At 37.8% G+C, this 288,358-nt stretch overlaps 7 protein-coding genes across 17 annotated transcripts; 4 read left to right on the plus strand and 3 right to left on the minus strand.

Annotated features, from left to right (window-relative positions):
* The first annotated feature begins 11,357 nt into the window (after positions 1-11,357).
* On the plus strand, positions 11,358-150,324 carry stxbp5l (syntaxin binding protein 5L). 11 transcript variants are annotated; one of them, XM_084420869.1, is made up of 30 exons: positions 11,358-12,202; positions 34,408-34,505; positions 68,479-68,560; positions 73,417-73,517; positions 83,333-83,467; positions 94,676-94,739; positions 96,125-96,208; positions 99,742-99,865; positions 101,123-101,198; positions 102,978-103,135; positions 105,313-105,385; positions 106,421-106,568; positions 106,682-106,749; positions 110,004-110,044; positions 112,127-112,344; positions 112,643-112,809; positions 112,984-113,109; positions 115,849-116,000; positions 118,727-118,795; positions 119,905-119,970; positions 125,834-125,938; positions 129,788-129,841; positions 132,814-132,996; positions 140,465-140,563; positions 142,749-142,988; positions 143,812-144,175; positions 145,199-145,364; positions 146,665-146,776; positions 147,520-147,740; positions 147,842-150,324. In XM_084420869.1, the coding sequence occupies exons 1-30, from the start codon at positions 12,035-12,037 to the stop codon at positions 147,881-147,883; spliced, it is 3,804 nt and encodes a 1,267-aa protein (XP_084276995.1). In that variant the 5' UTR covers positions 11,358-12,034; the 3' UTR covers positions 147,884-150,324. The 11 variants fall into 11 exon arrangements, with proteins under 11 accessions (XP_084276995.1, XP_084277000.1, XP_084276998.1 ...); XM_084420874.1 differs by lacking the exon at positions 140,465-140,563; XM_084420872.1 differs by lacking the exon at positions 129,788-129,841.
* A 2,943-nt stretch (positions 150,325-153,267) lies between these two features.
* On the plus strand, positions 153,268-163,482 carry poglut2 (protein O-glucosyltransferase 2). Its single transcript, XM_084420959.1, has 10 exons — positions 153,268-153,683; positions 155,206-155,411; positions 155,481-155,686; positions 155,824-155,901; positions 156,489-156,661; positions 157,051-157,288; positions 157,392-157,601; positions 159,140-159,229; positions 161,618-161,722; positions 163,304-163,482. Exons 1-10 carry the CDS (start codon positions 153,499-153,501, stop codon positions 163,319-163,321), a joined length of 1,509 nt encoding a protein of 502 aa, XP_084277085.1. The 5' UTR covers positions 153,268-153,498; the 3' UTR covers positions 163,322-163,482.
* Positions 163,483-164,021: 539 nt separating this feature from the next.
* On the plus strand, positions 164,022-172,515 carry rmp64 (ribonuclease MRP subunit p64). Its single transcript, XM_084422386.1, has 14 exons — positions 164,022-164,155; positions 164,335-164,571; positions 164,713-164,764; positions 165,000-165,208; positions 165,661-165,810; positions 167,661-167,775; positions 168,296-168,450; positions 168,554-168,642; positions 169,043-169,171; positions 169,277-169,354; positions 170,126-170,493; positions 170,601-170,665; positions 171,562-171,794; positions 171,882-172,515. The coding sequence occupies exons 1-14, from the start codon at positions 164,141-164,143 to the stop codon at positions 172,264-172,266; spliced, it is 2,280 nt and encodes a 759-aa protein (XP_084278512.1). The 5' UTR covers positions 164,022-164,140; the 3' UTR covers positions 172,267-172,515.
* Positions 172,516-173,343: 828 nt separating this feature from the next.
* LOC311298426 (uncharacterized protein) lies at positions 173,344-176,965 on the minus strand. The gene has a single exon (XM_084421328.1). It carries the CDS (start codon positions 176,725-176,727, stop codon positions 173,908-173,910), a length of 2,820 nt encoding a protein of 939 aa, XP_084277454.1. The 5' UTR covers positions 176,728-176,965; the 3' UTR covers positions 173,344-173,907.
* A 589-nt stretch (positions 176,966-177,554) lies between these two features.
* Positions 177,555-180,491, minus strand: slc10a2 (solute carrier family 10 member 2). Its single transcript, XM_084421485.1, has 6 exons — positions 179,984-180,491; positions 179,394-179,512; positions 179,220-179,308; positions 178,960-179,135; positions 178,642-178,799; positions 177,555-178,513 (listed from the first exon to the last, which is right to left on the minus strand). Exons 1-6 carry the CDS (start codon positions 180,361-180,363, stop codon positions 178,341-178,343), a joined length of 1,095 nt encoding a protein of 364 aa, XP_084277611.1. The 5' UTR covers positions 180,364-180,491; the 3' UTR covers positions 177,555-178,340.
* Positions 180,492-182,213: 1,722 nt separating this feature from the next.
* On the minus strand, positions 182,214-191,249 carry gtpbp8 (GTP binding protein 8). The gene is made up of 6 exons (XM_084421486.1): positions 190,315-191,249; positions 189,688-189,786; positions 189,472-189,602; positions 186,789-186,888; positions 185,873-185,991; positions 182,214-182,661 (listed from the first exon to the last, which is right to left on the minus strand). Exons 1-6 carry the CDS (start codon positions 190,636-190,638, stop codon positions 182,574-182,576), a joined length of 861 nt encoding a protein of 286 aa, XP_084277612.1. The 5' UTR covers positions 190,639-191,249; the 3' UTR covers positions 182,214-182,573.
* A 38,355-nt stretch (positions 191,250-229,604) lies between these two features.
* On the plus strand, positions 229,605-235,426 carry LOC311298218 (uncharacterized protein). Its single transcript, XM_084420960.1, has 2 exons — positions 229,605-235,012; positions 235,293-235,426. Exon 1 carries the CDS (start codon positions 229,681-229,683, stop codon positions 234,673-234,675), a length of 4,995 nt encoding a protein of 1,664 aa, XP_084277086.1. The 5' UTR covers positions 229,605-229,680; the 3' UTR covers positions 234,676-235,012; positions 235,293-235,426.
* The last annotated feature ends 52,932 nt before the right edge of the window (positions 235,427-288,358 follow it).

Raw genomic sequence — 288,358 nt, forward strand, 5'->3', positions numbered from 1 at the left:
GATTTCTCTCCTTGTAATTCAATTCAGAAATCAAATGTACGAAAGGATATAATAATAAACGATGTCCTCATTTTCCTTCATCTCTTATAATCTTCTCATAACATCTCCCTCACTGAGACAGAAGCCATTTATAATTATCATGATTATGTAAATGATGATAATGTTAATAATGACATGGACAAAGATAATAACGTCGTGTTGGATGATGATAGGAGTATTACGATCTGTACGCTGCCTATCATATTCATATCATGCGGGTACAGAGTTTGGAATGAAAATGGCACCTTGCAAAGCTATGCCACTGGGATGATGTGCTCTCGGTGTGTTTGAATGGAAAAGCTGTGCATGCTTGTCTCCTTTCATCCCCTTCAGTGTGTCTAAAGAGATTTCGCTTGTGAATCTGTTGCATTCACAGAGGTGTTCATATGCTGATAAATCATCATCACTAAATCACCTATACTGATTTATGATGGGAAGAATGAGGCATAGACAAAGTACACTAAATATGTAAGAAAAGCACACAACCATAATATTCATACTCTTTTTTTTTTTGCCACTTTATGCAGATTACATGTATCCATAGAACATCCAGATGGCCTAATACCAATATCTGCAGTATGGCTTTACAACCAGAGCAGACTGCATGAAATACTGTATCCTACTTCAAGTGTTCAACTAGACATGAACCGTTTTTAATATCTTCTCAGATAATTACAAGCCATATTTATTTCTGAGATGATGACTGACCACACACTGAATTAGACAAGGTTGTGAGGTCAGACTAATGTAGAATACTACCTGCAGGTTACATCTGTAGGTTGTATCAAGTGACTGTCCGTTCTTTGGATAAGACGTTAAACCGAGGTCCTGACTCTCTGTGGTCATTAAACATTCAATGGCAGTTCTCGTAAAGAGTAGGGGTGTAACCCCGGTGTCCTGGCCAAATTCCATCCATTGGCCCTTGCCAATCATGGCCTCCTAATAATTCCCCTTCCATTGAATTGGCTCTATCACCCTCTCCTCTCCATCTATAGCTGGTGTGTGTTGACGCCGTTGTACTGTGGCTGCCGTCGCATCATCCAAGTGGATGCTGCACACTGGTGGTGGTTGAGGAGAGATCCCCTGATATGATTGTAAAGCGCTTTGGGTGTACAGTAGTACATATGAAAGCGCTATATAAATGCCTCCTTCATTCATTCATTTATGAAGCGAATCACTTAATCATTCATTCAAATGACTCTTTCAAAAACAGCAATTTATTCAGACACGAAGTAAGTGACTATCTTTATGAGTGACTTAATGAATCATTCAAAAAATGTATTTATTTAAAACAGATTCATTCAGCAAAGCACTACCGTTAACCTGAATGCTGTTGGGTTGATGGTTTCTTACACACATTCTTACATCGTTGCGGACAGAGTGCAGTAATACTCTTTTTTCTGCAGTTTTCTGCACTACTTAGCAGCGCCAAAACACCTCTTCTGAATCTACAGCATGAAACAGACAGCAACCTGATTAGAATGACTCTTATTAACTTTCTTGAATAAAAAAAACAAACAGTTTGATTCACTAATGAGTCAACATGAACACATACAGCTTTTAACTAACTGACTTATATTGAGAAACTGACTTGTTTATATGGCAACGTGTAATTGGATACAAATTATGTGTTTTGTCAGTGGTATTTTATAAAACCATAACATACAGTGTACTGTGTAGACTTTAGCCACTAGAATTATATTCCGAAATAGCCAAGAAGAATTACCCTAGACGTGCATTTACAGTAAGGATATGCTATGGATTCTCAAGGTCAATGAAACCAAGATGCAGCCCATGAATGAATGCAAGTAATGATGTGACCCTAGAGATATGGGCAGCCCACTCTAATCACTTCCTACAAAGAAAGACCAGAGAAATCATGTGGGAGTTGTAGCTCATCTGTACTGGTGGCACAACTACCTTCAAACAGTTAATTGTCCTCAGCTGGTTGTGATTATCTCAGCCCCGCTCACAGTCCGAAATCTTAAAAATGCAGCCTTCGGAGGATGCATTTCAAGAAGGCATCAATCCAGCTAACAAAAATAAGTTGTCAGAACGTTTTGCTAACATTCCCATTAGGTTAGGAAAATATTATTTCTGAATGTTTTTTAAACATTGAAAACGTCAATTTTTTTTAATGTATCAAGAGCGTTTTTTCTTGGTTAATGTGAATGTTACAGGAACATTCCATTCTATCATTTTGGAAATGTTTCAGAAAACATTCAGAAATAACTTTTTCATAACTTAATGGAGATTAAATGGACTTAACTTAAGAACATATTTTTGTTTTCTGGGAATGTTGTTGTAAGAACGTTTTCTCTCAATATTATGAGAACATCAGTCAAGTACAAATAACATCACAAGGACGTTCTTTGTTCTAAGAACGTTTTTACTCAACATTATGAGAACATCAGTCAAGAACAAATAACATCACAAGGACGTTCCATGAACAGTGTTACAAGAACGTTTTCACTCAACATAATGAGAACATCAGTCAAGTATACAAATAACATCACAAGGACATTCTTTGTTCTAAGAACGTTTTTACTCAACATTGTGAGAACATCAGTCAAGAACAAATAACATCACACGGACGTTCTAAAAACTTGGTTCTAAGAACGTTTTTCTCTCAACTTTACGAGAATGTATTTTAACTCTATAAACATTATAAGAACGTTCCAGAAACATTATTTCAGGAAAGTTTTTTTACTAACATTTACATAAGTTTTATAAAACGTTAGTGAAAGTTATGGGAACGTTCCCTGTTAGCTGGGAAGGCATATCCCAATCCAATGTTAGCTTCACGTCCCGTCTCCTGAGATATCTTTATCTGATCGATTTTTGAAGGCAGCAGAGATGTATCCTTCGCTGTCCTTCTGTGCTTTCCATTCGGTGACAGAGTAGGTAAAAAAGAAAGATGACATCTGAAAGTTGGCTCGTGGTCAGTTTGTGTGTAAATGTATGTTTTTGACAAATGTTTATTACTTTTGATGTCAAGCAAGAAATTACTATTTTAGTAATTCAATATTTGCGTAGTTATCACCAAATCTCCCTGTATTTTTCTGCCTCAGAAGTCTGTCAAAATCAGTTTTGTGAGGTACCTTCATGTGCAAAGAACCTTTCTGCTTGCAAAGTCATTGCCTGATAGGACAGCAAGGCAACAAGTCAGCTGCCTAAGTCTTCGGACGCAGCCAGTGTCTGTTTGGTTGCAGTAGCCCAAGTTGACGTTAACTTAAGGAGCCAGTCTAATTTTACTCAGATGAGCTACTTAAGCTGCACCAGCTGTCATAGCACTGAAAGCTGAATAAATAAATGCAGTCATACACTGACCAAACAAACTGCCACGTGGCCAATGCGTTCTGCATAAAGCAAAAATACATTTCATACATTGAGGGCCGTGTAATGACTTCATAAAGCGGTGAGTCATAGGCACCAAATGACAGTAACACAAAGAGCCTACAGCCTTGGAATAGCTTCTCTAAAATAAGCCGTTTCCTCCCACTTGGCCTTCTAGCTTTTGGAATTACAGATCGGTACATGATTTCTCTGTGAAAACAGCTGCTTAATCTGAAATAAATGCCTGCTCTGCTGGGCCTAGCCTTTCTGTTCAATGCATAAATGTAAACAGTAAGAAGCATAATCCTGATCATCATTAGCAGTCTTCGTTTGCTCTGCAGCTTCACAGGTAGGCCTACTTTGACGTTAACAGGGTCTTATTGGAGACAATTACTATTATTTTTGTCTGCTTTGTCTAATGAGTTTATCGTTTATTGCCTCTGAATGAGAGAAATGTTTTCTTTTCATCCTATTGTCACGTTTGTCTTTTGCACTGAAATGGAACACATGCTGCCATGCTAATCGAAAAGGGGCAGGCACTCATTAACCTTTCCTCTAGCCAGTCAGGCGGGCTGATAATGACAGACATGCGTTTACCCGCCCATTTATATGCAAATCAAAAAAAGTCCCTCAAGGTAGGAGTCTGTTCCTTCTCTCAAAGTCTCTGGCACCATTGTTACTCAATTACTGTTGTTGACCTATGTAAATTCTAAGTCGATTACAAGTGCCCTATACCTGTCTATGGGTTGGACCTGGAAGACTTCTCTTTGCTGGATAAATGGGAACTTCATCAGTTGTCGTAAAACACAATTAAGGCTTGTGATGGGCACTGATGTTAATGGAACTTTGGGCAAAAATGTTGGAGGGATGATTTACTAAATCAGCTGTTGTCTATGGACAACTGAAAATTTGATCTAATTAGTAAAAGGTATAGTTGGGTCTCACAGAGCTGTTTGTGATTCAAATGTGAAAGAGGGTGGACTGCATTGACTGGGTCATTTCCACCTAACCTCTGAATAAATTCCAATGCCTCAAACTCATTATTTCATAATGGTCTTACAGCCTTAATTGGACTTTTGTTGTTTTCAGTCCATGTCTATTAACTACGAAGCCATGTAATTTAGCAAAATAAATGTTTAGACATTGCCTTCATCAAATTTGGTTAATGTTGTTGCATTGTCAACGGTTGTTGCTGTTCATGTAGCCAAATGTGTAATTCCCCCCCACCAAACCAAGACAGACAAACCACCCCACGGCACAGCCAATTCTAAAGTTTTTATTGGCTATGTCAGTCACAATGCTGACTGTCTAAATAACGCTGAAACAATGTGGGCTGAAATGCCCTGCTCACACAGAAAATGAATGGCTGCGTCCGAAACCGCATACTCTCTTAAGTAGGTAGGCCTACTTGTTTTAAATAATTACTTCCGCGACCACAAAAAAGCGTGTTCTATAATTTGTGTATGAATGTAATCTGAGAGTAGTACATTCACAATGTTCACATGCTGTTTTTCACTTACTAGTAGGGAAGTATGCGATTTCGGATGCCGCCCATGATGTACAGTCACTTTGTTGTGATCACATTTTTCTCTCACATTTCAGCAATCATGTTGTCTGTCCCTTATTTCCTGCCATCATCAGAACTTGAGATGCCCGATTCAAGTCACTCTTTTGGGTTGGTTCTTTATTATTGAATTGGTCAAATGGGTTCAACAGAGCTGATCTGAACCAGCTCGCGATTTCTCATTCTGCAACTTACTAAATCTTTGGATGTTGTCACTCCATAAAACAGTAACGCAACCTTTTAGAAAACAAAGAACAAAAAGAGCGCTCAATGAAGTGGATATTTACCTACAATCAATTGAAACAAACATACAAACACCTCCTATCATTTCCCAGCGATATAAAGCCTTCATTAAGGTTGACACCTGCACGTGCAGCAGGTAAATATGTTTTCCAACTTTGTGTTGAGTAGCCTATGGAGTACCATACAAAATTAGGCAGTATTTCATTACTATAATATGCTATAAATCAAAGTATCTTGGCATTACCATCTAAAACCTTTACTCCATGTTAATGAAAATGAAAATGATGTTTTAGGTACTTTTTAAAAGGCATGACCCCTTTGATGTGCGCTGCCCAAACTTTCAAAATGAAATACATGAATGTAGAAAAATTGGCAAGGCAGCTGTTTTGAGTCACTGATACATTCTGTGTACATGCTATGGTGACTCACCCTGTTGACAGTGGGATAGTGACACAAATTCTGTTGTGACAGAAAGAGAGGATATGCACCCCCTTCACCCCAATGAGACTGTCACAGTGACATCCAAAAACAAGCGGCCCTGACACTGCCATCTCTCATTTCCACTGTGCAGTATGTAGACTCTCGCTCAGCACTGGTGATGCTGAATTTCTCAGTATACCAGAATTTATGTGATCCATATTCTTGAGTCTATATTCACATTCACCGAATGATTTTTCTCCCTGTTTATTTTCTGTTCGTAGCTTCATTTACATATAATCATAGGCTTGTAGTGTCCAAAAAGCATTTGGACACTTCAGCCACACTTTAAAATTTGTGTTGGAATTTGTGTATCAGTATAATTTTTTTTTTCTTCCATTGATTGTCATGCCCAGTTATTCTGGGCTCTTGTCTGGAGTTGCGTTAAAAGTGATTCCTTGTCAGGACATGTTCACTGATATATGCTCCGTGTAATGAAAATATGATAGAAATAGGACGACTTAACCGGGGTCTTGAAAATGAGAGGAAAGAACAGGCTAATGGCATGATATGTGAATGGTCACATGTTAAAGGATGGAGTGGGGCCTCTTGACAGACGTGGGTTGGAAGAAGTGCATTAGTCTCAGTGAAGATGAAGGTGGTGAGGCTGGAATGAAGTCCTTTGCTAAGGCTCTCGCCGCGACCATTGTCGCTAATTCAATCATCAGTGTTCAGACTGTTCACACTCATTTTTCATGAAAGGGGCCGAAATGAATGGTTGGATCCTTTTCTTTGTGTGTGTTCTGATTTTTGTTCTTTCACTTTCTTTTTTCCCTCCTTTTTTACCAGAGGCAGAGAAAAAAAAAATCCTCCTCCAAAAAAGGTGCAGGCATGTAGGCGGTTAGATCGATAGTGCAGACAAACAAAAGTAGCTGACCTGATCTGAGGTCAACTGGTGGTAAATGAAAAGGTTTGAAGCAAAAATGTATTACTGTTCTGAGGAATAAAACTGTAGACTCTTTAATTTATTCAGTTTCTTTTAATGAACTTTCATAGTAGGCTATATACCTTAAAATGTCACAGAATGAGGAAGAAATGTTTTAGTATTTCTAATTGTAGGTTTCTTCTGCTTCATTTTATTAATGGGAGGTTGTCATCAAGATTAGGATCTTAAAGTTAAAAATAACTAAATAAATAATACAAAATATGATACCAATACGTGTGTAAACATAAACTAATCCGTTGTGATATCACCCCAGTTAACACAGAACGTTCCCCTAATGTTATTTTTTGGTTATTTTTTTGGGAACCAAATACTTACGTTAGGGGAACGTTCTTTTTTGGTTTTATTTTTATGTAACAATAAAATAACGTTCCCAGAACGTTGCTGGGTGGTTACCATAAAAAATAACGTTCTGGGAACCATAAACTAACATTCTGAGAATGTTCTGGGTACCAAAAACGAACGTTATGGGAACCAAAAATTGTTAGCTGGGACATCATTGACTTACTGTATATGATTGAATTGTGACGTACACATTCAAAGACATGATGTCTGATTAACGCTTGTGATCAATATTAATTTGCTTCTTGCTTTTGAAACAAAGAGTTTGTGTTGAACATCGTGGCTTTACTTTGTCCTACATACACTGACCAGATGAAAATCAATTCAGGATATTCTCACAAGGGAATATTCAAACCCCGTCTGTCACGTGGTACGTGCTCACATTAGCAACAACGTGCGAGAGTAATTAAAATTTTCAAGTCACATTTTTGCCCTAATTGAAAAACTGCGGCTTCATCTTGAGTGACTGGCCTTTTTGAACGTCTTGATCGTAAGCGGCAGGGCTGACGGTTATTGCGGGTGCCGAGCAGTAAAGGACAGTTACACAATGCATGCTGTCCGAGACCTGACAATTATATTTTAATAATCATTTTCCTAACGGTAGGCCATGAGTTGATTTATGACCATGGAAGGCACATGTGGATGTGCTTGTGTTGCTCATTTATTCTAATTGTTGAGGACAGGACAGTGTGGTACTTCTAATTGTGTGAAACACAGGTTAGTGAATGCTAAATTATTCATTTGAAGATCTACGTTAGAGTATGTTGGAATGGAGAAAGAGAAAAGCACCTGCTTTACCTCAAGCAATAATGCGCACACACATAAACTTGAGCTCCATGTGTTAGATTTGCTTTGGCTGTTTTCCATTTGTTTCTCTCTCTCAAAGCCTAGTGGGGATGCACAATCCAGAACACTTTGTTAAGCTGGGGTGACAAGCTTTTTACATCTCTAAGGGTGTTTTAATACAAGACTTGCTGACAGTTCTGATCATTTTATGTGAAAGCACCCCTGGTTTTGTCCCCAGTCTGAGCAAGTGTTGAATGAGTATTAGCATGGCATGCAGTGGGCTGGTATGTCAGTGATCTTTGTCCGGGTTTAACTAATTAAAATTAAGTACAGATTAAACGTACTTGAGTTTTTCAAGCGTGCTGCTACTCAACTTGAAAGTAGCTAGTTTGCTGGTTGGTGGTTCAATGAAGTGATTTAAGGAGGAATTATTTAACCGAATCATCCAAACTAACAAACAGGACATATATGACAGCAAATTCAGTGTTTATATGTGAATAAAAGCCTAAATTCAATCTGTTCATCTGATCGTGTCTCTTCAGAAAATTTGGACTAAACCGCTCAAATCATATGGATTAGTTTTACAATCTCTTTGTGAACTTTTTGAAGCGTCAAATTGTCACTTGCATAGCTATCTATGGAGGGACAGAAATTTGTGTACGAAATTATTTACGGGTTTGGTAAGACATGAGGGGAAGTAAATGATGACAGAATTCTCATTTCTCGGTGAACTAACCCTTTAAGATATTATGAGACATATGAGACAGGCCATTTGTATAAATATGAATAGGAGAAAATGTATTGCTCAAAATGACGTTTCAGTCGATAGTCTTTCCACAGTCGAATAAATAGGAGCTTTAATGGTATGTGTAGCTACATAGAAAATAATCTGCTAGAGGGTTTTAACAAGATGGGTGCTGATGGGACTGTCAAACACATAATAGAGACTGTCGCATTTTGAATTAGGTGCTCAGTAAAGTCTAAACACTGGTTTTTGCTTGCTTGCAATTTAGCATAAATGTTTTATCTAGAACAGCTCACAATACAACAATTTTATGTGCAGTCCACCCTGGAGGCATATGGTGTAACGTGCCTTTCTCAAGGGCACGGCTATGGCAAGTTTCTCAGTATCCCATATGTCACTTCTACCTGGGATCAAATCTATAACATTTATTCTAGCAGATTGCAGTCTTTACCCTTCCCTGTTTTAGTTTTATTTCATACACACTTTTGAATTTGTGAATAAATTATCCCTCTCTTTATTCGCTAATGTTCTCCCACATCATTATTTTAATCACTGTAATGCCAAGTCAAAACTCCCCAGCTGCATTGCACTATGGGATATCTGACGTGTTTATGTTCCCTAATCCGTGTCTGCAGGTTCGAGCAGGAAGATTAACGCAGCGGCCCCATAGTGCAGCACACACCCCGTGCCGTTGTCTTGGCAGCTGCGTTATCTTGGATGCTGCTTACCCTGAGGGAGTGATGAAGAGGATTATTTTGCTTTTTTCTCACTCCCAAATCCTCTCAACAAATGGATTTCTTCTGTAATACATCCACCAAGCAGCAGAGGGAGAAGGCCCCTACTGAGTTCTTTTAGCAACACTACCATGCTTGCCTCAGTCGCGATAGGCCACATAATAATATAACTTAGATAAACTGTCCATGTGGGGATGCTTGTCAAGCGACAAGCTGCATTAGCACGAGAAACCAAAAGGATTTAATCCTTAGAAGAATGACCATAAATGTTTTGGCTACAAATGTTTTATTTGTTTCTCTCACCATTAAAGTTCAGACTCTGATTCCATCCTTTTAAACAATCGTAGAAAATCTTGTCTGGGGTATGTGCCAATAAAGAGGCCTGGCATTCATGATGAAAAGTATATTTAATGAAGAGGTTTTAAAAAGCAATTACATGTGGCAGCCTACTGAGCTTCTAGCCTGTTAATTGGGGAAGCTTGAGCCCGATCTATAATTTTATAACCTATAAACAGTCAAAGCAATAGATAACTGAAAATGTCAAGATAAAATGCTAGAAAGCATAACATTTGTACCCTATAATCACGATAATTGCGAAATCCCTTCTTTAGCTAGTCTTGTCGTTCCTTGTCGAGCTATGGTGAGATGAGCGAAAGAGCGTGCAGTGTTTCTGATTCCAAAGCTAAGTATCTGTTGGCACCCTGTTCACTGAGGAACTTACAAAATATCCTGCAAAGATCTCAAAAGACTATGGTTTTGAGGCACTTGAAATACACTGAAATCACTTTAGTACACAATATGATATTTAAGGCACCTACAAATAGATTATATAATGTGTGTGTGTGTGTGTGTTTACGAACCAGTGAATTTTAAGGCACTTTTGAACAAATGCTGCATTTTTTTTTATACACTTACAATTTTTTTTTATTATCATTTAACTTCTTTTCACTAAATAAATCTATATTTGGTGTGACCAGCTTCCTTCTAGCTACACTTGAACACTACGTAATATCCAAAAGAACAGAATATATAAAGACATATTTTAAATTATTATAAATGAAAAATAATTTGTATATATTAAGTATATGTTATGCTTTTAACCAAACAGGACAACAAACTCAATTTTGTCTTGCATCTTGGCGTCACTATTGCCTGCCATCTATGCAAAGCTGTTGACTTTTCTTAATCTTCAGTATATCATGTTCTATTGAATATATTTATAGTCTATTCAGATGTCTACATAACACACTCAGCAAATGAAGCAGATAAAAAAAGGTTTAGAGCTATCATAGCTTCTTTTGTTCTATTTGTTCTTTTCTTTTCTAATATATATCTAATCAGAAGATTCCGAATAAAATTCACAGGAGCATCATGAGCATCAAAATCTCTGGAGCTGGTATCTCCAACATGAGCAGATTTCAGGGGAAAAGACTGAATGGAATAAACCGTGCCGATGGGAGGGATGATGTAAGCGTTTATGTAATCTGCATCTGCGAGATGCACATCACAGCGCCCCCTCGAGGCCACCGCTGCCTCTCAAAGCAATCATGAACAGGATGGATAGTGTGTGGCCATAACCAGAGAACAATAATGCAACCACTACTCCGCTTGTGAGGTGTCTCCCTTAGTTTGGTCTAACATTTCATTTTTTTTTTTTTTTTGTGTACAATACTGTATTTTTTTTATACTAATATAGAATATTAATGATTTTCAGTTTTTTAGTCTAGTCATTTAACAATAAAAGACTACACCTCTAAAATTTTAAATGAACTGCAGGACGTTGTTATATACCGATGCCAAATTCGAGGCCACTATAATGTTATGGACATTTGTGGTCCTCTGTGTTTTTAATTTCTGAAATGCAGTTCAATTTAATGTGCTTTATTGGCATGATAACGGTACATTTGAATTTCAAAACTTTTGTAGTTTAGTTTGGTGCATTAAAAGTAATATTTAGTCATATTTAAGTCAAGTTTAATAAAAATTGTGCACGTTATTAAATAACTATTTTATTGTTTGTGGTTTCTGAAGCACATGGTCCAATCGCTGCTGCTTAAAGGCGGGGATTACAGTAGGGCCGTGGCACATGGTCCATTTAGAACATAGAGGGGTGTGGCTTTCTTTCGCTCGATCATTCAGCACCTTGGACAGCAGCTCACACTCGACTGCGGGAGATATTCAGGGTTCGGGTAGAGGGTACTCGCCTCCTCTCCTTCCAAATAACTTAGAAGAAAGAAATAGAGAAGGGGATTTCACAGAAAACCTGTCAGGCCGTGAATTTCCTTTCTTTTCCCGGCAGTTTGTGACCCATTTTCGACGTTGGCTCGTCGCTATACGCTGCTCCTCTGCAGCGTGTCTCCCCTGCGCCTGGGATCCCAAACCAGAAACGCTCAGCGTGAGTTTTGGTGTGTACCGCTATTGAGTCTCGAAAATAATAAAAATAATAAATTCATCAAAGTCGATTGTACTTTGATATGTTTCTGGCATGGCTTCTGAGAATGTTGGCTAGTTGGATGCGATACCGTCCTGCGTAAGTGCCATGAAGTTTCTTGGTTGTTCTCCAGCCTGGTTCAGGCTTTAATGCGCACTGAACCTCTCTTCGCCTTTCCCCCCAATTCATCTACTTTATTTGTGATCATCAGCCTTGCTTTGGAAAATGAGGTTCTTCTGCGACTTTTGGTGCACATAAAATCCTGAAAGGAAGAAGAAACGAGGAGTCTGAATTCGTCTGAAGCCGCATCATCTCCTATGCCGTTTTAAGCGTCTCTACGGCACGTTTTGTGATTTTCCAAGAGAAACGTTTAAGTGTAAACACAAGGATAAAGATGAAGAAGTTCCGGAAGGTTTTGGACGGGTTGACCACTTCTTCGCCTGTGAATCCAGGCGGATCTCCCGCGTGCGGCAGTGCGGCTGGGACCCCCAGTGCGGGACCAACACCGCGCGAGCTGGAAATCCAGGAAACGCTGATGTCCGAGCACTTCCAGATCTGTAAGGTGGGTGCCCCTCCAGATTGTCGCAAAGGGCTTGTCTGTCATTGCAGTAGAGATATGAAGCTAGTTTTGGCAAAGAGGCCTGTACTAATCAATGCAGATGTTGGGAGAACTGTTGTTGATAGAGCCACAATATAAATTACAGTGCACCAGCAGCAGACACAATATACACAAAGATGCACAGACAGTAAACCACAGATTGTATACTAATGACACGGACCTTAAAAGGATAGTTCACCCCATAAAATTAAAATTCAGTTGTCATTTTCTCAACCTCACAACCAATGTATGACTTTCTTTAGTGGAGCATAAAAGAAGATGTTTTGATAAATGCCTCAGTGTTTTTGCTCATACAATAGATGTCAATGGTGACCAAAATGTTTTGGTTACCAACATTCTTCAAATCATCTTTTATCTTCTTTTGTATTCCTCAGAGAGTATAAAGTTATATAGGTTTGGAACAACATGCTGATGAGTAAATTATGACAAAATGTTCATTTTTGGACGAGCTGTCCCTTTAAGTTCCCAGCACTTAAAGGGATAGTTCATCCCCCCAATTTTTTTTTTTGTCATCAAGTTGTTCCAAACCTGTATGAGTTTCTTTCTCCTGTTGAGCACAAAATAAGATATTTTAAAGAATGTTGGTAATCAAACAGTTGACGGTAGCTATTGACTTCCATAGTAGGAAAAATAAAAAAAATAATACTATGGAAGTCAATGGGGCCCGTCAACTATTCTTCAAAATATCTTCTTTTGTGCTCAACAGAAGAAATAAACTCATACAGGCTTGGAACAACTTGAGGGTGAGTAAATGATGACAGAATTTTCATTTTTGGGTGAACTATCCCTTTAACAGTTGTCTCAGTTGTAAACAGCAGTTAACAGCTCAAAACAAACATGACTATATTGATGTGTTGAGGAATTCATGCTCAAAAATGAAAATTCTGTAATTATTTACTCACCCTCATGTATTCAGACCAGTATGATTTTCACATATATTTTTCAAATATATTTTTTAGGGACTGAACTTTGATCTATCTATCTATCTATCTATCTATCTATCTATCTATCTATCTATCTATCTATCTATCTATCTATCTATCTATCTATCGAGATGCTCAGGAGTGAGATGTTCAGAAGTGAGATGTTCAGAAGTCAAGTGATAGGAAATCAATGACACAACCGAGGTGTCTTCGCTTACATAAAAAGTGAAGGAGCCTGCCTTAGTTCCCGGGCTTAGGCTGTGGTTTTTCCTAAAGCTATTTTTAGATTTTTTTAAGGGCCTAACGCAGCCGGTCGGGATGGTGGAAACTGACTGCAGCGAGTCTGCCTCCACTTGAATCGGTTCGGTTCGAGCTCGAAATTTGGAGTAAATAATCTTTTGTAGAGCGATGTAGGATGGACGTGTCACGTGTGTTCTCCAACATAGCAAATTAGACAGCGGAAAATGGGTAAGAATGAACGAACGAACGATAGTAGTACCGTTTGAATGGAAGTGCAGGAATGTATCACGTGCAGAAATTACACTTTATAAAGCTGCTTGTGAAATATTCCCACCGCAGCACATTTATTCACTGCCGACGGGCACACGCCTTGTTTTTACCATGATGGGACCGCGGTGTTGCTATGTTCTCCCCAGGGAATATACGGTGAGAGACTCGGGCTATACAGATTCAACGTCCCCGAGTAATTCTTCGTTTTCATCCCTTTAGTTGGCGCTTATATCCGATTCACATAATGTATTGAAGATTAACAGATTAGATGTATTAGAATTAATCACCAGCTAAATAAAATGAGGTAATCAATCAGATATTGTCAGGATGTATTTCCCCACAGAGGTAGAACATGGGTCATCATTACTACTATGCACTGCCGTTTTTTTTTCTTCTAACTTTTGAATATACCTGTGTTGTAATTTAAGATTACCTGCCTATTTTAATAATAATAATAATAGCTAAATGTATATAAGAGTTTCATAAACAAGCCCTTGTGAAGCACATGGTCTGTAGGTCTATCATGAATACATTGATTTGAAAGAAAATTAACAAGATAAAGATATAAAGAAATAAAGTTAAAGAAATAAAGTTAGCTATAGCTCAGAGAGGGATTGAGAGTTAACTAACATGAATGTGTAACAATATTTTTTAAGCATATTTTAAAATTTCTGTGTAGGTCTTTTAGAAATAGTTAACATGTTCACATAGTTTGATGTTGAGTGTTTTGCTGCTGTATGAATGTTGAGAGGTCAGTCAGATTTTCAGAATACTGAGTCTAACAGTTTTCACCATCCTAGAGTACACTTAATAAGGCCGTGTGTCCACCAAAGCATTTTTAGCCAGCTGAAAATGCTTTGCTGTGGGCGCTTGAGAGTGCTTTTTTTCAGTTGAGACACTATATGTGCTATATACGAAATATCCACAGAAGTGTTACTAGTATCTGGTTTTTCCAGATAAAAAAGTCGATAAGTATTTGCAAAGTATTTCCTCTGGTTATTGTTTTCAATGATTTTGTTCTGTTGTGTTAAAAAAGACTGTGGGTATTCGGGGTATGGGTCTTGAATGGTTAATATTTCTCAACTTTACTCCAAATCTGCTTCATTGATTTGTGGTGTTCCACATGGTTCTGTTCTTGGTCTAATTCTGTTTTCACTTTATATGTAACTTTTAGGTTACTTTTAGGTTACATTTAAGTTCTATTTTCAAAGGCATGGATAATTTACCCATTTTACCTGACGACACTCAGGTGTACCTACCACTATGAAAACAGGACAGGAGGTCAATTGAGTCATTACTAAACTTTTTACATGATGTTAAATTATGGAATTTTTATTTATTTAAATTAAAGCAAACCTGAAATAATCTAGTTTGGGACCTCTGATTCCCAAAATCTTTCTAATTTAGCTCCATTCTGCAAATCGGTGGTTAAGAATCTTGGGGTGCAGTTTGATGACTGTCTGAAATTTGATAAACAGATCAACTCTGTGGTTAAATCCTGTTTCTTTTATCTAAGATTAATAACAAAGGTAAAACCGTTTCTGTCATCTAGTAACTTGGAGAAGATTATTCATGCTTTTATTTCTGTAAATCTGGACTATTGTAATTCCTTGTATGAGCCAATCACTGTTAAATGGCACCTATTATGCCCCTTTTTACAAGATGTAAAATAAGTCTCTGATGTCCCCAGAGTGTTTATGTGAAGTTTTAGCTCAAAATACCCCAGATATAATTTTTTATAGCATGTTAAAATTGGCACTTTTTGAGGATAGGCAAAAACATGCATGCATTTTGTGTGTATCCCTTTAAATGCAAATGAGCTGCTGCTCACAGCCCCCTTTCAAGAAGAGGGTGGGACTTCAAGAGCTCATGCAACAAACAAACAGGATAATCTCATGCACTGAAATGTCAGTGGTGCTCAGTTCGAACCGGAGTCGGACTATAATGCCTACAGAGCCAGAGAATATATTCTATATAACTTAATATATAACTTATGTTGTCACCTTGCTTTTATCCACTACAAGCCTGTTGTAGCGGACCCCGTCTGAATGATGCCAAAAACTTTATTGATGAGTGTTATGAAGTTTATTGTACATCACACAAAGGATGAAGCATCCGTTTTCACTCCAGAAAATCACTGTTTGAGCTGAATAAATCACAGTACAAGAAGTGCGCATTAAAGTCTTATCCATTAACTCTCTCTCTCTCTCTCTCTCTCTCTCTCTCTCTCTCTCTCTCTCTCTCTCTCTCTCTCTCTCTCTCTCTCTCTCTCTCTCTCTCTCTCTCTCTCTCTCTCTCTCTCCTTTGTACATACAACATACACAGCGAATTACACAAAAACACTTGTTACAACTAACAGTAAACAAATATATACAGACTTTATTCCTTTTTGGGGGTTGCTTAATAAACTGGTAAACTTTATATCTGTAAAACAACTCCTATGAATGAACTGTAATATAGTGTGCGCTCTCCCTTTCATTACTCGTGACCAGTATCACTCCAGAGACTGTAAGCTGGATCACAAACAGTTGTACTGATCCATCCTTGAGTAACAACTTTTTAGCAAAGCCTGTGTTTTGTATTGTCCCTTTGTATTGACCCTCGTTCACGAATCAGTCTGGTGTAAAATGATTCACGCGAACAAACGCATTTAGGTATGTGGGGGCGCATTCCCTAAAAAAAAAAAACGAATCCACTGCGTCTTCAGTGGCTCTGATGTCAGGAGTACATGAAGACTGTTATGTTCACTCTTACATCCAACAACAAAATACCTGAGTTGCTTACAAGACATTCTTGTCGCTACAGCTGCTCCAGTGTCGAAACCATGGCGGATGTACAGCTCATTCAGGGTGGCCCTGTGCTAAAACGGTAGTGTACGTCAACAGTCGTGCGAGAAGCCTGTGCAAAGTGACGTAATTTTGCCCAGAATCTGCAAACGGATTGAGACAGTGCTTATGATTTAGATTTATGGGGATTTAAAAAAAAAAAAGCACTTGGTGGATTTTTATCATTATAGGGTGGTTGTGTACACACACTGCCAACACATATTTATGCTCAAACACCATGTAAAAGTTAATTTTGCATAATATAGGTGCCCTTTAAATCGCTTACAATTAGTACTGAACGCTACTGCTAGGTGGCTCCTAAGTGTTGGAATAGCTTACATTTACATCTTAGATTATCACCTTCGTTGGGCTCTTTTAAAAGAAAATTAAAATTACTCTTAATATCATTAGCATTTGGCTCAACAGATTGGCTCTTGTCTTTTTATATTTGTAAAATGTTGGTTGCATGCATTGTTGGCTGGCTACTGTTTGTGTCATTACATGCATGATTGTACAGCACATTGTTCAACGTTCCATTGGTTTAATTGTGCTCTATTAATAAATAAAACAAACAAACAAATTTGTTTTTGTCGTCTGTTGCCGTTGTCCCAGCAGGATGTTGCGGTTGGTCGTATTTGTCCCGCCTCTCCTCCACTGTGATTGGACGGCTGGGTAAAAAGTGACAGTGATGCATTTTACCCTAAGTTGAACAGTCTACTCTAGGCGGGGGATAAAACGGCGAGCGCTCAGCACTCAGCATGAAATAGTTGCTCCGCGCCTCATCACGCTGCTGCCGTTGTAAAAAAACCTGCAGTGCTCCCATTGAAAACAATTGGAAAAATACGCTAGCCTCTGGACAAAAACGCTTTGTTGGACACACGTCCTATGAATCGAACGTCTGAAATTTCTTTTCTTTTTTTGTTAAAGGGATAGTTCACCCAAAAATGAAAATTCTGTCATCATTTACTCACCCTCAAGTTGTTCCAAACCTGTATGAGTTTCTTTGTTCTGCTGAACACAAAGGAAGATATTTGGAAGAATGTTTGTAATCAAACAGATCTCGGTCCCCATTGACTTCCATAGTAGGAAAAAATATATACTATGGTAGTCAATGGGGACCGAGATCTGTTTGGTTACAAACATTCTTCCAATCTTCCAATCATTCTTCCATTCTTCCATCCTTTGTGTTCAGCAGAACAAAGAAACTCATACAGGTTTGGAACAACCTAAGGGTGAGAAAACGATGATAGAATTTTCATTTTTGGGTGAACTATCCCTTTAACACGCATTGAACAAAAGTAAAATAAAAATTTACATGATACATTTTCATGGTACCCCTTTAATGAAAATGAAATCAGGCCTACAAGCAGACATAAGCAATGGTGAATTGTACGAGTTATTATTCTATAGACAAGTATAATGCCTCATGGACTGTCAAAGGGGTTGGGTTCTTTGGGATGTTGACAGAGACTTAGACTCTGGAGACTTAGATCTGAAATAGACTGCCGAACACCCTCTCATGTGCTCAAGAACACACTGTGACACCCATTTCTGGTTATGATCACTCAACTGAATTATGAGCTTTGACAACAACTCCCGTCACGGGCTGTCATGTTTCATGCGTGGTAAAATGTAGATCTCTCTCTCTCTCTGTTCTTTATACTCCAGGATGGATCTGGCATGCACACAGTAATAATAGGGTCAAAGACATAGAGAAAAAAAAAAATATATATATGATTGTGTACGTAACATCATAATGGAAGGTAAAAAACAAACAAAAAACAGCATGGAACTTGTTTTTTAAGCCATTTAGCAATCAGTTTCCGCACTTGCAAATGACAAATCACAAGGTAGACACTGTGGTCTGAATCTGTTAGTGCTCTGTCAACAGTGTTGGCCTCTTCTTCAGTGCTCTGAGACTGCAGTGGCAGCGCTGCTTGTGTTCCAGAGCAGCCCGCTCTGTCTGCATGTATCCTCATCTCTCAACAGGAAAGCTGTGCTCACTCGACCAAAAGAGAAACAAGTATCAATTGTATTGTACAGTCTCTATATTGTAGATTGATTTTTTTCCATCACATCAACACTGTTTGTAGATTCAGCAGAGTGAATTCTTCTGTCCTAGGAATGTGCTAAACTTCTTGAAGGGTATAACTCTTTTAAAACATTACTGTGTCCATCCAATGGCAAACAAATGGTAGAGTGGAAGATTGTTTTGTTGTTTTTGTTTTATTGACTTTTTGAATTTACTATTTTTTTCTTTGTTTAATATAAGAATACTGTTTATAAATGTATATTAAAATATTCTAGAAAAGCAAAATATAGTTACTGAAATATAGTACTGTTAAAAATAAATTAATACTTTTTTCAGAAAGACATTTAATTGTATGAATGATTAATCAAAGAATCCTGCAAAGTATCAGTTTCCACAAATATATTACGCAGCACAACCTTTTTCAACATTGCTAATAAGAAATGTTTCTTGAGCACCAAAATCAGCATATTAGAATGATTTCTGAAGGATCATGTGTCACTGAAGACTGGAATAATGGCTGTTGAAAATTCAGCTTTGCCATCACAGGAAATAAATTACATTTTAAAATTTAAAAACAGTTTTTAGTTGTAATAACATTTCACAGTGTTACAGATTTGACTGTTTTTTTTTTTTTATCAAATAAATACAGCCTTGGTGAGGATAAGAGACTTAGATAAGGGACTTAGAAGAGAAAAAAAAATCGTACCAACCCCAAACTTTTGAATAGTAGTATTATGCATTTTTAATCATCATCCATTGTATCTCCAAGATCCTCACAGTATATTTTCTCAGTTCAGAGGTTCTGGGCACCCAGAACGGTCCTCACTCTCTGTCTTTGAGAGGAATGACATCTAAAGATGTGTGTTGAAGTGATGTGTAGCTAGTGACTCTTAAAGAGTTTTCTGTCAGTGCTGTTTGAACTGTTTCTCTCTCTCTCTCTCTCTCTCTCTCTCTCTCTCTCTCACTCACTCTTTGTAACATGTACGTTCTGTTTTGGTTTAGTTTTATTGGCTCCATCCGAAATCACATACTTTCCTACTATATAGGCCTAGTTGACGAAAATCAGTATGCGGCAAAAGAAGTATGTCCGAATTCACAATACTCATAAAAGAGTAGGCAATGACCTACTTCTTCTGGTGAGATTCTGAAGTGTGTACATGATGGACACTTTACTATCCCATGAGGTCACGGGAGAGGATTTATGAATGGCAGTGAAGCGATGTAACCGACGCTGGTAGATGAATGTAGTACATACAGATTACATACACACATTTATACTATATAGAACTTACTTTTTTAGTGGTCGTGAAGTAATTACTTATTCAAATTAAGTACCTACTCAAGAGAGTATTTTGGACACAACCATTGTGTTTTGGTTCTGTTTTCCCTGTTCTGGTTTGCCTGTGTTCCCTAGTTAGTTTCCTTGATTGTTAATTAGTTCTACACACCTGTTTCTGTTCAGTTGATTACTCTCCCTTGTATTTAAGCCCTCAGTCTCCCATATTTTATTGTACGGTATTGTTTATGTTATGCGTGGTTATTCCCTGAGCTTATTCCCTGTGATTCTAGTGGAATTTACTATTAAAGACTCCTTTGATATCCTTTATGATCGTGCACTTACTACAGCCTAGCGCCTGACACCCTTACTTCTTTCTATATCTATCTCTCTTTATTTTTACATCTGCTCAACTTGATTGATTTCTAATGGTATCATTTGTTTGAACCTTATTGTTATTTCTTTCCATCATTTAAACTCTGTGTCGTCTCTCCAGTGACTGAGCAGGGCTAAGGTAGTTAATACTCCAAACAGCTCTGTGCTTGTAATCACCAATAAATGAATAGCCCTATTCAGTCAATCTATATCCTCTAAACCTTTTTCCACTCCACTTCTCTGATGCCCCTTCATTTTCTCTTGTTGTACTTGAGTGACTCACACAAAAGAAGAAAATGGAAGAACACATTTTTTTTTCAGAGGATTTTGTGTTTCTGTGTATTTTTGCACGTACGCATCTTTTTTGATTTTAAGAACTTAAAAAAATCTGCTAGTCGCTATTACATAAAATGATAGGCCTACATGATGTATTTAATTCAAATTCTTAAAGCTGTTAAATTGTCAGAATTTCTATGGAAGCCTGTTGCTACATCACAGTAAAAAAAAAAAAAAAAACACTAATTGTATGATGAAGTTTAATAATAGTCACATTAAAAGTGATGTAATATTTGTTTTAAGTCATATTGTAAGATATAAAGCCAAAATTACAAGAAATTGTCATGCTGTGATACAAGTCACAACTGGAAGTTAAAAATAAGTCACATTGCGAGATATAGGGGCGGTTTCCTGGACAGAGATCAAGGCCTACTCCTGGCTTAATTCAAACCCTGTCCGGGATACCGCCCCATAAAGACACATTCTGAGATATAAAGTTGTAGTTTGCTAGAAATTATGTTGCAATTATGTTGCAAGTGTGAGATAAAAAGCTATGCAGAGGCGTAAACAGATTTCTAACAGCCTTCTGATAGACAACTGTGCGCTTTATTTGTCACTCTCCTCAGGCTTGATAACCGTAAAATGTATATTGACAGTGAAAGCGAAAGAGACAAATGTAATGTCTGGCTAGAATTGTGCGATTGCTTCAAACGGCGTCCAAAGCTCAATTAAGAAGTTGTTGTCTCACCTCCTGTTGACCTCACTGCCAACATTCATCAATATTTGTTTCAAGTCAATGATGATATCACCTCCGACAGATGCGTTCATTTGTGATTGGCATCCTTCCATAGCTTCCCTTTCCAATGACTTAAGCATTTAACAGTCTCCCTCTTTGGATAGCCGAGTGATAGCTTGTATGTCTGTGGACGGAAATCCAGTTAGGCACGTGCACATGCACGCTCAAGTACACAATGGCTTGTAAGCTCAGTAATTGCATTCTAAGTCTCGCTCTTAGCGCAGCTTGAAGCCCGCAGCATAAACAGCAGCAGGGTTCAAACAAGCTGCGCCCACACATTCCGTTCAAGTGACGTTTAGGGACATATTATGCACATACACCAGCTAACAAAGACAAGATGGGCAGATGGATGCATTAATAGTCCTGTTGTCATTCAAAGGACAAGTACTTTCAATTAACCTTCAGGTTGTACTGTGTTTGTTTCCAGTCTCTTGGTACTTTGAACTGGTTTTTGACTGATCGTTTTGTTTCTGTCATATTCTGTTATGTGAGTGCAGGATGATGGTCTGGTTTGTAATTGATTGGTGACAGAACTGCTTTTAAAGTGGGCTGTTTGCCCTCATGTGGCTTCACCGGGGCGATGACACACTTATTGACCCAATAAAAGAGCCTCATTTCTCTTATCTGGTATCAATCTCCCTCCCTCCCTCCCACCACTCACTTCTTTCTGTCTTCCTCCCCTTCACTCAATTGTTTTTTGTTGGATTTGAGGCTTAATACCATTTAAGGCTGATTGAACCAGATTTCTGATAGAGAATGGTTAGAATCCTGCTCTGTTTGTTTTATTCTTTCCTTATTTGTAGTTATCTTCCTCATTTCACATATATATATATTCAGTATATGTAATTGATTTTGTCTTATGAGAATGCTATCTGTCTGGGTTTCTTCCTCTTCTCATTCTTTATTTTCATTGTCTCTTTCTTTTCTTTCTTTTATTCAGATGTATTTTCTCACAGGCTCTAACCCTTTGGATGTATTATGAGTCAGATTGCATTCCTAGTTCATTTTTGTCTTTGGAAGGTTATTATTCTTGACAGAACTTAAGCTGAGACCACAACAAGCTTTTAGTGTATGTGTGTGTTTCCATACTTGCTTTCTACAGTCAGAAAAAAAGAGGTTTTGTTAGTTTTTGAAGTTGCTTTTTTTTTTTCTTTCACCAAAGGAACTTTCAGTCGGCTTATTATAGGCATGGTCCTGCTTGAGCAATCTGAGGTTAAGTGATTTGCTGAAGGGGGCAATCCTCAGTACTGTACTTCTCCAGTCACCAAATAACACATCTTTGAAAGAGCAACCTCTGAGCAATAAATCTATCCTCTGGGATCCCAGGGATTGAACCTTAGACCCCAGAATGAAACAACACAGGATCCTACACCTAGTCTCAGCCTCAGATGGACTACCCACGAAACATTCATGAACAAGCTTATGTCACAAAAAGAGCTTTCTGAAATTGTCAGTTTGAATTAGAAAAAAAATAAAATAGCTGGATTTGCTGAAGTTTGGGGGTTATATCACTGAGTATTTGAAAGATAAGGATTTTATTTGAGGCAGTTAGTAGTGAGTGAATCAGATTAGTTTGAGTTATTTACATATACATTTATTCATTTAGCAGATGCTTGTAATCAAAGCGACTTGCAAATGAGGAGTGTGACATAAGCAATTCATTCTTAAATGAGATGTTCTGCAAATCGAAGTACCAAAGTTGCTCAGAATTTCTTGCTTCAAAATTGAAGTTGCTTCATTTTTTTTAAATCTTTTTATATAACTGAATAGTTGTAGAATCAATTTCCTATAACAAGTTGCTTTAAGTAAACGTGCCTACTAAATGATTATTTACAAAGTGCAGCAGTACTTTAGTGTTACTTTATGGCTACGTTCACACTGTAATTTTTTGGGATTGACAATCCCTTTTACTCAAAGGTGTGAGTCTCGAAATTAACTGTTCACACAGCAATTTACCGTAGTGTCTCAAATACTGTCTGCAAATGCAATGGGAGTCAAGCCCGTATTCTCTTACCAGTAACCATAGCAACAGTGACCAAAGTAATATCAAAGATGGCAATGTCCCTAAAATTGAAAAGTCTTATCACTTTTGACACCACAAGAGTCCAATGGATCCACGAGTTCATTCGTCAAATCTTCATTAACTGACAACCGCGTTTATGATTTGGGTGGAGAGCGGATCATTTGAGTTGCGCGTAGAACACAAAACTAATGGGAACTGAAAAAAGTGACTGGATCTAAAACCTTCAGATGAAACACAGCTTATAGAGTATCTCGGTCGTAGTAAATTTCTGAAACCACATGTGAAAACCCACATCACGCGGTAAACACGTGTTTGTGCAGCGCAGAGTGGCTCTCTCATATGACGTGACAGACAACTAGCTGTCCAGTTCAGTTGCGTTCACACAGTACATGTTTTCCAAGAATGCGGTTGAGAGTCCTGAATATTTACGGGTGTGAGTTTGATTATAGAATGCGATTGTCACTCCCGTAAATAACTGAACTGTGTGTGAACATCACCGAATTATGGAAACAAATACAGAATTGACAACCATAGTCGTTTGTAGGTGAACATCATTTTGAAGTATGAATACAACCATCTCATACCTATCGTTCTATGTCTTAGGCTCTAAAGGTTCAAAAGTTACTCAAAAGTTCAGTGTCTAGATGTTTATTTTCTGGCTGAAGGACTAAGAGGATGTAGCTCTAGCTTCATGCGTATGAGTCATACTGTACATCACAAAGTGCCAATCTGGAAGCTTCTCTTCCCGAAGCATGTACGGATCATCTGTGGGATATTAAAGGCATAGAGCTTATCAGGGAACAGCAACAGAGTGTCTCCACCAAATGTATCAGGCAGCTCTGAGAGATTTGCTACATATGACCACAGAAGTTTATTGTACAGAAAGGCATTTTTTCTTGTTTTAAATATTGGATTTTCGGAAATGAAAACGCTGCAGTTGAGAACGTATTGTGTGTTCATTTTTAGAATGGCAAAACAATTGTTAATATAACAACAAATTTGTGTTTAAATTGTAAAATATATTTTGTCCTGTTATATTCCACCACTTGTCATTCATATGTGTATGTCTTGTGTATGTGTATGTCATTGAACGAAATATGTCTTGACATATTATTTTATTTTGTCTATCGGGAATTGATTGGATTGTTAGATCATTGTGGTTTGCTATTATCCGTTATTTTGATGAAATATTATGAGGGCACAAGAATAAAAAAACCATAATAATTCACAGATAAATCATTTAAAATAAAAACTGTAAAATTCAGAAATTGTCTATTTTGATTTCATAGTGATTTTAATGTACACTATGTACAGTATGTATATATTAGGGCTGTAAAAATAATTTTCTGCGATTCAATATTTTCTGTTTAACACATTAATTTTCTTTATTGCAATTAACACGCATCGTTTTTCCCCTGGCATCCTTTGTCTAGTGTTACAATATATGATCACACTATATGGGGACGGTCCACATGTAGGCCTATCCTATGATCAACCAATCATTCAATAAAGTAATGTAATGTTAAGATCAATCAAGCATGTTAAGATGCAAGAGAGAACTCAATTTACTGTTTGTCACATTATATTATATTATATTATATTATATTATATTATATTATATTATATTATATTATATTATATTATATTATATTATATTTGGTCTTTTCAAGACTTTCATTATCAGTGATTGTCGAACCCATTTTGTCCGAATGAGTACCCAGGCTTAATGTGTGGACGCATATGTACACTAACCACTACATCACAGCTTTGACTCATTTGTTCCTTAATATTTCATGTTTGTGCTCTGACATATAAGTGTGTGTGTTCAAAAGGCAGCATTAATAGTTTCCTCAATACATTTTTAATACATGCTGCATTAATGATTTCAACAGACATTTATATAGACCATCATTTGCTTACACTGTGTTATATTGCATTGCAGCAACAGATCAATGCCGTGTTGTACATATAAATAAATAAGTGTGTGTGCGGAGAGGGTATTATATGAATGGAACTGATGTCGACAGTCCATCCAAGAATATTTGGGAGAGCATGTGACAAGACCTGTTGTTCTGCTAAAACGATAACGTGCAGTGTGTGTGCGTGTTTGCGAAAGACACAGTTCGAGTGTGAGAGTGAGATCTGCAGTCTTGGGCACAGAGCGGAGCATGGGAGCGCTGGATGTGTGGTCTATTTTTAGATTGGGGTCTAGACTCGCCCGCCCCTCTGAAAGAAAAGGCTGAGTGAATAAACGAGAAAGAGAGTTCATTGTGTGTATGTGTTGGAATATTTATATATTTATATGGAATGATGGAGAAAGAGTGGTTTGAAATCTAATTAGATAGAGATAGATAGAGCTAGAGGAAGAGCGAGAGACCCTTGCTCAGTGTTCTGGAGAGTTCTATAACATCAGTGCCACGCAGGTCTATCTGCTGCATGTTGCTCTCCTCCTTCCTGTGCCTTTCCAATGCAGAATTAAACATGTTGTCGACTACAAACCGAAAGCCAAAATTAAAGGCCAGAGATATAGAATGAGAAAGAAAGAGAGAGAGAAAAAAAAAAAAAAAAAGATCTTCTGGCCATGAAATATGAATGAGGCTTTAAAGATTGGGGCCAGTAGATGTATTTTTCATCCTCTCTCTGTACTATGTATATTTAATGGCAAACGACTCTCTTTGCAGCTCGTATGGGGCCTGTATACCCCGCCACACACACACCCCGCCTTTATGCATGGATACAGGGAGGCTCCTCGTCTCCTTCCTGTCACAGGTCACATTGCCCTGCTGGGACAGACAGGAGGTCAGTGCCCCCTTGTGTGTCAAGCTCTTCTCCAGCCCATGATTAAAGGCTGCAGAGCTGCCAAACCCCGACCACCCGTGACCCGCCCCTACTCCAGCTGTGGGAGACGGGTTTGTGTGTGTGCTTGTGTGTTTGTGTATCTTATTAAAGGAATAGCTGTTTTCAACCTAATGTATGTGTACCACATCTGTCATGCTATATATATATATATACATTTGTGAATTTGTATTTTTAGTTGAACTATCCCTTTAAAAGTTTATGGGCCAGATTTACTAACAGTGTGCCAGCGTAAATCGTCTTTTGCCATTAAAAAACTACTGTCACGATTTACTAAAGACACGCAGTGAAAAATTAGCGCTGAAAAGGCGTAGACAGTGCTATTTTTGCGGCTGAAATGATCTCATATGCATTTGTAGGAGTTTCCCTTTCAGACACAAAATTTATGGGAGGAGAGTATTTAAATGAATCACGCAACGCGATTTACTAAGGTTTGCGCTATACAATTTACTGGTATTTGCGCCATTATTTACCGTAAAAAAAAAGCATGTCTTAAACCAGAAGCTAATTTGTGCTGATCTTGGTAGATTGCATTGGTCATTATGGAAATGATCTGACGGCTTCATCTGTGTTCTTTAATTTGCGCATCGTCGGTAGTATATCTGGCCCTAAATGTGTTATATGGTCAATACAGTGTGTTTCTATTATAAGTGCATACTTACTATAAACACATTTCCTATTTGTTTATGTGTGGAACAGAATTTAAAGTAGCCTATTCTGTGTAGTAATTTATGGTTCTTATGAACTGACTCTGCCCTTCTTTACAAATTTGAGCTGATAGAGAAAACCCCTAAACACAATCTGTCACTTACTGTAACTCCTATTAAAACATTCACAGAACAAGAAGTCAAAAAGCCATAGTTCAAAAACCATGGGGCAGTATTAATGTAGCTGTAGAGATTTCCATTTTATTCATGGCTTCACATCAGTTACAAAAAGAAGTATGGGTTGAAAGAATTTTTGTATTATCTAGCAAACTGCAAGACAAAGAGAGGGGGCAGATACACACAGCTTGAAGAAGCTGATATAGCCCGTATGAATGACTTGGAGAAATGGAGAGTGGGGGTGGGGAGGTTCATTTCAGGCTTGTTCCTTGGTTGGCACAAAAGCATGCTACGGCACGCTCAAACACACAGCATATGCGGTCCTGGCCTGATTCTCAGCATTAACACAACTTTTTTCAGGGTTGTGACAGCTAGACGTGTGGTGTGACCACGTTTTGATTCTGCAAGTGTGAATGATCAAGATTGTGTTGTTTCATTCGTATGTTTGTGGCTGAAGGAAATTGAGTCATGGGTAAGAGCTACTAAGGAAGCAAATGAGATATACCATACCATTTGGGGCTGGCAAGATTTTGAAAAGAAGTCAAGATTTTGCTCATAAAGGCTGCATTTATTTGATCAAAAATACAGTAAAAACAGTGATATTGTGAAATATGATTACAATTTAAAATAACAGTTTAAAAAAAATAAAATTATTCCTTGTCTTCAGTGTCACATGATCCTTCAGAAATCATTCTAATATGGTGATTTGGTGCTTATCAATGCTAAAAAAAAGTTGTGCTACTTATTATGTTTGTGGAAACCGTGATCATTTATTTTCAGGATTCTTTGATGGATATATCCATCATCTTTACGGTCACTTTTGATCATAAAAGTATCAAAAGTGCTTGCTGATTGAAAGTATTAATTTCTTTAAAAAAAATGGAATTACAAATCTAACTGACCCTAAACTTTTAAATGGTAGTGTATGAGAGAGAGAGAGAGAGAGAGAGAGAGAGAGAGAGAGAGAGAGAGAAAAAGGGTTTGCCATACACAAACACTTAAAGTCACAATTCACCCTAAAATGAAACCCATTTTAAGAGTGATGGAACAGTATGGAGTAGTAGAATTAGGGTGGAGAAATTGAATAGCTAAAAGGCAGAGACAACACCCAATATCAGTACGAGAGAGAGCAAGAGACAGAGCAAGAGGACAGAAGCCCAGAAATTAAGAAGGGAATGGGAGGGGGATGCTTAAATACTCTGCAATAAAGCAGAGCACTGAATGAAAATCTATACGGCGAGGCATTCATTAGCACTCGTTTGATTAATAGAGAAGATAAAGCAACACTCACACGCACATACGCTTTGAAACAGCGAATGCAGCCACGCCCATGCAGACACAGAGCAATGATTCCAGATGTTTGCTTAAACCTGCAGCTTTAGTCACAAGTCGAGAGAATTTGGACATGACAATGGTTTTCATCACAGCCTTATTACTGCTTAATAGCCACGGATGGAACATCACACTCACTCCATCCCGTCTCTCTCTCTGCCTGTCTTTCGCTCACTTTGTGATCACTCCATCTTGTTCATTCATCCAGTACTTGCTTGCATCAGTCCAGAGCTATGCAGATGAATTATTGATGAACGTACCTCTATGAGGGAGCCAAACAAATGGGGGAAGTGAGTGAGCGAGAGTGCGCTAAAAGTGAGATAGTTACCTCATGGATTTGTCACTTTCTCTTCGTTTCCCAATCAGGAACTATTCTGCACTAATCTGCAGAATTGTTTCTAAAAATTAATTTTTTTGGACAGTGTCACAATTTGCGTCACAGCTCTGGAGCCGCATGTGTGATGGATTTCAGCACCATCTGTGGTGGACAGTGCCAGAGCACTAGCACAGACCCGCAGGCTGTGTATAGCTCTCATTGCACGCTTCCAGCACCGATGGCTGTGGACAGCACCTGCTCTTACATTTCAGAGCACACATTCTGGACAACTTCTGTAATCTGTACTGTTCAGTGCACCAAATAAAACACACCCAGAGCTGCATGATTTGAATTTGGCCCCTAACCAGCTCAATTGAGTACAGCGATTGCAGGCAGTTTGCTGCAAGTATAACAAGGCAAATGTTCATTTTGTAAAATGGCACATAAGTGACTCGCGAGAGGCTTAGGAACTTTGAAGCACTTTTGTTGGTTATTTAAAGATTGATGTGATCCCAGCTGCAACAAGTGGACAGGTGTGTGGACCAGAAACTTAAGCAGCTAATATAAGGAAAAGTTTCATAGTTACCGACATGTGTATGTGTGTGTGTGTGTGTATATATATAAACTAAATATTCTGCAAATATTTTGTAAACTAAATATGAAATATTCAAACATAAATAAATCAAATTTAAACATATCAACTTTTTTTTTTTAAGTGAAAAACTGGTTATAAAAACCTGATCTTCTGAAATAAGACGAGTACATTATTGTAATTTTTTAAATAATCTATTTTATAATTTTCTGCAGATGCACATTGTGATATGTTTATATATTGCATATACCCGATTACTCTCATTTGTATTGAATTTGTTTGGGTGAGTTCATTAATCCACTAGAAAAGCACTTCATTTTACTGGTGTTACATTAGCTGATGCAGCTCAAACAGGTCAATCCCTGACATTTATTGAATGCATTATTTGAAACAATCATATTCTTTCACAAATGTTCTTCTTAAAAACCTTATTAGTGCATTTTTTATATTTTGTGCAGTGATTTTTCTTGTCATATTTTTGCACATTTTTGTCTTTTATCTTATTAACTGAACTCTTTAGTAATAACAAGCATTTTTACCAGTAATTTTGTTGACGAGATTAACCACTGAAGTATCAGCAAATAGATTAAATGACGTGAACCCTTGAACTGTAGATTTACTGTGTTCCTATGTCACTGTTGTGTCCTTGAGCAAAGCACTTAACCCAGTGATGCTCCACAAGGAGCCGTCCTTACAGATAGTTGTTTGCTAATGGCAGATAACAGCATCTCTCATTTTTGATTTGTAATGATGTAATGTGTGAGAAATTCTAGAGGTTAAATGCACACTTACATAATAAAGCTCTCTGCGCTTAACCAGAAGGCTGCCGGTTCAAGACCCACTTTTAGAAAGCCATCACTATTGTGGGCCCCGGAGTAAGGCACTAAACCTACCATAACTTAATTTATTATGTTGTTAAATGTTTATTTAATTTTATTTAAAATAATAATAATAACAATTTTATTATTTTAATTTATGGCATTACTGGTAAATTATTTCAGTTTTTTTTATTTTTTATTAATTAATACTTTTTGTATGTATGTAATTTCTTTTTCCTTTGGTAACACTTTACAATGAGGTTTCATTAGTTAACATTAGTTAACTAGTTAACATGAACTAAGAATGACAATGAACAATACTTCTATAGCATTTATTAATGTTAATATTAATTTCAACATTTACTAAAACATTATACAAATCAAAAGTTGTATTTGTTAACATTAGTTAATGTACGGTAACTAACCTGACTGTATTTTTATTAACTAACATTAACAAAGATTAATAAATACGTACTGCTTTTTCTGTAATTTCATGTTAGTTAATGCATTAACTAATGTTAACAAAATGAGACCTTATTGTAAAGTGTTACTCTTTCTTTCTTGAAAGAAAGATTTGAACTGAGTTGAAACTGAGATGAGAAGCAATGTTTTGAATATGTTTAAGGGATTATATAGCAGAGGCACGAAGGCCAATGAGAAAACACTATTAACAAGCATAAACAAACATCTGGGTGGTGTAGGAGGGCTGGTTTAGGTGGTTGTTGCATTTTTGTCCTTGAATGTGATAGTTGGTCATGAAGGATACCATCGTTTTTGCACAGCAAGAGTTGACAGTTGTGTGACCTTCAGCTGGGATGAAGAGAGACTGAGTGGGGCAGCGTTAACTGGGGGTTAGAGGAGATTGGTTTTGATGAAGTTGAGCTTGAGTGGTCAGCGAGGTGCCAGAAAGGCATGCTGAGATCTTTGCTGAGATTGTAGACATGGAAGAGGAAATGAGATAGAAAGTGGAGTGTTGTCAGCCTGACGGCAGCATGAAATGCCATATGATTCAGTGGCTCAATCAAGTGATCTGGTGTCATCATCATTCATGATATACGATTATGTGGTTGAAAGGTTCCTGGGTTCAAATCCCAAGTGATTTTGCTCTCGTAGTAGCAGGGCATATTTGATTGCATTTGTTTTGTTATTTTATTGACTTGAGTAATTTGACCTGTACTTCATGTTGCTATCAATACAACGTCCTCCACCTAACAGTTTGCATTTGGTAAGAAATTTTAACATCTGACATTTAAGAGTAAAATGGGATTGATAAGGGTTTCTTCCATCGCCAACTTTTCAACTTTTGTGTTGGGGATAGTTACTTTTAAAAGTAATGCATTACAATATTGCGTAACTCCCCCCAAAAGTAATTAATTGCATTACCCAGTTACTTTTTATGAAAAGTAATGCGTTACATTACTTTTGCGTTACTTTTTCTCACCTGGGCTGGGCTTGCTGTTTTTTTAGTTTTTTTTATAACAACAAAAAAAAGTTATATTTTTGGCAAATGTTAAGGGCCTTTCACACCAAAAGTGAAATGAATAAGCCTTAAGGCCAATTTATACTTCTGCGTCGGGTGCGCGTAGTAGGTACGGCGTAGCATACGCATAGACGCGTATCATACGTCGTACCCTTCGCCGTACCCTGACGCGCACCTCCTCAAAAATGTAACTACGCGTCGCGACGACGCGGACCGCAAGATCTGTGATTGGTCGGCTTGGTAGCATCGCATTTCCTCCTACACATTTCCGGCGTGTTCTTCTGCACCGCCCGTCATTTTTAAATTCGGTTCAACCGTCAACAGGTTCACAGGTCGCACGTACCATCTCCTCTGACGCCTTCTCTCGTTTCTGCCTTTTAGTTTTAGTAATTTCACTAAAACTGTTTTTCCACCTCGATAAGCTCCAACTCCTACATGATCCACTCTCTTTCAGACGCTAGTAGCCTAAACTCAAAACAGCCGCGAGGAATCTAAACACAGTGGAAAATTAAAACCCGCCCCCCCGCCAACTAGCGTCTCGGTGGTGTAACTGTAGAGCAACACAGACATAACGCAGAAGTATAAATGCTCACGACGGCGTCACCTACGTGCGTAGCCTACGACGTACACTACGGCGTACACTCGACGCAGAAGTATAAATTGGCCTTTAGGCTGAAGAAAATGAATATTTACGCCTGTACAGTAGAGGGCGCCGCTCAAACAAACCGTTCAGCTGTGCTGCCATTCTGGATTAAAGAACAATAGGATACAGGAGGAGGAAGTTCAACACTCTTATTTCTAAATCTAATCTAAAGTAATTTTTGCTTATTAGTATGGTTGAATTAGATAATTGAAGGTCAGCAGGAAAGACATTGGTTAATAAAGTGAGATTAAATACATAAAGTATATTTATGTAATTTAATATAGTTAATTGTTTAAAAGTTTTGCGTAAAATTCTGAGATTGCATTTTACTGTTTTTATTTATTTTTAGGAATACTGAATGTTTTTGTGCAAACGAGATGAGTAAATGCATGTTCACATTTAGTCTTGAACTAAAATAACCATCATGTTGTTTACACAGCGCACACAACACCTCCTCACTTTATTTCTCTCAACAAGCTCCTCATTTGAACCGTGTACCACACGGAGCATCACCGCATTTATCAGCACACCGCAGCGTGATCTGTGAATGAATTTACTTGCTGACTGTCTCCATCACTCGACTTCTACCCATCGCTGTGAGATCTGGTGAGAAGCGATCCATTTCGGTGCAGAGTTCTCCGATACAAACCACAAATCAAATGTATCGATTAAACTAATTTAAAGCCAGATGAAACATCGCTAAAATTCTCAAAAACACTGATGCGGAAAACTATGGCGTTATATGTGTGCCTCAATCCTGAGCGAGTAATTGTAAGTTTTGAGCACAGAGAACTATATTTTGCAAGCACATTACATTATATTTTGAACAGAAATTAACAATCGCAAAAAAAAGAGAAAACGATTCCGTGTTCAATAAATGTATTTGCTTGTTTGGCACTTTTAAGTTAATAATAAAAAAAATACTTACCAAAATGTGTTTTAATCCATTAGTCTCGCTGTTGTCAGTTATTTTTTTCGATTTTTTTTTTCAGTAAGCTTCCGGGAAGCTGTAGATAGTTCCATAGATATCATATAATAAAGGATTATATATGGATATGGATATATATGGATATCTATGGATAGTTCTACAAGACAGGCTTTGGTTCTACTAGCGATTTGATTGGAGACCAACAGCCAATCACAATTGACCTTTCATTTTCCGATTGGTTGATTTTGTGGCACACTTGTAACGCTGTTGCAAGTTGAGCGAGCGTGTGTGTCAAGAGTTGAGCGCGCACAGAATTAAGAGGTTGAGAGAGAGAGAGAGAGAGAGAGAGGGACTTGACAGGAGCGCAGAGAATAAGTTTGTGAGAGAGCACCTGAGTAAACTGCGTGAGAGGGGTTATTATTGCACGTTAATTTGGATAATAGCAAACAAGCAAATACATTTATTGAGCACGGAATCGTTTTTTTTTTTTTGCGATTGTTAATTTCTGTTCAAAATATAATGTAATGTGCTTGCAAAATATAGTTCTCTGTGCTCAAAACTTACAATTACTCGCTCAGGATTGAGGCACACATATAACGCCATAGAAAACAGGAGAAGCACTGAGCCACACCGATACAGTCAGCAACCAGTTCAGTTCAAACCTGTGGATTGAAACCACAGGTCGCCAATATGATTTCCTGTTGTAATCAATGGGATTGTGTCATAAATATCCCACATTTATGACACAATCCCATTGTTTACTGCAGTAAATCATACTGACATATATATCGAATTTTATTATATTATTAATAAAGACAATTGTATTAAAGGAGTGATGAATTTCACAAAAATAATTCAGCTTTGCCATCACAGATTTTTTTATTTTTTTTATAATATATGATAATTGAATACAGTTATTTTAAATTGCAATAATTTCACAATATTCCTGTTTCCCCTGTATTTTTAATACAATGAATGCAGCATGGGGAAGCATTAGAGACTTCTTTTAAAAACTTTTCACAATCTTAGCAAACCCAAACTTTTGAACAGTATAATGTACTGCCAAACCAATAAAAATATGGCAGAAGATATTATGAAGGAGAGAGGAAAGAGCGGGTGGCTGCACATTGAGCAGCGAGAATTGTCTCATGTGAGTTGTTCTCAGAAGAGTCACAGGGGGTTCAGGCAGGCCGTAGGCTGTGTCACTATTGTGTGGGAATGAATGACTGAAGTTGCCTATACAGTACTTTGTTCTTGACGCAGCACACAATGTTTTCTTCAAACGCTTTTTTCATGTTTGCTCTTGTTTTCATTTCTCTGTAGACGGTGCGTCATGGATTTCCCTATCAGCCCACAGCTCTGGCATTTGACCCGGTGCAGAAGATCCTTGCCATCGGCACTCGTTCCGGAGGAGTACGGCTGTATCCTTTTTTTCCCTCAGTGATCCAATGCTGTTTCCTCCACAGTGTAATTTCAAGACTTTGGGAGGGCTTTTGGGCTTTGGGATAGCTACTTTCTGAGGTAAGGTATAATGCTGTCATGTTTCCTTGCTTTAAAGACCTCCCTATGGCATAGAGGGGTGTAAGACCATTTGAGTGACTCCCAGAGGAATCGCTGCACAATGTCACAAATGCATTAATACTGAGAATGACTGACAGAAAAATTGAGAAAGACAGACAGACAGACAGAGAGAGTGAGACACCCAGTTCCAGCATAGTTGGATAAATAATGGCTAAACATGAGTATTGGCCACTAACAGAAACCTGCATTAGCTTAGTATTTTGTTCTATAATTCTTTGGCAGCATTATTGAACAGGCCTGCGTGGATTCTGTGCCTGCAAAACTCCACAGAAAATGAATTATTGAGTGAAATCAGTGTTCTTGCCTTACCAGTAAGCCTACAATGTTTTATTTTCAGAGATGTCTGATTCGATTTGCTGGGTAATTTCCCGTCTTCAGTCATTGTTTGCATTTACGTCATGTAAACAATAAAAAAGGGCCAACTACTTTGCAAAAAGCAGTGCGCTTTCAGAAGCACATTTAAAAAAAAAGAAAAAAAGAAAAAAAGAAAAGAAAAAGGTAAATGGCTCCAAACAGATTTAAATGTTCCTTAAATATTGTGCCGTGCGGTTCACTTGAATAAGTGTGAACATTTCTATCCAAACCCTGGTACGCACCAGACTGCCAAAAAGATAGGTCTCAGTCTGCTTCCAAACAAACTCTGGTGTGATTTGAATGTAATATGAATGCAACAGACCAAAAACATAAAAAAATCAAAAAAGTTTTTTTTTTTTTTTTTATCTTTAGGTTTGGTCTTAAAAATTACAGTGTGAATGCTTAGGGAACCAGGACTAAATGTATAATTTGTACCTAGAGAACTAAACTACAACTACACACCCTAAGACTCAGTTTTGCTACATTTTCCCACATTTAAATCCATTCCACATAATTCTGCTGACTTTTCCTAAAAAAAACTAAAATCAGCTTAGAAAATGCAAAGTCTGCAGTTTCCATGTCGGAATTATTCAATACAGATATAATGAATTGTAAATTCGCCAAAGAGAAAGAGCTCACAATTTAGTAGAGAATTTAGAAGTGAAAATATGTGATCTGATTTGTGGTGTGTGAAATTTATGAATAAATTAATCCTGTTCCTTTAACCCGATCCTAGCACTTGTACAGCTCAAGTGTCTGAAGTGTTTTATGATTTGGAAACATTGCCTGCAAAAAAAATCAACTTAAAATGTTTTAGTTTGTCCTTAATGATGATGCTATTTATTTGGTTAATCACAGAGGTTTGCTTGCGATATTGAGAAAACAAAGTCTGTGTGCAGAGAGTCAGACTAAGCAGGAAGTAGAGAGAAGAAATGCCCAGGAATTATGTGGCAGACAGATGAAAGGAGGGAGGGAAAGAGAGATAGTGAGCCATTTTTGCATCATAGTGAATTAGCTTTGTGCTAATTATGGACCTGTCATTACCGTAGATAACTATAGGACTGTGTTACTTAACTGTGAAAAGCATGACTCTCCCTGTCTCTCTCTCAATCTGTCTCTTACTTTTTTTCTGATACTTTTTCTTCTACTGTTTGTGTCTTTCTGTCTGCCCTTTCATCCGCATGTATCACATGCTAATGAGACATGAAAGGAAGGGGCTTTGACTTTATTGGGAGCCATTTCTGTGTCAGCTGAAGGTTTTGGCATGGACTATTGTGTAAAGTCAACCGTGTGCACAGATTTTAGATCATCATTGTATTCTGTTGCATGACATCCACTGCAAGGACCTTTGATACCTATTTAATATATAATATACTTATACTACTTTTTAGCAGTTTGGGGTCAGAGTAATATATCTATATATCTGTATATATCTATATAACAATCTTTCATCCTGTATACATCATAATGTACTACGGCTTACTGATTGTGTTTGTTTCCGATTAAGTTTGCATTTTGTTCGTCTTACTTTCTCATTCCTCACTTTTTCTCTTTATCTTTTCCTGGGCAGAATGGTACTGTATATTTAGTTCTTGTTCAGAGCTCTGTATTGATTGAAAGCAGCCAAAGTTAAACATTCACACTGCACTATTGATTATCAACCTCTCTGTGCACTCACTGCATACACTGTCTGCAAATCATTTTTATAGGGGAATACTCAACGTGTGCATGGATGAGTTTGCACTTGTGCTCGTTTTAGAAAGATTTGTAAATATATTAAAATAGCGCCTCTCTTTATAGCTTAGGAAAGAAAGACATGTGGCAGGTGTAAAACATACGCTATCATATGTACTGTGTATAAAAATAGGCACCATGCTGATGTAAGCAAGGAGCACATTACACTGACAGGTTTTATTGATGTGTGTGTGTGTGTGTGTGTGTGTGTGTGTGTGTGTGTGTGTGTGTGTGTGTGTGTTTTGATGCAGATCTTGGCAGGATGGCAGTATGCAGGGCTGAGATTGGTGTGGCATTCACTTTACTGCAGTCAGCTAACTGCATAAGCCCCATGAATGAAGACAAATAATCAATCTCATACCAATCCAGTAAAGTCATTCTGAACTTGTGGAAAAGAAGCAATTTGACAGAACCAAACACAGATAAAAAACCTGTATTAAGATTCTCTTTTGACAAAATACATACAAAATTATTTTGCAAGTGAATTTGACCCCTGAACTACAGTAAGAAATCCTGACAGAATATAACCGTCACATTGATGTAACAGTCTTAACAGATTATGCTAGCTACTTGTGTGTGTCTGTAAGTGTACACCACGTAGGTTTTGTTTGAACATTTTTTTAGACAAATATGTTTTAGACAAACAGCAACAAGTTCTTTCCAAATTCTTCAATAATGGCACAATTATGGAATGGTACACAATATACATTTTTAGATGAACTGACTAGTTTGTGAGTAGGAGAAGCACCATGCTTATTTTCATTGCCATTTAGAAAAATTGAGCACTGGATTGAGTTTGTAAACGGTTTTTAAATGCAAAATGGTTAAAAGTGTAGAAGTTTGGGGTCGTTCACTAATGCTCACCAAGGCTGCATTTATTTGTTCAAAAATACAGTAAAAACTGTAAAATTGTTGTATATTAATACAATTTAAAATGGCTGTTTTCCATTTTAATATAATTGAAATGTTGGCATAGCTGAATTTTTAGCATCGTTACTCCCAGTCTTCAGTGTCACATGATCATTGAGAAATCATTCTGATATGCTGATTGGATGCTCAAGACACACTTTTTTTTAACCAATGTTGTGCTTTATTGTTGTGGAAACCGTGATCATTTTTCTTAGGATTCCTTGATGAATAGAAAGTGAAACAGCATTTATTTGAAATCTAATTTATACTATTTCTATGTATTCAATTTGTGTAAAATTCATAAAAAAAAAAAAAAAATGGACATGGAGAAAAATATAATAGGCCTACTCGCTTTTTCTGAGCTCTATTGCGCTTCTTTTTGTATTGGTTTCTCAAATCCAAATCCAGACATTTTATAGAGAAATAAATGCCATTGTCATTCATTTTCGATAAATAGATGTCTTTCTGTTTCCTTATTAAAAAAACCCAACAACTTTCATTTACATGTAACACCAAATACAGTAGTTATAATAATCACCTCAGATGCAGGGTGTTTCACAGGCAAGCATCATTGTTTGTTACCACGACAATGACATATGCTTCTGCATTCCACACTACTACTTGTGTGTATTGAAAAGGAGCCAAGATCTCCAGAAAAGCTTGCTGGCTAGCACATACATAGTTGATATAATATACAGCTGTTTGTGAATGTAAAAGGTCTGCAAAATTTCAAAGATCAAAGTGCACGACAAATAAAGTTATTGTCTCCCAAAAGAAAGAACTGTTTTCTAAACTGACTGAAACTAGTTGTCAGTAATTTCGGGTCTTGATCCTTCTGAAATCTAAGTAGGTTTGTAACAAATTTGCACATAACCAGCCTATGCGCTTCATTCGCTGCCCGCAAATAACGTCGACCACTTAGCCCTAACGCCCTGCTCAAGTCGTGCTTGCGCTGGTGGTTCAAATTGATCAACTATTTCTTCTAATGCTTCATTATCGGACTCAGACTCGAATTGATGCTGTAAAACCAATGCCATCGTTTCTGTTCATATCAGAGTAGCTGTGGACTACAACAAACGGCTGGTAGGGACTACAACAAGCTTCTTCCCGGGTTGGTGACAGCACAAACCCTAAAATTTACATAAACCCCAGGAACACGCAACAAAGGGGGTGAGTCCATGTTGGGAGTGAGGCCAAGAGTTGTTGTCGCTGTTTTTTACACCCAGGAAAAAAGTTTGTCCTAAAGCTAACAAACTTAGAGAGGTTAAAATTAATTTGAACTGTTCCTGAACATTATAACCTCAACGTTTGTCTGTGCGCTGCACATTTCGCAGGCTATATGCACAAAAGCTTCTCCTAAAAGACTTAGCCATTCCCATTTTGTCAGGACAATCTGTTGTTTATGGATCACAACTTGTAAATATGTCTTATTTTTTGTAGTTGGGTTTTCTATTAACAGTTCCAATTATAAGCTTTATGTAGTTGCTATGATAGATGTAAACGAAGGGCAAAGCTTTGTCTCCGCTCGCCTGCTAACTAACATTACAGTATTGATGTAGTCTTTACTTTAGCTTTTGTAAGCTCTTGCTTTTGTAAGGCTGTTCTCTGCCCATTAGGAAAATGATTCATGATTTTGTGATCGATTACTGTTTGTATTACCATAGTTTTATGACAAATTTGATTTAATGGTGGATAACATCATATCTATAAGAAAAAAAAACATACCACTCTGAAATTTCCTGTGAAATCCATGCTTGCAAAGTCCGTGCTTGAAATCCGTTCAGCACTATCCTCTTGTTCGTTAACATTGTCAGGCTCTGAATCAAGCTCGAAATGGTTTGAAATTGACGGCATCTTTAATATTTACACCTGAGTAGAGCATATGGTTACGAAGGGGCGTGACACTTCTCGAACACGTGCTAAGCACTGCACACTGGTCCAGCTAACCAATCACAGCACATTTCATATTTCAGAAGGAGGGGCTTCATCGAAAACGACGCGTTCAACCAGACTGGGGAGAGAGGAGCTCTGCTGTAATAATGTAAATTATGCGTTTTTTGAACAATCAAGCATGAAAACATATTCTAGTACACCCCAAAAACAAAATCAAGACTTGGTAAAAGGGTATAAAAGGACCCCTTTAAAATAGCATAATAGGAGCACTTTAACATCTCTAGTTCATGCGCATCTGCATGACTCATGAGTTCTCTAACAGCAACCCTGTAGCGGTCAGTTCTAATTTCAATGGCGTTGCATGCTAAATTCTTTTCAATTGTTATCAAATTGGACAGGTGCATTGAGGGGCGACAGTTGGCTTCCTTCCAAACATCGTCCTTTGACGGACAATGTATGCGTCATTCATCTTTTGTGTTTTTGTTAGGATCTGCTCTGTGACACCGGTGCACTGTGAGATGTTTTTTGTGTGATGTAGTCCTTATCGTAGCAGGAAGTGAAGAGAGGATTACTGTCCAATAGAAGACTGGTAATAGAATTCACTACCCATGTGTGTACATACGTATGTTCAAAAACAAAATAATTCAATTCGATGTGCATTTCTCTGAGAGTTTGTAAGATTGGATGTGTGTGAACAGGTAATAGGATTCTCCTCTGTGATAAGCTATCGATTCTCATCAAAGCAGACTAGTGGAAATAGAGAGAGAGGAATTGGTCGTGGAGTGATGATGAATTTTGGTGAGATGGCAAAACAGAGGCGGGTGGAGTCATGTAACCTTCTGCATCATTTTTTTCCCCTTTTTCTGTTCCATTTTTATTGGAAAGGGGAGAGCGAGGGTGTGAAAGAGCAGGAACTGTTTTCATTATCAGTCAGGGCACGTTTAGAGTTCACCGCAGCCTCTGTCCATTTAATGTCGGAATGATGGACGAAACACACACATGCACTCACACGCTCATCCAAACACATCTAACGCAGAGTCACAGAAACATGCACAAACACCAAGGCAATGACAGATGCCTTGTGCGTGTGGTCAGAGTGACAGTGAATAATGCTGAGATCTTAGCGCTGATGCTGATAGTTAGCACGCTGCTGCCATCTTTCCTGCTGACAATATGTCACCCTTTTTTACAGGCTCTCTTCATATTTATAACATCTTTGCTCCAGTTCTCTCATGCAGTTTTTTTTTTTTTTTTTGCAGTTACACTCTGATACATTTGATTTTAACATTGGATTTTTTTTTGTTTCCTATTAATCAAATGCCTTATTAAGTTAGCAAATGGTATACAAAATTAGCTTTCTCAAAAAAAAAAAAGAAGTTCAAATCTGATGGGTTAGCTTTACGTGGTTTCTGGAAGTAAGAGTACACAGGTTAAAAAAAAAAAAAAAAAAAAAAACTTTTTTTTTATGCTGTTATAATGGGCTTTTCTGAGGTTTTCCTTTAAAAAAAAACAAAAAAACTCTTGGTAGTTAGTAAATGAGATATCGCTGAAGACAGACTACTGTATATTTACTCTGCTTCTTGGTCATTATTACAATTATTTTAAAGATTATTATTATTTTAATACTTTTATTCAGCAAGGACACATTAAATTGATCAAAAGTGACTGTAAATCCATTACTAATATTACAAAAGCTTTCTATTTAAAAAATGCTGATCTTTTAAACTTTTTATTCATCAAAAAATTCCTGAAATAAAATGTATCTTAGTTTTGTTTTCAACATTGATAATAATAAGAAATGTTTCTTGAGCATCAGCATATTAGAATGATTTCTGAAACGATGCTGAAAATTGCCGTCACAGGAATAAATTACATTTTAAAATATATTAAAATAAAAAGTTGTAATAATATTTCAGAATATTTCTGTATTTGACTGTTTTGATTAAACAAATGTCGCCTTGGTGAGCATAAGAGACCAACCACAAACTTTTGAATGGTATGTAACCGGTTTCGGTCCTGAATGTCACAAAGATTCTTGGCCAGAAAAAGCTGATCTGTGGACTAGGCTTTATGTTTATGAATGAAACCCTAACGTACAATGGGATTGTCTCAAATGGGGCACTTGATATGTATTTGCAGTCTTGCAGTGGCTTTTATCTGTGAAGTCTATGTCACCTGTGCACGAGAGTCAACTTTTTTTAAGATGTTTTGTCAGCTGAACAATTACTTTGTTAAACTACAGTAAAATCTATTGATGACATTGTACTTCTACCCTTCACAGCCTCGTTTTCATTCCTGTCAAACATTAATCATGATGCTACCCTGACTAAGGTCTATAGGTGGTTAAAAAGATGCAAGGAAGAGAACACCAATCTTAATTTAGTTAGCAAATATTACAATGATGTCACTGACATCATTAATATTCATCCTGTTAGCAAATCTCTGTGTTGTGGAAAACGTTGCCAAGCCATATGCCCACGATTACACACACTCAGACTGTAGCGAGGGACCCTTGCAGATAACCTAATTACATTTGATTTAAACTGAGTTATAGTGAACGTCGCTAATTAAATTAATGAGCATTTTATGGCTGCAACGAGATGCAAGACATACACACACCTACTGTACACACAGATTTTTTTTTTTTTTTTTTTTGTCATGGCATATGTACTTTACATTGACTTCTGTTGTTTTTTCTATTTTCTACCCCTGACCTTAATAGAAACCTTTCTGCAACATTTTCATTAAAACATCATTTAGTATGTTTATTAAGTTGTTTCCTCAAGGGACCGTTGGCTTTTCCACACAGTGAAGGTTATTTCAGTTTTTACTGTCCATCTGGGAACATTTGGCCCCACAATGTAAGCAAAACCTGACCCACACACATTTTTTTTTTGTATATAGTTGTGGGCATTTTTCTTCTAGTTATGAATATAGGAAAAGGTTATAGAGATATTCAAAGCAGCGGACAAGAAAGGTCAATCATGTGTGATTAACGTGTGTGTTTGAGGGCTTTCATTCTTTACTTAATTAAAATAATATTTAGATTATGTTTGTGTGTCCTTGAGGCTTCTGTCCTTTCAGGGTTCAGTTAACCAGCATACAAATTGCTTCGGTGTATTATGTTTATGCTCATTTCTGGGTGTGTATGTGTGTGCTATGTTGATTTTTTCTCTTGATGTGCATGTAATGCATGTGAACTGCCTTCTTGACCTGGTCTCAGTTTGACAGAGTGGTGAAGTTTTGGCAGATGTTGATTGGCTGATTATTATATGGATGGAGGGAGCGCGGGGGTGGGTTGGCGTCGAAGCAAGGATGGAGAAGAGAGATAAATGGCGTTATTCGGTCATTGTGCAGAAATGATTGCAATTAGAGTGACTGAAAGAAAGGCCTATGGGCTTAATGAGTATGGAGGTGGAGAGGTTGAAGAGCAGATCAAATAAGTGGAGGAAAAAAAACTGATTGACTGACTAACTGGCACACGAGCACATGCACACACACTCAACTCTCAAGTGTATTCACGCTGTGACTAACATTCCTGCACTCATACAAATAGAATAAAAGCTTCTTCAGTGGTTCATTGTAGCACCTTAGGTTCAGCTGGGAACTTCTAGATCTTCTGATCAAGAAATATCTTTTAATGGGTCAAATAAGGTCTGTGGTGAACACAAGCTCAAGATACTTTCAAGGTTTATGCTCCAACATAAAATACATCAGTATTACCCCATTAGTGTTTTTTTAAGCTGTTATGTGTCTTGAAAAAGGCGGTCGCTAACGAGGCTGTCGGAGACATTAAACGTCATCACGCCGAACAGATAAGTTCAGTCCCCTTTTACAGCCTCTTTATGCTTAAAGTTGTGCTCTTATAAACTTCCCTAACTCAAACTTTCTGGGAAAATGTTTTTAGCTAAAAACTGAAAGAGTTGTCGGAAGCTTAGTGGTGGCACCGTGGTGTTGTTTGTTTATAGTCTACCTTTTTTTTTTCTGGCGAAATTCATAAAAGTTGTGTTCATCTGTGAAAATTATCTTGATGGACAAAATGTGTAAGTATCATATACTGTTGTTAATTACAGAGCTTGTTTTTTAGCGATAATCCAAAAGCCTATGGAGAAATCCTATTGGGTTTTTGTAGAGGAAACCAGTGTGATGCTAACTGCCGGTTGGCCTTCAAAGTGATGTCATACCTGCACCGCTCTTTTGGCCACCCTGCTCTCTCAGATTTCGGCATCAGCAATTGAAAAAAAACTCTTGAGGGGACTATTTGGTTCTTTGGAGTTGAACATTTTCTTGATGTATATTATTGGTTTAATGGTCCAGTGTAAAGTCCAATGTAAAGGTTTCAAGCACCAGCACATAGATGGTTTACTGAAGAACTACAGCATAAAACGCTCAATAAAGCTTCAAAAGGTTCTCATAAGGTGCGGTTAAACTGTAAAACCCTATGTGGTTGGTATAGTACCTTTGTATATAGTGTAAGAGTCTTATGAACCTCTGTTATGAAACTTTTATGATGTAAGTCAGAAAAAGTAAATGATGGGGGTTAATGAGGGTGAACATGCGAAACATTCTGTCCACACAGATACAAATATGGCCCCATGAGATTCAGGGACACAGATCAAATCTTACACAGACACATGTGGGCCTGTGCTCAATCGATATCCTCAGAAGTCAAGGCCTCCCTGATTGCCTTTCAGGTGTTCCAGATGAATGCAGGAATAGATATAGCAAGAGAAAGAGAAGACATATGTGTGTACAGAATGTTATTAAGACCAAGAAGAATGGTTTGTGTTCTCCAGCACTAAACTTTTGAAAAATATTTGAGAAAAAAGGATAACTGGAATATTTGAGAGAAACAAATAGAGAGGAGGGAGATGGAATAAAGAGAAAGAGATGGATGGTTGAATGAGCAGGACTGATTTGATGAGCCCCTGGACTGTCTGTTTGTGAACATTTATTCTCCCTGTATATCAGGAATGCTGCATTAAAGGTAGCCTATAGTTAACCCCAAAATAAGTGAGACTGCAATCAGTATTTTTAAAGCAATAATTCAATGGACTAACAGACCTAGATTATATGACTGTAGCATTTAAACATTTATGTTACTACAAATGGCCTCGGTGTTGTACATATTACGTTGTAACTGTCTGCTTTTGTTGTGTGGAAATGAACAGTTTTATGTTTCCTGAAAGAAAGTAAGTCATTCAGATCTGGAACAAAAGGTTTAGGAAATGACTAAATGTTAATATTCGTCGTGTTCTATCACAATTACTTTGAATCATATTCGAGAACCATATAGCACACATACAGAATGCACGCATACACAAACATGCTTTTACCTGAAAGAAAATGCTCATTTCTGTCATATGCATTTTCCATTCCCACAGCAGCAGAGCAGCAGGTGGTTATTTTATCTAAAATGAGGGTTGCTGCGCCAAAAAAAAAAAAAAAAAACCTCTAGCACTGGGCTATTATCCATTATCCATTGTCCTTTTTCCCCATTTAATTGCAATCAGTTCTCTGTTCTTCTATTATCGTCATCATTGTAATTAGTTATTGCCCTTGAACGAGGGACATGCCTGTCATTTAAATATGCTTGGCCTTTTAGATAATGTTAGATTTTGATTCCTGAACTGATTAGAGTGGAAAGAGAGCTTGTGAAAGATTGATAGATGTGTTCTGTTGGGAATTGTGACATGACTTTCATTCCACAAAGTTTCACTAGCAGCCAGCAGACAGAGCGAGACTGAGGAAAACAAACAGACAGAAAAAGAGAGAGAAACTAATGTTTACAATTATTGTCACATTTACAGTAGTCTTAGTTACATTATTTTGAGTTATTAAAAAATACTTTTCTAATGTGTTACATTTGTTAAATTTGTAGATTATTTTATTTTATTAACTTGTTTGCAATTAGCTTATGTTGTTTCTGCTGTTATAAAATGTGATGATTCAGATGTTTAAACATACAGCGTAGAATTTATGCATGCCATGTTGGAAAAATAATGAACGTTTCACCAGTTGTTTACAAAAAAAACAGACGGTCTTGATCCAAACTCACCCTATTAGTTAAGCCAGATGTTGCCATGTCAGAGCTCTCAAACAATCTAAGAAATTCTTTTGAAATGCCACAGAGCCACAGTGTTTTCACTCTTCTGGAAGTCAACTTTGATAGGTCCTGGTTGTCTCTGCTTGTATTGCTGAGGTAAAATAAATATTGGAATGTCAGAGAAAATTACACACTTAACCTGTAAGTAACAGTAGTGCACACCATCATCATATTCTGTATTAACACTATTCTTGAATGTTGCGGTGTGTTTTTCTGACCGTATTGACTGTTTCGCCTCTTTCTGTTTGAACCGAAGTGAATGAAGTACATTCCTGAAGCTGTAGCTTCACAATCTCCTGATAGCTTTACATAAGACACATCTCTTACATTTAGAACACAGGTCAGCGTGTGTATGCGTGTGCGTTGGAGTGTGGGTGTATGAGTGTGTTTAAATCAAGATTATTCATCAGCCCACATTGTGACTCACCACTTGTCATCCGACCAGCTCATGTTCCACAAAGAGAGAGAGCGAGAGAGTAGATCCCAGATCCTCTTTTAGTATGTGTGTGTGTGTGTTGTGGCTTACTGCAGTGGTTCTCAACTGGTTTTGCTTCCAGCTCCTGATTTTACACTGGACATCATCATATTTGTCTTTGTTGAGTTGTGATCCTTAATTTAATGTCGTCTGTAGTTTCTTTCATTTTCCTTTATGGTTTTTGAGGATGAGGGAATGCCATGCAAAATTTTGCCATCTGACCAGTTTAGCTTAAGTTCATTTAATTTGTGACGAACAAACTGAATGAACTGTTCATGAACATCTTGTTCCCACAGTTCCTTTAACTCTATTACAAACTAGATGCATTTTCCATTCCTTTTTTCATGAACTAGATGCCTTGTTCGTTCAGTTCATTCACAAACAAAAATACCTTGTCCATTGAGTTTGTTCACGAATGAGATGTCTTGTTTGTTTAGTTTGTTCATGATAAGATGTCTTGTTTCTTGAACGAAATGCCTCATGTTCATTTCGGAAAAAATTCAGAGTACATGAAAGCATCCGAGTACGATATGTTCAAAAACACTGAATTAGCTTTAAATTATTTTGAATTTCCATTAAAGGAACACTCCACCGTTTTTTCATATTGAACTATGTTATTCCCTTAAAGGGTTAGTTCACCCAAAAATGAAAATTCTGTCAGTAATTACTCACCCTCATGTTGTTCCAACCCCGTAAGACCTTCGTTCATCTTCGGAACACAATATTTTTGATTAAATCTGAGAGCTGGCTCACTCCTCCATAGGCTTCTAAGGGAATGAAACTTGCTGGCCCAAAAAAGTTATTAAAGAGATCGTTAATATAGTCCAAGTGACTCCAGTGGCTCAATCTTAAGTTTATCAAGCGATGAGAATACTTTTTGTGCGAAAAAATAAATAAAAATAACGACTTTATTCCACTATTCATTTCTTTCTCTCTGGGCCTCGAGTCTTTTCACGTATTGTTTTAGCGCAGCGCGTCTGTGTTGCACGTCACACGCATCACACACATGACAAGCGTCGGCCAATAGTGAGCCTACGTGGTGACGTGCAACACAGACGCGCTGCGCTAAAACACTACGTGAACTCACTCGAGGCCCAGAGAGAAAGAAATGAATAGTGGAATAAAGTCGTTATTTTTGTTTTTTTTGCACACAAAAAGTGTTTTCGTCGCTTGATAAACTTAAGATTGAGCCACTGTAGTCACTTGGACTATATTAACGATCTCTTTAATAACTTTTCTGGGCCAGCAAGTTTCATTCCCTTAGAAGCCTATGGAGGAGTGAGACAGCTCTCAGATTTAATCAAAAATATCATAATTTGTGTTCCGAAGATGAACGAAGGTCTTACGGGGTTGGAACAATATGAGGGTGAGTAATTACTGACAGAATTTTCATTTTTGGGTGAACTAACCCTTTAAGGTGAGTTGATACATACCTCTCTCGTCTCAGTGCGTGCACTCAATCGCTCTGGCGCGCGGCGACACTTTGATAGCACTTAGCTTAGCCCAGTTCATTCATTAGGATCCAAACAGAGATGAAGCTGAAGCAACCAAACACCTCCACGTTTTCCCTATTTAAATGCAGTTACACGAGTAGCTAAATAAAACGTGGCGCTTTTCTAAGCGGGTAAAAAGGATAACTATCCGCCATACATTATAGTTATCCTTTTTACCCGCTTAGAAAAGCGCCACGTTTTATTTTGTGTCACCATATTTGGTCGTGTAACTACTCGTGTAACTGTATTTAAATAGGGAAAACGTGGAGGTGTTTGGTCGCTTCTAACTTCATCTCTGTTTGGATCCTAATGAATGAACTGGGCTAAGCTAAGTGCTATCAAAGTGTCGCCGCGCGCCAGAGCGATTGAGTGCACGCACTGAGACGAGAGAGGTATGTATCAACTCGTCTTAGTTAAGGGAATAACATAGTTTAATATGAAAAAACGCTGGAGTGTTCCTTTAAAGGTGCTCTAAGCGATGTCACACGTTTTTTAGGCTGAAACATTTTTTTTGTCACATATAGCAAACATCTCCTCACTATCCGCTAGCTGCCTGTCCCCTGAACACACTGTGAAAAAACGCGGTCTCTGTAGACAGCCCAGGCTCCACTAATGGCAACAAAAACAAACTCAGCCAGCCTGGACCACGAAACATAACAAACAGTGTTCCAGCCGACAAGAATGATTTGGGGGTTGGGTGGTTAGTGCGCGTGCACATGAAGGGGGGTGTGGGGAGTGGAGGAGAGAGAAGCATGAAGAGGGAAGTTAGCTAGAGGAGAGATGTCCTAGACAACGACAACGACTAACGTTAGAATTATATTCTCTTGAATTTTGATATAGCCGACACACGACCAAAGAGACAACGTTCCGATGAACAAATAGCAAAGAAGAGGGAAAAGGAGAAGGAACGCGCGAAGTTCCGAATTTACATCGGGGGAGGGGACGGGATGAGGAGGAGGGAGGGTCGAGCTAGCCTCCGTTTTGTTTGACAATACTTCGAACGTCAACAAGAAGTGACGTCACCCAACATCGCTTAGAGCACCTTTAATGAACCCAAAACGCTTCAGCTTTTGACATGTTGACGTATATATTATGATTCAAATCATTCCAGCAGTGATGTCAGCTGCAGACAAAACCACCGATGATGGTAATTGGGGTTGTTTTCGGTGGCAACAACATGATGATTGCTGCACTCTCTCTTTTTGCTGTCAAAAACCCGTGCATTTACGGACACATTTGTTTTTGTGTGTGTGGGCGTGTAGGCGTGTGTGTGTGTTTGTTTGTGTGCATGCCACAGAGAACTACACATTTGTATGGGCTGATTTTTTTTGTGTTTATGTATTGGCTAAATTATGAAAATGTGTTTGCCAATCCTGTAAATGGGTGGAAGTGAAAACAGAGGGAAATGGCCACAGATGAGTAAAAGCTTAGATATACTGCATGAGCCCTCTGAGAGCAGTTCAGAGAAAACAACCGTATAGAGCTATTGGCCCAACCTCTCTGTTTGCTGTCTGCTTGACAGACTTTTGATAGTGGGACAGTCGCTTAGACTGACAGATATATCTGGGCAAATTTGTATCTCAAAATGTTTCAGCCTTTTCACAATGTGCATTATATGCCTTTATATCTATATATTTACTCAGATATGGCTTGAAAGGGTGGTTTCAACACTGAAGACTGGAGTCACATGGAATAAATTAGATTTAAAAAAAAAATTCAAATAGAAATAAAGTTATTTTAATCAAATAATTGCAGATTTGGTAAACATAAGAGCCTTTCAACATTTTTTAATTTTCTGTTTTTGGTAATGTACGACAAATTTATTTATATTCAACATTCATCTCAACTCATTCTCGACTGTTTATTTTTTCACTGAGCTTCCTGGAACAGCCTTCTTGTCATTAGCATAGCATATTAGCGCATCTTACTAGTTTTTGGATATACTGTAATATCTTTTTCAGAGCTTACAGGCTTTTACAAGCACAGGTTCTGTATATCGGACAACCACACACACACACACACACACACCCTTGTGTAATTTGTGTAACTGCAGATTTGTGTAATGCATTCATTGGTGTGTGATTGCTTGTGCATTGAAGATAGATAACTCTTATGCCCCCGATGCTGTAAAAGGCTTTGGGCTACAAAATCAATATCTCCTTGAGAGAGAGAGGGAGAGAGAGAGAGAGAGAGAGAGAGAGAGAGAGAGAGAGAGAGAGAGAGAGAGGGAGAGGGAGAAAATGTGGTACCATGAGTGAAGTGGTAATGGGGAGGGTCCTGCCAACTAGCTGCATCAGTGTGAGTATGTGTGAAAAAGAGAGAGATAGAGAGAGAGGATTGGTAGGATGCTGTATTAGCTGCACTTTATTCTTCGGAGCAGAAAATGTAGGCAGGGGCCTGTTTGCCTCCTGCAGGGAATTATCCACATAAAACACAAGACCTTGAGCACTGTGTGCGAATGATGGACAGTTATGAGCAAAAGGACAGCAGACCTCTGCATAACCTTACGCACAGCTCTGTGCAAGAAATATTCAGAAGCATTTCATTGAGAAGCGTGCTGTACTAGACTAATCCCAGTATTAGAGAAATATAGTGGGGTCATCCACGGACCCAGAGAGATTACATGAGTACGGTAAACTAGGTGTGGGATTTAAGGCTATTGGAATGTACTTGGCATTTGAGCTCATAGCGGCAGCATTCAGGCTGGATTTATTCGATTGTCTTGCGGCCCGTAACATCTCTGGTAGTGCCACAGAGCTGCTGACCGTGATGCTGATTCACTGTCTGTGCGAGAAGACACTGTATCTGTCAGCTGAGTTGAATGGTCTTGCTTTACCTCCTGCAGTTGGCATGTGAGAGGAACATAATTAGCACTGTTGGACACACTTTACAGCAATGGTGTAACCAAAATAGTGCACGAATTGTAAAAACTACTTATATGACTTTCATGCAGCGGTACAGTACTTGAGTATTTGTACTAAAAGGAAAACAATAATGCTTTTTATAGTAACACTTTAGACTAGGGGACACATTAACTAGTAGTTCCCCCAATAAACTCTTAATTACTGCTTATTGATAGTAAGTAATGGAGTAGGGTTAAGGGATCTAGAATATGGTCATGCAGAAAAAGGCACGATAAGTACTAATAAACAGCCAATATGCTTGTAATACGCATGCTAATAAGCTACTAGTTAATACTGAATATATGTTCCTTAATCTAAAGTGTTACCCGTTTATTATCCTTACAATTTCTTTAAGAGCTCTGAAGTAAAAGGTACATATTTCACCATAATCATCAAAACTGAACATTATATTTATTTATTTATCACATAATATATGTCATTAATAACAATTATTATTATTATGTATTTAAGTTCAAATTAATTATTATAAAATAATAAAAAATGTTTGTTATTATTAATAATTTTAATTTATTTTGAAATAGCCTAATTTCATTTATTTACTTATCAAGTTAACAAGTTTACATAATTATGTATATTACTTATGCATTTATTTATTTAACAAGTTGTCAATATAACAAATTATTCTGCCAGTGATAGCACTTTCAATAATTGCAACTGAAGTGGTGCATAACCCGATTAAGTCAGGAAAAAAAGATGATTTTACAAGTTGCATTAACGTTACATCAATTAGAACATTTCTACGGTGTCGTAATTTCATCATCCCATTTCCAAAGATAAATGTTTTCTTTTACTTGGAATACTTAAGGGCAATTAATGCAGAAACGTTTTTAAGTATATTTTGCCTTGATACTGTACTTTTAATTGAGTACATTTTGACATGGTACCCATGCTTAGAACAGTATGTACTGACTATGGAAGAAAGACTGTTGTTTGAGTTTAGAAAGACATGAGGGTAAATGTAAATTATGACAAAACACACATTTCTCAATTATGAACCATTCCTTTAACAATGATGAATGACTTGCCCACAACTATTATTGTGTATTCGTCAAAATGTGACAATGTGTCTCATCCTGTGTTTGTCATTCAGTGTTGTTAAAGTCTGTGGTTGAACACAAATACACATTCCATGTCCCACACATCTAACAAAACCGCAAAGACAATAAGATGGAGTCTCTAGAGAAAGGTCTTATACAGGAAGAAGTAATTCATTAGTGATTTAACATAACAGAAACAATGCAGTGACACAGATGATTGTACTGATATTGCCTCTGTGGGGTTAAAGCAATAAGATCTCATTTCATGTGAGATTAAGTTTTTCATTTTGCAGATGAATGCTCTGTTGTGTTATTATGTGTTGTCAAATGCCATTCATCATTACAAAGGAAATGAAGTGATTTATGAAAAGAGGGTTGTTATATGTTGAATATTCATGTATTGTTTGGCATTGTTATTAGTATGCATATGAGCAGACCTCACATTAATATTTGCAGTGTCGTAATGTTCAGCTCAGCTGAGCACAGCACATGCACATGCACCAAAACCTCAGGTTAATGTCAGATCAGAGAGAGAGAGAGATGCATATTCATATTTTTCAGCAAGATTTGGAAAACAACATAATGAAGTGCCCACTTTACTTTCAGAAGAGTAGGAACACTATTATATTTAATTTTCTCTTCATCATCTTTTCTCTTTCTTTTCTCTTTGTCTTATTCTGTTCGTCTGTAACTCACATCTTTCACTCCCTCAGCTGTTGTATTAGAAACACCCTCGCAGCAGCATATTTTAAAAAAAATTTAATTTACTGACAAGCTAATATAACAATATATATAGCATTATTAATGTGTATTATTTTTTTTACAAATGAAAATATGAAAAACTTTATTAGATTTGCGATGTTGATAACTATGGAACTTTCTTCATTTATATTAAATTTTCTCTTTATCATAATTTGTCTTTTTTTCTTATTCTTGTCTTATTCTGTTATCTTTTTAAGACCTTTTCATGTTGTAATTATAGCTGCCAAGTTTTATTTTATATTACATACATTAAAAAATTCACCATTTATACTGATTGCTGCAGCAACAATATTTGATACATATTATACATATTTTAAAAAGGGTCTAATATTATTGTAAGAAATATTATTATTAATAAATAAAATAATAAAATATATTAATAATATAATACCATTGTATTTCAATATTATTAATTATACTGTATTCAATTATTATTGTTGTCATACATTTCAGCATCCAAAATCATGAGATGAACTGCATTGATGGTTCTATTGGCAGTCATAAATGATTCTTTTACATTTGTTACCGTGTCTGTTTTCTTTAGATGCTTCCTTTCCTTGGTCCTTTGGCTTGTCATAGTGACTGAGTTTACGGCATGTCTGTCTGTCTCCTCGCATTACATCTCTCTATCTCCAGATGTGCACTGACCCCTTTGTGTGTGTTTATTAGCGTACAAATAGACAACAGTAGGAACGGTGACTGAACCGGTGAATTCTGATCCAATTAGTGGGAGATTTGTTGAGTCAACCGTATTTCAAAGCAAGTATTCTGATCTGCCGTGTCACTGAAAAACAGCAGCAACAACAACAACTAAACAATGTAGTATAATGTAAATGATGTATTTATTCAACAGCTCTTTGAACAAGAAGTTAATGACTTTAAAATAAGTCATGTGTTTGGAGTGAGTAAAAAGGATTTTCATTTTTGGCTGAACTCTTCCTTAATGAAATGCTTTTTAATCTCTTTCTCTTCTTTTTCTTTTTATCCCTCCCTAAACTCTAAATCCCTCTCTCTTTAGAGTTTACACATATTTCTCTCTTTCCTTTAGGCATTTCTTGGATATCCCAGAAACCATTTTCTGCTGGCTTGCAGGGGAAGTAATTGATTTTAGAGCAGATGGAACAAATTGTTAATTTTGAGCAGGATTCTCGCACTAGCCCCAAAGAGAAAACCAGTGAGAGATAAGGAGTGAATTGAGAAGGAGTGTGAAAAACTCAATTATGTTCACAGCTTCATCTCTGTTCTGCTGACCCTCATCTACACGCATCATATGAGCCCAGCGTACCATACTGTGGTCGTGCCAATAGGATCATTATCAAATCACACTTGTCCCTGTAGGACTCATCTGATCGCTTGCAATTTGGCAAAACTTCCCTTTTGTTTCTCCCACTCGTCCTGTCATCCTTTCTGGTTTTCCTTTGTCCTTTTTATAGGGTGGAGTGATGGCACCCCACTCTAGGCTAATTGCAGCCTTTTTCTTTCTGTCCCAAACTGAGTGACACAGTAAGCATGCCCTGAAACCATCACCTTCTGGGATGATCAGCTCTGTGAGACAGTGAGACAGAGAGATAGTGAAAATAGTTTAGACATTATATGCTAATGGAGTGACAGTGATCCGGAAGGCCTGTGTCTGGGACACCCAGGTGTGTTCACGCCAAGATAAGTGCTAAAATAAGAGGAGAAAAGAAAATAGAGTCAAATAAGGACAGATGAAAAGGAACTTACAGGAAATATTGTTATGTTTATTGATTTTTAACACCCACTGTATGATACAATGTCCTTACTTGGAGCGATGCAATAAGTGACATGTTTCTAATTCTGAAATGTTTTGCTGGGTAGCTCCGGCCATTCTGAAATGAGCACAACAATTAGTCTTGATTTATCACAACTTGTGTGCTTTTTCGGGGTGAGTTAACTGCGGCGCTAATAGAGTCTCTCGAATGCGCACATCGAGTAGCCGTGCACAATAATGCATAACATTTTATTAAACAAACCCCATCGTATACCCCCAGAACACCTGGAATATACAATATGTGTAGCATCGGACCATTCTGTGATACTTTTGCATCTTTTTATATCAAATATCAATAGAATTTCAGTGAAAGAAAGTGTTTGTTTTATTTCTCATATCTTTTTAGATAACTGGTATCAATCTCAGACAGGTTCGTTAAATAGTTTGCAAAGTCACAGTTCTCGTGGAATATGAGGAGGTGCATGACGGAATTTGATAGTGGAAAGACCGAAACCGTCTCCAGAGCGCAAACGGAACTGGTAAGTGTGCAAGCAGACCATCTACGGGACAAGCCGGATTCCACCATATCTTAATGTACACAATAATAATATTTTACATTGTAATCCTTTTATTTAAAATATTTGGCATGTTTGTGTGCTGCTGTGCGTCCCTGTGTGTGTAATAAGCAGAGTGTACGCGCGTTGTGGACCCGCCTATAGGCGCACATTACTAACGCGCTCTTTAAAAAAAAAAAAAAAAAATTGTGCCATTGACTTTAGACCAGGTTTCAGTTGGTCAATGGCGCAGTCTATTTCTGTTGCCTCAAAATAGCAACGCGCCAACAATGCACCAGAACACACCTCGTTTTCAGACCAGCACGCCCATGGGCGCACAAATGGGCGCAAATGCATTTGCTATTTAAACAACGTGGCGCAGGACGTGAAAATGATAACTGCGTCGGACTGAAACTAGCAAAAAACACTTGCATTGTGCCGGGTTTAAGATAGGGTCCTTTATCTAACCGGGTTCTTCTGTGCTTTAAATCACTCAAAAATCTTTTGACAGTTTAATAATCTCTATTCAGTTTTCACAAAATATTAATTGTTTTCATGGCTTTTGCAAGACATTGCACCATTTCATGCTTTTCATCTTCAGAAAGATCTTTCTTCCTCCCCATATTGCATGAGAACTGTGACTTGCTTAATAATGTGGAAGAACCTCTTTAAGTAGGGTTTGCATTTACCTACGTAGACCTGGCAAACTATTTAACAAACCTGTCTGAGATTGATGCCAGTTGTCTAAAAAGATATGAGAAATAAAACAAACACTATCTTTGAAAACCAAAAATCTGAACATTTATTGTACTGAAATCCTGTCACTTGCATAATAATATAGAACACAGTGTATATTTCTAAACTCTCAAACAATTTCAATATGTTTGCATATATTTGAATAAATGACATTATTAAAATGTACATTATTTATATTACTGCAATTAATTCAAATAAGAATGCAGAGAAATATACTTTTTAAATTTTCCAAAGAAATTGTCGGTGATTCTTATCAGTCAATTGAGCTAAAGTGTTCTAGGGCAGCGGTCCCCAACCTTTTTTTCGCCACGGACCGGTTTAATATCAGACAATATTTTCACGGACTGGCCTTTAAGGTGTGGCGGATAAATACAACAAAATAAAATGATACGACTGGCATAAAAACTGGGGTATTTTTTTAATATAATAATAAACGTGAATCCAATGTAGGCTTACTCGCAATTTTATTAGCAGCGTCCTCGTAACATCGCGCCTAAAGACAACTGAGAAAGCCTGAACACAAACAAAATGCCCCCAAAAGAAAAAAATCTCCATGTTTTCGGTGCTGATGCGTTCATGTAACATGTAAGGGTGGCGCTGCCAATAAAGCACCTAAAAGCTGTCACAAAGAACCGGCAAAATTAATGATTATGAATATGTAAAATATAGCAGGAGACATTTTAATTGTTTAATAATAAGTGTTTTCTCTGCAAAGATGAAGTTGACGATGCTGACTCGCGATCTTCGCGGTAGTGAACGCGCCAGAGAGATAAGCAGAGAACAGTCAGTTTTCTTTCGTTTTGAAGTGTTCTGTTTAAAAGTACACATTTCAAGCTTTCTATGTATGTCTCAGGTCTGTGAGGCAAGTAGGCTACCTTATCAATGAGTTTCGGTTAATTTATGAGACCAGCTCCAGATCACGCGCCGGCGCCTCCGTGTCGTGATGATCTATTTTCTAATATATTAAATTTAAAGACAGGCTTTGTGCTTTCTGTTTGAGGTCTCTGTGAGAGTTTTAAAGCAGTCTTTTAGTGCCGCTTTCAGAGCGCTCACGTCTGTAACGGAGAACTGTCCCGTCCGTAACATTTTTTTTTTTTTTTTTTGTGAAATACATTTCTAAATAAATGCCACTTATAGTCCAGTGCGACTTAGGCTATATATGTTTTTTCTTCTTCATGACGCATTTTTTGACTGATGCGACGTAGCCTATACTCCGGAGCGATTTATAGTCCGGAAAATATGTTAAGTTATATATTCTTTCTGTGCGGCCCGGTACCAAATGTCCCACGGCCCGGGGGTTGGGGACCTCTGTTCTAGGGTGTTGCTACGTGCTTGGCGTTTGTAATTAAAGTTATCAGATTTATTTAGTGTCGTACTCGTATTCAGAAATATTGTCAATATTTATTGTACTGACAAAATCGGATGCACAAAACTTGAACTAAATTGATCAGATTAATGACACTATTGTATTTAAAAAATAGATTTCCAGTAACCTTGAAGCAAGGTGTTATCAATCATGTTGTCAATGCTGTCAAATGCTTTTACCATAGAAACTGGAATCACGGCCAAAGAGCTCAACAGTGACATCCCAATCCCATAAATCATTGGGAATAACATAGAGGAACTCTTCCTAAACTCTCAAACAACTTTGTTTGAATATTTCTAAATCTATTTGAATAAACATTATTATTATTATTATTATATTCATTCAAATGTGTTCTACTCATCCTTATTGACAATAGTTTTGTAGTTTTATTGGAGAAAATGAATAGGGGGAAAAGTGAAAGAGGTCACTGTAGTCTATTAAACATAAATTGCAGTCAATCAGAAACTATTGGATGTCACATTGTGCCACAAGAAAAAATACACCGAAAAATGACGTGACACTGCAAATGACAGTTATTCTCCAGTGTAGATGTTTTCATTGACTTTTGTACATGTTTGGAAAGTGGGCAACATAATTTTTTTATTTTATTTTATTTTATTTTTACGTGCTCTAGTGTATTGAGGCTGACAAGCCAATAATAATTTGCTCAAGGGTTATTGATCACTCTTGGACACCCCTGACCCCTCCCCCCATTTCCTCCTCCTCTCTTCATCGCTTGACTTTCATTGGCTCGTCCCCTTAAGCGCAATCATCCTGCCTTCATTTAATCTCGTCCTCATTAAATTGAGCGTGGTGAACAAACACTGCTATTTACTGCCCTGTCAAGCACCGGTTCCCTAAAACATGCGGCCTGGGGCAGACAAGGGACAGATACAATGCAAGGAAGTAGAAGTGGGAAGTAGAAGGGAAGGAGTGAGAGACAGAAGGGGTTTTATTTCTCTACTGTTATTATGGTGATCGATTTGGTCTTTAATTTGTCACCCCAATGCAGCTGCCGTACTGTCCGTTGTCACGGGAACAAGCCATTCTGCCCCTGAGGGTAATTAAGACAGTACAGGACGAAACATGCTGGAAAACAAAAGATGGTCAAAACAAGAGATGTAATATGGAAAAATAGAACAAGATGAGCTAGAGCACAGAACTGATGTACACAGATACAAATGAATGAATGAATTACGCTTATCGGTGCAAAAAGTGAAATATGCTAACTTGTCCTGATTTTGCCAAGTTGGATGCATTTCTGTGTCAACATATTTTGTTGATCGTGGAACAACAATCCTGTCTGAAAATTGAGTCCTAACCCTAACTCTACCCCTAAACCTAACCATACCGATAACTTATCCCTAAAATAAAAGGGAAATGAGCACTTAACCCTGATTGTAGCCTAGACTTGATATAAACTGTAAACTTCAAAACCCTCAAATCTGATTGGTTGAATGGAATGTTATTCCATGATCAACAAAGATGTTGATCCAGGAACATTTTGTATTTGGCCAACTCGGGTTCTGGATAAAGCTAGGATGTTCTAGGTGTTTTCTAAGGTGTTGCTATGTGCTTGTTAGGATGTTCTGGGTGATTTCTAAGGTGTTGCTATGTGCTTGTTATGGTGTTCTAGGGTGTTTGACAGGTGTGTTTTTTATAGGGATAGCTCACCCAAAAATAAAAATTCTGTCATCATTTAATATCTCTCTCATTCCAAACTGACATGACTTTCTCTCTTCTGTGGAACATAAAACATTTTCTGAACAAAACAAACAATGTTGTCCAAACAATGAATGTCAAGGGGTACAAAATAACACTGGGGTACAACATATCTTCTTTTGTATTTCACAGAAGAAAGAGTCAAGTACAAGATTTGCCAGAGATTTGTCTGTGCATTTTGAATAGCCAGTAAATTATTTCATTTATTAAAATGTTGCAATTCCCAGTGTCTTCAACTTATATCTTTGTTTCGCAAAAAAAATGAAGATTTTGTTTGTTCATTGCTTTATTTGTCACAATTTTTGCATACAATATAATAATATTGTATATACTGTATAGTACACTACCACACAAAGGTTATACAAAATAAGTATCTTTCCCCCAACAAGGCTCCAGTTAAAACAGTAATAATATTAATATTTTTCTGTAAATTGTCATACCTTTTTATATAACGGTCTTTGTCACTGTTTTGACCAATTTAATGCAACCTTGCTGAATTAGACTATTAATTTCTTTAAAAAATAATGATATTACTAACCCCAAACTTTTGAATGTTGGTGTATTAATAATTTGGATGGAAACATAATTACATTCTTGTCCCTTTATGGCTCGGGTCCCTCCTTCAATGTAACTCCGTGGGACTTTTTTCGCCCATTTTCCAGGCAAAAAGTTCTAGTACACCTCTTCTGAACAAACTGCTTGTTTTTAGGTATTATTCATGTCTGTAGCACAGGATGAGTTACATTAAGCATGTTAAAAGTATAGACACAATAACAGTGAGACTTGCTGCAGTTGGCACCTCTAGTAACAGTTAAAATTAATATACACAAAATAATAGAACAGGCCTAAAACGTAATGCGTAATCACCATAGACCTGTTATGTCTGTCAGTCATGTGCATTAGAGAAGGCAAAAAAATTGAACAATAGAGAAGAGCATGCCTATCTCCGATAACTGGCAGTCATCATGGGCCGCAGTATGCAAATTGCCTCTCGCCCTTTATTCTAATTGTCAGACATTCGGTGTGAAAGGAACCATAAAATGTCACCCTGCAAAAATGCAATAGCAGACCAATCGAATGTGTCGCCCTGGGTCAGCAGTCCTATCTGGGTGAGACAGAGCTTTTTTCCCACTGGAACAGCTGGAGGATCTTCTATCAATAACCGGCTGCCAGCTCCCTCCGTTCTGTAACGCACACCTGTGTCCTCCTATTGTCTATATTATTGAAGACCTACATAAGCTGTGCTCCGTCAGGGTCACGTGTCTCCATTCGCACTCTCTTTACAGCGTCCTCGCATTCTCACGCGCACCGTCTGGCAGATGTGTGCGGCGCAGCCAGAGGGGTTTCAAGCGGTGGATGAGGTCATTCGTCAGAGCAGGTTTGGGTGCGGGCATTAACACCTGGATCCTCTGGCTCGGCAGAATGTGCGCAGCTTAATGAGGGATCATAATTAAAAGCGATAGCCAGGATGCCGCCAGCCCCGGCTCAGTGCTGCCAACTCGAATCGGCAGAAATGCGCAGTAAACGACACAGTCCAGAAAAATCATGTTACCTGCTGACATTTCGTAAGCCGAATGCCTCAGCTGAGATCATCATAACCGCTCTTGCCCCTTTCATTGAAAGTTCTTTGAAAAGAGCTTTAACTTGGGATCTGGCATGAGGAACATGCCCAGGGTGCCAACATCCTCATCTGCACAATTATTCTTACCCGGCAAATCACAATGAAAGGCTCACATTTAAAGAGAAAAACATTCAAAGAATCAGGCTGACAGCTTCCCACACACCCTCATTTTCACTCTGCCCTTGAGCCTGTGAGTCTGGATGCCAAACCGAATGTCCTTGAGTTAAAAACATCACCCCTCGCTGAATAATTCACAGTATAGTGGGGAGAAGATATGAGAAAGATTGCTTATTCACAATCAATTAATCAGAGTGGATTTACTGGAAGTCAGCTGGCCACATCCGTATAAGTATTCATGTTTTACATACAAGGTCAATAGACTCTGATGTGCTGATGGTAGAGGGTTTCACACATGTACAAATCTTGAATATGTATGGCTGTTGCTCTTTTTAAATACTTACTGCGGCAGTAACCTTTTTTCAGTTTTCCACTGTCTCTGACTTATAACTTTCATAGTATGTACTGAATATGATTAATTCTTTTGTTGATTAAATACTTTTTGGTGGTTTACAATACTTTTCAAAATAGATTTTTTTTATTGTTTTTGAAAGAAGTACCAAGGCTGCATTTATTTGATCAGAATAAAACAGTAATATTGTGATATATAATTTATTACAATTTAATTGAACTGTTTTCTATTTTAATGTATTTAAAAATGTATTCATGTGATGGCAAAGCATCCAGTACCCCAGTCTTCAGTGTCACATGATCCTTCAGAAATCATTCCAATATGCTGATTTGGTGCTCAAGAAAATTTCTTATCATTATCAATGTTGCAAACAGACTGCAGTTGTGCTACTTCATATTTTATATAGAAACAGTGATACATTATTAAGGATTCTTGGAAGAATAGAAAGTTTGAAAGAACGGCATTACAAAAATATATATTTCTGACCCCAAACTTTCAAATGTCAGTGTACTACTTGGCATTGACCTATATAAAGTGTTAAGTTTAATACAACGATGAGGAACAACTTTCTCTGAACTTACAACAGTTATGCCTGTTTCACACTAGACGTGTAAGCAGCGTGACTGTATATATGTAGTTTACATGATAAAAGTAATCTTAAAGTTAAGATATACCTCTAGTTTTAATCATTTATACAGCTTCCTTTGAAATTTGGGCAAAAACTCCAGGCAATGGTGTGTTTTCATGTATTATATTTATTTTTTTGACAGCGCTGAATGTCATATGGTGACTGTGAAACACGTAACACCTCACTTATATGATGTTATGGTGAAATTTGTTGTTTTTCGTGTTAACGCGGGTGTATTTTGACCAAAAACACTTGCACTGTGGCTTTAATTCAGTGTGAGCAGGGCAGGAAAAATAGACTCAGCGGCAAAGCGATCACGGCACTGCCACTTCTGCTCTGCTCCTGCTACGCACTGCCGCACCTTCCCGCCGTGTAGTGTGAATGCTCTAATCTGTTCAAATGGCCGCTGAAAAAATATGCACTGCTTACGTGTCCAGTGTGAAACAGACCTTAAACTTCTGTTTCCCCTTTTCTGCTTTCAGTTTGAATTTGATAACTCCTCATTACCTGTGACCTTATGGGACAGAAGTTTCCATGTCTTGAACATTTCAGAATCTCAGCAAATGCTGTATGTTCGGCTACTGTGTCATGGATATTGGGTATGATAGCGGGGAGGTTTGCACATTGAGATACAGGGGCACCCCTTATTTTTCTTTTTTTTTTCCTGCCACCAATAATCAATACAAAACATAAACACTGCAGACGTTATTTGAATTGATTTATCTTTGAGTGATGTTTTCAGACTAGACAAGCAAACACTGTTGAGTGAGCTATATTCCAGCTCCCAAAATATTCCAGCTCAAAAAAATTCCGTTCCCAAAGAAACCATGAACTGATCAAATGAGAATGCGATAGAAGTCGCTTTAGATAAGTGTTAAACGCATAAATGTAAATGTTAGTGAATAGTACTGTATATTCATGTACCATGGTATTTACATGATAGACTCAGGCCCTTATAAAGAATACTACGGTATTGCCACCGGTAACACGCCGTGACGTGCAGGTGTACATGCATACACAGCCGTAAGTGAAAAGTCAGTGAAGTAAAATTTGCATATCCCAATCATGATGTGTTAATTTACAATAATCATTTCCCCCATGCTGACTATATTAGTGCTGAGCTGAGCTATCACACACACATACACACACACACACACACGTTGTTCAGGAGACTTAATTGAGTTCTCAAATCACATCTGTCTCTGATATTTCTGCTAAAATTCATTAGAAGTGATACAAAATAGACATAAATGAGACAATTGTTGACATGAAAGAATAGAGTTTTGGGATATAAAATGAAAGTGAATAGCATTGCTCAGATGATTTAGTCTTGGATAATTTTCATTTTAATAAAGAACTGTTTGAGTTCACGTTGAGATATCTGACCTTTGATTGCAGACTGAACATCTGAACATGGCTTGAGATATTTTTGAAATCTCTTCTGAAACACTTTAGGAGACACATGAGAGATTATATACTGGAGCCATTTTCTCAGTAGAAATAAAGCTGGATGCTTTTCAATTTGCTCACTGTATTGTCAAATTGATCATTTTTCTTTTTTATAGGTGGTGCATGGTATGTTTCATATTTCCTAAAGCGATGAAGTGAGGAACATGATTATGAATTCTCAGATTTAGCAGTGTTTTTGTTTGTGTTTTGATTGATTGTTTGAGCAGTGACTGACAGCATCCTTCACACAAACACCAGTGAAATATTACCAGATGCAATCAGACTCACAGTGACTGTCATAAAATCTCTCTCAGTCTCACACACACTCACAGATATTCACACATTTGACTGGGGGAGACCCACTAAAAACAGCTTGATCTGTAATTTAGCATGGCTACATTAACGCCAGTGTTTTTTAATTAGCAGCATTGGAAAGAGTTGTTTCCAGGAGAGAAAGAAACCAAATGAAATGTGCTTTGCTTCTCTCTAGCAATACATTTTTTTGTTTAGTTTCATAAGGTTTCATGAGAGAATAGTTTAGACAGATTCTCTCCCTCTCTGCAAAACCATCTTGCACGCAATTATTCTGTCAATAATTCTACCCCTTTTGACTGACTCATTTCTCTTGCTGTGAGCGCTCGGTAAATTGTCATGTTGTTCATCAACATCATTTTCTCTTTATATCAATGGAGGGAGTCTTTAGCTCTGTAGGGAATCCAACAACTCATTTTTATCACTGTGAATGGGTCCTTAGCACAGTTGTGTGATAATTATAATGAAAATCTTCTTTGTCAGTCTATAGACAGTATGTGCATTGGAGAGAGAGTATAACAGTAATTGTGTAAATTTTATATAAAGGAAAATATAATTGTATAAAAAAAAAACCATAAGAAAAGAAAAAATAACCGTTTCAAAACTTCAACCGCTCTGTCAAAGTTTGGGGTCGGTAAGATATTTTAATATATAGAAACTGGGATACGCTCCAGCCTTATGACCCGAAAACATATATATGCATATATATATGACATTTTTAATATTCTATGTAACATATAGTTAACCACAATGTAAATAGACATGGAGTAAAAGTCACAAAACATGTTTATTTCATGGGATTTTTAATGAAGCAGAGATGTTGTTGATTTTACACTGAAATGTATTTCAGGAAAATAAAAAGGAGAAATTAATGTTGACAAATTAAGAGGAAATCCATAGTTTTGAGAGTGCATAAATAGCACAAAGCCAAATACACCAGAATGAGTCATGAAACATCACCTTACCTGTGTGCGTGTTTGTGGCTTTTATGACACGGACACCATTAGATTTCAACTCTTCCGTTCAATCTCTCTCTCCTACTCAATCTGAGTCACCACGTCAAACCTGTTGAAGTCTCTCTCTTTTTCTGACTCATCTCTCTCTTTCACCTCCCGACTCAGTGATACTCTGGGTTTTACCTCTGCTCCTCCATCCCATCTTTTCAGGGTCTGAGTCACCAGTCTTTATATTCTACATCTCTTAACTCACTCCGTCCTTTTCTTATTCCTCCATTTAGTTTAGCCTTGTTTCACAATGGAGACATCAATTTAGTGCCCTCTTCACCACTAAAACATCTCTCAGTGGTCATTTTGAACCTTGTAAAGCCTTGGATGTAGCTGTAAATGTAGTTAATCAAAAGAGAAAGTTCTGTCATCATTTACTTACCCTCATGTCGTTCCAAACATGTATGCCTTTCTTTCCTCTTTAGTACATAAAATAAGTTTCACGAGTTCACACGTACATGGAATCTGATGTAGTATTTATGCGTATTTGACTTGCTGTCCAGGGGAGGGCTCCGAGCTCGGAATTTGGCCCGAACCCAGAGTACTCCCCACTTATACTGGGGTAGACCCAGCCGAGTGTGAGGTGATGGGGTGGTGGAGGGATGCTGAGAAACTTGTCGTGAGACTGAAGGTGAGGAAAGGCTTTATTTATACCAGCTTCCTCTTGTGCTGATTGGTTGATTACCTGAACGTGCTCCTCCCGAACTTTGTTACATGAAACTTCATTTATTTGGATGTTTTGGGTATTTTGTGTACAATAAAAGTCAATGTTAGTCAGGGGCTGCCAATCTTGAAAATGACAAAACGCATTCATTGATAATGCTCAATCTCATTCTCATTCAAGTCAAATTCCATTTGTATATATCTTTTTCATGTGTACTCAAATATGGTGTGCCATGCCAAGTTTGACATCAATGTTGCTAAATATCATTGGATCTTGTGTGTCTAATAACTGATTTAAACACTCCAAATTTCTCCACATGCACAAATGAGATTTGAGAATTATGACCATAGCCCCTTTCACACAGTGCGTTGATCCCTGGAAATTGCCGTAAAATTGCTAGAGTGCCTTCTGTGCGAACGCAAACACGTCCCGGGATTGATGCCGGGATCGATGCCCAGATGGGGACCTAGTAACATTGCCGGGATCAGTCCCGGAACGCGCCCTGTGTGAACATAAGCCAGGACCAATGCCGATGGGGTGTGTCGTGATGACGCACGTGCCATCGCACGGGCCTTTCTACAACCTATGCTACAGCATATGGGGAACGAGCCACTCGGCAAACCCAGCGGCGCTACTGGGGAGTATGGACTCATCTTGGTGTAGAAATGACGAAGAGGAGTTATCAGCAGAACTGACATCTGACAGGAGTTATCACATCCTGACATCACCTGTCTTTATGGGATGTGTGTGAACGCACTCACAGATTCCGGAAAATCACTGGCAGTGTGAATGAACCAAAATCAAACGATCCCGGGACAAATCCCGGGACACATTATCCGTGTATTTTCCGGAATCTCTGTGTGAAAGGGGCTATAGGGGCACTTAATTTTGTTTTTGTTTTTTGGGACAAAGCTATTCCATGACTTTAGGAAATGGGAATATATATATATATATATATATATTTTTTTTTTTACTGTAGATACGAAATAATGACAATCATACAAGTTTGGAATGATGACAAAATGATTTTTTTTTTTTTTTTCTTGGGTGAACTGTCCATTTAAGTAGAAATGCAGAAGTAGCTTGATCATCAATATGGTCAATATGGATTAATGACAGTACTATACGAGTTTATTTCTTTATTTGATTACTGTTAGATTGTGACGCTGGAAGATAACCAAGGCTTCAGAAATTAGACTAAAAAACACTTTTTGGTACACAGGAAAAAATCGCTCAAGTAATGTTTTACAGAGGCCCTGATGCTATATCGAGCCTGTGGTTTATCTGCTAGTTGATGTTCATCTTATTAGCAAGCCTAAGTGCAGTCGATATATATAGCATGTGGTTTAATCTGGGGAAGTTTGTGCATTGGTCTCTTGTGTGTGCTCTCTGTGTCCATCCCAGGCACTATTGAACATATTAATTCCTGTACATGTGGGTTGAATGCCCATGTTTGTAAACACAATTTAACTAAGCGGAGTTAAGAGTCAATCAAGCATGCAGAACAATTACACCTATGACCAATCCCCCTTAAACATACATACACTCACACACTTGCTGTAACGGTCCTTTCTTGAGTGTCCATCATCATTAACCACTGTCTGTGTAAAATCCCTAGATGTTTTATTAGTGGTTGTAGGGGTTTATTCTACAACGTTCTGTCTTTTTCCTTCCTTTGAACTGAGGGTGATCATATAGGCCAAAAGGAAGTCTATGTCTATGTCCGTTTGATTGCTCTGTTGAGTTCCTGTTGTTTAAAGCTTCTGTATAGCATGCATCAGATGTCTCTGCTGCCTGGCAGATATCACTGAAATAGATTAGATGTCCTGAGAAATCACACCTTTCTCTGTGACAGCTCTAAAAAAACCTGAGCATGGCCCACGCATGTTACCCAAAAAAACCTGGAGGCACCTCTCTGCCTGTCAGTCATTTTGTATGTTTGGGTATATTGACATGTCTCTGGACAGTGGTGTTTCAGAGAGAGACTGTATGGTTGAAAGGAAGTTATTATTGTGAAATTTGTATAATCTGCTGGGTTTTGAACCTGGGAGCGTTTGCATTGAAAACAAAGATCACGACACGTTCACATTTATGCATTTGGCTGGTATTTATTTTTATGGATGTAATTTAATGTAAAGGCTGGATACGAGACCGCAAGCTTGTTTGTTGTCACCAAAACTACAGCTGTGCATTTATATTTGTGCTTAAGGTGTAGGCCTGTAATAAGACATGTGGAATATATACACTACAGTATATATACACTACATTGTGTTTTTTTTTTTAAATAATTCTCTCATGCTCACCAATGCTGCATTTATTAAACTACAGTAAGAAACAGGAATATTGTGAAATTGTATTACAGTTTAAAATGTACTATTTTAATATATTTAAAAATGTAATTTATTCCTGTGATGGCAAAACTGAATTTTTAGCAGTCATTACTCCAGTATTCAGTATCCTTCAGATGCAGATGATTTTTTTCACTCGGGAGAAATCGAGTGGAATCGGTGATGCTCGCATGGTCGCGGCTCGCAGCGTGTGAGAGGAATTACGAGCCGAGCCGAGCATGTTATGAGCACCTCCCCGACCTCCCGATCATTTTTAAACATGTTTAAAAAATTAGGGGAGTCGGCCGATTTTCACCAGCTGTCCCCTATTGCCAAATCATACACAACCACGTCGATGGGGCTATACCCAGCAACCATACAGTGTGCGCATACACTGTCTCTCGCGCACACACACACACACACACACACACACACACACACACACACACACACACACACACACACACACACACACACACACACACACACACACACACACACACACACACACACACACACACACACACACACCTCTCTCTCTCTCTCTCTCTCTCTCTCTCTTTTAAGTTTTTATGTTGAAAGGAATGGCTACTGTTCTCTGCTTTTCAGCAAATCATTTGCACACACATTTCTGTCATTTTTCTATCTGAAGCTTTGCCTGCATCATGCAACATTGACGGTCTCTGTGTTTAGCGCGAAAGCTCACGTGATTGCAGGACAGTCGTGCCGTGTACCAGCTGCTTTGACGCGATTATCAGTTAAACTGACTCGCAACGTGTGCAATATCTCACGACCTCCCGAGTGTCCGAACTCGCACCGTGTACGCCCGCCTTTATAGTAAAATCTTTTGTAACTTTTGTATGGGTGTCTTTTCTCACACTTTTCATCAGCTTAATGCATTCTTGCTATACAAACCTCTTCTGTGTGTGGTCTGAACTATACTGAATGAGTTTGCCCTGGTTTCTGTCTTGAAAGCATTTCCCTCCTTTGTTATTATCTGTATTTTACTGTCTTTTGAAGTGATCGGACACAGCTGTGTGCATATACATTTATAGATAAGAGAAGAGACAAATGGAATCATACGCTTTCTGTTCCCACAGTCTTGTTCAATTGGTGTGTGTGTGTGTGGACTGCTGAGATAAGTCATTAAGCTCATTCCTAGAGGAAGATCTGTTTAAAACTGGGTGAAGAGCTGCTTTTAGAGTCTAATCTGTTAATGTCACTTTATGAGTCCATTTACTCGTGCCACAGATTCACCGTCTCTCTCTTTTTCTTTCTTTCATTAATACACGCACAAAAGTAGGTAAAAATATTGGCACAGACCTTTAGACAGTTTATACTTGAGCCGCATATTGTACACTTTATGCTGTCTATCTGTCTAATCCAGCTTGCTGTATGGAAAGTGTTGAAAGTGCATATGACCATTTACAACCTTCAAATTTCGAAGCTTTTCGAACTTTCAAATATCAGAATTTAATTGTAAATGACTGTCCTTTTTTCCTTAACTCTGTGATGTCATCAGTCTGGGACGGCCGGGAGTGGACTGTCATTGTCAGCATGAGAGTGGGGCGGCAGTTCTCCAACTGCAGTTTCTCATCAATGAGGTACCGAACACCCACACACACATGCAGGCACACATAGGCTATATTACAGCCCATTTTCATGTGCGCAGCATATGCAGAAAGCACGTAGGAGGGCAGAGTGCATATGTGTTTTAATTTGTATTTTAGGATAGACAGCGTGTGTATGTGAATACCGCATGTGTGAATGCATGCTCAGCTCTGCAGAGGAATACGTTTAGGTCAAGAGCTTCTCTTCCTCTCTGCCCTGTGGTGTTAATGCAGTCAGTCATTATTTCCCATCAGACGTGTCAAGTGCTGAACGTTTCTCAGCCTCTCTGTCTCGCTCTTACGCACACGCATCAACTCATGAATAACAAGAAGTTAGAGCGTTAACAGAAGTAAAGTGCGAGAGTTGTCACGGTGGCCATTTTGGACTACAACAATTTAGGAACGCTCTCCACTTTTTCATCTCTACCTATTATTGTCTTCTTTCAATTTCCTATCAGCCCATATAAACATCTCTGAAGCCAGTAGAAAGTGGCATTCACAAGCTATTTTACTTTTGTAATGAGACGTTTTTCAGAGTGAAGAAGAACATTCAACAGAAAAAAACATTTAGGGCTTGATTTGATCCGTCGGGAATTCATTGGTCGGTGAAAAGTGGAGCCTGACCGGAATGTGAGATGGCAGTCAGTTGTGGAGATGATGAAATCTTTGCCCCGGGAATCAGACCATTTATATTTTAGCTTCTTACCTGCTGAGATGAACTCAGATGAGAACTGAGATGGTACTGAAGTGCAACATGTTACTGGATCAACATCTTTGTTCAGTGTTTCCCACAATACTTTTTGTGTATTTTGTGAAATTGTGGTTGGTGGTTCTCGTCCCTCTAGGGGGTTCGGGTGCATGCCCCCAGAAGAATTTTTTTTTTACATTTTGAAGCTAAATTCATACATCTGGTGCATTTTGAGAGTTCAAAATTCAAATATTCATTGTGTAAATTGAACAAAGTCAGTGCAGTGTCTACATTAAACTACATACTGTTACTACTACTACTACTAATAACAATATAATATTGTTCCTATGGCTGTATAGCCCTATATTGTAAAACAAATGCACTGAAAAATAAATGAAACTTTCATAATTAGTTTTGTCCTTATTTCTATACATGCAAGAGATAAACCTGTGAGCTTTTATTTTGACTGAAACTGCAGTTGAGCTTTTATTTAGGCGGAAAACAAGTTTATAAACTCGTCTCATTACGAATCTAGTGAAATGCTGTAATGGTCAACTATGCAAATGTGGAAATAATGCGTAACTTCGTTCTTAAATGCACGCTAAACTCAGCACGTGCACAAATGGAGTTCACTACATTCATTCACTGTGAACTGATCATGTTTTGATCGCGTGAGCGAAGTGCGCATTTCTCTTTGCGCAGCGCAAACAGACAGTCTTTTGATAAGGACACAAAGCCTTATCTCACTTTTGATTTTAGTTTGTTTGACTGCAATGGCTCAAAACACGACATTAAAGACCTTTTATGTTATTATGAGAAGTTTAAATATATTTTCCGGTCGCCACAGTCTAGTTAATGAATGGGAAGTACAGAAATCTATTTGTGGTGGTCAATGTTGATATTGTGGCAGCCCTCCACAGATAAATCAATGTATGGGAAACACTGTTGATCCTGGAATAACTTTTCAAATAACTCATCAGATTTGAAGGACAAGTTTACAGTTTATGTCAAGTATAGGCTTACAACCAGGGTTAAGTGCTTCTACGTCAGTGTTATTGATCAATCATTTCCCTTTGATTTTAGCGATAAGTTATGGGTAGGGTTAGGTTTAGGGGTAAGGTTAGGGTTAGGACTCAATTATTGGACAGGAATGTTGTTCCAGGATCAACAAAACATGTTGATTCAGGAACATGTCCTACTTGGCAAAATTATGGTGACCATTTTTATACTTGCTGATTATTTATTAAATTAATGTTAAGCAACATTAAATTATTGTGTGATATTAACTAGTGGCAATATTTCATAAAGGCTGTATTACTGGACCTAAAGCAGTAATACGACTATATACCTAAATAGATATTTCGCTATTGGTTAACATTACTTTGCCTTGGTGATGTCAGCTAAAAAAGAATGTTGCTTCAGATTAAGAGAACATAAATGCATTTTGATAAAAAATGACAAACCATTTTTTTCTTTCTTTGGAATGACATGCTCTGATGAATTTATCACAATAAGACACAGACATTATAACGCACTTAAAATCATCTCATTTAGTGAGACATGAGACTGTAAGAATTGATTGGACAAATATTGTGCACGCACACTCTTGACATTTTATCCTGAGGTGCATTACACTTTAGAGATTCAGCTTTCATTCATATTGATTTCATTAACAACACTGAGTTATCAATGTAAATAACATTCATTACAAGGGATGGTACCTCACTAACTAGATGGTTGCATTCATACAATAAATCCCACGTCTTCTCACTTTCAGTAGATTACAGCACATTTCTCTCTCTAATTACATTTTCTTATAGTAAACACACAATCAAAATAACCCTATTAACTTTTAATGTATGTTCCAGATCTTATTGTGAATATGATCCATCATTGCATGTAAATTCAAAGAAAAAGGGTTTGTCTTACAACATCTTTCCTTTCCAGCTGACATCTCTTAGGCAATTCAGGATATTGCATAATATTAACCAACTGCCAAAATAGCTGTTTATGTTTTGTTTTAGCGAACTCTCATCAGTGTTATTTTAGTGTTATATATATATACTATTATAGTATTTATTACTATTCCTAAATTATTTTAATATTTTAAGGTTTCATTTTAATTTTAGTTTAATTTTGAGCCCTTTTGTTATGTGCTTTTGACGTTTTATTAGTTAAAAAAATCATATTTAGCTTTATTTTATTTTATTTAAATACTTTATTTATTTCATTTATAGTTTTTATCATTTAGTACTTCAACTTCAGTTTCTAATGCAACATCTCTAATTTTCAGTTTTTTTTTAAGTAATGGTTTTTCATCTAATATTTCTATTTTATTTCAATTAGCGAAAACCAATTGTAATAATTTTAGTTTCAGTTAACAATAACAGCCCTGGCCCTCATTTGTTCTGGCTTCATTGATATGGAAAACACAGATATATATACATAGACGCCTCATTAGTGGCTGTTTCTATGGGTCTCTATACGTAAGCTGTCCGCCATGTTGAAACGGTCAAAGCCGGTCCGTGAACATTCAAGAGCAAGTTGACTGACCGTATGCAACCGTAGTTAAGTACTGTATGAATATTTATATATGAAATAGACTTCAGCAGATGAATTTGCTAAACTTTCACAATACAACAAGATGGGGCGTCAGCTAACACGACATTAAAAAGATACCATAGTAAAAGTAAAAACATTTAAACTTAGTAAAAACATAGAATATTTTAATAAAAACAAACTGAAAAAACACAAACCAACACTCACCTGTGAAAGGTTATCCCATTTCTTCGGGAATTTAAATCTCTGTGGTTTCACAACGAGAAGCTGCACAATGTTGTGGCCTCATTGATTCTTACTGTGAGTGACGACACGCTAACAGCGTGGAACGTGGCATCTACGTATATATCTATGATGCAAACACTCATTTTTGGTAACACTGACTTACCATCTAATCAAATCCCGAAGAATTCAATTCACAACCTACTTTGTTTTCTTGTTGAATACTTGGAAATCTTCACATAATGGAAGTAAAATGGGAATTCACACCAGCAGACTTCAAAACAGCACAACTAAAGTTTCCTCTTGATGTCTGTTTTTCTCTGCCTTTGTCCTTTGGTGCTCTGGTGCAGTCTATGTTTACCTAAACACCATCTCCATGGAAACACAGTTGTCAGTCATCTGAACTAAACTAGGATTCAGTGCACTGAGAGAAACAGACATTAGAATAAAGATGGAGCCAAAACTACACAATCATGAGGAACATAAACTTATAGACTTATATACTTGCTATTGGCATATGATCACCCTCAGATTAGGCAGTGATTTGATAAAACATGTTCTGATTAATACTGCCATGTTCTCATCCAGAACCTGAAATGTCACTCATTGTTCCAGGTTACAAGCTGAATTATTTGCTTCCTGAACATTGTGCGTGGCTTTGAATAGAAAATTCGATACAGACTTCAAAATTATATATAGGTCTTCCAGATAAACCGGGTCAGAAAGACTTTTGTCATTCTGACTTTCACACTCACACTTTTAGACACTTTCATCACTTTTTGCTCTCTCTCCTCGTTCTGTCCTCCATTAACCATGAACACCATCCTGAGCTCTGTAATACATAGAGCATGGTTTTCAGACTATTGCGGTCTCTATCCAAGGAGGACTTTAATATCATGAAATATGCATGAAATGCATGGGAAAACAGCAGAGTTGTACAGACTGAAACATATCAATGTGACAAAATAAATTAAGGTTTATCATTTCCCTGCAACTATATGAGTAAATTCCTATTTCATTTGTGACTTGGAAGAAGCATCATATGCCACATCATTTTCTACATCATAGAAAGTGAATAAAAGCAATTCAAGTACAGGTGTGAGAAGTTTGTTATTAGGTAGGCCTACATAGTATATACAATGCATGATTTTTAGGTCAGAAATAGAAAACTGACTTTATTTAACTGAATTTTAATGATCTCCAAGGGTGTTTTCTGGCACATGAAGAAGCAAAATGGTTGATATCAGCGCAAAATTATACAATGGATTATAATTTACAAAGAAGGAATTTAACTGCCATTGTTAGAGAATATTCTTAATGGTGTAAATTTGCCACCTCATTGCAGGGAATGAGTGTTCTTGTTACACTTATGTATCCATAGGGGGCGCTGGTCACAGCCTGTGCGGACGACACGCTGCATCTCTGGAACTTACGACAGCGACGTCCGGCTATCCTACACTCTCTCAAATTCAACAGAGAGCGGTGAGTATAGCTACTAATATAACTCAGTTTTTGTTTTTATTTTCAGGAATTAACAGGCCTATTAACTGAGCACACATAATATTTCAAGTCAAAAATGAACAAAGATCTTATATTTTACATCGAAAGTGAGAATCCATCTGAATATTTCAACTTGAGGAGAAGTTGCTGACTGCCCAAGGCTGCAGAGCATTGGTCAAAATGAATATGTGATGGAGTAAACCGAGATAGCTCAAGGCTGCAGTGTGAAGCCAAGCCTCAATATTTTAAACTGTTCTAACTCATGTCTTCTCTCTTCAGGGCTGTTAGAGCGTATAGTGCGGATTTTCCTCTCTAAAAATGCAATGGACACAGTACAGTATTTATTAAATAAAAATATCACATCCATTATAAAATGTAGCATTAACCCTATACTGTGAGTTCAAAAGTTGTTGTTTTTCCTTTATTTTAATTTGTGATATTTTACATTTTTTTATATATAATTATACATAATATATCATTTTAAAATGAAATATGTTGAAATAGGTTTTTATTAAAAAAATGTTAATGTCCCTTATAATTTTATATTTTATAACTCATTTTATGCAGTATATATATATATCAAACTGTGCACTATTCACGCAATGGAGACTGACCCACTTGGTATGACTAATATGGCTTTTGTTACTCTATTTTCCTGTTGAATGAGTCAGGGTGAGCTCTAATAAATGTCACTCTCATTCAAAGGTATGAAATTCTACAAATTTTGTAATTGTAAAGAAGTATAGAAACCTTTCCTGAAGTACTGAGGTATTCTGTACAAACAGAAAGACCTTGAGTGAATTGAAGAGAAAGTAATCAAACGCTTTTCTTTATTTTTTATATTTGTTCCCTTCCCACCTAATCACTTGACGTGAGAAGACCTTGTCCAAATGTGGCTTATTGAAAGAAAGAATCAAAAATATTAAATATTAAATATAAAAAGAAATATTTTTTGTAATATTTGAACCAGAGAGAAAGATAACTGATTTTCCCTCAGCTGAAATGCATTTGATAGCAGACGATGATCGATGAATACTCATATGATGATTTAGCATTATAGCAGCATGATCATTTCAGTCGGATTTTAACAGTTTGTGTGTCACGTTTTAGCACTTGTTTTGTGAACATGTCACAATGTAATGAGGCTATATTTGATCTGACAGTAAACTTGCAGCTTGTATGAGAGTGTGGGATAGAGCTGGTAGAATTTCAGATACAAATAGGGTATTTATATTAAAATCACAAAGACACAGCTGCAAAAAAGGTCAGTTTAATTGTCAGGGTCAGAGAGAAGGTGGAAAACGGTCATGAGAAAAGAAAATTGTAACTGTTTTTGACTCGAGTATCCTTGAGGCAAAACAGCTAAATGACAAAATGCTCTGTGACATTTTGTAGCTCACATACTGTAAGTCCAGACGATGCCAAACGAAAATTCAATGTGTTGTCTGTCCACATTTCTGTTAAGTTCTGCATTCACATATGCATTAGCGTCTTCATAACATCCAGTGAATGATGATTTTTTCATCTTCATAACATCCAGTGAATGATGATTTTTTCAGACTAGTGTATATTGCTATCTAGCCAACATGTAACTGCTTTCTAATGTGTTTACATTGTGATGCCAGGGGCAGTGTGTATCATTTAGCTAGCAATGTTGTCAGCTAGTTTTCAGCTGTATTCTACATGCCTTCCTCTGAATGAAATCAGCATGACCATGCATGTGTTTGCATGTATGTGTGTGTGAGAGAAGGAAATATATATTACATTTTATTATTTATTATATTAAATTTTTTCCTTTGGCATATTGAATATTGAGTTATCCTCACAAAAAAATGAAATGTTTACATTTGAAGGCATTTGGTTATTTAGTGGATCACAAGAGAGGGATGAAAGACAGTGTCTACGTTTACATGCAACCAGATAATGTGTTAGTAATCAGATTGATGACTCAATTGGACTGAAAACCTTCATGTCAACACCTCAGTCAATCTGATCAATCTGAGTTTGATCCAAATGAAATTTCCATTGGATTGGAAGGGGTGATAATAATCTGATCAATAGGAATAAAATAAGCATATAAATGCTTGAATCTTACTGTTCGTGTCATTTAAACTGGTCAGTGGAAAATACTGTATATTTAATAAATGTTTGCTAAAAAAGCTCTTCTTTGAAATGGCATTTATGGTTGCTCCGGTGACATTATCATATGGCTTTCTCCGGTTCTGAATGCGACGACTGATCACTGTGCGTACTCTGAAGTTTTGTCTGGAATACGTGTAAATGTGTGAATTGGATTACAGCATATGGGGTACATATCAACAGAATTTTCAGAAGCCAAACTCAAACTGGATTCATTCAGATTGACGTAAATTAGTGCATGTGAACATACCTCGTGAGTATTTTAGCTATCAAAAACCAGTCCATTATAAAAACCTGATCTCTGAAGTTGATGTAAAAGTGTTTTAATTTTTGTTGCTGTCACTGCATTTCAGGCATAAACGAGGAGAGGAAGGAACTAAATTTAGCACTTTATTATAATCAAATACAAAAAAGATAATCGACGAGAGAAATGACAAGAAGATCGCAGGAATAAACACGCCACAGCATTAGCAATAGTGATGGGTCGGGAATGAGAACTAACTCAAAAGATGAACTAATCAGGGCCCGGTTCCCCAAAACGTTCTTATCGCTAAGTAGTTCTTAACCTATTCCTTAAAGGAGAACTCCGGTCAATTTTAACATTGAGCTCATTTTTTTGTACATTTGGAGTGCTGTCAGTACAGAGAACAACGACAAAAATCGGTGTTGCCTACACCGTGTTATCCTCGTTTTAAAATTTGCACCCTGTTGACTTCAATGGGGCAAGTTTTAAACCTGCTTTTAGGCTCTTAACATCCTTGATGTGTCATTACAAGTGCACAGGTCATGTGAGTGATTCCTTCGGAGTGAACGCGGGTGAATCTGACTGCAGTAGATGTGAAAGAAATATATAAAAAATGATGTTTATTCAGCCAGCGCACATACCTGTATTTTCTTCCTGTTTTCGGTCGAAGTCCACAGTAATCGATTGTCGAGTTAACGCGCATAGGTTTAGTACCTATGATCACGCGCGTGAACTCGACAATCGACTACTGTGGACTTCGACCGAAAACAGGATGTAAATACAGGTATGTGCGCTGGCTGAATAAACATAATTTTTATTAATATCTTTCACATCTACTGCAGTTAGATTCACCCCCGTTCACTCCGAAGGAATCACTCACATGACCTGTGCACTTGTAATGACACATCAAGGATGTTAAGAGGCTAAAAGCAGGTTTAAAACTTGCCCCATTGAAGTCAACAGGGTGCAAATTTTAAAAAGAGGATAACACGTTGTAGGCAACACCGATTTTTGTCGTTGTTCTCTGTACTGACAGCACTCCAAATGTACAAAAAAATGAGCTCAATGTTAAAATTGACCGGAGTTCTCCTTTAACCTCTCTCTTAACGTTATGGCACGATTCCCGACACGTTCGTACGCTAAGTATATCTTCTGTAAGTCACACTTTCGTAAGGTTGGTCTGGACCACTCTTAGCTTTACCTTATCACTGTTGCAGGTCTATACGAATATAATTCTGAAGTTTTAATACACCCAGACAGTATTCAATTAGGCTAATTCAAGTGTTTTCATGCAAAGAATAAAATTGTCATTCCACTGATTGTTGTTAGATTTTTAATTATATTATTATACAATATTATTAATTTAATTAAAAAGCGCTTTTAAAGGCCAGTGAAAGCATAGGCTACTGTCAGTTAAGTCCTATTCGGACGCTAATATTGTTTCTCATGGGCTTGTATGGTATTTTAAACATTTATAGGGGTGAGTCGGTGATTTTAGTGCCATCCGAATCCATAATATCAGTGTTTTTTCTCACCCAACCCGCGTAAAAATCCCTGGCCAAATTAGTCTACTGTTTTTTGACAAACAGGTCATGTGGTAATTTAATTGCCGTCTGAATCCACATCTCTTGAGTTTACAAGAAGAGATTCAAAATCCACTGTTTAAACCCTTTTTGATCACTGCCGAGCACCGAGATGTAGGCCTACACTTTTATTACTGAAATGCTGGAAAGTATATCCAAGAACAATATTTCATCGCAGCTCCACCTCAGCGAACAAAAATGGGAAAGAGAAGAAAGCACGTACAAATTTGAAATGGTTATCATAGCAGCAATATATGATAAAATTTTTAAATATGTAGGCTAGGCTATTATAGGCTATTATAGTTTGGATTATTTTTGATAATATCCCATGAGTCCTAATAAATGCAATTTCAACTATTTCTGAAGTGCTCCTTTTATAAAGAACACCGCTTTCTTACATAAACAGCCCCTGCACGAGAGAATAATTGATTCTCGAGCCATCGATATCAACCAATTCAGCACCATCGCCACGGACAGCACCGGGTAACGTCGCACATAAGAAGGTATATTTTAAGCAGCTTCCTAAGGTATGGTTCGGGGAACACACTTAGGAACATAAACAACTTTGGTATCTTTCGAGTCTTCTTAGCGCGCTAAGAGTGAGCGTTATCGGGGAACCGGGCCCAATTCATTATCCGGTACCGACTATATAGCTCAGCGTATGTGGCTGTCACAGGATGAACGAACGACTTGAACCCGAAGTCGATAGACTCGAAACGTGAATTAATCAATTCTTTATCCAGTACTACAGACTGCATAGCTCAATTTATGAGGATGTCACGGGATAAACGAACAACTCAGATCGGGAGGTGAGGTAAACTAACAGACAGCAGCCTGAAGACCCAGATAAATGAATTAATCGTTTCTGTTTCTCATAATTTGGCCTTTTCCTTGCATTGCAATTTTTTTCTCATTCTAAATGCGAGCAACATTTGATGTGTTTGGGGAATTTGGCTATTAACATGTAACATTTTAAATACATTATGCTGAAATGAACGAAATGACTCGTAAAAAGATTTGTTCATTTTGATGAACGAGATTCAAAGATCCGAGTCAGTAAAATGATCCAAACTTCCCACTACTAATTAGCAACACAAGACAAACAACTGAACAAACTGAGGGCTATATATGCACAGGATTATGAGAACTAATCGAGAAACAGGTGTACAACATAATCAGTTCCTATAGAAACAAACTTGTAACTAGAACAAGGGAAACACAAGAAATATTGATATACAAACTAAGAGTCCATCAAAATGAAACAGAAAACCAACACTGAACATGATAGTTCCGAATCAATACATTAATAATATAGCTACATTCCATTGTCTATCCAGACTTGTATGAAACCACACTTCATGTACGAATACCTATAAATGCTGCTAAAGAGATCTTGTTGTGTCAGTAAATCTGAACACGTAAAGGTAGAGAGCATTTTTCAGGTCGCTCCCCTGATGCTTTTTTGTTGTTTACAGAGCCTTGGGCTGTCACACGGGATGGTGATTTCTCAGGACTCTTATTTTAGTGATATCTGCTAAGTAGAAGGGACATTTTATGTGTGGTTTACATGCTTGAGTGGTCTGACGGGTTATTTGAGCTGTTTTGAATGGAAACGATGGCAAAAATTTGCTGTCAATACGTTTTTTTTCCTTTAAAGAAGTTGATATTTTTAGTCCGCAAGTATGCATTAAATAGATGGTGACAGTAAAGACTTTAATGTTACAAAATATTACTATTTCAAAAAACTGGTTTGCTTGTGAACTTTTTATTCATCAAAGAATCCTGAAAATAAATGTATCACGTTTTCCACAAAAATATTAAGCAGCACAACTTTTCAACATTCATAAAAATAAGAAATGTTCTTCAGCACCAAATCAACATATTTAGAATGATTTCTGAAAGATCATGTAACACTGAAGACTGGATTAATGAAGCTGAAAACTCAGCTTTGCCATCACAGAAATCAGAGAACAGTTATATAAAAAGCAGTTATTTTACATTGTAATAGTATTTCACAATATACCTGTTTTGACTGTATTATGAATCAAATAAATGAAGCCTTGGTGAACATAAGAAACTACTTTCAAAACCATTAAAAGATCTTACTGACCCCAACATTTTAATGATAGCGTAGTGTACAATTGACTATTGTCGTCTTTGACATTGATCTTTTACCATGTGGAGTTTTAATGATCGATTATAGTACTCAGAAACCACATCAGCCACATGGGATAAAATCATTAGATCTGCATCAAACTGAGAAGCCTGATTAAGGAGTGTCATAGAGCATATTGTGCAACAGAACTGAAATATTGCATTGCAATTATTGTCAAAGATTTGGATACACTAGATCATACTCATATAAAACATGAAAGCTTAGGAATAGCGGTACAAGGTGGTATGCGATACAGGTTTTGTTTTACGTGCTGTTTTCTCTGGGTATGGCAAATGAGCTTTGTTCCCCTCCGTAATAACTGATGATTGTGTTCATCACCCCATCAGACCGTCTGGAACAAACAAATAAAGTCATGGTTTCTCCCTCCATGACAGTTTCACACACATTGACAAGGATTTTTTCTCTCTTATGTATGTGCTTTGACCCTGAAGTGTTTTATATTTGGCTTTATTAAAATTATGCAAATTCACATGTAATGAGAAATGTTTTCTCAGATCAGCAGGTGCCTGTCTGAGTGTGTGTGCGTTCTCGGTTGGGTGCATACTTTCGTGCACGGCTGTGTCAGATGACAGAGATTTTCAGCTCAGCAGGGTCAGGAGACAGACTCAGGGGGGCTATAAGACTGATTCAAGACACCCAGCATGCTTGTCTGTTACAAAAAAACAAGGCACTTTCATCACAGTACATACATTTGTAGTCCTACGATATTCTGTTTTAGCTGATCAATTCATTTGAGGCATGTTTGGCCCAAAACATACAGTATGCAAGATGTACACTACCATTCACATATTTGGGGGTCTTTTTTGTTGTTGTCTAATCGCTGCATTTCAGCATCATTACTCCAGTCGTTAGCGTCACAAAATCATTCGAATATGCTGATTTGGTGCTCAAGAAACATTTATTATCATCATCAATGTTGAAAACCATTGCTGCTTAATATTTTTATAGAATACATTTTCATCAGGATTCTTTGTTTTTAGGAAGTTCGAAAGAAGGGTATTTATTTGAAATAGAAATCTTTTATAACATTATTAATTTAATGCATCCTTGCTTATAAAAGTATTAATTTCATACTGACCCCAAACATTTGAACAACAGTTTACACATTTAAAATGCACACTTTCTCTTTTTCTAGGAAACTGAACAAAAATATGAATGACTCTAATTTTGTCCAATTAGACGTGTTCACCTTACCCACAGAACCAGCAAAAGAGCATTTTGGAACAGTTGCTCACTAAATGCCCTTAACACCATGACAGTCATTTTCTCATCTGGGCTTTCAATGCGTTGCAATCAGAAACGGGTATAGCCGCACATTAGCATGGCCAGGTGCTAACCCTGACAAGTTTAACTGTCTGTCCAGCATCTCGCAACCTTCATTTCCAATCATCCCGACTGTCTGAGGACCCCAGGGCCGTGAGGCGAGGAAAACAGAGAGGGATGTAATGAGTGTGGACAGCAGTGAATTATCGTGTGCTGGTCTTTATTTTCTAGTTAACCTGCTTATAAGGATGATGGATGATGCCACTGGATAGATTTCAGCGTGAAGTCTCAAACAGACCCTTGGATATGTGATAGTTTTATTGATCATTTTCATAATTACTCACCAGGCGTTTCATATTATCGAGAAGTTTGATGCCACATGCATCAACTGTGGCGCTAAAAGTGAATGATACACATTTAAATCCGGCTTGCAACAGTTCCCATTCGCATTTATTTGCATTTAAGTAATGATGTTTGCAAACCTTAAGTCTTGTCCCCGTCTTCCATTTTGTTTGGACAAGCAGGTAATCTCGTCCCAAACTCAAAACAATGGTTGAGCCAGAAAATGACATGTTGTTAGGCCTTGTCCACACTAATCTTTTTCTCTCCTTTTTGGCTCAAATTTATGGAGAGTGGGTCAATTTGAAAACAGCGTTTTCCCGTTGTAGTGTGGACTGTGAAAACGGAGGTATTTCAAAACAATGACGCATGTTTAGTCATGCGATGCATATTGAACCGATATATATATCTATGTTTATAATGCTATTGTGTTATGTGCTATTCACTTTCACACTGTTCATATCGCAGTCCTGCAAAGATGACAGAAAATTGCTGTCCTGGGGCAAAACACGAGGGTAGTTGCGTTTTAGAATTTAGAACAAACATAGCCTATAGTGGAGACTGAGTGCAACCTGGACACAACAGTGAATGGTGAGATGTTTTGCTAAATAAAAAGATGATGCCAGAAGAATAGCATGAGAACTTTATTATGTCTGTTCCATCTGGATCTTATCAGTGAGCTTTTATTAGGTTTTACGCATGCGCATTGAGGTGAATTTAATGTTTTCCGACGTATCCGTTGCAGAACGCTAGTGTGGGCGGAGAGCATTTTGAAACGAAAACGCTGTTTTCAAATGTATTTGGATTAATTTAGACGTAGTCTTAGAGAGCCACAGTTAACCTTGAATAATCTTTATAATAAATGAACAGTCACATATAAGCTGCTGAATCATAAAATGTCATGTTTAGCATTAATAATAAATGCACACCTCAGTTTTAATGCTAAACCCTGTTTACATGTGTATAAATATGTGACGTGTTATTAGACACATTCCCTGGAGAGTTTCTGTTGTGACAGTAGCAGAGATAAATAAATCAGAGTTTTAACAGGCTGCCTAATTTTGTAATTATTTCGCAATTAACGTAGTGAGCATCATATCTTGCTCTATTCTTTTAACCTTTTAATGACACTGGAGACTGTGGAACACTATGGAAACAAACAACACACCAGCGCGGGGGAATCATTTTATGTCATATACGTTGTTTGCCTGAATAGAGAAAACAGAGTCAGTCTAAGAGTCAGTGTCTCCTCTCATCTCATTCATGTCTCATTAGCGCCAGTTTGTCTTGAGGTAATCGTGTTCCAATTAATTTCTGCATCCCAAAATATACACAAGTGTACCCAAGAGGGGCTGACGTTTGACTGGCATGAGCCTTAGAGCAGATCCAAACCAGGCAACACTATGAACAAGTGTGACAAGTGTTACTTCCAACTGCTAAAGAAACAGAGCCACAGAGAGCTATGAATCACTGCCTCTGAACATGAACGACACAGAATAGGGCTGCAAGATTTTGGCTCTGTTTAAAAAAAGGAAATTAATCAAATTCATTACATAAATAAATTATCATGTATATTTTTTACAAGCCTTTTTCCAGTTTAATAATCACACAAGGTCATTTTGTGCTTCATATTTTAATTGACAGTTCAGCCTTGGCTCAAAAGATGAGCAAGGACATGTTGAAATATGTTACTTTAATACTTTAAATTTGCACATATAATTTGGCTTGTTTAGTTTTTGCACGGTTCACTGTCTAACCACATTCTGGGAATGAATATGTACAATAATGCACATTACACTCTCATGGGGTTTTGTATTTACATCCGCAGCTTTCTGAAGAAAATTGTGACTGCAGTGTAATTGGCTAAAATGTGATTGTTGTGCACATGAATAAAAACAGTGATAAATATTAGTTAGAATGGTGATTATTGGCTTGCTGGTTCCTCATAGTGAGATATCAATAACATACTTTAACATGATGCTGACATATCCTGTGTGATCTCTCATTCTCTCTTGCCCAAATATGATTCCTCCTTTTTCCATCTCTCTTTTAGGATCACGTTTTGCCATCTTCCGTTCCAAAGTAAATGGCTTTATGTGGGGACAGAGCGTGGAAATACACACATAGTGAACATCGAATCCTTCATTTTGTCTGGATATGTCATCATGTGGAACAAGGCCATAGAACTGTGAGTATAAGTACATATAAAAGTTATTTTATTTTAATATAAAAAGTCAATGCAGCTAACATAACTAAGAAAGAGGTAATCAATAGAATGCCAGAGCACCGACGCTATCAAATAATACATGTATCCTTTAAAGATGATGATGTGATGATAAGTCATCTGGAATATGAAACAATTATAAATGCAATTATAAATGTGAGTCTGCAATTTCATGGATGAATATTAGAAGGTTGGCACAACTATATTCCTAAAGGAATAATTCATCCAAAAATGAGAATTCTATCATCAATAACAACCCTCATGTTGTTCCAAACCTGTGGAGCACCAAAGAAGATATAATGGAGGATTTATTTTGTGCTCTTTTTCAAGGAACCATAGAAGTGCCTCAAGTAAAGTGACACATTTCTTTTCTTTTTTTTCACATTTATTGTTTGTAAGTGTTACAATGAAATGAGGACCACAATCATTTTCATTCTTTATAGATCCAAAGATGGGTATAGCCTAAACAGATCCGTCACAAAATCCACATAGACAACAAATGTAAACCACATCCCTGCTGAAGAATAAGTATTTACGTTTAAACATTTTAAACCCCAGAGGATCCGTTTTATCTGTCTACAGTTAACAGTGAAACACACAAACAACGGTTGGTTTGCACACATCTACGGCTCTTTTCATGAATAAATGTGTAAGTCAACACCAACACCTCACTGCCATGAGTGATAATCTGACAAGCAAATAGCTTGTGAGTGTCAATCAAGTCTCCTCCTACACAAGAGGCTCTTGGCGGCATCCCTGCTGACAGACATTAACATTAGTAGTAACCGTGGATGCATTTCTGAAGGACATGCAGATCTCCTATTGCCTACTTGCGACCCACTACAAATACTTTACCCACAATCCCCTTACCTCCTCAAGTAGCTCAGTGGCACATCGAGTGTGCACTAGTACAGCTGTATTTTTCAAATGAGAGAACTTGATCCTTGTGTTTGATTATGTTGAAGGGCTATTTAAAGGTGCTCAATGGTAAATGCATCATTTTCTGTCTTTTATTGAAGTTTTTATATACTTTTGTACAGAAATCGTTTAATCATATTATTTGGTATACGCTGCAGCTGTGGTTAAAAAAAGTAGTATTCTGGGGTTTTTTCAGCAATGAGGTATTGTAAATATAGTGAATATGATTAAAGGGCTTTGTTACTATGGTAAAATTATTATAAAACAATATACTATATTCGTAAGATTTTTACTGTAATTGATTCTCCAGCGCAGAGTATGTGAGGAGTGCAGAGTGGAAGGGGTGTGGGGAGCAGTGTTGCATGTTTTTGCCTGGAGCAAGGAGTGTTTTTTTTTAAAAGCGTTGGTGTTTTCTCTCACTCCAAGATCACTGCTCTATCGCAAAATAACATGTCATCATCATCCCAGAATGCATGTGTTAGACACAGTTGCAAAAGACTATTAGCAGTCAAAATGATTCATGAAATGTGTAAAATATATGAAAGACAACCAAAATTGTATTTATTTATTTATTGTTTATTTTCTTACTATCAGCAGTCAGAAGAAGAGAATGGTGAAATGTTATAATTTTTTTCTTAAATCAACTTGTCTGATCAATTTTGATGTAATTCTATTAACATTTCCCTCTCCTCTCATGTGTAGTCTATGTAGAATTTCAAACTACTTACGGAATATTAACATTACACTAATGCACTGCAACCTTGAGGAGTAGGACATTGAAAATACAGATTTGAGTTGAAGTGGACTGATTGCAGAATACTCTTGAGCTGGGAAATTGCTGCCACTCTTCTGCACCCTTCAATGAATACTGTGATGCTACCATGGTACATGACCAAAAAACATGGTATTACTGTACCATGGTACATTTTGGTAAAAAAGTGAAAAACTTAACATTTACTTTATCTCTGTACATACGAATCACAGTATTTCTCATGTCATGACACACATCATTGTTTTGTGGAATGCATGTCGATTGCCCAGCTGTTTGTACACGGTGCTCTCTGCCATGGCTTTCATGACAGTGTTTGCTTGTTCTATAAACTTGTCGGTTTTTGAACAAGAAAGCAGCCTTTTTTTCCAGTGGTGTTTGAGAACAGGTGAAAATGAATGCATACACACACTCCTGGTATTGAGAGAATTCCCCTTTAAAGAGGCAAAGTGCAGCTCATTTCAATAAATAAATATGAATAAATATATACACGGCCCCTGTGCGCCGACAGCAAGCGTCCTCTGAAGGGAATCAAGTACAAGGATGGAAGAGAAGCACGAGATTTGTTTTTCTTCCTCTTGTCTGAAACATGAATAAGTGAGGGAGATGAAAACTGGAGAGGGATTCAACAGGGTGTGAGAGATTAACTTAGATCCTGTAACCTCACAACCTCCAACAATTCCACGCTATGCTACACTGAAATCAGTTGCCTTCAGCCTGCAGTGCTCGCTCCATCAGATCTGTTTTTCATCTGTTTTCTTTGTGTGACACCCTTCAAATGTGCAGCTCCTCAAACCATAAGGAACATCACTGCATGTGGTGTTCGCTTGTCTCGATTCTGCACAGTTTATCTTAAACCTCTGTGTCTGTTCTGAAGATATCTGAAGGGCTTGCTGAGCATGCTGGGAACCCTGATCCTAAACATAATCAGTACTCCACGGATCTGCCTCGCAGCAGTAAGCTAACGTCACGCCTACATTTCCAAGTAATCTGTTTGAGACTTTCAACATCTTTGGAAATGCCATGGAAGAATTTCATGTTCTAGGTCATGCTGCACGTTCTAAAATGTGGATTGTCTGTTATGATATTCAAATCTTTTTATACAAGACTGAGGTTTTTACATAACTTCGCTTCTAATGGTTCTCAGGATATTTCAGACATGCGTCAGTGCCTCTCAAGCCTATTAAAGCTTTTAATGGTTTTAATTTCCCAGAATTTCCCTGCATTTTGATGCTAACTAGGTTTGTCAACCCTCATGAAGCTATAATAACAGAAGAATTTTGATTCTTGAAGTATGATTTAACTAATGTATTTAATCTTCCTACAAATAGATAGACAGACAGATAGATAGATAGGTCGATGATACACAGACAGATAGATAGATAGATGGATAGATAGATAGACAGACAGAGAGACAGACAGACAGACAGACAGACAGACAGCTATAACAATCAGATGTGCGAGAGCAAAAATCTTGTTTGTATAAAGAAGCTGTACAACATATCTATCCAGCAGAAAATACCCTTCAGTACCCTCAAGCTTTTCAAATCACCAAATTGCAACCAACCAATTTCCGGATCTTCACCATAATATTCAAAGCTATTATCCTGAATGAGATTGCTGCCACCATTGCCACGGCAACCACTGCAAGCACTGAAAGCACTTCAGTGACTCTTATCATAGCCTTTGAAGTTGGACTCAAACAGAGCGAACGCGCTTACAGCTAGTGAGCTAACGTTAGCATGCTCCTCACGTTTGCTTTCAAATGATGAGTTAACAATAAATGAGAGCTTTTGGATTTGATGTAAGCCCGTCTAGATCGGTCCAAAGGCGGCATGATCCGATAGAACGGGTGAAGACGGGTGTTACTGTCTTTACGCGTGGCAAAGTAATTTAATTCCATTTAAGCTTTTATCTGACTCCATTTTATCATGACCTTGAATTTAGGTTAGATTGCCAATTGGTTATTGGTCAGTTATATAATAGTTTAGCAATACATTTGATTGTTCTATTTAACTCTTTACTTATATTTTACCCGTTCATATTAGGAAGCTATGTCGCTCAGGTCCTCACACCTTGTTTAAAGTGGGTCTCACGATCACAAGCTCGCCAGCTTCGGTCACCAAACAGAGGTAATTGCTACTGTATATACCTGAGATCGGTCACATTCACGCTTACACAATCAAAGATACTTTGGTATAGCTCCTGTGATTGCATACACTTGAAATTAAAGTAACGTATACTTCAGTAGAGGTATGGCCACTACTACAGATATAAGTCAACCAACTTTACTTGTCTTATAATAGCTTTGGATTGGCCATGCCGTGGTTTCCCACGTACACTTATCTAAAGTAACATTCAATTAAAACAGAGGTAAGACACACCCATATTTAGGTTGGTCAATCAGCATTTTTGCTGCCCTAAACAGAAATTCACTTCTTGTCTTTGCAAAACACGTACACTTGAATTAGTGCCAAATATTCGTTGTCACTAATCTGACGCAAAACTTGCGGTAACATATGAATCCGTTTAATCTACTTGGGAAAACAATTTCAGAGTCAGTCGGAATAAAATCAAATGTAACAATTTATTATGTCAGGTAAATGTATCATGCCAATTTCATAATCAGTTCAAAGATAATAAATACAAAACATCAAATGCAAATGCATGGGGGCACACCCACAGCAATTAACAAGGTATCTTTAAACTCTCCACACCTTATTACCTTTTTGGTTTACTTCTGTGGGAATGGGACCTTTGTACCAGTCACACTGAGACGTTTCAAATGGTACCAAACATGTATAATACTGTATGATAATTGTTCATATTAAACCATATAGATTTTTGGGTGAATTCAGGTAGGGATGGGTGAAGGGAATGATGTGTAAATTGGGAGGTGATCAACTCAAGTGTGATTGTGTCTCGAATGGGGATGGTAATATAGCAAGAGAGTTCAAATGTTAATTTCCTTTGTTCTCTCTTCCAGTCCTTCCAGTTTCTCCAGTCTTACAATGACCAAATATGATGCAAAAGACAGCCGTGCTCTAGAGTCTAGACCGTGATTCTGATCTGCGCCATGAGTCGCTGCATATGCATATCTACATATTATGTGATCACACAGATAGTGAGGGAAGATAATGGTGAGGGAGAAGAGGCTTGTTTTTCAGCTGATAAGCAGGGACCTCCTGTTCTCAATTTACTCTTCTGTCCTTTGTAAACATACACACACTCACTCACACATATCTTGTGCTCTTTTACTGTTAGACTATGGCCCACTTTACACATACACACAGCCAGACAGTCTGCTTGCTTGGAGACCTAGACAGGTAGAGAGAAGCTTGGTTCAGAGGTGAGGATGTGCTTGATTGTAAGAGAATGGAAAATGCTCATGAACATAAGCTTATGAATATGAATTAGGTTAAGGAGTTTTCAAGTTAAAACCATACCAAAATTAGTTAAACAACAATTTCAGCAGCACTTTTCAACTCTCATTAGAGTATTAGTAGACTGTTAGGATATCGAGTTGAATAAGTTGACATAAGTTGCACAACCGAATGCTTTTTGACTTTCTCAGTTTGTGTAAACCTTTACACAAACCTGTGTAAACCTACATTAGTGTAAACCAAAATTTAAGTATAAATTTTTTCCCACATTAATTTCACACATCTAGTACAATTATGTGGTTTTGTTTCATTAATACAATGTATATTTTTTTCTTGATATACCCCGAAAGAATGAAAGTGAAATGTGAAAACATGCCCCATAGTTATGTAGCATACACATAGCACGTTGTAACAGGACCATATGACAGCTTAAAATGTTATCTGATCTAATAAAAAAATATACAAGACAAACTAAAATATTTTCTCAATAAAATACAATTATTAACTTTTTCATATAAAATAATGCCATTTTTTAAGAATTAAAAATAAAAGAATTTAATAAAAGAATTTTTGAGTTTGACAACAAACACACCGCAAAACAGCTATGCAGCATAAATAATAATTTTTTGAATATTGACTCTGTCTTTATTCACCTTTTTCTCATGGTTTCTCAATAGAATTAAGAAAAGTATAGAATAGCATAGTTCTTATAGGGGCTCACTGTAACGCAGTGTTACAACGTTCCCCATCTGCGCTGCTGGTGTTACAGAGGAGGCTCCCGTACCGCCTCCTCCGCACCACCGGATGGATCCGTCTCCTGAATATTAACCATTTCGGTTTGAACTCAAATTCCCATAATACCGAGATGGTCCTCACTGCAGAACATGAAATCCAGGGGGAGGAGTCGGATCCAGATCCAACTCCTCCCACCTTACATGTACCTAAACCTACCCATCTCCACCCCTTAATCCGTAAACCCACCCCTAAACCTACCAATCTCCACCCCTTAATCCCTAAACCCACCCCTAAACCTACCAATCTCCACCCCTTAATCCCTAAAACCACCCCTAAACCTACCAATATCCACCCCTTAATCCCTAAACCCACCCCTAAACCTACCAATCTCCACCCCTTATATCTGGATCCAACTCCGCCCCCTGGATCTCGTGTACTGCATTGAGGTGCTACTGATAATACCTCTCACCTGGGACTGATTGCGCAACACACCTGCACCTCATTTACACACACACACACACACACACACACACATATAAGCCACTTCCACACACCACATCTCTGCGAAGTCTTGATTTGCCCTGGCTGTCACTATTGAGCGTTATTACCCGTGTTTGCTTCTTGTATTTCTGACCTTGGACTGTTTCACCATTTCCTGATTGTTTCTCTGCCTGGCCTGATTTGGATTGTTTATTGGACTCTGATTATTGCTGCCTGTCTTGACCTCTGCCTGTTTCTCGGATTTTTCCTGTGTTTTCTCCATTGCTCTGTCTGCTGTTGTTGACCCTGCCTGTATGATTATTCTTAATAAAGCTGCAAATGGATCCTACTGAGTCTGGTGCTTCGTTACAGCTGGGATTTAAACCCTGCTAGTGTCTTCTGCTGGTGAGATCAGCATTAAATAACTATCTCAACTGTAACAGATTGGAGATTAAAATAATATCAGATTTGTCTATTTTTACATAAACTCAAAAAACAGAGATGAAAAATAAACACAAGTAATAAATGTACTTTTTACTATGGTTAAATAAATGTTCAGTCATATCTTCCAAAGATTTCTGAATTTTGCCGCAATGTTTTCTCTATGTAGTGTTGATATGGCAACTAGGAAATACAGTAAGTTGCATCATGTTAGCATGTGTGGAAGTATTTTAAATAAGTGTGTTACAGCTAGCCCCGCGTTAGGTTGTGCCCTACTTGCTGAGTTCATTATAGTCAGTAAAATGCCTGTTTGGGAACCATCAAAATAAAGTTTTAGCAGATATTAAGCAGACAGTCTGCTAATGGTAGTTGGTTGGTATTTGAAAAGTTACTTATAGTCGATTAGAGAGGGAAGTTAAATGGCCTGCTGTGTGTTCTTCTAGATAGAGATGAACAGAGGAAGAGGAGTACATTATGGCACACTCATGATGAATATCAGTGTGTTAGATCACAATAACAGGCATCATGGAAAGAGCAGAGACAAAGTAAATACAGCTGAAAAGAGACTCAAGACTGTGCTGGACATTCCATCAAACTGAAATTTGATTTGAAGCCCAGCAAGACAGAGACTCGTTTAGGGATGACATATCTGTCCTTTATCCTTTCTACCTTTGTCTTTCTGTAATATAATCACTCTATTTCATCATTTCTTGACACTGAAAGCAATCGAAACACCCTCCAAAGTCACCCTCCCCTCTCTCTAGGCGATGTCTCACTGGCTGACTCAAAACTACTTGAATTTGGTCACAACTTCCTAATGGTTCAAGATTTCACCTGTTAGCCTGGCCCAGTTAGGATCTACTGGTAAATGCAATGGCTACACCACCGAAGTCAGATTCACTTCACAAGTGAATCGGTTCGTTTGGACATTTTATGTATTATTCTCTGCACATAATTTTGTGTTACAATTTTAATGACAAATTTAAATAAATAATTAAAAATTACAACATTTTAATTTACAAAAGCTTTTTGTTTTTCTCTGTTATATTCTTTTTGCTTTTATTGTTTTTAGCGTAAATTATATGTTCATTGTTCTCACCCTAATCAAGATTAATTCATAAACCTTAATTGTTTAAAGTCGAGAAATTGTAATGTATTATATTATTTCTTATGTATATTATAATATACATACAGTATATAATCATTTTATTTTATTTAAGATAAATTATACATACATTAATACATTATATACTGTATATATCTTTATTGTATTTACCTTACTGGTATAAAATGAAGAATGAGGAAGAGGAGGCTTCACAAGAAAAATAAATAATAGCACTGCTTAATCCCAGAGTCAAGAAAAGAGTTGTTGCAGAAATGGAGTTAGTATGATGGACAGGTCGTGGTCTGGTGGAGTTGAAGGTCAGTCGATTATGAGAAGTGGTGCGGATCGAAGCAGCCTTTGTGAGAAACATGCAGTAGACAAAGGGACTGCAGGCTGAAGATAAAGGACTACTGGAGTGGATGAGGTTTTGGAGGAGGTATGTGTTTTTGTGCTGTGGCTGTGTGGCGATGTGATATAACGACACAGAAAAACGGTCTTGTAGATTAGATGCGCTGTGTATACAGAATCACCTGCACTAAGACCAAATGATTTTCTGAATGCTTCCTCGTCACTGCTTGATTTTAATCTTAGGGATCATGGTCTTTAAATGAAAAAATATTTTCATTCATCTTTATTCTGAAAAGAGCTGCAAAGTCAGATAATTAATGAAGAATCACTGCAGCATTTTTGCTTTCGACATGAAAGTAGCACTTCAAAAGATCTTGCCAGACGTTGTTTTGCTCTGAGCGCAAACAGTTGAATTTTTTTCTAAGAAAAAGTTGACAAGCATGGTCGTTTTTTAGTGCATTTAACCTATGGATGTATGAGCCACAGGGTTATAGTATGATTGCTCAGTTCTGTATGGTCCATTTAGCACCTGCTAGTTAATGCCACATCAAGGAGGCAAAAAAGCCTCTTTTTCCTTTGAAATCCGTGATTTGAAAATTTGATTTTTTTTTTTGGGAAGATGGGTTTATGTTGGACTTGGACATTTTTCTGTCTCCTGCCTTTGACGTAACATCTACGAATAATTTCTAGTTACGAGCTTGGAACTGCCATTGAGATGAATGGGAATCCTATCCGATAGCAAAGTTATATAAACCATCTTGGACTGAGTGTATGTTGCAAGAGTGGACTGGGCATACAATTTAGGTCACGTAATAACTTGTCCACTTGTCCTCTTGTTACCTTATTTTGCTCTTGGCAACTCTTGCAGACTAGCAGCATTAATACAAGAATGATGAGTTGACAAAAGTATCCTCAGCATTCTGCAGGGGACACGTGATGAATGTTTCCATGGGCAAGCCCACTAACATGACAAAGTGCTACAAGCTGAGAAAGAGAAGGTCAAATAGTTGTATTGGTCTTTAGCTTATTGTTCATGTATTTGCTTAATATTGATGTTTAATCTAACACAGTCAGATGAAACATTTAAGCAGATAAATGTTTAAAATATGCTTATTTATTTATGGACTGGTGAGTGTACAGAAATACACAGGGTTTTTATATACTCTTCTTCTCTTTTTTTTTCCACAGTGATTGATTAGTTGACTAAATGAGTTTCTTTGCTGCTATGCCAACAAACTTATGGCTGGAAGCATTATGGGATACTCTGGTTTTTGTTGGCCAAGCATCTCTGTAATGTCTAGTCCAATAACATTTACAGCAGCAGAGGCAGACAGAGATGTGTATCTATTGTCTTGTGTGTGCCTTGGTGCCCTAGGCGAGAAAAGACACACACACACACACACACACACACACACACACACACACACACAGTATATATATGTCTCAAGTTCAGTACATATGCGAGACATGTTTGTCTCATGGTACACTTTTCATCTAGCATTCCAAAGTTCAAATCCCAACCTAATATATAACTTTTTTAATAATCCAAGCACACTTGCAACTTGAACTTGACAACCACTGACCACCACATATTTTTGTTCCATGAAAAAGAGCAGCTCTGACATTTTTATAATAACTCTGTGGCGTGTTGGAGTGACATGAGGGTGATGATGACAGAATTTTCAGTATGCCTATAAAGCAAGTGGTGTGCGAAAGGTGCAAATAGTTGAGCACCTTAGAAAAACTACTTTTTATCGTGCAGCTTAAGTTTTAAGTTTAAGATAAGATGTAATAAAGGAAAGTGTTACAACTAAATAAACATTTTTTTAGGCTTATTAGCAAATAATTATGATTTTTTTTTTAAATAATAAAATTAAATATTCTTTAACTATTTACAACTTTAATTCTCCTTACTTGGACAAGAAAACACTAGGGTTCATGAACAAGCATATTTTGGGTATGTACTTGAAAGAAGGTTTGAAAGAAGCATTATAATTCATTTAAAATATGTAAAAATTCTTCTAATTTTATGTGCCATATACACCAGGAAAGATTAGGCAAATTGTAGCTCAAAGAAGTATGCCAACATGTTAATGATAAGCTCCAAAAGACCTGTTATTTAAGTTAAATAATTTTCATAGCATTTATTTTTAGCATTTATGTTTCTGCATTATGTTATATTTTTTATGCTAGTAAGTGGTGCTAAAACTTGTGCTGTGGAGTATTGCAGACCAGGTGTGGTTGGGCGCTCTGTGCCAGAAAGACCAGGGCCACTTTTTAGTTGCATTCTGCATTTGGGAACCGATGTGAATGGGCATGACGTCTGTGTGTGTATAAAACTCCTTTGTGTCCATCTCACTCTGACCGTCACTTTAATATTTTTCTCTTGTACTTGACACACAATACCAGGGAAGTCATTTCACTGGAGGCTGTCAGAGCACATTTACTGACCTGTCGCTCTGAGCCTGTGAAATGCTGCTGAAAAGAAGACCTTGATGTGTCCAATTTTGCTGAAAACACTTTCAGAACTTTATGGCATTTACCAGTTCTCTGTAGTTTGACAAAAATCGAATTCTCCTTATTATTCATATTCGTATTCTTATTCTTCTGTGCATTTCTGTTCAAATTAATGTTTGAAAAACTGCCCACAAATGTTATGCTCTGGCTAAAAGCAAGAGATTACTGCAAAACCAGAGATATGGTCATTAGTTAATTGACTTTGGTAATATTATTCCTAAAAGACCCCATCAATGATATGACAGATGTAATGTGTTTGTGTCTTAATGTATTTCCTGTTGTAACAGGAAAGAGAAAGACTGTACAGTACATTTCAAGTGTGTTTGTTTATTTTGACAACTTTTATGATTATGCTAGAATATAGATGACCTCAGAGCTAACAGACATGATCTACAAGCCACAAGCACAGAGAATGTGTCATTTCCATGGTCATGTTAGCTTTTGAAGGAGTTTTTCTTTTTCTCTCTTCCTCTCAGATCAACGAAGACACATCCAGGTCCCGTTGTTCATCTGAGTGACAGTCCAAAAGATGAGGGAAAGGTGAGGAATGCATTTCTTTTTTTCCCCTCTCTCTCTCATTTTTCTATTGAATCAAGAGCTCAAAACTTTTTTAACAACTAAGAACTAGTGAGCACAAAGCCTTCCCATTATGGAAAAAAAAATACATTAGTGTTCTTTAGCATGACTGCTGGAGTTCTTTATAAAAGGTACTTTGCATGCGTTGGCACAGTTCTGACTCATTAACACTCATCAGGATACACACACACGCACGCATACACTTGTAATGCGACCTGATGTTCACCCCAACTACTGGTGTTAACATCTTGAATTGAGGATGCATGCTAAGCATCTCTCACATGCACTCAAATTCACAATCGTTTAAAGGAACGTTCATGCAAAAACGACAATTTTATCATCAAATACTCACCCTCATGTTTTTCGACTCTGTATGACTTTCTTTCTTCCATGGAACAAAATAGGAGATGTTAGACAGAAACTCTGAGCAGTGGATAATGGATAATGATTTCCAAGCTCCAAAAAGGACAAAAATCAAAGCACAAGAGACTATTGCACTATATTTTAAGTCTACTGAAGCCATAGGTCTTTTGGTGCTTTACAGTATAATTCACCGTCCACTTTTCAAGGTATGGAAAAGAACAGCTTGGACATTCTGCCTCACATCTCTTGTGCTTCCTAGAAGAACATAAGACAAGATGAACATAATACAGGGATAGAACGACACAGGGTCACACATTTCTGGGTTAACTATTCCTTTAAAGCATTTCCTGATCTGCAATCTCCAGGAGGAGGTATGGCATTTTGGAGTGGGTACTGCAAGGTCATCTTCCAAGAAAAGAATCGGAGAAGATCGCCGTGGTTACATGCTGCTGTAGTCACAGAAGATCAGATGCATTGTGGGAATTGATACGGACGAGTTTGGGGGACCGATAAGGTTTTGGAAAAGGATACAAAGCAGAAAATATGCTGTAGCACAGACAATATTAGAGGTGGAGACAGTCCAATGTCTGATTGATAGGATGCAGAAGTTGAATCTGAATTTGGATTAAAGGAAGAACTGTTAAAATGTGATAATTTATTTTCCTTTCATTCAAATTCATACTCATGAACTAGTGGGAGACAATTCTGAAAAGCAGTATTTTTGCCCAACACACGTTCTGCCAATGTTTGTGACAGCAAGAGGATTCCCAGTATCAAGCAAGGGTCTGTTTTGATCTGCGCTTGCTTCTTCATGTCCAGCTAAATAATAAATATGCCCAATCACCAGTGTGTCAGTTCTGTTCGAAATCAAAACAGCCAAAAAGCTCTTGACATTTGTAACACACTATTTCCACTATTTATTGCCATCCATTTGGGATTTATAGACTCTCTCTCTCTTTCTCTCTCTCTCTCTCTCTGTCCCTCAGTTGTTGATAGGTTTTGAGAGCGGTACAATAGTAATGTGGGACCTGAGGGTCAAAAGAGCTGACTTCAGGATATACTATGATGAGGTGAGTGTCAAGTGTTTATCACTTCTTTTTTGCTAAAATAAATATGTACAGTACTGTTCAAATGTTTGGGGGTTGGTAAGAAAAGATTATGAAAGAAGTTTAATATGATAATATTACAATTTAAAATCTAATTTTATTCCTGTGATGGCATTTATTATTCAACTTTCTATTCATCAATGAATCCTGAAAAACATGTATCTACAAGAAACAACTCTATATATAAATAATGTTTTTCTATATAATTTCATAAAGTTTTTACAGTACATACAGTGTTTATGTATGCGCATACAGTACACACATACTCTGTTTGATTTTTACATTCATATTATTTGTTGCGTCTCAGTCTCTGTGTGTGTGTGTTTGTGTGTGTGCGCATCTGTGACCCACAAGCTCCGGTGTATCATCTTGTTATTATCCAGCCCTCAGCAAAAAACAAGACAAACAAAAATAAATTGGAGAAGGAACAAAAAACCGAGGCTATATAAATAAAAAATGACGTCTCTCTCGCTCTCCATTGTCCAAGTAAATTTACTTTTGGTACAAAGCACTTGGCTCATCTGCTCATTTTTTCCCCCACATTGTTGCTGATTTACAACAACACTGAGCACAAGTCACTTTTCTGATTTAATTTCCCGCCTTGTGCCATGTGGATGTGTTTAGCATAATCACTGCTTGGCACACAACTTTATCTTCCTTCTGAAACAGGAACTGCCTCCTGCAGCCAGCTGCTCGCATTCATCCTTCCAAAACATGTTTCAATCACAGCGCCCCTTGGCTCACAGCGGCACGCACAAAACCTTCCAAAAACTCGCCCTTTTCTCCTTCCAGCCCTTTACTGCGGGTTTCAGTTCGGTGACGGCACCCTCTGATCATCTGTCAGCGCTGCCTGTGCGGAGGGAGTCTCAGGCACCGTCGCTCGGCAAGCGTTTGTCAGAGTGGGTAAATGGAAATGTCTAGGGGTCTGCTAATTGCTGCTTTAGATGCCCGCCTGGTATGCACACGTGTGTGGAAAAATGTACTTTAAATAGAAAGCATTTTGAACGAGGGAGTGAGGAAAGAAGCGAGTTACTGGGAATGAGACAAAAGACACAAAAGGACACGTTAGTTAATGTTGAAAGGAAATGGATTAGATTTGGAAAGATACAAAACTCTCTTTCCCTCTCATTCATTTAAAGTATACTAAACATCACCCTCATACACTTTAAACCCCTTTCATACACACTCCCAACTAACATCAAATAAATCTGACGCCAATATCATTTCACTTGTTATTTACTGTGTGACATTAGCGAGTAGATGAGTGGAGATCAGGCTGCTTTGATGGTGGAGTAATTACTGATATCGGATTATTGACTCTTAGATGGATGAAGGTCAGAGAGAGAGAGAGAGAGAGACTTTCACAAGCAGGAACTATTAGTCATGTCTTCAGTTCTCTAATTTATGGAGCCAAATTGAGGATGCACACATTTCGTTCTCCCTCTTTTCACTTCTCTGACTGTTTTCTATTGTTACTTCTCTGTCTTTTTCCCCCAGTAAGATTTTTTTTTTATTGATTTTGACAGAAGTCTCTTATGTTCACTGATGTTCACTGATTTGATAAAAAAATACAGTAAAAACATAATATTGTGAAACATTATTATGACCGCCGCTAGCATAGCTAGCGAAAGCGGTCATATAGGGATTGTCAAAGTTTTTTTTTTCTTTTTTTTTCCGTCATCTACTGAATTTTTCGTCAACGATACCAGGGACACCGAAACACCGGGGAACATGAAATTTGGTGGGCATGTAGCCCCACTAGACTTTTACGGAAAAATTTCGTTTGGTCCCCGGGGGCCACTCCCCCTCCGCGCTGGCCCCCCCCCCCAAACCCAAAAAATTCAGTTTTTCCTAAATAACTACCTGAACCGTGGCACCGAGGATGAAGACATTTTTATGGTATGTTGGTCTTAAGGGCCCACATCAACCTAGCCCATAATCACTCATTAGTGATTTGCGCCCCTTCCCATAAAAAATGAAAATGCAATATTATTCTGCTTTAATCGCCCCTATCTTCAGTTGAGATGTTCAGAACTGCACCATATTTCATGTGTATGATTAACTTGACATCCTCTGGGGGTATGCTAAGTTTCATAGAATTTCATCCATGGGGGGGTATAAAATAAATTCATTTATGTGCACATTTAGTGACTGTACACTCATCGGCCTGTAGATGGTGCTGTTGAGCGAAGGGTTGCTGGTTTAGGATGATACTGTCACACACACACATGCAGGAATACAAACAAACGCAAGCATGCACACACACTGACATCCACACGCACAGACACACACACACACACACAAACACACGCGCACACACATGTACGCACGCATACATACACGCACAGACACACACAGACACACACATACACAAACACACACACATACACACACACACAGACAGACAAGCACATACTACTACTTTTTTTAGGTATCAGCCATATACCCGATTTACCAATACCCAATGTGTTATGCTTGGGCAGTATACTAATGAGGTGGGTGGGACATGTTTCATGCCATGTTAGATCACATCCTGAGAGTCTACGCTTTCAGAAAATATATAGTTTATATAGTTGAATCAGTTTTCTCTTCATGGTACAGACCAAAATGTATTATGTGTACACTTTCTTCACCTAAATCCATAAAATCCCATTAATTTCAATGGGACATTTACTTAAGTGTTCTACTAGGTACAGTGGGAATGAGTTTAATTTTGTTTTGTTTTTTGTTTAAAAAGCTGTTTGTTGTTACCAATGTAGCATGAAAAAGACTTGCTTGAACACAATACGTGTGTTTTTGAAACTCATTTTTATAATACATTATGTAGGGAAAACCACTGTTATGAATGTGACATTTTCACATTACGGATGTTAAGTGTCTAAACTAATGACTTTTGATATAAAACTTAAATAGTAATAGCAAATAATTACAAAACTCTAAATTATCCATGATCCACAGGAATACTCCAGACAGTCTTTTAAAATATACAACTTATATACATAAACACGCAATACAGCCAAATTGCTCCACGTCATTTATTTTTGTGGAAAGCCAGTGCAGGCCTGAGCGGCGGTCATATTTTGTACCGCCATGCGGTACATCTAGTTATAACTTGAAATAACTGTTTTCTATCCTAACATGTTTTAAAATGTAATTTATTCCAGTGATGCAAAGCTGAATTTTCAGCATCATTACTCCAGTCTTCTACATGATCCTTCAAAAATAATTCTAATCATTTGGTGCTCAAGAAGAATTGTTCACATTATTATATAACTTGTTCCACTTATATATATACACACACACATACTATGCAGTTCTTAGAGGTTTATTTTTAAACCTCCTTTTTTATCATTTGTGATCACTTTCGTCCTTATTTCCTGTCCTCTCACAAAGGCCACAAATAAACAGTATGAAATAAATGAGTTGTATTATAATCTGGGCATACTTTTAAATGTTCATTAATGCAATCCTGCTCGCTTCTCTATTCTCTCTGTCAGGCCATTCACTCTGTAAGCTGGCATCACGAGGGGCGGCAGTTCATGTGCAGTCATTCGGACGGCAGTCTGAGCATGTGGAATATGAGAAACACAGCCAAACCTTTTCAAGTCACCTTCCCTCATGGTGGGTACACACATAAAGCATGTTTTTTTTTTCAACATATTAATAATAATCTTATTCAAAGCTGGTTCACTGTTGTTTATTTTAAACATTTAAACCTTTTAATGAGCTTCATTAAATTTAAGGATAGGTGCATATCTATGAATTTTTACTGAAACAAGGCTGAAACATGTAACAATTACAGTCATGCTCTGTATAAATTATATATTTTTTAAAGAAATGAATAGGCCTGGACAAATAAAAAAGCATTGACCTCCAATTACCATATGATAATTTTTATGGTGTTTAAAATTACAATTCACAATTACGGTTTCAGTTGCATTTTTGCTATAATGTAATATGTGATAGGCCTATTAGTTAGAAAAAAATGTTGCTTGTGTATCATCCTTTATATACTATACCTAATGAGGACATACCATAGACTTACATAGACCATATAATTACTGCATTTATATAAAGCCATTTATATTTACAACATACTAACCTTAACCCACACCCAAATTGTGAACATGCACATGCAATATATTAAAAGAAAGAACAGAGCCTCTGCCTTTTATCTTAGCTTAATGCATTATTTTTATCAACACTTGAATGTAGGTAAGTTTCATTAAAAAAAGCAATGTTTTGAAACAAAAATCTTGTTTTTGTCAAAGACTACAATTCCCCGTGCCGCGTAGCAGTGAAAATTCCTTCAATGGCAGGGAACTGTTGTGTCATAAATTATGGAAAATTCCATCAATGGTGGGAAAAGAATTAAAACAAGACTTTTTGAATTAGTAGATTAAAAAAAATTTGTTTTATGAATTTTTTTCCCGAATAAGGATGTCCTCAATTCAAGGCTTGGCTCACTTCTGGGGCCACATTTTGATCCCAAAGTATAGCTAAGTAAACCCACAGGGACAGTTAAAGACCCATCTTCCATGACTCACCATCTATTAGTGAAATCTGACTCTGACGTAGTCAGCAAACACACCCCCTCACCAGGTGTGTTCATTATGGAGGATGATTCAGTGTGTGGGTTTGCAGTGTGTATTTGTGTGTGCAAGTTTGATTTGACAGGAAATAAGTGATTCACTCTCAATCTTTGCTGCTATGTTTGGGGTCCTGGCCTTGAGCTCAGTGGTTATATAAAGATGAACACACTCGCACTGGGAAAAGTGTTTTATTAATCAGAAAGTTCTCGACATAAACGTAAGAAAGGTTTAGGTGAAAATGTAATGCATTTAAAACTTAACATTTTGTCTGTTTTGTTTTTTTCAGGCAAGACTCAGAGAGACGGTAGAAAAGAGTCATGTAAACCCATTCTCAAGGTCGAATACAAGACCTCCAGAAACAGGTAAGAGAACACACAAAAAAGTCACACCAGTAGCAAACTGTGACTCTTGCAACAAGCCTTGCCCCCCTCACCCCTAGCTTACCGTGTCCTCTTCTATAGTACTGCACAAGTTACCTTTGATAAGAAATGCAACAATTAATCAGCACAGTGAGTTTGAGAGTTATTACCAAAATAAAACAATGTAATAAAATGTAATAAAATGCAAATCCTCATTACAAATAATTGCATCACACAGTCGGTGTGTGCAGTTTAGCAGAATATGGTCGGGTTGAAAAACATATGACACTAAACCAACTAAATTTAATGTAAGCCGTATCATGACAACACTCAGACCAAAGCAAATTAGTGACAGACACTTCTGCGTCATAGACTGTTAACAGTGATTGTGGCATTTTGGAATCCACCACCACAAACAATCAATGTTGATAATAAATAATATCATTAGAATGGCTCATTTGCCGATTAAATGTTTGAAACAGACTGTAATAAACTTCTGATTTGGGGAAAAAATTTGTTAGCAATGATGTCCTACTCACTAACATTACTTGCATTTTCCATAGCGAATAGCGCTAGCTATTTTATCAGTGTTTTTTCCCCCCAACTGTGTTCCCCACAGTGGGCGGAACTTGTCATAAAGTTAGTGATAACAAGCCCCACCCATTTAGAGGGACGCTATGATTGGTCAGTTAGTCTCTCATTTATTTGCTATTGCTTGGCCCTCTGTAATTTCATAGCTGGACCACCAATCACAGAACTGAAAGCATTTGGTGGACGAATCCTAATAGGGAGAAAATGGACGCAACACAAACTGAATAGGCAGATTTGAAGGGTTTATTTCCTCAAAAAGATTTAGATGTTTAGTGTCAATTTATGAATTCCTGAAATAACATTAGAATGGATGGCATTTTATTAAAAAGTTTTTACTTTTTAAACTATCATTTAAACGTTTGTAAATATATATGACGGTTCCACTCTGAGACTAATGGTTCATTCCATTTACCTCGAAAGAGGGATGTCGGGGCCTGGAATGACAGTAGACAACAATATGTTACTACTGTTTCACTATGGTTGATTGTGCTAAGCAGTCATATTGGATTCTGAATTCGGGGTTGTTGTGGTTCCCCAGAGTTTCCCAGTCTCAACTCTAGGTTGAGGGGGGCGTTCCAGTTAAAAGTTCCTACTGGGGACCAGGAATTTCCCTTCTCCGAGGATAAATGGAATGCAACACAAAACACAGCTAATGAATTATGGGAAATGCAGTCTTGAGTGTTTTGGATTAATTTAATCCTGCTATTTGCTTGCGATAGATGTGCCACTCAAGAACCATTACTGCTGTTTTATCTTGTCACAAAACAATTCAAGTTTACTGCCTGTTTTTATAAACGCCTGTTTTCCTCGGGAGATGCAAAACATAATTTGAAGAAACTTCCATCTTTGATTGTTTGTTTTTTTCCCCGTCTGTTCAAAGAAGTGGTCATAAGTGGTCGCCTCAGTTTTAATGATATTTTAAATTAGTTTGGCTGTAATGTTGTTTTTCCCCTTTTGTTTCTTCCTATTTTGCATAGAGACTGAATATTTCAGGGTTGTGAATAAGACTTTAAATTGAAACAATGCAACATATTGAGAGGACCTTCGAAGTCAAAGCAAGGTTGTTTTGTGTGGCATGAAAGTCTCCTTCCAATAAGATAGAAGCTATGGGTCTTGACATGATGAATAATTAATTTCAGACAGACAAAATTAGGTTTTTCATTTACACTTTTACATTTTTCTGTCTTCCAGTAGTGAAGCCTTTGTAGTCTTTTCCGGAGGGCTTTCGTATGATAAGGCAGGACGGAGACCCACCCTAACCATCATGCATGGCAAAGCCATCACAGTGTTAGAGATGGACTATCCAATAGTGGACTTCATGGTGCTCTGTGACACTCCCTATATCAACGGTGAGTATGCTGAGCGCTTCAGTCTCCTGTCTTCCATATCAGTTGTCTTGTTCTTGGGGGAACATTTAATTGGACTGAGTAAACTTAAGTTTTTGTTCTTTGTCTCATTGTAGACCTAATCCATTGTTGTTAAAAGAGAGTGGAGAGGAGATTCATTTAAGTGAATCAATTGATTCATTCTGACCGTTTCTAATAAACCAGTTCAAACATCTGATTCACACAGTAGTTTGTATCATCACACAGTAGAGTTCCTGTTCTTCTACTTTTTTGAAATATGTATTTATTTAAATACTATTAATTGTACTGTTTTAGCTGTTATTAAGTTTTAGTTGTATTTCAATTTTTTTTTTGCATTTGTTCAAGTTTGATGTCATCACCTTAACTATTTTTCGTTTTCTACGAAAACTACGTTTTTACACCTGGCTCGTTTGAAAGTTTGTTTCTAAACCTGATGCATTTTCTCCTTTAGTTCGGTTCGTTTATGCATATATGAACTTGGCAATCGCGCTCGGATCTGTACCAAAACAATCACTTTGAGATCGCCTGAATCAGGTGGTCTCTGTCCGAATGAAAAAAATGAACTCTGAATCCGACCCAACGGACCAATGATGAACCAAGTGGTCATAATTCATACCGGGGAATGGATTATATAGAAAAGCAGCAGTGTCTGATTCTGTGAGTGAGCACATTAGTTATCGCAGTTGAATACCAAAAGAGCGCCTCTTCATCTTAAAATGTTGAGCAATTGCTCTTCTCCGTGCATTGCAAGAATGCTGTCCCGACGAAGCCTTCATTCCCGCTCTAACTGCATTATGAATTTTATATATATCTTTATTAGTGTATGAATACACTACCGTTCAAAAGTTTTAGTTTGGTAAAGATTTTTTTATGTTTTAGAAATAATCTCTTCTGCTCACCAAGGTTGCATTAAAGGCTCACAGTAAAATAGTTTTTTGATTCCCACAGAAATATTAAGAAATGTTTATTGAACGCCAAATCTGAATAGAAGGATTTTTAAAGGATCATGTGACACTCAATACTGAAGTAATGACTGCTGACATTTCAGCTTTGTGATTACAGGAATACATTTTAAAAATTCATTTTAAAATATATTGAAATAGACAACAGGCTATTTAAATTGTAATAAAATTTCTTCTTTTTTATTTTATTTTTTATTCACATTCTTGGTGAGTATAAGAGACACTTTTGAACAGTAGTGTAAATGCATTGTAAATCGATTCCATATTATCTTTAGAAACAAACAGCTTAAACGAATAACTCGTTTGTAAATCTGACATCAGTAAGGGGAAATGCTACATAAGAATTGATTCTAAATGGTTTGAGGAGTGACATCTTTGGCTCTGTTCAGTCAAGGGGAAAGAAAGAGTCGCTATATCCGTCTCTCTCTCTCTTGGCAGGCAAAGCCCTGTCAAGTACATATACACATATACACACATGCACAGAATTTGTTACCCAGAATACAACAGAAAAGAAACAGCAAGCATCCACCAAATGTGAAGTGATTTCAATTGTTACCCATTTTTATCTTCCTTTCTCCCTGCTTGTCTCCCTGCTACTCTCTGCTTGTTTGTTCACTCTAACCAACACACATTGTACATTATACATTGTACATTATACATCTTCATGACCATTACAGTTTTTATAAAAGAGAACATGAGAATCATGTATCATTAGGATTCCACTGTGTCTCCAGAGCTTAATTGTTACACACAAATACACAACAAGATGTCACCTTGTCACCAGTTTTCCCTTACAAAGATTAAAGCTGAAGTGTGTAATTTCTACACCACCAGAATAAATAAAATTGCAAAAATAACGAATTTTAAAGTGAAATTTGAAGTTCTATCATCTTTATCATCTATTTATTACAGGGATATTTCACCCAAAAAAATCTAATTCTGTCATTTATAATGAAAACCTGTATGACTGACTTCTGTGGAACATAAATATTTATAATATAATTAATTTAAAAATTAAAACATATTTTTATATCAGTTTTTCATTCAATGAAAGTCAATGGGGTCCAGTCTTGTACTATATTACTTCTCCTATAAATTAAGTAATATCCATACATCTAGAGTATTGAATCTATTCTTGTGCTGTCATTGTCTAGAATTCATAGATGGTGATTTGTTGAGATGTGTTTGTGTTGACAGAGGTCCAGGAGCCGTATGCGGTGGTGGTTCTGCTGGAGAAAGATTTCGTTGTGGTCGATTTAACCCAGAGCAAGTGAGCAATCTCATCTTTCTCTTTCCACTATCATACTCACACACTTCCTGCCATGTGTGTGTGTCTGAATGATGTAACTCAATGTGATGTACTCCAACAACACCTCACACTAGTACTTCCACCAGAGGCAACATCGCTCAACACTCAATAAATATTGTGTGTGTGTGTTATTTTAAAGATGGTTTGTGAAAAAGGGTTTAAATCTGAGTTTGTGTGGGTGTGTGTTTATCTGTTAAGGGTAAATATCATGGAGTTGTCACTCATAAACATCCATCAAATGAGTCATTATTAAGAACAAGATCCAAGGTCAGCCTGACACTCGTACACAGACACACACCGACTGGCCGTTTGTCTCTTTTAGAGACTTTGGCAGTTTGACATCAAATGTTTTCTCTGCTTTAAGGCCATTTCTTCACAAAGACACAGTGCAGGAACAAACAAACTGTGGCATTCAAACCTTCTCAGAACCAGACAGTCATCTATATATTCCATTAAATTAGCCATAAATAAATGTATATTTTTTATTTTATATATATATATATATATATATATATATATATATATAAGAATATATTAATAATAATATATTCTTAATTTTTTATTCTTTTTTGAGTAATATAGTTCAGTTGCATAAATGTAGTTCAGTGGCTTCAATATAGTACTCGTGGGAGTCAGTACCTGGTAGCCCACATAGAGTTGCCCACAGGGCACTTTCTATAAATAGCCTCAGTTTCTTTTATCTTGATAACACTCATTCTTATGTATTTCAAATTTGTAGCCCTGCAGATCATTTGATCCCCTTCAGGTAGCTGTCACTTAAGGTTGGAGACCCTGATGTATTCTGTTTACGCTTGCCTGTAGCAACGTAATGCACATTAATACAGAAGTCAGTCAGTTAATGTGCGGGCACAGATGCGTTTATGGATATAGGCTATTTTATGAAATTTTGAATGTGATATATTCCAATCAGACTTCAGAGAAATCTTCTGTTTAATAAATACCTGTTGTTCATTTATAAATCTCTCTCTCCTTTAGTTTTCCTATCTTTGAGAACCCATACCCCATGGACGTCCATGAGTCTCCAGTCACGTGCACTGCTTACTTTGCTGACTGTCCCCCCGACATCATACCCGTGCTTTACTCCATAGGAGCCAAACACAAAAAGACCGGCTATAGTCACAAGGTTTGTCAAAGTTCTAAGCTAATTTACAATGTTTTTTTTTTTTGAGTTTCTCGATTTCCATTGTAACATCATCTATTATTTTTTAATTTTTTTTATATATTTTTTGTGTTCAGGAGTGGCCGGTCAGTGGTGGCACATGGACGGTCGGTTCGCAGACGTATCCAGAGATTATCGTTACAGGGTAAGTGAATTTGTGTGTGCTTTATGTTTTCAACATGCATCTGTGGCTGAAAGCTCAGAAACAAGGCTAAATGTCAGTATCATGTATCATATTAAGTATTATTTTATTGATTATTTCTGGTATTGCATGCTTACACCTTAGAATAAGCCACAGTTTAAGTTTGGGGTCAGTAAAATGTTTAATGTTTTTTAAAGAAGTCTCTTTAGCTCACCTAGGTGGCATTTATTTGATCAAATTATTATAATTTTTTTCAGGATTAGCATTAAAGGTGCATTGCGCAACTTTTCATGTTAAAAATACCCGTTTTCTAACCCATACATGCTTAAACAATTGCCAGATGGGCTGACTGAGCCCTTCTCTGATCACTGCGATTGCCTCTATAATCCTGTACAGTAAAATAAATAAGAGGGATTCGGGTCGGAATCTGAGACTGGGCGTGACGTCATGCGCGTTCACGGCACGCTCATATGTCTGGCAGGTTTGTGATTGTGTATGCGCCGACGCCGCCATTCTCCGTAGAAAATGGATTCTAAGAGACCGGCTTGTAGTTCATTTCAAACACCAACGCAAACTCCACGTAAGATAAAAAAAAAAAGAGAACTTTTGTCTAGTGCAACCAAAAGGTCCAAATTGGAGTCAGACAGGCGTCGGGGTAAGACGAGACTCGAGAGTAAACATAGGGAAGGCTTTCAACAAATGGAGAGATCTCCGGTCTGCTCTAGGGCTCAAACGGGATCCTCAGTTGGCTTTTTTCTTGATAAAAAGGTAAGATATATCCCATTCTCTAATGTCTGATACGGCCAATAATGACAATAAATGACGATCCATAAAATGTGTAATGCTTTAGCGTAAGCTAGATAAATGTACAATCGGAATAGGTTTTACTAACTTACCATTGTCAGTGATCAGGTTCAGAATGATTGTGATATAAAATGCTGATATATAAGTTAGATACTTAGACACAAATTTTGAGCAAATTACTGCTTAATTACGATGTATTGCTATTGGAATATGCTACTTAGCTGATCAATAAAACAGGCTAAACCCCCGCAAATCTTCGGCGGATTAGCCTGTTTGGCTTTTATGGTAACGTCATAGTGCCACTTGATTGTTTATTACCTTGAGACATTTGGGTGTACTTTGTTGACCGACTGTGTATGGTATGGTATCATGATTACAATTTTGAGCTTTTACAAAGTTATAACTTATATTGTTCATGAACGTGTTTCCATAATAATAGTCATAAGTGGATACAGTAAACACATAACACAGTTCAACATGGAGATAGATGGGAATAAAAAACGAAGTTTTCTACTACCCCCATTTTTTCCCTCACACATAAGTGTGTTATTTACTCAATTGCCTTTCCTTTCACATATTTTAAATTACTTGCAGATTTAAAACTTTATTACCTCTGAAGACATTATGATTGTAAACAAAAGATTTGTGCGGCTGATGCTCCTTGGGTTATGACCAGCTCGAGCTCGTGCAAGCGTGCGTGTGCATGTGGTCCGTGAGCGTGCACACCTCTGGTTGCAGTTTCGCTTGCCGCCAGAGGGGGCGTAGTTCTGCGAAAACTCAGACTCTCGCGCAATGCACCTTTAATTTGAAATATATACATATATATATATTTTTACAACAATGTAAATATCTTTACTTCCACTTTTGATACATTTTATATATTTGTGCTGAAAAAAATATATTTCTTAAAAAAATATCCTTATTGACCACAAACTTTTGAACGGTAGGCTAGTATATATTACAAATTGATTTAACAAAACATGTCAGTTTTACCATTACAGCTAAACTTGAAGGTATTTGAGCAGTATGCTTTATATGCTACTTTTGAAATATTGTTGCATAAAATTATTGGAAACTGTAATGATTTAGTCTTTATTTGACAATTTTTTTTTGTGTGTGTGACATGTCTTATGTATTCAGTTACCAAAGAATCATTCCTGATAAAAAAATTTGTACATACATTTGAAACTTAGGCATTGGAATAAAAAAATAGACAGCAATCTGTAGCATTTAAAGGTACATTATGTAACTTTTTTCAGAATTAACAAAATGTAAATAACGAGTCAATACATCATCAGTCCTTCTTCCAAAACGTGTTTTTGTCTTACCCTGATTCACTATGGTAAGCCTATTATAAGGTTTAGATTTTAGACCTGCTGGGATGGTTTTCATCGGAAATTCAATGTTGCTCCATGGTTGACATGGGGCATGCTATATCTCAAACCTCTGGGGAATCACCCATTTAAAAAAAAGAGGAGAGTCTGCTGGCAAAAAGAGAATATGACAGAGCTCGCAATAAAACAAGGATCAACATTAGCTTTGCTTGGCTTTTCGGAGATGGTGAGGACTATAAGGAATTTGAAATGTTTTAAAAGTGACGTGGAGATGGCATTTTTATTACTCAACAGGTGATTAAGGTATTTTATTGAAAACATAAATTGCCATATGTAGTGCCATGTCTATTAATGGGTATAGCTACAGGAACGTCTTCAGCTAGTCAGCTTGAGATCCTTTCCATCTAAATTGGTTATATTTATTAAGCATAGTAGTGAATGCGGATGCATATGGTTATCCTGCTTCTCATAAAGCAGAGTCACGCAGGGCTGGAGCACAAATCAATGTTCTTCCGCTAAACGCATACAGTTTTGTTTTTGAACTGCTATAGGGTTAACTGTCAACTGATGTTATGATTTCATATGTTTATGTCATCTAAAGGCTTCTTAATGAAAGTAGTAAAATCTATGTGCTCCCTTTTTATTATTTTTTTGAAAGCATAATCTTTATCTTTAGTAGTTTCAGAAGTTGTGTTGTGCAGGTATAACAAATGAACAAATCGGCCCACACAAGGTGACTCTTCAAAATAGTTTGACACCCCTGTCTCAGAAAGTGAAACTTTCCACCCACACATGGAGGTCATTTATAGAATTTTTATTTGCTTGAAAACTCTGGATTGATTTTGTTTTTGTACTTCTGAAGCATGCATTGATTGCGTTTTTTTCACTTGAAGTCAGTGATGTCTAAATGTGCCTCCTGCTTGGCTCTCATTGGTAAATGTATCGCACTTCTCCGCTTTAATTCAATAGTGCTATTGACCCTGCCTGTTGTTCTCTCTGCCTCTTTTTCCCTCCTGTTTCCATAGCTGTCATTGCCTGCTTCCTCTTAAGCGATTTAACACATACACTCATTCGCTCATACGATCACTCTTTGTCCTTCCTCTTTGCTGTCCCCCACAGACATGCAGACGGATCGATAAAGTTTTGGGATGCCACAGCGAGTAAGTGTCTTCGCTTTGAAGAGCTTGTCCCCCCCTTCAGCCTCATGCTGTTCCGTCTCATGCTTTCTTACCTCTGCCATATGATTCCTCATTTTTCATTTCATTCTTTACAATTCAAACCCAATATGACCCAAATGGACATCCAAATACCACACCTATATGTGATGGTTTCACAACCATGGGCATTACTTAAAAGAGTATTCCGGGTTCAATACAAGTTAAGCTCATTTGACAGCATTTTTGGCATAATGTTGATTACCACATCATCCCTAGATCATCCCTTGTTTACTATTAAACAAATATATTGAGGTTACAGTGAGGACAATTTTGGAGGATTTGTACAGAAATAATACGTTTATAATTTTATAAAAGAACTTTCATTAATGATTGTGTTAACTTTAGTCTGCTATTTAAGCCATGAAGCTGTTTAAATCATAATTTTACAATCAAACTAAGGTTAGAGGGTGGTGTTCTGTTGCAATAAGCTGAATATAATTTTACACAGACAAGTTTAATGTGTCATTTTTTTAACACAGATACTGTTTACGTCTTGTGGCTATACTGTTGAGAAATGTGTCTATTTTATTGTTAACAGATTGACCCCATTCACTTCCTTTGTTAAGGCCTGTTCACACCAAGAATGATAACTATAAAGATAAGTATAAAAATAACTTTATTAGCATTCACACCAATGAACAGTAACGTTCTGTTTGTTATAAGTGCGTGCTGCGGATATGTCGTCTTCTGCTTTAAATGTACAAGCTCTGATTGGCTGTCATCAGCTGAAAAAAAATTATTATGACCGCCGCTAGCGTAGCTAGCAAAAGCGGTCATATAGGGATTGTCAAAGGTTTTTTTTTTTGTTTTTTTTTTGTCAATCTACTGAATTTTCCGTCAACGATACCAGGGACACCGAAACACCGGGGAACATGAAATTTGGTGGGCATGTAGCCCCACTAGACTTTTACCGAAAAATTTCGTTTGGTCCCCGGGGGCCACTCCCCCCCCCGCGCTGGGCCCCCCCAAACCCAAAAAATGCAGTTTTTCCTAAATAACTACTTGAACCGTGGCACCGAGGATGAAGAAATTTTTATGGTATGTTGGTCTTAAGGGCCCACATCAACCTAGCCCATAATCACTCATTTGTGATTTGCGCCCCTCCCATAAAAAATGAAAATGCAATATTATTCTGCTTTAATCGCCCCTATCTTCAGTTGAGATGTTCAGAACTGAACCATATTTCATGTGTATGATTAACTTGACATCCTCTGGGGGTATGCTAAGCTTCGTAGAATTTCATCCATGGGGGGGTATAAAATAAATTCATTTATGTGCACATTTAGTGACTGTACACTCATCGGCCTGTAGATGGTGCTGTTGAGCGAAGGGTTGCTGGTTTAGGATGATACTGTCACACACACACATGCAGGAATACAAACAAACGCAAGCATGCACACACACTGACATCCACACGCACAGACACACACCCATACACACACATACAAATCCACATGCACAGACACACACACACACACACACACACATGCGCACACACAAACACACACACATACACACACACAGACAGACATGCACATACTGCTACTTTTTTTACATAAACACGCAATACAGCCAAATTGCTCCACGTCATTTATTTTTGTGGAAAGCCAGAGCAGGCCTGAGCGGCGGTCATATTTTGTACCGCCATGCGGTATAGTTCTGAATGTGATTCCAAAGATATTATTCCTCTGTGTTGTTATTGTTGAAGTGTGGTGTGGACTTCTCTATTCTCAAAAAATTATAGCAATTATTAAAACTTTATAATTATAGTTATCATTACAGTTATCAACCATGGTGTGAATGTGCCTTAAATGTCTTGATTTAAACCGTTTTTTTCTTTCTTTCTAAAAGTAGAGACACTATTCTTTGTGGTAATCATGCCACCATTAGGTGCTGTCGATTAAGCTTAACTTGGACTAAACACAGAATATTTTCATTTAAGGCATTATTTCCGTTTTAACACCCTGTGCATCATATTCATTATGTAATACGATGTGATGAGGTGATAACCTCCATCTCTGTCAGTCACACTGCAGATGTTGTATAAGCTCAAGACATCAAAGGTATTTGAGAATCCTAAGAGTGGAGACGTGGGACGCGGCGGCGAGCTTGTTGAGGAAGACCCCTACGCCGTTCAGATGATCAGCTGGTGCCCGCAGAGCCGTATCTTTTGTGTAGTCGGCATCAGTGCCCACGTCATCCTGTACCGCTTCAGCAAACATGACGCCAACACCACCATCACGGTGAGTTGAGAAAACTTCTGTTGTTTTAAAGGGATAGTTCACCCCAAAAAAATTATTCTGTCAACATTTACTCACCCTCATGCCTTTGTATGGTCTTTCTGTATATAGAATAATATGTTAAAGAATATCACAACTGATTTTGTCCAAATAATTAAACCCAATTGGGTCCAAAACAACTCTGGACCCAATTGACTTTTATTGAATGGACAAAATCAGTTAAAATATTCTTCAAAATTTCTTCTTTTTTAAATGCATACTATGGATTAACTTTATATTGTGTGTGAATACTCCATTGAAGTCCTTAGAGGTGCGGCTGCAGTGTGAAATGGAGGACGTCATCTCTCCGTCGGACACAGAGAACACTCCATGTTATTCAGACCCCAGCGGTCTCTCACCCCAACCACAACCCCCCAGTCCCCGCAGCAACACGCCGGACAACGCGCGGGACAGCATCCCTTGCCTCAAGTTAGACTACACAAAAATCACAATGTTTTATGTTTTTCTACTGTATGTAGGACTTGACGGGACATTGTTAGCTTACTTACTAGACAATACAATATAGAACATATTAGGTTTAATGAAAGTTTAACAAAAAAAATTGATTCCACATTAAACTAAATTGGAATACTTGCCTCTCAGGGTTAAAGATCGTATGATCCGAATGCCTCCTGGATACCAGGCGGAGCTGGTGGTTCAGTTATTATGGATTGATGGCGAGCCGCCACAACAAATCACCAGCCTGGATTTAAACTCTGCCTATGGACTGTAAGTGACTCCTCCTCTTTTATTTGATCCATTTTATTCAGCCAATGGAATCTTCACTTTTTCCTCTAATGTAATATTCTGTCTTCTACTGTTCCTTGCAAATAAATACCATAGAATTAGCATTAAAATATACAGTGGTAATACCAAGATTTTTTTTTTTTACCTGTTTGGACTGATGTACCATGCATGGTATATGAGTATGGTAATCAAACATTATTGTGTGGTATATGAGTCTTCTCTGACTCATATCAGTCCTCCCATGTTTAATGTAATTGATTTTGTCATCACTGCACACTCCAGCCTCATGTGTCCAGATGTTAATATCCCAGCTCATGGGGTGTTTGATGTTTTTGATTAAAGTGGGAAAACTCTCAGTTGTAATTTGGCCTCCTTTCGAATATTTATCTTTTTGTCATCCTGTTTTAATTCAGTCGCAACCTTAATTATGAGCAAAGGTTTCCATGGTGATGTTTGGCTACAATGGACAGAAAGACTTTGATTTCAGCATATTAAAGCTATGTCCACACTAGTGCGTTTTCGTTTTAACACGGCATTTCAAAATCTTTAAATGATCCTCCTCCGTACTGGTGTTTCCACTACATTTCAGAAAATATTTCTGTGCACACTACACGACCGAAAACGCTTGTCACATGAATGTTCATGCACACTGGGCATGCGTGTACAAGTGTAAATTTGGAGATTTGGATTTGTTGCCGATTGCTCTAATGATAGCTTACCTCTTGCGCATGTAGGCATCTGCAGTATAAAATGCAGAGTTTAACTGCACAATGGCTGCTAAAAAGGACAACAAAGTCAGCAAAGCTTGCAGTTCCGTCTCCATGTTATTGTTTACACGGTCGTCGAGGCTGGTATGTTATTGTTGTCTTTCGTTAGTGTAATGGTCATATGAAAGGGGCTTGACGATGATCATTGAATCATATGCAATGATCCAGAAGACCCAATGTGGGCATCCACGCCTTCGTTTTCAAAAGTCTCGGTTTTGGTCCGTCTACATGGAAATCCAACCCTGGAGTTCTCAAACTAAAATGGGCTTTGCAGCATTTCCAACAGTCTCGGTTTTCGAGAGTTGAAAACTCCGGAGTAGTATGGATGCAAGGCCTAACCTTTAGCAAAAGGTGTGCGTTTTAAAACGAAAACGTGTAAACAGCCTAAATGTCACTGCACACTCAGTGTCATTCAGACTAAGTTTTTTTGTGTCTTAAGATTTGATTGATGGAACATTTTATAATCAGTCTCTTGCAACTGATCTTATAAAGTTGCATACCCCTTGTAGAACATGTTTGATGTTTAGAATTCTAGACAAAATAAGAGTTTTATTTATTTATTTATTTTTTTTTATAAAAATGTAGGGTTTTAATATTTTAGTGAAATACAGTGAAAATCTATGGGAAAAAATCACTGTGAAAAATTATTACAATTTATATAACTAAATAAATGTTAACGGTTAAATAACTTTCCATTTTAATATATTTTATAGTTTTATAGCATTTTACATGTTTTCAAGATTCTTTGATGAAAAGAAAATTCAAAACATCAGCATTTATTTGAAATATAATTATTTATAACAATATAAATGTCTTTACTGTCACTTCCGATTAATTTAGTTATTTCTTGCAAAAAAAAAATTAATTTTGATTTCTTTAAAAAAAAAAAAAAAAAAATCGTACTGACCCCAAACTTTTCAACAGTTGTGTATATTTTTTTTCCTTTTAGTTAGTATATTTACATTTTTGATATATTCAGAATTTATACTGAATTAACTTTGATATATAATATAATTTTGAACAGAATTTTTGTATATTCTAGGGATGTCCCGAGCCGATCTAAAGGATTGGTATTGGGGCGAGTAACTTTTTTTCTTTTTTTTTCTAAGCCTGATCCTTTATTTTATGTCAGCTGGCACGTATGTGTCTTGCAGTATGTGGCGGTATGCACCTTCAAAGGGTTTGCCAACCCCCAAAGGAAAAGAAGCTCAAATGTGCATGTGACACGCGAGAACCAATGAGATCTTTGCTAGTTCGTCACACACGTTCGAGCTTCTGGGTTTAGCATATTTGATGCGCACTTTCGTGACAAATCACTTGAAAGTTACTTAATGTTTATTTTTTATCTGTTGTTTTATCTATGTCTCAGACAGATCAGACTGTCTGAGACGTAGTTGCCATAACGCATTACTTTGGGTGCACCTTGCTTCGGAATTGACTGACACCGCAAACGTCATACTTTCTAACCTTTTATACCATTTTTTTCTTTTTTTTTCCCAATTATTCTGCTTGTTGTACATAGTAGTCCCATATTCATAATTGTGACAAATAGTATATACATAGAGAGAGAGAGAGAGAGAGAGAGAGAGAGAGTATGAATAGAATCATAGGCTCACGCTTCATAAAATGACAAACAAATAAGTAGCTGGATTCAGCCTCGTACTAAACGAACTGCTCTAACGAAATCCCAAATTTTTGCACTTTTTATAAACCCAATGCACACAGCCATATTGCGCCCTCAGCCCATTTCACGGCGAGTATTGCGGCCGACTCAGATGCGTTAAAGCGGACATAATGTTACATTCAGTAATTGTATTATATTTAATCATGACTGCAATAGCAAAAGTATTGTTAGTCATGACTGAACTTGACTTTAAAATGGGCTTTTGTATAACTGACACTTTTACTAAGAAACATAGTTGTGTATGATCAGTGAGTGTGTGTGTTTGTACAGGTTGGCTGTAGGTAACTGCAATGGTTTGGCAGTTGTGGACTACCTGCAGAAAACCATTCTGCTGTGTATGAACACCCTGGAGCTGTACGGATCCGCTGACCCTTTCCAGCGACTAACACGCTCTCCTCGCAAAAACCGGCAGTCCACATCAGGTACACATGCACAGTGTGTCTCAGAAGCCCGCAAATGTTCAAATACATTGTGTTTCTCTGTAATACCAGCTGTGAACACACATGTCACTGGCATGCATCTGCAAACATGCTCAACATTTCAGCCATCAAAAAACTAACTTTGCAAATCTAACTTCTGTCCTTGCCTGAAAGTAGTCTCTCACACACAAACACACAGTCCCTCTCTTTAACTGCATGGGACAGACTGCATTCATGGTTGCCTTCTCTGCATGTCGTCTGTTGTGTCTCTGTTGCTGTTGGTCTTTGCCTGAGCACGACACCTAACAGAGAACACAGCGTAACCTGCCATATGGACTCGCTGTTACTAATCCAGCACAGATCTCGCTCCACCTGCCCTCCTCTATCCTCCTACCTCGACTGCTCACGCACATACACACTTACACTCACACGTCCCATCCAGAGAAAGATGTCATAAGTGAAAGCTGGAGATGAAGATCTGTTTTCATAGAGCTTCATCAAAAGGACGCTGTGGGGAGGCAGTTATGCTGGCTCCTCACTTCAAAGCGGTCGCTCTCCCTCCTCTTGTTCAGGCAGCCGTATCTTTAGAAACCGAGAGGCTTTGAGCCGACATGGAGATGCAGAGGTGGGCAGAAAGGTCGTTTGGTGCGGTCGAAGAATGATTTTGATCTGTACCTTATGTAAGCTCTCGAAAAAGACAGAGAACGTCTTAACGCTCACCCACACACTATGGCCAGTGTGTATTCCTATCTGATGATCTGAAGGGCCAGAAGTCCCCCTCTGTGTTCATTCTAACATTGATTATGTTTAGTCTTTCCCTTCGTATATGGTAGAATCCAAATGTCTGAGACTAAGTCAAAATGTTTCTATTTTAAAAATTTCAATGCAGTTTTCATTAGGGCTTTTCACACTTGAAATAGTTCATTCTAAACCCCGGGTAAAGGGAATCCTGGGTTATCTTTATTCACGTTTTACACTGTTAAAGTCCTTATTTGCATATTTAAGGTGTCAGTATCACTGACTGGACAAATTCAGCATGTGACCTGTTTACATAAAGGCTCTTGCATTGCATGTCCTTATAGTACACATTGCTGACTGTAATATCAAGAGTTAATTTTTATAAAGGTAAGAATTAAATGGTCTCTTCTTCAATCCAATTGTCGCGTTTTCCATCGCCGTTTGACATTTTCATCATATCAAACGCAGAAATATTATTTATATACATTGCGTGGTGTTTCCGTGACTGGCAAAAGCACGTGAATATGAGGCACGTGATTGGTTATCGGTTGCTAGCATCTAGTTGTAACATTCTAACATCGCATCGTTTTACACTGTACAAGTTTGTCACCGCAATACGGAGTTAACACCGCAAAAGCAGTGCTAACCCTGCTCCATTCCAGGGTTTCATAACCCCTGGTAAAAAGCAGTGCTAACCCCGCTTCTAAATTAAAAGTGTGAAACGCTCCTTTACCCGGGGTTAAAAGCGGTGTTTAGAACAACGCTAACCCGGGGTTAAGCGCAGTGTGAAAAGCCCTATTGCAAATGAGGTTGTCAGTATAACAAATGGACAAATGGTCATTTTCTCTCATTAAAACTTAATATTACTGTATTAATAGTACTTTTATGTACACTAACATTCAAGAGTTTTTGGGTGTTTTTGAAAAGTCTCTTATACTCACCAAGGCTGAATTTATTTGATCAAAACTACAGCAAAAAGTAATATTGTGAAATAATATTACAATTTAAAATAACTTCTATTTTAATACATTTTAAAATGTAATTTATTCCTGTGATGGCAAACATAATTTCAAGGCCATTACTCCAGTCTTCAGTGTCATATGATCCTTCAGAAATCATTCCAAAATGCTGATTTGGTTTCTAGTGAATACATTAATCATGGCCGATTGAGAAATGGTCACAAATATGCTTATTTGATAAGTGACAGAAAATAGTGCAGTCTTATTCATGATTTATCACAAAAAATATATAATTTTTTCTGTTTATCTCCAGGTTTAAAATACATTTTGAATCCCAGAATTTCAGTCAGGTCTCAGACTTTTGGACCCCACTTTTTCGGTGATGCCGCAGTTGGCTCTGTAAAAATTTAAATGGTTGGTTACCTTCTATTCAACAAATGCAATGTTGTGAAGGAGTGAAGACAGTGTAGCTCAGGTGATCCGCCTGCTGTCAGATACTCACAATCATTTTGGACGGAATCTGTCTGCAGAATTAATTCACACCTGCACACATACACTTTTAGATAGACACAGATGAGAGGAGACATTTTTATTTGTTCATATGTTGTACTTATGTTATTTTTGTTGGTTTGTTTGTTTGTGCAATATCATTGCCACAGCTGAGAGAGGAGCCATTTTTATTTGTTCATATTTTGTACTTATGTTATTTTTATTGGTTTGTTTGTTTGAGCAATTTCATTGCCATAGTTGAGGCGGCTATTAATCCCAAAAAGCTGTTTCCTTCTGTTTAGCTGTTTTTTTGCCTTATTTTTGGTTGTTTTTTGGAAGAAAGAAAATACAAAAGGTTAGGCTAAATTTTCCAAGCTTTATGCCTTCATTCTCTCCCTCGATACACTGGGTCTTGCTCGGATTGTGGTCACACGCGTTTTGTCACTCTGAGCCTGTTTTGTTCTTCTCTCCTCCTCTTTTACTCCCTTGCTCCATCTCTCCTCTCGTGGGTGGCGGTGCTGGGGCATGGGGGCGCTGTTGCAGACTTTTGCATGCGCGGCCTCTCTAACTTTTATTCAGATTCAAAGAAACGGATCCGTACTTCCTACCAGAGTAAGTCACGTCTCCAATGAAGCGCTGACGGGGGCATCACAACAGCAAGGAGACAAACCACAGACAATGAGATGTCATTTATCAAAAATATGTTGTTTTGATGAAGATTACCAAAGGTAGAATTACTGTTCTGCATTACATTCAGTGCAATATATTATTATTTATTGCAATTCAATGAATTGTTACAGAATATCATAACATATCCTGAATTTGCATACATTGAAATCTTCCATCTTTGATTGTCTCCTTGCTAAGTGTTTTATTGATTTGTGCCAAAGGTTTGTGTAATGAACCATTTAACATTTCCATTTAATCAAAATTTTTGCGTGAATTTTTAAAAACAAATTTCATACTCATACTAAAGTCAACTAATTCTACTAATTTAAGTCAACATTGCTAAAATAGAGAAGCTTTTAAAAAAAACATTGGAAGTGACCTTTGAATTTAAAGTATATAGTATCATCTTTTTTAATCTGACATATTTCTGGTGATCAGAATGGCCCAAAAAACAGACTCTGCCGATGGGATTATCACGTTTGTGAAAATGAGGCTTTCACTGCATTCCTCTATATGACCATAATATTTCATTATTCATTATTCAAGTCATTGAGATCTGTTAAGCATCTACTTTCCAGAAGAACTTAAGTTTGCACACACTCTCATGAACTGATTGATATTGATGCAGTGCAGGCCTTATAATTTACCATCGTGCCTTGAGGAACATCAATACAATTTTGTTTCTTCTTTCTCTCTCCTGCATACACACACATGCATGGAATTGTTGGTGGTGTTGGTGTACATGTTTGATTCTGGAGTTAATATACCTGTATATATGTGGTTGAACAGCTCATGTTCACAGCAGACAAGAGTTAAACAACCACGTCATGGCTAAAAAAAAGTATGTACACCTAGTTAAAATAGTTAAAAAACTGTATGTTATGAAGATGTATACACATCTTCCTTGAATCGCTCCAGGATCATGATAGTGTCTCAGACCACATTGTTTGTCCTGGTGGTTTGATGCATGCAGATGTGTTTGGTGATAATGGAAACTAGTGGTATTATCATCTGCGTCCTCTTACCGTGCCTTCCATGTCCCTCCATGGCAGGCCTTACGGAGCTTTCTGATAATCAGGTGTCTTTGGACCTAGAGAGGAGCAAGTCACCCACCTCAGGTAACCACACCCACTCATGACCACACCCACCTCCGATATTCTCACTACTTTAAATAATCACACATATGTCTACCTTTGATAGGCACACCCATGTTTGGTCACACCCGCTTAATAGAACCAAACCCACTCATGACCACACCTACCTCAAATACTGGTCTTCGGTGGTGGAACACGGCCATCCACACACACAGTACAAAGTACCCTAACCATGTGAACTGCAAGCCCAGTACTGACAATAAATCTGAAATAAATGCAAAGAAACAGTCGAAATATTAACTCATCCTATTTAATCATTAAATAAAAAATACTCACTGTCAGGATAGATCATAAGATAAAGTGCTTAGAACTATTTTTATTTTAAATGTATAACTATTTAAAAATCTGTACATTGTTATATATATATATCAGTGACTGATTTAAAAAGTTAGTAATAAATTGAACCACAAAGTAACACATTGAAAAAGTGGCTGGTCTATTTATTGAATTTACACTCCAAGACTTTATGCACAGATCATTTGACATACAGTATCAGATATTGTTCTGTCCTTTGCTATGGTTATCACTGTCAGTTGGATTCAGTCGCGGATTTAAATATGGTTGTCAATCCAGTAGCTTTGCAATGTGTAGCAGTAGGGGTAGCAGTAGCAGCATGACAAATATAGAAATCGAGCAAAGATCACTGTAACACTTGTAATCACTGAAGCTGTCAGTTACAACGCGAGGTACACAAAGCTGCACTCTTGTGAAACTCCCGTTATAATCAATGAAGCTGTCTGCACTGTGCAATGAATCGCTTATTAACATTGTGTTTATACTTTGTTGCTTATAATGAAAGTTGTCAAAACGCCATTTTGAACGGTGTTGAGCGGATTCTGATTAACTTAAACATCTGATTGGCCATTGCGTTCACACGCTCAACAGAAATGCAAATTTGCAAATAGAAACTCTTCACAGGGCGCCTACACAAACACTCACAGGAGCGTTTTAAAGCAGCCGGCTATCAGCAGGTACCAGTACAAAGCGGCAGGTATCATCACATCAAATGATCAAATAAATCTTTGGCTGGACAAAGATTAATCTTGGCAGCCACAAAAACATTTTCAATGCAGAAAAAATTACTTGTGCACCATTCTATGCCAGTAATGTGCTCACACTAAAAATTCCAACAAGAAGTGCACTTCAAATACCCTAACGATGCACTTTAACTGAAAAATGAAGGGCGGAATGTTGGACACTACTGTTTCAGCTTACCTTATGTAGCGAAAGGGGAGGGGCTACCATACTCTGATGCTGTATAACCAAATAATCTTATGAAATTCAAACACTAGATGGTAGAGTACATATTGCACAGTATAAGTGCATAGTGTATTGTATGTCAGTATGTTCAATAAAATGCAGCCGCAGCCGAACACCCTATCACCCCTACTGCTAGTTCCACAACCACACATAACCATCAGTCTATCTCTGATAGTCACCACTGAAAACAATGACAGATAGTGTTTGAGGAACCTGTTTCAAGACAGTCATTATTTTTTGAAATTCCAATAAAACAAATCACACATTTCAGCTTTACTGACAAAAACGGTAAAATAATGCTCACAGAAATCTTCAAACCTCTTTTTTTCTTTTCTGTCCTTATTTCAGTTTCCCCACAGCACAGGTCTTCAGTCCCTGGAGGCTCTTTCCTTCACTCTCTTACTTCCAGTGTCTTTGTTTCTCGTCTTTAAAGCTGTCATAACCTGTGCAGAATTTTTATGAGAATATGATAATGCTTACAGAGCTTTACTCAATGTTTGCATCGTCTCAATGGGTTGAACATGATGACAACAACGGACCTTTTCCTTGAGGATCTAAATAGAGCTCTTAATTTAGAAGAATTATTTCAGTAAAGCTTTGATTTCTCAGGGGAAGAAATATTGCATTGTCTTTTTTTTTTAAGTTTGTGTTGTTTGAAATATGAGGCACATTTTTTTGCGTTAGAAAATGTGCTGTTTTTTTTTCTCTCTCTCTCTCTGTTCACTCTCATGTCTCAGTGCGGTTGAAGCCTTGTTTTCCCAGTTCTCAGCTCAGCAGGCAGCCTGAAAGATGGAAGTCACTTGGGAAGGCGAGCTGAGGGCTGTAGCTTGACTTTAGAGATCGAGAGGAGACATGAGGTTTACTTCTGAAATGTGGCTATGTATCAAGCATTTAAAGGAGTTCACCTAAAAGAGAAAATTAGGTTACTGTTTAATCTAACCTCAACCTGTATGAATTTATTTATTCTGTGAAACCAAAATAGAAGACATTTTGTGGAATGTTCACTGTGCTCATTTTCATACAACTATGACAGTATTGTAGTGTTTGTATAAACAGTTCCTTTTAAGATCTCAAGTCTGTAGTGAAGCTGTAGTAATTTTTCTCTAGAATTTTCTGTGGTAAAAAAAAAAAAGGCTTTCAGACCTGTATCCTTTGTGTGTTTTCTTCTTTGGGATTTGTTGCATTGGCTTCATGCTGCGGAGTAATTCAGATGTGTTTTTGTGGAAGCAGCTATTATGACAGGAGTCAAAAAATGGCTTTCTACGATTGGCTGGGGAATTCTGCCCAAAAATTGGACTGAGATTCTGGGCATCAGCCATTGAAGCATAAAAAGAGTGTTTGAAGGAATAGTAGAGAAAGTATAAATAATGATGATGATGAGGGAGAATATGATGGAAAAAACATATGTTTGTGTTTGAGGGACTAGATTTCATTGCATTCATGTTGGTATTTGGTGCATGTAAATGTGCCTGGGTATTGTTTAAATATGGACACAAACAAACACTATAGTGAACTTTTAGAAAACAAACACTATAGTCACAAGTATAACAATGTCCAAAATACTGTGCATCACAGTAGAATTGCATAATTAATTTTTTTTTTTTTCCACCACATCTCTAATTATGTATTGTGTTTAATAACATTCAGTGGTGGAAAATACGTTGGAAAAATGTTACAAAATTTTTTTATAATAAAATGCCAGATATTCTTCGTTTAATGTATCCTAATACATTTAATTTTTACACTTTTTGCATAATCTGACACACAATTATAGCTGATTATAAATGACGCACAATAATGTAAATAATATTAAATATAATATAAAAATTTATTTATCTTGATTTTTCTGTTTTCTTCACACGTCACACGAAATTAAGTTTTCTCAACTTAAATTATCACGTTTTTCCACAATAAAACGTGATAATTTAAGTTGAGAAAACTTAATTTCTTTAGGTGTTACCAATTGAAGTAATTTTTTTAAGTTGATCCAACTGTGCACTTTTTACAGTGCAAATCCACACACTAAATATTGAATAAATTAGTATTTGTCTTTGTGTAGTTTTTAGAATATAATAATCAATTTTATGATGTTTTTTTCACATTTCATATTAACAAGTCATAGTCTCACACTCTCTAAGAAGGACAAAACAACAAAATCTGTATATGAAAGGCATTTAAAGATGTAGACTTTTTTTTTGTTTATACAATGGCATAAAAATTACTGAACATAGTTGAAGAAACATGAATCCATAAGTGAAAGTTTGGAAAACAGGCAGAGTTCAGGGATCCAGTTCCTCTATTAACATTGTGCCTTACACTGGCCTAGTTAGAGGTTACAGGCGAAAGGCTGTTATTTGCATATCAAAACTATTTGTTGTGCTACATTGTCAGGGAAGATTTTTAAACTTAGGGTGATGGGAATTGGCAGTGTCAAATAAATGTTTGATGACACTGTTATTTGTCCATTTTTATTTGTTATTACTTCTGTCTCAGCTTTTAGATGTGTGCTTTTTTTGTAAGCAGCAATACGCCAGAAGAGATGAATAATGAATGAACTCTAGATTGCACAGATGTTTCTGCTGCTGTTTTTCCTGTGTTTGCTCAGGGGCACAAACCCTTTACCATTACTAGCACTTCCTGTGCAAACTTCACCTCAGCTGACATAAAATTACCCTCTGCTTTAACTGCTAATATATTTACTTTTTCTGTAAAAGGTTGATGTCCTAATATTATCTTTTGATTTATTTTTTTTATCATTCAATTTTTCACGAGCCCATATCACATTTTTTCTTGCATCTTATTTATTTGCACTTATTCATATCATCTCTGACCTCAACCACATCTCCTCTCTGTTTTTGGTCTCCCCTGCTCTCCATCAGGTCCAGTAATTGGCCACACTCCATTTTGAAGTGCTTATAAATGTTATCTCTCTGTCTAGTCGACTAGTCGTTGGTGTTTGTGTGGGTGTTGTTTTTGTCAGCAGGGTTGAGGTGGGGTGCTGAGGCCTTTTGATTATGGCACTTTGCCAGGTGGTTAATAAGCAGAAATGTCAGCCATCGACTGTGAACAGCAAAGATATTTTTTTAGTTAAAATAAATTTACATTTATTATTATTGTAATGTTATGTGCATTGAGATATGTGGTCATATAAAGCCGTCTCGTGACGTTTGGCAGACTCTGCTCTGGCTGTCTCTGCTCAGATTCTGCTCAAAACTTGAATGCTATTGAATGATGGATAAAAAAGGTGAAATTCTAAATTTGTATTTGGTTTGTGCTACATAACACACATTTTAATGTTACATTTGTGATGACGTGTTGCCTCCTGTGTCAATTTATAGACTGGAAAAAAACACTTAAAAAATTATGATTTACTAACCATTCATGAAAAATGTATGATTTGAGAGTCACTCCACACATTGTCATAGCCCTGTTTTTAGATACCAGTGTTTTATACTCTTCCTCAGCTGTCGTCACATTTTACTTTTCTCTGTTTTATCTACTGGTTGTTGATTCTCGCACACAGCTGACAGGAAACAGAAGCGTGGACTGGTTTAAGGAAGCACTGATGTGTCGGATTTTAGTACGCTATATGTTTGTATTACAAAATAATTTACCTAAATTTGAGAAATTTTACAAGCTGATGCCAAAGCACAGATGGGTGAAACACTGTGGAAACTTCTGAGGTTTAGATTTCTAAAAGGCAAGAATCAGAAGAGAGCAGTGTGAAGCTTTCGGACAGGGAGGGCAAATGGTTCAAGAAAGGACTGAGGAAGGCCATTAATGTAAAAGTAGAATAACCAGGAAGCCTGCGATACGCTTGGCAGACTCTCACAACACTGTTTTTTCATCTTTACCCTAGGCAGTTTGGTCTCAATTCACACAGCAATCATGATTTATGACGTCAGGTCGACACCTGCAGTGGGTCTTATGAATTTATCATGTGTTATGAGGTTTAATGCAGGGGGAATCTCCACCGTTCTACAACTGATGAAGACACTTGTGTGCGCTGAAACACATCTGGTATATAAGATTTCTCAAATTAGAGACAAAAAGCTCTAATTTTTTCATCATATCAGTCTCTTAACAGATTCGAAATCACGTTGCTCTCCCTGCTCTTACCCATGCTAGGCTGCATGGATGGGCTTGGAGTTCTTGCACAGAACAGAACCATACCACAGTCCAAAATGTATGCTAATTGTCAATCATCTTTGACAACAGTGGTCCTTCTGGAACTGTAATTTTGTTGTTGTTGCTGTTAGTTTTTGGAAAGTGTGTGAAGTTTGTGAAGTTCTCTAGATACAACGTTTGACATTAGAAAAATACTGTCTGCTTTTGGCATTAACTTTTTGTAAAAAGAATTTGAGACCAGATTTGGCCTTGGTGAGGATCCACAATGAGTTGTGATAATAGCAGATTTTATAAATATTTTTGTGTATGATTTTCTCCTGTTTTAGCATCCCTCTACAACCTCCTATTATAAATCCTGATGTCCTATAGTAACAAGCTGTTTGGCTATATGTGATTTAGCCTAGAATTTGACAATGACTGTGTGATCTTTGATTTCCAGCACCCTACTCCCCTTCCCTCCATAATGACCCTCGAGGCACAGGGGAACCTGTGTCCAACCTCCGGTCCTGCCACTACAGTCCTGTTTTTTACCTGTTGGACAATGGTAAGAATGTGTCCAGACCCTTAAAACCACCCACACGCACCAAGCCCGTGGCTCATGTGCTTCAACGTTTGAATCTGCGTGTGTGTGGGTGTGTTTGTTTGGGGGTTGCATGCTGCAGTAGAAGTAGCCTCACGCTCGTAGTGCCACGTTCTGTGCTCCTGAAGTGTAGGTGTGTGTGAGTGTGAATGTGTGTATGTGTCAGTGTGCTTCACGTGTGGCTATTGTAGGCATGTGTGTGATTGGGGCATGGTAGTAAGTAGTATGCGTTACGTGTGTTTACGAGAGGGGTGATATTGTGACTAGCACAGACAGAGCGTTGATCGTTGATGTCCAGTAACCCTGAATCTTTTTTTATTGGCTTTATTTAGTCCCCAACAGGCCTTCAGTTGTTCATGTGTGTTATTGAGAACATGCTAGTTTTTTGCTATCCCACATGCTAATGTGTTTGTAGACATTAAGAATGTTATCTTGAAATCGAATTCATTCACTGATTAATTTATATCCTAATGACTATTACTCAGCATGTAGGTAATTGTTTAATCTGAAATCTGTTTTCTAAAAGTCATGGAAGGCATAGCAAATACCTACAATTTAAACGTATAGTTAGTTGGTTTGATGCAAAGTTGTCCTAGGTGAAATTTTGGAATGACTAGCATTAGCAGCTTTATGTTATGTATGCCTACTATAGACTGTTTGCCTAAACAATAGTTACTTAACTAATGTAAAATGGATTTATGTGATGCAAACGCTACACAAATGCGCCAGACTGCAAAGCTTTGAGAGCATGGCAGGGAGAATGGCTACAAGCATGACAATTACATCTATGCTAATAATGCTTTTGTTCACTTTTGTAAATGTGCTGCATGTGAATGGCCTTTAGTGTTGACTCATTTTAAAATATTTAAAACAACAACTACCTGGTCACCAAATTGGCGATGCTAATTAGTGACATATTCTTTTGCCAGACAGAAGTAAATTAATATATTTTTGATGAAAGGCTTACAAGAGAGTAAAATGCAAGATTAGCCTTTTTATTTAAGCAAAAACAACGTTGAGGCTCAAAAAAGCTATTGCATGTTTCTGAAATGAAATTCCTTTGAATTCATTGTAGATTCTGGCGTCTGCATCTTTACTCCTGACGTATATCCGCCTCTATGAATTAGTGGAAAATGACCTGAGCTGAAACCAAAGGAGTCGGTAATTCATGCAAATTGCAGTGAGGATAGCAGAAGACATTTTTTGTGATAATTCCAAAAACAGTCACAAATTACCGTTTATTTGAGTCAGGCTCACAGAGGAGTTGACGGGATTGAAGCCATGGTGTTCTGAACATTCTAACGAGCAGCTAAACGACTCCTGAAATTGTGCCATGGAAAGAAAAACAAAGAAACAGTGTGGCCACTTGAGGCCTGATGTTGAAATCAATGGATGCCAGCTGTTATGTTTGCCATTTTAGCTGTGCCACTGGATAACAATAACCAAAGATGTCCAACATGGGTTTATTCAGACAGATGGTTTCATACACACATACACACACACACACACACACACACACACACACACACACACACACACACACACACACACACACACACAGATAATTAAGCTTGCAAAATGGATTTAATGTACTTCTATCAACATAGGTAGTCCACACCTCATCTCGATCTGTCTTTCATGTTTACACACCTGGACATGTGTGCAGACTGATCTTATCAGTGTTAAGAGTAATGGGAAGGATTCCACATCTAAGGCACAGGTTATTGATCCTGGAATTTTAATTACTGCTATTTTCAGGAGCAATTTCCGCTTTGTCTGACTCTCAAATCTCATCCATTTCCACATCCCTGGAATAAGAGTGGGAGAGAGAGAGAATGATTCTGCTTCATCTATTTATTATGCAATTATATACTTTTAAGTAGAGCTTGTTATATTTAACTATTTTTGTGTTCCTGATATCTGAGGTTTAATCCAGTGTTTTAAAGACCAGTGAAATCAATTTAGTTGCTTTTAGTCCAAATCCCACCCCCACAAAATAGGAAATATCAGCACCATGAGGTCAAGGTTTGGCTGGTTAAAAATCATCTTATATTCAAAATTAAATGTAAAAATGTTTGCAAGCATCATATAAAGTTATACTGGTTAGGATATCACGGATATACTGAAAATCGTAAACCAAAACTCGAATTTTTGCGCTTCGTTCATTCTATGAACGGCTAAATAAATCTGCAGCAGTCAGGTGGTACAAATAAGAGCTCTGAAAGTTGTTTACGTTTAATTTTTTTGCCGTCTCTCGTCTCATGACGATTTGCAGACTCTGCTGTGTGCATTTATTTGTTTTGGAGGAGGCGTAGCTTTGGAGAGCACTCTAAAGGAAGGGTGGGATCCTTTGCTTTCAAAGCTAGCTTGCTATTGCTAGCCTCTCCGAAATTGCATACCCTACCTTTAAAAATGTGAAACGGGGGCCTTACTCCAACCAAGATGAATGGGAGTGCTAATGGGTGGCTTTCTCCAGATTATTATAGACCTTCTTGGTCAATAGGAAAGCAAATTGCATTCATCAAACCATTAGATGGAGTCCATAAGTGGAAAAGCATTAGCACCATTCTGAAAATGACATTCTAAAATCACACCCTACTTTAAAAAACATTTAATTGAACTGATACTAAGGAGGAGAGTAATATTGGAAAGTATTCTGCTCTGTGTATTTTAGCGTTCTGGACAGAGTACATCATTTAAATAGAGAATTTGAGAGACGTTCTTTGGAAAAAGATTCCTGGCTATTAAATTTCTTTGGCTGCATAGCAATGGGAACTGATGTTGAATTAGTACTTTAATCTATATTTTTTATACATTTTCTGTTAAATCTCATTTCAGCAGTAATCTTGCCATACGTATATTATTCTTGACATTCAGCTTAGTGTACACTCTAACCTTTGCGGTGCAAAATGCTTGCAAAATGTTGACCTTGCTTTTATTTATCTCTTTACACTTTATTTTGAACCTTTGTGTGTGTTATGTTTTGCCAATTGTGTGCATGCACATGTGAATGGTTTCTGCATGGTTTTTGTGGTTTCTGTTCAATACAGTACAATAGATCCTACATTCTATTCTTGCATATTTGTAATTATTTGAATCAATTCATGAGGTTTCCTATCAAAATGGGAGGAAATGGAAATAAAAATGGATCATGATTTATTGTTTTATGTGTTTGTGCTTAAATGCTTTCTGCATGAGTGCGTTTGCTTATGTAAAGACAAGTACAGATGAATCTGTTTGTCTGGTGGCAGTATACAATCGGGCATGACTGTCGAATGAAACATCACATCCCAGCAAGCAATAGCCGTCATTTCACAATCTCGTTTAACTATAGACCCGATGTAGTTTGGCTATGAGTAACCCACTTCTAGCCAAAGCTTGAACAAACAAAAAACTTGTCAAAATAACTTGAGAGATGTATGGTATTCCATCATGTTAGCAAAGTCAACAGTGATTAAAAGGTGTTTGGTTTCATTTTTTTGACATGTTCTATGCGTAGCCTTTGCGTCTATTTTTGGGCTATGGTTAGATGACTATTACATTTTCACTGACAGCCCAAATTTTGTCTTGTTTTAGCCTAGATGTCAGGGCTGTGCTTGGACGGCTATTAGACGTCTTTTAAATGCAAAATTGCTTGCTGGGAAGTGTGTACAGCTGCATGTGTTACACTAAATGATTTTCTTTTTCTTTTCTTTTTTAAATTTTAATTTGAGCTGGTCTCGTTATGTTCTTGACCTCTGCATCTTTTGCCTTTTGTTTTGGTTTCTTAAATGGATTAATTTCTCCTTCCTGTCCTATTTTGTTTTGTTTCAGTCAAGGGACCAGGCAGAAAGTTAAGTCTACCCACAGATCTTAAGACTGATCTTGGTACGGTAGGCCGAAAGCGAGCAGTTCTTTTTCTTTATTCTTGCCTTCGATTCATCAACTTTCTCTGTTTCCATCCTGTTGAGAATGACATGATGAAGACCCTAGTCTTTGCATTTAAAAGTTCATTTTTAATGCATTTTTTCTATTCTTTCACTTTCTTCTCATTTGAATTCATGAAGTAGTGCAAAATTTCCCTCACATTTCTGCGTGTGGCCTTTAAAAAAAAAAAAGCTTCTCAATGTACATTTTGCAAGTGTTTACAAAGGTGGTTTGTTCAACATAATCATTCTTAAGTTGAGAAAAGTATCACTCTGAAATCTCGCTCTTTCGCGACTGATTCATCATTTACGTCTAAACGGCCTTGCTCCATTGTAATTGGGTCATTCTATACCTCAGAACATGCTCTAACCCTATTGGACCATTCTCTAACTCTATAAAAGCCTGCTCATTTGTGATTGGACCATCCTCTACCTCTGAACGACATGCACTAATGTAATGAGCTCATTCTCTGCAAGCGAGCTTGTGTCATCGTGACTTGGATCATTTTTCAGCCTTTTATGGATATACTTCGAATTGTCTCACTCTGTCTCTTTCGCTGAGTATCTATCCTTGTTCTCTTTTCCCTTTTCTTTCCTTTTGTCTGGCTTTTTTTTTCATGCTAGGCTTTGATTAACACACTTTTTTTTGAGGGCTGAACAATTTCCTTTCCAATTTCTTGTGCCAAACATGACCTAATGTGTAATAATGAAAGTGTTCCTTCAACAGGTCAAGCTTTGCAGCATTACAATGAAAAATAGACAGCCTGGGCCATGAATAATTACACTTGTTTCTTTCCTTGAAGGTTTAGATTTGTGCTTGAAAAATAGTTGAACTTTGAAAGCACAGTAGAGTCTTGGGTCATTTTGTACTTTGAAAATATCTTGAAGGTTTAGGTCATAAAAACAGAAAAAGGACATAAAAATCAATGCTTATTAGAAGCCAATTTATAAGTGCTGTGTGAGTGTAATGTATGTGTGTGAGGATGAGATAGAGAGTTAGTGTGTGTGGATGTCTAGAGGTATAGGTTGGATTCGCTCTATGTAGTTTTGTGCTGTAGAACTGTCTCCCCTTGAATGCACTGGGGCTTCCTCAATATGTTTTACTGTCCTAAACCCTTGATTTGGATTTTTTCATTGTCATGGGCCCATTTAGAAACATTGACCCTAGTGCAGGCCAGGGAAAACAGATGTAAGGATGTCTGCGGACTAGGCTCCATGTTTTGGGCTTTCTCATCCTGCCTCTCTCATGAGATCTGAGATGATGTTCTCTAAACTTGGAGGAAAATGAATTGATAGATAGTACCATTACCATCAAGATGGATTTTAGTTAGTTTCATGAGTTTAATGACATAACAAATATTGCTACAAAATAGCATAAAAGTACTGTTCATAACTTTGGGGTCTCTTATGCTCACCAAAGCTGCATTTCTATGTAATGTAATGTATTCCTCTGATGGCAAAGCTGAATTTTTAGCATCATTACTCCAGTCTTCAGTCACCTTCAGAAATCATTCTAATATGCTGATTTGCTGCATTGCACAGTGTTAAAAAGTCGGGCCGAACGGTTCTAAGAAAGTTAAGGAACGGTTCAGTTGTGTTTACACTTAAGCCTGGTATGGCATGACATGATTACAAACCGTTCTTGGCCCTGAATTCTCAGTACGGTTAGCTAACCGTGCTGGTAGAATGCGTGTAGCTACCAGTTTCTCTGTAGCTGATCAGTAAACCGTTGCATTACCAAGATAATGACTGACACATTTGTATTACAATCCAAAGAGCGGCCGTTATCAGCCCCACAGTGGAAAATGAAACCGGCACGGAATGGAACGGTTAAGTAAAGAGCGTGGTTAAGTAAAAAGTGGCTATTATAAATGACTTTACTGTCTTTTTTTTTTAACCAAATGAATGCGTCCTTGCTGAATATAAGTATTTTTTTATTTTTTACAAATCTTTCTGACCCCAAAATGTTGAATGTTAGTGTATAAGTTTTACAACAAAGGATTAAAAAAAAGAAAAAGAAAATAACAAATAACAAATGTAGTCTTTAAGGTTCACAAATTTACTGCAGATGGTGTTCTTAATAGTGCTTTGTTTCATCATGAGTCAGTGTCAAAGTTTTGGTTGCCAAGTCTGCTCTGCGATATCAAAATGACTGAGTAGAAATCCCACTGATATGAAATGACAGCAGACAGACTGGATTTGGTTGGCTGTGTTGGCATGAAATTGATTGATAGCTATAAAATAGAGGGAGGGAGAGTGAAAATATACAGCTAGAATGTCAAAATAGTCAGTCAAAATCTAGAAGGTACTGTGGTACATCCATCTCAGAGGTTCTGGCTACAGGTAGATGCTAGTAAGACTTTGATTCAGGTGTGTTGGAGGTGCTGCTGTTTTAGATTCAGGGAGTTTGGATCTGGGTCTGTTTCTGCATACTCAGCTAGACCTCCCTCAACTTCCTGCACAAACAGACTGCAGACGGAAGCTTCTGTTTTTCTGTCAAATCAAGTCCTCCACCTTCATTTTTTTAAGTGTCTGAGCTGAGAAGGGATGTGAAAGCCTCTTTGAATGCTTACCTTTTTAAACAACAACCATTGCCTTTTCCCTTTTGACTTTTCCCTTCCTTTTCCTGTTCCTTTTATCTTTCCTTTCCATTTTCCTTGTTCTTCTTTTCCTTTTCCCTTCCCTTTGCATTCTCCTTTTACTTTTTCCCTCTCTCCTTGTCCCATCTTTCTTTCCTTTGGATTTTTTCCTTTTCAAATAGAAATGATTTTTGGCTGCTTAAAGCTGCTATTATGTGACCGCTTCCTCTTGCTGCTTTCCTCTGCAGCCGCATTGTTTTCATCCCACTGCCCTCTTCACCACTCTCTCTCACACACACTCTTCTCTCTCTAATCTCAGTTGGGTTTCTTGCTAATGCTATGCCCGTTGTTACAGATCATGTGAATGGACATTGCACTAGCCCCACCTCCCAGCCCTGTCCATCTGGGAGGGCCAGAGTCCCGGGGGGCCCTGAAGGGCCACGCCTTGCCCGCAGGGGGCCCGGCCGACCGCCCTTCCGCAAGGCCCAGTCTGCCGCATGCATGGAGGTCTCTTTGCCTGTGTCCTCCCTCACCGAAGGTGTGTGCTTGTTCTCCAACTCCTTTATCCCTTTAACCCATCTACCCTTTATTCATGTATTCCTCCACTGCCTTGTCCCCCTTCTGCATGTTTAACACTCATCAAGGGATACAAGGAGGAGGGTATGGGATTTTATTGCTGTGTTTTCTGACGCTCTGATTTCACTGCCTTTTCTTTGGGTTCATTGTTTTGTTTTTCACTCTGTTGGAGAGATTGGTGATTACTAAAGCCCTATCATGCCATATGAAGCATACCCCTTTTACACCGAGTGGGATCTGAAGACCTCTCTCAGCATAGTATCCTACATAGGATAGTACCCTCAAAAATAAAAATTCTGGCATCATTTACTCACCCTTGTGTGGTTTCCAATCCATTCTTTCTTCTGTGGAACATAAAAGGGGATGTTAGACAGTATCAGTGATACTGGCAGTCCATTCAGTCACCATTCACTTCCATTGCATCTTTGTTTAATACAATGAAAGTGAATTGTGAATGCGGCTCCTTTTGTGTTTCAGGGAAAGGAGGAAGTCATATATATTTGGAATGACAATCTATGTCAGTTTATTTGTATTCAAGCAGGACCTTGTTGGTGGAAAAGGGGTAAAATAATATTTTATGCACCAATTACCATTCTGCATTTTTGCCGAAATTTAAGTTTTTGTGATCTCATAATTGGTTTGTGTTATAAACTTCAAATTTAAATCCCATTTATCCTGATTAAAGTCAATATTAGGATGAATTGGATGAATGTTGATGAAATAAGTATTTTATTAATCAGCCTTTCAAAAGTAATTTTAAAAGTAAAACAAAAAAGAAGTAAAAAAGAAACAGCACAAACCTTTCAAAGTGTGACTCACAGAAACGACTCTGCTTTTCAAGCTTTGGGGATCCTCTGTCCCTTTTATGTTTGAGACTGTATTTGTGCTTCAAACATTGAGGCTGAGGCAGACACTGCTGTGAGCCTAATTATACTTTTTGTTTTTAATGCTTTTAATTACTACCTCTACACACAGTCGTTTGGCAGGTGGGTTGTGATGTGAATTTAAAAAATTAATGTAGGCAGTCTCTGTGCAAGCTTAGGTTTGAGTTTACAAAACGATCATGGTTGTGGCTTTCTTTTTCTTCGACTTTCTTTCTTAGCGTGAAATGAAATGTTGCGACTAGAGGGGACTTTACCAGAATGAAATGCTTGAACAACTCTACAAACACTACTATGTTGCTTCACGACACATTTCTACAAAACACATAATCAGAGTCTAAATGTTTGTGCTTATCACTGCCATGTTTAAATGTTGGAGTGTGTCAGTAGAGGTTTATATTACATGTCCCCACAAGGATAGTAAAACCTGAAATCACCTACATTTTGGGGACCAGCCAGTGGTCCCCATGAGGAAAATGAACTAATAGACATACTAAATTATGTTTTTTGAAAATGTAAAAATGCGTAGTTTTCTGTGGTAGGTCGGTTTAGGGGTACAGTTTGTACATTATAGAAATTGTTACACCTCTATATCCCCACATTGAGAATGTGTGTGTGTGTGTGTGTGTGTGTGTGTGTGTGTGTGAGAGAGAGAGATATGACCCCTTTCAGTGAACAGTTCACCCAAGAATGAAAACTCATTATTTACTCTCCCTAATGTCATTCCAAACCTGTATGATTTTTTTTATTTTTAGGTAGACTATCCCTGTTATCATGGGCTTACACAGAGCCAAACTTGACTTCTCTGTGTCTTTATCTCATGTCAATTATTTGTCCTTGTCAGTCATATATGTCCCTATAGCAGATGTCTTGTTCATATTAGCGTGAGCGCTAACGCATCACTTAGATCATATCCTCACTGGGCACCGACTTCCTGTCATTCACTAATCCAATCACAGTGATAGACAGCGTCTCCTCCTGTGCCTTCATCTGTGTCCATAATCCTGTTTACATGAAGGACGCCAACCAGGACAACCAGCCCAAGTCGAACTGCAGCCTACAAATAGTGTCACAGGGTTCATGAGGTTTTCATAGTGTCTGGATCTTTCCCAGAAAGACGCGCTGTGCGCTTTTATTGCCTTTATAACCTAATAATCTGTATTTGATTTCATTTTTGAGAAAAAAATAATGTGATTGCTCACAAGCTAGTCAAAACGCCTTCCCATCACCTTTTTTTCCTCTCTTTTTTATTTCCACCTAGGAATTCTGAAGTGTTGCGAGTGAAATATTAATCCCTGAAACCTTCAGCACAGTCTCAGCTTGATTTTTTTTTTTATTGAATAATGTCTTGAAATTCCAATAAATCCGTGTCCGTCCAGTGATAGACACGTTTCTTTTTTTTCTTCTCCCCACTTGGAGAAGTGTTATTGTCCGTTAGAGGACTACCTACCGCTTCTTTGGTCTCAACTCGTGGCGTGCGTCCCTATCGCTACGGTAACAGGCATGCGGTGCCGCAGTGGGGTCGCTGAGATAATTAAAGGTCAATTAGTAGCGAAGAGAGCCAGGTCGGTGCTAATGAGACACGCTACAGGAAGAGAGAGCTGCGGGAATCTGGGATACGTAGTCACATATAAACAGCCATTAAGGGTGGAAAGACACACACACTTGATGTAAGCAAAATGTTTGAAAATAAGGACAGTTTCAGAAATGTATCACAATAAATAAGAGGTTGGAAGTTTTGAGTTATCCCAGTGACACCTTGACTCCCTGATTGAATTCACTGATTGATTTTTAAGGGCACTTTCTGCAGGTTACATCATAAAGGAACTATATGTATCATTTTATGTTGAGTTAACTGATTTGTTCAATTAAAATATTTGTTTAAAAGCCTTTATTCATTGACGAACGCAATAGTAAAAGACCTTGGTCAGGGTTTGGAATTGAATTGAATTGAAATTTAATTTTACACAGATGAAAAACGAGGCTGTGAGGGATATGTGCTGTATAATGGTCCTAGATCACATTTAATTTTCACAACTCAGAACTTTACGGAGATTTCGTGTAATGAAAGTCTGTTTGAAAGCTGTTTTGTCAGCTGAACAATCAGTATGTTGTTAAAGGGTTAGTTCACCCCAAAATTAAAATTCTGTCAGTAATTACTCACCCTCATGTTGTTCCAACCCCGTAAGACCTTCGTTCATCTTCGGAACACAAATTAAGATATTTTTGATTAAATCTGAGTGCTGGATCACTCCTCCATAGGCTTCTAAGACACTATAACTTGCCACGTCACCACGTATCACACGCATGACCAGCGTCGCCCAATAGTGAGCCTACGTGGTGACGTGCAACACAGACGCGCTACGCTTAAACAATACGTGAAAAGACTCGAGGCCCAGAGAGAAGGAAATGAAAAGTGGAATAAAGTCGTTATTTTTGTTTGTTTTTGCGCACAAAAAGTATTCTCGTCGCTTTATAAACTTAAGATTGAGCCACTGGAGTCACTTGGACTATATTAATGATGTCTTTAATGCATTTTCTGGGCCAGCAAGTTATAGTGTCTTAGAAGCCTATGGAGGAGTGATCCAGCTCTCAGATTTAATCAAAAATATCTTAATTTGTATTCCGAAGATGAACGAAGGTCTTACGGGGTTGGAACAACATGAGGGTGAGTAATTACTGACAGAATTTTCATTTTTGGGTGAACTAACCCTTTAACAACAATACAATCCATTGAACACATTGTACCTCTATCCCTCACAGCCTTGTTCACATTCCCGTTAGAAATTAAATATGGTGCTACCCTGACTATAGGACATTGCAAAATGTATGCATACATAAACAAGCCAAAAACACAGAGGAACAGAATAGACAATCACAGAGGAAAAAAAATCGACAGAAATGTTTGCGTGTCCCACAGAAAGAGGGCAGTATTGGTGTTTCTAATAACAGGTGTGTCATTTGGCTCCCCTGCAGTGATTGACAGTCAATGACCTCAGCAAAAGAGTCCCAGAGAGAGAGAACGAGCGAGCAGATCTTTTCTCACCCGTCTATATCATGAAATATTCACACTAACGGGCTAACAGGATGGATACGACTAATTATATTGACAGTCCCCGCAGATACAGGTGCTGTCAGTAGAAAAGGTCAATTTGCATGTCTTCCCACAAAGCGTATATGTGATTACGTTTGTGACCATTTTGCACTGTGCGAGAGTGTGTGATTGGATTTGTGGCTTTGTGTTCAATTTGCGTTCAGATATATTGTTTGTGAAATGAATGCTGTTTGACATCAGTGTCCAGTCTTGGTCTGTGTTAAGGGGATGGTTCACACAAAAATGGAAATTCTGTCATTAATTACCCTCATGTCATTCCAAACCATAAAACATAAAAGAAGATATTCTGAAGAATGTTCATGCTGCTTTTTGCGAAAGCGTACAGTGACCAGAAATGTCCACAAACATGTCAACAAATCCATTTGCTATCCGCTTGTTAAGTCATGATTGTAAGGAATGCTGTTTACTGAATACTGTTTTCTACTAATTTCAAATAAGAATACTATCTACACTCACCTAAAGGATTATTAGGAACACCTGTTCAATTTCTCATTAATGCAATTATCTAATCAACCAATCACATGGCAGTTGCTTCAATGCATTTAGGGGTGTGGTCCTGGTCAAGACAATCTCCTGAACTCCAAACTGAATGTCAGAATGGGAAAGAAAGATGATTTAAGCCATTTTGAGCGTGGCATGGTTGTTGGTGCCAGACGGGCCGGTCTGAGTATTTCACAATCTGCTCAGTTACTGGGATTTTCACGCACAACCATTTCTAGGGTTTACAAAGAATGGTGTGAAAAGGGAAAAACATCCAGTATGCGACAGTCCTGTGGGCGAAAATGCCTTGTTGATGCTAGAGGTCAGAGGAGAATGGGCCGACTGATTCAAGCTGATAGAAGAGCAACTTTGACTGAAATAACCACTCGTTACAACCGAGGTATGCAGCAAAGCATTTGTGAAGCCACAACACGCACAACCTTGAGGCGGATGGGCTACAACAGCAGAAGACCCCACCGGGTACCACTCATCTCCACTACAAATAGGAAAAAGAGGCTACAATTTGCATGAGCTCACCAAAATTGGACAGTTGAAGACTGGAAAAATGTTGCCTGGTCTGATGAGTCTCGATTTCTGTTGAGACATTCAGATGGTAGAGTCAGAATTTGGCGTAAACAGAATGAGAACATGGATCCATCATGCCTTGTTACCACTGTGCAGGCTGGTGGTGGTGGTGTAATGGTGTGGGGGATGTTTCCTTGGCACACTTTAGGCCCCTTAGTGCCAATTGGGCATCGTTTAAATGCCACGGCCTACCTGAGCATTGTTTCTGACCATGTCCATCCCTTTATGACCACCATGTACCCATCCTCTGATGGCTACTTCCAGCAGGATAATGTCACAAAGCTCGAATCATTTCAAATTGGTTTCTTGAACATGACAATGAGTTCACTGTACTAAAATGGCCCCCACAGTCACCAGATCTCAACCCAATAGAGCAGCTTTGGGATGTGGTGGAACGGGACTTTCGTGCCCTGGATGTGCATCCCACAAATCTCCATCAACTGCAAGATGCTATCCTATCAATATGGGCCAACATTTCTAAAGAATGCTTTCAGCACCTTGTTGAATCAATGCCACGTAGAATTAAGGCAGTTCTGAAGGCGAAAGGGGGTCAAACACAGTATTAGTATGGTGTTCCTAATAATCCTTTAGGTGAGTGTATATCACACATTTAAGCAAAGCTTTTAAAAACTCCTCGCTCACGGCATATATTTTATGTATTATATATATTTTATATTACCAATATTTTAACGATTCATAAAAGAGCAATCACCGTCTGGCCATCAGAAATTTCAGGATGGAGATCCCTTTAAGACAAGTCCTTCTTTGAAACGCTTCTCTCACAGCTGTTTCAGTCATGCAGCTCCTAACTCTTTGAATGGGGAAACATCAAAATCTCCAAAGCTGTTCATATTTTTGAAATCACCAATGAAATCTGATAACAACTGTCTCATAAATCAACTGTCTCATATCATAAAAAAAAAAATATTTTTCAGGCTAGATCAGCCAATGTAACCGTTTCTATAGCGACCTCAGCATCATGACAGCTGCAGTGACACGATGACTTTACCAGTTGGTGATTGGCACTTATTCCACTTTCTCCCATTCATAGTAATACAAGTGCACCGTCTTTGTATATCTAAAGTCTTTCGTTATAGGATCATGATTTTTCAGTTGCATTACAGCACAACGTGAGTACATATTAGCACTGTTTGTTGTTTGCTTTTACCATCTGATAAAGCGCTTGAACCCGAAAACAGTGACACGTGACATATCAGATTTAACAAGCGGTTAGTGATGGGTCGCACATGAACTGTCCTTTCAATTTTTAATGACTCTTTTATATGACTTGGGCGTATCAAGTTGTCTCAGAGAGTGATTCATTCATCATCATTTTGTGACCATGCATACGTACCATCCTTTCGTTTATGACTTAGGAGGTGAAATAATCACTTTGTCTCCTGTATACGAAATAGAAATGATTAGTTCACCTCTTGAGTCCTCTGGTCTGAGTCATTCATTCTTATGTCACATGACAGACGCATAGGCTACGTACAGGAAACATATTTACTGTGACCCTGATATGTTAAGGTCCTGCTTTAAGACGAAAAGCTAAAGTCAAAAAAGCTTCCAGACTATTTGGCTGCCACATGACAAAAGAATGAATGACTCAGGCAAGAAGACACAGTTGAGTGGTAAATGAATCATTCTGAAGTAGACGTGTTGGGGAAATTTTGGCTATTGTAAATGTTACATTTTGATTATTTTTATAACTCTGCTCAAATGAATAAATGGCTTTAAGATTTAAGATTAGTTCATTTTGCTGAACAAGATTCGAAGTCCCAAGTCAGCAAAATGATCCGGTCTTCTTAATCACTAATACACTAAATTAGTATTGTGAAGCTAGTTAAACAGGTTTCTAATGACATGAGGATGAGTAAATGACAGAATTTTCTGTAATTCTAGTGAACTGTCCCTTTTATTATTTATCACAAACACACACAGCTATAAGCATCCTAACCTTGACACAACTCTCACAGCCAAAGGCCAAAGGATTTCATTCTGCTGATGCTTTTTCAGGTTATTTTCTATTGAATCTACTAAAGTGATGTGGGCAGGCATTCGGGGAAAAAAGATCGACCTGTCAGGTCTTTCTTTCTTTCTTTCTTTCTTTCTTTCTTTCTTTCTTTCTTTCTTTCTTTCTTTCTTGCATATTGGTTTATCGGTTTTCTCTTCCTCTTTCTCTCCTTCTCTGTCACTCTCTGTACGCTGTAATGTTCTGGTCCCGTCTTTGTGTTTTGGTATACGTCTTGACATATGTATGTATGTATGTACGTGTCACTTTGTATGTGGTGGTCGTGTATGGTTGTATTTACGTGTTTGTGATTGTGACCGTTGGGGTGTTGTGCGTATGTGCGTTCGATGGATAGGTTATGCGTCTCGACGAGCCATGCTGCAGCAGTTACACGGAGTCAGTATGTACTCTCACGATGAGCATCACATCACCGCCTACTCCTGGAGCGAGAGAGGTAAGGAGGGGCTTAATGAGGGTCACAAGGACCTCTCACCTTGTAGCGTCCTGTCTTACTTCGTCCCGTCCTGTGGCACATAGTCGCTTGGTCAGAACCCCTCTTTCGTCACGTTCAATGATGTTCACCTAGTTCTTCATCTTCAGGTTTGGATTTGCACAGTAGCAGCTGAACATTATAATGATGTCTGCTTTGTGTTTCACACTGCTGTGTTGTCAGCTTGAAGTTGTCTGTCCATCCCACGCACTGTGACATCTCCAAGACACGGATTAAATCTAGTCCTGGACTATGTGTGACAAACAGTTAACCGTGCTGTTCAGTCCAAGGCGAGGTTTAACCTGTATCAGGGAAACTGTTTCTGTATGTCAATGTCTGAGGAGGTCTTATGATTCTGCAGACGTGTCAGTATTATCAATCATTAATGTTGTCATCAATGTAGAGGTGAATGTTGTGAGGTCATTCTTAAATGACTTTCTGTGATGGGAAAGAATTCAAAGGGAGGGATAAGTTAGTGTACGCAGAACATATTAAGGTGTGCTATCATGACCATGATGCTTCATTGGCATGTGTCAGACAAAAGGGAGAAAGTGGACCTTCCCCATAACACAGAAGGGACATTCTCAAGAAACAGTGCAAGTTTTTTTGTTTGTTCATTTATGTATTCATTCAAACCTTATTCTATTAATCCATTTACTATTACTAACCTTAAGCATGTTTTTGCCAACCATTCAAAATGCTTGATGCTGAATATGGTTAGTTTAAATGCAAAGATCTTAAATAATGGTCTTAACTAGCAAATATCATTGCATCACGCCACATTATCTATAGTCAGTTTTTCTGTGCTTTGTTAAATTGATCACTATATATTTTTTTGAACTGTTGAGGCTAATATAAGTGTATATGTAACATAACAAAGAGGAATGTCCTGTTTAAAGAAAAGAATAGTCACATTTATTTATTTTCCATCCAAGAAATGAATCTTTTAAATAATATTCAATAACATGTTCAAGTACCATGTTAATTTACTCATATAGTTGTAAGTCACAGGGACACATGTAGCAAATAAACAACACCATTTCCTAAGAATGTCCCTGGAGCAGAAGTTTAGAAATGGAGTAATATTGTGTTTTGGAGGCCATTGTGATATACGATAAATGTAATGTTAAAATGTTGTAATTTATAGCTTATACCACAGTCTTTTGGCCGTTTTCTGTTATAGCTTATAAACATGTTCACAAATGAGCCTTCCATCACTACACACAAAAACCCATGTTCTGACATTGACAAATGTCTGTCAGGATTTTATGTTTTTGCGTTTATATTATGTAAACACAATACAGTTTTTTTTTTTCTACAGGATAAACAAGATTCTCAATTTAACACACCACACAAATTCTAAATTAAGATTTTCTGTTTTATTGTAATGCATGACATAATACATCAAGTCAAGATAGTGAATATCACATAAGATATGACAACAACGGCAATATATGATATTAAAACAACCAGTCGTATATAACCCTGATATACATTGTATTGCAATACAAATCTTTTTTGCCTGGGTTTTTTCCATTACATTTTTCAGTTTAAGATAATGAGAGTTTAAATACTTGAGTGAAGTGTAAATCAAGCAGAAACACTTTTATGTGTGGGCCTGGCAATATGAATATACAGTGGATAAGAGCTTGGAAGTAATTCAAGGTCAAATAGATGGTAAAGATGTTGAATGGGTTTTAAATTGTGAGCGTGTGTTCTGTGTTATCTGTGTATATAAATTAAATCTGTGACGTGCCTGATTATGTGAAAATGAGAATTTTAAGATGTGTTCACTCACTATAGATATGTATGTGCCACACTGTCCTGTGTGTACATTATTTATTGTTTTACTTTTTCAATAACAAATCTTAAAATCAAGAATAAGTTGTGTTTGCAACTGTGCATCTGTATCACTTTATAACTCAATTTCTGGTTGATCTGGATTAAATGTAATTGTGAACGCACATGTGGAGTGACTCCACTTTCACAGCATAAGGATTCTCTCCTATCTTTTCCCTTTTTCTTTTATCTTTTCACTCTCTACTATTCTTTATAATTTTTCCACTCATCCATCTGTCTGTCTTCTATCCTGACATTTATCTTCTTTCCTACCCTCTCTTTCTCTCTCCCCTTCTCCATCCTTTCTCAGAGAGTCGAGAAAACTCGTTCAGCCGTTCCCGGAGCTCTAGCGTTTCCAGCATAGACAGGGAGACTAAAGAGGCCGTAACCACCCTGCAGTTTATGGAGTCGTACGGGCGTAAATCAGACTCCCTGCCCACACCATGCCTGTGGGTGGGCACAAGTCTGGGCCTGGTGCTTATCATCCCAATGTCCATCCCTATGGATGAGCAGGAACGTCAGGAAGACCCCGTTACTGTGGCCCCCACTGGTATCTCTTGATTTCTTCCTTCTCTGATTCTTGAATGCCTCTGAATGCAACATTCCTAAACACTTTTCAACAGCCAGGTTCCAGAAGTAAAGACTCCATTCATTTTCTCCTTAGGGAAATTGATTTTTGATAACTTATAAACCTTTAAAGAAAGACCTGTTGTGAGCTCCGAGGTTGTTATTCGCTGGTACGTTTTTGTTGAAGCCATCTGTTTGCATTACTTGTTTTTTAAATAATCGTGTTTAATCGAATTTCTGGTGAAAAACTGCCTGATGCTGTGCTGAAAATTCCACCAATCACAGGGTTGTCGTGAGCAAATCGTGCCAAAAGAGTTCTGCAGGGAATGTCCACTCTCATGAAGCACCACAAATGACGTATTCAATTCGGTCTCCTTATGCTCTCAAAGTACTTAAATATCACACATTTTCAAATACTTTTTTGCCTTGAATAAATGCAAAATTTTAAATGTTGTGAGTATAAGTGAAACCCAAGCCATCAAACTAACATTATTAGAGAAGGAACACCATTCTAGAGCGGAAGATCATAGATTCCAGATTTTGATCAAAGATTACCATTACAAACTAATTTTGTCTGTTTATTAACTTGCACGGATTAATTGTTCACCACAAGACTAGTAATGTGCGCTTACAAAGTACTAAGTAGATAGGGTCAATTTCGATTTCATGACGACTTGAACAACGACTTTTTAAATCTCTATGGGAAAAATGAATGAAAAAAAAATATTTTCGGAACCAACACCAGTGAAAAAGTGGGCGGGCATTAATGCACTATATTATCATGTTTTTGTTCTCTTCCCTCTCAGGCACAGTGTTAATGCTGAAAGGCTCCATTCTGCGGTTTAGTTTCCTTGATTATGTGGGCGCTCTTATCCATAGTCCCTATGAGGTGTGGCGGGACCAACAAGCCCCAGGTGACCCAGATCGACCCCGCAAGCGAAAACTGGTCAACTTCTCGCCCTCGTCCTCTCAAGAGGCCAGTGGAGACTGTCACTTAGCCGTGGTGTGTTCGGAGAGGCAGGCAAAGGTCTTCCTGATGCCCACCCAGGCCTGCTTATATGTACACAACATCACAGAGTCATCCTTCGTGCTGCGGGCCGACGTGGTGTCGGCTTGTAACAGCGTTTGTCTGGCCTGCTTCTGTGCCAACGGACACATCATGACTTTGAGGTTTGCTTTCACTTTTTTTTGTCTCGAATTTGGAAATTGTGGTGTAGCTGTTAGAGCTCAGGGCTGGTAACCAGAAGGTTGCTGGATCTAGTCCCTCAAGCAAAGTGCTACAATTTTTTATTTCTATTGGTGATCAAATATTGACACTAAAACATAAATGATTAAACATGTCTGTCCATGGTAATTGACAGAATATTTCAAATTGAATTGATATTAAGCTATATTGCTTATGCGGAAATTAAAATAAAATAGAATTGATTAAAAAAATATAGAAAATAAATTATTATTATTATTGTTGGTTGTAGGCCAGTGTAAAGGCCTGTTGTAATTGACATAATTATTATTACTATTAATAGAATTATTCATGGAATGGGCAGTAGGGGGAATATAGAATTAATTTTAAAAGTAAAATAGTACATAAACAGTAGTATTATTATAGCCATTTTTCCACCCCTTTTATGACCATGTAAATCCTGTATGGTCTGTTTACATCTAAAATCTAACCACAGAGATTACAGTGATAATGCAAACTGTTTTTGTTCATCCACTCATTTCTGTACAGAATAATTAAGATAAGTGCATTAGCTAGAAATATGAGCTTTTAAACCCTACGGAACGCCTTTCTATTGTAAGTGCATTATTGTAAACAGGACATTTTCTTCTTTTCACAAACTGAGGGTTGAGTAAAAATGTCTGTGTTAATCCACAGAATTTGACAGTTTCCGTCGATAGAGCTTAATTCATATTTAGCCTGCAACATTCCGGCTCAAAACCTTTTGGTATTGATTTTCAGTTTAATCCAGTTTACAGAAACCAGCTCAATCCTTCAATAAACTTTAAACCTCAAGACAGAACAGCTGCGCTGTGTTTTTGGTGGCTTCATATTAAATCCTGCCTTCAGTGCAGTGTGATATTTTAGGCATGAATTTCTTCATTCTTCACTATAAATTCCAGTTTTCACTGTCATTTCCGATACAAAGGAGTTTCCAAGTTTGTTATCTTATATGTGTGTATGTTTTGCAGCCTTCCTAGTTTACGACCTCTGCTAGACGTCAACTACCTGCCGCTAACGGACATGCGCATTGCCAGAACGTTCTGCTTCACCAACGGAGGGCAGGCGCTGTATCTGTGCTCCCCCACAGAGATACAGAGAATTACTTACAGCCAGGAGATGTGTGACAACCTACAGGTGGCTGTGCCTTTGTGTGTGTGTGTGTGTGTGTGTGTGTGTGTGTGTGTGTGTGTGTGTGTGTGTGTGTGTGTGTGTGTGCGTGTGTGCGTGCGTGCATACTGATGGTGGCTATTGAAGTGAAATGTCATGCTTGTCATGGATGCTTTGAGCTCTGCTGAGCTGAGCCCTGCTGTATCTCGGCTGTAATTTCTGCCACACAGGTTGTCATTCTGTCCTTTCTCTCCCTCTGTCGTTCCCTCTCTGTCTGGTTAGGATGGAAATAGCATAATGCCATACTATTCTTTCTATTTCTGCAGTATGTACAATCTGTATGCATAGAATGTTCGAAATGCAATATACACTACTGTTAAAAAGTTTGGGGTCTGTAGGATTTGTATGTTTTTGAAAGAAGTCTCTTATGCTCACCATAAAGTACAAACTATAATATTGTGAAATATTGTACACATTTAAAATAATGGTTTACTGTTTTAATATTTAGTTTTAAATGTAATGCATTCCTTTGGTGCAATTTTCAGTCTACAGTGTCACATGATCCTTCAGAAAACATTCTAATATGCTGATTTGGTGCTCAAGAAACATTTCTTATAATTAGGCCTATGGATGATGAAAACTGTTGTGGTGCTTAATATTTTAGTGGATATATTTTTGTCAGGATGTATAGAATGAAGAGAATAGATTAGAATAGAAAAGATGAATAGAATAGAATTGATGAATAGAAAGTTCAAAAGAACAGCATTCATTTGAAATATACATCTTTTGTAAAGGAAATGTTTTTTTACTGTCACTTTTGATCAATTAAATGCATCCTTGCTGAATAAAATATTCATTTCTTTATTTCTTTTAATAATAATAATAATAAAAAAATGAACTGACCCTAATTTTTTTGAACATTAGTGTATATGTATCCCACAATCCAATGGAATTGCATTTCAAATGCGATATTGATCTCCTTCCTACTACATTATTTATTAAAATTAAGATTTATTTAGCCCAAATTTAATTAGAAATAAATTGAATTTTTTTTTTTTTTCATTCTACTGTTTAAAATTGTTTATTATTGCATAAAACATGTTTCACATACTATGTTTCTTTATAACTGTCTCTGTCAAACACACCAGAAAGAGAGAGAGAGGTTTTTCTTGTCAAAACTTTCCATTTTAAATAGTGAAATGTGTAACTGTACTGACATCTGCTGGTGGGTTTTTTAACTGACTGTGCTGCCATTGCTTTTGTTGCTGTATTTGATATGATTTTTCTTTATTCAACACATTGATTTACTATTCTTGATTAATTGCAGGAGATGTTAGGGGAGCTCTTTACACCCATCGAGACCCCTGAGGCACAGAACCGTGGCTTTCTCAAGGGCTTTTTTGGCGGCAACGCCCAAACCTTCGACAGAGAGGAGCTGTGTAAGTGGAGTTATTTATCATTTCTGTGTGTGTGTGTGTGTGTGTGAGCAATCAAATTCTCACAGATCCAGACCCACGGATCCATAGATCACATAAAGTCTGGTTCACATTTGAGCTCAGAACTGCCCACTTGAGACCATGAGATTGACAATGTGAACCGTTTTAATCTGAAAACTCTTCTAATTAGTTTTAATCTGTAAATCAGACATCTCTGTTACTCTCTTCCCACTACACCTTGTTTTAGTGTTATTTTACTATTATTTGTATACTATTATAGTTTTATTCATATTTTGAATTAGCTTTTTATTTTTATATTTTCATTTTTTTTTTTTTTTGCAAAAAAAAAAAAAAAAAATTATACCCTTTTGAAAATAAAGGTTTCAAAAAGGATAGAAGAATACCATAGAAGAACCATTTTTTTTTAGTTCCCCAAAGAACCTTTCAGTGAACAGTTCCTTAAAGAACACGATTTTTCATGGTGAAGAACATTTTGGTAATCCAAAGAACCTTTCAGTGAACAGTTCCTTAAAGAACATGATTTTTCATGATGTGAAGAACATTTTGGTCATCCAAAGAACCTTTTTTCACTATAAATAACCTTTTGTGTAATGGAAAGGTTCCATGTATTTTATAAATTCTTCATGGAACTGTCAATGCCAATAAAGAACCTTTATTTTAAAGAGTGTAGTTTTAGTTAACAATAACAACCTTGCTTTTTTCCCTTCGTCCCATTTGTTCTGTAGTTGGCGAGGCATCGGCGGGCAAGGGGTCCCGCAGCCTGGCACAGCACATCCCAGGACAGGGTGGAATGGAGGGCATGAAGGCAGCAGCGGGCGGGGTGGTGGGGGAACTGGCCCGAGCTCGTATCGCCCTGGACGAGAGAGGACAGAGGCTGGGGGAGCTGGAGGAGAGGACCGCTCTGATGATGACCAGCGCCGAAACCTTCTCTAAACACGCTCACGAGGTATGTTGGAGAGCGAGAGAATGAGAAAACAGAAATATAAATACAAATAAATCTTCATGTGCTTATTCAAACTCTTCGTTTTCCCTTTTTTCCCTCCACAGATGATGCTGAAATGCAAAGACAAGAAGTGGTATCAGTTTTAGAGGGTCCTTGAGGAGGGCGCACTCTTGTGTACTACTCTGGTACTTGGACTTTCACTCTTTAAAAGAGAGAGAGCGAGCGAGCGAGACGGATGGACCGAGAGACTTAAGGGCTGTTCAGCTTCTCTTCTGTCTGTGTACAGGATTGTCTTACTCTGATTGGTTAAAAAGGCGAAGGCCAGATTACAATACGATGGACTTGTACCATTACCGTTTATGAGGAAGTGGGGTTCCATACCCGTGTTGTAAATCAGACGTCATCTTAATTTATGTACAGGGCTTGATCGGGGTCTCCTCACTCACAAGAAGCAAATTGGCTCACGCCGTGTAGATACTCGTAAAGTTACGAAATCAACAAGAGTGCATGAAACAAAATGGATGACCTATAAAACTGCCATATTAAAAAGCAGCATGTTACTTTAAAAAACAAAAGGGAAATAAAAGATAAACAAACTTTTATTTAATAACCTAAGCCAATAATATAAACTATGACAAAAAACTTTATATTTTTTGAAATAGCAAACAAATATATATAAACAAGAAATGTATACCTGCATTGCTATGAGGCCAAAATATTTCGTTTTTTTGGTAACGCCATACTGTTTCTTTCAGCGATGTATATTTTCAGAATATTTACCACTGTCTTGTCATATACGACACCAATTTATCCACTCTCGTACTGCTCGTACTCGACTCAGTTGGCCACAACCACGACGTTCAGTCACAAACGCAAACTTTTTCCGTTTTCTTTGCTGCTAGCTCGCAAAAAGCACCACTACCAACTTTTTAATCCGTCTCCAAAAGGTACTTCACCCTCTCCTAGAGACGTATGACGTGACATGGTTTTAGAAGTGCGAGTAGTAAAATGTATTTGGCGCCACGTGACGAGTGTGTGTCTGTGAGGTCCTTTTCGAGCGTGTTTCTCATATGTAATACTTAACGTGCCATATTCTAGATGGGTGAAGTATCTTTAACTGTAAACTAGCGATGAATTAATTTGTCTGTGGTTGATATTCTGGGCTCTTACATGTAGATAAGACAAAGCCAGCCAAACTCAGACAGAAGGGTTGGCTCTTCATGCGTGTCTGTGAAAGTATAAATACGGTTTGATTTGTTTTCTAATTCGTCATGGTGTTCGTTTTACTTTAAAAGACCAATTTCAGCTGGCCTGTTATTTAGTTCCTAGTCTTTTTGGTTGCCTCGGGGCATGTGTAACAAAGATTGTGCGTTGTTTTTTACCTCGCTGAGGACAACGAGTGAATGACCTGTTTTCTCTGCCAAAGTTTGAATGCATCGTGGAGAGATTTACTTCACATTCCAGTACAAGGGACAACTTTTGTTCAGTTTCTTCTTTTTTCCCCATTCAATATGACGTCAAAACGATGTTTTCTACCTTACTACTGTAGTGTCAGACGATTGTTAGCTTGTGTCTTCTGGTTGTCACTCGACTGTTGAAATGGTGTTTAGACTGATCAGTGGGCGCTACTATGTTTTTTGAATATGTGTCTGGAAAGATCAAACCGAGTGAGTCGCCCCTGCGGTTCGCGCGTGAATTATAGTGTTACATGTAAGCAAAATCTTCCAGAATCGTATTTGAGACTCATGTTGTGTTTCTATGATTGTTCTCTGATGACCTCTGACCTTCTAGTGCTTTACTGTAACAATCTCAGCATATCTTCCATAGTCCATGCCTCTGCCCATTTGGCTTTGTAAATACAAGCTGCTAGTCAGTAACGTAAATGTTGTGCATTGAAATACAAACTCAAGGCTCATGAGAATACACATCGTCAACCGTTAGACAAACTTGGGCTCTTACGCAATATTACCTTTTTCTTTATACTACTTTTACGTTCAAACAATAGCTCACAATTAAAGAAGGAAGACATTGCATGTGTGGAGATTTGGACTCAAGAAGACACTCAAGACTCTTAAGATGCCAAAATCATGTAAAGATGGTCTCTGCTGAAGAAACCTGTTGGTTTTATTTCATGTTCACCATTATATTTGTTTCAACTGATTCTCCAATGATTCCTCTTCAGTGTCGAAATAAGTAAAAACTGACTCTCACAGACAGGGTGTTTTGTTTGTATGTTCTCAGTTTTTATATGAAAATGTACAGTTCAACCTGGAGGAGAGCGACATGGTCATTGAACTAAATTATGTGATTTGGATATTCCTCTGTGAATGTCGTACCTGTTTAAAGATGGTACCGTGTCTGATATTCTGACTGAAGTTCTGTAGGTCTAAATGTAGTTTCCTCCACCCCAACACCTGGTCCTCTGATACCTTCAGAGAAGGCAGCAACGTCGGTCTTGTTTAAATGGATAATGCCACCTTTCGTTCTTATCGATATTCTAGTAGTGTTATAGAGGTTATTGAAAATAAAATGGAAATAATGTTGATGCAAATCAAAATGAAATAAACATTTATTGATGTACACAACATCATAAGACTGGTTTGTTTCTGTTATATTATGGGCTAGTAAGTTGTCAACCAAGATCAAGCCTACAGTGCCAAGAATGGGTCTACATAAAATAACTAAATGTGTATTCTATGCTCACAGAAGACTGCATATTTTGAATATGCAAAATACATACTATTGATATTGAGATATATCAATAGATAAATATAGGCATGTAAAAATGTGTCTGTCTATGTATCTTACAGTGTTTTTAAATTGATTAGACACTAAAAGTGGAACTTGAGGCTCACTCAGTGAAACCATTCACTCGTGTACCGAATTTTCAGACCAAGTCCGCAAAACTAAAAGCACATTACGTGCTTTACACTCAGTTTGCTATTGTAAAACAAACTTTTTGCAAAACTCTGAACACAGCTCTCTACATTACACACATCTTTCAAAACTAACAGCTCTTTTGTTTCATTTGGGAAACACTGCCATTTAAATGCCACATTAATTGAATGATTGTCATGATGTCATGTACTTACAGCATTTTACCTGCTAGAAATACATGCTCAGTTTTAATGTTATTTTAAGGTGGGGTAGAATTAAATGAATGCAAAACTCTGCATTTTGTTCGCGTAGCCCCTTCTGTCACCTCACGTACCCCCAGGGATAGGGGAGAGCGGGGCACAACCTAACGCGGGGCTAGTTGTAACACCCTAGTTTTAAATACTTCCACACATGCTAGCATGACGAAACTTAGTGTATTTACTCGATGCCATTTCAACACTCAGCAAAAAATACGTCAAAATTCAAATCTTTGGAATATACCAAGGTCTCCGGCACGGACACCAATGTCTCCGGCACGGACACCACCGTCTCCATCACGGACACCACCGTCTCTGGCATGTATCCGCCATCTCCGACACGGACACCACCGTCCCCGGCACGGACACCAACGTCTCCGCCACGGACACCAAAGTCTCCAGCAAGGACACCACCCACCGTCTCCAGCACGGACACCAATGTCTCCAGAAAGATGGACACCACCGTCTTCGGCACAGACACCAAAGTCTCCGGAACGGACACCAACATCTCCGGCACGGACACCAAAGTCTCCGGAACGGACACCAACGTCTCCGGCACGGACACCAAAGTCTCCGGAACGGACACCACTGTCTCTGGCACGGACACCAAAGTCTCCGGAACGGACGCCACCGTCTCCGGCATGGACACCACCGTCTCCGGCATGGACACCAAAGTCTCTGGAACGGACACCACCGTCTCCGGCACGGACACCAAAGTCTCCGGAACGGACACCACCGTCTCCGACACGGACACCACCGTCTCCGACACGGACACCACCGTCTCCGTCACGGACACCAACGTCTCCGCCACGGACACCACCGTCTCCGACACGGACACCACCGTCTCCGTCACGGACACCAACGTCTCCGCCACGGACACCACCGTCTCCGACACGGACACCACCGTCTCCGTCACGGACACCAACGTCTCCGCCACGGACACCAAAGTCTCCGGCAAGGACACCACCAACGGTCTCCAGCACGGACACCAATGTCTCCAGAATGGACACCACCGCCTCCGGCACAGACACCAAAGTCTCCGGAACGGACACCAACATCTCCGGCACGGACACCAACGTCTCCGGCACGGACACCACCGTCTCTGGCACGGACACCAAAGTCTCCGGAACGGACACCACCGTCTCCGGCATGGACAGCACCGTCTCCGGCACGGACACCAAAGTCTCTGGAACGGACACCACCGTCTCCGGCACGGACACCAACGTCTCCGGAATGGACACCAACTTCTTTGGAACTTCAGAGATCCCACGGACACCACCATCTCCGGCACGGACACCAACATCTCGAATTATGAAAATCTAATTATTGATATAAAAAATTAACATTGTTACTAGTAGCAATTCAATTGTTGATATCAAGAATAGACCTTTCAACTAGTGACAACTGAATTCTTGATATCGAAAATAAAGAATTTACTAGTAAGAATTGTATTTCTGATATGTGAAATTGGAATTTCAACTAGTAAGAAATATTATACAATTGACAATATCAACAATTGAATTTGAATGGCAGCCTATGGTGACATTTCACTATATATATATATATATATATATATATATATATATATATATATATAATCTCCATACAAGATACAATATGTTTTGCAGCAACTTCACATAGTAACAAATTCTAATCCAGTTCTAACAAGCCTATAGTGTCATTATTCAGCTCAAGTCAGTTCAGTATTGATTCAGTTCAGCTCCATAACTGTGTAAAGTTCATCAGTACTGTTTATACAGTGTATTTGTGCTCATACGTGTACGTGTGACAAACTCCTGTAACTCCACTGCACACTGAACAAGCAAAAGGCACAAGATAGTAGTGTTTTACATTTTTCACATCTGTGTGTAGTTTGGTGTGTATGCGGCTAATCATTTGATGTTTGTGTGTGGAGTAACTACGCAAAATTTTTTTTTGAATTTTGAATTAAGTGTTTGCTTTTGCAACACGTCTGATGTTTTGCATGTTGTGTGTGTGTTGTGGTTTTGTGTGTAGAGTTTCAAGAAAGGGAGCCATATAGTTTCAGAAATTGTGTGTAAGCAATTTGAAAAAAACTGTAATGCCTTTAAATATTTACCATGGTAGACCTACTACCATTGCAGTGAGTGACAAGTCATTGTTGATGGAATCTCTTCAATAAAATAAATTTTTATGACTGTGATGGATAATACTAATTTACCACAGGTTTGCTGTAGTAACAATACCGTGTTCATTTTTGTACGTGTAATTAGATCATAATTTGTGATAGACGGATCCGCTGTGTAGCCTACAAAAGATGAATAGCGCAAACGTCTTTCCTCTTCCTATTACACAGCCAATCAGCTTCCAGTTAGTTGCGTCATTAGCGTACGCAAGGTGCGAGCGACCAATCACATGAGCCCATTGGGTCTGTTACAGAGATTTTCTCACGACGAGGGTGTCTGTGGGTTTGGGTTAGTTTGCACATCGAACCGCTGGTATTTCGGTGAATGTGAGTATGTGGTAAAATGTATCATTAGTGTTTTTAAGCAATGTTTTATTAGGACTTCTTAAGAGGGTTGTCATTCTGATGAGGTGATGCACTAGCATCCACAAAGCATCCACTACTGAAAGTGCTCTCACGCTCCATGAACATGTTGAGAAAACTTTTGCTGCTCTTGATGCCTTGCATCGTTTTCATGACACGGAGATCAAAGGCAGCAGCGACGCCCAGCGCGAGCAAAACTTTGATCTGGGGTCCTGGACTGGAAACAAACATTGTCCTTCCTGCTCGGTTCTTCTTCATACAGACAGTGGACACCACCGGACGAAAGTGAGTAAGTCCTGCAGAAAGACCATACTGGGGCGGTATGGCTTAGTGTTTAATATCTGACTACAGTAAAATTAAAGTTTTAAGTTCAAAACCCGTCGAAACTTAACTTCACGTCCATTTCTTATGCAAGGAAAGACACTACATGTGAATAGAAGGAATATATGAATATCACCACCACACTTACCAAGCTGGTCACAGGACATTTAAGACAAATGTATTACAAGTTTTCTGAAATGTTGTTTAAATATCCAAATGAGATTGAGATGAGATTGTCTAATTAAATATGCATGGATTTTGCATTTCCTGAACAGATATTTGAACATGGATAAACCCATTTTCAAGATTTAATTTAGTTGACATTGGAGCTAAAGAGTTTAACAGAATGGATATTTGATAGTCAGAAAATATTTTTTTAAAGCCAGAAAAATACATTTTCAGTAATGTTTTTAGGAAATAAAATGTTATATAAATCAGGCGAATGATACATGAACAGACTTCTATGTGAAACCCTTTCAGAATTAGATGGGAAAGTTGGATGTATGTACAGTGCTGGTCAGAATTATTTGCCCCCTTGGTAAATATATTCAAAGATGGCTGTAAAAAATAAATCTGCTTTGTTTATCCTTTTGATATTTTATTTAAAAAAAAAAAAGAAGAAGCAAAAATCGAACCTTTTATTGAAGTAAAATAATTGAAAGTGTGGGGGGAAATCACATTATGAAATAAATGTTTTTCTCCAAAACACATTGGGAACAATTATTAGAATCTGAAGGATCTGGAGAGATTCTGCATGGAGGAATGGTCTCTGATTTCTTGTCAGGTGTTCTCCAAACTCATCAAGAATTATAGGAACTGTTATCTTGGGAAAAGGAGGTTGCAAAAAGTATTTAATAAAAGGGGGCAAATAATTGTTCCCAATGTGTTTTGGAGGAAAAACATTTATTTTCACTTTCAATTCTTTTACTTCAATGAAAGGTTAGATTTTTTCCAACTAGAACCAAAAATGATATCATACAGTAGTAGAACCTTCAGAGTTTCACCTAGATCATCTTATTCTGTTGTCATCTTGGTACTTGAAGAAGCCAGAGACTAATACACAGGTCTAAAGAACCTATAATGAAGCATCAACTAAAAAGTACTATATATAAAGCATAAAAATAGGCTTATCTGCTGATCCTAAAGTGATACGAAGAACCATTGTAGAGCCCTTATTTAATCTAGGGCAATTGTGTGTTGTAAGTGCTTGACTAAATCCGCTAAAGGACAAATCAGTAGTGATTGATTAGTCTATGTCAGTCTTTTATGACTGTATGTTTGTCTCTAGACTGCATTGTAGCAGAGACTGTGTTCTGTGATAAATGAAACAGCAAATGCCTGGTGAATTCCCAGGACAGGTCTTTCTTTGATTTTCGCCCTGGGTGGTGAAAGCATTTTGTGTAAGAATTAATTTTAAGGCATCAGTTTAATTCTGTCATGGCTCAAATAATAATGTCTTTGACATTTTGAATGTCCTTATCTTTAGTTTCACGACTTCTCCTGGAGAGAAAACTTTCGAAGTGACAATTACATCTCCAACAGACCCTTATGCCAGAATCTGGATCCAGATTTTAGACCGGAACGACGGATCCTTTTTAGTTCGGTACCGCATGTACGCCAGTTACACAGATCTGCACATTCACATTCTGTTGAAAGACAAGCTGGTGGGGAAATCACCTTATGTGCTTAGAGGTGAGAAGAATCAAGTCTACTTTCATGATACAGAGATGAACAATGGCTAACCTATTTCTCACTACCCAGGTGCAGTGTATCACGAATCATGTGACTGCCCAGAGCCCAGTGGTGCATTATGGGAGAAGAACATGCACTGTTCGGCCTCATTCTCTCAGATAGAGAGTGATTTATCCATCTTTCCCAGTGTGGATCCAGATCGTAATGCCCGTGAGATCCTTCAGCGCTTCGGGAAGAGACACAGCCTGTGTCACTACACCATCAAAAACAACCAGGTACACACACATATACACATTCAATGTGCTCATTACAGTCTTTCTGTAGCCTATAACTACATAAAGAAGCAAGTAGATGCCAAAGTTTCAAATATGTCTCATAATGTCATGTGCCTTTGTATGATTTGTTACTGTAGGTTTATATAAAAACACATGGAGAACATGTTGGATTCAGGATCTTCATGGATGCCTTCCTTCTGTCCTTCACGCGTAAAGTGAGTATTAGCTCAGTATACTGCAACTAAAAAAAATGTATGCACATAAATTATGTAAAGTAGTAATAATAATGTTAGTTATAAACACGTCATGTAGTATGTTCTCAGTCATTTACCTTCAGAACCATTAGATGGCACTGTAACATAGAGCGGTTGGAGGCATGCACAAATAAAAAAAATTTGTGCACATATTACAAAGAAAAAGACTTTTATGTAGTATTCAGTGCTTATATTTTCATACACTACCTACTGTACCATTCAAAGGTTTGGGGTACATATACACTTTTTTTTTTTTAAAGAAGTTAATACTTTTATTCTGCATGGACAACTGATTAAAAGTGACAGTGAAGACATTTATAATGTTACCATAGAATTATATATCAAATAAACACTGTTCTTTTAAACTATCACCAAAGAATAAAAATGGTATTCTACTAAAATATAAAACAGTTATTTAAAATTGTAAAATGTAAAACAAAACAAAAAATTCTTACAGACCCAAAATGTTTGATTATTATGTATGTTATAAGTTAAATGTCTGAAATGAAAAATAAAAAGTGAATTTAATGCTTTTTTTGTGTGACCAGGTCAAGCTTCCAGACATTGAGTTTTTTGTGAATTTGGGGGACTGGCCCCTGGAAAAGAGACGGGCCTCTGAGATGCCCAGCCCAATCTTTTCATGGTGTGGCTCCAATGACACACAAGACATCGTCATGCCAACTTATGACCTCACAGAGTCTGTATTGGAGACTATGGGCAGGTGAAGAAACATGAATTGTAAATCTTTTTTAACTTTTTATGGAACGACATAAAACTTTTTATGGAGTACAAAGACTTTTAGGAAAATGTTTAACATAGAAAAAATGAGAAAAATGCAATAAGGTAGTATTTCCACTATTGGTCTCAGATGTGGATAATGAGTGAATTATTTGATGTAAATTAATTTGATGTTAAGTAAAATTTGTGTCTGTTCATGAAAAAAAGATGCAATATCTATTCTTACCTTTACACAAATTTTACAACAAAAAAAATGTGATGAGGGGAAAAAATAATAGAAAAGTTCAGTATTATGTATAGTAAAATCATTGAATCATTACATAACATTAGGAAAAAAAAAATTTGTTCTTTGATCATTTTGTTTTGTGGCAGAGTGAGCCTGGACATGATGTCTGTCCAGGGACACACAGGTCCAGCGTGGGAGCAGAAGATGAGCAAAGCATTCTGGAGAGGGCGAGACAGCAGGAAAGAGCGTCTTGAGCTGGTTAAACTGGCACGAGCGAACCCTGCCATGCTCGATGCCGCCTTAACCAACTTCTTCTTTTTCAAACATGATGAGAGCCTTTATGGGCCCCTCGTCAAACATGTGTCCTTTTTCGACTTCTTTAAGGTGCGTGAATTGCACATAACTTCAAAACACACAGCATAGGTTTTTTTATGTTTCATGTAGTGTTATTTTTTAACTGAGGTGACGTGTATGTTTCTCTTAACAGTATAAGTACCAGATAAATGTGGACGGGACGGTCGCAGCATACAGATTACCTTATCTGCTTGCAGGTGACAGTGTGGTGTTAAAACACGACTCCATCTATTATGAGCACTTTTACAAGCAACTCCAGCCGTGGGTGCACTACATCCCCTTTAAAGCTGACCTCAGTGACCTAGTGGAGAAGATCCAGTGGGCTAGAGACCACGATGAGGAGGTACATCATCCCCATTCACACACAAACACCTCATTTGAACACAAAATAATGTGAATTAAAAAATTTGGGAGCACAGAATTTTTTTATCTGGTATTACCATATTGGGATTATTAATATTTTAAATAAATGTTGAAAAATCATGCATTGCAGTTATTTTACTTTGTTTTTAGGTATGAGACACAGCAGAGAACCTAAACCCCTCTTGACCATTGTAAAAAAGGCATGGCCTTGAGTCGCATATTGCTTTTATAAAAATAGCATGAACAATATGATAAGACTAGTTTTCAATAGTTTAATTAATAATATGCATTATATAGTTCATGTAATATAATGGATGGATAAGCATATGGCTGGAAGGTTGCTCTATGATTTATAGTATAGTATACATACGTACAGTACCAGTCAAAAGTTTGGAAACACTACTATTTTTAATGCTTTTGAAAGAAGTCTCTTATGCTCATCAAGCCTGCAGTTAAAAAAAAAAAAAAAAAAAAAAAAAAACATTAATATTATGAAATATTATTACAATTTAAAATAATGGTTCTCTTTTTTAATATACTTTAAAATGTAATTTATTTTTGTGATGCAAAGCTGAATTTTCATCAGCAAGTACTCCAGTCTTTGGTGTCTTATGATCCTTCAGAAATCATTCTAATATGCTGATTTATGATCAATGTTGGAAACAGTTGTGCTGCTTAATATTTTTTTATAACCTGAGATACTGTTTTCAGGATTATTTGATGAATAAAAAGTTAAAAAGAACTGTATTTATTTAGAATAGAAATCTTTTGTAACAATATACACTACCGTTCAAAAGTTTGGGAACAATAACTATTTTTTTTTAAAGAAATTAGTACTTTAATTCAACAAGGATGCGTTAAATTGATAAAAGGTGATGGTAACGATTTATATTGTTAGAAATGTTTTTATTTTGAATAAATGCTGTTTTTATGAATAAATGCTGTTAACGTTTTACTCATCAATGAATCCTGAAAAAAGTATTCCAAAAAAATATATTAAACAGCACAACTGTTTCCATCATCGATAATAACTGTGTATCAAATCATCATATTAGAATGATTTCTGAAGGATCATAAGACACCAAAGACTGGAGTACTTGCTGATGAAAATTCAGCTTTGCATCACAAAAATAAATTACATTTTAAAATATATTAAAAAAGAGAACCATTATTTTAAATTGTAATAATATTTCATAATATTACTGTTTTTTTTTTTTTTTTTTTTGGTTTTTAACTGCAGGCTTGATGAGCATAAGAGACTTCTTGCAAAAGCATTAAAAATAGTAGTGTTTCCAAACTTTTGACTGGTACTGTATATATTATACATGGACAGACACATACATACAGAACTGTTTGAATTACAGATGTTGAAGTTATTCTTCTTCTGGTTTCAAAGCAGAAGGTTTACATGCAGCCTTGTTATTCAGTAGTGTGAGATGCGAGTGAAAGGGTTTGCAGTCAACCCTTGATTGAAGCAATTGTTAACTGAACAAACTTTTTTTTTTTTTTATCTTATAGGCGAGGAAAATTGCCCTGGCAGGTCAGCAGTTTGCACGAACCCATCTAATGGGTGACAGTATATTCTGTTACTACTTCAAACTCTTCCAGGTAATATTTTTTTGTCTTTCTTAAGTTCAGTGCTATGGTGTAACTGTTGTGGCAATGACTACACCAAGAGCGGAAAGGTCGTTGTTTCGCTGACACTACAGATTCATGGTTGTATGCAGGGTTTCCACGGGGCATTAAAAAGCCTTAATAATGTATTTTTCTGCTAGGCATTAAATTTTAAGAAACTTTACTGTGTATTTTTTTCATAGTACGTCACAGCGCACGCTTCACCGGAGATGAGTAAGGGAGGGTTAGTCGCTTGAGAGAAGAGAGCGGGCAAATTCAAGCAAAATTGGTGCTAATTTAACTCCCAGAAGTGCTAATTTAACTCTCAGTATCTCGAAGATGACTCGTTTCAGAGATGGTTGCCAACAACTAATGACAGCAACGAAGCCAAGCAATTTATACTGCAAGGCTTTTAAATTAGGTACTTTGGGAATGAATTTCTAATTATTTAGATTTTAAGAATACTTTTCCATCAGCTGGTTAAAATTTACAACATTGCGTGTGCATCCGCACTCTGATGTAAGCAAGCCCAGCATGGATGAGAATTATGAACGAGCGAAGGAGACGCACTGAATGAAAATGTACATTCACTCTCTGACAGTAGATGGCGCTTAAGGAACAGCAGAAATGCAGCTGTTACCCTCTAACCCCGTAAACAAAGTATCTGCACTACTTTCTGTTTCTTAACAGTAGGTTACTTAAATGTTTCAAACAGCCATTCAGAGTTCTGTTTACATATTACATATAATACAATGTATTTTGAGAATGGGTAAGTCTGTTCTTTATGTGCGTACAGTATTTTCATTTCTTCAGGTCTTGAAAAGTTGTACATTTGATTTAAATTTGGTTTTTAACTCCTCTTTTTCTGCTCACATTAACTTATCAGTGTGTATATCTTATCCTCTCTTGATCTTCAATCTTCTTCCAAGTTTTATGTTCTCAAGGACTCGAAAGCCAAAGGTCAGATAGTGCACGTCTTGCCATCTGCACGGCACACACATTAAGCGGTAATTTGACTGTATATGTTGATAAGACTATGGTAATATGACTAGAAGCACTTTACTTTATCATATAATAAAGACTCATGAGCGTGTTTCTGTAAGATTCAATCTTTCTAGGTCTGCTGTGGGTATTTACTTTATACATATTCAGTGTTGGATATATTTTCCCCATTATTTCCTAATTGTGAATTTTTCTGAAACTTGATATCTAGTAAATTAACCACAAAAACTAAATTTATTCTAAAAAAAATCTTATTCTAAATCAGTAATCACTAATTGGTGGTTTTGTTTCTTTACTCTGTATATCAACATTCTCAAAACAAAGTACACAATTAATAATGATTATAATAACAGCATTGATATTTGAATAATTAAGATTTTTTAATAAATATGATTTATATCTAATCATTTATTTTTAACAGTCATTTTGTTGTGCATATGAAGAGTTCAGCTGCAAAAGCCTCTAAGTGCCATCTGAAATTTTCTTCTAGAATGATAATTTTTATCAAGCTCGTATATTTAAGTTCAGTAATTTCACTTAAATGACAATTAATAGGTAATTTTCATTGTCATTTAAGTGAAATTACTGAACTAAAATATACGAGCTTGATAAAAATGATCATTCTAGAAGAAAATTTCAGATGGCACTTAGAGGCTTTTGCAGCTGAACTCTTCATATATTTAATTGAATACATATGTATTTTTGATGTGTATTATGTATTGTTTGATTTGTTATTTTTTTCTGTACATGTTGACATGTACACTTTGAGTTTGAGAGGCTCATTACAAATAAAATGTATTATTATTTGACCTTTTTAACACTGAGAGCTAAATATCTGTAAAGGCATTCACCTCACTAAATATAATATTTTCCTTTTTTTCCATCAGATTTTTTAAAATAATTATTTTTTAGCTGGTCCCAAGTTTCCTGAGTGCTCACAGTAGTCATTGAGCACATGTATCCCTGAGGCCATGAACCTCAGCACTTTATGGTTTTCCATAACCATCGGCCCAAACATTAATCTTTAAACACAAGTTCTGGCCTCAAAGCACTTCTCAGCAATAAACCTGTGTGCGTTTGAGGTGTGGAAGTGTTGGAGGTCAAGACCACAGCGGCTACTTGAATTTTATGTGATTCGTACTGCAGATAAAGATGCTTGTTTAGTGTGATGATGTTGCAGTTAATTAAAATTTTACAGTAAAAATAAAAATAATAGTGCTTCACCAGGACAATGAAAAAGGGTGTGTGACTGGGTGGATTAATCACAAATTGTGTAGCTGAACTTGCATATCAAGAAATAAATGATATATTTTTATTGCTGAAATTGTGTACACCAAATAAACTTTCTGCACTCATCTAGCTCTGTGTTTTTGTTTTTAGAAGTACGCTGAACTGCAGGTCACTGAGCCCAAGGTTAGAGATGGCATGGAGCTGGTGGAGCAGCCAAAGGATGAACTTTTCCCATGTTACTGCGCAAGAAAACAGGTCTGTTCACCAAAGAAATCAAGAAATCACCAAAATGTGTACATTCATTGTTAGTAATTGAACCTATTTTACATAATAGTAGAGATTGAGACTAAAAAGTCATCATTGCACAATAGTCTATTCTTAGGTATCCATCAAAATAAAATATCATAACCAAACTCCATTGGCCGCATTTACAGTACAGGGTTCAAGTGAGCCAATTCCGACCAATTTTTTTTTTTTTTTTTTTTTCCTCTCATGTGGCACAGATCGGATATGACCGTCGAATGTGTAAGCAGGAAAAACCGATATTCTCAGATCGGTTTCAGGCCTCATTCATTTGTTGAAATAAATCTGATATGAATCAGATACATGGATTTTCGCCTGCCATGTAAGCGGACAGATCGGATATTCCCCTGCCAATGTGAGTCGTATAATATAGAAAAAGCCACGGTGGTGAATTACGTCAACTCAAGTTGCGTACAAGTCGCATTTTATTTGGCTATTACATTCAGAAATAATGCATACAGGTAAATAAATTGAAATCATAAACACTAGGCTATTTTAGTTTCCCTCACTCCACAACAATATCTTTTAAATTCAACGGATATTCAGAACAGAACAAGAATGAAAAATAAATGTTGGCTAGCTATATAAACGTCAAGCCAAAACAAATTAAAAGGCTAAACTAAAACAGAAACCGGCATTGGGCTGATGTAGCCTACCTCATTCGGCACAAATCCAAATGTTTCCATATTCACTGTATATTTGGATGCTAAACTATTATTTATTGTGTAAATGATGGGCTTTGTACTTCACTCGCATTCCATTATCAACATAAAACATAATCGACTTTGTGTTTATGCTGCTATTTGCGCATGTTAAACTAAACAAATTTTGTTATTTTTAATGGATCACAGATTCACTAAATTTTAATTTAATTTAATTCTAATTTAACATCTTGCCAGTTACCGGTTAATGATCGGTTAACGGATGCCGTTTAAGAAAAAAAAAAAAAACGAAAAACGAAATGAACATCCCTAATGTCTACCTTGGTTGTTTCACTAAGTGTTGTTTAAATGCAGATATCAGATATGGGTCACTTTTAAAAGTTGTAAGGTGGTCGTCAAAAAAATCGGATATAGTCAGCAAATCGAATTGGGCATCAAGACATGCAGTAAAATGCAGCCTTATTGAGACATGTATTCAAATTAAGCACTTTTGCATTTTTTTAACAAAGTTTCAGTTTATTCTGTTTTATACTATTTATATAGTTACATAATACTGTTAACATTTGAATTTACTGCACTATAAAATATTTATTGTTAAAAAACGACAGGGACTATAAAAGTTGTAAGGTAGCAACAGTTTACCACCAAATGGTATAATGATGTACCAGTAGAGTTAATTAAGTATCTGATGGGTTTATTGTCATTTCATAAAGCAGACAAACTGGATTTATGAGGGCAATACACTGTTATGACTTGGACTGATCAGCAAATTACTCTGATAAAATGTTTATATGAATTCTTTAAGTCTGCAATGCATTAGTCCTGGATCATATCAAACATGTCTAATTGTTTTTGTTTTTGTATACTGTAGGTCAGAGATGAGCTGTGAGACCTCCTGTTTCATCATGTAACAGTGACCATCAAATTTAGATGGATTTGCACCAGAACATGTTTCTAAGGCCACATACTTGGTGCATCAAGTGTCTTGTGACTGCAATGTCTTAACTGAATGTTTCTCTTTTTGTATTAAATCTTTCTATTGCTACACTCTTGCTGGTCTGGTTTATATGAATTATATATTAGGACCATTTTCGTATAGAAAGTTTGATAGAAGGGCTTGCTTATTGCTTTAAAATCAGAGTAAACTTTAATATAAAATAACTATGCAATACTCAATGGAGACATATGTTCCACCAAGCTTGGACTAGAATAATCCTGTTATTTATTCGGAAAAATGAATTATAACAGAATAATTAGAATATATAAGAAATGTTCTTTATTTTTTTAGACAAGACTCTAAGGTTTATGCCTATATAGAAACTGACTTAAAAACCTATCTTGAGAAATGTTTGGGTAAGTATGTGACAAAACGCCCTGGACTTAATTTCCTATCTAACATTAAGAACTTCCTTTTTTGAAAGGCTTTGTTTGTGAAGTGTTTCCTTAAAATAATAAAACGATATGACATTCATACATTTAAAGTGTGCTCCATGTGTCCGAATTCCTAGGATGCCTGAGGCGCATGCTTGCTCCTTTACTTTAGGTGGCGCTGTTAACAACGTGATTCATATGATCATGCGGTCTGCCCCATCCACGTGTGAGTGAGAAAATTCTACCCGGGAATTTTGGAGCCTCGAGCCCGTTCCTTCAACCACGCAAGCACTCACATTGAACTTCTATACTCTTTGACGCAACCATTAACCCCTAAATGGAGTTTTCAGAGGTATTTTCTATATAAAAAACATCCTACTTAGTAACACTTTGCATTAAACAAATGGGAAAATGAGTGCTTCACAGTGTTTTGTTGCATTTTGTAATGTCAAGCTTTACGAAGAATGTATTTAATTATGAGAGCTTCGTTTTTGACACTTTTTGAGAGATTTTAATCGCGGAATATTACAGGAGAGTGTGAGCATTCCGTTCGAGCAGAAGGAGCTGGAGTGCGCGTTCACGGTCCCTGCTGACCTCAGCGCTGAATGCACCGCTGTGGTGTTGACTCACGGCGCGGGCGGAGACATGCACGCTAGACAGCTGGAGACCCTCGCGCACGCTCTCGCACGTTCAGGAGTTCTGTGCCTGCGATTCACCTGCAGGGCCGTGAACTTCATGTACAGATTCCGAGCTTATCTCACCGTTGTGGTACTTATTTTTCAGTATTATATGCACATGAAATGTTTATATTGCAGCCACATTTTATTATTGTATTGTTTTTAATAACAAAACAAAACGATACAAATTTATTATTACTTAAATAATACTCGCAATTGTGCTATCTACCAGAATTACTTAAAGAGCCATGAGAGATTTGCACCAAACAGAATTTTCTTGGGAGGTAGGACTCACTCTTTTTTTCTCAAACACTCTCTAATGTTATTTTTGACAAGCCTGAGAAAGTATACCAGCTTTTCTGTGAGAGATGAATTTGTTTGTTTGAATGAGCAAAAGTGTTCTATTTTTGAAGGAGGAACTGAAAAATGTGCAGATTCCATTTTGGTTTTTAGAGGCTTTACTTCTCGGAAATACATTTGCTTATGTCTAATAAATTCTCTTTGTCTATTTGTTTCCAGGGCGCTCTATGGGTGCTCGTGCAGCTGTTGCTGTGTGTGAACGTATGCAGAGACAGAAGGCTGCAGTCCAGGGGGTTCTGTGTTTGTCATTCCCACTGCATCTACCAGGAAAACCACAAACATATGTTGAGCGGAGCAGAGGCCTGCTTGCGCTGTCGCAAACTTCTGTGCTGTTTGTTTCCGGCACTACAGATAACTTGTGTGAAAAGGTGAACACGGATGAGAAGTTTTCCATTGATCTGGGGCTTAAATAAAAATTATTCCTGTTGAACCTTTAAAAGGAATAGTTCACCCAAAAATAAGAAATCTTTCATAATTTTCTCACCCTCACTTTGTTCCAAACCTGTAGGACCTTTTTCTATAGAGCACAAAAGAAAATTTGAGAAATGTGGGGGGTTTTTTTCACACAATGAAAGTCAATGGTCACTAATACCCTTTGGTTTTCAGCATTCTTCAGAATATCTTTGTGTTCCACAGAATAAAGAATGCCATACTTTTTTTGAAATATGAGGGTGAATAAATGACAGAATCTTTATTTTAGAGTAAACTAGCCCTTTAACTTGTTAAATTTTTAGACCTTGATTATACCTAATCTATCACATTCTTTCGTATTTATATTTCCTGAATGAAATACAAAGCTTATCCTTTGCTTGCTTTTCAGAGACTTCTAGAAATGATTAGACACGTCATGAAAACCCCTTCTGTCGTTCACTGGGTCAAAGATGCTAACCATGGACTCAAAGTGCGTGGCAGAACAGAAGAATCAGTACTGGAGGAAGTCAATCCACAGATTATTGCATGGGTACTACAACACAAATGAAATGTGCATTTATAAGTAAATAAATATCATTCTTACTGTTGGATGAAAAAAGATGGTGACATGCTGAGCCTTACCCTAACCCTCATTATGTTACCCTGTACCTCATTATATTAACTCCATTACAGATAATTTATATAAGAATAATAAAGATCATAATATATATATATATATCGTTTTGTTTGGTTGTTACAGAAACATAGCCTTTCTATGACCATAGCAGGTTAGTTTGCTAGACAAATTAACTCTAGAGAGGAGTGTTTTGATAAATAGAGGTTTTGTTTCCTTGAGAAAAATAAACATGTAGGCCCTAACTGATATTTAGTCAAATTAATTGATATTGAATCAAGAGTGGAATCGATTCGCAAGCTTATGAATCGAATCACCCCCGGTGATATGTGGAAGACTGAATCAATGCAGGACTTATAGGCCTATATTCTGGAATAGCAACAGTAAATGTGTTAATAATGGATGTTGTCACTTTGATAATTCAAAGTATAATAGGATATGAAGACATTGCAGTATTACAGTGAAAGCTTGAGTAAAGTTTTATTATAAATAATAACAGCTATTTTTATTTAACAGTTTTTTTTCCCCCCTATGAAACACAACCAAATCCCCATTACCACCAACTGGTATTATTTGAGAGGTGTGCACAGTGTAATTAGGTTATTTTAAGTATTGTTTTCTTAAAATGTTGTATTTGTTAGGTGAATTTGGTTGATTTCAATATTACATTAAAAGTGGAAAAAGATCTGAAATGATGTTGTCTGTTTTTTCTTTTTTTTTCTTTCTTCTTACAGCTTTTGTAAAAATAGTATGTTCTTATAATTGATGAATTATTCCCTAATTCTATGTTGTGCGCCTCGCATATAAATGCTTTTTATTATTATTATTATTATTATGCTTTAAACAACAAAACAATACAATATACACACACACACACAAAAGAAAAATTACATGCCAAAAAAAAAAAAAACATTCGTAGAGATACAAGACCTTTGTATCATTCATAGATTTTGAAGACAGTACACAGATGAATGGCCTTAATAGCTTTTCCATTAGTCTTAGTACTAGAAAACTCATTTTCAAAATCTTTAAGGACTGCTGAGAAAAGGTTTTTTTTTATTTATTTTTTTACTTACACATATGAATGTGAAATGTGACTAATAAAATTAACAGATTAATTACAATAGCTTTCTTATTCACACTGTTATCATACAAAATTAAATCAAATCAAAATTAAAGAGTAGACCTAACTTTTCCTTAATAAACATAGATGCCAGAAAATGTGGGATACTGTTTCCAAGTGCAAAGAGCAAAAATAGCTGCACATCAATGTCTTTTTGAAACTTACTAAGGACAGATTTGACAGGGTAGAATTTGTATTATCTTGAACCAAATTTCTTTCACCTTGTTTGAAACAAAAAAGAAGAAGAAAAACAAAAAACATATGAGGTAATAACCAAACGTTTTCCCAGTCAAGGCCATCAACAAATTTAATCTAATAAGAAATAGAGCAAGACTTGGTGACAACCTCCTTTAGAAATAGAGAACGAATAGATTTGTTGTTGTTTTTGGACTGTACCAAACAAATTTGACCACATACTGTATCACTTTGATTAATTATGGGCATATCAACCGATGGCTACACATCTCTACAACGGGAAATTATTTGCAGAAAATACAAGAGAAAAATCCTTGTGAGTCACAGGAAAATTAAACTGCAAAAGAAACTCGTCATACCCTTAACAAACCAGCTTTTTCTAGCGTACGAATGCTGTGTATGTACCTTTAAGAACTATGACGTAATCGTACGAACAATCTTATGATTGGCTGGTTCTTTCTCGAGTTTCCGGCATTCAACTGTAAAGATGGCGCAGGAACCCTGGAATAAAATTAATATTCCTTTTCCAAGTGCTGTTTCTTCAATTCGAATCCCTTTTACTGGTTCAACGGGTATGTTCTAATATTTTAACCCATATATTTACTGCACTTTACTATGAAGAGTACATACACGGCATGTAATGATTATAAAATATAAAGCGAACAGTGTGTTTTCTCCCGACAGACCTGGACACGTGGATCCGTTACATTCGTTTATATACTGTCTATGGTTATATTCACGTGAAACGGTGCGCCGTGACGTGATATAGTTTGTCAGCAGTGATAAAGCATTTAACTCGTAACTTTTGAACTCATTAGACGGTTGCGTTGTCCAATACAAGACTTGTTTCTAGTGTTAGCGTAGTCTTCTACATAATATGTAATTCTTGTATTATTACTACAATAGGTTAAATGTTCCCATGTTGTATAGTTATTGTTGTATGTGCAAGTTGTTTGGTGAATGTACTCAATATAACTGTCGCTACATGTTTCACCAAATAACAACTCTATTAACTATGAACTTTTTAAGTAAACGTGTATAATAAGTGTGCAATATGCTACTCTATAATTTTTTTTATCTTTCTCTGTCTAGATATCTTGATTAACTGTCTGCTGGCTGACTGTGAGGCAGTGTTGACCCTGTTATGTAGTGAAGTTCTGCAGACAGAAATCCGTGTGCTCTACGAACTACTTTACGTTTTGAACAACGGCTTCAGACAACACAAGCCATTCCGAGCATTAAAACAGGTCGGAACCCAGTGCTTCAGTGTATTGCATAATTATTCCAGGCCCATAATAAAATCCCTGTTTTTAATTTATATGAAATGTATGAAATATACACCATCTGCAGGTTGAACAATGTGTAAACCGCTTAAAAGAGATGAAGTTACAAGCAGCAGTGGAAGATCTGCAGGAACTGTGTCCAAACAAACTTCAGAGGTAAGGTGTGTAGGCTAAAGCACCATGAAATCAGAATGAACCATTCTTATTTTTGTATGGAATATTGCAGTGTTTATTATAAATGATTTATCAGTGCACACATCATTATTTAAAAAAAAAAACTTTATGTGCTATCATAATCTTATCAAAATAAGTCCCCCACCCTCTAAGGATCTCTTCTCTGATGACGTGTTTACCAGCACAAGGGCGAGACAACCTGTCACTCACATGAGATCATCGCAATAGCAAACCACAACCATCCAATCAATTCCAGATGGACAAAATGAAGTCCCGGCCTACATTTATTTATTGTTCGTTTCTCTTGTATATATGGCACAATCTCAAAGTCTTGTCTTCAAAGAAAATACTTTTTGTCCGTTTATGGTTGGTTTCTGCGCAGGGATGCTGGAGCAGAGGTTGGCGAGTGTGATGTTCCCAGTCAGCCCATGTTGGAGTGGCTCTGTCTCAAACTACTTGGAGCCTCGAGTCTTTCAGCCCGAACGCTGGAGCGGTGCACCCAGGCTTTCATGTATCCTAAATGTTCACATTCACAACCATTTACTTTGCTTTGAAAATATATAAAAAGTATGATCAAAGAACTGTGAATGACTGTGATCCTTCACACCCCAGTTAGACTGACACGACAGCACCTGCAGCTGCGCGAGTTCATTGTGCTGAATATGGTGATGCTCAGCATGCTCAGTCGTCTCTGGTGAGTTTATGTACCGTTATTATTGACCATGTCTCTGTTGGATTCCCATATGTATGATATGGGATGTATGAAAATGCCAAATTGGGGAAACTTTATGGAGGGAATATCATTTCATGCAAACTTGATGGTTGAAATTTGGAATAATTGTGCCTGAGTGTGTTCAGCATAATCAAGGAAATTGATTTGATGTTGTATTTTTACTTTTTTGTACCTTTTTTTTTTTTTTTCTTGTTTTATGGACAAATGTGTATGTACCCAGAAGTGAGCTAGATCAAAGTCCCTTGAAAGAGAGTCTGTTCACTTGGTGGCCATATTTGCAATGCCTCCGGGCAGCTTTTTCATGCATTCAAGACCAAGTCCTATCTACTTGAATTGGGGAATCCTGAAATCTCCATAACTGTTTGTCATACTCATTTAAATAACATATTCAGTATTTAAAATTGACTTCTATGTAAGAAGTTTGCATTGCTACATTATTGACAATAGACAATGGACATTTTTTACCTATATATTTAGCAGAAATTTTGCTGAAGTCACCACACATTTAGGGTTATGATATGAGTTAGGTTTTATAACTAACTGTATTACAAAAACAATAGTGTGTGTGACTGGGTGTATTTGTGAGCATGTATTTCTAGCATGAAATGTTAAGAATTGTTTCAGAAAATGTTATGAATATTTTAAACCTTTCCTGAACAATGAACAACAAATATAAATCTGTAATGGTATAATGTTTTTTTTTTTTTTTTTTTTTTATCACTTTTTTTCTAGGGTGTTCTTCAGAGGTATTCTGAGAGCCCTCGTCCCCATGTACAAAAGAGCCACTGAACTCCTCCAGAAGGTGTCACAGTCCAAGCCCATGGCCTACCTGACCGACTTCACCCTGCCTGGGGACCTGAAAGAGTTCCTGTGCCTCGCACACCCTGGTCTACTGATGGAAGAAGGCACCAAAGACCTTTTAAAGGTCCCAAGAGGGCCAAGAATGTCCAAATTATCAGTCCTTTGCAGGTTGTTTGGGGACAGAGGGCAAGAAGAGAATAATGGAGAAGAGGATAGAGAGATGATGCCAATATTTTCTGCTGGTCTTGATGAAGGTTCTAGTCTGGATCTGGGGGCTGCAGTTTTACAACAACAGCCAGGTTTTTGGGTTTTGTTACCAATGATGATTTTGCGTATTTTATACTACTTTAATGTTACTGTATATGTATATACTATGTAATCATATTTGCTTGTTGTAATTCTTCAGATGTCTCACCCTATGGACTGGACATGAAGGTTGTGCTTCCACAATCTTGTAAAACCACCAAACAGGTATTTGATCTTGATTTGTATGTTGCCACATGACAGATCAAACTGAAGTATAGTTTTGAGAACAATAATATGCTGACATATTCATAGATGGTAAAATCAACCTAGGGTCCTTTGCACCATGACCTCGAGCCAAACAATTACTTTTGCGGCGACAGAAAAGGCTTCAGCCAATCACATATTACAAGGACAACGATTTGAAAGACAATGTGTGGCGTAGCATTGCCAACCAACTCGGTTATCTCGACTGTGAGTATGTTGTGTGATAGTTTTAGTCGTTGTATAGTCCTGTGCTGTGTAGGCTAGCAGGCTAAACTACATTTGGGATAGAAAGCTAACACTATTATCGTCAAAGATAGAGATAGAGACCGTGTTTACTTTGAACATGTAACAAAATGTAGTGAGACTATTTAGGGCTGCTTTTAGTATACTATACATTCTTTGTGTGATATCTACAGTTTCTAGTCGAATGATTTTAATTTGTTACTTCTTGTGTTACATGTAATGTGTATTGACATTACAAAACGCACTGTGTTTAGTTGAAGACGCAAAAAAACTGGAAAAACCTCAGGGACACCTATGTGAGAAAAAGGAGATGGGAAAAGGAAACTAAAAGTGGACATTAGCCCTTCAGACTCTGTTCTTTAAGATTGGGTTCACCCAAAACCTTCTTTTCTGTCTCTTAAAGAAAATGAAAAGCTCGTCTTCACTTGATGATGATGATGAAGTGTCCATGTTTTCTCAGCTGTCGGCGCGAAAGTTTTGGAATGTTGAAGCTCTGAACGTCACAGACGTCGCAAATTCGCGTCGCGGAGTTTGGCTCGAGGTCATGGTGCAAAGGACCCTAGGTTGATTTTACTCCGAAACATCCCTTTAATATTGATGCATTATTCCCAAAGATGTCTGTGGATCCACTGTTCAAATCGGACTTCTCAAGCCAAATTGCAGTCTGTCAGAAGAGGAAGTTCTTGGAGTCACTGGAGAAGGTGTCTTCGTTCAGAAACATGGCTGCCCATCTGAAGGAAGTGATGCACTGGTGCCGAAGCTGCAAGTTTCATCGAGAGCGTAAGCACCTGGCCTTCTTGCACCTGAAGTGTCTGAGGATGGAAAGTCTGGAAGCTGAAGGTGTCAGGTACATAAAAATACTTTCAATGAAATATGTATTTATGAGTCATTCTTAGCTGGTGTGTCTAATCGTGTTTTTTTTTTTTTTTTTCAGGGTGGAGAAGAGTTTGAAGAAGTTTAAGTTAGAATTTCACAAGGCACTGATGCTTCCAAAGACTCTCCCACCAAAACGTTCCTGTTCCTTGACTGCACTTTGGAGAACTCGATGGCACCTCAGAACCTTCATGGCACGCAACAGAACTATCAGATCTAGATCTGCATTTACCAGGATGTGCTCTAGAACAGTTAAAAACTTGTCTGTGTCATTGAAACAAGTGAGGAACTGCAGCCAACCACAACAATTCCCAAAAAAAGAAGTGTCAAGAAACAATATGGCACCTGTAGCCAAGTCAGAAAAAATTGACTCTCAGAATGTCTTGCGGAAACCAAATATGCCAAAGAATGATATTGATGATATTTTTGAATTCTTTGGATTTTAAGTTGTTCATAATGTTGGTTGAATGCATGAATGGTTTTATTATTTTTAAAACCTAGGCACAAAAACAAACCTCTGATCACTGTGAAAAAAAAAAAAAAAGTGGAAAGAAATTGCTTCTGCTTGTATGTGATTTCTGTATTTTTTTTGCACAATAAATTTCTACAGAGATTATGTTTGACAAATGTTATTTCCTTTTGAATTCTATTGCATGGAATGTGGAAATCCAGAGAAGCAAAGTAAGGAAGTTTGTGATCTGATCTTGTCAATTATTTATAATCTGATGATTGGCTACATGGAGCTTTAATAGTCCCTAAGGAAATAAATTTAAAACGTTAATTTTTTTTACTAAATACAATTTTTCTATATTTAAATGGTAATAGACTTGGTAAGCATTGCTGGGGACGCCCACAAAAATGTCACATCCGTTTATGCCTTGGGGGGGAAAAGCTATTTGAATGAATGTGTGTATACCTAGTTAAGCGCGTGAACTAGATAAACTTATACTTTATATATCTAACTGCTTTCTATAATGTAAAAATGTCAGTTCTGTCTGTGTAAATACAGATTCAGAGAGTAGGTAAAAATTGACTGGGTAAAGTAAACATGGTTGACCACAAAAATAAAATGAACATTTGTATTTACAGTACATTTATTTTGGCAGAAATGTGTTGCATGTAAACTGAAAATTCTCAGTTGCGTGTTCAATTTAACAAACCCTATTATGTATTTCTCTTAACACACCCAATACATACTATCATCTTAGTTACATATATTCATATTGCTCTTTCAATGTCAATACATTTTTGTTTACATGTAACACATTTCTTGAAAATAAATTAACTGTAAAATACGAATGTATTTATACAGCACTGATGTAGCTGCTGCTGTTCAAACTTTCCAAATATCCAAACTTGGTTGGTTGACTGATAAGATTGTGATTCCTATTTCATTACAATGGCAGGCCATTTGCTAATTTAGCAAACATTACAAACATTCCATGTCATAAATATTTATGGAATATAACATGTCTGCATTTAGTTATTGTGCAAATTGTAGACAATTGTACTTGAACTCTGGATTACCAGGGTACTTGATCTTTTGAACACGTACCAAAACACATGCAATTTGCATAAATCAATAAGAAATTAAAATCTGATGTGAACAAGAAACTAATTGTTCAGAAACCTGAACTTATTGTTTTGAGAGAAAAAAAAAGTTTAATTTGAAAATTGAGCCAAAGCGATTATCAAAAACTCGAATACATGAACTGAAACTAATGTGTACAAACGTATGGCTCGAAATATCTCCTAAGTGCAACACATCTGATCAGCACATTCAGAAATAGTCTGAGGCTTTTATCAGAAAAGGATATTTCAGTAGTTACTCCAAACATCAGTTTATGTACTGTATGTTTAAAGTGTGCTATTTTCTTTTTAAAGATGAAATCATGTTTGATGTTACACAAGGTTTATTAAGCATATAAAAAAGTAAATACAAAATTGTCATTACATGTAAGTGTATTTTAAATAAAAAAATTCTCATCCACTTGCCAGGTGAGGTTTTTTTTTTTTAAAGAGAAATTTTTTCATGAGTCATCCTATTGATTGTAGTTTCAATGGAATAACTGCAATTTATTATTTTTTTAGTTGGCTTTATTAAAGCTGAGTTTACACCATAACCTATCCCAGAATGCCTCATGATTCTCCGGTTCCTGTGGCCAGTCTAGATAGGTTCTAGTTTTTACCAGCCGGGCCAATCTATGATGGGAGGATAGCAAGCGAGACGGAATCATTTCTAGGAAGACCAGGATCAGAATGTCCCTGTGTTCTACCTGGAGCCTGTAGGTGGCCAGCTGCATCTCCAAAGAACACCAGTTGCTACCGAGGTAGTTGCGACTGACGAGACAAAGAGTCTGGCGACTTGCGTAGATGCTGTCCGTGATGTTTTCCACAATGTCTTCTCCCAACTGAAAGTCCCGACTGTGAAGACAGAGACGCAAAAACGGAGGGCCGCGACGCTCTAAGTTCGGAAGAAGTTCCTCCATGACCCAGTGTTCATCCTTACCACTGTAAGACACGAAAACATCGTAGCGGTACTGATGTTTACCATTCACATGCAAAGCCTCTCGGAACCATCCACTGGCAATGTGATAGAAAGGTGCAATGTATTGGCCTGCAAACTTATATGACAGTACCGCAATAATAAAAATACACAAAAAGGCAGAGGTGGAGGCAAAGAACATAAATTCAATTCCAAATGAGCAGGTCTCCTTAGCATAACCAATAAAGTTGAGTTGGTCAATTCCATTGTCAGTCAAACACTGCAGCTCTTTCATGGTGGGTTTGGACATGGCAACCTGCACCTTCCTGTTGTCTTTCACCCATGAGACCAGCCACGCATTATCACAACTGCAGTACAGACCCAAGCCCAGAACATGGAGGTATTTCAAACTAGTGAGATGTTCCACAAAGTTTTGAAGAATATTGACGTTATCTTTTGGAATGAGCACTAGACCTGTCAGTGCCTTTAAATCTTTAGTCAGACTTCCATCCAGAAAGAAGAATCTGCAGTTCGTCAGTATCAGTGTCCGGAGTTTCGTCAGATTGTGAAACATCACGGCCACGTTTGGCTGCTTAGTAAATTCAATGTTTTTCAGTTTTAAGGTTTTTAAATGAACAAGCTGATTGATTACAGCCAAGTCTCCAATATTGTCTGAGAACGTTGAATTAAATTCCAAACTGACAACCGATTGGACATATTTCCCAATGAATTCATTTCCACAGCTCACATATGCTGCATCTATCTGAAGTGTGACTACATATGTCAAGAGTAAACTGCTGCAGTCCTCAACAGTCACATATTGACCTTTGATGTGTAAGTTTAGGGCCTGATCCAGTGTAGCATTACTCCCGATCACAAGATGCATTGGTCTCAGGCCTGAACTAATTAAAATATTACTCAAATTATATGGAATTATCCCAAATATATCAGATAAATTCAGCTTGATCCCTGGCGGGAAGTTCAGATCTCCCAGCAGAAGTGTGCAAAGGTTAATAAGATGAGGTCCAAATGATTTAGGTTCGATATGAATTATAGGATTTCCTTGGAGATCTAAGAACATTAGTCCATATAAACCACTGAATGTGTGTTGATAAATGTAAGATAACTTGTTTCTACAGAGATATAGCTCTTTCAAATTGTTCAATCCAATGAAAGCAAAATCTTTTATGTAATTAATGTTATTCATGGATAAATCTAGAGTTCCAAGATCTGAAAAACACTTAAATTGGTTGGAAACTATCTCATATATCTGATTTTTTATTAGAAACATAAGGGAAATCTGTTTGACCATCTGTGGAAATATAGCACAAAGATAATAAAAATCATCTGGTCTAAGCAAAAACTTAATTATTTTAACAGAAGTGAGGTTGCTGAAAATCTGAAAGAACCGATATACATCTAAGAGGTTTACAGCCTTATTAAATAGATTATTTCTGATCATAATGTTCTTAACATCTTCACAGCCATCTGTGATATTAGTAGGAGGTATACTCTCACAATGAATTTGTAAAGACTCAATCGAATATAGCTTTGCTGCTGTACAAAAGTCTTCAAAGTGAAGTACATCCACTGTGACACCCAAAGTATTGATTTTATGTACTCCAATTAAAGAAAGATCTCTGAGGAAATCTGCTTTTGCAATAAAGCTAAATTCAAACAGATTTCCCAAAACTTCCAAAGCTCTCTCATCTATATACTCTAATGTTCCCAGATACAATCGTACCTCTTCAATATTTAACACAGTAGATATGTCAGAGGTGTTGAAAACTGAGCAGTTTGGGTACTGAAGTCTGTTTAATGATTGATTTACAATTAGATGAAACAGCTTCAGTGATTTTACATTTGCCAGTCGACACAGAACCTCAGATATATCCTTCAAACACACTTCGTATATGTATAATTTTTGCAAGTGAGAAATGTTTTCAAAAACATTTGGAGCCGATAATGATAATGCATACTTTGAAAGATTTAAACTGTTAAGTGAGGGAAGGTGACTGAAATCAAGAGCTACCTCACAACAGCCTTCTAAAGCCAAGTGATATAAACTTAATGAAGTTACATTTGTCAAACCGTTAAAGGCTTCCGGAGGAATCTCTGAAAAACATCCAGTAATTTCAAGGTAATCCAGTGAAACAAAACGTGCGAATGAGTCTGGAGCCAAGGCACCGTGATAGTCTTGATCCATTTGAACACATAGGTTCCGTAAGTTTGATGGAAGTCCAAGCAGGTCTTCTTTAACGTCAACGACACGTTGGCAGTCGGCTGTGTTTGTTTTTCCAGCACAGGTTGTGGCAATAGGAAACTCTTCCACATCACTGTAGAATAGACATTTGTCAGCAGGCCAAGAAGAAACATAAGGCGTCTTCAGAAATAGTATTAGAAATGAGAACAGAAGCTCCATCTTCAATTCCTCAATTATCTTTATAGCTTATGATTCTTCTCTTCTAGGCGTTGTCTCTCTTTTTCACTGGAGTTAATTAACCATGTCAGAACATTTGAACAAGATATCAACTTCCCTTATCTGTGGTCGAATTTAGTCAGTTGCCTTATTTCTCTGTGGTTTTAACACGTATGAGGGCTTAAAGGGACAGTTCACAAAAAAAAAAAAAAAAAAAAAAAAAAAAAAAATCAGTCATCACTTACCATCGTGTCCTTCCAAATCTGTAGGACTTTTTTTATTTTCATAAACTAACTCTCATTATAGTAGAATATCTGCTTAAAATCTGCTGATGGTCCCAACAGACATTCGTCTCTGACTGACTATAATAAGTAACTTTTCAACTATGTCAACCTATTCTGCTAACTATATCCTAACACTCTAATAAGAGTTAGTTGGCATGCAGTTGCAAAGTTACTTATAGTTAGAATGTCCAAAGTGGACCAACGAAATAAAGTATGACCAGAATGTCAAACAGGTTTAGAACAACATGAAGGAGAAAATGCTAACAGAATTTTCATTTTGGGTGAACTATCCCTTTAAGTTTAAGTTTATATTTCTGAAAGACTTCAGTCTAAACTGATTATTATTCAGCTGAGGAATTTAATCAAATTCCTGCTATTTCTGAGAAAGTGCATTGTGACAGATGCAATATTTTCAGTGCAATTCACAACAACTAAGGGCTATTTTACAACAATGGGTTTAATACACACCCAATATAATCAAGCTATGGTTAAGTGCAATTGTAACATTTTACAGAATAATAAAAACTTGAAGTCTGCTAGGATCAAAATCTGACAACACATTTAAATATAAATTTATTTATGGTGTTTTCTTCTGCATATAAATATCACAAACATATTAAAAAGTAAAACATATTGTTTGAAACGACAACATCTATAACATTTGATATATGTTAAGCAGTAAATGTTTAAATGTTGAAAGTCAATTAAAGCAATGAAATGCTTTTAAAAAAAAGAAAAAAAGAAAGAAAAGTCCCATTGCTTTGGTTACCATATAAGTGGAAAAGTCCCATTGCTCGAACATGGTAAAAAGAAGAAGAAAAGTCTGTATCATACATAAATATTCTAAAAAGCAAAACATTTCTTAAAGGTCTATTACAATTATGTGTATACAAAGTAACATAAAAAAAAATTAGCTTACATTCAACGTACTGGATATATGTACTGTATGTTATCTTAACTATTAAACATTTATCTTCTTTTTTTACACCGGTGGAGTTACTTTTTTTTTTTTTTTTAAGGCATTTGAGACAAGTTAGTGAATTTCTACAATGTATTAACTGAATGTTGCTGACCAAAGACAAACCCAAATACACAGACCTGTGGATAGATAGTATATCTATATAAACCTTCAAAGATGTTTTTATTATGAGTCTATCCAAATATATATACGTCTGCTCAAATATATATATAATGTAGGAAAGTGCATCCAGTTGTGTTGACTGGGGTCGACTTTAACTCTTCACTCTCTGATTGAGCTTGAATGGCTTGTTTACAGTTCATGTCTCCAGAAGATCAGCGTTGACCAGTCAGGCTAGCAGAAAGATGTTTAGCTCACAGCTTTGTACCTTTGTCCTTATCCTCAGAGTTGCCATTCTCATCACAGCGAAAGCCACCATTCTCCAAGGCGTAATTCTGCTTATTCTGATCCTCAACGGTGCTATGTGTACCTTCCCCATCCTCGTCCGCCGATATCTTCTGCCTACAGCGCTTGATTGAGTAATGGACTGAAAATACATACAGGGGTTTATGATATGGAATTATCAACTCTTCAAAATCATAACATGCTTATCCCCACAGTCCCCTCTCATATTGGTAATGCTTAAATGCAAAGTGAACAAGAGTTTCATCTTACTTCCCACTGCAATCACAGCCACAACCAGTTGGAAGATACTGTAGATTAAGGGGAAAGCGAACATGACCTCAAGCTCTGCAGGGGTGAAGGACAGCTGGGTAATAGTACTTGCCAGCTGGGCGTTCTGCATGCCGGTTTCTAATGCGATGGTGCGGCACCTGCAATCATGTTCACGAGAAATAAACCATCGGAGAAAACAGCACATGTGCTTGTGTCAGACATTATGCCACTTTTATTGAAGCCTCAGAACATGTGTGCTAACTGCTCCGAACAAACCAGCTAATACTTTATGGGAAAACAAAATGTCCAGATTTTTACCTGTGCCAAGGTTGTCCCACAAAGCGTGCCAGGAGAAAGCCCAACCCAAAGCCGATAAATGGATAAATGGTACCGATGATCCAAAGCGAAGGAGAAATGGTCCATGAGGACTGATACAGCACACCTCCGATGACTGCAATGATGACGATTAGGAGGATTCCCACCACGGATCCCACCTATACATACAAATACATAACACAAGTGAAGCAGCATGGCATGCATAAGAATTTACAACATTAAATGCAGAAACAAAAACACACCTTGAGGATCTTTTTGGCTGCATTGGGCCATCTATGTTTTGTGTATATACCAAGAGCGACAGGCACAAGCAAACTCACTAATGTGATCCCTGGAAAGAACATCAGTCCAATTAAGATACGAGATCAAACAAATACATAAAATGGAAAATCTTAAGTCATTTGAGGCCGTTTTACCGATGCTGTCGTAAGGGATCTGGATAGCATCGCCTGAAGTCCAGACTGTGGTGTAGATGAGCAGACAAAGAGGCATCATTCCCAGAGCCAGGATTGAAGAACATGCCGTCATGCTGATGCTATAGGCAGGAGAAATCAGTGTATTTGTTAAACAGTAGTGCTATAAATAATGACTTTCTGTCCACAAACTTAGAATATATTGTTCCTCATGCAGTTTAAACATTTAAGGAAATCCAGAACAATATGAATTTTCTACAATATATTTAATCATGTTCTATAATATAATATAATTTTATTACTATGCTTATTATTATATCATCCTTATTCTACAAAAACTGTTTATAAAATAAATCGAATAAAATACTATCATTCTACAATTCTAAATAATTTTAGAAACTATCATTTTATCTATAAATATAATTGAGTAAAAGGTTAAAATGTCAAAATATCTAGTTTAGCCAAATAGATATTTTATGTGAACAATGAAAGCAAACCTACAAATGACACTGCTGCATAAAAAAATATATATATATATAGAGCCTATGTTAACAATAATGATAATGAAAAAGTCAACGGACTGACAGTCTCACCTCAGGTCCATGTCTCCGTCAAGCCAGTAGCAGAAAACATTGGAGCTGGAACCTCCAGGGCAACAGCCCATAACTATGATAACTACAGCCTGGACTGGAAGCACGTTGAAAATCAGTGAAAGCGCAAAGGCTGTGAAAGGCATGATGCCAAACTGGCACAGGAAACCGATAAAAATGCCCCATGGCCTGCGGATGTGTACCCAGAGCTTTCTTGCCTCGACGGTGCAGCCCATTGAAAACATGACCAAGGCAAGCATGACGGTAAGCGTGGTACTCATCACCACGTTGAGAATGTCATTGAACGGATCTCGCGGCACCAGGCAGGATGTGCCCGAGCAGATGGTGGCATTTTCAGGGCATGTGGGCTCTTGTGTGCACATGTTGACAAAAATGAGTTTGAATGAAGTGGTGAAGAATTAAAAGTAGAATCCTATAGGGTCAATGGCGCATAGATTCCAATGGAGAGGTTGCGGGGATGAAGCTTCTTGGAGAAAGTGAGCTAAGATTCCAGAGTGTTTCTAGACATTTTCTTAAACACCTTTTCAGCCTCAGTTCCCTCTTTCCTGCATCCCGGGTAACAAAGTGAACTTTTACCTGTCCCTTAGAGCTTTAATATATGCCTGGGTTATAATAAATTCAGAGGAAAACAATTTTGAAAAATAATTAACTTACTGCAAATGTTTTATGGGGTCAGTGTCCAAATGCCAACACATAAAAAAGAGAGAGGACGAAAAAAAAGAATATCATTGTCAAGGTTAAGTTTAGGCACAATAAATGCAATTGCACCCTCTTGCCATTTTATAACATTGTGGCACTTAAATTTTATTGTTTTTCTCCAGGTACAGCCCTGCACCATCACCACCCCTGCTGTTGTAGAGAAGACATAATGCCTACCTCAAACAATGGTGTACGTGCATCAAAGATCATGGATGAAAAAATGCCTGTAGTATTATTTTTTTTAAAGGACCCATTAGAGATATGACTAAAGAAATGTATGGTGCCTCACTCACTCTCCTTTCAATACAAAATGCGCACACATATACCTTTGGGCACACACTTCAACTTTAAAAAATGAAACTGTATATGTTTATATAACTGATTTAACCCTATGCCTTCTGTAAGGACACTTCAGTGCAAAGTTCATTGATGGAATTGGTGCATACTGTTCTCTCAGGGTATGTAAAAAAATAAAAACATAAAAAATTAGCTTGTTTAATGCTTTTTACTCTCTGTTCAAGGTCCCTTTCAATTGTTATTGTTAGGTATAATTTCCCACTCATAATTTTAAAACGTTTAGTGCAGCTTTTAACTCTGGGTTATGAAGCCCTGTTCCAGGGTTAGCATGGCTTTTGTTTACAATAAGCATTCGTTACACTATGAGACTGATATCACCATGACTTACTATCACAATGAGGGTTTTCAGAGTAACATTTTTAAATCTACAAGTTAAAAAAAATTATTCCTGAATATTGTTTAGAATATTTGGCAGATTTAATCGATTTAAGTATCTATGCAATTACAACAAGTTGTACGCTTGTCAAATGCTGTACTTGTCCAATCAAAGACGATAACTTTGTAATATACAAATAAGAGTGTTAACCCTGAGGTGAAATCTAAAAACCTGACTTACCAAAATTAAGGTCTTGTCCACAATAATACGTTTTTGTTTGAAAACACATATTTTTCTCTCCGTTTTGGCCTTCCGTCCACACTGAGACGGCGTATTTAGCAACAAAAACAAATCTTTTTGAAAATGCTCTCCAAGGTGAATACATTTGAAAACGCAGTTTTCGCGTTGTAGTGTGAATCCCAGAGACCTGGACTGAACTGCAGGTCATAGGAGGGATAGGGGGGATAGAAATGTATGTTATGTTATAATGTATGTTACTTATGAAAACGGAGGTATTTAAAAACGATGACGCAAGTTTAGTCCTGTGACACATATAGAACACATAGATATTCATGTGTATACCGGTATTGTGCCCATTATGTGCTATTCACTATCACACAGTTGCTAAAATATGTTACATTACACACTCTTCATATCACATATCATATCATTGTCATCCATTCACTGGGTCTAAACCATTTGCTGGGATTTAGGTTCAGTAATTCATTCATTCTACAAAAAGCCCACAGTTTTAGAAGAACAACTGATCTGAAACTTGAGCTTTTCATCATATCATGTTGATAAGTTTTGGTTTAAGCTCAGAAAGCAAGAGCAGAATTTAAAGTTTAACAGATTCAATGCAACATTTACTGTCATTTTATTAGGAAGAACAAATATTCTAGTTGAATATACAGCAACAGACAGGAATGTGTCCACTCAAATATGCATGCTGTACAATTACATAATAGATTCCTGGATCATTCAGTGAGTTTATACAGGAGCTGCATGAATCCTGAAACCAGTAACAATGTGATTCCTGCCTCTGCATTTAAAAATAATACATAGATTCAGCAAGTATTTAATCATTCATTAATCATTGTCAAAGTGGTTTTATTCACAGTTCACACCATCCCAGATAACATTGCAGCCAGGCCTCAGATTCATCCGTGATATGTGACATGGTGAGGCAGTGCAGTACAATCACAACTGTTTAGTGGTAAGCTGTACATTTCCTGTTACGTGGGCTATGAAACACCTGAGCAGGTAAATCCCAGAGAACTGGACTGAACTGCAGGTCATAGGAGGGAGGGAGGGGGGGATAGAAATGTATGTTATGTTATAATGTCACCTTATCTGTGAAAAACTGACTTCCTGTATTGACACAACAAAGCCAATGCAACTGTTTCCAGAACTCCTAGCCTTATCTTATCATCAGGCTTGATAACCATCTGACCACATTAACATATTCCTCGCTCTTATAAAACTACAGGTCAGAGGCACTGATTTATTTGTATAACAAGATTTATAACTGGCGATCAAGGGAACCTCTGACAGATGCACCCTGACATAAAAGCAAAAATAGTGACTAAGAATGAGTGTGCATTATAAACTCATCACTGCTCAAGATGACACTTGCTGATGGATTAGGAAATGACCTTAACGTGGGCGATAAATGCAGATTATCACACACTCACACACACATGCTACCATTCAAAAGTTTGGGGTTGGAAAGATTTTGAAAGAAGTATAATAGTAATACAGTGAAATATCACACTTGAATTTTTTTTCTATAATATAATTTATTCCTTTGATGTCAAAGTTGAATTCTCATAAGCCATTACTACAGTCTTCAGTGTCATATTATACTTCAGAAATCAGTCTAATATGCTGATTTGGTGCTCAAGTGAAATTCCTTATGTTGAAAATATATTTAAAAAAATTGCATTGTAAAGTCTGTCACTTTTGACAAATTTAATATGTCCCAGTTAAAAAAAGTACCCCAAACTGATGGTAGTGTGTGCATAGTCATATGAAAAAGAAAGTGCACCCTCTTTGCATTCTATGGTTTTACATATCAGGAAATATTAAGAATCATCTGGTCCTTGGCAGGTCTTAAAATTAGGTAAATACAACCCAGATTAACAACACCACATTACATATTACAGCATGTCCTTATTTATAAAAAAAATAAAAAATTGGCCAGAATGGAGAAGCTATGTGTGAAAAACTAAGGACACCCTTACTGCTTCCATAGGAATTAAGAGAGTAAGTAGCAGTCAAGCACTGCTAATCAAATGCCTTTGATTAACTGATCATCAGCAAGGGTGAATATAAAGATAAAAGCAGAAGTTTTGACAGTTTGCTGGTCTGGAGCATTCAGGTGTGTGTTAACACAATGCCAAGGAGGAAAGACATTAGCAATGATCTAATGGATTGGTTATAATGGAATCTGGGAAGGGTTATAATGCCATTTCCATCATTCTACAGTGAGGAAGATTATTCACAAGTGGAAAACAATCAAGAATGTTGCCAATCTTCCTAAGAGTGGACGTCCCGGAAATTTCACGCACCCCATAGGCTCATAGAAACTGCAAAAAACCCAGGAACTACAGCTCAGACTCTACAGGCCTCAGATAACATGTTAAATGTTAAAGTTTATGACAGTACAATTAGAAAAAAGACTGGATGGCATGTATGGCATGTTTGGAAGGGTTGCCAGGTTCCATCTGAACAAACCTCAAGACTTCTGGAACAATGTCATTTGGTCAGACGAGACCAAAGTGGAGATGTTTGGCCATAATGCACAGTGTCACGTTTGGCGAAAACTAAACACAGCATATTAGCACAAACACCTCTTCCCAACTGTCAAGTACGCTGGTGTGGAAGGCTGATGATTTGAGCTTGTTTTGAGCCACATGACCTTTTAGTCATTGAGTCGACCATGAACTCCTCTGTATACCAAAGTATTCTAGAGTCGAATGTGAAGCCATCTTTCCGACAATCAAGGTGTTACAATGGCCGAGTCAAAGTCCAGATCTCAACCCAACATTTAGAAAGCTGTGCATAAACAAATGCCCGCAAACCTCAATGAACTGAAGCAACATTGTAAAGAAGAGTGCCGAGAAATTCCTCCACAATGATGTGAGAGACTGATAAGGTCAAAACAGAATTTTTTTACTTCAAGTTATTGCTGGTAAACGTGGTTCTACAAACTATTAAATCATGGGGTGTACTTAGTTTTTAATACATGGCTTCTCCAGTTTGGCTTGTTGTTCATCTGAGGTTGTATTTACCTAAAATTTAGACCTGCTAAGGACCAGATTTTTTATTATGTCCGGATACGTAAAACCAAAAATTTAAAGAGGGTGTACTTTCTTTCTCACATGACAGCACTGTGCAAAAGTCTTAGGCACGTTAGTATTTTCACAAAAATGCACGGTACTTACGCACACACAATGGGCTCCACAAATATTGGCACCCTTGATAAAAAATGAGCAAAACTGACTGTGAAAATTTGTTTTTGCCATTTCTTCTCTTAGTCTTTCATTCAAAATATTCACAAAAATTAATTAATTTAATTTATACAAAATATAAATGTGTAATAAATGAAATTAGTTTTTCTCCAAAATATGTGTGCCAAAATTATTGCCACCCTTACTCATTTTAATGAGTAAAAATCTAACTAAAGTACATTCCAATTTACATGGCATATTTTTTATTCCACCTTACTTATCAGGAACACTTAAGAGATAAGTCATGACATCCTGTTTCACTGGGCTCTAAATATGAAGTGACACACAGGCTAAATTCCCGACATTCATATATATATATATATATATATATATATATATATATATATATATATATCTTTGGCATGCGATGAAGAAGAATCCACAAGCATGGACCTCTGAATCTGAAGGATCTGGAGAGATTCTGTATGGAGGAATGGTCTCAGAGCTGGTATTTTGGCAAATGGAAGTTACATTAAGTATTAAATGAAGGGGTGCCAATAATTGTGTAATACATATACTGTATTTCAGAGAAAAATAATTATGATAATATTTAATTAATACATCATTGGTTTAATTAAAAATGAAAGACCAAGAGGAGAAATTCACGGTCAGTTCTGCTCATATTTACCAAGGGTGCTAATATTTGTGGAGCCCACTGTATATATATTCTTTCAGGGCTCAACAATAAGGATGGACTTTGGTCAGTATATGAGACCTTTCAGTCTAGTCCATTTCCCTTTTTTCTGTGATATTTTCTACATTGTTGTCGCAACATCTGCTGATTTGACATATATATTGTTATCTTGCTGGCGAACATAAACAAGGTTTTGTCAAAACTGACTTGTGATAGTCTTCCAACAAGTGTTTATGAATTTAAATGATTTCAAAACAGAAAAAAAAATTCTCATTGTTGAACCCTGCATGTGTGTAAACCATTCTGGATGCAAAATGATTGGCATTATTATGATGTGTGTCTATATATCTCACCTCACAAGAAATGGTTGTGGGAAACATGTGCTGGTTTGATTTTTGATAAAGTCCCGAAGCTGTAGAAGAAGACCCAACAAAGCGCCCTGTCGAGTTCTGTCTATTTTTGTTACAACCAGCTAAAACATGACACAGAGAGAAAACTGGTTAAAACCTTATAAACCTTTGAGCTGAAGAAGTATTTTGTACTTGTTTACACTATAATCAATTCTTATTAGTATTTTTAACCCAATCTTTAGGACTGACACTCAGCATGGATATCAAATCACTTATGTTGTTTGGATCGAGCTTGTGTATTAAAATTATTTAAAGCATTTTTGCTGTTATTTACTACAAAAAAAGAGGGGGAACTCTGCTGCCCATCTGAACAAAGCCTTAGAATAAGTTGATCAATGTAGATCAGTCATTCTCAACCTTTCTGACTCAATGGCACCCCATTTTCGTCAACATTATTAGGAAGCCCCACTTAACTTAACTTTTCCAGTTGTTTGTGATTTTCTGAATAAGAATACATTTTTTTAATAACATTTTAACTTAATTTCTACCCGATAAAAATATTAGAGCTTGGCATTAATAGAATATAATAGAAAATTCATAGTCATAAAATGTGTAAAAATTCCAATTGAGTTATAAAGCTTTATTAAATTGCATGACTTTTCCAGGTCTAGAAATCACACTTTAAAAATTAGGCTACTTCATATATCCAGGGTTTTCTACACAGCGGTAACCTGGGTTCTTTAAGAAAAAAAAGAAAAGAAAAAAAGATGTGGTTATTTTAGTTTATTTTAAAGCATCTTGATGGCCCCTTGGAAGGAGGAGAACCACTAATCTAGGCTGAGAAGTTGCTAAAAGTGTATAGTACTCTAACGACCCCTGCTGCACTGTCATGGTAAAAGCATGAGCGATAAACACTCACCACAAAAGGCAAATTGAACTCCTCACACATCTCCACAGCAACTAAATCTGCCTTCTGCAGACCTGCACCTCCATCCACCAGCAAGAACGTCCTCACCAGACTAGATAGAGACACATAAGAAGGAAATAAAAAAAAAGGATAACTAAGACTTCCATATATTGTGTTAAGCCAGTTATTTATATATTTTGCTGTATTGTGTTCCTTTTGCCACTAATTGTAATAATCCAGGGAGATTTTTGTATGCACATGGAGTCTGACAACAGCTGGTATTCTCCACAAGGAGATCTGACCTCACCATCATCGAGTCCGTCTGGGATTACATGAAGAAACTACTTGAAACTAAAGAAACTAAACTGAAAAGCTACCTGAAAAACTATCTGCAGGTGTACCTAGGATAAAAGCTGTTTTAAAAGCAAAGGGTGGTCACACCAAATATTGATTTGATTTAGTTAATAGAAGTTAATTGATAAATAAAATCTACAGTATTTATGTTTATACAGTATATATATACAGTGAGGAAAATAAGTATTTGAACACCCTGCTATTTTGCAAGTTCTCCCACTTAGAAATCATGGAGGGGTCTGAAATTGTCATCGTAGGTGCATGTCCACTGTGAGAGACATAATCTAAAAAAAAAATCCAGAAATCACAATGTATGATTTTTTAACTATTTATTTGTATGATACAGCTGCAAATAAGTATTTGAACACCTGAGAAAATCAATGTTAATATTTGGTACAGTAGCCTTTGTTTGCAATTACAGAGGTCAAACGTTTCCTGTAGTTTTTCACCAGGTTTGCACACACTGCAGGAGGGATTTTGGCCCACTCCTCCACACAGATCTTCTCTAGATCAGTCAGGTTTCTGGGCTGTCGCTGAGAAACACAGAGTTTGAGCTCCCTCCAAAGATTCTCTATTGGGTTTAGGTCTGGAGACTGGCTAGGCCACGCCAGAACCTTGATATGCTTCTTACAGAGCCACTCCTTGGTTATCCTGGCTGTGTGCTTCGGGTCATTGTCATGTTGGAAGACCCAGCCTCGACCCATCTTCAATGCTCTAACTGAGGGAAGGAGGTTGTTCCCCAAAATCTCGCAATACATGTAAATGTAAAAAAAATGTATGCCTGAAAATAGTCCCCAGCTCGGTAACTTCTTCCAACGTGACCGGGACTAAGTTTGTCTAACCTATTAGACCTATTTTCAGGCGCTGCGTCATATCATTACGCCTGCTGCACCCATGGTACAGCCGCACAGTTCCTTGATTATTACGCCGGAATGAGAGTAGTTCCAAGCCATATAGGCTTAGAAAATCGCAACTTTTCATTTTCCGTCGATCTTAGTACACGGTTTAACTACAGAACAGTCAAGTTTTAAATAGGAAAAATATTGAAACTCTTTGGTCATTTTGAAAGAAATGCTACTGGACTCATCAGAATCAATGATCTGTGCTAAGCTATGCTAAAAGTGGTACCGTCAGACCCGGAGTTCGGCTGAATGGATTCTAAAACGGTAAAACTCAACTGTTTAACTCTGGGGGAGTTGTAAAATGAGCATATTTCCGAAAAAAGTGGAGTATCCCTTTAATACAGTGCAGTCGCCCTGTACCATGTGCAGAAAAACACCCCCAAAGCATGATGCTAGCACCCCCATGCTTCACAGTAGGGATGGTGTTCTTGGGATGGTACTCATCATTCTTCTTCCTCCAAACACGTTTAGTGGAATTATGACCAAAAAGTTCTATTTTGGTCTCATCTGACCACATGACTTTCTCCCATGACTCCTCTGGATCATCCAAATGGTCATTGGCAAACTTAAGACGGGCCTTGACATGTGCTGGTTTAAGCAGGGGAACCTTCCGTGCCATGTATGATTTCAAACCATGACGTCTTGTATTACCAACAGTAACCTTGGAAACGGTGGTCCCAGCTCTTTTCAGGTCATTGACCAGCTCCTCCCGTGTAGTTCTGGGCTGATTTCTCACCTTTCTTAGGATCATTGAGACCCCACGAGGTGAGATCTTGCATGGAGCCCCAGTCCGAGGGAGATTGACAGTCATGTTTAGCTTCTTCCATTTTCTAATGATTGCTCCAACAGTGGACCTTTTTTCACCAAGCTGCTTGGCAATTTCCCCGTAGCCCTTTCCAGCCTTGTGGAGGTGTATAATTTTGTCTCTAGTGTCTTTGGACAGCTCTTTGGTCTTGGCCATGTTAGTAGTTGGATTCTTACTGATTGTATGGGGTGGACAGGTGTCTTTATGCAGCTAACGACCTCAAACAGGTGCATCTAATTTAGGATAATAAATGGAGTGGAGGTGGACATTTTAAAGGCAGACTAACAGGTCTTTGAGGGTCAGAATTCTAGCTGATAGACAGGTGTTCAAATACTTATTTGCAGCTGTATCATACAAATAAATAGTTAAAAAATCATATATTGTGATTTCTGGATTATTTTTTTTTTGATTATGTCTCTCACAGTGGACATGCACCTACGATGACAATTTCAGACCCCTCCATGATTTCCAAGTGGGAGAACTTGCAAAATAGCAGGGTGTTCAAATACTTATTTTCCTCACTGTATATATATATATATATATGTCATAACTGACATGAATTTGATCATCTACTACTTTTTAAACTCAGCACAAGCACACAAGAAGGAGTATCCTTAAAACAACATCAACCTACTTTTGACGCTCTTGAAGGTATGGTTCAACCATCTCTACAAAGTCCCGAGGGGCCATGTGTCCATACCCAGGCATGTCTACAAGAGTAAATGCCTTTCCCACAGTGAAGAAATTAAGCTTTTTGGTGTGACCCTGTGTCAAAATAAAAATTGAGAAGAAGCAACTTCGAAGCACAAAGGAGTGAACGGTGGAGAACATTCATAACATATACACTCACCGGAGTTTTAGAGACTCGCACATCTACCTCTGGTGCAAGAGAGAACAAGGCACGGATGAGAGATGACTTCCCCACATTACTCCTGCCCATAAAACACACCTGTAATACACACAAGCACACAGAGCAAACATGATGCACAGTTTGAAATGTCTAGTGCAAACAGAGGGTATTGAACTTGCAAGGGGCTGCAGGATGACTTAAAATGATTACAATTGTTATTACAAATACAATATTAATATATTACAACAATCTAACTTAATTAAAATGGAAGAAAAGCATTCAATGCAGATGAAACAGAAATCATATTTTTTTTACCCTCTATAATTATTGTTTTTATTGAAGAACAGAGTTCTTGAAACTTTTGGAATCACAAAATAAATTGTGGTTTTGTATATAAAATAAGTATATTATAGTTCTGTTATTATATTATATAGCCACTTCTAAAAAAAAAAGTCTGAATTTCATTGCATTGGATTATTAAAATTAAATTAATTATGTAAAAGTGTCATCTGCAAACAAACAATCACTTTTTCTGGCACTTAACTAACCCTTTTTTTTTTTCTTTTTTTTTTTCAAGTACTTTGTCATTTAATCAAGTGATGACAATTAATGGAAATTTTCTCTCACCTCTGGCTGTTTAAGAATAGGTACATGGTCCATCCGGACCGCAGAGGTTGAGTAGTCGATAACATGTTTAGAGGAGGGAGTGAACAGTGTCTCTGCCTGACGGAGCTCCTCCAAGCTGGGATGGAAGATGTTGAATTCTGCCTGATTGTCCTGTGAGGACAGGTGCTCCACCAGACCGCTGAAGGGGTACAGAAGACCCTGACGCCTCCTCTCAGAGAGCAGACACACATGTTTAATGGAGGCCTGCCGATGACCTCTCTGAAGGACCAAAGGCCAACATGATCTGTGTGTCTGCAGTAGAGGCTGTGCCTTTATCCTCAGCATTGTGTTAGATCACTTCACTCAGTGTGACAATTATTGCTTGATGTCAGTTTTAGGATGCACTGCCATCTGCTTCATGTATTATAATGTGTGTCATATACATTCATTGGTACTTTGAGTTAAAGAAGGCTTGCTTGATGTTTTCTGAAATTTAAATCTTTCCACTAAGATTTTACGAAATTGTATATTATGGTCCATATACATCCACGTGTTTACATATACAGTCATTCACTGTATATGTGATATTCACAAATTCACAAATATTATCCGCATTTAAATCATTTTTACAAATAGACATATGCCATGCACATGCTGCCTTTTGAAACGTTTCAAGAACTTCTAATTATACACAGCAGTGAAACTCGCATCTAACTGCAAACCCGATAACATCTTAAATTCACTAGGCTGTAAAATATTTATAATAAATCTTTCACTGCTTCCCGAAAAAAACTAATCCAAAACTCATTCAAAAGCACATTTCGAAATGCTATTATATTAATTCAAGAATATGTCTATGTCAACTGCTATGTAGAGAGTGAAAAACAATTAATTGATGATAAATGTGTCGTACTTGTGTTCTTGCGCGTGCTACATCAGAACCAATCCGGAAGAAACAAACAAATGAACAAAGGTTCCACCCTATACAGAAAGACTGCGTGTGAAAAGCATTGACTGTAAAAAGGTGAAAACTGAAGTATATATATATATATATATCTTTTTTTCTTTTCTTTTTCATGCACGCGTTCACTTATATATATATATATATATATTTTATATTAATCACCATGCAGTTTAAATCACTCGAGGGCACAAATAAACAAATCTTCGTTTGGTCCCAGCTAGCCCCTGCTACTACAGCTTAATTTAAGCATATTTTTTCCCATTTAATTTTGATGTTTATTTAATTTATATTGCTAGAAAAAAATCACACAAGTCTGGGCTTAACACTGTATTTAGACAAAAATTGTGTTACTGTGTTGTAAAAATTGCAAACCCTACAGAAAATAAATATTAAGTAAAATAAAGTGAAAACACAGCTTAAATATATTGTAAGTTATTAGAATTTTATTTGTAAGTTATTAGAAATATACTTGTATGATATCATCATGAAAATAAAAAGAAAAAAGAAATGTACCTTTTTGCTATCTAGAACCATTGTTGGGGAAAGTTACTTTTAAGAGTAATCTGTTACAATATTACGTTACGCCCTAAAAAGTAACTAATTGTGTCACTTAGTTACTTTTCCTCACCTTGGCTTGCTTGTTGTTTTTTTTAAAGTTATATTTCCTCAAGCTGAAGGAAATGCAAATTCACACTTGTACAGAAGAGGGCGCAGCTCAAACAAATGAGAATATTCCGGATTGCAGAAGAATAGGACGCGGGAGAAGAAAGTTAAACACTCTTACTTCAGCAATAAAAACAACAAAATTAAACACAAATGTAATGTTTATCTAAAGTCATTTTTGCTTATTCATGTGGTTGAATTCGATCATCGTCAAAGGCAAAGACATTGGTTAATAAAGTGAGATTAAATAAATAAAGTATATTTGTGTCATTTAAAATAATTAATGCTGGTTTGTGTAATATTCTGAGTTTGCATTTCAAATATAACATTTTTATTGTTTTAAAATTATTTATTTTATCAGTTTTTTTTATGATTTATTTAGAGGGGTGGTATAATGCCCCTTTTTAAAATATGTAAAATAAGTTTCTGTTGTCCCTAAAGTGTGTATGTGAAGTTTTAGCTCAAAATACCCCACAGATCATTTTTTACAGGATGTTAAAATTGTCCCTTTTTGAGGGTCAGTAAAAACGCGTTGTTTTGTGTGTGTCCCTTTAATGCAAATGAGCTGCTGCTCCTGGCACAGAGGGTGGAGCTTCTAAAATGTCAGAAACTGTTTTGCCTATTATGTTTAAACTGGAGTCAGATACTGATGGAGAGACTCCAGAAGAAGTGACAACACGTTAGAATGCAGCGTGACGTTTCTGAATGGTTAGTTGATGAATTTATGTTGCTGATGTGGAGTTAACTATCTTCAATTAGCATATTCTATCATGATAATAAAATCGCTGGTGTGGGAACTGTTGTAAGATGCCTACAGAGTGACATGCTATTGCATTCGTGTTGCGTACTGTATCGCATGAGAAAAGACGGATGCGACAGCTTGACCAGACTCACAAATGTGCAACAACAACTCTTCCTCTTCTCAACATGGACTGCGTGTTCCCAGGGGCAGGGTTTATGTAAATTTTAGGACATATAAACAATATCTTAATTTGCTTTGAACTGTGAGCGTTGTAACTTTGCAGATGTTGTTTATGCTCAAACAGCAACATTACACAGAAACTAAAGTTAGAAAAGTGAAATCATAATCAAGGACCCCTTTAAGATTTGCTTTTCCTTCATGAACCACCGTTTGGGAAACAATGCCTAATGCACTTCATATTGTTGATAAGAAATAATGGAATGTATTTTCTATCTCTTTGTATATTTATATCAACCAGTATGGTACAAAAGTATCCTATTCAATTCAATGTGATAAACAAGTTAGTTCAAAAGTTATAGGCCTATTAATAGCTAAATATATAAAATGACCATATTCTTAGAGTACCAAAATCTGCAATGATAATCAAATGTTTTAACAACATTCGTTTATTTGATAAAAAATAGTATTTTCATTCATCAACCAAAGCTTTCTAGATAGATTTCTTAGAGCTGACAAACCAGTACCCGTAGTGACATACATCCGACCATTAGGGGGCAGTAATGTCCAACAATTATAAAAAACAGGATCAGAGTTCCTCTGTATAATCTCAGCACTTTTAAAAATGTTCAGTTCTTCTTCTTGCATTCTGTTACACATCTTAAACAAATACTTCTTAATAATATTCATATAATATTAATAATAAAATTAACTTAATAATATAATATATTGAGTGTATAATTCAGTTGTTTATGCATGCATCTGCAGTGCATGATTACATTCAAATAGCATAGGTCTGTTTATTTATCAACTTCTCCAGAACTCACCCTGCCCAGAAAATGGAAAATGACAGCCAGAAAATGAATAGGTACTGTTGGGAATTTATACCTTGGTAAGAATGTGAGCTGTAATGGCCTTTAAATCAGTATTTATTTATTTATTTACTGAAGAAAGAATGATGACCTAAACTTAGCCATTTCTTATGAAGGCACAAACTAAATGTCCTCTCTCATTGACTTTAACATTAAACCTAATGGACAGACACACAGTGATGAAGAGAGAGATGGGGAACATTTTTAGATGGAAAGTCTAATAGGAGAAGAAATGACAAGTAGTCAGAGTTTGGAATTGAGCATAATAATGAATAATGATACTAAATGGAAAGCTGGAAAGAATTAGATGGATGCAAATATTAAGATCGAGATCCAGTGAAGTAAAAACAGATTCCAGAAACAGCCAATACTTTTTAAAAATGGAATACTAGCATACTGCTTACTGAATACAGTGCAGTATATACTGCAAATTGTTGCTTTAAAAAGGATACTATGTGAAATAGTGCAATCAGCAACCATAAATGTTTCAAACAGCTATAATGTTGTCACATGACCTCATATTTAAAAAAAAAAAAAAAAAACGAAATAAATAAAGACTGGCTGATTTAACATAATGATTTGACCTTTCGTTTTCATTGTGACAAATGTACTGGAAGTAATATCAGCTGCTATTCACAATTCAGACAATGATTCAAGAAAGAGATGTTTTAAATTGCTGCTTTTATTCCAGTTCATTCATCACACTGGACAATACAGGTAAAATTAAGAATACAGCATTGTGCGATAGAGTATTTTACAAATAGGGAAGTTAAGTAATTTCTGGTTCTGGTTCTCTTTATGGTTCATTTAGATGCACAAGGTCAAACAGTTGATGGATGATCAGATGTCATGTATGAGATAGAATAATCATTACACATTAGAATAAGGTGCATCCATCCTTCTTTTTTTCTCTGAATGAATCTCTTTGGGATCAGTCCAGATTGGCAGAGATCTTTTTTTTTTTTTTTTAAATGCAATAGAAAAGTGCCAACGAAAGGCAGCTGCCGTACTCTCACACTCAGCGTTTAATACCCCATCATGGGACGAGCGCTTGTTAATGTGACATTGAGTGATGTCCACCCTGACCTCTCCTTCTCTCTCGTTTCATTTGCATGTTAAGCATCCTGCCTCCTTTCACTTCAGCATTGTGACCGACACACAAAGGGACGTCTGCCACCCTTAACGCCTCTTTTCTGCTCCGTCTCTTAAGAATGAATCCATACGCAGTTCATCTCAGATGACTTCACACAAATCAGAAGGGTCAATCGTTCAAAGAGCTTAATAGACTGAAGGAATGTAACTTATATCTGACACACAGACACCCATAGGCAGTAAAAATGACACAGTGGCACTCAAGACAAAGACTCGGTCAACGCGATGAACACACCTATAACACAACCTCACAAAAGAACTTCTGCTCCAGCCGGACACCCTGGGCGGTGTCTGCATCCTCTTTGTGCCTTTTATAAGAGGGGAGGGAACATGGAGGAATATATTGGAGGGAAAGCATCTTACTGATATAATTACAAGGTGTTCAGATTTTTACCACAGTCTGGAAGTGCTCAGAATGGATGAAATCTGTGCCAACACACATGCACAGTGGGTACGGAAAGTATTCAGACCCCCTTACATTTTTCACTCTTTGTTATATTGCAGCCATTTGCTAAAATCATTTAAGTTCATTTTTTCCCCTCATTATTGTACACACAGCACCCCATATTGACAGAAAAACACAGAATTGTTGACATTTTTGCACATTTATCAAAAAAGAAAAACTGAAATATCACATGGTCCTAAGTATTCAGACCCTTTGCTCAGTATTTAGTAGAAGCACCCTTTTGATCTAATACAACCATGAGTCTTTTTGGGAAAGATGCAACAAGTTTTTCACACCTGGATTTGGGTATCCTCTGCCATTCCTCCTTGCAGATCCTCTCCAGTTCTGTCAGGTTGGATGGTAAACGTTGGTGGACAGCCATTTTCAGGTCTCTCCAGAGATGCTCAATTGGGTTTAAGTCAGGGCTCTGGCTGGGCCATTCAAGAACAGTCACAGAGTTGTTGTGAAGCCACTCCTTCATTATTTTAGCTGTGTGATTAGGGTCATTGTCTTGTTGGAAGGTGAACCTTCGGCCCAGAGCACTCTGGAGAAGGTTTTCGTCCAGGATATCCCTGTACTTGACCGCATTCATCTTTCCCTCGATTGCAACCAGTCGTCCTGTCCCTGCAGCTGAAAAACACCCCCACAGCATGATGCTGCCACCACCATGCTTCACTGTTGAGACTGTATTGGACAGGTGATGAGCAGTGCCTGGTTTTCTCCACACATACCGCTTAGAATTAAGGCCAAAAAGTTCTATCTTGGTCTCATCAAACCAGATAATCTTATTTATCATCATCTTGGAGTCCTTTAGGTGTGCTTTCATGTGTCTTGCACTGAGGAGAGGCTTCCGTCGGGCCACTCAGCCATAAAGCCCCGACTGGTGGATGGCTGCAGTGATGGTTGACTTACTACAACTCTCTCCCATCTCCCGACTGCACCTCTGGAGTTCAGCCACAGTGATCTTTGGGTTCTTCTTTACCTCTCTCACCAAGGCTCTTCTCCCCCGATAGCTCAGTTTGGCCGGACGGCCAGCTCTAGGAAGGGTTCTGGTCGTCCCAAACGTCTTAGGAACCTTAAGTGCAGCAGAATTTTTTTTGTAACCTTGGCCAGATCTGTGCCTTGCCACAATTCTGTCTCTGAGCTCTTCAGGCAGTTCCTTTGACCTCATGATTCTCATTTGCTCTGACATGCACTGTGAGCTGTAAGGTCTTATATAGACAGGTGTGTGTATTTACTGTATTTACAAACATTTCACACTTTCACACAGCCGTATGTCATGTGGTCACATGACATCACTAGGGATGTTTAATGCAGGAAATTCTGTCAATTTATGATCTTAGTTTTATAAAAAAATAAAAAAAGTATTATTCTAGCGTAATTCTGCCTAAAGTTTGCTAATCTTAGCTTGATTATTAGCAAGGATTTAACTGGTTTGAGATGGTTTCCTAGTCTGACCAGCAGAAAGGTGCCCAGTAATACCAATAGATCAGCCTGACCACGATGGGAGACCAACTAAGACCAGCAAACCAGCTTAGGCTTTTCAGCAGTGATTACTTTTGTTTCATTAGTCACACTAGACTTTTAGTCACAGTAAATGGACAATGACAGCATCATTTATAGTAAATAATTTTAGTATAGTTTAAGTAAAATGTTTTGAATTATATTTTTATTTAAATATAATAATATAATATATATATATATATATATATATATATATATATATATATATATATATATATATAACATAAAATATATATATATATATTGTTAATTTCTTCATTTAGTTTAGTAAATTTTAAATGTTTTCCGTATTTTTTTGTAATATGCTCTTGTATATTACAAATGCTCTTGTATTTTATATGTAACGCTCTATTACAAATGCTCTTGTATATTACAATATGCTCTTGTAATTTTTATTCGTTTTTATTTAAATATTTCTAAATAGTTTTAGTTCATCTTTTAGTTTTGAGTTAGTAATTTTAGTACTTCAACTTAAACCTATTTAAGTTATTTGACAAGGCAATATTTTACTTTTTTTGTAAATATGTAATATTTTATTTTCATTATTTCAATTATCAAAAATGTTTTTTTTTTTGTATTTGTACTTTTAGTTAATGATAACATTGGAAGAGGGTAGAGAAAGTATAGAACAATTTAAAACATCAGCAAAATAGCTACAAAATTAAGGTGTATCACTCTCTCCCTCATTGTCTTTTTAAGACATGGTAGCATACATATTTTGGCAGGTGGTGTTTAGAGGGTATTAAAGCTCAGTGTTTGGGATATCGATTGGGATATGTGTGCCAGGATCTGCAGATAGGGACAGAAAGAATGACCTTGAAGCAGGAAGGTGACTTGATAAATAAACTGCAGGAAGGAAATGCTCGAGAAAACAAATTTGGTGGCATCCAGGAACACTAAGCCTGTCCCACTAATACATACTAAGCTAGACACGAATTCTAACCTTTGTATGTACATGATTTATTTGGACAAGTGTCAGATCATTATTTTTTGGAAGTAACAACTGAAGCAGAAGTAAAGTCCTTAAGAAGTAACAATGGATTGTAAATAGTTTAGGTTAAATTCATAGTGTAGGGTGTTACCTTTTAAAGGTATTAAAAGTACCGGTAACAATCCTTAACACATGCAATAGCTTTTTGTTGCATCTACGGCATTAAAAAATAAATGATGTAATGGTATTGTGATGAAATGATCTGTTTCCTCAAAATTAAGTGCTGATTGCAATTTGAACAGGGCAATTCTTCTAGCAGGTGATTTTGAAAAGTAGCCTTTGGAAAATTCTGCAGACTACCGATCTGGGACTGTACTGGCACTGTGATCCAGACACCTGAATCGGCTCTTTAAAATGCTGAAAGTGCGCTTGACTGTGTGTGCCTGGATATGTGCCCGGTTATAATCACTCTATTATTTGCCATTATCACTAGAGAATGTGCACAAACATCCTAGCTTTCTGTGGGTGTTAATAACACAGTGTTAATTGCATCAGGCATATAATGCTGACAGTTGTGAATATGGAGTATTATATAATGATTTTCATTTGTATTGAAAAAGTCATGTTTGCGCATAAACATGATGCAGCACTATATCATCACATATAGTTCTTGGTTAAATTGGACCGTATAGGTAGTTTGTGAATGGTTTCTGCACGGAAATAGCCTACCACATGCTGAAGTATGAATTGCCCCAAAATGTTTCAGTACCTCCAGAAATGAAGTTCAGGCCAATCCAGGTTGTTGTGGTGTGAGTTTCCATCCATTTCCAGGTCAGGGTCGAATTGGCCTCCTCTGAGTTACAATATCGTGCATCCCTCAGGGACGGGTTTGAAATAATGTTTATCCTCGTCTGGAGTTCTAGTCCTCACAAAGTCCAGTGCAAGAACATCACAAATAAACCGCACAGTTGCACCAAAGGACACAGCAGGAGATTTCTGGTTCATACACATTTCTACACACATTTGCAGAGAAACTGGAGTTCAGACCTCCGGAGTAGTGATGGAATATATAAAATCGGCTATGATTTTAATATATAATTTATTACTGATAACTGATAAGCTGATTATTGGCCCATAAATCACACATATATATCACCGATATTAAAATATGTACAGTTTATACAATTTGTCTAAATAAATCAAACACTAAAAACTAAAGTCAATCGTTTTTTAAATGTGGAGTAAGGCATCACAACATTATAATATAGAGATTAATCATTTGTTAATTACTATTCTGGAGTTGATTATGTGAGAGGACGTGCTGTAGAGATGAGAGATGCTGTTATAAACAGAAAAGGAAAGGTTGAGAGAGAGAGAGAGAGAGAGAGAGAGAGAAAGAGGATCTGGACTGGAAGGAGCCCAAGTCAAAGCTCAGTCTGATAGAGAACCTGTAATTACTGCTGTCAGAGAACACCCTGCAGTCACAAATGACTGTACCGAAGCCAAAGTCACCCTGCTTTAACAACACACACACACACACACACACACACACACACACACACACACACACACATGCACGCACGCACGCACACACACACACACACACACACACACACACACACGGTGAGTGATGGAGGTTGAGAGAGACAGAAAGGGGTTGGTGTATGTGTCCTTTGTTTTAGTCTCAAGACTTGTCCTGAGTTTGAGGGAGTAGCTACGCCAGGCCTACCTTGTTTTCCCACACAAACATACACGGCAAGGGCACCCGGAAGGACAAAAGCCCTGCCGCATCAACACCCATCTCTATTTCTAATACTTGAGTCCTGTGGGCCCGGCTACTTTCAGAGATTTTGGAGGTGACGATAAATGAGGCGATGTGAACCCAAACTGCTGTCCACTGTGCTGCCCTGGGCCCTGACAGCACACAGAATACTAACAATGTGTTCAATGGACACATGAACATGTGGTGTTTCACCCCTGCTGCAGGTGTCAGCGTGGGGCTTTTGTGTGGAGTACGGGGCATTAGGGGCATGTGTGTGGGCTAAGTCATCTGGACTCCAAAAAAAAAAGAAGTGTTTTGTGTGTCTTCAACTAAGCAAAGAATATTGAAAATTATCTGTTATATCTGTTACGGACTGATATTAGGGTTGGTAAGGTTTTTTTTAATGTTTTTGAAAAGTCTCTTATGATCCAAAGCTGTGTCAATAATACAGTTTAAAACATTAACATTACGAAGTACTACAATTTAACATAACAGTTTTCTATTTTTCTATTTTTATTTCTTTTAAAATGTTATTCCTTTGATGCAAAGCTGAATTTTCAGCATCATTACTCTAGTCTTCAGTGTTACATTATCCTTCAGAAATCATTGCTGATTTGGCGCTCAAGAACTTCTTATTATTAGCATTATTTGAAAAAAAAAAAAAATTTGTGGGAACCATGATACTTTTTTTTTTTTTTTTTTTTAGGATACTTTAATAAAATTTAATTGTGCATTCATTTATTTTTTAAGTTTAGATGACCTTTGCCATAATCTAATGCTCATTTAAAGTAAGAACAATTTTTTAAATAACATTGTCAAATGTAATTTTAAGCAAATTTCTAAATAATGTCAACAAAATCTCTATAATGTTGTGATGCTTAAATTCACAGGCCTAGCTATTTAAAAAAAAATCTGTCATTTATTGGTTATCGGCCATACCATGAAAATAGCTATCAGTTTATCTTTATTGGCCACAATTTTAATATTGGTACATCCCTAATATTAATAGAAAATGATATTGTTAATAACAATATCCAGTGTGTATGTGCTTGTCTAATTTAACCACTTGTTTTGTCTTTGTAAACCTTCATCTTAATGCTTTTCCCTTGAGATCCTGTGATTCCTCACTTAGCAATAGAAAGCATCCAAAGCATTGATATATACCCTAGGGTGTTCATTCTGTCCCTCTTGTCTCCACGTCTGTCCCAGACATGATGGGATGCTCCCTGTGGCCTCTGTCTTGTTAAGAGCTCTGATTGATTAAGGCGATCTGGCAGTGCAGAGCAAGCCGTCCCCCCATCAGCACCTTTCCTCACACATTTTCACTTCCCGACCCATCTGCCCACCGTCGTCTTCTCTTCTCACCCCATTTCTCTTGTTTGCTCTGCGTGTAGGAGGGTCATTCATCTCTTGAGTTATGATAGGGCAAATTTTTTGTTCATAATACCCCCTGCACAACAAGTCAAGGTCTCATGATTTGTGTGTACCCTCCATCTGCAAGTTTTGGTATTTATGTCTCAATAGTGTGAATTAGTTCTTTGCTTAGGGGTTTATGAGAGAGAGACTTAAAATGCTTTAAAAAAAAAAAAAAATAAATATATATATATATATATATATATATATATATATATATATATATATATATATATATACCTGTGTGGTTATCGTTAACAAAAACAAAAACTATTAAAAACAGTTTTGTTAACTGAAATAAAGGTGAAATACAATAAAACAAAGCTATTACATAAAATATAAAATTAAATTAAGACTAAGTAAGTAAGTAAATAAGTACGTAAATAAATAAATGACAAATTGAACAAATCCAAATGACTATTAAAATGAAAATGAAACCTGAAAATATAAACATCAAATCTTATTCAAAATAGTACTAAAATTATGATGTTATTCAGTGAGAATATCAGGATCATCCATTTTTCAAGTTTTCAAGACATGTTTTAAACGTAAGTTATAAGGAAATAACTTAGTTTATTAAGTTTTGTTTCTGACTACCTTGCTCTTTTAATTCAGACTGCAAGTCAAATTAATTTCCTCCTGAGATATTGGTTGTATAATTTATGTAAGTGATTTACAATTATGCAAATTCATGTGATTAGCAAAACAGCAGTGCTATAAATATAGTATAAGCCTAATGAAGATAAAAATGGACTGCTCCCATTACCTTGTATTTTCATATCCAGCAGGAGGCAGTAGATCTCTTCATAAGTACTCCAAACATCTCCATCCCCAACAACTCAAGTCAACCCAGGAGATTACCAGAGGCATTTCCCAAGCCAACACTTCACTTTACCACACCAATGATGTGTCTATGAGGACACTCCCAGCAGGGGGCAGTAGAGTTCCACGAATCTCCTGGGATGCACAGTTTCCACAGTCACCCAAGCTGAGTTTTGGCCGCGCTGCATGAGGTCCTCGGAGACTTGAGCCTCTAAAGCCGCCTCTTAAATCATGTCTCTGTATCCCTCCTTAACCCCAGCATGCTCCCAGAACAAGGCCTTGCTTTTCCAATTTGAGAGAATGCCATACACCGAACGTGTGGGAGAGTGGAACTAAGCTAACCTTTCACTGTAGAGTAGGGCGCTGTCTGAATGTCAGAGGGCCAACGTGGGGACAGACAGAACATATTTCCCTAAAACAATGAATGGAAAGGATTTCACAAAATGGCCGTCTTCCAGGAAAGACACGGTGGGCGGCACTGGATGAGAGAAACATGGGAATGTAATTTGATGTTATTCAAAGAGCATCTGATATTTGTGCAGTGTAGGTCCAGTAAAGTCAGAGTCATGTATAAAAGTCATGGATGAGTGAACACCAAACATCTGGAGCAGAAGGCGGCTGGCGAGAAACAGTTTTTGCATTCAGTTGCTATCTAAACACCGATTCGTGTGCCACTTATTGAGTTAAGAAATATCACACAAGAAAGAACAATTAAACATTTACCTGGATAATAAAGGCTTTAAAAGTTTTGTTCATTGTTTGTTATTTTACTAAAGTTAACATATTGAACCTTAATTTAAAATGTTGCCAAAAAAAAAAAAAAAAAAAGACCCCACAGAAACTCTTCATGTAGGCAATCACCCTCACAAAGACTGGTCTGGGAATCCACAAGCCTAGAAAAGCGGAGCAATACAAACAGTACACCGTCCCAGGATTGTTGAACTAGCAACATTGTAAAATGCAGCTCGACCAATCATATTAGAGGACTGGCACTAACTACTGTTTAGAGTGCAATAGTCGGGTTCCAGAAGTAAAAATCCTAAGAATTTTCTCCATAGGAATCAACACTATTTTATAAACATGTAAAGGCAGACCTGCTGTGAGCTACGAGGTTGTTAATCATGGCATATGCTTTTGTTGAAGCCATCAGCTCACATTATTTCACCTTTTTTATATTATGTAAATAATCATGTTTAACAGTGGTGGAAAAACTACATTACCCATGATTCTTTCAAAGATATCTATACCAATCATAACATTGTGACATAATTGTTTAGCATATTATTAGTCATATATAGTCAGTCTCAAGCTTTCAAAGTACTTACATATTTGTATGAATAATCCTATTTTACAATAAACAAAACATGCTGTATGTACATATAATCAACATCCTACATATAAAATCTAAATCTTTAAATCAATGCTTTTAGATTTCTCTGTCAATTTAATTTGATTATGTCATTCACAATACTTCATGGGATTTGTATTTTAACGTTCAAATGTAAGTCACACATCTTCTCGTCATATGAATTTGCAGGTCATCATTCCCAAACACAGCATTTTGCAGGCTTATGAATAGAAGACAATGGAGCGGAAAGGCTAGTGTGACTGCGGCTTAAGTTCGATATATCAAAAATGAATATAGATATATTCCAGAAACTGTTCACAGCTGGCTGCTGCAGAATCTTTATACACTGCGAAAGTGTCTCAAGAGAATGGAAAATGTGAGGCAGCGTTTTGATTAATGAGATCGTGGCGAGAGCGGTGAAATACTGATGGGAATGGATGAGAGGGCTATTAAACATTGCCTCTCTGGAGTCGAGGAGTCAGAGCGCCTCTGAAAGGAGATCAGGTCAGGGTAGATGCATGTGAGGGAGTTCCACACTGCGTCCCAGGGGAGATGACGTGGATGTTAAGTGGGATAGCCTGTGCTGGAGATCTAGGCAGACCTGGTTTACCTGGGTCTGTCCTATACTTTGTCCTCCTTAGCTCTTGGGGTTGAGGAGAGAACAGAATTCCAGCCCATGGGAGGCACAGCCATACCGGAGTAAATCTGCCCTGATCCAAGGGCTGTGTGTAGTTACCATCTCTTGAGTTTAGAGATTTCAGATGCCACAAGAGAGTGAAGACTAACAAGAATGGAAGTGAGAGAGAGAAAGAGAAGAAAGAAGAGAGGAGGGGTGGTGGGGCTCTTATAAGAGAGAGAGAGAGAGAGAGCGGGAGTCGGGAGTCGGGAGACTTAGAGAGGGTGAGGTAGATTAGTTGGTTCTTTGCTCTGAATTCAGATCAGTCTGGCATGAGCGAGACCCAGCTGATGTGAGAACAGTGAACATGAGGCAGAGCTGATGGATAGTGTATCTTACAGAGCATTACCCAGAACACACACGCACACAGGCACACACACACACACACACACACACACACACACACACACACACACACACACACACACACACACACACACACAGTACAGTGCCTCTGCATCAATGAATCTTGTCAAAATGAATCCAGTAGAGCTATCTCAAATTAGCAACATTTTAAAATGAAACATATTTTAGACTGTATGTTTCTCATGATCTTAAAGACCTTTCAAAAGGCTTAAGCTTAAATGCTTGAAATTATTTTATGTGGACAGTCTGGACAGATACATTGCATGTATGCTAGTTTTTTTTTACACAAAGCTAAAATTTGAATCATTGTTATTATTATTTTTAATGAAAAAGTTTTACAAGGGAGTGAAAGAAAAGCAGCCAACAAGAGCAAGAGGACATGAAAGCTCCATCCAAGACGAAAAGCCTCCCAAGTGGCTCCTCATGAAGTTGGTTAAGAGAAAGCCAAGAGTGTTCAAAGCTGTAATGTACTGTAGGCAAAGGTTAGCTTTACCTAGTAAACATTTTTATGATTATCATGAGAGTAATTTGTTTGTGACTTAAGGAAGTGCGGTAATAAAAAGAACTGACTCATAATTTGTTGATGAATTGGACTCTAATAGTCACATGGGATGTTTGTTCATGAGTGCAGTTGAGGTGACAACTCACCATTAAAACTAATTTCTTGCCATTATTTAACATCTTTTTATTTTATCACATTCAGTAAAGACTGCATATTCTCAGGTAACTCAGCCTGGTAAAATATGACTTTGTGTTAATTTTGATGAATTTGATAATATTATTCTAAAATGTGCAACAATAATAGTCTCCAACATTTTTACCTACTGTATAGACTGTTGTAGTCATATCCTGTGAAAGAAAGATTTTTTTACATTGCACATTTAATGGATTAGTAACACTTTTGTTTCCAAAACAGACGTGCCAACTGGGAATTACAGGAAGAGAATAGATAGGGTTCTGTGTGTGGGACTAAAGCAGGAAGCTCCAAACTGACACCTTGGGTAAGTGGTCAAATCGCTTTTGAACGCTAAATTAACATTTTTGAATGCTAAATCATCAAATGAACTCTGTCCTTCATCCCAAAAACCCAGGTCATAAAATCTAACATTAACCGAGGCAATATTGCAGCAAATCTGCCAAAAACGTCATTGCAGGTTTCCCCAAGTGTGGCTGCTGTGGTCTTTGAACCCTGGCCCAGATAAAACACTCTCCAGTACTACATCTGGATTTTAAAGCCATGCTTTTAGGACTTGGAAGCAAGGGTGCTAGGTGGTTCCCTGGCAGCTCCAATGGGGAGTTGACTCACATGGCTGGCAAAGTTCTCAAGCAGGCCTTCAGAATTCAAGCCAGTGGAAAGAGCTAAACCCTTCTCAAGCCTCCTATGCTTTCAAGAGGAAAACAAATCCTTTGAAAACATAGCCAACTCGATTTGTAGGTTTTTTTTTGGTCAGATGTCCCTAGCCAAGACAATGACATGACAGACTTGTTCTCTTCTGAGAGTAAAATTTGGAAGCGGAAAATTAAGTTGCAGTTTTGTGGCCACTAGAGACCCACGATCTGAAATGATTATTTGGAAGAAACACTAGAGACTTACTAAGAAATGCTGGCCGGTGGTGTTGTTAAAACTCAGCACTCCATAGATCTTGAAATGATGAAATAAAATCCATTATATGGCGCATACATCTGCTCATTACCGTAGTCTTCCCCTCATTGAATTTTAACCCTCCAGGTTTGTTTCAAACTTTTCCGCAGATTCATTCTCAAACTACACATTTTCATAATCAGATTAGTTTATTAACTCTATACTTACCTATCATCTTATCAACAATTTTCAAATTAGTTTTATACAGATATCTTTATTTTACTGTATTAAACAGTGGTTCTGGATGCTGAACACCACCTGTGTTAAAATATCACAACACAGCACCCATAGAGGCCAAATAACCTTAGTTAACATGCCAAGGACTATCTAGTGGCACTTGATGAATTTGCTCAATAAAATAAGGCACTTAATAAAAAATAGTACTTTATCGTGAAAACATTTATGCAAAGTTATTTCAAGCATTACGCATATGGATTAAACAGGATTTGCAAAGGGTACATGGTTCAGTCACACAGAGGGTGTTCCGTTCACAGCTATATCCCTTGATGCTGAGAAGGATTTTGATCGGTTGGACTTTTCAGCTGCATTATTGACTTAATCTGGTTTTGGGCCCATTTCATAAAGGTTATAAAGTATGCTAATCCAACAGCAGCAGTAATAACCAATGGTCTTATATCACCATACTGCACTGACACATGGATCAAAGCAGGGCTGGACATTTTCATCATTGTGCTTGAGTCTTTTGCCTTCAACTTTAGTACTAACCCTAGATTAACTGATGTATAGGGCAGGACATGGAACACAAGACAATGTTGTATGCAAACAATATTTCATTACTTCATCAAAGCATCAATGAATGTTGCTAATGGCATTTATTTGAAAGAAATACAGATTCAGACAAAACATTTCACAAAATGAAGTTTGCTAGATTTCATTTGAAACAATAAATATACTGTTTAAAATGAAGACACTGGACACTTTCTGAATGTCATTTATAAGACTGACTTAAGTGGTCAAATACTTTCTGGAGCAAGTAGATTATGAATTTCAGAGCTATAGAAAATATTGTATAAGGCTATAAAAATAACTGTCAAAAGCTATCTAATCTCAAGAGGTACCCTAAATATGGTGAAGCAGTTCAATTTTAAACAGATTCTTAATGAGATGAAGTACTTAGAAGAATATGCCCAGACATAAGGGATATATCCACGGGTATTTGTTTTTAAAATGGTCAACTTTCCAGATACCGGTGCAAAACTCAGCAACTCAGCAACTCAGATTGCCTACATGAAGATCTCAGTTGGGTAGAGAGGGATCCTGTTGAAATTATTTTACATCTGCAGAAGCAGCAGAGAGATGCAAACAAATACCAGGTATGGATTCACAATTATAGGAATTTCACAATGCCAACAGCACTATGTATTACTTTTGTGCAACCCCAAAATATCTTCTTGCGAAATAAATAAAACAAAAAACAATATACTGAAAAGAATGAATCAGTGACAGTAAATATAATCATGGCTGAAGGGATTGCAGGCTCTCCACCCTTAAGTGTGTCTATATTCTCAAACCTTATAGTTTAAGTAATACATGGTGGAGGTAGAATTAGGTCTGATAAATGACAACAATTCCAGAAACTGTGTTTAAACCCATCTTTATGTGAACATTTATTCAGAATATTCCCTTTACTTGAGTATCATTCTGGCCAGGGTTCAAAAGCTGCATTATCATTCCATTCTGCCATGTGACCGATGTCTGTGACATCATCAGGGAAACTGGGAACTTTTGATCCACCCAGTGTCACTGTGATGATAATGAAGACGGAGCGTGTCATCACTCCCTCCTTTGTTAATATTATTCATGACATTTTCTGAGAGTTACATATTTCTTTGTCTATAAACGTTTTCCCACATTCCCTGTAGATCTGTCTCTGTTTACTTTTATCACAATATAGTGACACTATTGAAAGCCATATGAGAAAATCAGTTAACACACAATTCAAAATTGAGGTTGACGAAAAAATTGTTCTTTAAAGGTTTACCTTCCCTCCAAGGTTGGAGTTGTGAGTGGTTTGCTCTAGGGGAAGCTCAGTCATGAGTGAATGACAAGCCCTGGACAGCTCCATTAGGAAAACAGATGGTGGGGGAGTGGAAAAAGGGCTATGTAACAAATGTAATATTGTCTGAATGCAAGAGGCTGCAGGACCTGTTCACAGCTTGTGCGCTTGGCTAGAACTCAAACCATCCGTTTTGGCCAGCGAGCGGCCGGCGGACAGTCGGTAACCAGCCGAGCCGCAGGTTGTCTCACACGGTCAGTAGCCGACTTCTCCACGTCACGCATCAGGTAGTTATCTCCACAGCGCTCGTGAAGTGAGACCGTGCCTGGCCAGCTGTCTTTAAGGCCACATGAAGGAGGGGAAACACTAGTGAGAGGATAAAGGTTCCTTCTGGCATTGCCTTCATTTAAATCTGCTTGTCAGAGATGACAACTGATGGAGGTTAGTGCTCATTTCCCTTGCGTCCTTTTCATCTCTTTAGCAGGAGCAATACAATTTTGGTCTCTTACATCCACCTATGAGGCTATTTACCTCAAGCATTGTCCTATCAATGTCCTAGCATGTCAAACAAAAAGTGTCATCATTTACTCATCTTCATGTTGTTCCAAACCTGTATAACTTTATTATTTTTGTGCACACATACAAATGAAGGTATACTGGAGAAAAGGTCTTTAGATTATAAAATGCTCTTCACACTATGAAAAAAAAAGAGGTTATTTTAACCCTTAAACACATACCTCAGGTCAGGTCATCAGTGACCCGGGACGTCATTCACTACCCTCCTCATTAAATTTAAGTTAAAGTTAGACATCAACCTTCTTAGTATTCCTCAATAAATTCATTATAAACAATATAACAAGAAAAATATATATAAAAGAATTCCTGGTTTCCCATTATTTCTTGTAAAAATTGTATAAGGTCGCTTATGACTCGAGGTGTGTAACAACATATACAAGTATATTTTTTCCGCACAACAATAATTCAATCTTTGATGACTGAATAAGTGTAATTCACCTTTATTCCACAAGGTGACAATGTCTGATACAAAATGATGAAATGACGCTTCACTCATTGTTACCACAGGCAGAAAACAAATGAATAGAAAGTATCATCAGCAAAACTTGAAATGGCTCAGAGATTTACTGCAGAGCAAGCACTGAACGCAGTCAAAAATTAGTGTCACTGTCACTTGATGTTGGAGCTGGTGAAGAAGCTCTCAGTGATCAAAGTATTGATTTTGAAGATGTTGAAAATGATCGTTTTGAGAATATGTTTGAGATCGCGAATATGAGCCAGATGCTTAATGTACTGGGAAATGAGCTCTGACGAGGACAGCGACGATGGTATAAAACATCTGATCAAACCGAACCATTCCAAGCTCCAAAAGGTAACAAAATATGCTTTATTTTATTCTTCTGGAATTGTTACTCTAATTTCAGAAGAGATTTATATTATCACGACAGGTAGAGATCCATCTGTGTTAGATATAGGTCCGGGTCGCTGAAGACCCAAATATGTAATAATGATTGGGGAAACATTCATGCATGAAATGTTCTTAAGAGCTCTACACCCCAAAATGGTTCTTCTAATGCAGGGGACAGGGGTGTCCAAACTCGGTCCTGGAGGGCCACTGTCCTGCAGAGTTTATCTCTTGCCTCAACACACCTGGTTGGAAGTTTCTAGTATGCCTAGTAAGATCTTTATTAGCTGGTTCAGGTGTGTTTAATTGGGATTGGAGCTTGAAGGACAGTGGCCCTCCAGGAGCAGGATTGGACACCCCTGAAAAAACCTTGGTAACCTTCATTTTGTGTGAAACACAAAAGAAGATATTATGATAAGTGTGTCAGTGTTTTTATTTAGTCCATACACCGAAAGTCAATGGAGTCCACTGGGGTTCTTTTGGACCACACTGACTTTCATTTATGTACAAAAACAGCTAAAAAGTTATCCAGAATAGTTTATTTTGTATTCAAACAAATAACAGAAAGAAAATCATACGGGGTGCGTTTCCCGAACAACGACGTAACTCGCTGCTTAACTACCATAGTACGTTGCATCGTTGAAGAAATCAACCCGAAACTGTATTGTCGCAAAGTGGTCGTTCACATTGGCTAATGACGTCACGCACGTAATTAATCTGTTTGAGATCGAATTAACGCTAGATGTTTTGCTATAAATTACACACATGACATCTGAGGACTATTTCTCATTTTTCTCAGTTATTTTGATTTATTTCCAGATTCAGTCATAGGCTCGTTCTTACATAGTAGAGCACGTTCGCACGTGTGCACTCTTCAAAAATGGTGCTTTAAATCTCTTGACAAACTAAAAGACGTAAAATGACATTTGTATGTATTCTAAATAAAAGACACAGGTTGTACTGAATGCCAGCTTGCTTATTTTGCTCAAGATAAGGATTTATTAAGTCCACATGTCATGCAAACTAGAAACTATGCTTCTAACCACAGGTCGAGAGCTGTCATTCAAACCACACAACTTTGCGATGCTGTTTGCGAATGTTCGTTAGAACGATGGTTTCGGGAAACACTGACTCGTTGAACTATGCTGATAAGACGGAACTTGCGAACATAGTTGGCTAAATATGCTTTTGGGAAACGCACCCCAGGTTTGACATGACAGTCCATTTAAGAGACAAAATAAGGAAGAAAAGACAAAAATAACTTTGAGGCTTTAGGTCATTTGTCTTTCTTATTTCATTAGTGTTTTAACCCCAGCCATTTCAAAAGCACAGAGCCAAATTATCCTAAAGTGTTACCCCCCTCATGGGAAGATGTATTTCAGTGGGTCATGCTGTTATTGCAAATATCACCCAACTACACTGAATGGGCTCGCATCTGTGACTCATTAGTCAAAACGCATCGCAAGATCACTCTACATAAACATACACCCTGATTAATACAGAGAGTGTTGGCATGTGACAGGATAAGACAGGGTACGGAGAGAGACACACAATTACACGCTCTTACAGTCTAGACATTTCCAGAGAGAAACAACGGCAGCATACCTCAAAATACTAATAAGGTTATATTTGTGCTTTAAAAACAAGACTGAGGCCAAGTTTTGGCTCTCATTAGAGACCCTGACTGTGTGAAGGAGAATAAGGACAGAGCTACAGATAACAGCGCCAGGAGAAATCCAGCCAAGTCCTTCAAAACTGGCCCGGTGAGCATGAGACACCTCGCTGGCTCACAACATCCAAAAATATGCTTGCGTGTTTGTGCTTAATCATTTTTTTTACACAGATCCCAAAGGAAACATCGGCTGAGATTTAACGCATCGTCAGAAACAATCAATATACAGAACATTCATTAGATTGATTCTGAAAAGAAAAATAAAAGAAAGTCACTGCCATCAGAATGAAATTGCAACCCCAAAATTGCGACTGGACCTTAAGTGGCTCTTTGTGCTATTTTTAGCATTCTAGAGTTCTTGGAAAAAGTGGTCACTCAAGTAAACGCTGCAGTGCCCAACGCCAAACTCAAAATGGCCAAGCGAAACCGCTCTGGGACAGAGGGTTTTTTGTTGGCCTTAACGTGGTTTGACTCAGACCAACCCCATTAGTGGTCTCAACTGAGCTGTGTCGACTTCCTACGTCACGTTACATTGGTTATCACTTGGGACTGTGGGGGAAAAATCTTGAGACTTCCTCATTTGGAAATCGAAGAAATTTAATGGGGCGATGAAAAATTGGCACCTCATCTCAAATGAAATGAAACGGATACAGGCACAAAACCGGTTTACCGATCCACCTCTGCCTTCCTCTCACTTCTTTTCTCATCGGCCAGACTGTGGGTGTATTGATTTGTGCCCTCTGAAAAGGCAGGCTTGTATTCTAGGTGGTATCTCATACCATTGCGGCTTGGCACCCTGTGTGGAGGAAACTAGGGCGATTGGAGCTGCAGACCCTATACAGTCAGAGTAATGATTATGGTCAGGAAGATTTGTGCAGATTATTTCACTCAAAGTACCTCTCAGTCCATCAGATCAATGAATGCCAAAGCAATCCTTGGAAAGAGTTGGCAATATCGTATTATTTTTTATATTGTTTTATTATTTACTCGTATTAGTATATACTTCTCGAATGAACATTATTATTCTCATCCATTGGCAAATTGTTTCTGCTCATTTTGAGCACAAATCGAACAAAATTTTGTAATGTTTTGGTATATATACAATATTTATTACACGGCTCTGTGGAATACTTGTACTTCTGATTGGTCAATCGCGCCATCCAGCGGTATGTTATTCCAAGATAACAACCGCTGAAAACAGATAACACAGGCTCATCCGGGTCACTGAAGTCAGCAGCGCTATACACTTGCTAGGAATGGGTTTTCTTTGTGGAAGTTTTGCGTTTGGTGAGCTAATAAAATATTAAAACTCAGTCGAATCAATATTATGTGTACAGTTATTTAATTATGGCATCCAGTATAATGGACTCTCTCTTGTTTCATATAAACGCTTCTGCCATATTGTTTTGTACACTGTTGGATTATAAGATACAAACAGGTATGATTTTAAAACAGTTTAATCTGAAATTAATATTTCTTATCTCCATAATTATTTATGTGGAGAAATGCTGTGTAATAAGTGTTATGACTGTATACCGTATCTCTTAAATGTCCGTCTAGTTTGAACTTGCCGCGGAAGCAACTGCTCTCTGCGGAAAATTTGCATTTAAAGACCTAACAAAATATTTCAACTCAATATTTCGTGTCTAATTATTTACTTATGTGGGAAGTAACCGTGTAATAAGCGGGATTATGTACATCCAGTCGGTTGTTCTCTCAAAATAAACCCCCTTCGGGCTGATGGAAGACCCCTCCGCTTCGTGTCGGGGTCCTCATTCACCCTGTCGGGGGTTTATTTTGAGAGAACAACCGGATGGATGTACATTATCCCTTACATATAGACACAAAACCAAAGGTAATAACATGTTCCTCAAAGGTATTTAAAAATAATAATAATAATAATAATTATAAAAAAAGCCAGTAACACTGAGCACAACTACATACATTGAGTGTTACTGAATTATCTTGAGTGCAGTTCCATGTAAGAAAAAATATGTAGTCACATATTTTCACAATGTATTCTTTAAATCAATGTGGGCTTGACACAGCTGCCATCTTTATAAATGTATTTTCTTTCTGAAAATGTATTCTTCATTTCCAGATAAATGGAAAACATCAGTAAGCAATTCTACATGGTATAATTTTCCCAGTCATGCTCATCATAGTTTAGTGTTCAGTGACTCCAACTAAGTATCTCACCTTGTTATATTTGCCTCTAGCAACATCTCACATTGGAAAGAGACTCTTGTTCACAAACACACCAGAGTGTTAATGAGTTCCTGAAATCACTATCTAAGACCTGAGGCTGGGCTTGAAGAGGCTGGCAGGTACAATGATGGAAACCAGGTGTGTGTATGCGTGTGTTTGAGAGGGTCTTGCAGAATTGCCTTTATATGACTGTCTCATTGGCTTCAGACAAAAAGAACATGTTTCTCTATAGCCTGTTAAGTTTACAGTATATATTTGTTATGATAAACACTGAATATTCATATGGTTAATGATAAAGATTACAGGACTCTTATCCGATTGAGTGGGCAGAAGCCTTTGGCTGTATAAGTTTCTAGTGAAGGTCATATCCATTAGTTTGACCTTTGACCTGTGGTGCCCTCTGGTGCAACATCATGATCATTCTCTGACTGGGCCTGAAGGTATTCAGTCAACTTTCTCCAGAGAATCTGGACAGAGTAACAAAAGATCCTGCTCTTTTTTTTGTTCTTTTTTTTTTTTTTTTATGGAAAAGTCATACACACACATGGTTTTTTTTAATGTTTTTATGTTTTTATGTTATACAAGTGTACATGTCTGTGTAAAAGTAGCTGGCAGAAAGAGAGAGAGTGAGAGAGGGCAAAATGTCAGTGCCTTAGTTTCTCTATTTACAGTACAGCCTGTTTGTTTTTCATTTCTGTAATCAGACCAGCATACATTCTGAGAAGTCTGTGTTGTCACTGCTGCAAGCTATATGACCTCTGACCTCTGGTACTGTCTTACTGTTTACTTTTGACCAATTACAACTGTCTGCCAATCAATAAATTGCAAAAAAAAAAAAGGTGTCCAACAGACAACTTTTGGGGATAAGAGCGAAGTTCCTAGTATATTACTGGATAATATTGCTCCGTTCTAATGGTTTCTGAAACAAACTCCCAATATGGTAGAGATATAAATGCTGCTTTTAAATATATTCAATTCTATATAGCAATATTATCAATTAAAAATCTAAAAACTACTATTTTATCCAATATTTGTTTTGCAGGTTAATCAAACATTTATCTGGAATGAAATTAAACGGATTTAGCTTGCTGTCCATGGTGGAGGTTTCAAGCACAATACTAGACTCAAACTGAGTATTTAGCAACACGCTATCAGCTAACCAGATATACTTAATGCATAAGCAGATTGCCGCTTTTCGTCAATATGTTTGGCATGATATAAACATTTCTGAGATAGGGTAAATTTTAAATTTATTTGATCATTCATTCATGACAAATAGGAAAAATTTCCCCAAATGGCACCACTGCCTGTTTTCATCAGCAATAATATTACACCCTACTACAAATGTTCACTTATGACATCATCACTTGTGGGCGGGTTCACAGGAAATTCTATGGTCTCTGCAAGAGAGTTTTTCTCCAAGGAGTTAATAAAAATAAAAATAAAAATCCACCTAAATAAAATAACTTAAAAAGGGTTCTTTAGATTATTAAAACGTTCCAAGAATAATGTTTATTTTACGAACTGTTACCGGAAAGGTGACAGACATTTCATTTCACTGCTGTGATACATATAGCAACCAACCTGTTTCAGATAAAATGCTTTTAGCGCCATTCACTGGACATTTCAATTTGAAAGTATCGCAAGACACGACATAAAATAATTTTGCAGAAATGTCACCATAGGCACATTTTTCCAATGAGCCTGGGTTGAAAAGTAATTGACGGTATAAAACTGACACATTATGAAAAAATATCAAATATAAACCACTTTTCAGAGGAAGTCAACATGAGCTCAAGGGAGGTAAAAGAAACACTGCTTTTTAATCTCACATCACATAATATTTCATTTTATTTTTGTATTGTTGGTTATTTCCTCATCCAAATTTGAGAAGGTGCTAGCTTAGTCTGAGAAAACAGCCGAGGGCATATACACGCTAACTACTCTCAACCACCACAGCCACACTCAACAGGACCGCCAGAGGTACCCAAACTTGAACATAATGGCAAATCAATTTCATCCTGACCGCCTGGGTGAGGTGAGTTTAGGGCATAATTGCTGGGCCAGAGAGAGAAAGAAACAGGGAACTAGATAAAAAAGAGGAATGCAACAAGCGGAAAAATAAGTGTGACATTTTGTAGAGAGAAAAAGGTGTATGAAATAGGTGGGTGAGAGAGATAGATTGTGTGGAAAAAAGGACAGTAATAGAAAAGGCTTGCTTTGTGAGCTAATCCACTGTTCTCCTCCTGCTCTTGTGCTGATGTGAAGCCAATAGTGTTATCCAGGCAGATGCACCATAGCATGAAAGACACACATTTTGTGAGCACTTTTAACGTGTAGACAGCGGCACTGATGCGCATAGCACCGTTTAATCAGATTCCCAATATACCGCCTGCATTGGCCGGATTTGCAGAATTATCTGGACTATGTGTGGCTGTGTGTGCGTGTTTGAGAAATCGATGCTGCGGGGGAGCTATTGCAGTCGCTAAGGCCAGTATAAAGAGCAGGACATCTCATTCACACATACTAGACCTTGGATGTTTGTGGGGCTTTTGGCATATAAATGTATCACTTTTAGTGTAGATGTCAAAACTGGCTCCATCAAATGTGTTGATAGCAGGACAGAGGAAGATATTTTGAGAATTAAGACTTTTTCTCTTCAGATTTTCACTTTAAAATGTCCTCATGTAGAGTGGCTTCGTTTTCATCCATGTTCACACAGATAGAGGGACGTTCACATCTGCGTTCCTGCATTGGAAGAGAATATGTATTCCGTTTGACACTGCTACTACCAATAATTTGGTTCATTTTTGTCAGACTTTCATATTCAAATGTTCACTAGAGCTGCACAAATAATCAGAAATCAAGATTACACTTATTTATTCAATTATTATTATTTTTTTTTTGCTGCTGTTAACTAAGTGTTGATTACTGCATAACTCTGTGGAAGTGTTTTTTGAACTAGTTGAGCATTATAAACAATCACAGACCTTTCTGTTTTGCATATGACTGCAGTGGCAAATCAGAGGCATTTATACTACCATTCAAAAGTCTATAAAAAAAAAAGAACATGAAATGAACACTTTTATTCAGCAAGGACGAATTAAATTAATCAAAAGTGACAGTAAAGACATTTATAATGTTACAAATTATTTCTATTTGAAATAAATGGTGTTCTTTTGAACTTCATTTAATTCGTTCAAGAATCATGAAAAACATTTCACAGTTTGCACAACAAATATTAAGCAATTTAATTGATAATAAAAATGAATGTTTCTTCAACAAATCACATAGTAATTGACAATTTTGTCATAATTGTGATGCCCTAATGTGAAAACATACAAAAGTAGCAAAAGGCATCCAAGGACAAGAAAAAAGCCACACAAAAACACAACACATAAAATCAATTTCTGAGCGAGTCAGTTAATTGCTTTAAATTCCTCAAAGACCCACATCTCCTCAATTTCCCCCTTTCGCCATCTCTTTTTATCACTATTCCTCCCCATTCCTTTCCGTTAGCATTTCTCCCAGGGGGCTTTTAGGCTTTGCCTGGTTGGGGTGGCGACGTACTTTTGTGTATGTCTGCGAATACAATTTGGGTTTAACATCTCTGAACTTAGGAGCGAATCCTGGATGCCGCCAACAAACCCAATTAAGCGAGAGTCAATAGAGAGCAAATTAAAAAGCCTCTGGGCTTTAAACGGTGCCAGAAAATGCCAGCCGTATCAAGATGGTCAGGGGCACAAACAAAGACGAGGACGGCCTCAGTTTCATCCATCCGCGCTGCAGCACCGTGATTAGACGAGAGAGATTTAGTGCTCTCTTTCACAGGGCAAGAGGAGAAGGGAGTTCATTCACACAGGTCTATGGGTCGAACAAAATGGCAGCCATGGGGGCGAAAGGCATTGAGCTTGCTCAGCGAGGTGTAAACGACCACCTCTCAAGAACCACAATAAAGAACAAGCGGTGATTGAGAAGAAAACCTGTGAGGAACTCTGACATGGATTAAGAGACAAGAAAAGAAAAAGATGGTTAGTGCTACTCAAAGTGGATAGACGGTCTTTTCAGAAGAAACACAGAGGAGGAGTTCACCAAATAAAATGTGTCTCTGTGTGAGAATGTGTTCTGCTTATTTTGAGGGACAGCTCATTGACTTCTGAGTGTCAAATCCCTACCTGCCTAATTGCGTCATCAATGTTAGTACTACTGTATCATCGGCTGTTCTAGTATGGTAACTACTGTATGGTTACAAAAGGAGCCTATATTACCAGGTAAGTTCCTATTGAAAACTGCTTTGAATTTTTTAATGCAGTTTCTTGAATAACTAAACTGTAAAATAGGTAAAACTAACCTGAATGTTGTAGGGCTACATTGTTCAGCTTTTTTTTTAAATATATATATATATAAGTTGCAAAAAGATATAACAAAATATTCGTGTATACAAAATATGCTCTTACAATATCCCAAAATAAACGAATAAATGAAAAGTGATACTGATGCGGGAGCAATATGAATATTAGCTCAAAATAAAAATCCTGTAATTTACACCCTTGTTTAAATTTGTATGATATTTTCATTTGTGAAAAAAATGAGAGCATTGTAAACTTAAGCATATAAAAGTACAGTAGTCCATATGATTTGAGTGTGTTATTACAAGTCTTCTGGAATCATTCAATCCTGAGAAAGTAATACATTCTCACTGACCTTTTGCCAGCAGCTCATTCTGCCCACTATGATCAGATACTGTGCATATCAGAAACTTCCTCAGGCACCCATTCCCTGTAATGTAAAGGAATTCCTTTCTCTCTCTGTGGCCATATCTTCTCTGTCGGTAACAAGTATACTCTCTGCAGTAAGATGGCACTCATATAATAAGATTCACACCACATAAATTGCATTCAGTATTTCTAGAAAGGCTTTCCTCTTTTCTATTGTTCACATAAAACAGTGCTCTTTCTCACCTCTTTAAGCATCTAATTCAGGCATTTCTTTCATCAACCCCTTCATGCCATGAGGGGTGGTGGTAAGTTCTTGCCTCCTAACCTACCTCAAAGGCTTTGGAACTGATTCCATAGCTACTAGCTTGGCTTTTACCAGCAGGGACTCAATGCAGCCTCCCCCCACCAGTGGCATGAGAACTACGTAAAGGCAGTGCTTTTTTGTCTCAACTAAAGACCCTCTCCTGGTGCAAAGTGAAACGAAGAGGGCTAAACTAATTACCAGCCCTGCTTCTCTAAGCCTGGAGCTCATGGGACACAATGGAAACTTCTGCTTCCCTTCTATTCGTTCTCTTCCCCACATGCTGCCATCACCGCAGCCAACAAAAGGACTCCATTAGAGTAATTAACAGCTAAATTAAATGCACTCTTGTTTTGTGTGTTGAACACTTTTTACCCCACCACCCCCTCCTTTCTAACCTTATTTTTTCCTCATGAAAGAAAGAAGACCTTTCAGTTTTCATTTTGGGTTTTTCAGTACATTGAAAGCCGCCAAAAACACAAACGCAAAGCCGCGAGGGATTTCTAGTACCTTCTCACCATCCTGTGGCGTGCTTGTATGTCTCTTTCCTCGCAGTGTTTATTATTTATTTGTCATTTTGTCTCTCTGACACAGGAAAGTAAATAAATCAGACTGCCATAACAGCAATTATTAGTCAAAAGAGTATCGGCAGAGCCTTAGTCTCGAGGGCTGGCACGTTAGTTTGGCTTCCGACTGAGTCTGGACGATCATTTATTTTCACATTGGTACAGTTTATAATTAATAAGAGTCTGACAACCTAGAAAACCATTAATTTACTGACTATGAAAACAATCAGAGGAAAATAAGGAGTACGAGAGAGAGAGAGAGAGAGATTATTTTTTACCATTTGTTCCATTATACTATTGTGAAAAGAATTGGGGCTAATTGTGGAAATGTTTTGATAAGTCCTGTCAAACTTGCTGTAAATGGAAACAAAGAACACGTTTATTTGACAGATTGATGTCCTACTCTTGGAAAAGTGTTATCTGATCCTGAATTTTCAAATAGTATTACTAATTGTCCTGGTGCTAGTGATTATGCATTTTGAATGACACATTTACCCCCAGAGCCAAATTCAGTTTGTTATAATTAGGGATGCACTGATTTTTAAATTCCTGACGGTATCGATAAGCCAATTATTATTTTTGTTTATGTTATGGCAGGTAACATATAATGGTTTATATTAAAATTCCATTTTGTATGCCCCTATTATGCTATTTTAAAGGTTCCTAATTTAGTTTTGGAGGTCTCCTACAATAGCTTTACATCGATCCAAGGTAAAAGTTTTCTTTTTTATTCATGTACAATAATATACATTGTACGTCACCTAATTTCTCTAAAAAGTCTGAAAATGGTTTGTTCTAAGATTGAATCTCTCTAAACCCTTTCCGAGAGACTACTCTGCTCTGTTTGGTCAGATGGCCCAGTCTGTTGTGATTGGTTTACTGCTTTCAGCGTGTGTTGGAAATAAAATGCCTATTACAATATCTGAATTTCATTTCTGAAGGCTGTGTTTCAGCGCAATGAAAACCTGGCATCAAGTAAATTTGTTACATTGTTACATAAGTATAACAGGAAGTGAGACTGGAATTGTTGACGACTCGTTTCAGCAATTTAAAACACTGCATAAAAGGTAATATTCAAAAAACAAAAAAGAATAATAATAGGGGCACTTTAAATAAATAAAATGTTATTGCATCACAATAAGTGTATTGTGATTGTCAAAACATTTTAGTAACTAAACTGAATTTTATTAGGCTTAGTGACAACATGTTACAATGTTTAGGCTACATGGTACAATTTCTGGTTTTCAATTCAATTCAATTATTGTGATTTGATTTAATATTGACTCATTTAAATAAATATTAGGTAGGCTACACAAGATAGGCATTAATTTTTCTCAAGAAAAAAACAACTCACCTAATGCTGTAAACATACAGAGAGATATATAATGCGTTTTTTAATTATAATAACAACTTTATTTAATGATATAAGTAAAAACATAATAAATATGTAATATAGAACACATATTTAGCAAAATACTCTCTATAGCTCTTTTTTTCTAGCCAACTAACATGCTATAGCCTATATTATGGTCATCAAATGGCTTTCCTGAGGTAAATGTTATGTGACATAATTGTTCTCCAGCTGTTTTATTGACCCATTTGTTTCATTGATTGGTCGATATTATGTATGAAGGAATATACATTTCGGTAATTTTACTGTATCTTTCATTCGTGTTTATTTACTAGCTAGAGATGATAGGTTCACCTGCCGCTAGGAATCTGTCGTGTCCACTGATCTATATAATGTCATTCTATATAGATCAGTAGTCGCGTCACATTTACAAGCGCCAAAACGGTATTACTGTTTGAATTTCGTAATAAAAGTGACAGAATCTGAGAGCTGAGGGTTTTTTTACATCATAAGTAACCTGCTCTGTCTAGTCTGTCGGTCTCCGTGTCCTCTTTGCTTCGCGATTTTTCTGTGCGTGAGAAAATAGATGTGTGTCGTGAGAGCGTGTGAAAAGTGTCAATTGCGTGTGTCTCACGGTGAATGCGTGAGAGTTGGCAGCTCTGAAGCTAACTGCGAACTGGTTCACTTCCTGCACAAGACCCGCCCTCCTCTCTAGCAATTGGCTAAGACAACCTAATATCATGCTCCCATTGGCCTGTTCACATATCACGTCTTTTGCGCGCTCAAGTTCGTTATTTCAAATGTGCTCATAATGGAAGCGACGCGCTCATTTTTTTCAAGCGCGTCCACGCCGATAGTGCCTCCGACTGTAATTTGCAGCCTGATAAATAAATGTTGCATGCGCCGGAGGCCGGACCTGCCCTCAAGCCGGAAATCCGGCCCCCGGCCGGAATACTTTAAGCCCTGCTATAACTTGTTTACAGAATTCCAAGTTTAAACAACTATGGCTGTGATGGCTAATGAAGCACAGACATAAGAGATCAATTAATGTAAATGTACTTGCATTATGTTTATTTATGTTAATGTAAGCTCTCTGTATCTCAGTTTGTCCCAGTGAACCCCAGGCAAACACAGCAGGTGCCGAGAGCTTCACAGACGTACAATTTGACAGCTACACACCCTCCAATCAGCAGTGAACTGTGGGATTGTGAGCATATGTGCTTGCACATGTGATTAGATGCAGGTGTGAACTGAGTTGGCTTTCAGGAGAGATGTCTTAGGGAGACAGGTTAAACGCTTACGGCCTTGACTGTGGTAGGTCCTGTTTTACAAATGCGATTTGGTGCGCTGCACGCTTTTCGTCAACAATGCACAACCCACTGTCAACACTTCAGTCTTGGTGCTCCATCTGCATGACAAAACCCGCTCAAATATATATAAGCCACCTGAATGCTGATTATTAATAAGTAACATTCAAATAAAATGTTTTGATCGCAGCATCGTTCTGCTCTAAACTACTCTAGAGGTTTCTAGAATGCTGAACTCTTCCAGAGCCATGTTGTGTTTTGTCTGATATATCGGCCCCTGGAGGGCCGATCAGAGCATGATGGCCGCCTGATGTGTTAGGAGGCATGGATAGGAATGGATGCACACCTGCGTGTCCATCAGCAAAACACCCCTTTTTTAAACACCCCCACTTGAATAGTTGTTATACACAAATATTCACCCCTCACCCTTTCCTCATTTCTCAAACACACAACACTCATAAACATTGGGGTTTTGTGTTATATGAGGACTCTCCATAGACATTATGATTTTTGTACTGTACAAACATTACTTTCTAAGAAACAGAAAACATTCTGCATTTTACATTTAACACATTTAACCATCAATTTTACATAAAACCGCACACACACACACACACACACACACACACACACACACACACACACACACACACACACACACACACACGAACACACATTTCTATTATTATGAGCACTTTCCATAGGCGTAATGGTTACTGATACTGTATATAACCCTTGTAACAACTTCTTTAAGTCACAGCTGGCCTCAGTCTTTCCACTACAAAATAAAGAAATTGACAGGATAAATGTTGCAAAACATTTCATGTTTTGAAGCAGAAATATGCTGAAGTTAGATAGCGAGGGTGTTTAGTTTTGATGTTTTAATCTCTACCCAGGGACGCCCTTGGCTATTTACTTTTATCAGAGATGCAAATTGAACTTCCCTGTTTCACTCTTTCTCTCCCAGCATCTTTAAAACACACACACACCATTGTTTTTAGAGTTAAGCCTTGAAGTTAATGAAACAGCAGCGGGAGGTAAGCTACAGGTTTTTTGCTATTAAAGGAGTGTTTATTTCCCTGGATAGACTCCCATCCCAGAATTCAGTCCATGAAAGTTTCCCTCAGTAGAATGTGACAAAAGTAAATCTGTTTCCAGATCAGGAAGTGAGACCAAACATTGGGGAAAACAGGGAGTAATTAAAAAAAGGTATAGAAACATTAAATACCCATGATGCCTGGTGCATACTTGTTAGTCTGAAACCCCCTCAAACCACCCGAGGTAGCAAGCATGCATTTATCTTCATTGTTTTTCTACAGCTTGAGTCTCTAGCTGTCTTGTTTTTCTGTTGTTTTTCCCTAGTAAACAATTCCCATGTCTATACATTCTAACCTGGGTCAGTGTTGTACTACAGGTCTCTTGTTGTGTGGTTGTTATTTTGCGTAGGGGCCGATTCGGGGCTCTAATTTCTTCGCTTTGTTAGACTGAGACAGCGGTACGGCTCCCTGTGATAGCGCTGGCGTAAAACAACACTCACTTTATCAGAGTCAGGCTGCTGTAATCACTAGCCTGAAATTACCTGTCCTCCGTCAGGCCTCAGGTGACTGCGCACATTAACACACATTCTGTTTTTTGTCTCTCTCTTTCACTATACTAAAGTCTGAGGCTGGATCCCAATTCACATAATACAAAGAAAGCCAATCCTACAGACCCCTTTAACATTACCTGTTTGCATTTGCATGTAAGCGTTGGCATTTAGCTTAAATTATACAATGCCAAATATCCACTAGCATAGGGTACAACGAGGCTTAAAGGCACACCTTAAGAAAAATGAAATGCTTTTCACCACTCCCATAGTGTATGATTGCATAAAAAAAAAAAAAAAAAAACTTTTTATGCACATAAATTATAATGTATGGTTCTGTCAGAGGTTGCGAGGTAGGATTTCGTCCTGCATATACCCTCAGATCACACCAGAAACATGCTGCTAATGCCATACATTAGCACAAGCTGAGTGTAATGTCTTCCGTAGAAGAAACTGCTGCAAAGAAAGGAAAGACAAACAAGATTAGTGCGTTCAAACTAGCAATTTTGTTGGAGAAGGTATAATGCTGCTTTTATGCTAACACGCCACAATGCTTGTTCATGATGAAAGTCAGAGGTGCTCAAATCTCAAATTGTATGCCAGTGAGAAAAATAAAAGATATTTGACATTTGGTTGACATTTTCATCTGTAATCAGTGCAGTCAAAGGTATTTTTGAACATTCTGATGACTGTAAGTATCTTTGCAACTACATGTTAACTAACTCTCATTAGAGTATTAGTAGACTGTCTGCTTAATATCTGCTGACTCTTTATTGCGTTGGTCCTCCAACAGACATTCTACTGACTTTGCAAGTACATGCCAACTTATTCTAACCCTAACTCTAACCCTACCAATCTACTAATACTCCTAGACATGTAGGTGCAATGTTACTTATTATAGTCAACAGAATGTGTTAAAGGGACCATCAAAATAAAGTGAAACCCATATTTTAATTAGTCATTCTGTCATTGTTGTGAATGAGAATATCTGATTCGAGCTGTCGACATTACTATCAAAATTTTGGGGTCTATACGATTTTTTATGGTTTTTGAAAGTGTTTTTATGGAAAATATCGTGAAATATTATTACAATTTAAAATCATTTTCAGCATCATTACTCCAGTCGTCAGTATGATCCTTCAGAAATCCTTCTAATACGCTGATTTATTGCTCAAGAATTTTTTTTTTTATTATTATCAGTGATAAAAACTATTTTGCTGCTTAATATTTTAGTGGAAACCTTAATAGATTTAATTTTATGATCCTTTGATGAAAATAAAATTCAAAAGAACAGCATTTATTTGAAATAGAAATATTGTTTGATATTATAAATATCTTTACTGTCACTTTTGATCTAATGCGTCCCTGCTAAATCAGTGTATTCATTTTTTTCCAATAAATAAACAAACAAATAACTAAATAAATGAAATAAGATTACTGTCTCAAAACCTTTAAATGGTAATGTAACCCCTTTCATCCTGTTGATCAGCAGATACTCATTCACAACCAAGATGCCTGATTTGTTTATTTCATTCATGAATGAAATACACATTTAGTTTATTCACAAATAACAGGAAGTACAGAATATTCATGTTTGGATGAAATATTCCTTTAACATAGAACTGTCTTATGTTTATATTTTGCCCTGAGACTGTGCTAGACTAAGAACGATGGGTAATGCCATCCTCTCTGTATGGGAGATGAGAAGGGAAATTTGAAAGGTTCTTTAGAGCTCTCTGAGTTACCCCAGCTGAGCTGCAAACAAAGGACGGCAGAGCTTTTTTGCTGGTTTTCGCTCTCTCTCGCTCTGTGTCGTATGATGTTCCTCTCTACTAATTAATTGCTAATGCAAAGAGCAGATAAACCCTCTTTAAATGCATTCAACAGATGAAAGGCATGGATTATGAAGAAAGCACCGGGATATTAAAGGATGCCTTCTTAATGAAAACTTTCATTTCCCTCTCCTGCTTTCTCTCTGTTAAACTCTGTCCATTCTTCTGTATTTTCTCTTTCAAAGAACATAGTTGATGTGTTAGTGTGTGTGTGTGTGTGTGTGTCTTGGGTCAGTAATAACTGGTCTCAAAGCTCTCAGAGAGAGAAATAGAGTGAACAGACCTTTGATGGTGGGCAAGTTTTGCCACTCTTTCCAGAATCCAGTGTCTGGACTATATCGCCTCGCACATGTCATGCTGCGGTTACCATAGAAACTCTCCTGGTTGGATTTGTTATTGACAGAATGACAAGGCTGAGCATGTCCTGTGTGAGAGAGATCTGTGAGGAAAACAGAACTGATAGACACAAAAACAGATCGCCAACAACACATGCTGGAAATTCAATTGACACATAAATGGCTTGAGGAAATGTTTCAAAGCCAACCACAAAAGTGCAGGCTTTAAAAAAAATAATAATAATAATAATAATAATAAGATAATAGTGTTGAAATAATTGACAATAAAAGGGCTGGAACTTTTATGTTTTTATGTGTCTATTATAATATTGATGTCACATGGAAGGAGAATGAGAAACTAATGTTAATTTAAATTGCATGAAATGCTACGGTGTTTACCTGTCTAGTCTTTATGACAGGCAATTTAAATTTGAAATGTTGCATATTTAATGAACATTTACTGGCATATTTATTTTCTTTCTTTCCATATCTCTTTCTGGTTGTTTTGATAATAAATGTTAGACTCATCCTAGACTCGTAAGCTACAGTAATTAAACATTATGGGTGGCAGCAAAGTATCGCATTTTCACATTTTCGAAAGTACTGCACAGCGTTCAGTATAATGCATCCTCATTATTTATGCCCATACACACATAAAAACAAAATCCAAATAAAACACCATTTATATAGTGATTGATTATATGGAATTGTATAATCAAAACATAACATATCTGCATGTAATCATATAAAAGCAGTGAGAAAGATAGAATTATGGGATGGAGAGACAGATTGTGTGTGCATCTGTTGAAGGTGGACATGAATGAATCTGACTCAGTCATAGAGAGTTAAGACATTTTCTCATTCCAAACCTCTTGAATCATGCACTGATGTAGCTGGAGTCTACCACCTACCCCACTGAATACATACTGTACATTAGAAAATCAAGTTTAAGAAATAGCTTTCTGCTCAACTTAATTTAGTTAGTTTGAAGTTCGTAAAAGTCCAGTGGTGACTTAATAAACCTGCTGGTCAAAGAAACAGGCAGTCAATTTTAAAGAAGGAAACTTGATGAATGGATTGATGGATAAATAAATAGTGTGCAAAAGTCAGTAAATGGAAAATATTTGCAAAACTCAGTCTCCAAAGGCTTCTTGTAGCCAGCTTTCTGTTTTTGCTATGTTTCTTTACAGTGTTATAGTTCATAAAATATTATTTGATTGTCTCACATACACTGCATGTTTGAGATCTATCCAGAGATATTTCAAATTATAGCCTGGGCAGGGGCACTGTAAAGATAGTTCAAATATCTAAATCATTCAATTCTTGAAGATTTTTAAGTCTCTTAGGCTGCATTTATACTGCATGTCTTGATGCCCAACTCCGATTTGTTGACTACCGTAATTCCTCAAATAAAAACCGGGGCCTTTATTTACCTGAACTGCAGAAGGTAACAGGCTTTTATTTGAAGCAGGCTTTTGTTAGAGGCAGGCCTTTATTTCTAATTCCATCTGTTTGATAAATAATTGTTTTAAATAAACCGTTTTAAATTAAAAGCGATAGCGTTCCAGTGGACAGAGATCATTCATTTTTTAAGAAACATTTGCAAAAATATCACCATATACAACAACAGCCAGAAGGGCGACAAAGCAATTTGGGTCAGAATTACGGTAATCAAACACCACCATTGTGTCAGTTTGAACCCTGTAAATGTACTGGGTGTTGATTTCAAATACAGGTACTACGGTATTGCTGGTAGATTACAATAAGTGCATACGGTAGCTATGTAAAACACATTGCTGGTTTGCAGCACACCAGTATCTGATTAACATTACAGACGGTAGCTATAACCAGCATGAACATAACAAAAAAAATCTATGTTTCCTCAGAGCTACACATACCGGTATGCTAAATTACACGTGTGTAGTACGCATATGTCACATCATGGCATCCACTGTCAAAACATACTAAAAACAACAACAACAAATCTGAAGTAACCTTACTCCGGATGCCGTAACATTAAAGTCAAAAGACATTCCTGACAGCACAGTCAACTGCTGATAACATTCAGCTGCAAGCAAAATCCAAACAAAATTGCTTAAAAGTAACATCGTCGCAGCTTACCTTGATAAATGAAACGGTGTAATTACCCATAACAATATTTGGTGGTCAGTCCTCCTCAAAATCACGATCCTCACCATCATCAACTACAAGTTCATTGTTAAACAGCTTCTCTTCATCTTCCTCCTCCTGAGGTGCTTCGTGCCGGTTCTCCCGGCCCTGCTGTCGTACCTGATCGAGCGCCTCTCGTCCAGCGGCGCACGGCTGTCCCTCCCTGAAGCAGAGGAAGAGGTCATCTTCCATCTTTGAAAGACTTTTTGATCATATCCACATCCACTTCGTCCCAGGCGGCGACCACCCAGTCTAAAAGCATGTGTCGGCTTTTAAGTTACCTCCGGCTGTGTGCTCCTTATCTGCATCCCCTTCCATCCACTGATCGTAGGCATCGTGCAGGCTCGCCTTGAAGGGTTGGTTCCACATCACATCGGGGGCTTGGATATATTTAATGCAGCCTCCCGGGATCACCGTTGTTGTGATATTGTAGCCACATTTTAGTTCCTCTTTGGTGGCGGCACTGATGTGGCAGCGGTATGAGTCCCACGCCAGCAGCCGCGGGGTGAAGTTGAATTTTCCCACCACAGACTTCAGCCATTCAGCTGTGAGAGCGTCATTCATCCAGCCATTCACGGAAGTGGCGATTACTGCGCTGGAGATCTGCTGCTGCATCGCCTTCACTTCACAAATAACCCCTTTAAAAACGATATAAGCCTTCAGTTTGGTGCCGTCAGCCTTGCCAGCGAGGACAACGGTAAGATGGCTTTTCTCGTGTCTTGTGGTTTTTAGAGCCACACTCTTTGCTCCTTGTGTGTCAACAGTAGAGGGAGACACCATATCAAACCAAACTGCAGTTTCGTCCATTGCAATGATGTCCTTCTCTAAAATCTTTTTAGAATTGACAGCCTTGCTAACGTAGTCAGTGTACGAAACAAGTTTCTCAGTTAGTAGATCTGGGTCTTTCTGGGCCATGGTGGTGCGACGTCGAAGTGAGAAACCATTGCGCTGTTGAAATCTTTGTAGCCAACCCCTGCTAGCCACAAACAAATCTCCTTCATCACTCACGGAGTTGTAGATCTCATCCTTCTGTTTCTTCCAGCAGCATCGGATTCTTCTGGGGTCAATGTCGAAATGTCTCGCAGCTTTTTCGCCCTAGTTTTCCTCTGCATACTTTAAAACTCTTTGTTTAAATTTTAAATAAAATTTTCGTCTGGGTGCCATGCCCCTCAAGTTCGTTTTCAATAAAGTTGTTGAAAAGTTCGTCACTAGCACTAAATGAGATCCATGTTACATCCAGTGTAGCTACTGCCATCTATTGGCACCTGTACATTACGGTGAACTTGAATGCACATAATATGAAAGGCACTTAGGAGATTATCCACACCAATTTTTCCTCTGCCTTAATTTAAGACCGGCCTTTATTTGTCCGTGTTGACCACGCCCCCGGCCACTATCAGAGGCCCGGCGTTTATTTGACTACCGGTTTTTATTTGAGGAATTACGGTATATCCAATTTTACACTATACACATGGCAAAACAACCCAAGGTAGACGTACTGAACCGGAAAAGATTAGGCTGAAAAGGAAGTAAAAATATGTGTGATTTGTAATAGACTCAGACAAAATGATAATAGAAGCTATTGCTTTCCGCACCATCTTTAAAGGTCAGCAACACACTGGTCTCTTAAGGCAGAGAATAAAGAGGAGAACCCTTGTTGCAGCCTGGGCAAATGTAGCAATGATCACTGCTGTAATCGCTCAATAGAGACGGCTATGAACTGCAGCTGGAGAGAGCGAGGAGGCTAATCCATGATGCAACTGTAAGCCTGAAAGACTGGGAAAAATGGATCCCACATGATCAGACAGCACACCTGAAAGGCAGATTAAAAGACCTGAAAACATTCGGCAGCAACCTCGAGGCCAGAAGAGCAGAATTCCTCACTGCACAAAAAATTGCAGAAGAGGAAAGAAGAGGTCCAGAGCCTCAACCAACAGCAGTTCCACAACCAGTGGTAAGAATAAAGCCAACCAGTCTACCTAAATTCACTGGGTTTAGGAGGAATTTCCATAGATGGAGGAGAGACTGGGAAAGTCTGCAAAAGCAGGGAGAGCCGACTGGTTCAGTGGAAGTGAAGAAGTTCCAGCTCCTTGACAGTGTGGACGAGAGGATATGTAGAGACCTGCGCCTGTCAACATACAACAGTGCTGAAGACATATTTAGAGTACTTCAAAACAGGTATGGAAACAAGTCAACAATTGCCTTGGAAATAATTGAGGACCTAGAGAGGATCCCTCCTTTAAAGTCACACCAGCCAAGGAAGGTAATTGACCTAATTCAAGCTGTGGAAAAGGCCCTGAATGACCTCACGGAGCTCGAAAGGACTGGAGCCATAAAGAATCCCCTTGTGATCAGATCCATAGAGAGCAAGCTGCCAGATAATATAAAGAGGGACTGGCTGACATTCATGGTCAATCCAAGAAATGGAGTCACACCTGACAATCACTTCGACATCCTTCTAACATTCTTAAAGACACAAGAGGACATTCTAGAGAAACTAGACCAACTGGGTGTAAGTGAAAAACCTGAAAAGAAAGCTACGTACCTGGAGAAGAGGTATGCCTCCACAAAGTCCACGAGAAAAGGAGGATGTGTTGTCTGTGGAGATGAAAAGCACCGTGAGAAGATCTTCTTTTGTAAGCAATTCAAAGAACTGAAGCCTGGTGAGAAGCTGAATGCTGTCGAAAGGCTGGGAGCATGCAGGAGATGCCTCAGATGTCATGCAGAGGATGATGAATGTACGGACACTTACCTGTGCAGGAATAGAGACTGCAGAAGAGGAAGCTCTTCAGATCACCATTTCTTTCTCTGCCTGAAAGGAGGATTCAAGGGGAAAGAATCTGTGAAAGTGGGAAAACCCAGCACCAGGAGGCAAACATTCACAGAGGAGCAAGATAAATTAATATCTGAGCTTACCCCGGACATGGCAGAGAAATTCAGGAGAGCCTTCACCAACATGGCTGCAAAATCACACTGCACTGGAAGAAGCCTTCCTGGAGTGATGGACTCAAGCACACGTGAGTTACCAGTTATTCTTATGCTTCTCGAAGTAACCACCAACGCAGGACAGAAAATTGGAACTCTCATTGACTTAGCATCAGATACCAACTACATCACTCATTTAGCTGCCAGGAGACTGAAGCTTCAAAGTGAAAAGATCACGCTTGTCGTCCATGGAGTTGGAGGCATGGCCATGAAGGTAAAGACCAAAAGATACTTACTCAAGGTAAGAGTCAAAACACCTAGAGGCACGGAGAGAGCTCATGAGCTGATCTGTTATGGGTTGGATGAAATTGCAAAAGTTCACAGAGTAATCAAAGCACAGCAACTCAAGAAGTTCTTCCCCGACACCAACCTGGAAGATCTTCACAGACCAGAACATGTTGAGCTTCTCATAAGCCACCGTGAAGGAAGACTCGCGCCACAGAGAGTAAAGGTAGTAGGAGATCTTGTCCTGTGGGAAAGCCCTTTAGGAAAGACCGTTGGCGGAGCACATCCAGACCTCTGTGAAGTAGTGGACATGGCCCTGCACAATTCTGAGACTCACTTTGCACGATCGATGAGAATCACAGCAGTGAAGTATCAAGAAATTGCTGAGATGCAAGAATCTAGAGCTGAAACCAAAACCACTGTTATTGGCAGAGAGTTCTTGGACTGGTGGAAGTGGGACAGCATTGGTGCGGCCTGCGAACCCATGTGTGGAGGATGCCGGTGTGGTAACTGTCAACCAGGAGGCAAAGACATGACTCTGAGTGAAGAAAGAGAGCTTGAGATGATCAGGCAAGGCCTCAGATATGTGAAGTCAGATGCGCATAGTCAGGAGCCTCACTGGGACACAAAATACCCCTGGATTGAAGATCCAAGTTCCCTGCCCAACAACAGAAGAGCAGTGGAAGCCACGTTTCTGAGGACGGAGAAACAGCTCAAGAAAGAACCAGAGTGGCGTGCAGCATACACAACTCAAGTCCATGAGATGGTGGAAAGGAAGGCAGCAAAGAAACTCACTAGAGAGACCATTGCTGACTGGAAAGGACCAGTATGGTACGTCAGTCACTTGGTGGCGCCAAACCCACACTCTGTAACAACACCTGTCCGACTGGTATGGAACAGCAGCCAGAAGTTTAGAGGAATCAGCATGAATGACCTTCTCCTGAAAGGGCCTGATGTACTTAATCCCATCCGAGCAGTGCTACTAAGGTTCAGGAGAGGAGTCCATGCTGCCCTCGGCGACATCAAGAAGATGTACAATTCTGTGTGGCTTGAAGACCTGGAGATGCACCTCCATAGATTTCTCTGGAGGAACAGTGAAGATGAAGATATTGAGGAATATGCTATCACCAGGGTCAACATTGGCGATCGACCAGCAGGGTGCATCGCACAACTGGCCATGAGAGAGACAGCAAAGCTGCCCATGTTCACTCATCTGGAGGAGGAACGGAGAGTCCTTGAAGAGGATTCCTATGTAGACGACATCCTGACATCCCATAATGACCTGGAAAAGCTAGACGAAACCACCAAAAAAGTCGAAGAAATTCTGAAGGCAGGTGGATTCTTTCTCAAGCCGTGGGTCCGATCAGGCCAAAGTGGGAGGCAGACGTCTACATCAGAACATCCAGCATCATCAGATGAAGTCTTCATTCTCCCCAACCAAATGAGAGAAGGAGACAACAAAGCCCTGGGAGTTGGTTACCTGGTCGAACCAGACAAACTGTACCTCATGACCGCGATAAACTTCTCAAAGAGAAAAAAGAAGATGAGAATCAGCCAAAATCTCGTCGGAGAAGAGGTGAGAGGAAAAACTCCAAATCCACTGACTAGAAGACAACTGCTTAGCCAAGTAGCTAGTTTGTATGACCCAATAGGGCTTGCAACACCTGCCAAACAGAAAGGAGCCATTCTAGTCAGAAAAGCATTTCAAGAAGCTGGAGGCAAAACTCTAACACGAGACACATGGGACACACCTCTGTCTGAAAGACTTAGAGAAGAAGCCATCCACCTGTTTGAGGAATACATACGCCTCAACCAAATTACCTTCAATAGAAGCCTCACACCAGTCAAAAGGATTGGAGAACCCTGGGGAATAACATTCTCAGATGGGAGCGACCAGAGCTATGGAGCTGTTGCATACTTCAGGTGGGAGACCGAGCAAGGTATCCTGGTCCGGCTTGTTGAGTCCAAAGCCAAGCTCACACCACTTGACCAAAAGGGAGAACCAGTGAAGGCTGAGGTCTGTGGTGCTGTGTTTGCTGCAAGACTCAGGAAATACATTGAAAAGCACAGTCGGATGCAAGTCGAACGGTGGTTTCATCTGCTGGACAGTCAAACTGTGCTGGGTGCAATCCAAAGGGACAGTTATGGGTACCAGACCTTTTTTGCAAACAGAGTGGGAGAGATCCAGAAGTCCACATCAGTTGAAGACTGGAGATGGATTCCAGGTGAGCAGAACATTGCTGACCTCACAACAAGAGGAGCAACCCCGGAAGACCTCAAAGAGAACTCTGTGTGGCAAAATGGCCCAGAGTTTCTGAAACGACCTGTGGAGGAGTGGCCGACAAAGTCAGCCAAAGATGTCGCTGCAGATGCCAAAGAAGGTATAAACAAGCTCCAAAGGAAATGTTTTACAGCAGCACTGACCCGAGCACAGGTGGGAAAAAACCAACATGCTCCACCTGCAACTGCAATGCCAATGTCTCCAACCTCTGACCAAAACAAGGACCTGCAAAGCAGCCCTAGAGGAAAAGGGCACCAAATCCAAGTCCGGAGGCCACCTTCTGGTTCTTCAGTGAGGAAAATCCTTAACATCAATAAGTTCAGCAGTTTAACCAGGTTGATAAGAGTCATTGCCTGGGTGTGGAGAGCTGCCACAAAGTGGAAAGAAATGCTGACCAAGACCTCAACCACAAGCAAGCCAAAGAGGAAGGAGATTCCTTCAGCTCTTGAGATCAAGTCCAGAGTCAAGGAAGCTACACTTACCATCATGGAGTGTGAAGATGCACTCAGGGATCTCTTCCTTGCGGCTCAAAAGGAGGTAACCTTGCCAGACACCACACTCAGCAGGCTTGCTGTGGTCAGAGAGGAAAGCACTGGACTTTTGCTCTGTGGAGGAAGATTCCAAATCTTTAATAAAGACAAAACTGCAGTACCAATCTTGCCCTGCACATCATGGGTATCCACTCTTCTAGCTCAAGAAGCCCACAAGGCAAATCATGAAGAAATCGCAGGCACACTCCTCCGGATGAGAAGGAAAGCATGGGTGGTAAGAGGCCGGAAACTAGCTCAGAAGATCGTTGATAACTGTGTGACATGCAGGAGACTTAAGGCCCGAAGATGCCAACAGATCATGAGTGACCTTCCATTGGAGCGAATAACACCAGCTAATCCATTTGAGTACACGACAGTGGACTTATTTGGACCTTACGAAGTGAAGGATGAGGTGAGAAAGAAGGTGAAACTCAAAGTGTGGGGAATTGTCTTCTGTTGCATGGCGTCCAGAGCTATGCACACAGACCTTGTCAGTGACCAGTCAGCTGAAGGCTTCCTGTTAGCCTACCAAAGATTTACGGCACTGAGAGGACATCCAAAGAAATTGTGGTCGGATCCTGGAAAGAACTTTGTCGGAGCCAGACCTGCCCTCGAAGAGCTCTACATGTTTCTGGACCGACTGGAGAAATCAAAGCTTGAAGATGAAGTCTCCAAGCATGGCACAGAATGGAGCTGGAAGATCCATCCAGCAGACTCACCTCACAGAAACGGAGCTGCTGAAGCTGCTGTCCGGACTGTGAAGCGGGCTTTGTACAATCTGGGGGGTAACGGAGTCTTCACATGGGGTGAGTTTCAAACTTTCCTTTATATGGCTTCCAACCTCGCAAATGAACGACCTATTGATGCCAGGACTCAGAGCCGGGAGGACTGTGTAGAATACATTAGCCCAAATTCACTTCTGCTTGGAAGAACTGGACCCAGAGGAGATCCAGGGACCTTTGACTTTGAAGGATACTCTTACAAGAGATTAAGAACCATCCAAACAGAAGTTGACCGGTTCTGGAGGAAATGGAGCCAGTTAGCCGGACCAAACCTGTTTGTCCGGACCAAGTGGCACACAGCTCACAGGAATGTGGCAATTGGAGATGTCATCTGGCTGGCTGACCAGAACGCCTTAAGAGGTCAATTCAGGCTTGCCAGAGTCATTGACGTTAACACTGACAGGAAGGGAATTGTAAGGGATGTATATCTCCGATCCTTCCCCAGCTACCCAGTCGCAACTGTGAAGCCCACCAAAAAGATGAAAAAACATTCAACCAAGATACCTGCAACAGTTCTTCACAGGGATGTCAGACGGATAGTTGTCCTGCTTCCAGTTGAAGAGCAGCAGCAACAACAGGATCAAAAATGGAGTAACTAAATCTAACACATCACAGTACTGGTGTGACCTCCTTGGGTTGAAGAACCAGGAGGTCAAGTGGGAGGTGTTGTGTCAATTCATGGTTACGTCAATTCACTCCTCCGGTCAATTCATGGTTACAAGTTGTACTGAGCACTCCCAAACTGCAGGGGGCAACCATGCAACCAGAGTTGGTGGAACCAACTTCTAGGAAGTGCTCTTGGGACCATATTTACCTGCGCACCCACAGAGAGTGCATGGCATTTGAAATGTTTGGTAAGAGCTCTGTTGGCTCTCTCACCTGTTCCTGAAGAAAGATACTGTGACCACAGCTCCTGATCATCCAAAGACGCAACTGGTAGGATTGAATGTGTTTGAATGTGTTGTTCATGCTTCTACAGTATATGACTTTTTGTATAAGTTTAATTATGGGATCATGTGTATTGTTTAATTATTATATTATATTATTATATAAGTTTAATTATGGGATTGGTATTTTAATTATTAACTATCCTAAGTTAATCTAAATTACTTTGTTTGGTTTGAGGATTCAGTACCATTTTTGTATTATTACTTTGAGAAAGTGTTATTGAGATTTATTTTTTAACTAATTCATGTTTTGTTTGTGTGTCTTAAAGGTTATCAACCTATTCTGTTTCATCCAAAATCTATCAAACCATCTTTAAGAAAATAAAAAATCATAAAGTGAACAGATTTGAGTTGTCCTTTGCGTTCATCAGAGATAAAGCAGTTTTCAAGTTTGGGCAGAGCTGTGGTCAATCAGAAAAGACACAAAACTTGACAATCATCAAGGGTGCATATCGACCGCAAAGGGGGCGCTCGCAAGCAACCTAAAATGACAAATGGGACACCCTACGGTCTCATGGACTTAGCGGACAGGCGCACACGGCAGCCATTGTAAGTCCACAAGACTGAAAGTGAATATGAAGTGTGCCATTTGGCCTTACATGGCAGACGCAAATGCATGTATCCGATTCATATCCATATTTCCACATATGAATGAGGCCTGAAACCGATCTGAGAATATCGGATGTGTTTTTTGTCCTGCATATACCTTTGTTGGTCATATCCAATCTGTGCCACATGGAAGGAAAAAAATAGGAATTGGGTCACCTGAACCATGTAATGTAAATGCGGCCTTATTGTTTTCGTTTCTTCACTTACTATGAGACTTCTGGATTGAGCAGAATACATTCTTCCCTCTACCTGCACAATATTTTCTGTGCCAGTGGCAGCTACGCAACCACAAAGCATAACAGATCCACCCCTTGTGAAGTACCTTATGTTAACATCATGTTTTTTGAACTATAAAAGCAAAATCACACTTGCAATTTGACTGTTGGTCTACAGTTAAATCTGAGACATGCTGATATTTAACAACAGCACTCTTCCTTGTGTGATATTGTTAAACTGAAATGGAACAGATCTCTGTCACACATTTTCCTTCTTCAGCCACAGAAGAATGAGTGAAAGAAGTAAGTGTCCTGTGTCAGGGAGAGGATAGGGTAAGACACAGAGCCATAAAAACAGAAGGAAAGGAGGTGAGAGCAAGATGGATGAGGGACAGAGCTCTACCCGTTAATCACAGCTGGATCTGTCTGAGGTGGAGAGAACAGAGGAGGATGCAGCAGGTTTGATGACGACCCTTCGCTCTTGTACTCTGGCAGGGGCCCTGAGGGCCAATGTGGCCTAGAGAGAAGCACCATCTGCATGAACCCGAAAAGACCCCAGATGTGGAGTTTGACACAGCTGACAGCAGTCCTCCCCTACACATACACATGTGCTGTATACAGTAAATATGGCACGATGCTCTCTTTACATAAAAAAAACCCAAACATTTATTTTGAAGTTAAACACATATTTTATGTGAGCAACTGCCTTCGAAGAACGACTATATCACGGATGCATAACATTTGTGTGGGGACTGTAAAAGAGCATTTTGATTGGATGGACCTACTGAATAAATATGCTTCTTCTTTGAATTAATCATTGTTCGAGTCAGAACAAGACTCGTGAACAAACAGTTCATAAACTTTTTGTAAACCAACTGAATTGTTTGACCATATATAATTAAAATACACGTGCAATTTTTTTCTGCCAACCCTGTGTTTTGTAACTTATCAGTTGAATTAATGATTCAGAGGTTCACTTATAACAGGAAAAAATACTCGCTTGTCTCCAAGGCTGTAACTATCAGGGTTCTAAAAGTGTACTTCCTGAAAGCCAAAAATGGCGTACGACAAAAAAAATTCAAACTTACAACCGTTCGTACGCCAGAACCTGCGCAAAATTCCCTTTATAAATCCTAGTCAGCTGAAGATTGTGCGTACATGCGTCTCCACCCCGTCTCCTCCCCAAAACGACCATATGTGGAGATTACAACGCCTAGTTTTACTATGCATATCCTCATCTGCCTATCATTTGCATATACTTATTCACGTGATACCACGTTTAACGGTACAAGACATTAGGAAAACATGAGATATGGATGTGCCGTCACCAGTGTTGTGCCTGAACGTGTTCATTGAACGATAGTTCATGAACTCGTTCATATTTTGGGCGAACGTGAACTGAACGTACCGCATTACTGCCTGATGAACGTTACTGTGAACTCGTTCATTCTGGTGTCTGTGAACGCCACGCTCTCTCAGTTTAACTTCGTTCAGTAGGATGCCAGATTTCTATAAAGCCTTCCAGGCGAAAACCCACCTAAAACCCACCGTAAACCGCCCTTAAAGGGGACATATCATGCCAAATTCACTTTTTTAGCCCTTAAATGCATTTTGTTGTATATTTGGAGTGTTTAGAAGTACAGAAAATATGAAATTATTTTCTTCAGGTGCTTCGTTGATATCTTTATATTCTGTTTTGGTCATATTTTTCAACCTGTTCCGATTTTTCTGTTATCTATGACGTTTTTTGAACTATTACGTCACAGTATTTGCAGCGGAACTGCCAAATAAGGACATTGACTTCCGGCCCACCACTTCGAGCAATCCGCCATTTTTATTTCTCGCTGCAATTTTGTAGTCCAAGCTAAAGGATGCAGAAGTTACGAGAGAGTAAGTTAAAATGTTCGGTTGTTGGATGTAGTAACCCACACGCTTCATTACACCGTCTAATGTAGATAAACTGCCGCGCTTGTGACAAGGGCGCATGTTTAACTGAAAGAACGAGCAGAGAGAGAGACCCGGTCGCGCGCGCGCTCTCTCTCTCTCTCTTCAGAGCCAGGCGAAAGTGTAAACAAGACATCACCGTCTCCAAACTAGACGCTGTCTTGCTCTCTCTCCCTCGCACATATTAATCGAAATAAATCGACACGGTGGTAAAAGGTCGGAAGACCAAAGTTTCATGTGTAAATACAGTACACACCAGTGCGATACATCCATATGAAGACGTTGTTCTACAGGTTCGTCGTCTTCATTTTCATCTCGCTCCGGCTCCGACTCTGGCTCGAACATGTAAGGCTGGCTGGACAAGTCTTCCGTTGTTGACATTTTGTTAATAACGTGTGAATAAAAAGTTTCTGTGCCGCTAGATAATCGTATCTCTGCTATCAAACTACAAAAATGGCCGAACGGGGTGGAGTTGAACCGCTGCATCCTGGAGAGGGGGCGGGGTATGAAGTGTCTCAATTGTATTTAAAGAGACCGCACCAAAACGAGTTGCTCTCAGACGCACATCAGAAAAGGGGTAGAAAAGGGGCCTGTGGAGCTATAATAATGAAGAATTCAGACCCAAGCATTGCAGTTCCGCTTTATATAGACTACAAATGTATGATTTATATGTAAAAAGGAACTATTTAAAAGCATGATATGTCTCCTTTAATATGTAGCGGAAAAAACACCCAATCTGGCAACACCAGCCACCCGTGTTCGACCTCTTGTTCGATCTCGTTCATCAAAATGAACAAATCTTTTTTCGAGTCATTTCGTTCATTTAAGGGGCTTTAAATGTTACTATTAACTGGCAAATTCCCCGAACACATCCACCTACGCAATCTTGATCATATTCTGAATTAAGAAATCATTATAATGCAGTCAAAAATCGTTTACAGGGAACATAAATAATTACTTCACCTCGAGTCTTTCATGAACGACTCATCACTTACGTTACAAATCAAAACAAAAAGCAGCAAGGAGGCGTCGTATGATCATTTAAACGAGTTTTATGATAAGGTCGGTGAAGATGGGAAAAAATGTGACGCATATCTTCAGTGTTAAAACTGATAAAATAATTGTCTGTGGTTAGATATGGGCTGTGGTAATCATTTTGAAAAATAATATCTCGCAGCAACATGGAAAAAAAGAACTATGAACTAGTTCATTTTTGGAACCGTGAACTTAGTTCAAAATTTTGAGTATATGAACTATGAACTGAACTAGTTCATTTTAAAATTTGTGAACTGAACTTTGAACTAGTTCATGTAGAAAGTGAACTTTCCCAACACTGGCCGTCACATTACATTGATAAAAATCATTTAGTAGTCTATCCTCGCCTCGTTTTTGAATAAATAAATCAAATACTATAAAATACATTACAGAGAAATTTTTTCTCAATCTTTTCCACTGACCAAATAGTATTTCTAATTGATTTAGCTCCATAAGACATTTAACTCCAGCTCACCATCGGTGTCGCCAAACTGTTCCGTCTCCAAAACGTTCGTACGCATGGGTCAGAGTTTGCGTGCAGGTGTGCAAATTTTCCCGTCAAGTTTTAAAAAATCACAACTTATGCGTCGGAAGCGGCGTACGCCTCTTTCATGGCCTGTCTTTGTGCGTACGCAACGGTCATAAATGAGGCCCCTGGTGTGTTCTAGTCACACTACACATGAGGAAGGGCTGATAAAAGTCTTTAATCAAAAATCTAAATGCATGAACACACATAATGGATGAAATAATGGCTGTTTCCAAACAAGTTTCCAAAACAATGACACATAGACAAACAGAAAGTCCATCCACAAACTCACACCATTGACTAAATTTGACATCTCTGACAAACGGCATTGTTCTAAAAGTGCCATAGAGTCGAAAATATTTACACTCTTCAGATCATAAAGTAGAAATGTCTTACAAACTTTTTGCCTTGCACATTAAAAAAAGATAAGTAAAATGACTTTGTAATCAGCATTTCAAAAGAAAATGTATTATTGTATTAGGCTAAAATGATCCCCAAATTAGGCTGAATAATTTTCACCAAGAGTCCTGTCAGGACTAAAGAACAGGACATTTTCTTAGAAGGACTCTTTGTACTGACATACAGTATTTGTCTATCTCTGCTCCTTCAGAGTAAACGCTCTAAAGAAGCGTGTGATTCAGGTTAAGTACCAGAGAAAAGGGAAGTGCTTTACGTCGATTAGTCAGCGCTAAGCCTTCATTTCAGAATAGAGCAATGAGTTCGCCAAAATGGCCAACTATCGTTTTAAATAAAGGCTGCACATTCTTTTAACCTTTTATGGAAAGGAGACAAGGGAAGAAGAAATAAAGGGTCGTCATTTGCCAAAAGGCCTGGCACACCTCTGTAAAAAAAAAAAAAAAAAAATTATTCAAAGACAGTTGTCAGAGTCGATTTAAGTCGCTGCTTTTTACTTTTTCTTTCTTTTATCCTGTGTTCTTGCCAGAGAGGGGTAATTTATCATAATTTAGAGACATGTGCTGAATGCTTTCCGCCTTTGTCAGGCAGTTTCCCTCTACACTCCTCTGTGCTGCGAGAGATGGAGAGAGTAAAGCACAAGGAGGGACATACAAAGAATGGGAGCGGAAAGGTCAAGCTTTTCCTCCCCTCTGCAGGCAATCACACTGACACCTGCAGGTGAGCAGACCCCAGTCCAGAGAGAGAAAGAGAAATAGAGTGAGACCATGAGAGGTCGAGAGGCCATGTGCTGTCCTGGCAGATGTGTGTTAAGCAGGTATGTGTGTGTATGCACGTGATGCTGAACATGAATGTGAATGGTTTTGAGAGTGCTCAGGCACAAAAAGGTGCTTGTGTGCAATCGTAGACGACTTCTGAGTGAACAAGAGGGTCTGGCAGCACCCGCCCCATCATTTCTCACAGTAATAAATCCTGCCAGTGCTGCTGCCAACAGAGACAGGGAGAGCAAGAAAGAGAGAGGGATAAATATGAAATGGGAAAGGAGTTAGTTTTGCAGCAGGGAATTTCTGATGGCCAACAGCAGACATATTTTCACTACTGCTATCCACAGAGATGTCTTTTCTGCTGTCCAAATCATATCTCTGTGCCTTCTATTCTACAAGAGAATGAGTCACTCAAGAATGTTCAATAAGCTGCTGTTCATCTTTATCCTTTGTTCACTTGTAAGGCAGACTCTTTTTTGTCAGACACTCTACTTCTGCAACATTAAAAGGATATTTCATGCAAAAATGGCAAAGCTTTCATTTTTTCATTCAATTCAGTGGTTCTGATTCCAAACAGACAGGCGTCTGTAATATCATCATGTCTTCTGGAGTTCCAACACCTGGGGCCAGTTGCATAAACTGCTAAGACAAGTCTTACAAGTTAGACATTATTATTATTATTTTTTTCTTTACGACTGTTCTTTAAGACATAGCTTTTTTAAATCAGTTACATAAAAACGTAGATTGGCCTAATTTGATTCCGAAAACTAAGACTGACTGCCCCTTGACTAACTGCGGGTCATACTAGAACTTAAGACACTGTCTTAACATAATGGCTATGTTTATGCAACCGGCCCCTGTAGCACTGGCATTGACTTGAACGGCATGTAATATTTATGAAGAATATTTTTATTCTACCGTTTCTCCCACTGGCACCCTTTTTTTCTCTTAACCTCTGTTGACATATTTAAATTACATATATAGTTTTTGTTATGTTAGCTGACCATTTAAATAATAATAATAATAATAATAATAATAATAATAATAATAAACCTATGTATGGTCGGGATTTGATTGTTGTGTCATTTGGAGAGATTAGTCTCTTGGTCATCTTCTCCCTTGCCAGTTAAACTATATAGGCCTGAATTATGAAGATCCCTCCAGACAACACCTACAACTATTATTTTAAAAAGGAGTGCATGCATGTAACAAATCATGTAAATTATAGTGTGTATAAACCAACTGCCAAAGGCCATCTAAACTACAACACTTCTGCTATAACTAGTATACAAATCAGTAATAATGTTTTAGTGAAACAACTATAAACGTGGTGGGCTACCCGAGAAAGCCAAAACAACCAAAGTGACTAAATTTCTTCCAATGTCCCATTAATGATCTCAAATAATGAGAAACAGAGTACAATCCATTCGGACTATTATGATTCACACCAAACAAATCTACACTTGAATACAAAGCATTCAAGAAATGTCAGATCAAGTGTGAAATAGGCACCTTCTCTAAGTCCAACTCTATAATGATTCTTGGAATCAGCTAGAAAGACCTTGGAAAGTGTTTCCCAAACCGGCTAAAGCTCTCCCATGGAGGCCTATAGGAAAAAGATTGATGCATTTCTGTCCTCCTTTCTGCACAATTTGCTCTCAATTGATGTGCAACACCATCTTTTCTCAGCCTACTGGCCTCTCCTTCTCTCTCCTCCACTCAAGGAGCTCATTTATCTGTCTTTTTCTTTGCCTTTTCTCCCTTAGCCTTTCTTTTATATTTCACAGTTCTTTTGAAAGGTACATTAGAGGGTAGTTGAAAAGGCCCTCATGTTGACATGCACTGGGCCTCATTGAGGGTGACACTTTGCACATATCGCCGATGTAACCTTAATTGCATGCTTTGAGATTGAATCGATGCTGTGTTTGGAGTAAGGGAGAGACTGCCACCATCCACGGATAAGTGAGGGTCGAATCTTGGCCTGAACAAGTGGATGGGACAGTCTAAATTGAACCTGTCTACTTACATACACAGTCAACTGTCATGAGTGTTCAAAGACAAAGACTAAGCTCACCGTGAGCTGATCTGATATAGCAGGGCTAAAAGAAATACATAATGTTACACAGACCATATATACAGGATGATTGGACAGTCAGATATGACAAAAAGTCAACATCAGAGGCAGTATTGAAAGTGTGCAAATGTGCATTCAATATTTTTTTCTTCATTTTCAAGAATTTAAACAATAAAGACATGACTTATATCTAACACAAGAGTCATACCAGTAGCCGATAATAAAAGCTCTGTATTGATATCACATGACATCTTTGTTTTTAGACACTTTTCATCCTTTTCCTCATTTCTGCATTGGCAAAAAGTTATTGAGTGCACCTTTAAATTGTTATGAATAATCTTTTTTTTTTTTTTTACATCATCAGTTATTATCATATTGCAGTATTTATTATAGTAATAATTCTAAGGGGGAAACCAGTGTTACTGTTGGTCATAAAAAACATGCAGAACCCTGAAATCACTGGTGTAAATAATAAACTGGTGAATATTGTAAAACATGATTAATCCCAGCAAAGGTTGGAATAATAGTTTATCATAAAACATAATATCCCTCTTCAGAAAAAGACACTGAATAAATACCATAACTCTATCTAGTTGTATAGACCTCTGCTACTCAAACATCTCCTGCTTAAATTTTGTTCTCAGTTTTTTTCCTCTCTTCTCCTTTCCTATTTCTTACTCTGTTCCCACTTTTCTCCCGCTCTACACATTCCCACTCAATTAAATCTCAGGGCCCCTGATTCCCGTGGCTGCCGTTAGTCCTGTACAAACAGCCGATCTGGTTACAGAATGTCAAAGCACACATAAGAGTCGGCCGATATGTTTTACTTCTTCCTGTTCTGCCTCAGACATCGACTGTATTTCATGGACTGTCCAGGAATCAGGTAGATGTCAGATGTCAGGCGAACTTTTTGGGCAGTGTTTTCCAACCTCTTTTGTCTTATGTATCCCCATAGTCATGCCAGTGCTCAAATATCCCTCACTGACACCAAACTATAGTTTTTATAGAAATGTGCTTGTTTTTGTAAATAGAAAATATATGTTTTACATTGTAACAACATTTTACAATAATATAATAATATAGTTTTCTATTTTAAAATATTTCATATAATGTATTTAATATGTATTTCTGTGATGGCAAAGCTGAATTTTCAGCAGCCATTACATAGTCTTCAGTGTCAATACACTGATTCGGTGCTTGAGAAACAGTCTTATTATCATCAATGTTGAAAACAGTTGAGCTTCTTAAAGGAACACTCCACCGTTTTTTGAAAAAGGGCTTATTCACCTTCTTTCCTACATTTAGATAGGTAGACAAATGCATTTTTGTCTCAGTGCATGCATTGTTTTTAGTTTGACAGGGTCGGCGCGAGCTTAGCTTAGCTTAGCTTAGCTTAATGAATGGAATCCTTTGTTGCCAGCTAGCATGTCCTGAGTAAAAAAAAAAGAAAAAAAAAAAGAATTACTTCTTGTGGCCTGCGTATTCACAACGAGTACAAATAGCGATGCAGATTAACTCTAGGCGATTTCCTAGGCAGATATTGACTTGGGACTATATTAGGGGGAAGCACAGGCGAAGCACTGCTACTTGGGCGCAGAGATATCACACAACACATGAAATCCCATGACTTCCGTTAACATACCGGCGTGAATAGTAGCTGGCTATTTTTCCTACAGTACATGAATGGCGATGAACATGGCTGATTTTGTGAGAGACGAAGAGGGTGACTTCTCAGACAGTCAAGATCCAGAACCATACCTCTATGAACCAGAGTTTTCAGAAGATGAGCTGCGTGCTTTGGAAATAGAACGACAGGAGGAGGAGGTTGCGATCGCTCAACAGCCTGACGTGAGGATGAGAGCCAACATGAACTGGTGGTGTGAATGTGGGGGAATATGCCAATCTATGCCGACTGAAGTAGAGTGTCTGTGCTGTGGCGAGTAGGACAAGTTACTGCCATCGATGACCAGGCTCAATGCGTCAGATCAAGATGAGCATGCCCGCAGTTGTGTCACAGCTACCGAGGATTTCATGGCGTTGATCCATCCTGCAGTACTCTATTTTTTTTTCCGGTGTGATAAAGTGAACTGGAAAAAACGCCCCACGCCGAATGGACCAAATGGACCAAATGGACAGCTGTCCACAGAGTAAGTGATTATTTAAAAAATTACGCATGTATAGATCGACCCATATTATACCTGTATTCACAAGTTGTGGGATTTCATGTGTTGCGTGATATCTCTGCGCCCAAGTAGCAGTGCTTCGCCTGTGCTTCCCCCTAATATAGTCCCAAGTCAATATCTGCCTAGGAAATCACCTAGTGTTAATCTGCATCGCTATTTGTACTCGTTGTGAATACGCAGGCCACAAGAAGTAATTCGTTTTTTTTTTTGGATCACTTTTACTCAGGACATGCTAGCTGGCAACAAAGGATTCCATTCATTAAGCTAAGCTAAGCTCGCGCCGACCCTGTCAAACTAAAACAATCCATGCACTGAGACAAAAATGCATTTGCCCTCCTATCTAAATGTAGGAAAGAAGGTGAATAAGCCCTATTTCAAAAACGGTGGAGTGTTCCTTTAATATTTTTGTGGATTCTTTGATGAATAGAAAGTTCAAAAGATTTGATTTAAAATAGAATTTATGCAGAATATACATATATGAGGTTAATCATATTGAATTATTTTGATCAAAAACCAAGCAAAATTTACATATTTACCAATTTTTTTATTTCTTCCCCCTTGTGATACATGAACAGCTGGTTGGGAATCACTGTTTTTGAGGGCGTTTAGTAGATGTGGAGTGTTTTTGAGGTTCTGTTTGATAGATGTTAAACAAAATGAAATCAAATACAGGTCTCTACTAAGTGTGGACTGCAGTTAAGGAAGCATTTGCCAAATTGTCCGACTTGGACTTTTAAATTCAGCTCAATATATTTGCCCCCAGACAGCAATTTGTCCTTCAAGTGCTTAACTCCATCGGTGAGCGATACTATCTCTGTGCTTTGCTTGAAGTCAGTTTATTTTCCCCCGGGCCTAATGACTCCAGCAATAACTGTAAGCGTAACTGAACGGGCATCCATGCAGCGCCAGAGCAAAGACATTTACCACATGTCACAGGAAGAGTGGCAATAAGTAATAGTTTTTTATACCTCTCTTGAGGTGTGTGTGTGTCATGAAGAGGTTAGACATTGTTCTATGAACCTGTTTCGTTCCAGACAGGCTGTGCCGTCATGATTGCATTAAATGCTCACTTGTCCTCTACAGCACTCTGTCGTCTCTGCTTTAATAGTTTCTACCTCATTTAAGCTCAAATGCCTTTATGTCCTAATTGTGGGTAATAACCCAAACGCACTCCCAACATTAGTGCACCATTCACCATTAAGACAAAATAGATTCATTTATCAAGTATGATGTGCACAGAGCCTTTGAAGAGCTATTTTTTTGGTGTGCCATTGGGGTTTAATGTGTAATGCTGTGGTCATTTGATGACATTGACAGGGATGTGTGGAGGTGATAAATGCAAAATATAGGTTGGGGTTTCTCTTCAATATGTACCTGCCCGTGGATGTATTTCTAGGCTTACTATGAATTTGGTCAACATCAACCCAGCAAGGTTAGGTCTTATCAATGTAGCATCTGTTATCAGAGGAACTTAATGGTTAGGACTGGGAGGTGTGTGAATTATTCACTGACTTTCAAGGTGACTTTTCAACAGAATTTTTGTCAGTTATTTAATATTTTTTAATGTCTCAACTCATTTAAATAAAAGGCCCATGTAATTATTAAAGCCTGTTCACATCAAGATGAATGTTCAGTGCAATAATTTGGTGAGGTAAACATTCTGCCAAAGACGGACATGAACATTCACAGTATCCAATGTCTTTTCCATCGCACTACGAAGAAAACTGCTGAACCAATACGATTCAAGCTTTTGCTTACTGCTGAACCAATACGAGCTGCTTTTGTTACATAAAACTATAACTTGGAGATGTTCACGAACAGACTATTTAGCTAAATGGCAGTGAATAGCAGAAGAAGAATACTGTCTTTCTTGTATTCTTGTATTTGGTGTTGTCTGATAAACACCATAATGAATACAAAAATCTGAAGAGCTGTTTAAAAACAGAGCTGTTTTTGTCTTCATTTCCGCTCATAGTTTAATTTTAGAATCAATGAGATGCTATTATAGCTTTTATTAATTCATATTTAGTTTTTTTAGTAAATCAAGTAAAACTAAATAAATGAGAAATGTTGCCTTAACAGCTAGCGGAAATAATATAAGTAATTAAATTAAGTTTTATTTAAATTATATATATATTTTTTTCATTTATCGTTTATTTTAAGTAATGAAAATGTTTTTTATGGTTTTAGTTTTAGGTAACTAATGTTTTGTGTACCGGAATAACCAGGGGCCTCATGTACAAAGACTTGAATTCATACTAAAACAATGCGCACGGACAAAGCTGTAAATATGCGTACGCACAAAAAAAAAACAGATGTATGAATCTCTGCGTACGAAGGATCCCACGCATATTCTCTTTGTACATCCCAATTAATGTAAAATTGAGCGCACATGCACGAGCACAACGTCTCCTCCCTTAATTAAATCAATTTAAATATGGTAATGAGTCCACTTTGGCAAAAGAAAGCAGTAAGAAAATGGATAAAGCAATCGGCAAGAAACGAAACTTTACAGAAAGTGAATTGGAGGTGCTACTATCGGAGGTAGAAACGAGAAAAAATATTTTATTTGGAACTTTGTCCTCCGGAATTAATAACAAAAGGAAAAAATATGAGTGGGAGAGTTTGGCTGATGCCGTCAATGCGGTATTATTATATATATATACAGTGTATATATTATTTTATATAATATTTTATATTAATTAATATTTAATATTTTTATTAATATTATATTATATTATATTTGATATTATTATTTTATTTGATATTATTTTATTTATAGACTAAGGGTTGTATCAATTTGCATATGCTTTCATATGTTCTTACTTAATTGCATAATTGATAGAATATTCCCATAAGGCTCGTGTGACAATATATGTCAATTATTTTATAAATTGCAAATTAATAGCAATGCTTCCCATGGTTGGTGGTGCGATAGACCTATCGATAGGTGGTGCGATAGATTGTGCAAACAATGAGAAATGTACGTACGCCAGACATGAAATTGGCGTGGAGGAATGCACATTCTCACGTTAATTTCACTGTTAGTACATCCGACCGTGAGCGTGAAAGCTGGCGTACGCAAAGTTTTTGTGCGTATACGCAAGATTGATACATGAGGCCCCAGGGTATTTCTGCTTTTCTATAAGCGCCACCCACTGTGAGAGAGTGAATTTGCATTTTCATTAAGCCAGCCACATTGCTATAAACAGACTAATCGCATGAGAAAATCGTACCGGATTTTCATCTAGAACATTTGTGTTGGTGTGAACAAGCCTTTAGGTTTGGCAATTTATGTGGATTACACTCATGGTGTAAATGTCTGTTATAACTTGGTTTTTGCTATGGTCACTGTTGCATTTAAACGCAAACTTCTTATTAGTGCACTCTGACTCTTAGCATTTGAAAACACTGGTAAAATGTGTGTACATAATTATATGTAAAAGAAATGCTATAATTAGTTTCAAATTTCGAAGGTCAGCCCACCCCCAACCCCCACAATAATTTGCACCCTGGGGTTTGGGTTATATTTGTTTGACAGGAATATTATTTGTAGGCTACCTGAAAAGATCCAACAAAGAAACAACAAATGATGTTGATGAATAATGTGTTGTCAAATGTCCCACTTGACACAGTCTCAGTAACCTTTGAAGTATATTTGCTCTGGGCTTTTAAAACTCTGCTTCAACCTTTCCTGTCTCTTAGTTTTTCCCTCTACACTTATAGTTGGTAATTTTGGTCACGTTGTCAGAAATAAATTCAGCTGACTCAAAGAAATGTACAAAGTCACACCAGTGGATGAATTTCGAACTGTTTTCTATTCCTCGCAAGCTCTCAGGTGTGAAAACAGCCACATTGCTGTGTTTCCTTTCAGCACACCAATCAACACTTCCAATTCCCAAAACCGCTGTACCACCTCAAATCTCATAACATTTCACAAAATTTGAATGATGTTGCTGACAGTCACTTGTGGGGTAGATTAAACTGCTGCTTTTTTCGCATATGCTTGTTTGACAGTGGCATCTAAATACATGGTATTCCCGACACAGCAGCAAGAAAGATGACAGCAGACCTGTAATCGAAGAGCGACGCAGTGCATTTGTGAGCTCACACTGAGAAGGTGAGAAAGAGAGAGCTCTGAATCTCAGTGGAGTGACTCGGAGATGAGCATGAGCCTCTGGGTGTATCTCTAATCTTGAACTTTCATTCTCATTTAGTGAAGACAATCTTTACACTAGAAAAGAAGAAATAAGCTATGTTTATATCTAAAGCTGCGAATTTAACTTGTGTGTAACATTGGAATATTGCATAAAACATTTGCAAATAAAGCACCATTTTCATTCCATGTGTTAAAGAGAAAAAATCGTCACTTCCTGTCGCTCCTTACATGCGCCTTACGATACACAGACAAAAGTAGTAAACACTGCAATTTCATGTAATTTTCTGAGCAGATGGTGTTTGGGAACGCAATCATGTGAGAGTGTTGGGAGGAAATTATACCCAATCATTTTGATGATGAACTTTAGCTCGGGTATTTCAGAATGACCAAACCAACATTTGAGATGTTGTCACATGAGTTTTTTTGCGCATTGGATTTATTCAGTAAATTTGTTTCCATCATATGTTCATTTACTGTATGTCTTCTTATCAAATAAAAAAATATCCACCTCAAATGAGCGCATACGTTTTTATGTGCATTTTTAGAATTTATGCACATCTTGCCATTTCTATCCAGAGTTTTTTTTTTATGCAATATCCCATAATTTGCATAAAAATAGGTGGATAGAAACATAGCTACTGAAGAGCAGTCTTTTTTATTTATTTTTATATTTAAAGGAGACATTATGCAAAATTAACTTTAACATGGTGTTTGAACATAAATGTGTGTTGGCAGTGTGTGTACACAATCACCCTATAAGGGTAAAAATCCACCCACTCCTTTATTTTAATCCCCGTAAATCACAAGCAGTGTCTCAGACTCAAGCCGTTTACAAATTGTAGCTTTTGTGACATCAAAAATGCTTAGGCCCCGCACACGACAATCAAGTAAGTATATTATATACTGTACAATACTGTACAAGTATACTGTATATTACGCTGTTTTCAATTTAATACACAGATCTAATGTACACTTACAATTTCTTTTCTTGCTGTTCTGGAAAGCGGGGTGGGGAGCATGTTCATTTGCATTTAAAGATACATGCATAAAAACTGCATATTTTTCCTTCCACTCGAAAATGTGAGTGTCTTCACAGACACATTCTGGGGACACCTGGGACTTATATTACATCTTGTAAAAAGGGGCATAATAGGTCCCCTTTAAATAAATAATATGGTCCTAGCCAGCAAAGCTGGTTTATAGTCTTAAAGGGGTGGTTCGGGATTTTTGACATCGGACCTCATTTTTAAGTCAGCCTGGTTGTTATTCATCAGTGGAGACATTTTTTTTTTTAAAGGAGTCATAATGTAGAAATTTCACTTTTCCACGAGAATCAATGTATGTTATGATTGCATAATGATTGTACACTGGCCGGGAAGCCGATATTTAAAAGTGAAGCGTTTGTTTACCTCAGGGTTTGTAAAATAGGCCACGTGCACGCGCACGAAAAAACGAGATTTTGATTTCTTCCCCCTCTTGACGTCAAGACGGGGGAGGATATACCAAATATGGACACCGCAAACCTATGCCACGGGAAGCCCGCCCCTCTCCCCCTCTCCCCCTCAGATTCAGTTTAGTCGACTCGAGAAAGATGGAGAAACCGAGTGTAGCCCACTTGAGATGCTCTGTGGGTGACTGCCACAAACAACATGCAAATGTGTTTTATCTACCAAAAACGGACGAAACTATCAGGGAACAGTGGAGGAAATTCATTTTTAATGACGCTGTCCCAACAACTCTTTCAAGTGGCGTATCGTTAGGTGTGTGTGCTAAACATTTTACACCGGAATCATTTACAAATTTGGGGCAATATCAGGCGAACTTGGCCTCGAAGCTCCGTTTGGGAAAAGGTGCCATCCCAACCATCAGGGACTTGCCAGAAATTGAAAAGGTAAGAATGTGTTTTTATTGCTCTACTGTGGTTAACAAATAGCAGCTAACTGCTAATGCGGCTATTGTATGTAACGTTACCTTCGAGGTAAACACGGGGAATGGACTCTACGAATGCTAGCCACATCTTTCCACTTTGTTTTACACTAGCAGCTACAGTAGTGACGGTACAGGAGTCCATGCTCAGTGGCTAAAACTGTTTAAATGCAAGTATAACATCACGTTGCATGTCTAAAGAAGAAACATATTGAATGTCTAAATAACCACAACGTGAAACAAGGCAAAAACACCACATGATAGTAAAAATCTCAAAACCACTGTAAGCTGATAAAAAAATAAAAACTACATCTCCGTTAATGTAATCTACATTAAATAAAAGGTAAATTTATGTGGGAGAAAATAGCAACACACGTTTTTGCTCGAACTGATGTTAATGTATGTCTCAGTCAAAATGATTGTCTTTACCATTCAGAGACATCTTGATGTAGACGTGCATCCAACAACTCTACATCTTCCCTTTCCAGCTCTGGTTCAGAGTCCGGCTCAAACATGTACGGTTGAATCCCATATGTCGCGGCCGGGTCGGGTTCATTGACAACTTGCGCCATGTCAGTTTGTAATGATGCTCAACCCCCCTCCTTCCTGCAACCAATCAACGCGCCCCTCATTTGCATTATTATAATGACCGTCCACGACAGCCAAAACATCGCATCAGATCTCGCGAGACAATAATGCCTTTAGAAATAAGGGTCTGAGTGTTGATGATTTTTTTTCCACTTTTCTTTTTTAGAAGTGCCTGAAAGACTATAATAGAGCATTGGGTACCAAAGTTAAAACAACATTATGACTCCTTTAAATGATCCAGTCCTTATAATTGGATAGTTAGCCGATGTTAGGCTAGCGCGAGTCAATGGTATATGTTAGCCAGCCATTAAAAACCGTTTTACCCACTCCACAGTGCACCAAACGCAAATCAATTATATGTCGATGTATATGTCCGTTGAGAGAATAATGTTAGAAAACAAACTTACCTTTCATCACATTGCATTAGTTATAATTTGTTCCCTGTAATCATAAGCCTTGTCTACAGCAGCAGCGGAGTGATATTGATTACCTAGGCAACCGAGTGAGCTTCTGTTCTGTGTTTACTTTTTGCCGCATTACTAACCGGAGCAAAGTAAAATTCCGCAGCTGCTGAGAAACTAGTTCCTTTGGGATCATTGAGATGAAAGGTAAGTTTGATTTCTAACATTATTCTCTCAACGGACATTTGCATCGATAGTCTAGTGTTATAATTGATTTGCGTTTGGTGCACTGTGGAGTGGGTAAAACGGTTTTTAATGGCTGGCTAACATATACCATTGACTCGCGCTAGCCTAGCATCGGCTAACTATCCAAATATAAGGACTGGATAATTAAAAAAAAAAAAAAATGTCTCCACTGATGAATAACAACCAGGCTGACTTAAAAATGAGGTCCGATGTCAAAAATCCCGAACCACCCCTTTAAAAGACTATTTGGATATTTGTTAATGGGTCAGACTGGTAGATCTTGAACCAGCTATGGCCAGAAAACCATCTTAAAGCCCTTTTAGCAAAATGAATCACATGAATGGCCTGTTCACACCATGCAGAACAAATAATAAACCTAACTAAAAAACTGATCTCAACGATGGTATGGCCATGTTTTCCTTTTTGTTATATCTAAAGCCTGTCTATCTTCACTCTTTTATGTAATTTGTATTAAGCGTATCATCATGAATAAGTAATTAGCAAGATTTGCAAAGAAAGTCTTGACAAGACAATAAGGACACTGAGTGTTTCTCTTATGAATCAGCTGAATAACTGATGTGTTGGACTAAAGAGAAAAACTTGACCCAATTCACTGTTCCAGTTTTAATCATTATTCCCCTGCTGAATCAGAACTATGATGAAGAGATTGAGAGGTAAACACGTCCACATATTCTCTTGCCAAGGTGTGTAGTTATTGAAATGTCCTACAGACTGCATCATGGGAAATTCCTTTTCAGTGTGACCTGTGTTAAATATAGACAGCAAAAACAGAAACTAGTCCATTTTGACTGGGACACCACTTGAGGAATTTTAACCTTTTAATGTGACAGTGAATGTAGGTTATTCATGTTTGAACATGAAGGCAGGGCATGCTCATTTACATAAAGAAGGGACTTACATGGAGCTTGATTTGATTAAAAAATAATGTTTTTTGTTTTGTTTTAAATAATGGCTAAAGATGAAGATATTGTTAAAACCTGCACAAATGGGTTCAGGTTCATTGCTAATGCATTAGACTTTAATGTGCCAAAAGTAGCAGAGACACATACATACACAAATATACTGTATATTATATATGATATAGGCCTATATATATATATATTTTTTTTTTTAACATACATTATGTTGGATATCTTTGCTTGATACAAAATATTCTAAACATTAGTGTATTTTTATAGTATTTTACACAATTATATTATATTTTTATTGAATAATTCCCTAGTAGCCAATAGTAGATCAATTGTCTGTCACAATCCTCTGTCGTGTCGTGTCAGTACAGTGTGATGGATGTGCTCGGCCACTGCTCCACCAGTAAATGGATGAAAAATTCTATGCAAGTTCAGCAATGCGTGCTGAGCCTGGCTGTATGGTAGCAAAACATTGGAATCGCAATAAATGAAGTTTTTTAGTCCACCCGTTAACACCCGGACTGCATGTGGCTTTTCATGCATTAGAGTCCACACCCTTCACACGCTGCATTGCTTCAAACATTCTATGTCATATCAGTCCATTATTCTGGCAGCACTTAGGGACTTGAATTTGATGATGTGTGCCACCATATTTGGAAGGCACGTATGTTGCAAAGTTTTGTTGAGATGCTCATGTCTGTTATAGACTTGGAATTAAGCCTTTTTCCCTGTTATTATTTGATTCACGGAACCGGACACCAGTTATCTTGCCAATAAAAATGCAATCTATAGTCTAACTCATGCATTTTAAACTTAATAAGATAATACAACTGATTATGAATACTAATAAAGAATAATAATACAGATACATAATATTAAAAAATGAAATTATATTAAAAGATGACATTTTAGTCTTTACTGTGAATGAATTAACTATGCATGCTCTTTTTTACTTAACCAAATTAGCAGACCAGGTGTCTGACCTTTAAAAGTCCCAAAGACACATTGTCATCCTCTAGTTATGTCACAGATTATTGCTGTCTCTGCATTTCGACTTCTAACCAAAAAGAAAATGAGCCAGCTACCCATCAGTCCAAATGGAGTGTGATTAATTATGTTTTAATAACTGTTAAAAATGAAGAGTTATATATAATTATTAAGACTTATATATAACTATTCATTCTGTATTTTATATGGCATTAGGTATTAGTATTTGCTTCTTTTTTTTTTTACATAATTTACAATACTCCCACACAACACATGTGTGCTTTGCTTTCTGCCAGATGTCAGAATATATGTCTATAAACTCAGTTTTTACATTTTGCTTTGTGTAGGCGTGACAGAAAACATTATTATGGAACTGGATTTGATACTGAAGTTTAAGATATGACCCTAAATATAATTTCTTAATTTATTTCAGATAGCTATGAAAGTAAAATCTGGAAACTGCTCTTAAATATTTGCATATATATGCTAAAATAAGAATTTATTTTAAATACAAATCTTTTTTTTTTTAAAATATATTCATATCTTAATAATCTAAAACAGTGGTGCCCAATTCTGTTCCTGGAGATCCAGAATTCCAATTCAACTCAACTGTCTGTAATTATCAAGTGCTCCTTAGCTTGTTCAGTTGTGTTTGGTCAGGGGTGCGTTTCCCAAAGCCAACTATGATCGCAAGTTCTGTTGTTACCAATAGAGTTTAATGGAACTTGTGGCCATCGTTGGCTAACGATGCTTTTGGGAAACGCACCCCTGGGTTGTTAACAAAAATATTTAACCAGCCAATCACATGGTAGCAATTCAATGCATTAGGTCAACACAATCTATTGAAGTTTTAACTGAGGGGTCGTTTACACAGCACCATTTTTAACTAAAAACTGAAAACTTTTTATGTGTTTTGGCTGTTCATTTACACGACAACAGCGTTTTGGGGGCCTGAAAACGTACACTTTATATAACGTATATAAAGTAACTACATCTGAACCGGTTTAGGGGCAGGTTCAGGGTTAGTACCTAGTAATAACCCAGTTATTGTATAATAAGTACATAGTACTGCATGTGCATATGGAACAGGACTGTAAAATAAAGTACTACCAATCTTTTCGCTTCACAATAAAGGAGATTTAAGTGACTTTGAACATGGCGTGGTTGTTGGTGCCATGCAGGCGGACTAGTTTGAGTATTTCAGAAATTGCTTATCTACTGGAATTTTCATGCCCAATGATCTCTTGGGTTTACAGAGAATGGTCCAAAAATGGGAAAATATCCGCTGAGTGGCAGTTCTGTGGGCAAAAATGCCTTGTTTCATGTCCTTGTACCATGTCCATCCCATTATGACCACAGTGTACCCATCTTCTGATAGCTACTTCCAGCAGGATAACGTGCCATACCACATGTCTCAAATCAGCACAAACTATTTTTTACACGACGACGAGTTTCTGTTTTTGATTTGTACATAGAATATAACTTTATTTTACTAATTGGCTGTATTCACTGCTATGTACTAGTTGCCAAACAATATCAAATATCAAGCAATATCACATAAGCTTGCCTGCTCAGTGAACTATCCCCTGAAATGCCAAATAACTTTTCTTCAACTATATTCAACTGCATTAATCCAACAGAGCAGACACAAAAGTCTGTTGAACTTTAAAGGAAGTAGAGTAATTTTCTACACTATGAAGATGTTATTAAATTGCAGATTTCATAAAACCGTCTGACTGTCAAGTCAATATCACAACAAATAAGAGCACTACATTTATTCTCAAGCACATTGTCCATGAAATGTTTTTAGACTGTCTTAAAAAGAAAATAATACAAAGAACTGAATGAAAAACCACACTGAAGTCCAATAAAATTCTGACTATGACCTCCTGGAAACTATAGCAGCTCAGTGAAGACAATCTCCAGTCATTCAAACTCTCTGAACAAGAGACCTAAACACATCTTTGAGGGAATGTTACTGGCTCCGTGCCTGGAAAGTAACCGCCCCAAACCACCCTGAATGTAGAATCTGCAAATGTACATACAGTACATAAGAAGTAACTCTAGGTTGCGAGCCTTTCCCTGGCAAAAACCCAGATTTTAAAGCCTGAAACCAGGACACATTACTTAATAATTTAATCATCCTTATGCTGCATAATTTACGAGCGATTGAATTCAGGAATAAGTATAGAAACCCCCGTTAGAACATCACAACCTAGCTCAGAGCAACGTCCTGACGTGTAGCTGTGAATTGAAACATGAGGGGGTTCTGCAAGGCGCTGCGATCTTTTAAGCACCACAAATAATATCTGAGAATTCATTCCAAAGCATAAATACTCAGGCAAACTTTACGTCTTTTGCCCTCATTTAAAACGCACACTAATATAGAGTTAGAGAGCGAAGAGGATTAGGCTGTGTGTGACTTCCATGACTTCAAAGAAACATTCATGCTTTAAAAAGATGTCACACTGTTAGCTGTTAACCTTTGATATAGAGACTGATTATTATTAAAAACAGCCATTAAACAGGCAATGTATTTTACTGTAGCTGGCAGGAAGTTGGTGGTAATGCGAGGAAATTGCCTTTAAGCACCATAGCTGTGGCTCTGGGTCTACAAACACAGCACTGCTCTCCAGATTTCAAGTGCAGCCATACGAAAAGTTAAGATTTATAGATTTTTTAGTATTGGATACCACAAATGATAGAAAAAGAGACAAAGTCTCAGTAATGTCTTATTTGAGTATCAAATATGTTCCATTAAATAATAATATAAAAATGTATATGTCAACATTATTGACAAAGGGCACCATTACAGAGCAATAAAATGACAGCATAACCTAATAATAATAAAAAATAATTTGTTACATTTATATAGCGCTTTTCTGGGTACTCAAAGTGCTTTTACATGGAAGGGGGAATCTCCTCTACCACTACCAATGTGCAACATCCACCTGGATGATGCGACGGCAGCCATATTGCGCCAGAACGCCCACCACACACCAGCTTACTGGTGGAGAGGAGACAGTGATGAAGCCAATCAGTATATGGGGATGATTAGGAGGCCATGATGGACAGAGGCCAAGGGGCAAACACAGAGAGTCAGGACCTCGGTTTAACGTCTCATCCGAAGGATGGTGCTTTTCTTTTAAATATCCTAGATCATTTGTTGTTACAATAATTTCTAACAATAAACAATAAACATATTAGAAACTTGTTCTTCTAACAAGAAACATCTGAGGAGCTGGAAACTTAAAGGGTTAGTTCACCCAAAGTATGAACATTCTGTCATCATTTAATTACCCTCATGTCATTCCAAACCAATATGAACCTTTCTTCTGTAGAACACAAAAGAAGATATTCTGAGATCTATTGAGAAAATATCTCAAACATGTTTTTTTGTCAATACAATGAGAGTTGTTCTTCAAAATATCTTCTTTTGTGTTCCACAGAAGAAAGAAAGTCAGACGTGAAGGTAAGTAAATTATGAATTTTTGGGTGAACTATCCACTTCCGAGTTCACGCCCATAGGTTTAGTTACCTATGATCACGCGCGTGAACTCGACAATCGACTACTTTGGACTTCGACCGAAAACAGGATGTAAATACAGGTATTTGCGCTGGCTTAAATAACATCATTTTTATTCTTATCTTTCACATCTACTGCAGTCAGATTCACTCGTGTTCACTCTGAAGGAATCACTCACATTGGCTGTGCACTTGTAATGACACATCAAGGATATTAAGAGGCTAAAAGCAGGTTTAAACATTGCCCCATTGAAGTCAACAGGGTGCAAATTTTAAAAAGAGGATAACACGGTGTAGGCAACACCGATTTTTGTCGTTGTTCTCTGTATTGACAGCACTCCAAATGTACAAAAAAATGAGCTCAATGTTAAAATTGACCGGAGTTCTCCTTTAATCTCATTGGTGTCTTACTGGGGATATCTTATTTGTATTTTTTCTTTCCTATATTCTTATCTTATTTAATTTGGTTACTTTTGTTTTATTTCATTATTTTTCTGCCCACTTTTAGTATGTTATGAACAAAACAGTGTTTCAGTGAGATCAGAAGATCATGCCACAGAGCAGACTTTCACAAAGAGAAAGAGAGAAATCTCCCATCCCTTTCATGCACACTGGAGACTGTAAAACTGTTAAACTTGATATTTTGGTGTTCAAATGTAATCTTGTTTTATGGGCTTCTTTTAAACCCTAGAATTTTAAATGATTTCAGTTGCATAAAAATGCTATTACTTAAATAGTTTCAAACTCTTCTTTGTGAAACAAGAAATCAATAAGCAGTTGAACAAAAGTACATGTGGATGAATTCATCCTCTACAAACACTGACAAAATGTCCCTGAGTTCTTCCCAAAAAAACACGCTTCAATGAAGTGATTATATGTTTTGCATTGGAGTCCTTCCAATGAAAACTCATGACCTCTCTGAAATATGCATCTCTGAGGTAACATTGTACTTGAGGTATCCAACAAAAACAATTACTTGCTAAACTCTATAATCATGTTATGTACTGACATAAGTCTAGATCTAAGTGAGCTAAAAGCTAGACTTTGAAAGCCATTGCAGGATATCACTGCAGTTTTCATTCAGTGAGTTTTCTTAATTAAACATCTGTACATCAAACGTTCAGCGAAAAATCCTGAAGGTGTCTTCAGAGTAAAATAACTCCTGCTGGGATGTTTTCAGTCTGTTGTTTGTCTGTTGTTATCCAATAATAGAATGAACAAAGAAATGAGCAGAATATTTGTATGGAGTGTAGTTTCCAGTTAAGTTGTAATTTTGTCTAATTATGCAAACATGTGATTTAATTGTATGAAATTAGTATTTGCACTGTTAGTATAATTCTACCAGAAAGACTCGGGAGATAAAATGATATAACAAGAGTAAATTTATTAATAGCTCAGCAAGCATAGTCTTTGGCGTAGGCCCCGTCCTTAGCAAGCAATGCGAGGCTAACGGAATCTGCAAATCCCGCCTGAAGATGAAGGCAGGGGTGCAGCCGACCCCCTGGAGGTAAAGGAAGGGACCATCCTGGTGGTGGTGGGGTGGATGGAGGGAAAGGACCATCTTGGAGGTGGTTGGGGAGCATGGAGGTAATTGGCGCCGTCAGTATCTGCGAACTCAGACGGATGTAAGTACCATTCTTTTATACTGAGAGTGTTAACACATGATTGGTTAGAAGTGAGTTAATTCATGACGCGCTGATTGAGTCTTCCTGGCAGAACTTAACGCTAAGCTTACATTGTTTGTAAAATATAAGATTTTTTGTAAGATTTTGAATGGCCTGTAAGATTTTTCTTATGCTCACCAAGGCTTCATTAATTTAATAAAAATACAGTAAAACAGTAAGATTGTGAAATATTATGACAATTTGAAACAGATGTTGTTGTTTTTTATGTTAAAATGTAAATTCGTCTTAAGTGTCACATGATCCTTCAGCAATCATTCTAATATGCTGATTTAGTGCTCAAGAAACATTTCTTCTGATTATCAATATTGAAAACAGTTGTGCTACTTAATATTTTTGTGGAAACCATCATACAATCATTTCAGAATTCTTTAATTAATTAAAAGTTCAAAAGAACAGTATTTATTTAAAATAGTTTTTTTTTGTAACTATATAAAAGTTACTTTACTTATACACTTTTGTATGCCCACTGTTTATAGACAACTAAATAAACTATAGCTCAATTAGAACCTACACTCTCAGGTACAAAGCTATTAATGAGGCAGTAAGGTACAAAAGCAAAAAGGTACATCTTTGTAGCTTATTTACCCCTAAATGGTGCATAATATATCTTAACGGTACATATTAATACTTTAAAGCAACACTAAAGAAATTTCTTTTGCCTAAAATAATGTTTCCAAAATCGTTTCAGTGGTTCATCAAGTCGTAATTTAATTTGGTGGTTCATCGAGTCGTTTGATTATGTACTGTAAATCATGTGTTGTGAAAGTTAGACCTTAAGACAGTACATCCTATTGAGCTCAATGCACTTCTATCCTTCAAAGCCTCATTAATTTGTGTCAAGATTAAATACGATGTCAACCCTGACTACTGTAAGTATGGCTGTGGTATGCCATTGTGCCCCTTTAAGAGTCTTGGAGTCGAGTAATCTCAATTCAGGCTCACTTTAATTTCCTTCTCCTCCCAGCAGAGCGTATGTTCGCTGCACTCTTTCCATTAGCTCACATTCTTAATCCGTCTGTGTCACTCTGAATCGGAATGAGTGATGGACAGGGAGTTGGAGAGGTAGAGGGACATGCTGTAATGAACAGCTTAATGGACAGATAGACAGAGACGGAGAGACGCAAGAAGAGAAACCCAGGAATGTCATTTTAGAAAAAGCTGCAATAACTGACGTATCTGAAAATAACTGCACAAGCCCGAAAAAAAAGACATACTGACAGGAAGTGTTGTTTTTGTCCTTATCTGTTTATCTCATCTTTGCTGCCTGTCATGCTGTCTTTATCCACCTCTCATTGGCTAAATGAGCTCTGATGGGTTCTTGAATGCACCTGACCCTGCTGTTTTGTTTTCTGTGCACAACAGTTTTGTGTGAATGGAAAATTAAAGAGTGGATACCTGTAATTTATTTCCACCACATCACAAGGTCAGTGTTTTCTCTCGTTCAGACTGAGATTTTCTCTCTCCCTTACACACACATGACCTTGTATATCTTGTTCTTAACCCTCATAGTCTGTTTGAGATGATCACAATACCATTTTAATAGTATAAAGTTCATATAATCATATGAAAATTTATTATAAACATGTTAATATGCAAAATGTGCATATTATTTCTGTTTCATATACTCTACCATTCAGTTAGGGAGAGTTTAGTAATATTTGTCAAAGGTTTTGTAACAAGCCTTTTATGCTGCTCACAAAGGCTAAATTTACTTGATCAAAAATACAGTAGACAGTAAGATTGTTAAATATTATTGCTTCTTCAAATAACAGTTTTCTATTTTATTTATTCCTGTGGTGGTAAAGCTGGATTTTCAGCATCATTACTCCAGTTTTCAGTGTCACATGGTCCATCAGAAATCATTCTAAAATGCTGATTTGGTGCTCAAGAAACATTCCTTATTATTATCAATGTTGAAAACAGTTGTGCTGCAGTTTTGTGGAAACCATGATTCTTTATCTTCAGGATTCTTTGATGGATAGAAAGTTCAAAAGAACAGCATTTACATAGAAAACGTTTGTAACATTATAAATGTTGTTACTGTCACTTTTGATACATTTACAGCATTCTTGCTGAATATTAATTCCTTTAAAAAAAAAAAAATTACTGCCCACTAACCCTCTTATGTTAAAAATCACTACATGTGTTTACTTTAATTTCTTTTATAGTATTTTTCTCCAATGTGTTTTACAGGGGTGAAACAATCTTTTCATGGACCACCAGCATGAGATCCACTGCAAGCCTTATACACCAATAGGCATTAGGGCCACAGCTGGGATATCCGGAGCCCCGGTGCAGGTTGTTGCTGTGGGCCCCCTTGAAATCGCGTTCGGCCCTGATAGGCATAAATACAAATTTTGACTTGAATACAACAAGCCCATTATTTAAGCCCTTAATGAACATTGTTCACCCATACAGGTTATTTTTACCAGGTTTTTGTACACAAACACCTGCTCATTAGAAGAAAGGGACCACAATAACCTGCACATCACACTTAGAAGATTAATGTCTAACAGCTGGGCATTCAAGCATACATTGTGTCTGCTGTATTACAAGTCTCATACACACATAAAAACTATTCAGTAAGTATTCAGTTCTGATAAGAGACAATAGTGGGAAACTTGCCAGCCTGTTAATTTGTAAAGCGGCTAATCAGATGAAACCAGAATGAATGAATAGTAAGTGGTGCAAAACCAGCAGCCAGTCAAAACCAACAGTCAGTCAAAACTCTGGAAAGCCAAGTGCACTGAAAATGGAGCAATCATACAGATTCTCTCTTTTCCAGCATTCACTCGTCCCCGGCAGCTGTCCGGAGAGCGATAACAGAGAAACTCAAAAACATTTGTCAGCCCTGCATTTGCTGCCCAACTAATAAGAACTGTCAACACAAAGTCCACTCATAAGAGTCCACTCACTTTGATGGGCCGAGCAACTGATAAGAGGAATTTACAGAAAGTGCAAGAGAGTATGTATGTGTGTGAGATAGGACCCAGTATTGTCGTTTGATGAGTCCAAATGTACTCTCATCTTTTGATGCAAACAAAATGGAGGTTTCCCTCTGAAGAGCCGAGCATCTCCTCCTTTGTAGTGCTGTGATGGAGTTTCCTCTCACGGGTCCATATGGACATGAGCACTCTGAAGGTGACACTGAGATATGAGAGGTTATTTGAGCAGCGGCTGGTCTGCTGACACACTGACCTTCTGGTTGAACTGGGTTGATTAATAGAGGATATACTTAAATTCTGAAGAACAGTGGCTCAAAAAGTATATGCACACCTAATACTTGTTATCTTCATTTTAAACAGTGTAAGTCAATGTTATGCACTATTCAGAATTTAATTGAGAATGTCTTTTTAAATTCCCATTCAGTTCCTGAATTTGATCTGAACATGATACAATAAGGTCCCATTTGTAAAACATTGCATTCACTAGCATAAACCAACAATGAACAATACATTTGTTAATCTTCGTTAACATTAGTTATTAAAAATATGACAAAGAAATTGTTAGGTCATGTCAGATCAGGTCCAAATAACAATAATAACATAAGCAACTTTTGATTTTAATAATGTATTAGTAAATGTGCTTGATTTGACATTGTCTTTTAATGCAATGACATTTTAAAGTAAGGCTTAAGTGTGTGTTAAATACTTTTACAAATACGTTTTAGTGCCGCTGTCGGTTTGGCCTCTGTGATCTGGTGTCACTGTAAGCACAAATGGCCACACTACTTCAGCATCCAATTAGGATCCTGTGTCACAGTGTTGACATGTGAAGGATAGAAAGGTGTGAGTGTGTGAGAGAGAGAAGAGGGGGAAGTTGTTAAGTGGTGACAGCCGCTATCACTGACGATGGAAATATCCAAGACACATGGTACAGTGGCACTTATTTTATAGGGGATCATAAGACAAAGGTCAAAGGTCAATGGCTATATGCCAGCATACATATCACATGTGTCTGTGCATGCTCCAAGTTCATGCATTTACTGACTCTGACAAATATTACATTACACATTCAAAGCTTTGGCTTTCTATTTGTGGCCTTCTGTAGAATTCAGTTACACATGCCTGAAAATAAAATAAAATGAGGTTATATTTAGTTATCATTCAGAACATTCCAGTCATCACTTGGGTGATCTAAATTAAATTATAGACAATGAACAAGCAATCAAAGTTTTTTCTTTATATTTAAAACATTTTCAGATTTTTTTTTCAAAAAAAAATAAAAAAAATAAAATTGAATGGATGCTATCTTTTGAACTCTTGGCATGCAAACAAACTGAGGTTTCTACCATTCTTTTTTGATTTCAAAATAAAGGTCTGAACACGCCTTAGGAGTATGAAAATATTCTTGTTGCAAATTGATAAATTACGGCTCCTCTTTAAATATGAAAACTAGAGATTGTAAGCTTTCAAATGATATATAGTTTTTGGTAACACTTTATAATATCTGCACACTATTAATCATTAATTAAGCATTAGTAAACAGTTAATTCATCATTTATAAAGCATTAATAAACATTAATAAGCAGTATATAAATACAGCTATAAATGCTTTATTCTTGATTTAAAAGCGTATCTATAATGTGTTTAATAATTGTATTGTCATACTTTATTAATGATCAATTTATCATTTCTAAATGAAGTATAGCATTATTTACAAAGCAGTTATTTAGGAGTTGCCAGCTGATTCATAAGATCCCTTAGAAATTGTAAGTAAATGTAGTAAATTCAGGTAGTTATAAAGCATTTAGTAGTGGTCAGTTAACTATTTTTGTGAGCTCATCTAAAGTAAGGACTATTTATGCCTTGTAAAGCATGTATAAAGGATATTTAAAGACTCAGTTATCTTCTAAACAGAAAAAGGAAACAAACACAACACAGTGATATAGAACATATAAATATTAACAGCCTTTAAATCTCCCTTGTAAATGCTTTACAAGGCATAACTAGTCCTCACTTTAGATTAGCTCACAAAAATAGTTAACTAACAACTACTAAATGCTTTATAACTACCTGAATTAACCCTGAATTACAGTAGAAATACATGTTACTAAAGCATTTATTAACACACTAAGTAACTATTACTATATGTCTGAATAATAAGATATATGAATGTACATTTAAATAGTTTATTAATCATTTACTTACAATTTCTAAGTGATCTTATGAACCACTGACAACTCTTAAATAACTGGTGTGTAAATAATGCAATACTTCATTTAGAAATGATAAATTGATCATTAATAAAGTATGAAAATACAATTATTAAACACATTATAGATATGCTTTTAAATCAAGTATAAAGCATTTATAGCTGTATTTATAAATTGCTTATTAATGTCTATTAATGCTTTATAAATGATGAATTAACTGTTTTCTAATGCTTAACTAATGATTAATAGTGTGTAGTTATTATAAAGTGTTACCTAGTTTTTAAGATTAGTTTAGGTTTAGTATGGAATATTACTGTTTTAAATATGGCTGTGGGCCCACCGGTGGGCCGGTGACACTTAAGGGGTTTAAGCTATAAGCCAGGAAGTCTGTGCAATAGAGTTATTTTACCAATGGGAGCTTTGGCACAACATGTAATGGATTGCCAACCCCTAAATGTTTTTCAAAATAATAATAATTTGAAACAAATCTGCAGGCTGTTTGCAATTACCAAACAACATAAGCATCATACTATATAATTCAAATTATACATAGTTACAGGTCTGTGTGTATTATTTTACAGCTTCAGCTATCCATCAGAATTTAAAGTGTGACAAATATAATATCCTTGTAATGAATTAATATTTATTGTATCTCTACATTATGTTTTTTTTTAGGAGATTTCCCTTTTGTATCTTGTGTATTAGGTCTGAAGATGTCATCATTTCTCTCCCACTTTTTTTTCTCTCTTTCTCACACTTACTCTCCCAGCCTCTCTTTCCCTTTTCCACCTTTATTAAGCCAAAATGCAGAGTTTCCCTTCAAGCATCTGTTGGTATTCTGGTCACAAGAAGCACATTTCCAAAGGCAGATTTTAAAAGGAAAAGCTCAAATTTATCCTTTAACCTGAATTTTTCATCTCCTTTAAGAGAGCCAGGTATGAGGACCCATATTCATTGGTTGCATTTGAACTACAGAAGAAGAGGGAAGTGTAAAGGAAATAAATGTATTTAGCATTACTGTGGTTGATTTTATCAAGCGGAAAATTGAATGCAGAATGCATCTGAATAATAGAGGAGGGTTTCAGTCAGAACCCTAGAACAACATAACTGATATCCAATTCAAATAATATCATCTGTGTATGTGTGGTAGAGTTTGGTTCAGCTTTCTTTCCATTTGAGTGTTGCATTTACTATCCATATGAGAGTGGGTAACACTTTTCAGATATTGTTTTTTTTTTTTAAACAAATCACTAGGACACATTTCTCAATACTGCACAACTCTTCACACAGTGATCACAAAAGCAGTCTATGTGGGATAAATTGTGGATCATTTATCATGGCTTTGGTGCAAAATGCATTCAATGACGACTTCTTTCCAATCACATTGTTTTCTTACTCAGACACAAACACCAACAAACCTATGTAGTTCCAGGCCAATTTTCACACGTTTACATATCCTTTTCAAAACTGTTAAACTTAAGCTCAAAACAAAAACAATACAAACATGCTGAATAAGACAGCAATTTGAAATACCATTTTGAAATATAGGCTTCTAAGAATTCTAATACTATCAAAATACAGTAAATGTAGTTGAACACCTACACAGGTTGTTACTATCAGTTTCATTACTGGCTATACAAAAAGAGGAAACTTAGGAATAATGTTGTAGTGTAATGTAAGCATGGATCATTACAGTACAAAATTGTACTGTATGCATTTTGACTGAACAGCATGTTTACTTTTGATATAATATAATAGGATACACAGACTCAAGGGGATATGGTGAGTAAACAGTGAAATAGTTTATTGGCAGATCAAAGTGCAAATGGTGAATAATAAGTGCAAACAACAGCTGAGCTGAAGAAGGAGAACAGTCCGATCACATGTGCACCACACACACTCTTGGAATTGAATGTTGCTGTATTGAACGAATAAAGGGGATTGCTCTTTCTCAGGTCTTTGAAGAGGGACATACAAGAGACTGGGGATGGAATCCAGATAACACGGCGACGAGTAGACAATCGCAGAGGTAAGTAGCTCAGGTAAGCAGATGATCAGATAGTTTGGTAGGTCTTAGTTGTAGACCGGACAAACTTCTTGTGTGTGGTGTGGGCTTTTATGCAGAGCTGCTAATAATAAGTATAATTAACGACAGGTGCGGGTGATGAAAGAGTGCAGGCGGGAGCCATTTAGGGAGGATGATGGGAACTGTAGTGCAGAGGTGACACGTGAATCATGACTATAATATAATATAATATAATATAATATAATATAATATAATATAATATAATATAATATAATATAATATAATATAATATAATAGCTTTAGAAAAATGTCTGGCCCTGCATTCAAATGTCAAATGACTGGTGATGTCAAATCACCACTATAGTACTACACAGTATACCTGCAGAATGTGCTTCAAGAATTGTATCAGAATTCAGACGCAACCAGTGACTTTGCTGTTTAATCTATTCTAGTCTTTCTCTCAGGTTAACAGAAGCTCCAGACCTCTCTCCTGTCTCTTGTTTTTCATGTGGCATGCACAGCGAAACACCCACACACAAACATTTGCTCTGTATCTTTTAATGAGATCGGACTTCATTAGCGTGACCCTCTTCTCCAAAGCTCCTCCGGTCTCATATGCAAACGATCTTATTAGCAGCACTGCCGTGCCTCTGATAGCAGCATGCTGGGTGGGCACGTTACTTGCAATTGAGGACTAATGAATTGAGGCCTTTGTGGACACTGAACATCAAGAAATACATCTATGTGTCTGGAGAACACTAAAGAGATTTTTTTTTCTTTTGGAGAGTTTGTAATTGTGTAGAAACGTATCATCGATCTCATTTGGATCCAGTTATTCAATATAATTTCAACAGAGTAGTCTGTTGAACACTGTTTTAATGGATGCTATTTTTTTTGTGAAGAAAGTGCACTTTGTGCGCTTTGGCAATTCTTCAGCTTGCGACTCATACAAATAGATTTTCTTCAAAATGCACAACAGACAAATATTATAAATGCAATGTGTTGACATGTATAGATTTTAAACTCCAATCACCACAGTGTAAGATTACACATTATGATAATCGCAAAACTCTACTCAGGTTTCATATCAATATGGATCGTGGCCCTAAGGCATGGCTTTGTGTATGTGTGTGTGTGTGTTTTACTGATTGCTGTGGACAGACATCTATTGTTAGTTTCCTGTTACAGCTGGGCTATGAGCATTTGTCCGCCCTGTGGCATTGCAAGCCTCAGGCAGGAATATTCTCAAAACAGAAGGGAGATCAGCACACACTCAGGCTGAATTATTGTATTACTGAATTATTAAAACAAACACAGACTGTTCTGTGTTCAGGTTCTGAATATGAGGACTCCTTGAGTGACAAGAACTGAGAAAAAATAAGAGTTAGGATATGAATACTTGATTACAGGAGTCTAAGAAATCTCCAAACAACTTACAAATTTACCAAAGAACTCTCGAGTAAAAAAAAAAAAAAAAAAAAAACTATCTATAACATGAAATTGCATAGTAAATAAAATATTGACTTTTGATTGACAACCCTACATTTGAATGCATTAGCCTTTTCTTTTTTTTTTTGTCTCCGCTTTATATTACACCAATGGCTAAATGTGCAAAAGTTACCTTTTATAAATACTTTACTTTTTAATTCTCCACAGACGGCGTCTAGCATAATTAAGCATCCTTGCATGGACAAGAACCTAAACGTCTTTCCTTTATCAGAGCTCATTTCTTAATTTTAAATTAATACGAGCTCTTCGATTTAGAAAAGCTCTTGATTTAAGTCTTGACGAGACTTGTGTAAATTGCGAGAAGTTCTCCCAAACCAATAATAGATGTGCTTTCATATGAGGTGGCGCTTTTGAAACAGACATGAAAAGTTAAATCTGACACCCTCCATCTTTCCACTTTTAATTTTTTCCTGCCCATTCACTGCAAATCCGCTAGCTTCTGGTATTCAGAGGATGGTAAAATGGGTGGCTGGTTGTGCGGCGAGCGGCAGTCGTCGTCCGCCGCTTTATGCTCGAGCGGAGATTCCATCAAAAAGCTGTGAGGAAGAGAGAGAGCAGAAAACGGAGAGACCTTTGACTGAGTATTCAACTCATCTCTGACTTATCCACACAGAGAGACATTCTCATAGCAAAAATTTAACAAGCCCAGACTCTGCTCACACTGCTGCAAATGTAACGGCATCAAATATTCATATTTCTTTGAGTGCTGAGCGAATGGAGGACCTAGATGAGAGTGAGCAAGAAAAAGAGAGAAACTTCCAAAGAGCAGCTCTCAAAAGCTTGTCGAGAACGACCAGTGAGCTAATCGAAAGCCCTTGCGTTTCTGGAAATAACTCGAAACGAGCGGAAAAGAACTTTGTTGAGCAGCTGTTACTCACAGGTGAACAACACTACAACACGCCACCATCCTGGTGCATGACGGGATATGAGAAAAAATGCCTGACAGAAGGTGAACGCAGAAGGAACTGAAATCCCTAACAACTATTTGACTTGAACATATCAGTCACTTTTGCACCAACAAAGACAAAGAAAGGCCACTTATAGGGACATGCTGTGAAAGGACAGTAATTGGCATCACAAACTATTCAAAGTCCCTGAATGATTGAAAATGAGACACCTGGAGGAGGACCTCTGGTGATGCACCAGTAAATGTCCTTGAATGATGGATGACAACATTTAGGAGGGTAGAATTCACACTCAGAGTGCTGAATCAGTTTTATGGGAATTTACACAAACATATAACAGGAAATAATGCAGTAATCAAGCAGAATCTGTATGACCATTAAAATCTGACATTATAATTTGTATGCTTTTAAAGTTACAAATGGAATAGTTTTGTATCAGATTAATATGATTCCAATAATTTTGTTTACAGAAGGTGTGATACATTTTCATGTAAAATTGCCAGAATATATTTCATTTGCTTAAGACTTCCCGGCCTTGTTCCAAATGTGCATTTGTGTTTGTTTAAAGGAATAACATAACACATTTATATAAGTCAGAGTTGAGTAATGTTACCTGGCCACACTTTTAAAAAACCATTCAATAGGGTATAAATTACTCTGGAAAAAGAATGTGTGTGCGTGTGTGTGTGTGTAAATTTCTCCATTTGCAGAAGAGAGAGTGCAGTGTAAACAGGTGTAGAGAGGTGTGGCTACATTGGCCAAAACTTTTAGCCAATACCAAGACTATTCCAACAACGTGAGTTCTGTTTATCTTCTGAAAGTGTCACATAGAAGCATTTTTAATGAGAATGTACAGCAGTCTGGATCATTCAGGAGCCAGATCTCATCTGAAAGGTGCACCTGTCACTAGTCACGCCACTGTTATCATAGGCCTGTAAGATGTCTTCTGCTAAGATCTGGAGATATGGAAAACATCTGCTTTGTAAAAAACATCTGAAAAACGTCTTAGAAAAAGCAGTTTTACATACATTCTAAATCATAAGCATCTTTAAATATCTTCTAATGTCTATGATGTCTGACAGGAAACGTCATAGAGACGTATTGCAGATGAGCAAACACCCTAAGATGTGAATGTAGACATCAAATAGACATCTTGGAGATGCATGTGTGCTATCGGGGATATTATTCCACATCCCAGATCGCGCTGTTTTTCCCTTTATTATGTATTGCCTCCAAACGATTGCTTTTGGAGGGCAATTGCGGTCTGAATCGACCATCGACCAGATGTAGCATCTGTTTATATGTATGGAAACAACTGATTGTTCCGTGAACAACTGGAAATCAATGTACTTTCCGAGTCCAAAACTGTTTTTGAAGACTGTAAAAGTTTTTTTTATATATATATATATAGCTAGGTTTTAGACCTATTTAGCACAGTTTTAAAGTTTAAAATAAAACTTTAAAATTAAAATTAAAATAAAAACAACAACGTTTAACATCATGAAATTGTTAGTAATAATTTTTGAAAAAATGTAAAGAATGATTTATTATGTGGCGCATGTACAAGCAACTCTAACAACTTTCTCTAGCCCTCAGATAATTTTGTTACCACTTTGGAGCTCCAAATGGACTATTTTTTAAAAAGGCACTAGTCAGAGATTTTTTTTTTTTTTTTTATATCAACCTTAAACTTGAAACATATCATCTTAAGACTTGTGGCTTTGGCCTCCTTGTATTTCTAGGTGTCGCAGGTATCTTTATTATTATTATTTTTTAATGCTAAAAATATGTTAAGGCACAATATGTAATTTTCGCCGCTAGAGGTTGCTTATTCAAAACAAAGGCGTAACTTGATGCTGACGTAATTAATGACCTTGGAATCATGGGAGTTGTTGTTCAAGCATGTAATTTTCCTGTTTGGTGCATTTCAAGGGATTAAACACTTTTGAATGGTGAGTTGATTCCATGTGCAAATGTAAAAAAAATATATATATATTCATCTATTCTATTTATTATATATGATTTATATAACCATTTTGCTGATTTATAAAGTGTTGTATAAACAGGGCTGGCAATTGGTACTATCTACACCAGGAGTGCCCATTCCTGTTCCTGGAGATCTACCTTCCTGAAGAGTTCAGCTCCATCTCTGCTCAACAAACCTGTCTGTAATTATCTAGTGCTCCTGAAGATCTTAATTATCTGATTCAGGTGTGTTTTATCAGGGTTGGAGCTAAATTATGCAGATAGGTAGATCTCAGGAACAGGATTGGGCACCCCTGATCTACACAATATACATAGATGTAAAATGTAGAAAACTTAAATATCTTGGAAACAGTAGCCAATCAGTTGCTTTATTTGTCATATTTGAATTTAGAGCATTAAAATACACATTAAATAGCACATCTCTGATCAGACAACTAAAAATTTTTTAGAACAGTGTTATCTTTGTTTTAATTACTACTTCTACAAGTTTTTTTTTTTTTTACTATGTCTTAACTGCTGGAAATGGAGTTAAAAAATGGATTATAGGAAATATGAAATAAGTTATAGTGCCCAAAAATCAGCTTCTCTTCATATCACTCAGCTCAGATATATATATATATATATTCAATGAGTTCATTTAATGTATTAGGGTTGTAGAATATTGGATTTGGTGTGTTGTCTGTTCTTCTGAAGCTCATACCTCTGGAGAGAACATGGGGAGTAGAGGATGTGTGCTGGAAACACTCTGAGTGATGTAAGCCCCTGTGTATGTACATTATCAGTGTGAATGGCTGGATTATATGAACATCATCCTCCCAAAATCTCATTAATAATCCTAATAACAAGAGGGACCATTTTGGGAAAGATTCATACAGTAAGTGTACTGGGACATTTATGTGCGTGTGTATAGAGATTTGAGAGAGATAGATTAGTCCAATATATGTTTGACGAGTTCACCAATACCACACACCAATTCAGACAGACAGACAGACAGACACATGCTTTCTGGGTACTGAGGTTTGAACCTACCAGCACCACTTTTGCTGTCATAAGCGATTTAGATTCCACTGCTGCCAAACCGAACGTTTGTGCATGAACATCTGCCAAGAGTTTGACACTCACCAATTTATTTTACTTTAAGTGCCGCGTGTCCTGATATTACCCCTAATGATAAATACCGTCCTGTTCAGCCAAAAAACGAGAAGGATCAGGTTGCAAACTGATTATTTAATTTCCCCTGTCAGCAATGCAATGGTCATTTCCATGAACACTCACCCAAGATTACTCTAAAAACCACAAGCAGATAAATCCAACCTCTGGCGGAGGGAAGATATTTGTGGATATATGGTTAGGATCAAGAGGGGTACTAAAATCTCTGAGTAACTTCATCACAGTTGTTTGCAAAGATTTTAGTACACGCCATTCCCCGGGGACAAAACAGACAATGTAGTTCAATCTAGCAAGATAAAAAGGTCAAAATTAATCTCTTGTGTGACATCTGCCTAAGACTCACAGTCAGAATGTGTGTGTGTGTGTGTGTGTAATGGGCACGGGAGTGACTCAGCCATCACTAGATGGAGGCCGTGTCTGCTCTCTTGGACATGTGGTACCATGGCAACAGATAAATCATAACAATTATGAGCATCATCGTGGGCTTGAGTGATGGATAGATGATGAAGGGCACTCAGTGAGAGATGAGCAGTGTTTTTTATGCAAGGTCAGAGAGCAGACCAGCTGAAGACCAGCCAGAAGCAAATGTTCATACAGTTTACTCATAATAAGCTATAGTTAGTGATGTACTTCAGGGGAAATCAAATAAAAACAAATACAGACAAAAAAGATATTGCAATGTTTGAACACTATTGATACGTAAAATGGCAGTGATTTCTCTAGAACATAATCAAAGTATTGATTTCTTTCCATGGAAAAGTAATAATAATGATATCGTTCCAATGTTTGAGGTAGGTATGATTTTTTTTTTTTTTTATGTTTATGAAAGAAGTCTCTTATGCTCTACAAGAATGCATTTATTGGATCAAACAAAATTTTTTTATATATATATTTTAAAATGTAATTTATTCCTGTGATGGAAAAGCTGAATTTTCAGCAGTCCTTATTCCAGTCTTCAGTGCCACATGCTTCTTTAAGAAACAGTTTTCTTTTTATTAATGTGGAAAACAGTTGTGCTGCTTACTATTTGTTGTGGAAACTGTGATTTCAGGATTTATTTGATGAATATACAGTTCAAGAGAACAGCATTTATGTGAAATAGAAATCTTGTTAGATAACTGCATGATTTGTATTAGCTTTGCCTACGTTTAAACGACAACAATGCACTAAAAACAGAAAAGTTTTAGGATAATGTTGTCAAAACTATCTCCTTTCACACGGATACGCGGAAACAACTAAAAATGCTGTGTTATGCATGCCAGGCCAGTAGTGTGATGTCACTTTGTAAAGAAACACTACGCATAGACTGAACATGTAATATGCATGCATGTGATGTTTTCACAAATTCGCTTTGTATCGTAAAACTTGCACTTTGAAACCCGTTTTCAAAAGTTTGCGTATTCAGGCCCCCAAAACCTTATTCTGAAAGACAGATAATGGCTTCAAAACGGATAACAAATTCTGCCGAATATTAGAAAAAATATTCGGCAGACAGACACACTCCTCGTGTTTGCTGGATAACAGGTGAGCCAGTTGATAGCACGTTATTATACTGTACATAAACATCTAAAACCACTATGCAATAATGAGTGTGAGAAGTTAAAGGGATAGTTCACCCAAAAATGAAAATTCTATCATCGTTTACTCACCCTCAAGTTGTTCCAAATCTGTATGAGTTTCTTTGTTCTGCTGAACACAGAGGAAGATATTTGGAAGAATGTTTGTAACCAAACAGATCTCGGTCCCCATTGACTACCATAGTATATATTTTTTCCTACTATGGTAGTCAATGGGGACCGAGTTCCCTTTCGAGGGAACTCGCGCTGCGTCGAGAATCGACACATTGGGGAACGCCTTCAGCGTGACGCGTTTGAAGCCTGTATGGAACTAGTCCAATCTTGATTGGTGTTGCGTGATGACGTCACCTGTGACGTCGCATGTGACGGTGAAGCGGAAGCTATAAAAAGGGCACCGGAACAGGGCAGCGCTAGCTTTCTGTTCTTCAGCAAGCGTTATATGTGACTGTGTGTCTTATTTGGTGTTGTATTGTTCGGTAAGGTAATAGTGATGGAGAAAGAGAAACGGTTCAGACAGTGTGCGTCCCCTTGCCCGCGCTATCTAAGCGAGGGTGACACACACGTGCTCTGTGTTGTTTGTCTGGGAGTGGAGCATGCACGGGCAGCGCTCAAGGGCGCTGTCTGTGCAAACTGTGATCTCATGCCCCTGAGAATGCTCCGCTCCCGCCTCGGTCTGTTCGATGAATCAGGCCAGGCACGCGCTCCCCATGGATCAGGTCCCGCGTCTGTCGAGGCAGCGCGGCGCTTGCATTCATGGGGATCGCAAAGGGATCTGGCTGATAATGTTGAGACGGCTGCGGCCCTTTCCCAACATTCATCGGCCAGTTCCCACGGTCCTGCTCGCGAGGTGGAAGCCCGCCCAGCGGCTTCTTCCGCCCGCGAGGAGGACCCGATGTTAGAATTGTCTGGCTCTGAGGGGTCAGATAATTTGAACATCGAGGCAGGAGAAAGTGAAACTCCATCATCACATTCTCCTGCCTTTGAGGAGTTGCTGGAGGTTGTGACCCGGGCTGTGGGTAAATTAAATATCGAATGGCCCCCAGATAAGCAGGAAGCGACGAAAAAAAGTATGCTCGATGAGCGCTTCCTGCAAGCCCGGCCACAACCTTCACGCCGGTCTCTCCCGTTTTTTCCCGATCTCCACACCGAGGTGTCGAGATCGTGGAATAAGCCCTTCTCTTCTCGTCTCTCCAGCCCCAATGTGCATATATATTCTAGTATTGTGGGGTCGAAGGAGAAGGACTACGGGACGATGCCCCGGGTTGAAGAGAATTTTGCATCTCATCTCTCGCCCGATGCTGCATCGTCCCTGAGAGCTCCGGCGCTTCCCTCCAAGCCCTGCCGTACCACTTCGGCGCTTGTTGGGAAGGCATATATGGCGGCAGGTCGGGCTGGTGCGTGCCTGCACACTATGGGGCTTTTGCAGGCGTACCAGGCCGACCTCCTAAAAGAGGTGGACGACAGCGGGGAGGTTTCATTTGACGATATTCGTGAAATGCGTCGAGCGGTCGATTTGTCTCTCCGTGCTACCAAAGAGACGGCCCGCGCCATTGGCCGTTCTATGGCAGCACTGGTAGCCACGGAGAGACATCTATGGCTAAATCTGTCGGGCATCGGGGAGAGGGAAAAAACGTTCCTCCTCGACGCCCCGATTTCGTCTTCTGGCCTTTTCGGCGACGCAGTCAACACTGTCGTCGATCGGTTTCAGGAGACGAAACGACAATCGGCCGCTCTGAAACACCTCATCCCCCGCCGTCGTTCTAAGTCTCATGGGTCTGCTGCCAGGGGGCAGTCCCAGGAGGCAGCCGCCAGCTCCTCACACCTGCAGCAGCAGAAGGAGAGTGTTGCTTCTCGTGCCCCCCCGAGGAAGGTCTGGGTTCGAGGGCAACACTCTCAGCCGAAGTCCTCTGGGCCTAGGACAGATCTGAGGACTGTCATTCAGGCGAGGAAGGCTTCGGCGAAGAGGCCCTGACGTGTTGCGCAGGCCTCTGAGGGTGGTCCCCCCCGTGATAGAGCAACAACATCAAGCTCCTTCACGGAGCCCTCAGGAAATCGATTTGTGCTCCCCGCCGCTACGTGCGCTCCGGGACACATCGGTTTTCAGCGAACGCAAATCGCAGTGTCCGCCCGAAAACGTTGCGGCTCTGTCGATTGCGTTCCCTCTCACGAGGCCTGCAATAAAGTTATGTCGGTTAGTTCCTGCCAAACAAATGCTTCAGGTCACCGATATTTCAATTATAACACCCGAGGTCAGTCCCGAGAGACTGATCCCCCTAGTAGATTATCTAGACACCTGGAAGGGTCTTCGAAATATATCTCAGTGGGTCCTGCGCACAGTGGAAAAGGGGTACAGAATTCAGTTCGAGTATCGTCCACCAAGGTTCAGTGGGGTGGTTCACACACTGGTCAGCCCAGAGCAGGGTCAGGTTATGGAGCAAGAGGTTCAGTCCCTCTTAGCAAAGGAGGCCATAGAGCAGGTTCCTCTTCAGGAAAGGGAAACCGGGTTCTACAGCCGGTATTTTATAGTTCCCAAAAAGGATGGGGGGTTACGACCTATAATAGATCTAAGGGTATTGAACCGGTCTCTGAGGAGATACAGGTTCAAAATGTTGACTATACCTCTTATCGTGAGTCAGATCAGGTCCGAGGACTGGTTTGTCACAATAGATCTGAAAGATGCTTACTTCCATATTTCCATCCTTCCCCAACACAGGAAGTTCCTAAGATTCGCTTTCGGGGGAAAGGCGTATCAGTACAGGGTTCTTCCATTCGGCCTAGCACTGTCTCCTCGCACCTTCACGAAATGCATGGATGCGGCCCTTGCTCCTCTGAGACTTCAAGGCATTCGCATCCTCAATTATATCGACGACTGGCTCATTTTGGCACAATCGGTAGAGATGGCGGTTCAACATCGAGATGTTGTTCTGAACCATCTAAGGTGCTTAGGTTTAAGACTCAATGCCAAGAAGAGTTCCTTAATTCCTCTACAGAGAACCACTTTCCTGGGGGTAGTGTGGGATTCTATCACGATGCGGGCACAGTTGTCTCCTGCTCGGATAGATACTATCTTGAACACAGTAACGAGTCTCAAGCTAGGCCAGGCCATCACTGTCAAACACTTTCAGAGGGTGTTGGGCCTTATGGCAGCAGCGTCCAACGTGATTCCTTTTGGCCTGCTGTACATGAGGGCCCTGCAGTGGTGGCTCAGAACCAGAGGGTTTTCCCCGAGGGGCAACCCTTTTCGCACGATCAAAGTAACGCGCAGATGCCTTCGTTCTTTGGTTATGTGGAAGAAACCAGGGTTCCTGTCCCTAGGTCCTGTGTTGGGGGCACCGTGTCAGAGAAAGATTCTAACCACGGATGCCTCCCTCACAGGCTGGGGAGCGGTTATGGAAGGCCGCTACACCAGGGGTACTTGGAAGGACCATCATCTTTCTTGGCACATCAATTGCCTGGAGATGATGGCAGTGTGTCTGGCCCTCAGACATTTTCTTCCGGATCTCAGAGGCCATCATGTTCTAGTGCGAACAGACAATATGTCGGTGGTGTCTTATATAAATCGACAGGGGGGCCTGAGGTCGCGCCCTCTGTGCAGACTGGCGCATCAGGTTCTTCTATGGGCCCAGGGGAAACTTCTTTCACTCAGGGCAATGTTTATCCCTGGGGACAGCAATGTGGGAGCAGACATCCTGTCGAGGCAGGGGCTGAGGCCCGGGGAATGGAGACTCCACCCCGAGGTGGTGGAGTTGATATGGAGGGAATTTGGTCAGGCGGAAGTGGACCTGTTCGCCTCTCAAGAGAACACCCACTGTCCTCTCTGGTACTCCCTCACGCTTCCAGCTCCTCTCGGACTGGATGCCATGGTGCAGACGTGGCCGAGGCTTCGTCTATACGCATTTCCCCCGGTTGCTCTGCTCCCAGGGGTTCTAGAGAGGGTCAGGCGGTACGGGATCAGTCTGCTCCTAGTAGCCCCGTACTGGCCGGCCCGAGTGTGGTTTTCGGACATTATGGTTCTCCTAGCAGGTCCTCCGTGGCAAATTCCGATCAGGAGAGACCTTCTGTCTCAGGCCGAGGGCACAATTCTCCACCCTCAACCAGAGCTATGGAAGCTGTGGGTTTGGCCCCTGAGGGGGACCAACTCTTAAATGCCGGTCTCTCAACCGAGGTTGTCGAGACCATTTTAAATTCTAGAGCCCCCTCCACTAGGAAACTGTATGCGTTAAAATGGAATGTATTCACTTTATGGTGCAGAGAACATCAAGTGGACCCAGATAACTGCCCGGTGGCTTCAGTGCTGGAGTTCCTTCAGAGTCGTTTCTCGGACGGGCTCTCCCCGTCCACGCTTAAGGTCTATGTGGCGGCCTTAGCTGCCTTCCACACGCCTTTAGGGGTGGGCACTTTGGGGAGGCACCCACTTATAATACGTTTCCTTCGTGGAGTTAGGAGGATGAGGCCTGTCATCCAGTCTAGGGTCCCCGCGTGGGACCTGACAGTGGTTCTTGAGGGGTTGTCTGTGGCACCCTTTGAACCTTTGGATGAGGTGGCTGAGAAATTTATGTCTGCTAAAGTAGCGTTCCTGCTTGCCATCACGTCCCTAAAAAGAGTAGGGGACCTGCAGGCTCTATCTGTCGCTCCTTCCTGCCTCGAGTTCGCTCCCGGTAGAGTAAAGGCTATTCTCCACCCTAGACCTGGCTACGTGCCTAAGGTGCCGTCTAATGTGGCACGGTCCATAATTCTCCAGGCCTTTCATCCTCCACCGCATGTGTCGGATGAGCAAGCTAATTTACATCTATTATGCCCGATCCGGGCCCTGGAAATCTATGTGCAAAGGACTTCGCGCTGGAGGAAATCGGATCAACTGCTTGTGTGCTTTGGGTCCCCTAGGAAGGGGTCACCTGCTTCAAAACAGACTATTAGCAGATGGATAGTGGAAACAATTTCTTCAGCTTACGAGGTGCGCGGTTTGCCTTCACCTCTAGCGTTAAAAGCCCACTCCACTAGAGGGGTGGCTTCTTCTAAGGCTCTGCTAGCAGGAGTTTCCCTCCAAGAGGTCTGTGATGCTGCAGGCTGGGCTTCCCCTCACACTTTTATAAAACACTACAGTTTGGATCTGCCCTCTACACCGGGTTCACGGGTTCTCTCGTCTTGAGTATGCCAGATTGCTTCATACCAGGGCGTATTCTCTCAGTGTGGCGCAGTGGGCATTTCGTTCCCCAATGTGTCGATTCTCGACGCAGCGCGAGTTCCCTCGAAAGGGAACGTCTCGGGTTACGACTGTAACCCTCGTTCCCTGAGAAGGGAACGAGACGCTGCGTCACTCGGCCACACTTTTCGCGCTCCTGAGAACGACTTGCTTCGAACTAATTGAAAGCTAGCGCTGCCCTGTTCCGGTGCCCTTTTTATAGCTTCCGCTTCACCGTCACATGCGACGTCACAGGTGACGTCATCACGCAACACCAATCAAGATTGGACTAGTTCCATACAGGCTTCAAACGCGTCACGCTGAAGGCGTTCCCCAATGTGTCGATTCTCGACGCAGCGTCTCGTTCCCTTCTCAGGGAACGAGGGTTACAGTCGTAACCCGAGACGATCTGTTTGATTACGAACATTCTTCCAAATATCTTCCTCTGTGTTCAGCAGACACAAAGAAACTCATACAGGTTGGAACAACTTGAGGGTGAGTAAATGATGACAGAATTTTCATTTTTGGGTGAACTATCCCTTTAATCAGTGTTAACTCTATAAATGAAATGAGTGGAAAAAACAAAGACCGTTTCAAGGAAAGTCTGTTCAATCAAGGCCATATTTGCAATGCCTCAGGGCAGCTATTTCGGGCATCCAAGACATAATTCAAGTATTTATGAAAAAGACGATGTTTTTATCCGAATGTTAGTATGAAAGCTCCTCTTTTCACTTTAACCTCACACCGCCTACTCAAAGTATAAAGATAAATTAAAAAGAAATAAAAGAACCCTTATTCCCTGGCCTGACCAATAATCCCACAGTGTGTTCCCTGCAGAGACCTGAGAGAGAAAGAGAGAGAGAGATGCTTACACAAGAGCAAAAGGTAATTTCAAAAGCATACAGCTTTTCAACTGCAATGAGAATCAGTGCAGAAAAGTAAAGAGATATTGGAAAGACAAATAAGCTGGAAGTGTAGAGAAGGAATGATGGGACATGTTCTTCAGTTTGGAACCATGCGATAGAGGTGGCCTGCTGTTAATATATTCAAATTATATGGGGAGACCGGGGCTAGTTGTCACTCTTTTTACTCAAGTGAATATTTCACAGGGTAGGTTTATGTCTTAAAGTAAATTTCTGCAAAGGCCCATACCATAAAGTCTTGATTGCAAAATCAAAATTTCACCGTTTTTTTTCCAGAAAGAAAGACAAATAATAGCGGAATAGTGGAGCACATCATCACACTATATGAGGTGAGTTGTTATGAAGGGAACCTGCTGTAACGAATTAGCTCTATGAAATTTTTATAATCAATAATAACTGGTTATAATTGATTATGAATATTTGGATCAGTTCATATAATTAACTTAATGTAGTAAAATTAATATTAAAATCAACCCACCTGTTCGTCCCGTGAACACTCAGCGTTAATTGTTTATTAATTCTAAGAAATATTCATTTCCGGGGAAGGGAAATGTCTTTCTTACTGTACAGTACTACTAAGAGCCTGTAGTCAGAATCTAAATCGTAAAGTAAACTTTGTTGCAAGCAGAGAATCAGAACCAAATACGTATTGTGCACAAGTTTTATTAACTAAATCACAAACATAACTAATCTAAACACACATAGATACATGCATAGGTAAAATGGTGAGTGAGAGAATGGAAACGGAAGCAGGAAATGGAACTATGGGAAAGATCCATTTAACTATGAAAAGAACCATCAGCTTATCATTTTCAGAGCATCTCATTAAATGTATACTTGCATGGTGTTTGCAGTGGAAACAATTCTTGAAGTTCTTGGAAAAGGATGTTGATGGTTCGGTGAGTGTCAAAAGTGGAAGTTGCAATCGTTTTCTTCTCCGTTGGATGAAGAAGATATGATGAACTTGAGTGGTTTGTTTGACTCTGTTCTGGTTGAAGGTTTTCTCTCTCTCCATGAGCACATGGCTGACCACATGCAGATTGTGACCTGCCGACCCAGGGCCAGAAAGGCCACGCAGGCAACCAAGGAGTGAGGAAGTCGAAGATGGTTGCCCATTCTGTGATGGTAAAGTTGTCTTCTGAGTTGGATTGAAGAAAATACAGTCTGACTCTGTTGGGAGAGTGAAGGCATAGCAGGCTGTGGTCACGGCCTGCCAGGGCCCATGAGCCCCAGTGGGGGTCCCCACAGACATCAGCCTGAAGAAGCAGCAGTGAAGGCTAGAAGAGGAGGAGAGAAAGGTCACTGTGAATTTGTCTCTAATAAAGCCTGAGAAAGGCCCCAACTCTCCGGGTTTGCTTGACCAATGAGACGGTGGAATTTCCAAGCGGGAAAACTCCTCTGTGGTTGATTTATGAATCTTTGTTTTAAGCATGCTCATTTGCATGTGCAGCTGGATTGGTTTCTGATGAAGAAACTAAGAAAGATTCTTGTATTACAAATATGTTGCGCAGCTATCGGCATATCATGTACACAATCATTTCGATCTTCAAAGTACCAATTTGTAGAGACCAAACATGGTATAGTTGAGGTTACATTGACCGTTGGTTCTATCATAAAATACACTGTATCAAAAAAATAATCTAATTAAAAACACTACACAAGACAGTAAATCATTCACACAATTTTCTGGGATGCATGCTCATTTATAGATCAGATTAATGCAGCAAAGTCTGTTTTAAAGTCTGTTTCTGTCTTCTGTCTTGACCACGTGATCACATTTTTAACAGCAATAAAACCAACTTATCTGGTAACCAAAGACCCTTCTTGCCCTTGTTGGGGGGATGGGACCACAGATCCCAGAGTGAGTTTCAAATATTAGTTGTTAACTAACAAATAATTGTGTCTGATTTGTCTCAGTCATTACACTGCCATTAAACAGCCTAACATGGAGGACGGAAAAATATTTGATTTTTGAAAGCATAAAAAACTACTGCCAGACAAACCTTGTGATAATTAGCCTGTTTCTCCATAATTATTAGGACTAATACATTTAAAGTGTTCATTTAGTAAAAATAATTATTTATTTATTTATTTATGATAAGTATAAGAATATTTAACAACAATCAGATTACCTCAACTTTCTATGAGCATTATGGTGTTTTAAAAGAACACAGTCATTTATATGAGTAGAAATGTGGAGTAGATATCCTGTGAATGGAAGTGAAGGAAATTGACACAGATGGTAAGTGGTAACTCTTTCTCTTTGAATGTTGTCACCCTGCTGTTAAAAAAAAAAAAAAAACACTGACTATGAGAGAAAAGAGAAAGATGTATAATTTCCTCTTTGACTTACTGTCATTATTGGGAACCACAACAGTAGATAATTTGTGCTTGTGTGTGTGTTTATGCTGTTTTGTGGCGAGTTATGCATCACATACATAGTTAATGTTTATCATAGCAAAACATTCATGAAATTATTTTGAATCATTTTGTAATGGAAGGAAAAACCTGTTGTGCCATATTAATCAGGCTATGCTATATGCCCTGCCTTTGGCTCTTAAAGGGATACTCCACTTTTTTCGGAAATAAGCTCATTTTACATCTCCCCCAGAGTTAAACAGTTGAGTTTTACCGTTTTAGAATCCATTCAGCCGAACTCCGGTTCTGACGGTACCACTTTTAGCATAGCTTAGCACAGATCATTGATTCTGATTAGTCCAGTAGCATTTCTTTCAAAATGACCAAAAAGTTTCAATATTTTTCCTATTTAAAACTTGACTCTTCTGTAGTTAAACCGTGTACTAAGATCGACGGAAAATGAAAAGTTGCGATTTTCTAGGCTGATATGGCTAGGAACTACTCTCATTCCAGCGTAATAATCAAGGAACTGTGTGTCTGTACCATGGGTGCAGCAGGCGTAATGATATGACGCAGCGCCTGAAAATAGTCCCCAGCTCGGTAACTTCTTCCAACGTGACCGGGACTAAGTTTGTCTAACCTATTAGACCTATTTTCAGGCGCTGCGTCATATCACTACGCCTGCTGCACTCATGGTACAGCCGCACAGTTCCTTGATTATTACGCTGGAATGAGAGTAGTTCCTAGTCATATAGGCTTAGAAAATCGCAACTTTTCATTTTCCGTCGATCTTAGTACACGGTTTAACTACAGAAGAGTCAAGTTTTAAATAGGAAAAATATTGAAACTCTTTGGTCATTTTGAAAGAAATGCTACTGGACTAATCAGAATCAATGATCTGTGCTAAGCTATGCTAAAAGTGGTACCGTCAGACCCGGAGTTCGGCTGAATGGATTCTAAAACGGTAAAACTCAACTGTTTAACTCTGGGGGAGATGTAAAATGAGCTTATTTCCGAAAAAAGTGGAGTATCCCTTTAAAGCAAATGACTCAAAGATAATTCAGATTAAAATAGACGAGATGATGGAAAGCACCCCAAAAACGATACATGCGCTCCTGCAATAGTTAGAGGTGCTAGCAGAAAATGTACAGCATAGTAGGAGATGTAAAAAACTTTTGTAAATAAAAGGGATAAATCTCGAAAAGTCGAAGGAATAACTTCAACTGAATAAACAGTCCAGAGGCCACAACAGCTGCTGAGCAAGTAAAAATTGTTGGTGATGGTTTCCATAGGCACCAAACAGATGTTCCATGGCAGGCATCTCGGCGGTGGCCATCAACATGTGTCCTCTCAACGCTCTGTCGCCTCTCAGCCCTAATGCACGGCACAGAAACCTGCTGATAAAGATCAATGCAATGTCACAGCAGCTGGATCTGACAAATGCTTTCTGACCTCTGTGCTGGGGTTTGGGTAAGAATGAAATGATTTATCAGATTTTTTTTTTTTTTTTTTTTACGATAACAATAATGAGCTCCAATACATCACTCTTGCTCGTGTGATACTATAAACCAAACCCCGAAAAACCTGGCTAGAACGCACCAATGCAATTTAAGTCGCTGTATCCTGAAACAAACATCAACAAAACAATGATGGAGACGGCTGGGATTTCTCGCTTAAACTTCTGTTTTGCTTCAACTGTTTGTGTACCACAATCACATAAAAATGTTCCTGAGACAGTTTTATGCTGTACGCATCCCATATGCAGCTGGTCCCTCGGCCTCTGAGACGAAGCCAGAATCACGGCCATCGAGTCGTAACTAACGGATAAAAGCGTGTATTAATTAATTCGACAGCCTTTGTGGATTGGGCTGGTTTGTCAGAATCTGTTTTTGCATCCTCTCGCTCTCTCTCGTTTTTCTAATTTCTCTGTTTTTGTGAAATGAAATGAGACGGCATTCAGGCGATCCAGACGGATGCTGCTGGAGGGTGACTAGCATGCTAATGCTAATGTTATTTTGGAAAGGATGTTGCATTCCTCCCTTGTACTTTTTTAAAATTAAGCTGTAACTTGTATATTGTGTAATTACAAGAAATATCAAGAAAAAATCACGACAAGGCAACTCGGTTGTCAGAGTTATTTTAGGTATTTTTTGCAGCTTACTCAAAGGACCTTACTTTTCATTTTTACTTTCAATCAAGTTCCTTATGCCCCTCTAGTCACACGCATACTTAATCATGGGGCTATGGCATTTTAATGAGGCATTCCGTGAAGATGTGTTAACAAGCAAACTCAATTACCATGAGGTTCCGATGAGAGAGTAGAGGAAACAGATGCAGTGTTGAAAATTTCAAATGAAAGAGGGAGAAAAAGAGAGAGAATTTTAGTATATTCACAGTGAAGTCAATGATTTAGGCAAAGGCAAAATAACAAAATTAAAGTCAAAATCACAGCAGAGGAGTGTTAAATGTGAACAACTGTGTGAAAATGTGATGGTGCTATAGTGACACCTGATATTAACATGAAACTCTGCATATTCTTTAACTAGATTGCATTTACACATTACATTCAATGAGTCACCAGCATGTTCAGATAGATATTCGATTGCATATATCAGAGGTTGAATATTTTCTTGATGATGATTTTTGAAAATGAAAAAAATGCAGAAAGTTTTCTGTTAGGGTTGTGTTTGGGGTTTGGGGTTTGGGGATATAATATACAGTATTTTATTGTATAAAAATCATTATGTCTATGGAAAGTCTACATAAAACATGGAAACCCAACATGTGTGTTATACCCACATACATATTTCAAATAAATTGATAATTAAAACATTCGTTTAAATTAAATCAGGATAATACATAAATTCATTAAAAAATATATTTTGCTTCAAAATTAATTCAATTTATTGAATAATAAATAATAAACTGTCATTTTAAAAGACACAATTTCATATTGTGCATAACACAGGTTTGTAACTTAATCTCTTTTAATCTCACTTAAAAATGTGCAAGTGCAAGACTACAAAAGTATGAGATGGATTGGCTCTCTTTACATAATGCATGTAGCAGTGTTTATAAATGCAACAGTGTTTACATCCCTAAAAGAACAATACTCAGCACAAATTAGAAACAGATGGCAACAGATGGATCAGCAACACAGAGAAAGGAAAATAGAATATCCAACACTATTTCACCACCAATTCGTACGAATGATAAAAAGTTGGCTAACTCGTACGAATTTGTACGATTTCTCTAAACCCACGTGATGGGTAGGTTTAGGGGCGGGGTCAGGGGTAGGTCATTCGTATGAATTCATACGAATTGGGCAATTCGTAAAATATGTACGATTTTGCAAAAATCGTACTAATTCGTACGAGTGAGCTCGTATGAATTCGTACGAATTAGCCACCTCGTAGAATTTGTACGTTTTCCCGTGAGATCAGGTTGGAATATCTGTTTATCTCCAAGAGAGATGGATCAACCACTGTTGGTCTGGATGACTAGAGGGGTGAAGTGGCCCTTTTGCTGTGTGCAGATGCTGACTGGGCTGCTCTGGCTTTCAGAGGGTCTGTAATGACCCTCCACAATAACTACAGGTGGACTACTAACAGCCCTCTGAGAGCTTTATAGTGGGGCAGAAATAGCATTAGCAGTATGGTTACATTAAAAAGCTGATTAATTCACCATTCTAACTTTGGCCAACGACACATTGACACAGGCAACTGTTGAGAGGAGGTTGAGGGATGTTCCAGGACAGAGAGCACTCAAAATGCTGACTCCATTTTGACTGGAATTAAGTGGGGGTGTAGTCAGATAATAATTACCAACATGAGATGGGCAATCTGTTATTTATATTAATTAATATTTTGTTGCATAATTTTGCTACACAGAGTCCCTTAACCAGTGACTCACTTCTCAAACTTCTGAAAACTAAATATTTGCAATAAAGTTTAACATAATATGTTCCCTATATGTGCTAATGTTGCTGAGGTGTTTTTTTCCTGTTCCCACACTGTACTCCTCACAGGAGCATAGTCTGGGGGTTGCCTTTTTTCCTCCTCATCTCTCCTCATGTTATGCTGTATTTATTTCCTCTATTTTTTCTTCCTGTCCTGTCTACCCCCTTGTCATATTGTATGAATGTTTGTATGGACAGGTTGATGGCTAATTTCACTGGTACTTGTGACTAAGTGACAATAAAGGCTACTACTACTAGATATGGGGTTTAAGAGAATGCTGCTAGGTGAATATATGCTATTCTGAATAATGCCTGAACTTTGTATTCTGAGCACTTCTTGCGTTGTTGTTGTTTTTGCCTCTTCATGATGACTCGCTTTATTTAGTCCTAATTTGTAAGTCGCTTTGGATAAAAGCGTCTGCTAAATGACTAAATGTAAATGTAAATGTGAGTTTGTTTTGGAACCTTCAGAAAACTTTAACTGTTTGTGAGATGGTGGTTTATATGTCAGTCCTTGATGAGTGACAACAGGTGAAGGTGATCAGAATTCTGGGGATTGGGAACATATAGGAGGAGCTGAGGAGTCTACGCTGAGGGATTGGATGGATTCGTGACACTCAATAGTATGGTCCTCAAGGGAGCGTTCCCCCTGGGTGAAGAGGAGTCTGACTGCTGGTAAATCCATTTTGTTGGGTCGGTTCTTCTGTTAAAGTGTGGTTCAAAGACATGAAGGAGAGATCAAATTCCAACAGTTAAAAAATATAATTATCAAAACAAAAGCACACAATAGCCAAGACTAAAAAAAAAAAAAAAAAAAAAAAAAAAACACTACATGCAACGAGAACCGACAAACAGCTGAAAACTGAGGGGTATACAGTCAAACCAAACTTTATTTAGACACCTGCAACATTTCTCACATTATCACAGTTTATTCGCTATAGTTTAGAAAATGGTAATAAAATATGGCAAGAACTCAGAGTTATTAAATCAGTTGATATTTCACTGGTTTTGGCCATCGTTCTGTTAGACTGTCTCACAAATTAATTTGGTTGAATAGCTGTCAGCTGTTAAATTTAAGAACACAATTAGATAATACCAATTTAGGTCAACAAATTACCAAGCAATGCTTAATTTTGTTCAGTATGTGGTTTAAAAAGGTGCATTAGCAATTTAAAAAAAATAATAATAATAAAAAAAAATACTTAAGCAAAACATGGTCTGAATAATTTTTGGTCCCAAATTTGTATAAATCTTACTGGTAGTCCACTGTATGAAGAATTTTTTGGTATGTCACAGTTTACTTTATTTTGCTATCATCACTAACATAAATTAACTTTAGTTTCCTGCACCAACTAGTAAAACAAATATAAAAATTTCAATCTGGTGTCTGAATAATTTTTGGTTTGACTGTATATACACATGGGCAAACAAGGAACTAAACAAGACAAACGAGACATGATGAAAAACTAGACATGACAAACATCATGATACTAATGGAGGCAGACGAGGGAATAATCAGTCACTAAGATAACTAAGGAGACAGGAAGCATACACCAAGAGGAAACAGGGACAAAATGAGACCGATTATTGAGAAATAATAAACAACCTAAATGTCCACCAAACAGACCATAAATATAACAAAATATGGCATTTGGAACTGAGTGGACATTACAGACTAATTTATAACTTGTTTTGGGAATGAGGAAATAAAATAATTCAGATGTCAGGTACTGCATTGCTGTTAACATCCCATTACCTGGATACTACAGCTGATCTCATGTTGCCATAGCATCAACACGATTTTCAGATTGCTGTTTCAGAGCTGTCCATGTTCCCTCATTGTCTATGTTTGCTCTGCCATAAAAAATATAGTTAAAATAGCGCAGAGCTGTTCAGAACAGTGCACAGTAGCAGTGTTTCATTCCTGAATGATTCATTGTTTTTGAGCAAATTGGTTGAGTAAATAATTTAATGACTTGAATAATTAATGAATAATACTTGTTTTGTTCCTGAATCAATCAGCATTTTCAAACAAATCATTTGAGTGAATTATTCTAATGACTGATAGCCAACTACTGGCTTAAAGTAGTGTTTTCTTCAGTATTGTGATGTATATCCAAGGTAAACAGCTTCTCGAACAAGAAAAAGGACTTGATTTTGTACATCGGGAATTGATTGGATCATTGAATCGTTGTGGTTTGCTATTGCTGTGATCTCATGTGAGTTAACAGGTTGTCCTGCCCTTGTGCCTGCAAACACAAGGGGGAGGGTAAGTTATTTTGATTAAAGATTATGATGGAACATACATTTTTCAAAAAATAATAATAATTAATAATAATGATAATAATGATGATGTGCAAGTATAAATATTGTTTT

The sequence above is a fragment of the Rutilus rutilus genome, assembly GCF_951802725.1.
Source record: "Rutilus rutilus genome assembly, chromosome: 10".
Lineage (NCBI taxonomy): Eukaryota > Metazoa > Chordata > Actinopteri > Cypriniformes > Leuciscidae > Rutilus > Rutilus rutilus.

Coding starts and splice junctions, on each gene's coding strand:
- stxbp5l (XM_084420869.1), top strand. CDS start 12,035: ATGAAGAAGTTCCGGAAGGTTTTGGACGGGTTGACCACTTCTTCGCCT. Junction 118,796..119,904: donor GATCCGTACTTCCTACCAGA/GTAAGTCACGTC, acceptor CCTCCATGGCAG/GCCTTACGGAGCTTTCTGAT. Junction 125,939..129,787: donor TTTTTACCTGTTGGACAATG/GTAAGAATGTGT, acceptor GTTTTGTTTCAG/TCAAGGGACCAGGCAGAAAG.
- poglut2 (XM_084420959.1), top strand. CDS start 153,499: ATGAACATGTTGAGAAAACTTTTGCTGCTCTTGATGCCTTGCATCGTT. Junction 155,902..156,488: donor TTCTGTCCTTCACGCGTAAA/GTGAGTATTAGC, acceptor TTGTGTGACCAG/GTCAAGCTTCCAGACATTGA. Junction 157,289..157,391: donor CCTTTTTCGACTTCTTTAAG/GTGCGTGAATTG, acceptor TTCTCTTAACAG/TATAAGTACCAGATAAATGT.
- rmp64 (XM_084422386.1), top strand. Junction 169,355..170,125: donor AGCATGCTCAGTCGTCTCTG/GTGAGTTTATGT, acceptor CTTTTTTTCTAG/GGTGTTCTTCAGAGGTATTC. Junction 171,795..171,881: donor CTGGAAGCTGAAGGTGTCAG/GTACATAAAAAT, acceptor TTTTTTTTTCAG/GGTGGAGAAGAGTTTGAAGA.
- LOC311298426 (XM_084421328.1), bottom strand. CDS start 176,727: ATGGAGCTTCTGTTCTCATTTCTAATACTATTTCTGAAGACGCCTTAT.
- slc10a2 (XM_084421485.1), bottom strand. CDS start 180,363: ATGTGCACACAAGAGCCCACATGCCCTGAAAATGCCACCATCTGCTCG. Junction 179,513..179,983: donor GACGGAGACATGGACCTGAG/GTGAGACTGTCA, acceptor TCCTGCCTATAG/CATCAGCATGACGGCATGTT. Junction 178,800..178,959: donor GTGGGACAACCTTGGCACAG/GTAAAAATCTGG, acceptor ACATGATTGCAG/GTGCCGCACCATCGCATTAG.
- gtpbp8 (XM_084421486.1), bottom strand. CDS start 190,638: ATGCTGAGGATAAAGGCACAGCCTCTACTGCAGACACACAGATCATGT. Junction 189,787..190,314: donor CTATTCTTAAACAGCCAGAG/GTGAGAGAAAAT, acceptor TGTGTATTACAG/GTGTGTTTTATGGGCAGGAG. Junction 189,603..189,687: donor TGCGAGTCTCTAAAACTCCG/GTGAGTGTATAT, acceptor ATTTTGACACAG/GGTCACACCAAAAAGCTTAA.
- LOC311298218 (XM_084420960.1), top strand. CDS start 229,681: ATGGTCAATCCAAGAAATGGAGTCACACCTGACAATCACTTCGACATC.